This window comes from Arvicanthis niloticus, chromosome 17, assembly GCF_011762505.2.
Source record: "Arvicanthis niloticus isolate mArvNil1 chromosome 17, mArvNil1.pat.X, whole genome shotgun sequence".
NCBI classification, from domain to species: Eukaryota; Metazoa; Chordata; class Mammalia; order Rodentia; family Muridae; genus Arvicanthis; species Arvicanthis niloticus.
In genome coordinates, this window is record NC_047674.1 from 60023414 (window position 1) to 60311771 (window position 288358).

Genomic DNA, 288358 nt, shown 5'->3' on the forward strand with positions numbered 1-288358 from the left:
ACAATTTTCTCTCCAACCATTTTTAATTAATGGCAGCATGCCGTAGTGAACATAAGACAGTTTCCCCTAAGCACTTTCAACCTTGCTTCATTTTTCTCTGTGTTCTTCCCACTTGGCTGAATTTTCCCTCTTTGTCTTCCTTTGTTACCTGTGTTAACAGCTAGAATATTCTTTATTTATCTTTTTATGTTTATCTCTCTTAGCTCTGATGGCCCAGAGAGAGTCAATCACATTAACATCTTCTTCACTTTTGGCCAATGATATCATTTGGGGGACTATGCTCTAGGACTTATGCAGGTGAAAGACAGAAAACAAACAGTTTAAGAAGCTGTATTGGTTACTGTCTTTTCGCTGTGACTAAGTACCTGACAAGAAGCAACTATGGAAGGAGGATTTATTTTGGCTTATGGTTTGAGGGAGTACAGTCCGTTATAGCATGTGGCTTGGTGGAAGGTTGCTCCATGATGGTAAGAGCATGTGGCGAGGGCTTAGCACCTCCATATAACTTCTCAGGAGAGTAGGTAGAGCAGGGCGAGATACAGGATGCTTATTAATCCTTAAGGCTTGCTGAGAGCAGCCTGCTTTCTCCAACTAGGGTATATTCCTCAAATCTTTCCTAAATTCCCCAAAGAGCATCATCAGGGGACATTTTATATTGAAAGCATACCAAGAAGTGACCTTTCAAGTAAAAGTCCATAGACATAGGTTCATGTTTTGTGCTGCTAAGACAGAGTGCTTGGGTGTGAATACTTTTGTAAATAGCACAAATTTATTTTTCTATTTCCTGAAGCTGTGAACTTGAAGCTCAGTGTGCTATCATCTGAGGAGAACTTTCTTCAGGTCCTCCTGTGGTAGAGGTAAAAGCACAGGAGAGTGCTAACGGTTCGCTTTCCACAAGAAGGAACCCTCATCCCCCTCACAAGGGCTCCCAACCCATTAACAAGAGTAGTCCTCAAAGTTGGATTGCTTCTTGGTAGTTCCAACCCCTAATACTTTCTCAGTGGCAACACCTTTTAAGGAGATACTTTCAAATCATCAAAGACTCCTTATTTGTCACTTAAGAGTTAAAAGGCACTACCACAGTGGAAGCAAGGTGACATTGTGAGTGGAGAGCGGATGAGACTAAGTCCTCACTGATGGAGTCTGGTAGGTACTTCCTTTAGCTGTGTTAATTAAGAGACACTTGTTATTTGTGGCCAACTTTAACATTATCCATCATCAGCTATCCTCCTGTCAAATTCTCTTTGACTTAATCCTGATACCCTTTAATTATTTACCAGTGAGATGTCTTGAGGCATGGGAGGGCAGGTGGGGGGAAGGAACACTGACATAGCTGAGCAAATGAGTAATTTATAATGGAACTAAAATATTCATAAAATGACAACTCAGATACTTCAATTAACACCATCCATTCTATTTCCATTCCAAATGGTGAACTGAAGCCTCCAAATAATATTTGTTTTGCAGTGAAGGAAGATTCCCTGATCTGAGCAGGCAAACCTGAACTCACCATACTTCCCATTCTCAGCTGGTCTTTGCAGATGTAGAGTAGAACTTGAACCATCTATTCACCAAAATTATAAAAAATGGACCTCTCCCTAGTGGCTTCATTTTCTTAGGCAGTGATGCCTAGATTTCCAGGAAGACTGGAAATGTTGTTCCTTGAGTTGATATATATATATATATATATATATATATATATATATATATATATATATATATTATATCATATACATATACACATACACATATACACTATATATACATATATATATATAAATATATATATATAATATATATATATAAAGTAAATGTATACCATATATATATATACATATATGTATGTATATATATATATGGTATACATTTACTTTATTCTTTATAGAGGTAGTGCTCCTTAGTATATGATATAGTCTACAGACAATATTTCTTACTTTGGTCTACAGAATGATGTGTTTCATTTTGACATCTCTATAAATATACATCATTACATTTTGCTTATATTTATTCTTCAGCTACTCTTTCTCTTGCTGGTCCAATTTTCCCATCCTCCAAATAAGCCTTCTCATGCTTTCATACTCACATTCTACACATGAGAGAAAAATATATATTTCTCTCTTCTCCCTCTCATTACCTTTATCATAAAATTTTGTTATTGTTTTATTTTGTATGTATGGGTGTTTTGACTACGTCTGTGTACCACATGTATGCTGGTATCTGAGGAGGCCAGATGAGGGTGTCAGATCCCCTGGCACTGGAGATATAGATAGTTGTGAACAACTTGATGGGTGCTGGGAACCATACTTAGATCCTTTACAAGAACATTCAGTGCTCTTAACTGCTAAGCAATCTCTTTACTTCTGAAGCCATTACCTTTTCTTCTTCTCTGCTCCATGATACAGTGCTATAATTAGTTCTTGCATGGCTCATTTGATTTAGTTATATAGTTAATTAATTAAAATATATAATTATCACTTGCATGAGGTTCAAGTGATTTGAAAGCTAAAGCTTGGATCTATTTCTTTATTCTTACCTGCTTTTCCTGGTTAGGAGGTAATCTGAATCCAGAAAGGATAAATGACTTTCCCAATGTCACACAATGAGCAAGAAAAGTGAATCTTTTAAGCATTAACTAAAGGTTTATGGGGGAGGGGATACTTAATTCAAGAGACACTTTATTGTTTTGTCAGTAAGCACATTATCTAGTACACAGAACTAGCTAAAGGTGACAAGCACCAGTGAACATTCTATGCATGACATAAATTGTTTTTGTTGTTGCTGCTGTTGTTGTTTTGCAGGCACATAGCCTTAGTTATATGAAAGTGTAAGGTACACAGTCCAGAAAATGATGATACCGTATAAACCAGATATACCTGAAAAGTCCCATGTACACTTCACCAAGCTTTCTTAAGCATTCACTAACATCCCTGCATTGTAAAGGTTAAGTTTCCTATCATATGCCACTTATGGTTAAAAATGATCACAACATGCTTGTGTTTTTCTTATGTCTTTTCACATGACATGCCTTCCTTAAGACCTGGAAGACTTGATATGTGCACTGCTCATGTTCCCATTCTCTTGAAAAGTTCTTGGAGCTTCATTTAAGTAGTTTTCTTTCATGGGTACCCCAATGGATACCTCATCAAAGAACATCATTTTTGTGACATTCTTTCTCCCTACTCCACCATGCTGCCAATAGCATCATTCATGGTCACAAAAATCAGGGTAGTCAGTTGTGATGGAGGCTGGGTAGCTACCATCCTGGGTGTGAAGAAAGTAGGTTAATAGCATCAAGAGAATCAGTTATTTCCAGGTGAGAAAAAAAAACCCAGGAGGATAACTAGCATCTACTCAAATCAAGTCAGAAGTTCAAAACCCTTGTGTGCTATGGAAGGGGAAGGGTACAAGCATAGTGCTATATTTTTTTGGGTTGTGTTTTATGCTATCTCTAGTAATCATTTATTAGAATTAATTACACCTAGATGTATTCTTAGAGTGATCTTGGAATTGTCTAATAAACATGTCTGTCAAAAGTCATGGAACCCACATTTCCACCCATTACCATCAGTAGAAAATCCCTCAGGCTATTCCTTCAATCACCAGAGTGTCAAGACTCTTACTGGCTAGGGTTTTTGTTGTTGTCAACTTGACACAAGTTAGAATCACTTTTCTTTTCCAATGCAGTTTAAATCTTTTAGACAGAATCATGACTCTCAAAAGTGATGGTATCCTCAGGAAAATTGATTTATCACCCATGGTCAAGGCTAAGGGTTCCTCCAGTATATAAAATTCTATTCTAGAAAAATTCTTCTCATGGAACATGATAATCAAAAATCACCTGCCATTTCTCTGTCCTCTTTGCTCTGGTCACCTGGTGAGCATTGTCATCTGCCATCAGTCAGACTTATGGCGGCAATAGCTTCATAGTGCGGAAGACTGCTGAGTGGCTCTTCTGGAAACCCTACTTCAAAAGGCTCATGGGGCTGCAAATTTTGCAAGGAGCAGTGGAGGCTAAAAACTCTAGTACGGCCTTGCTCACAGATCTAATGACTAGAAAGTTGAGATGTCTCTTGTCTCTCAGGCAACCATACAAAACTTCCTTACGCAGATGCTGTAGTCAAAGACTACAAAACTCTAGGCCCTTGAACTGCCATGTACTATTTATTGATCTTACTGGTTTTAGCAAGTCACAAGCATGGGTGATATTCAAGAGGGTAAAAGATTCCTTCCTTAGCTTATTTGGAAGAACAATACACCGTATTACAAGGTGTGTAGACACACAGTCAGAAATCACCAATGTATAAAAGCCACAGTAGGAGCAGCATGATTTAACTCTTTTTGAATTTCTAAAACTATAAATAAAGCAAAGAAAATGATTGTTTATTGAAGTTTCCCAGTGGCATCTTGGGGGGGGGGTGGCTTCGTCACTTTTACATTATCAAAATGTTTCAGCTATTTTAGGCTTACACTGCACTTAAATGCCTAAATAGCAACAAAAGAATACTGTGTGAGCAGTGTAGGTGAAACTTGTTTTTCCTAGAATTTGCACTGTTACATTTCCAACCTTTTCATTGCAGATAAAAGTATGTTTCATTTAACTTTACCCTTTTCCCTCCTTTAAAATAAGTAAATAAAGAATGGAGCAGAAAAGTGTAATGTTTATAATAACTAGACTATGTGCGAGTGTGGAAATAAAAACTGAGTCAGCAGAGAGGGCTCTGTGGGTAAAGGCGCTTGCTGCCAAACCTAAGGATAGGAGTTTGATCCCTGGAGCCTATATGGTAGAAGGAGAGAATCAACTGCTATAAGTTGTCTTCTGACTTCCACAAATATGTGGTGCCATGTGCACCCATAAAGACACATACACACATATACACATATGGAAATGCAAAATTAAAGGTATGTAAACAAAGCTTATCTGAATGTAGCTATGATTGTATTAAGTAATCAAAAGCAATTATTTTCCATGCAATAAACAATACGAATCAAGAGTTCCAGGTAACAACTCATTAAATATACTTATTAATGTAATACCACAGGCATTCTAAATAGAGATATCAATATTACTATTTATTAGTAATGTTGAATGTTAAGTGATGGTGTGTAAGAATGCATGTGTGGGCACACGTGCATGTCCATGCATATTTGCATTTGGAAGACAAATCTTCTCTGGACTGATCTATTGATAATAAACTTTAAGAATTCCATTTACCTCACTAAGATTTGGATTTTCCAAAGTAGAAGGGGTCCTATCTCTCACTGGGAAATGTCCAAAGCTAGGGATAGCTCCTTCTTCACTCAAAGTCAGTGCCAATTCAACAAGGAACACTGAGAGTGTCATCAAAGCTTGCAGAAGCCCATATTTACATATTGTTCTCTGTTTGCTGGAGTTGCCTTCAGGTTGTGTAGCTCAGATACTCAACAGACTTTAAAGCCATCACCCACCTAGAGAATGGCTAAGTCGGAACAAAAAGAGCCGGTGTCAGTGGCTGGTTGTCAGCCATCTTTCTTTTGCTCGTCAGGCTGCCTAGGAAATGAAGGCAATGTAGCTCAGGAGTTCTCAGGCTTCGTCCCAAATCTGAAACATGCCGAAGACTTGCAAGCCCCAACGGATTTCTGGACTCCTTTACTTCATAGTTTCTAAAGCTGGTCTGGGGCGAGCTTGATAGCCGATGTTTCCCAGACTAGATGCTAAGGCTGCTACTGTACACGTTGAGAACAATCTGTCGAGCGTTAGATCAGTGGCAGTTCCTAAGGAAGGCGGGTTTGAGATTGTCATTACAGCATATGCATGCACATGTACACTTCTCTCTCTCTCTCTCTCTCTCTCTCTCTCTCTCTCTCTCTCTCTGTCTCTCTCTCTCTCTCTCCATCCCTTCCTCCTTCCCCCTCTTTTTTTCTTGGTAGGTAAGATGGTGTAATATTTGATACCATAATCTTGGTCAGTTCGTATTTGCCAGGCAATGTGGAAAGCACTTAACTGTTTCCCCATTCCTTTACCTGTCAAATGAGGGCAGTGTTATCTGATTCAGGGATTTTGTGCACATGAGATTAACAGCATAAAGTCTTATGGCGCAACTATTTAAAAAAAAAAACCCAAAAGAATAAAAATAAAAAATGTAGCTACTCGTACCTCCTGTCACTTGAATGGGTTGTTCTTGAGAACTCATACAGGGCCTGCCAGCTCAAAAACACGATTGCTCTCTGAAGAGATGCCATCATGCACAGCTGAGTGTGGCACACACCATTTAAGACAGCAGCTATGTCTAGAGCTCATTCTGTGCTGGAGAACATGCTAAGCAGATGTTCAGTAGACGGCCAGTTCTGATGTTCACTGTCTTCCTTGTCTGTGACTACATAACAATGTAGCCTGAACCTCTGTGGCCTCAATGTGCACATGATGGAGAAACCAGAGGTGAGCTTTTCCAGTAGCACTCCTGGTCCAGAATTGCACGAGTTTTCAGTCAGAATGTCTACTGTTACCCACCTGCCCGAAGGTCCACTTCCAAGATGGCTCCCTAGTTCTTTTGGCAAGATGAGGCTGGTGATTGGCTGGGAAGCTCGTTCCTATGCTGTGCAGAGATACTTAAATACCTCATGGAAACACACTTCTAGAGTCAGTGACTCAAGAAAGAGCAAAAGGGAACATGATGGCCACCCCATAGCTGACATCTGCAGTGCCTCACTGGCTATACATACCAGCCCACTCAGTATGTCTGTATTTATACTGCACTTTTAAGCACTTAAATAGCCACAGAAAAATAATGTGCAGTTAGTGTAGGCGAGATCTTGTATAGGTGGGGTTGAGGGAGGTGAGGATAACACTAAAAGGGTGAATACAGGAGGGGACAGTTATCAGAGCTACTTACTGTCTTAGTTTCCTTTCCTGTCTCTGCAGCAAAACATCTTAGGGGAGTTTTGAACAAAAGCAACTTAAGGGAGAAAATTTCTATTTCAGACCACAGTTCTGTGTCACAGTCTGTCATAGCAGAGCAGTCCCAGCAGAAACTTGAGAGGACTGGTCACTTCACAGCTATAATCAGAAACAGATATAAAAAAGTGCATAAGTGGCAGCATTCAGTGCACACTCTGCCTTTCAAAATAGTCTATAACCCCTAACTAGGGAATGGTACCACCTAAGCTGAGCGCAGAACCTAATCTTATCTAGACAATCCCTAAGGAGGAAGCTTTTTCCAGTTGATTCTAGGTGGTGTTAAGTTGACTTCGGAAACTATTACAGTTACCCTTTAGGTCGGCTAACAACATAGAAACAGAATGTTAGGGAGAATGGTGTCCATTAGTAAATAACTGTATTAAAGGAAGAAAATTGAAAAAGTCACTAAATGGTGGTATAAGGAAGTTGGCTTCATCTAACAACTGGAGGCTAACATCTGCCTCCTGGCTTGAAGAAATGGCAAGGTGGGACACACCTGGAAGAGGGAAAAGCACAATATTCATGAGTAACAGGGAGAATGGTTTTCCCAAGTTCTAGGTCAGATTCTTCCTCATATGAAGGTCCTCTACAAAATCCTCAACCAGTTTCCAACCCTTCATGTGTTTATTCATTATGGTGACATTAAGATTGCAAATGAAGGTGGTTCAGAGATTCAGAGCAAGTCTTAGATACATTTCTATTGCTGTGAAGATGTGTCATGACCAAGAAGCTTACACAAGAGTTTATAGGGCTGACAGATTCCAAGGGTGAGTCCATGACCACCATGGTGAGAAGCATGGCAGCAGGCGGGAAGGCAGGCATGGTACTGGGTCTATAGCAAGCTAGCCTGGCATGTGCAGCATGAACAAGGGAGAGCCTGTCACACACACTTAAGAGATTGCAAGTTTCCATAGATGGAAGGGAACAGAAAGAGGAATAGGATAGGAGCCACTGAAAGGGTTAAGGTAACTCTGAGCACCCTGGGTGTGAACTGCTCAGTGTCTTAATAACAGCGCTAATACCTGTGCGTTTATATGAGCAGAAGAAGTGAAAACCTGCCTTGCAGAAATTAGATTAAACAGTTGAAGGAGACAGTCATTTTAATAAGAAGCTTCTATATAAAAACCCCTGATACTTCATTATCTATTTATTCCTCTCAGTCACTCAATTTTATTTTATCCTTCATAATTAAAAAGGAGACAAAACCGACTCTTTAAAAAAAAAAAAAATCCAGTGCCACTGTGTTTTGTGTAAACAATATCGGTTGCATGTAGTTCACTTGCCTACGTCATTCACTGTTGACTGTTAGTGTTTCTCTCCCTTGCTCCATCTTAATGTGTCCCTCTCGTGAGATCTTCCTTAGCTTCACGAAATACCTGCCCACACTAATGCTATTTGTACAATCATACACAGAACTACAACATAGCCTCTCCCCGCCACCTCCTCACCCCTACCCCTCCCCTCATCTGGACAGCATTTGTCACTTTTTGCACTCCCTGGCTATGCCCTCTTTATTGGTTCCCGAAAGTATTGGCTATCATTTATCCCCTTATTCCTTCTTAGATCCCCTGAACCCACCTTTCATTTGGTGGGCTATGCTGTGCATTTGATTCAGTGTGGAGCTTCATGGGAATCGGTGGCAAACACTGTCTGATGGTGGTGATGTCTCGCCCATAGAAGAAGGCATCTGTACACACACACACACACACACACACACACACACACACACACATGCACACACATTGTTACTGCATTACTGACTCATTGGAGAAATCATATATCTCCAATGATTTATTCAACATGACCAACTCCACCAGGATGGACACCAAAGACCCCACCATGCCACTGTTCTTCAGTGAGCAATCTAAATCTCAGGACAATTACCGTTATTCAATACTTTTAGTAAGAACCTCTGGAATCTAAGTGTGAAGGAAAACATAAGGTCCTAGGGTCTTTACTGCTCAACTGTGAATTTCACCTAAAGTTAAGCATACAGACCAGCAGAAGGAGAGCTGAGAGTCAGACTGCCTGTGTGTGTGGCCAGGCCTCATGATTTCCTGTGGGGATGACAATGTTGGAGAGTAAGTTCCTGTGTATCTTCTAAGCATGGAATGCTGATTATGCTTCCTGCAGGTGAAGGGGGAAATTAGGCAATTAAATCATTAATAGATTTCATAAGTGTGGACAACTTAGCAGGTAGCTGACGTGGTGACTCTCGCCTTTTCCTTGAAGTCTAATTTGTGCTTAGCCCTTTGCTCTAACCTACTGGAGGCTCTCACAAATTACAGGTGAATGGCTACTAAAAGATATTCAAGATAAGATGATGGGGCAGATTTCTCTTGTGTAGATATCCAGGCGTAGGTCACATTGTAAAGCTGTGTTTTACAATGTTGTTTAATCTGCCAAATACTTAAGTTGAATTTGGGGAGCATGTCTTGTCTGGGTGATGCACAGTAACCAGAGGTTTCTGGAAATGATCAATGGGTAGGGATAAAAATGGGCACTAGCCCTGACCAGGTGGGTGGGAAGGGGACAGAGCAGAGAGGAAAGGCCTCATGGGACAGAACTGGCCAGGCACAAACCTTAGACCTTTTTTGGCACAGGCTCCCGGACAGCCACTCTGAGTGAGCACCCAGACAATCTCGGCAGGTTTTCATCAACTCCCACAGCAGCTGCCTGCTGGCACTACCCCTGACCCCTCGCTAACATGCAATCTACTAGACAAATGGAATCTCCTTACCCCACTTCCCAGGCACCCCTCCCCCCCCACCAGGGTTCCAAATTCTAGAAAAAGCAAAAACATTCAAATGGTTACGTAAGAAATGCTGTCCTGCGTCTTTCTGTCTCAAAGATAGCGGCCGCCCCTCCCCCCAGGCTCCCCATAGCCCCTAAACAGTTTCTGTGCCAAGATGAAGAGGAGGCCCCAGGCCACCGGGGCTCCTGGTCATAGGGGCTACTGCAGTGACGCCAGGGCACAGGGTGGGTGAGACATGACAGAGGTCCTGGAGGTACGGCCCAGTTCTGCAACATCTCCTCCCACAGGCCAGCTTACTTATTCAGGGAGAGGGATTGCATTCGTTTTCCTGATAAAGTTGCTTTTCTCTTTTGCTTTCTCTCTTCTTTCTTTCTTGCTGCTTCCTCCCGCTGTTTCCAGTTGATTGCCAGCCTGGCAAGTTCAGCCTTGACCTGCTCTGTCTTCCCAGACAAACGCATCTTCATGTAGCGCTCTTCTGCTTTCTGCTTCTTTGTTTCTTCTCATTCTCTCCTTGAAAGCTCCGTCCAGATCCAGGTGTGTGACCTTCTTAGTCGTCTGTGCCACCCGGTTGTGGTTTTCAATGTCAGTGAGCGCTTCCACACCTTTCCGCTTTTGCTGGTAGTCATCATCTTCATCTTCACTCTCATCTGAGTCTAGAGAATTCTTCTCCTTTTTCGGGTCACATGAAGCCCCATCTCCACCTTCTTCTTGCTCATCTTCTTCGTTGGCCTTCTGCTTCTCAGTCCGTAGCTGGGCATCGATCTCCTCAGGGTTTGTACACTGCCTCACCCGGCCTTTGTGGCCTCCCTTTAAAGGTATCCTTTAGTTGTCTCTGTTGCGGCAGCTGCGTCTTGAACTGACACGGGCGTGTTTTACATTTTCATAAATGGATAAACTGTTCTGCCCCATATGAGGTTTTTCTTATTGGCAGCTGATTGTCTTTTCATTACGTTAGACCCTGTCTATGGGTGAATGGTGGATTCGTGATTGACCTAACGACTACTAATGTTGTCCGTGGTTTCGTGTGCTTAGTGACCCTTTGTAAGCCTTCTTACTTGAAACTTTGGAATTATTTTCTTATTAATTCATATAAGTTTTTTTTAAAACATATTCTGAAGATAAGCCTTTTTCAGAAATACAAGTCGAAAATATTTTCTTCCAGAGTGTAGCTTATCTTTTTGTTTTCTAGTAGTTATGAAGCACAGAAATTCACACTAGATTTTTTTAATGCTTGATCTTTGAAAATAATTATATCATCAGCTGTAAATGTAGGTTTTATTATTTCTCCAGTGAAACAGAATAAAAAACATGCTCTATTCTTGTTCACCGTTTATTTTACTGGCAGAATCTAGATTTGGATATAGCTTTGTAACCCTTCACATTCCAGACACGGGCACACTGGCCTTTCTCATGCATGAGAAAGCCTGGGTCTTGCAAAGCTCGCAGTAGGAATTTAGGGTTTAGAATCCTCTCAGCTCTGGGTCCGGCAGAGGGATAAGGTAATATCTTTCCACTTCTTTTTTTCTGGCTGCCCTTTTGCTAGATACAAAGTAACCCCTATTGCTCAAACTTGCAAAAGAAAAAAATTACTGTTTTATTTCAAACGTTAATATTCATCAAATGTGCTTTCTCCTCCAGCTGAGCAAGATGCCCAAAGGAAAGAAGGCCAAGGGGAAGAAGGTGGCCCCGCCCCCCGCCGTCACCAAGAAAACAGGAGGCCAAAAATGTGGTCAATCCTTTGTTCGAGAAAAAGCCCAAGAACCTCGGCATTGGGCGGGACATCCAGCCCAAAAGAGATCTAACATGCGTCATCAAATGGCCCCGATACATCAAGCTGCAGTGGCAAAGAGCCATCCTCTATAAGCGGCTCAAAGTACCTCCTGCCATTAACCAGTTCACCCAGGCCCTGGACAGGCAAACAGCTACTCAGCTGCTTAAGCTTGCCCTCAAGTACAGGCCAGAGACAAAGCAAGAGAAGAAGCAAAGGCTACTGGCCCGTGCTGAGAAGAAAGCTGCTAGCAAAGGGGAAGTCCCGACTAAGAGACCACCTGTCCCCTGAGCAGGAGTCAAATACAGTCACCACCTTGGTGGAGAACAAGAAGGCTCAGCTGGTGGTGACGGCCCATGATGTAGACCCCATTGAGCTGGTGGTTTTCCTGCCTGCCCTGTGTCAAAGATGGGGGTGCCCTATTGCATCATCAAGGGAAAGGCCAGGCTGGGGCGCCTGGTCCACTGGAAGACATGCACCATTGTTGCCTTCACACAGGTTAACTCGGAAGACAAGGGTGCTCTGGCTAAGGTAGTGGAAGCGATTAGGACCAATTATAATGGCAGACATGACGAGATCTGCCGCCACTGGGGAGGCAACGTCCTGGGTCCCAAGTCTGTGGCTCGCATTGCCAAGCTGGAAAAAGCAAAGACTAAAGAACTCGCCACTAAACTGGGTTAAAAAATGTACACTAAGTTTTCTGTACATAAATATAATTACAAAATTTAAAAAAAATCATCAAATGTGAATGAAAATACCTAACAAATAATTACAACAAACAGGATATCTGATTAAGATGGAAAAGACGACAGCCCTGTGAATCTTTAATATGAAAAATAAAGAACATTACATTAATAAGACCTAATTATATCATTAAATATTTAAAATTACCTTCTTTAATAGATTTTTATTTTTATTTAATATATTTCTCTTTTAAATGTCTGTGACACTTTGATGGGATTGATACATAAAATCCTATCAACTCTTACTGCAAAAGAGAATTTTAACTTAACATATTCATCATATTGATCTTGAAACTTCCATTTTATTTATTGTTCAAGAAAGCTAATAGCCCTTTTACTATTTATTATAATTGATATTTTCACCACATAGAGTGATAAATAATTAATACCATTACAGGCACATCATGTGCAGCACACTTATTTGTGAAAAAATTACAACAGACCATTTGAGTAGTCTATTATAAATTTCACTTTAATACTCACTTAAATTTAATTCTATGTTTTACAGGAAAACATAATTAATTTGGGGAATATGCCTTAAATTGACCACATTTTGGCAGCTGATGCTAAGGCGGGATCTAGTATAATCTGGATCTAGACTTACCATATTTCAGCTGATTCTTGAGGATAAGGAAACTCACACACTTATGGCAGAGTCCTTCACACCCCGGGGAAAGTGTTTATAAAACAGGAGGAATGGTCTTTTAGCCTTGCGCTCACCACCTCAAAGCTGAGTTTGATTTTAATTTTTTTGTGCAGTTTTTGTAATTGTGTTTTAATGGAAAAGCAACACCTCTCAAAATCGCTAATAACTTAATTAAATTAAATCCAACAGATTTTTTTTCTATCACACCACCACAAGAATCTTTTCAGGGAAGTAGGAAAATGTTTTCATTACTTCTATAGTGCCATGGTTGAGTTAACTGCTCACATCTTCCCATGAGGCAACTGGACTGAGTTCCTGAGTGGCATCTGGGGAAGCAGTGAGGTAAGGTTAGCTCTGCCTCTTCCTGGGCATGAGCTTGCTGTTCACTTCAGCTTCTAGAATGTTAGCTCCTGAGGAAGGGAACACATTGTCCTTCCTCATTTTATATGTTAGTGCTATCTGACTTGTGTTACTATTGAAAGTATTTGAGAATGGATGAAGGAATGATTACTGTATTGGGTCATAGGATTCTAATGCACCATGACCACATAGGACTGTAACGGAGTTATTAAAGTCACAGATAAAACAGTCAATAAGCCTCTTCTGATCATCATGCCTGTTGTCCTTAGTAGGGTTGTTCAACACATAGGACACTGACTGAGGCCTATGGCTTTGCTGTGGGCTCATTTCTGGATCTATCATCATTATAAGTAGCCACGAGGTTTATATTTACACTTTAAGTCTGACACGTGTATATTAATGTTCTGCCTCTCAGATCCTTCAGATACTTTTTTACTGGTTTCTTGGGGTCCCCTTATTCAGAGATAACAGGTATTTTGCTCTTATGACTGGTCCACATGAGTGCCTTGCTGTCAGGATACTGACACCACCCACTCACCTAAACAGATGACGCTGTACCGTGTGGTGTGTTCTGTCTTGGTCTTCTGTATCCTCCCTCTTAAACCATCAGTAGTTTGTAGCTTGTGACTGACTAGGGAAGACACATCATGGCTTGGGTATGAAACTCAAGAACCTGCCTGTGAATTCAAACTAAGATTTCAATTTTTCTTGAAACTGTGGGTTTCATTTTCTTTCCTGTGATTCTTTCCCTTCCTGGGCATATTTTCTGCACAGATTATGTACACAAAGACATCAGGGTCTTGCTTCTGGGGATTTGACCTAAAGTATACAGAATTATATTTGAATTTTCACCTGATGGATGGCACGTCTCATCTCTCTTGAGAAAACTAAACCTGCTCTAGGAATGTGCTCTGTGTCCACATCTCTCGTCCACCCTTTTAATGCCTGTACTTAAATTTGTATTAAAACCTTTGCTCAATAAATGCCAAATTCCCATTAAAAAAATGCTGCATGCCATAAATGCCATCATCCAGTTGCAATGAGCTCCCAAGACTCAGCTCTGGTGCTGGCTGAGGAGCTAACCTTGAGTACCTTCACGGGTCTGAACCAGCTTTCTGCAGAGAAATAGGATTCTTTGAAACTCTAAATTCACATTTATAAGTAGGACATTCTTATTTCCTGGCAGTTTGTGGATTAAAAAAAAAACAAAAAAACAAACAAACAAACAAAAAAACAAAACAAAACAAAACAAAACCCAAAAAACCCAAAGCAAATAAACAAAAAAATCTGTAAAAGCGGCGTCTTGGAATTATTTGTCTTTAAACTGAATTCTACAGGAAGCATGAAGAATTTGGGTTATGGAAACACAGAAACCATTCTCATGAAATCCAGTGATAGACATCAGTCATTATAAGATGACAGTCCCACACAGCAGGTGTCCAGAGAAGCACACCTGATTCTGGTCTAGCCCTTAATTTAAAAATTCAGAGATAGGGCTAGCCTACAAATGGGATTGCATGGGTAGTCCAACATAAGTCATTGAAAAAGCAGGAAAAGTAGGGTAGGGATCCGGAGTGCTAGCCTCAAAGCAAGCCAGCACTGAAACAAGAGTGTTATGAAGGGGCAGAGCAGACTAGTTTGGAAGACAGTTAACTTACATAAGCAATACAAGAATATGAAACAAATCCTAACGCCTTTGTATGACAAGGTAAAGGTGAGCTTTCTGCTCATACAGAATCTGGTTTTTAAAGATTAGTTTTATTGTTTTCCTGCATATGTGTGGGTCTGTATATATGTATGCACACATGCCTGCAAGTAATCAAGGAGTCCTGAACAGATGGTGGATTCCCTTGCAGTGGAGATACTGGTGACTGTGAGTTGCATGGCATGGGTGCTGGGAAGTGAATGGGTCTCTGTAAGAGCTGAAAGTGCACTTAGCCACTGATCCATCTCTCCAGTCACGGTTGCATGCCATCTCATGTTTTCATTTTTCAAATACTTCATCTTATTTCCAATATACTATACTATGTATACCCATACCCATACCTATACCCATACCTATACCTAACCTATACCTATATATATCATCTGTCTATCTATCTATCTATCTATCTATCTATCTATCTATCCATCTCTGAGTGAATGGTAATCTAGATAATAATGTATAACAAGTTCCTCACCTGGTGCGAACAGAGACCCTAAACCAGACACAAGGAGAACAAACTATGAAGAAAATGACTGACATTAGGCTTTATTAAGATGTTACCAATAAGCAGACAATGCAGAGAGTCTCTAAAGGCAATTCAAATCTGTAGTGTAAAAATGTAATAAAAAATTAAAATCTTAAATATGTAAAATGTCCCGTGCATCCATCAGGAAGAACATAACCCAAATTTAAAGTATGGAACGATCTGTTGAAGGGTCTTTATAAAAGAAATGACCTAAATGGCCCAACACTCATATAGAAAGATGCTCAATGCAATTAGTCACTAGGTGAAAGTAATTAATAAAACCACGGCGAGATTCTGCACATCCATCAGCATGGCTAAAGACAACAAAACAAGAGTCAAAGCTGACAATACTAAATGTTAGCCAAGACAAGCTGGGATTCATTTGCTGCTTAATGGAAATGTAATTTAGTAGAATCACTTTGGAAATGTGGAAGTTTTTAATGAAGTTTAACATCCATCTCTGGGCTACATCTCTGCTTCCTGTTAAATGTATCAAAGAGACTGGGCTACATATCCACACAAAAATGATCTTTATAACAACGGCTGTCATCATAGCCCTGAACAGAGAGCAACTCAGATGTCCTTCTACGGTACAGTGGGCAAATAACTTGTAATGAATACAAGCACATGAAGTATGGCCTACACATAGCTTGGGATGCTTTACACTAGGCTGTTTAGTGGCCACAGAAATACATCTCACAAAATGAAAACCATGTGAACAAAAAACCATGTGCAAAAGCATTCACTTAATAATTTATTTGTGGGGAATGTAGCAAGCATAAAGCTTGCCTAGTGTTCATGGCCCCATGAGTTTAATCCCCAGCACCCTGTAAACAAAATCTGTCTGTCTGTCTGTCTGTCTATCTATCTATCTATCTATCTATCTATCTATCTATCTATCTATCTATCATTAGTCAATCATCTATCTATCATCAGTCAATCATCTATCTATCTATCTATCTATCTATCTATCTATCTATCTATCTATCTATCTATCTACCTCTATCATCTATCCATTTACTTACTTATCTATAAATGATAGATAGTTCTTATACTATCTATCAGTATACTCTTAAGGCCTTAGATGGCCTTGAACTTTATGTCCTACCTCACAAATGCTGAAAATACAGGTATGAGTCACCACATCTGGCTTTAGTAATTTATTTAAAATAAAAATAGGCCAAAATAATCTATATGACATGAGCAAAATCAGATCAAACACTCCTGGTATGCATGGCACGTGTGTGTGTGTGTATGCAAATATATGTGTACTTCCAGTGTATGGGATGTGTGCCTGACTACAGGGGGAGGGGACGAAAGAGGTACAGGAGGAGGGAAGGTCTAGTTGCCTTGCCTCTATTTCTTATCCAGATGATGCTTAGCCAAGTACAATGATCTGGTAAAAAGCTTAACTGCACCTTTACAGTTTGCATAGTTTTCTGTCTACATGCTACATGTCAAGATAATATTTGCTTTAAAATCCTCTATTAAAATTTATGAAGTGGGTCAAAGCATGATGACAAGCCTCAGCGTGTGAATGACAAAGAAAGGTCTGGATCAATAATAAAAGGCTTTATTTCCATTTGTGTGGCATGTGGCCTTACGAAGCCATGAACTAGAAAGACAGAGATCTTCTTCATCTCCAGGGATGGATCTGCCATTTCATGGATATGGCTACCTGGGGGAATCATTTCTTAATGTCCCCATAATCCTGAGCATGTCTATGTGATGTACCCAGTGTAAAGGTGCTATTGTGATGATGAAAACAGTAGCTGATGGCCATGCTTGTCCTGTTCCCCGATTGTCCCTGAAATCTCTGCCACCTGCAACAGGCTGTGGAGTTCCACAAGTTTCTATGAAGCCAAGTGTTAGCTTCCAGTGTGGTAGACTCAAGGTTGGGTGTCTGTTCTGTCCTTTCTGCTACCATAATAACCACTGTGACCAAAAGCAACTCTTGGAGGAGAGTGTTTATTTCAGCTCACAGGTCATAGCCCATTGTTGAGGGAAGTCAGAGAAAGAACTCAAGGCAGAAACCTGAAACAGAAACAAAGGAGGAACACTAATTTCTGGCTCGTCTGATAGCCTGGTTTGTGGTAGTTCTTGATCAGTTTGCTTTTATTTTTTTTTTTTAATGTAGGCCAGCATCATCTGCCCAGGAAATGTCACTGCCCAAAGTAAGCTGGGCCCTTCTAGATTGATTAAGACAGTCAAGACAATGTTCCATAGACATGCCCATAGATCCAACCTGATAAAGGCAACAATTATTCAACTGGTACTCTTTTCAGGTGTTGAGAGTTAATGCTAACTAGGACAGTATCTGACAACATGGATGTCCACATATTTTTCTGTGAGTGGATGTACTTGTCTCAGTGCCTAACATAGGGCTGACACTAAGCAAAACACTGAAGGTCTGAGGAATGAGAGACTCTGGTCATTCAAGCCAGCTAAAGACATTTATCAGCTTTCATTCTATTGAAGGAAGTTGTTTTGGATTATTACACACCAGCACATGACAGTGATCTTCTTTATTATGATCTAGGTGTGGACATTATCTACCCAGTTCCCCTTTCTGCTGTATTGATGCCCCGTTAACTTACTGGGAATGTTTTGTGAATTAAGCTTAAAGCCTAACATAGCTTAAAGTAGACTTTCTGTATTATGGATGGCATATCTGTGATAGTCAACATTGACAGTCAACTTAACAGAACCTAGAATCTTCTAGGAGACAAGCCTCTGGGCAGGCCTATGACAGATTGTCTAGATTAGGTTGACTGAGGTGAGGTGACATTTCAAATAGATTGCTGTTCTGGACTGCATAAGAACAGCAGCATAGTGTGAGGACTCCAGACTATGGACACAATGTGACTTGTTGCTACAAGCTACTACCACTGTGACTTCTCTGCCATGGTAGACAGCATCCTTGAACTATAAGACAAAATGAACTCTTCCATCCTTAAGCTGCTCTTGTTCCAGCAACAACACAGATAACTGATTCAGCATCATCGACAAATGTGCTAGTCTTCGCCAGCCTGGTTTCTGTTGAAGTAGCCCGGGATTGTATCATGTGAATGCAGGTGGGGGTTACTGAGAAACAAATACTGCTGCTTTTGAAAGGGGAAATATAGAATTAGATTCCTAAATGTGATAGTTTCATATGTTTAATCATTAAGATTATCTTCCTGGGAACACTGGAGTCTTTGTTCTGATGACTATATTTCCTCTGAACTCTTTGATGCTGAGTTTTCTCTGCTTGAAATATTTTCCTGAGGTCTAATGAAACCGCAGAAAAAGAGTATATACCTGCCTGACCACCCCCTGAAAACCACAGAGAGGTGGTGGGTGGCAGAGGCAGTTCTCAGCTTTGGCCTGAGATTTTAGAGCTCACTGGGAGAAGCTAGAGGTCCTGTTCTTGAGACTGTGTTTTTGCAGAGGTGATAGGCTTGGATTAGTCAGTTTATGAATTATTCAGGGTAGATTAGCTAGATAATAGATTACTCAGGCCTCGGTTCCTTTCCTACTTCTCTTACCACATCTGACTCTTGCTCATTTCATTCTAAACTGGCTGCTCCCAAAGATGTAGAGGGACAGAAGAAAGGAAGATACGGTATCTAGAATTTCTCAGCAATGTTCAGAAGAGTGAAAAAGTGACCTGGTGTCTCACATCTGTACCTGTAGGGGAAGGGAAGGAGAGGAACTGGCATGAACTCAGTAGCGTGGGATGTTTGAAGTCATGCCCCTGGCTACACTGAGAGCAAAGGAAGTGAACAGGAAAGCAAGTGGGTACCCAGGTGTGACGAGAGAGTAGCAGTAGGTGCCCATTCCGGGCATATTCTCAGTAAGGCTAAACCTCGCTGCAAGGTGTATCCGAGCCTAATGATCCTTGGAATATGTATAATTTTAATTTTAGCTAAAAATATATTGAGTTCCAATTACGTGTTAGGTAATACACACATTGTATCACCATTACTTTTCACTTTATGTTATAGTAGGTCTAACAGCTTAAAGTGCAAAGTCAGTTAGTTGTTGAATACAAGTTTGGAGGTAAGGACTCCAAGGACAGGTATAGAGATTAGAGATGTCATCATTCCAAGCCCATGATTTGGGAACTAGAAAGATGGTTCAGGGGTTAAGAACACTTGCTGCTTTTGCAGAGGACCCAGGTTTGGTTCCTGCCATACGTATAGCAATTGACAATTGCCTGTAACTCCAATTCTAGGGAGTGAGTATAGCACCTTCTTTTGGCTTCCTCAGGCACCGAGCATGCATATGTACACGTACATGCAGGCCAACACACATAAGATTAAAATAAATAAATCTTTTAGAAGTACGTTCTTTTCCAATATATGTTGTGCTGCTGTCTAAATAAAACAAAATGATTCTAAATAAGTCTTTTTACATTGTTTCAAGATAATGTTGAAGCTTAAAATATGTCCCGTGGGTGTGGACAAAATAATATAGATGAAGGACATCGTGTCTGCTGTTGTTTCTTGCCTTAAATTAGGTTTCCCCTTGTAACTTTATTTGTATGTGTGTGTATATGTGTGGTGTGTGGGTACATGTATATGACACACAACTGCCTCTGCACATGTGTGTGTGTAGAGGTTAAAGTCAACCTCAGGTGCCTTCCTTATCCCTTTCCACCTTAGTTTTTCCATTTTATTTTATGTTTATCATGTTTTGTTTGTGAATATATTGCTGTACCATGTGCATACCTGATGCCTGCAGAGGCCAGAAGAAGGCATCAGATACTCTGGACCTGAAGTTACAGATGGTTATAAGCCTCATTGAAGGTGCTGGGAATCACTGTCAGGGCCCCTAGATTACATTCATCACCTCTAACAGCTAAGCCATCTCTCCAGCCACCCCACCTTAGTTTTAAAATTTTGATTAATTAATTTTTTATTTATTCAGTTCATATCCCAGTATCAGCCTCCCCGCCTCCCCGCCTGCTCCCAGTACTCCCTCACACTGATCCTCCCCCAATTCTTCCCTTCTCCTCTGAGAAGGCAAAACCACCCCTGGATATCACCACCAATACTCCCTACTCACCTCTGACCACTCTAACCTCCCAACCCCCCACCGTCAAGATACTGCAGAGCTAGGTGTATCCTCTCCCATTGAGGCCAGACAAGGCAGCCCAGTTAGGGTAATGGGATTCACAGACAGGCAACAGATTCAGGGAAAGCCCCTACTCCAGTTGTTGGGGGACCAGCATGAAGGTCAAGCTGCACTTCTGCTGTGTATGTGTGTGTTGGGGGGGGGGAAGGGTCCAGCCTGTGCTTGCTTTTGGTTGGTTGTTCAGTCTCTTGGAGCCTCCAAGGGTCCAAGTTAGTTGACTCTGTTGTTCTTCCTGTGAAGTCCTTGTCCTCTTCAGGTCCCTTAATCCTTCTCCAAACTCTTCCACAAGATTCCCGGAACTCCATCTAATGCTTGGCTGTGGGTATCTGCATCTCTTTTCATTGGCTGCTGGGTGGAGCCTCTCAGAGGACGGTTATACTAGGCTCCTGTTGGTAAGCATAACAGAGTATCACTAATAGTGTCAGGGATTTGTTCTTGTCCATAGGATGGGTTTCAATTTGGGCCAGACACTGGTTAGCCATTCCCTCAGACTCTGCTCCATCGTTATCCTTGCTCATCTTGTAGGCAGGAACACTTTGCATCAAAGGTTCCCTCGGTCTATCTACCTCCAATATCTATTTTTTCCCTCCTTCTGAGAAAGATTCAACCATCCCCCTTGGACCCTCCTTTTAGTTTGGCTTCTGTGGGTCTCTGTAGTGTACCGTGATTATCCTGTACTTTACGGCTAATACCTACTTATGAGTACATACGATGCATATCCGTTTGGGTCTGGGTTACCTCAGTCAGGATAATATTTTCTTTTCCTTTTTTAGGTAGTTTAATACTTTATTATTCTATTGTTTTGGTTATTTTATTTATTTACATTTCAAATGTTATCCCCCTTCCCGATTTACCCTATGAAACCCCTCATGCCACCCCTTGCTTGTATGAGGATGTTCCCCCACCCACCCACCCACTCTTGCCTCACTGCTCTAGCATTCCCCCACACTGGGGACTCAAACCTCCACCGAACCAAGGGCCTCCCCTCTCATTGATGCCAGACTTAAGGCAATCATCTGCTACAGCTGGAACCATGGGTCCCTCCATGTGTACTCTTTGGTTGGTGGTTTAGTCCTTGGGAGCTCTGGGGGATTTAGTTGGTTGACATTGTTGTTTTCCCTATGGGGTTTCAAACCCCTTCATATCCTTCAGTGCTTCCCCTAACTTACCCATTGGGTCCCTATGCTCAGTCTGATGGTTGGCTGCAAGCATCAGAACCTGTATTGGTCAGGCTCTAGCAGAGCCTCTGAGGGACAGCTATACCAGGCTCCTGTCAGCAAGCACTTCTTGGCATCAGAAATAGTGTCTGGGTTTGGTCTCTGCATGTGGGATGGTTCTCTAGGTGAGGCAGTCTCTGACTGGCCTTTCCTTCACTCTCTGTTCCACTCTGTGACTCTGCATTTCCTTTAGATAGGAGCAATTCTGAGTCAATATTTTTGAGATGGCTTCATTCCTTAACCAGGGGCCATGCCTAACAACTGGATATGGTCTCTACAGGTCCTATCTCCCTTTTGTTGTTGGGTATTTTGGCTTAATGCCATTCATATTGGATCCTGGGAACCTCTTGCTTCCCAGGCTTCTGGAACTTTCTAGTGGCTACCCTGGGTTCCCAGTCTATCCCCTATTGCTACATACCTCCATTCAATTTCTTGACCCTCTGTACTTTCCCCTGCCCTATCTCCTCCCACACCTGATACTGCCTCCCCTCTCCCTCCCCCCCTTTCCTCCTTTCCAGATCCCTTTCTTCCTCTATCCCCTGTGATTAATTTGTTCCCCCTTCCAAGTAGGACTGAAGCATTCACATTTTGATTGTCCTTCTTGAGCTTCATATGGTCTCTGAGTTGTATCGTTGATATTGAAGCTTTTTGCCTAATATCCTCTTGTCAATGAGAACATACCATGTGTGTTCTTTTGTGACTGGGTTACCTCACTCAGGATGATATTTTACAGTTCCATCCATTTGCCTGTGAAATTCATGAAGTCATTGTTTTTAATAGCTGAGTAGTACTCCATTGTGTAAATGTACTACATTTTCTGTATCTATTCCTCTGTTGAGGGACATACGGGTTGTTTCTAGCTTCTGGCTATTATAAATAAAGCTACTATGAATATAGCTGAGCAAGTGTTCTTGTGGTATGATAGAGCATCTTTTGGGTATATGCCCAAGAATGGTATAGTTGTGTCTTGAAGTATAACTATTTCCAATTTTTAAAGAAACCACTGAATTGATTTCTAAAGTGGTTTGCACTCCCATTAGCAATGGAGGAGTGTTCCCCTTGCTCTACATCCTTTCCTTCTGAGCACCAATTTTCTTGCTAGAAGTGTTGGTGGGGGGCAATATATACTCTTCTTGATTCTTTCTTTTTCTGGGGCCAGAAGCCAATGATGGCTTCAGAGGATTAATACCTGTTGCATAACAGTGGGGAATTAGGTAAAGGTGGCCAGACACCTTTAACTTGGCGAGCTATTTAACTCCTTGAGAACCAGAGAGAAAAGAAAGGGTCACTCACACAGAAACCATATCAGGTGAAGCAGAACCTGGCTGCACCACCTTTCTTTTATTGCTTTCAGCTTCTTATAGCTTTTAGACAAAATGTTCTCAATGTAAGACAGAATAATCTCATAGATAAAATGTTGCAAAGAAAGGAAAAGAATGAAACTCTTTAACACAGACAAATGTGCTCACACTTCCACACCCTCCCACACACTCCCCCCCAGACACACACACACACACACACACACACACACACACACACACACACTTTGGTCGGGCCTAGCCACCTGTCTCAATCAATCCCACAAGTGTTCATGCATGCTTACATACATACACATATACCTACACACATACACATAAACAGACATGTATGTATACACACTGGGTCAAAATCCTCCAAGTCAGCAACCTTATTTCTTTTCTCTGGCCCCTTTTTCTTTGCCTCTTAGGCAAAAGTTCTTTAGAAAATTATCTCAGAGACAAAATGTTCCACAAAATGAGAGTTACAGAAGGATGTTGATATTAAGTTTAAAGCTTCCTACATGCTCATTATAAGTTCAAACAACAGTCAATGAAGTTGAAGGAATGTGTGGAATACATATAAAATGCAATATTATTTAATCTCATAAAATAAAGTAATTCTGCCAGGTATGGTGGTGCATGTCCTTAATCATGGCACTAAGGAGGCAGAGGCAACAGAGTCTCTGTGAGTTTAAGACTATTCTTCTTTAAATAGTGATTCACGATTTATCCAAGATAAAAGGTGGTGGTAGTGGTGGTGGTGATAGTGGTGGTGGTGGTGTGTGTGTGGTGTGTTAGTGTGTGTGTGTATGTGTGTAGGGGAATCATAGCACATGCTACACTATGGATAAGCCTCTATGATATTATGTTAAGGAAAATAAAGCAATCAGGAAAGATGAATAATGTATGATTGCGCTTACTATTAACTACAGTGTGGAAGTTAAATCATAGAGACATCATAGTATCTACCAGAAGAGATGGAGAAATAAATAAAAAATTGTTTAGTACGTACATCAAATCAGTAAACAAGATGAAAAGAATGATGGTGATGGATGTTAGGGATAGTTTCAAAGAATTATGAAAGAATTAAACTTCACACTTGAAACAGTGAAAGTAGGAACCAAATATGTTGTTTATAATGAACACACCTCACTGCCAAAGACAAACATAAACCACAGTATGAAAGTATGGAAGCCAATATGCAAACCAAATGCAGCCCAAACCAGGCAGGAGTAGCTGTATTTAACACGATAAAATAGACTGCAAGCCGAAATTAGTCAGAAAAGATAAAGGTGTATAGATTGCTACAAGGAAAAATTGATCCAGAAGATATAACAACTATAAACATATATCATCAAATGTTGATGAATCTAACTTTGTAAGACAAACAGCATGGACATAAAGCATGGGTTCAGGTACTTTGGCAGTAGATAACTTCAGTACCCTTATCAGCTAATAGATCATTCAGGCAAACACTGACAGGCACTTCAGAGTTAAACTGTACCCTAGATCAAACAGCCTTGACAGATAGCCATAGAACATTCTTCTATCTAACAGATGTGGGACACACATCTTTTTAGCATTCCTGGAACTTTTTCTAGAAGAGACCACATTTTATGCTATAAAACAAGTCTTAGCAAATACAAAAGAATGAAATAATCTCTTGTATCTTATTAGATCATAGTAGAGTAAACCTAAAAAACAAGAGAAACCAGGGAAACTATGCCAACAATTGAAGATTGAACAACATTTATTTGAATGATCAGTGAGTTATTAAAGAAATAAAGGAGAAAAATTTAAACTCAATATAATCAAAGAAAATGCAAGCACAGCATTTCAGAATCTTTGAGCTATTACAAATGCAGTTGCTAAAGGCAAGTTTACAGCTGAGAGTACTCACATTAAACATCAGGAAGATCTCCAATGGATAAGGTGATGAAGCACCTGACGCTCAGAGGAAAACATGGACAAGTGAAGCCCCAAATCATGATCTACGAAGAAAGAATAAGGATCAGAGAAGAAACAAATACAACAAAGACTAAAGCACAATACAACAACTCGATACAATGAAGAGTAAGCTCTTTCAAAAGAGAATAAACAAGATGGATCAATCTTTATGCAAACTAACAAAAAGAGAAAAAAACACCGAACCATAAAATTATAAACACAAAAATAAGACATTAAACAGCTACTAATAAAATCCAGAGGATCATCAAGAGATACTTAGAAAGCTATATTTCAAAAAGATGGAAAAGTCAAGAAGAAATATATAGTTTCCTAGGTACATATGACCTACCAATAATGAGATCAAAGAACTATAAATTATATAAATGAATCTATAAAGAGCAATGAGGTTGAGACAGTGATAAAGAATCCCCCAGTGCTACAGAGATGGTGCAACAGTTAAGAGAACTTGTTGCTCTTGCAGGGGGCTCAAATTCTGTTCTCAGTATATGTATTAGGCAGTTCATAACTGAATAATGTGAACTTCAGTGCTAAGGGATCTGACACTTTATCCTGACTTCCATAGGCACCCATGTGTTCATATATTTGTAACCCCAACATTAATCAAACTATAGTAAATCTTTTCTTTTTAAAAAAGTTTTAAAAAGGCAACAGCAATCGCAATAACAATAAAGCCCAGGACTAGCAAATTAGCTGCTAAATTCTACCAAACGCTCAACAAAGAACCAATGCTCCTGAAACTATCCCATAAAAATAAAAAGAGATGCAATGCTACCAAGATAATTCTATAAAGCTAACATTGCTATAATCTCAAAACTACAGCAAAATACCAAAAAGAAAGCTTTAAGCTAATTCTGTGAACAAAGTCACAAAATTCCTTGATAAAATATTTGCAAATAAAATTCAACAACATATGGAAAATATCAGAGAGTATAGTTTTATTAGCTTCATTCTAAGGATTTAAGTATCATTCGATATGTATAAATCAATAAATATAGACTTATCTATTCAACGGATTCAGAAAATTCTTTAATACAGAATACTGGAGGTACCACAATACCTGATTCCAGAATATGTTTACAGGTATTGTCACAAAAGCAGCGTAATTGACAATGAAATAGGACACAAAACCCGCATAACTATAGCTGCCTGATTTTTTTATTTAAAAATTGTTTTGAGGATTTTAGGCATGAGTACTGTGTTTACATATTCTCCACTTCTTCCCTTATCCCTCTAACTTCTCTCATTTTTCCTTGACTTTCTCATAAACTCAAGGCTGTTATTTTAAAGTTAAATACATATTTAACATGTAATTATATATAAATATATAATTAATGTGTGTATGTGTTCCTGAGTCCATTTAATTTGGTCATATATACATATATACATATAAGGCTGATCAACTGAGACTGGGTAACCTATCAGGGCGCTAGTCTCTGGAGAAAGTTCTTAGCAGAAGATCATCTTTTAGGAGCGAGGTTTTTAACTTCCCCCATTCATTTGTCATTTGCAGGTCTTATTTAGGTGATCATCTTGAGATTTCTCTTTTATATCTAGAAGACACTTTTTTTAAAGCAAGTGTCTCTTTGGCGCTTATAATCTTTCCACTCCATCCTTCAGATTGTGAGTCTTCTGTGTAGTCAACATGGGTTGAGTAGGTTTGCAGCTCAGACATAAACTCCCTCTTATTAAGCATGCTCTAAATCCATCTAGGCAGCTGATAGTTACCTCCAAACTTAAAGCACTGCTACTACATGATTGGGGTTGTATTGGGAAAGTCCTGCTAGGTTGGTCATTGTTGTGGTTAATGGACTTTGCAGTTGGGGTAGAATTACTGATTACCTTTCTTATTTGGCAGCTTGCATAAGAGCTTCTGATACTACTGAGAGCTATTCTGTAGGGAGGAGGCTTCCAGGTCAGTTTCAGCTTGAAGGAGGAAATGGAAAAATGGTAGTGGTGGGAAATTTAGCTAGAGAGGGAGGGCAATATGGAGGAAAAAGAGGAAGAAGAGAACGTCATAGGAAAATACTTTATAAACTTACTTAAAAACTATATATACATATACATCACACACACACACACACACACACACACACACACACACATATAATCTCCCACATGGTCTGATTCACATGGTCTGATAGTGTCCCCCCCGCCCCCGCCCAAGAGCCATAGATTACCCAAAACTCCAGTGTCAGACACACAGTAACCCTCCCTTAGAGTTGTTCAGGGGGTTGCGGAGTGGACCAAGAGATTTCTAAAACAATATAGTCCATTGCCCTTAGTTGTCTCCCAGACCTTGAAAGAAAAACACTATTGTTCAAGACACCACCCACATTAGCCACTTTTTAAAATCAAGATTCCCAAAACATACCTTGGAAAAAAAGATGGTCTATTTAACAAATGGTGCCATGAACACCAGATACCCATAAGTAGAAGATAGGAATTTGGCTCCTGCCCCTCATTGCACAGAAACCTGATCCAAACTAACAAAGATCTCAGTGCAAGTATTCCCAGTCAGGCACATCCATGGACAGCTAGAAATGATTACGACAATCAGGCATCTTCACAGCCAGCTTGCAAGGCACCCAGCGACAGGACAAGTCATCTCTAGCGGCCCAAGAGGCAACAGCTTTCCTCCTGTGTCTGTCCCTTTGCACATGCGCCATGACCCCTCTCCCATGTCCCTTTGCAAGTGCACCTTGGGTCCAGTAAAAGCCCCATTCTCTCTGCCCCCTCCCTCTTCTTTCTCCCCTCTCCCAGAGGCTGTCTCTTGTTTCCCCCCTCCCAGTAAACCTCCCTGCATGGTGTGATTTGTTTGGGACTCTCAGAGCAGTTCTAACAGTGAGACATGTAAATTGGAAGCTGCTAGTGGAAAAAAATGGGAAGACACCTTAAAATAGAGTCGTGGACAGCGGCTTTCTGAAAAGGATTCCAACAGCTCAAGAAATGAAGAGTTGAAAAACAAGATTTCATAAATTCAAAGGCTTTTGCAGAGCAAAAATGCCATCAGCAGAATGAGGAGACTGCTACAGAGGGGAGAAGGTCCTTGCCAACTATCATCTGATGAAAGACTAGTATCTAGATATAAGAAGAACTAAAGAAATCAAACACAAGAAAAACAAACCATCCAATCAAGAAATGGTCAATGAATTAGCTAGTTCTCGAAAGAAGTGTTACAAACGACCATTGGTAATAAATAAAGTATTCAAAATCCTTCACTATCAAGAAAAACACAAATACAATCTGTTACATGTCATTCCAGTCAAAATGACTTTCGTGAAGCAAACAGGCTCGCAAAATGACTTGGCAGGTCAGAAAATTGTGTGTAAAGATTTCACAACTTGACTCTGTTGGTCTTCCTGGGGAATCCCTGTCCTCTCCCAGGTCCCCCAATCCTTCTTCCAACTCTTCTGTAAGATTCCCCTAGCTCCATTTAATGTTTGGCTGTGGGTCTCTGCATCTCTTTCCATTGGCTGCTGGGTGGAGCCTCTCAAAGGACAGTAATGCAGGGACTCCACAGGAAGACCAACAGAGTCAACTGAACTGGAGCCTGGGGGCTTCCAAAGACTGAATCACCAACCAAAGAGTGAGCTTGGGCTGAATCTAGGCCCTCTGCATATATGTAGCAGGTGACCAGCTTGGTTCCCAACAACAAGAGCTAGAGTTGTCCCTGAATCAGTTGCCAGTGTATCCTGTTCTCCTAAATGGAGAGCCTTATCTGGCCTCAGTGGGAGAGTATATGCTTAGTCTTGCAGCAACCTGATATGCTAAGGGTAGGGGTGGAGAGGTAGGGGTAATACCTACAGGGGGGCTCCCGCTTCTCACAGGAGGAGAGTGAGGAATGGGGGAAGATCTGTGTGAGGGGCACTAGGAAGAGAGGGGGAGTTGATATTGGGATGTAAAGTGAGTTAATAAACAAACTAAAAACAAACAAACAAACTTACTTTATAACTTGAGTTTGATTCCCAGAACCTAGTGTGGAAGGAGAAAAGCAACTCCTGAAAGTAATTTTCTCACCTCTGTATGAGCATCATAGTATGTGTGAACCCATCTGTACACAAGTATATCACACACACACACACACATGAATACAAAATAATAGACACATAAACAAAAAAAAAATAACAACAAATGCTCAAGAGGATGTGAGAAAAGGTGAATTCTTTTACACTGTTGGTAGGAGTATAAACTGGTCTAGCAACTGTAAAACCAGTATGGAGGTTCCTCAAAAACCCAAAATTAGATCTACCATATAGCCCAACTATACTGTTCCTAGACATACACCTAAATTACACACTACTGAGATATTTTTACATTCATGTTTATCGCAGCACAATTTACAATAGCCATGATCCATACCCAGCCTAGGTGCTCCTCAATAAGGGGAAAATAAAGAGAGTATGGTATACTATGGTATATATACACAGTAGAATTTTACTCAGCTATAAAGAACAATAAAACTATGTCATATGCAGAAGAGTGTGTAGATAGGGAGATTATCATATTAAGTGAAAGTCAAATATCATGTTTGCTCTTAGAATCTAGATTAAAGTATATCTCTACATATGTTGATTAATGCATGTACTCATATGTGTGTGTGTGATGTAATAGTATGTAGTAAGAGAAGAAGGTCACTAACAGGAATGAGTAAAGTGGACACAAGAGCACATAATTACAGAAATATAAATACCACATTTTCTTTCACTTGAAAAAATACACACACACACACACACACACACACACACACGCATGCACACACATACACTGGTTGTTTGTAGAGGTATACACCTATAAAGCCAGCAATCAAGGAACCACCAAATACAGGCAGATCACTGGTCTGCTAGTATAGATAAAACACGAAAACCTAGGTTTAGTGAGAGAACCTGTCTCAAAAAGTAAGGTGGAGAGCAGCAGAGAAGACATCCAGAGTTGACTTCTGACCTTTACATGTGCACATAGCAGTAAGTACATCCATGCACACACATGCCTACAACACACACACACACACACACACACACACACACACACGGGAACAGGACTGGGAGGGGGAGAGACAAGAGATGGCAAAGTCCCATGACGAAATCTGGGACTCACACTCCAGAGGCCAGCATCAGGGTGCACATCTGAGTTTACTGCCCATCTTACATAGAGTGTTTGAACCAATCCCACACCCCTAAATCCTCTGCCAATCAAATCTCCCCACACTGTTTTGCTGTGACCCGTTGAAAGTTCTTCCTGATGAGGTAACTCAGAAGGAGCAGGCATGTGTGTGTGTGGGGGGGGGCTGTTGGGGGGCTGGAAGAGACTGGGGGTTGGGGAGGGTGAAGCATTGCCACATATTCAGTTGAAAAGCAGCCACTGTCATGGCCTCCTGGTATTTATTTAGCCTAAATTTTTGACAACAGCTGAGCAGAAGCAGGTCCCAGTGGAGAAAGTTAAAAAAAAAAATGTATTCCAGCTGGCTAGACTAGCTGACATTTTGATTTCTTATCAAGGTCCTCAAATATTGGCACTGTAATAATTTTGGTGTAAATCATATACTTTCATATATACAGATGTTATGGAGCATTTTATATGAAGTAATAATATTAAATAATTTGATTGAACTAATGGGTACTTGAACTGACAAGTAATGAAATAAGAAACACTAAATCAGACACATTCACCCGCTGTAGACTTAAATTCTAAAAGAGTCTGAGTTACTCTTTTTGCTGATTTTTAGGTGACTTCAATAACAGATATAGGGCTGTCTGTCATTACAGTAGAGAGCTATGGGGAAAGGAAGGAGAGGGAGGAAAGTCTAACAATTCATGTACGAAGATAGCACAGGGAAACACATTGTTTCTTTCCTAATCTAGTTAATGAAAACAAACCTTGGGAATTATCTATATTCTCAAGGTATACAAGGTATATGTATATATTATCTAATCTATATCATCTATATCTACATATATCACACATATATAATATAGGTATATCTATAAAATAAAATTACTCTTAACTATTCAATAATTCTTTTTCTCCCTCTCTCTTTTTCTCTCTGGGGTGGGGGGGCAGGGCACATCAAGGTGGCTATTGTTCACTGTTACATATACCAGGTTGAAAGTTTCTGGTGATTCTCCCATCTCCACATCTATTAAGGAGAGAAAAAGACTTTCAATCATTAGTTACAAATTGTATGGAAACTCTTAGAAAGACTGTGTAATATCTAATCTTAATTTATAATATTTGCACTTTTTCAAAAAAATTGTTTTCACTTGAATCCTAATCATACAGAGTAATAAAGCAGGTTTTCCTCTAGCCCATGATCTATATAGTAACAGGTTCTTGGCAACTTTAGTTGTATGGGTTACATCTCATAAATGAGACTGAAATCCAAATTAAAAAAAAAAAAAATGCCAGTTTCTGTCGTTCATGTCAGTGGTGCATCAGGACATATTACAAGTAGGTTTCTGTTGTAGATGTAGGGGTGTGGAGCCGGGAGATGGTGATGATCACCTCTCTCCTCCACTAGTGTACAGAGTGCTTTCCAGCGTTGTGAGCTCTAGTCGGTAGATGGGAAGCTTCTAGCTGGGCACCAGCTTTATTTTTCTATGATTGATGACATAAGTAAAGCCCGTCAGCAGTAGGGGATATATATCAGGTTAAAAAGGGGGGTTGACATTGGCTAAAGAGGGCCGTAGAACCAGGGACATCAGGGGACATTATCAAGGTTAATGGTTACACTCCATACTCTGATGATGTGGCCCTAAATGTGCATAAGTATGGGACCAGCCACCAAAGCATGACAAACGTACCAGTGATTTTTGACATCAGATGGTTCAGGTTGGGAACTCTGAAGCCACCGAATGTAAGTAATGATGTGCTATAAAGTGACTTTCAAGAAAAGGAAACAAAAAGAAACTTTAACTTGTATTATACGATGATTTATGTTTTAGTTTCATTCTGTTGCTTCGATGAAAATATCCTGACAGAAAGCATATTATCAGGAAGAGGATCGTTTTCGTTTATGATTCCAGGTTACAGTCTATCACGGGAGGAACTCACAATAGTTAAAAGGCAGGAACTCATAATAGTTACATCACACCTAACCAGAGTCCAGAGCAGTGCAAAGATGAATGTATCCACGCTTGTACTCAGCTCACCATGCTTACACATTCCAGAACAGAAGCCCCAGGAATAGTGCTACCCCCAGTGGCCTGGGTCTTTGTACATAAATTAACATACAAGATTATTCTCCACAGGTATGCCCACAAGCTAACCTGATCTAGACAGTCCCTCTTCCCAGATGATCTGATATTATTTAAACTTGACAATTAAAACTTATCATTATAATTTTTTTTGCTATAAATATGTCAGGTTAATGCTAACTACTTGCTTTAAAAAATTCATGAGGTTTTAATAATTAACTCTTCATGCCCCTATGATGATTGGGTGGTGGAGGCTAAGATTGCTGGAGTGTATTTGCTAATCTTCTGGGTCATCAGTGAATGGCTCTTGGCATGCAGTGTTTGCTCATCTCCACTCATTATATGAATGAATGAGATCACCTCAGCTCCCGATACTCTCAAATCCCTGTGTTAGTGAAATATTCCTACTAGTAGCACCAGGGGAAGTTGCTGAAGGGACTAACTGTTAGCTGAAAAAATAAGTGAAGAAACAAAGAAATGTAAACAAAAACAAAAACAAAAACAAAAAAACAGTTTGTAAAATGCCAAGGAAATCTTGGCAGTCACTGGCACATACAGGTCCATTCTTGTCTTTCAGAGTCTTCCTCATTTAAAAATTGTTTTCATATTTTGTTTAATTGGTTTTTTTTGTTTTCAATACTTTCTGACAGCAGATTCTCCTCCCTTCACTACTCTCACTTCCAAGGCCTCCCAACCTTCTCTTTTCTCCCAGATCTACCCTTGTTCCTTTTCCCTTCAGAAAAGAGCAGGCCTCTTAGGAATATGCACTAAATATGGTATAACAAGATACAATAGGACTAGGCACAAACCTTCACATGCCTGTTGGATGAGGCAACCCAATAGAATGAAAGGGGTCCTAAGAACAGATGAAAGAGTCAGAGACACTTTTACTGTTAGTAGTTCCATAAAAACACCAAGTACATACACATACATGAAAGATAAAAAAAAAAAAGACTAAAACATAATGACAACTTAGGTAAATTTGACATTTTAAGCATTATCAGCCATTCAAGGTACTTGCTTTTAAAGAATGATGGTAAAGCAGGAGGTGGCCTGGCTGCACTAGCTGATATGGCAGGTGACAGGGCATGGCCTCTGAGCTACTCTAACACTCTAGGAGTCTTGAGATGCCTAAGACTGGGAACACTGACAGCTGGACATCCTTCTCTTGTATTCAAATGAATCCTAGGCCTGACCAAACAGAAAATACTTAAAATCTGCCATAGACAGTTTGATTGTTTCCTACAACCACTGGACAATTGAAAGATTGTTTTAAGAAATAAGTTCTTGGGCTGGAGAGATGGCTCAGCCGTTAAAGGCTAGGCTCACAACCAAAAGTATAAGAAATCAGTTCTTTTCTAGAGTTACCCCCTTAGACCTTCTGGGGCCTCTCCTCATCCCAGACTCTGGCACCTCATAGAGATCCCAGCCAACCTCCCTTATCTCTCTCCTATAAATGATTTCTCCCCTCCTCTCCCTCCACATTCCTTTTTTTCCAGTTTCCTCTTTCTATTGATCACCAATATCTATCTTGTTTCCCCTTGTGAGAAAGATTCAAACATCCTCCCTTGTGCCCTCCTTGTTATTTTGTTTCTTTGTGTTTGTTGATTATAGTATGGCTATCCTGTACTTTATGTCTAATAGCCACTTCTAAATGAGTACATGCCATACATGACCTTTGCATCTGGGTTACCTCACTCAATAGTTGGGGATACAGAATGTGAAGTAGCCACTTCTGTAGCCAGGCAGGACTCCCAGTGGAAGAATAAATACAGCAGCCCACCCACAAAGTCTTTGATCCAAAATGTATCTTGCATACAAGATGTGTAGGGACAAAGATACAGCAGAGTCCAAGGGAATGGCCAACCAATGACCGCCCCCAATTGAGACCCATCCCGTGGACAAGAACCAATCCCTGACATTATTAATGCTATTCTGTTATGCTTGTAGACACGAACCTAGCATAACTGTCTTCTGAGAGGTTCCACACAGCAGCCAATGGAAAGAGATGCAGAGATTTACATCCAAACATTAGGTGGAGCTCAAAGAGTCTTATGAAAGAGTTGAGAGAAAGACTGAGGGATCGGAAGAGGGCAGGGACTCCACAGGAAGACCAACAGAGTCAACTAACATGGACCCCTGGAGTTCTGAATTACCAACCAAAGAGTGAGCATGGGCTAGGCCCCCTGCGTGTATGTAGCAGATGAGTAGCTTAGTCTTTATTAGGGAACCCTGCCAATTAGAGCAGGGGCTGTCTCTGAGCCTGTTGGCTGCCTGTGGATCCTTCACCCCTAATGCGACAGCCTTGTCTGGTCTCAGAAGGAGAGGATGTGCCTAGTTTTGCAGTGACTTGTGCATGTGCATGCGTGTGCACATGTGTGTGTGTGTGTGTGTGTGAGACACCCCAGAGGGGGGCTTCCCCTACTTAGGGGAAGAGGAAATGGGGTAAGAACTTGTGGAGGGGGAACTGGGAAGAAAAGAAGGGCTGATATTAGGTTGTAAAAGGAATAAATAAATAAAATTTAAAAAATAAGTTCTTTTATACAATTCACCCAAAATGGAAAGAAGTGAATGGTTTATTTCACATACACACTTTCTCATTAAGTTATAGAGTAGAAACGACTCTGACTAACAATATATGTATATCACCATATACACACATATGTAAAATATTCCAACTTGTAGCACCAGGGAAGTCTCTGAAGGGACTAAATATTAGTTGTAAAAAGTCTTTAAAATCCCAACAGAGTGCCTGATGCTCACTGCAATACACAGGTTAACTCTTGTCTTTCAGGCTCTCCCTCATTTAAAAAAAATCATATTTTATTATTATTGCTTAGATGCTTGTTTGTTTTCTAATGAGAGTGAAAAATAAAGGGTATGGATCTGGCTGGGTAGGGGCGGATCTGAGAAGAGATGGGGAGGCGGGAAAACCATAATCAGAATATATTCTAGGAAAAAAACTATGTTCAATAAAAAAAGAAAGGAATTAGTAAAAAAAAAAAAAGTCTTCTCAAAGAATGCACTGGATGAATAAAGTGAAAGTGAGGGAATGAAATTAAGGATGCATAACAGTGTCAGTAAGCACATGAGTGGGACTAGGGAATCCCAACCTGATAATTCACTCTCCGGACACCCAAGCCTTTCTCCCTCTCTCTTTTCTCCTGACCCAGGGAGCAGGGAGGGACAATTTTCATTTTTATCAATGATTATACACATGTGGCAACATCTATATCTCTGAGACGTCAGCATTGTTTTAAGAGATAATTTTAGCCAGTCTCTTAGCAAAAGTATTTGAGTTCAGATGCTTGCGTAAACCAAGCTACTGACGTTAAGGATTGAAACTGTACACTGTGGTTGGAATTCAGGAGAACTGAAGATCAGACCCCCAGAACCGGTTCACACAGATTCAAACATTGTCTTTTGGGTGAGACAAAGAAACAGTTCTTAGATTGGATTAGGATAATTGGTTTGCAATGCCCACCCTTTTTCTAGAGCCAACACTGATCTGACCAGAAACCTAATTTTGCCATCTACCAGTGGTATCCTTAAGCAAATAATCTATTCCACAGGGCAATATCAATATCAAAGAGTCACTATAAACCCCAGGGAAAAGTCCCTAGCATGTCAAAGTAGGTTTCAGCCTTCTTAGGATGAATTTCTAAATCCTCCTGTAACTGCCAGGGATGTTTTCTCTTGTCTCTGTTTCTTTGTCTCTCTCTCTCTCTCTCTCTCTCTCTCTGGATATATGATAGGTTGAAAAAGTTTCTCCATGTTACTAATCTTAACTCCTGTAATAACTGGTTCTTAACATTAACTATTCGTTAACTATTTACCCAGAGAGCCTAAAAACAGTGAGACCTTGATTATAAGCACAAAAACTGCGCTGTAGTTGATCAAGGATAGGGGATGGGCACCATATAATGTAACATGTAGCTCAGTTTTTTAAAAACTATGCTAAAAATGCAACAAGGAAACAAATTTACATGATTTCCAGGTATATAGAGTAGTTTTGTGTACCTCTGCAAGTTTCTTTCTTTTCTTTTCTTTCTTTCTTTTTTTTTTAAACAAATGAAGGCACACAGTTCTTTCTACTGGACTTCAAATATGATTTTAAAACAGTCATTAAAAATCCCTCAACATTCCAATCTCAGGTGTACTTACATTTTTAAGCTGCTTTCTGTTAAAAAAAACAAAACAAAACAAAAAACAATGGTTTCTGCCTTCATAGCAGATACAGACTGGCACTGGATTGCTACCACAAAGCCTGAGTATTACATCAGCTGTCTCCCACAGCTTGACTTCTGCCTCTGCCTGTGTGCAAACTCCTACCAAGGAAAGGCTTCTGCGCCTCACCTCATTTGCCACACGACGGATGCTTACCTACTTAGGTTAGGGTACCAGAGTTGATGAGAAATTCTTTGGGAAGCCAAGCACAAGTTTTTTGCTTTCAACTATTTATAGCAATCAGCTGGCTTTTCCAGTCCCTCATTAGATCAATCATGGCCATTGTCTTACAGTTGAGTGGGAAATCGTTACAGGTGGAAGAAGGCACGATGCCTCTAATTCAGCAACCCGCCCCCCACCCCTCACAGGAAAGCTGCAAGGAATTACAATCAAACTGAAGACTTGTTAGGGGGAATGGGGCTGCTTCCAAGACAGGATTGCTAAAGATGCTCTGGATTTGGGGTTGCACATAAAATACAAACTCAGAGTGGAGCTAAAAGAGACCCCTCCTCCCTCCATAAATAAGATGGGATGCTGCCGTCATTCAGGCACAAAGCGGCCTGCTGTACTTCAGTCTCAGCTGATAGTCTCACATTTGGCAGGAACTTTCCTTTTTTTACAGGCCATTTATTTGAGAATGTGTTTTACAGGTGGCCCTGTTGCCTGGTCCAAACCCAGGGCTTATGTGGAGCAGGCTACCGTACATCTTTGTAGCTGAACCGAGTGTCACTTGTTATGGCTACCATTGGCCAATATTTGGGATTTTTTTTTTTTCTTGTCTCTGCACTTCTCCCTAGTCTGTTGAGAAATGGTAGTTCAAACGCCAGCTGAACCCATCATAAAGGGGTAGGCAAGAGGGGAATTGCTCAAGTTTCCATTTCTGCTTGGGTTCATATATGGTCTCTGGGGGTGACCCTGGGAGCAGGTGGGACTTACTTGTCCCCACTTCCCTTCATTAAAACCTGTCTTGGAAAATAGTCTATTTGAAGGAGTTATTGAAACTGGTAGATATTTTCTGCCCACTGGCAGAGGGAGAAGCGATGCACACGTCTGAATAAATAACTGAAAATGGCTTCTCACTGTTCAGGAAGTACAATCAATTTGAAATTAGGATTATGGAAACATCTGCGAAAATTCAAGTGTCATCTCAATTTGGGCTCATTCAGATCCTGTATTTTTCAACTTCCCAAGCAGTGCATTTAAAATCTAATCCTAATTAACACACATAGTTTAATTATAGCCAACAAAATATTCTACAAAAATTGTGTGTGCTGGTTGGGGGGATGGGAGGGGAGGGAGGAGGCGAGGGGGAAAGCCAGACAAGTGTTCCCTGATTGTAAAAATTCTTGTTTGGTTAATAATATAAATCCTCAAGATTTTAAACACACATCGAAGTTTGCTTATCATGAATCCAAGTAAAGGAAAGAAAGGAAGGGAGGAAGGGAAGGGGGGAAGAAGAGAGGAAGAAAGAAAGAAAAAAGAAAGACAAGGAAGGAGGAAGGAAGGCAGGAAGGAAGGAAGAAAGGAAGGAAGGAGGGAGGGAGGAAGGAACAGAAGATAAGCAAATGCATGGCATTTGCCTCAATCTTGGTATTATTTATTTCTTCCTTCCCATTTCTTGCTAACCTGGACAGAACAAAAACCTTATTAATTTGGTTCATAGATCCTCTTCTGTGAAGACCCTTGTTGCTTTGCTTATTTTCTTTCTCTAATCAGAAGATAAACCTTTATGACTGTGTATGCGTCCAAAGAAAGAAATAAATCTACTTTTCACGAAGCAAACTTTATGATGTGATGTTTAGTGGTGAGCGGCCCTTCTAAGGAGCGGAGGGCTTAGCTGAGCAGCGTGGCAACGCGGCTGCGAGCTTTATTGGAGCTTCACCCTAATCAGCGAAAACCAAGGCAATCAACCATCTTGTAGAATTACCAGAGCTCCCCCTCCCAAGCCTGGCGGAAGTGGAATGTGCAAAGGAGCCTCAATTTGAAGGAAAACAAACTGAAAGTCACACAACCAAGAGAGGGAGAGAAAACCACCTTGGAACCTCACACCACTTTAACTAAAACTGACTTTGGGAGAGATCTTAGAAATCCAATTTGGCTTCCTGTCTGTCATTTCTGTATCATCTCAGCTGGTAATAAATGTAAGGGGAAGTACAATTGTTCTTCTTCTCTTCAACAAGCATCTCTTTCTTTGTTACTTAAACACAGAGACCTGACTTCCAAGTCCTCTTAGTTGGGGCTCTCAACTTTCCTGATGCTGTGACCCTTTGATATGGTTTGTCATGTTGTGATGATCCCCAACTATAAAATTATTTTCATTGCTACTTATTATTGTAAATTCGCTACTGTTTTGAATTGTAATGTAAATGTCCATGTTTCCTGATGGTCGTAGGTGACACTTGTGAAAGCTCGTACTGGTTTCATTGCTCCATTACCGTGAGCCATGAGAGCGCTCACAATATCAGTGTTGGCCCCACAGTGTCACTGTGGAATCTGGCGTTATGAAATCAGACTCATTTATTAGGCTAATACAAAGTTTTGAGGAGAGTATTTTTTTTTTCCTCAGGTTAATACAATTGTGGTTTCCCACTTACAGCTGAGAAGTGTTGACTTTTTTTATTTTCTTTGCCATGGCTTTGATTATGAGTAGTTTCATTCTTCTGAAGACCATGTTTCCAAGAATCTATAGCAATCGAGCTGTTTTCAACGGGCCAGGAGAAATGAGTAGATAACAGAGAATGTGCTGTATTTTGCATGTTGCATTTCTCTGCAGACAGTAGGGGCTTCAAAACCCTAACCCCCCAGGAATATAAGGGTTAGTCTTGAAATAGCTGTATAATAAATTTTGATCAAACCCTACCTAGTGCACAGAAGACCTAATGTGTAATTCTCTCTTCTTCTTTCTTCTCTCACCTCATTGCTCTGCTGTGTACTAGCATGACCTACAGTACCACAAGGGAAGAGACCATTTCTTTTCAGACCTGTCACAATGCTTAGTCTACCTTCCCGTACAATGAGAAAGTGAAGAACAGGAACTGACCTTCAGAGTAGATTCAACTTACTATTTTCAATAAGAAAATTATAAACATGATTTTTTTTTGAAGGAGAAGTTGGGGGTAAAATATTCATTGAGTGCCACATCCCGATATCTTATTGGAAAAGATCCTAATTTCTCACTTGAAAAAAAAAAAAAAAAAACGAAGAAACAACATTGTAGAGTAGTAGTGGTCAAAGCCAGTCGCAAGTTCTGAAAAACCGCAGGGAATTCAGAAATAAATCAGACTTTGGTGTGGGAGTACTGGATCCCGTGACTCTCTCTATTAGCTGATGTCACAGCTATGCTTAAGCCCTTGGTTCCCCTCTGTAGCAGAGATGTAGAGTGACAGAAAAAATCAAATGAAATAAATAATGCTCATAGACTTCTCAGCAAATCATTTTTGGCAAAAGCCATTTCAAGGTTTGAAGGGAAAAACACGAACAGTTAAACTGTGCTGAAACACCCCCAGACTCTCTTATCTTCTTCCAAATTCTGTGTGTATGGAGTTGTATACATTATACTAGAGCCTTGCTTACTAGTACATTATGGGAGCTGCTGGTTTAGAAAAAAGGAATAGATTGTTTGTAGACCGGACTGGCATTAACTCTTGATTCCCCTGCCTCAGCTCCCAAGGCATTCACTACCACATCTGGCTTTCAAATACATTTATCCAAGAAGCATAACCACTGATTTAACAGGTGTTTCTGGTACTGTGCTGATCAAAAAGGAGTTCCCCCCCCCCCCCAAAAAAAAAGCCAAAAGAAATTAATACCAATCTCATTTAGTATTGAGAAAGCATCCATTTGCTGTTCTTTTCATTGCTGGGCCCAAACCACCTGGGAGAACAAATTAAAGGAGTGGCTTATTCTTCTCAGGGTTTCAGAGGGCTCACTCCTTGGTCATTTGGCCCTGTATTCTTGGGCAAAACACTGAGACAATGGGAGCAGTGGTTTGTAAACTTCTTACCTTGGAGTAAATAGGAGGCAGACTGGAAGGGTCTAGAAGCAAGGTATCTCTAGAAACCTGCCTCTTTCTCTAGCTGGATGCTATCTCCTAAGGTTTTCAAAATCCTCTAAAATAGTATCTTCAGCTAGAGACCAAGCACACAAGCCTGTGGGAGACACTTTATACCAAACCACAACATTAACGAATATATCTTCAACTGTAAACGTTGTACACCACAGATACACCTACGATACTAGGTCATAAGAAAGCATTTTCTTGCTGGAGACAGCCTTCAGACAGTCACTGATAATCTTGCCATTGACACATTTACTAGGGGCAGTAGGTGGGGTGAAGAGAGCTGATCAGAGGTTATGAGCACCAGCAGGTTATGTGACTAAGAAAGTAATGATAAGAGACAGATGTGTGACAGGAGATAAGGAGAGGTGTGGAGGTGAGTGTGGGAGGTTTGGAACTTTCAATAATACATTTGTATCTGGTAGGGAGCTCCCAACAGAGACTTCAAAGAAACATTAGATGTCTAATGTTTTCATGTTCAATCCAAAATGTCATTGCAAGGTCATTTGGAGACAGCACATGGTATGTGGATTTGGCAAACCACTTAGGATAGATCCACCCCTGTGGCTGTCTGCTTTATGGTTCTGCACATCCCATCTGTGGTGTAACACTGCCACCAGCTTTGTTCTTTGGCCATCGTTGATTAATATAAGGACAAAAATGCCTGATGCAGCTGGAGAAAGAGATTCTCTTTCCAGGAAATTTGGAATATGAGCTGAGATACTTAGAGACAGGATGCTTTGGAGCTTTCTCTTCGTTATTGACCTTGTATTAAGGGCTTTTTCAGCCATTCCTCGGTTCTCAGGGCTGCCTGGTGTTTTTAACCAACAAATGACATTTCTCCCCTTTCGCATTAGTTAATTGAACATTTACTCACCACCTAATGGGTTTTCCATCAATTACCCACCTTACCCTTTTCTACAAACATAGTGGTTGAACAATCATGCAAGGTCCCACAAGGTCAAGAGGATTGCACAGTGGCATACAGATAAGTTATCATTCACAGAAGCTGCCCATGATTTATTTAAAGAACAAACAATTTATGTCAGCCCTGTTCAGTTCCAAAGCTCAGAGAATATAAACCAGTGCGCAGTGATTATGCAGGCTCTGGAGTTGGAACCCTGTTTCTTCTCTGTAAGTATGGGATCAACACCATTTAAAGCGCTAAGAATTTGGTTTCCTCATCTGGCAAACTGAAGACAAAATGGGGTTCTGAAAAGAAAGCAAAAAGTACGTACACTTTAGTTATCCTAAGCAGTTACCTTCATGTGGAACATTTTCAGAGTTCAGTGTATGCTGGCAATTTTATTGTTGGTTCAATGTTGTCCTGAGATAGTCCAGAAACAAGCAAGATGGGTATTGCTTTTTCCACTTAAAAATTTCAGAATGGAAGGCTCTAAAAGATGAGGTGACTTAGCCAAGGCTATGTTAACAATGTTAATGTTGTATTTTAAAGTCACTCATGGATATTCATTAAGTACCTTCAGTGTACTCTGCCTTAGGAAAGCAGGTTTCTTTATGCATAACATAGAGTTCGTATACAAGTCAGTTTTTCCATTACTGTGACAAAGACCTGAGGCAACAATATTGAGGAGCAAAGAATATTTTGGGATTTTGGGTTCATAGTTTCTAAGCTCTTAATTCATTCAGTCTAAGACTCATCACTTTGGGCCTGAGATAAAGCTGGACATTATAATAAGAGTGTGAGGTAAATAATGCTATTCACCCTATGGTGCCAAGAAGCAGAGTGAGAAGGGTCTGGGGACAGGACCTACCCTTAAAGCATAGGCCCTTGGTAACTAACCTTCTGGCTTAGAGTAGGTCCTACATCCTAGTTGGTATTCAGCTACTAAACTCAACAACTTGTTTGCATACCAATGAAGTTAGCATCCTCACAATTTAGTCAACTTCCTAGGAAGGCCACCAGCCAGAGACCAGCTCTTTATGACATGAGTCCTTTGGGCAGACATTTCACACCCAACCTTAATATTCAACTGACTACCAACTTTGCACAGATTCAATTTCTTGCTTTAGTAAAATGAAGTTTTATTGGAACACAGTCAAGTTCATTCATCTGACTCATTTCTACTAAGATGGTCGGTTCTGAGTGGTTACTGAGTGGAGAAAAATGGCCCTGAAGGCCTAAAAACATTTATGTCTATTTCTTTATATGAATTGTGCTATATCATACCAGAATAGATCTGTGAGTTATTGAAATGTTTTTAAAGGACTAATTGGAATGTGAAAGCAAGGAATAAAGAAAGAAAGGAAGGAAGGAAAGAAGGAAGGGAGGAAGGAAGGAAGGAAGGAAGGAAGAGGGAAGGAAGAAAGAACCCTTTGCCCAATTTGAACAAGTTCTAGTCCTTTTCAACTTCCCATTGAGAAACGTCCCCACTTCCTATGAGAAAGATGGTCTTTTTGCAATGATGGAAGTTGGGAAGTGGTTTCTGATGTCTCTATGTTTCTTGTGTATTGTTCTTCACAGTTAACCTCAGGTTACCCTTCTCTGTCACTTCAGGTACTGTCTGCTTTTTAGCTAGTGAGAGGAAATGAGACGTCTTATTGCTTAATAAGGGCTAAACTGAAAGGCTGCTCAACAGACGTGCCCTTCAGCCACGATGCCCAGAAAGTGCTCCTCCCACCCACTCCTTAAGAATAATAAAATGAATCATACCCACATGTGCTTAAAACATGCAATAATTAAATCATCCCAGCTTCCTGGCTTCAGACTTTTGAGTGTGTTTATACTCATAGTTTAGTATAATCTGTTAACTGCTTTAAACTTTCTACTGAAAATATACACCCTGAGAGATATTTCAGAATTTTTTTTTTCTAAAAGAAACAGAAATTATTCAACAAAGAATGACTGAGTACAACAAGCAATGTATTATTCGAGAAAGTCCTACTCTTGCTGTTAGGGGACCAGAGGAAGCCCTTGCAACAACCCTTCAAACTGATGCCAGCCTTTAGATTTCTGGCTGGACTCTGACAAGTGTGCTAATGAAAGAGTGCAGAAGAAAAAGCTTCGTAGACAGACTGTCTGTCTGAACACACACAATGCAGATGTCTGAGTTTGAAAATATCTTTGGACTTACTTTCTGTGTGAGCAGTAGCTTGGGCAGATGCTATGAAGAAGGGTTGTAAATATTGCTGCTTAGAAAAGTTCAAACTGAGTTGAGCATGGTGATGCATGCCTGTAATCTCAACCCTCACAAGGTGAGGGCTGAGGCTAGAAGATCAAGGGTTCAAGGCCAGGGCTGAACAGTAAGACCCGTTCTCACAACCACAAGAAAACAGGGGAAGAACGAGGAAGGGAGGGAAGAGGGAGATAGGGAAGGAGGGAGGGAGAGTCAGGCTAGAATTATAGGAGGGTTCTGGAGTCAATGGAACACACAGTATGGAGCTTTGGACCCCATCCCCTGGGTTCCAACTACTGGCTCACTATAGGTGAAGTGTTGGGGTAGGGGCTATTTAAAACGGCTGGTCATGTTTTCCACTATATTGTAGAAAGGACCAATCCAAACACTGAGCTTATGCAGAATTGTATTTAAGGGCACTGAATATGGGGCGGTTCAGTCTAGCACTGATGAACCAAGAGGAATTTAACGAGAACTACCACACAAAAGATCCTAGTTGGCAGGTTGTCATGCGTTCAACCAGTTAATGGGAAAGAGGATGGAAGGTGGAGAACGCTGTAGTGATTTAGGGTATTTCAGGGCTTGGAATCTAAACTGAAACTGGAACTGTAGTAAAGAAATTGCAGGTGGTCACATGAAGCTTTAGCTGCAAAAACTTTAAAGTTTAAAATCTCTGCAATTCAATTGTGAGAGTGGAATGGGTACATTTTCCCAGTCCTCTTGGCCCTACTCCTCACTGGTCTTGGGACTGGATCCTAAAACTGGGAAAGGACCTGGTCCACACTGACTAGACAGACACAACAAAGCTTAGCAAAGACTGCAGGGCCTGTGGGTAGGTGGCCAAGCCACCTGGAAGAAAGCGAAGTCCACGTGGGAGTGATTTGCACAGAGAATGCATGTGTGCTTCTCCCCAGAGATCTAGCATCCAGCTTATTCTTCTGCGTCACTTTTTAACTAAATAACCAAGAAAGTGAATTTGGGACTCTGCCCTTTTTTGAAGAAAGAAGTTCAGTCGCTTCTCTAGCATAGGCAAGGACTCTGCATGAGGCGCGGGTACAGGGAAACGTGGCTGCTTACTTAACACTCGCTTTCAACACCACTCCAGCTCAGCTCTCAATACCATGGACTTCCCAGCCCCACCGCTCCCAGGGCTCAGCCTTCTTGTGTGTTTGGCCCAAATGTGGACCCAATCCCTATCTCTTTCACTAGTGTTTCAGTGGTGCTCCTCTGTGCTTTCTCGTTGTTATGAAGGGTTCTGGGGAGGGGTGTGCGCATGCGTGCATGCGTGCTTGTGTGTTGGGGACAGGAGGACTCTTTACACTGGGAAGCATGAATTCCTTCCCCAGATCCATTGCATGTGGAGGCTGCGCTGTGGTTATATTACTGAGGTCTGGCTACTGCCTCCCATTCCCCTTCTTTCCTTCATCAAATGTCCTTCCTCCCTTCCCCATCTTTCTCCCTTCACCACAGTGCAGTCACGTAGTTTACAGAGGAAGCCTAATAGACCCTAAAGTGTAGTGAGACTTCGGTGGTTACGTCAGACACTCCCCCACCCCTCCACCCTCCACCCCACCCTCCACCCTCCACCCTCCACCCCCACCCCCTCCCCTGTGTTTTCTGTTGTCCAAGCTAATCTCCCTTTTTTTGTAGCCTTTTCTCCGTACTCACTAGCAAAGAAAACTCATAGTATACCCAAGCACAGGGAAGAAAACATTTTAGTCTAAAATTAATCCTGAAGTTACTTCTGAGAATGTCTCATTTGACAGCTAGAATACAATGTAATAAGTGTGAGGTTCTCCCCACTAGTCAGCAGATCAGAAAGATGATTCTGATTGGAGGGCTAGAGAGCCAGGCTTCTTTTTCTATTGTTCTCTCTCTCTCTCTCTCTCTCTCTCTCTCTCTCTCTCTCTCTCTCTCTCTCTCTCTCTCTCTCTCTGAATGTATATACACTTGTGAGTGTAGGTCCAAGGAGAGGCTAGAAGATGGCATTGGATCCCCTGCGACTGGAGTTTAAGTGGTTGTGAGCCAGCCACAGGCGTGCTAGGAACTGATTTAGAGTCTTGTGCAAGCATACAAGTGCTTCTACCCATTGAGTCATCTCTGCAGTCCTAACATCTGGACCTTAGGATTCTCATGAAGACCCTGTACTTAATAAGTGTGATGGTGTTTTTCCGGGACCACCACACTTGGCTCCTCATTAATATTTCCGTGTACCAGCCCTGGGGACTCATCAGGGCTCTGGACTGGACTCTCAAGGACTCCCAGCTCCACTCAGTTGCGAAGGCATTACTGCAGGACTCTGTCACTGACAGCGGGAGAATTTGGGTCTTCCCTGGGTTAAGTAAGAAATACATCAATATCCTACAGAAATGCTGTTTCCCACATATGATCCCTGTAGAGAATTACTGTATTGGATCATTTTATTTTACTCATGCCATTTTGCAATTGTTCCTGTCTTTATTCTGAGGGACAAAACACTAAGGCAGTGTAGAGGGGAAAACTGGTTTCTTCATGGTAAACCCCCTCTTCCTTCTCTCTTCCTGTTTTTCCCTGATCCCCGTACTCTCCACTATTTTTGTTCCTTTCCTCTTTTCTCTCCCCTCCTCTGTCCCCCTGACCTTCTTCTCTTCTCTCCCCTACCATTTTGTTACTAAAAAATATTTGCTGCAAAATGTTCTTCTCTCAAAAAAATTGCAAAGCTCTGGGGAAGGCAATAGTTTTAGTGCTGTTTGCACAAGTGGCCAAGATCTATGACAGCTCACTGTGAACCTGCTCCTATGTGGTAACCTGAAACCTAGGGCTGCCTTTCAGAGAGTAAGTTGTCAGAGTACTAAAAAAGGAGTTCCTTTCCTTGGCCCAGCACCACTCTCCCACCTTGTTAATTCAAAATATTAGCATTGCACTTTTCAGAATGATTCTACATTTTTATTGTCATTGAAGTGAAATTAGCTACTTTCTGGGTTTTCTGAATGCTAAATTCTGGGTAAGTTTATCAAGATATTTTTTTTTTTCTGTGGGTGTGTGAATGGGGGCCACACTGTATCTCCTGTTGTGCTGGTTCTCTAAGCATGTGCTAGCTCTGCTAGCTGGGTAATTCAGCCCTAAGTAGAGAGAAGGGCCAGGTGGATGCCAGGGAACCAGCTGGTGCTGGAGAGGTAGCTAGTCCACACAGTAGCTCTGATGTTACACTGTTGTTGGCCCAGCACTGATCTTTCTGGAAGCGGTCTCCACACCAAGGTACTTTGAGAGTTACCTGTTTTCTTCTTTTTCATGTTCTTATCCTCTCACTATACTGTACATTCTTATCCACTGCCATTTGATCTCTCTGTACTTAAAAAGACACCTGAGGAATAGGCTTGGTAAACAGTCCCTGTACCACCCAGATTTTCCTTTAGGGAAACCATTGTCTATTTCTAGTGGCCAGACTCATAACTGTCAGCTCCTGAAGAAACTGCCTTGGCTGAGGAGGTCCTTCTTGTACAAGATTAATGGCTTCTGATGCCCAGTGATCATAGATGAAAGATTTGGACTTTCTGCCTCAGTGTGGAGTATCGGAGAGACCATGCCAGCTTCAGATTTCCCTGCACTGACAGTTGTAGGCATCTCCATCAAGTTCCAGCCTAGCTTCCTTTCTTCCCCCTGGCTGACTCTAAGAGCTCGTTCTGGAATACTGTGCTTGCTGACCTTTGTAGTAGCTCCTGTTTCCAGGGATACCCAGCACAGTCTGGAGACCTCACTTCATGCAAGCCCCTGGAGAACACTCGTGCTGTAAAGGCATCCCATTGAGTCACTGTCTCATTGCTAGGCAGGGTGACACTTGGAGGGAAGGAGGGTTTTGTTTTGTTTTGCTTTGTTTTTTATTTTAAATCCTAAGTATTTCTTCATGCTTATCTAAAATTTTCTTTCCTAACTGGAAGACCCGAATGGCCCATTTTCTTCTTCTTCTTCTTCTTCTTCTTCTTCTTCTTCTTCTTCTTCTTCTTCTTCTTCTTCTTATTATTATTATTATTATTATTATTATCTAAAAGTTTGTATATTTTGCTATTGGAGATTCCAGCTGGGGTTGACTGTGTGTGATCAAGTTCCCATTTTTGCGAAAGCCAGGCAAAACTAAAAATATGTGGTTTATGGACGTAAATACTTGTGACAGAATTATCTGTGGAAGAAAAAGAAGCAATAAACATAAAATTTAATTATTATACCTTCAGTGAGTGGAGATAGGGGTTGGACTTGGAAGGCTATTCAAGTCTCAGTCAAGATGGTAAGGTGTGAGATATGGGTTAACACCCGTGGGTGGCTGTGTTTACCATCAAGTCATGCCGTATCCCATACTTTCCATCCATTCTTTTGTGTACACATATTATGTGCTGTTTCACTTTTTAAAAAAATTAGTGAGAACAACAGGGATAGAAGTAGAGAAACAGGAGCCAACGATGATGCCAGACTTCTAAGGACCCTAGAGGCAGGGCAGCAGCTTCAGTGTGATAAGAAGTTATGAGATGATTAAAGAAATGAGCTTTTATAGAAAAATCTTAAAAAAATAAATAAAAATAAAAAGTCCCAGCAGCACAAGCATACTTTGAAATGCAAGAGAAAGTGGACGTCCAGAGGAGAAGCCCCCGGCTTTTCTGTTGTGACCCTCTCTTTCCTCATATTGCGACAATCATGCCTGTCATGTCTTCAGTCCCTCTGAGCTGCACAGCCAATCTCTTTATGCAAGTTTTCCATTAATATTACCAAGCTCTTCCTAGTGTCCAGAAGGCCATGGATGGTAGAGATGTTTATTTCAGATGCATTAGTTTGCACTTAGTCCATTCTCTGTTGTTAATGGCAGACTGGCTGAGCTACAGTGAGGATTATCTTGGTTTGCAGTTCTGGTCCAGGGAGGGTCTGTCACGTTTATTGATGGCCCTTTTGCCTTTCACAGCTGATCTACTCTGTGGATAACTTACTAACCTATCAACCCATTATTTGTGTGATTGGATTAATCTTCTTCTTCCCCCAATACCAGACCCCATTGCCTGCTGGCTTGTGTGGCTTTCCTAGTCTCTCTGACTGGTCCAGGGTACTTACCTTTTCTTTCTTTCTTTCTTTCTTTCTTTCTTTCTTTCTTTCTTTCTTTCTTTCTTTTTTTTTTTCTGACTTTTTGAAGTTCTTTCTGCCTCAGACTCATGCCTGGGACCCTCTTCCAATGTGAACTTCTATTCACTCTCATTCTCAGCTTGTGTAATTCTCTCTCTAGCTTGTATTATCCATCTACTTGTGTTTTCAGGGTCCTGATTCACACCACTTCAATATGCCTCTTATGGGTTCAATTGCAAAATTATTTGTCAGTCTCCTTGAGGCATGCAAGCCTGGGGAATGGTTTAGTAATCTGGTAACCCATTTGGTTTTGAATAACCCCCATAATAATGCATTGGGTATCTTTATATGTACGTACATAAACACGCCTTTGTCTAAACAGTGTGTCTAGCAACCCCAGCACCCCAGGCCTATACTTGCATCAGGATATACATACCTCTTTCTGAACAAGAGAGTAAGATGTTTAATCCCTTGAAATAATTAAACTTAGCTGCTATTCAAGCATATTCCCAATGTAGCCAGTATGAAGAGCAGAAATGCCAATCTCGTCTGAACTGGTTTGGGGTAAACATGCAATAACACAATACTGTGTCCTTAAGTAAACTTCTAGGGAGAATCCCCTATTAACCATTTTATGATCAATTGGGCATGCATATAATTAAAATCAGATGCATTATGGGAAGGGACATGCACAGTCATCAAGGCCTTATGCAATTCAAGTCCATCAATGGAAATAGAGAACTACCCTTACTATGCTCCTAGTTATCAAAACCATTGTTCTTGTGAACCCTATAAAAGGAAGCTCCATACAGTGATGGAGCCCCTGATCACCCTTACTCCTGGGCCCACTGTCAGCATGGACAGTGTATCTCTCTGTAGCTTGCATTGTTACATTTTTGTAAACAAAGCTTTCTAGCTATTGGAAATGTGTATGAGATCTTATTTTCAGTTCTTTGGATAAGAGCCCAAGAGCTCAGAAACACCAGACCCTGACCCTGATTACAAGTAGTCTTACCCCTAGTTAGACAATCAAACTCTGGTGAGCACTGGATTTCCCTGTGTGCTGTTGAAAATGTTTTACAGTGCTTTACACTGTCTACCCTCCTGCTGCTTCAGTTCTACACTGCAGGCCAAACTGCAGGAGAGAAAGGTGGACACCGACTGAATGACTTCACAGTCCATTTGTGTTTCTATTACAGTTCCAGGATTTGGTTTAATGGGTACTCAACAGTTTTAAGGAGGATGGACTACTTGTCAAAGCAGAACATGTTAAAGCTGGAAGGGAGTCTGGGTGTCCTTGTGGAAAGGTGTTTAGGGTAGAGGCAGGGAACAAGCACATGAGGCTGAAGACAACCATTTATTAATTGTTTAATACGCTTGAACTGCTGCCTGGAGCATTACCTGTGTGACCTAATTCAATCCCTTCAAATTTCCTGAAAAAGATTAAAAAAAAAAAACATATATCTGAAACTGCACAGGGCTATGCTTGCTCTGTCTTGATACTAAACCCCTGCAAACTGCAAGCCCAAACTGTGAGCCAGGTCTGCGTGTTCCCAACTTTAACATGTGTGCAGCTTCCTAAAGTCTCATTGAGGGAGAAGTCTGGGTTCAATAGCTCTGAGATTCTTATGTATAAAAAGCCAGTTACTAATGCTTGTGACACTCTCAGAAAACCTGGGCCTATCTCAGCAACTCCCAAACATTGACACACACATGAATCACATGAGGATGTTATAAAATGCCGATTATAATCCCCTAGCTCAAGGGTGGGGCCTTAGATCCTGTCTTCTGGTTTAGGGCAGGCCAATTCTTCTTGAGGCCCGGGACTCTGTGTTCTGATACATTTGCTTGTGTGCAGGGCTGGTCGACTCTCCTTCTGCACGGATGATGCTTTAAGTGGCCAAGTTTTGATATAACTCAAATAACTCAAATTCAAGTTGGCACTTTGGAGGTATGGCTGCCTCGGAAATTCCCACTGCTTCAGACAGCTGGGAACTCATCCATGATGGTGACTATATGGTCTGGTGGAGACTGACACCGCCTTGAAAATGGACACAAATTCATGAGGAATATGTCTTGTCCTGTCCAAACTTGATGAAATTTAATGCCCAGTATGAGACATTAAAATGTGGAACTGGGTAGGATCTTTACTGGATGGGTAGGGTTGTTTCCTCATGGACAGATGAATCCCCTCGTGTAATCAATGGATTAATTAGCTAATGGGTTAGTTGACGAGTAGGTCTGCTGAAGCAGGCAGGGGGCTAGTTTTCTCTCATGTTTTTTTGCTTTTGCCATATGATGCCCTGTGAGCCTTGGGAATCTGCCAGGCAGAAGGTCATCACTAGATGCAGCCTCTTAACCTTGGACCAGAACTCTGAGCCAAAATCAGCCTCTTCATGACTCGCCTCAGTTTGTGGTAAGCATTATTAAGAGCAGAGACAATGACACCAGCCTTGGTTGTTAACCACTTCTAATGGTGAGAAGGGCAGGAGAGAGCTCAAGGGACCTCTTGGGAGGAGAAGATGTTTTTGTCCTGTGAATTGGGAAGAGACGGTTATCAGACATATCAGGTTCACCTGAGCATGGAGCATAGCTAGGAGGCCCCCACCTTCCCAACATTTCAAAACTGTGTGACATCACAGAGTTCTAGAAAAACCCCAGGTTCATAATGAAACTCACTGTCAGGTGAGTCTTGTTTTGTTTTGAGTCCATTTACACAGTTTCTCACAGTCCCTCACTGGGTGACTTAGGGGCACACTCTGGGGGTGAATTCTGGGAACTCTAACTGATCTTTCAGGTTGACAAGAAGTGGGTTTGCTCTCCTCAGAGAATTTCACTGGCTTTCTTGTAAATCTTAGCTCTTGATTCAAGGGCAGGACGTGGCTTCAGTTACTCATGGACGCTTGTGAGATCTCTGGGTGTGGTGCATACTGTCACAGGTCCCAACCTATGGCTCTGTGGAGGGAGTACTGCTGAGCACTGTTCAAGAAGGCTGGCCATATTCCTGAACTTTCTATCCAAGCATTCTATTCTCACTGTTCATAAAAACATGCTAGAAAAATGAGGCATGAAGTTCTTGGTTGGCTGAACTTACGGTGGCCCTTTTCCGGGGTTTACTTTTGAATAAAATGGATCCCTATTTATAATGAGGCTGCCAACCTGAGGGGTACTTGATGCTCTCCCAAGTAGACATTGAGGAAGAGGAGGACTGGTGTGACTCTTGTGGATTTTAATTTTGCCTTGCACAGGGCCTTCTGCCTCAGGATTTGCTTTTTGTTCGGGTGCTAAAATCAACATCCTTCTGTAAGGCAGGGGATTAGATCACAAGGTGTAGGCTGGAGAAATGAAATGGCACAGTTGTTAAGACTGCTCTTGTACAGGACCCATGTTTGGGTTTCAGGACCCATGTCTAAGGGCTCACCACTGACTGTAACTCCAGCTCCATGGGATCCAATATCCTCTTCAGGCCTTTGTGGGGACTTACATCAGTGTTCCCTCCTCACCCACCATGTACACATGCACACATAATTAAAAATAAAATAAATCTTTAAAAAAATTCCAGAACATAAGCCAGAAACATTACACCTAGGGGATCCTATGGGTCCCATAAAAGTCATTTTATAGCCTTCACTTTGTAGACTGTGAATGCTGGGTGGGAAAAAAAAAATGGTCAGGCTCCGGGAGATGGCAGTTTCAAAGTGTTCCATGCCAACGTCCATTTGGGATCCAAAACCCTCCTCTCCCGCTGCTTGTTTCTGTGTGCATGCTGTCTGATGTGTATCTACATGCCTCTGTGATTGCACATGGCTGTCACTCAGGGAGCCAGCAGATACCAACAGATTCTGTCTCACCAGCTGATGGCCCAGGCCTCCTCGGCGCCTGATCAGCAGAGATTCCTTGCAGACCTGCAGGAACTGCTTGTGGCTAACTGTATTTTAAGAAATTGGTTTGCTTTATTTACAGAGTGATCCCTGGAAAGGTTTCCCAGCAGGACCTAAATTGGTGCTTTTGTGCAAAAGAATTAAAAAGCAGGTTCCAGCCGTGTCGTTTATGGAGGTCTGCCGTGTACACAATACAGACAACGCAAGGCCTTAGTGTTTTATTAGATTGGAATCATTTCTGGCATTTAAACATTTTGATGAAATTTGTTCAGTTTTCTGGGTGTGTTTTATATGAAAAAAATTAAATGTTTTTTGGCAGTTCTGTTAAATAGACACTGGCAACATCTCAACGTAGTTTAGTAATTTAGAAATCAATGATAAAACATTTTATTTAATCCACCAATTGAGAGCTTTATTGTGGTTATTCTCTTTTCTTCTGGGCCACACATGATCACCACAACCATGGACAAGGAGTAAATGAGAATTAAGGATACCAGATACTTCCTTTTACTCAAGAAAATCAATTAAAAATACACAAACGTACTGAGATTGCCCCAGATAAGACTGTGGGAATTTCGGCAACGTATCACATATGGGTAGAGGTAGGCAGGATGCTTTACATTTGCCAAATAGGATACGCTGAGTCTCAATACCAACTTTGTTCCTTTGTTCTGGGCACAGAACGAACAAGGATATAGCACTCCTCATTAAGCCTGGGGTGCTCCTCCTTACTCAAATGACATTCATGTTTCTGCCTTAGGCTTCTTGATCTTACTTTTCTAGAGCCTTAGCATCTGGGTTGTTTTTCTTCATAGATCAGCCACAAGTACCAACACTAAGATGTTTCCTTTGTGCCTTGACTACTTTATGAGACTGTTCTGAGAACCACCTGTGGACTAGCGAATAAATCTGTAGCAAATGTCTGGTGACTGACTTTGTCATGCACAGATGGATGGGAAGAGCCCGTTGAAATCAAGGCAGCCCACATTTGGACCTCAGCAACACATTTGTCATATTGTAGGCAGAAGCTCAGAGTCCTCCTTCCTTCTACTTTCTTCCTAGTACCCAGTGTCTGTGATGGATGATGATACTTCTTTACCTGTGACTTCTATCCTCTTCTAGTATCCAGTATCCATAATGGGCAATGGTACCTCCTTGCCTGTGATCTGTGTTAGACAGTGATGGTATTTCCTCGCCTGTGACTCCAGGGTAATTGTTTTCTGTTGGGCTAAAAATGCAGCTGACATGAACTCAAGGTGTTAAATGTTCACTGAATGTCATGAAAAGCCATTGATATATGCAGTGAGTAGCTTTGGGAAAAACTCAGAGGGCGCTTTCTTGCCTAAGAATCTCTAGGGCTGGTGGTATGGCTGAGCAGGTAAAAGTGCATCCACACACATCTGGCAATCTGAGTCCCACCCTTGGAGCCTCTGTAAAGGTGGAAGTAGAGAACTGACTTCACAATGTTATCCTCCGATCTTTTCAGATTAGAGGGGGCACACTCCCACACCCACAACCCTCTACCCTGCACTGCCCCCCATGACATGCACATGTACACACACACACACACACACACACAGAGAGAGAGAGAGAGAGAGAGAGAGAGAGAGAGAGAGAGAGAATACTTTCCAGTTGAGCTGATCCTGGAGAGGTTTCACCCCAGAATTTCTTCCTTTAGTTTTTAAATTAGGAAAAGAGAGAAAGGAAAGATTCAGATGCCATGATGGATGGAGAAAGTGGAGAGAAGGCCAAATTCCTGGAAGAACAGGGCTGAATACATCTTTGACTATGTGTAAGAGGATTTGAAGGGAGGGAGAACATCTTTTCAGTTAGGAAAACAAGTTTATAGCTATTGACGTACAAGATGCAATCATAGAAATTAGGGAAAGGTTCTAACCTGGGTAGCTTTGGAAATACTCCTAAGTCCAAATAGCCAAGTGACTGGGCACTAAATGGCCTATCTTTCAGCTTCGTTTTAATGGTGAACCACCTACCAATGGTCAGACATAGAGGCAAAGCAAAAGTTGGGGCTCAGTCCTGGAAAGCACTCAGCTTTCTTCTTTAGTAAGGTAGGACTTTCGTCAGCCCTGTTTCTGGGTGTCTGTGGAAAGGATAGCTGCTGGTGAATTTTCCTAGTGGTTCTTATTCATGGTCTCAAAATACAGAGATGCCGCCCTGTTCTGTCTGTCCCCTCTTCTACTTCCAGCTGGCTCTCACTGAGCTGTTGCCATTTTTCACTCCATATCACCTATTGTGCACCATCTAGTTTGAGAGAGGAGGAACAAATGTTACCAGGAGACACATCGAGAGCCTCTTTCCTTGTTGATAGATCAGAAGACGTCAGGGAAGAGTTAGTCCTTGCTGCTTTCCTATGAACTTGGGGATCCCATTAACCCAAGGATACCTTATAGACTCAGAGGGTGCAGATGCCACTGGATTTCCAGACATTTCCCATCATTCAAGGCCTCTCCCCAGGGTTTCTTCCTTCCTATGCCCCTCCAACAAAGCTCCTTTTTGGAGGGAAGCTGACCTTGCCTTCAGTGGCTAGCTCTTGATAGAGTCACAGGGAGGTTATAGTCCAATGCTTTCTTTGCAGAAAAGTTCTGGAGATGCAGCCAGAATTCTGGATCCCAAAGCTGGTACTTTTTTTCGGACACTCTATTCTGCTCTCTGAACCATGCTTTCCTCATCTATAAAATGAGAACAGAAGGTGGATTAACATATGCCTAGAGGAAGAATAGTCCATAGACTTGGTGAAAGACTATCAATAAATTCAATGAGGGAACTCATTTTTTTTTTTTTTTTTTTTTTTTTTTTTTTTTGGCCAGGTAACCCTAGTCCATGAGTTATTCTAGATGATCTTCTGGGGTTGTTTTGAGGATCAAGGGAAGTAGCATATGAAGCACCTAAGCAGAAGCTTTAGCATTTGCTAAGCAGTCTTCCTCATGTCATCAAGAGCCAGGAGTTGAGGTGCACATTTGCAATCCTAAATACCCAAGAGGCTGAGGAAGAAGCATCATAGGTTTAAAGCCAACACTATCCAGAAAAGCAAACATGAGTCACTGGTGAAACAGAAGAACCTTTGGATTCAGACTAGGGAAGCTTTATTTCTGACACATTCTAGACAATTACCCCCTGGAAACACTTTTAATGGGATGGGAGGGAACTCATTTCCTTTCCACAAAAATATAATATCAAAACACCTTCCTACCCATTTGTCCCAATAAATGGATGCCCTCAGACTGCTGCAGAGCCTTCCTTGTTCTCTCTCCAGGCCCGAGATTTGGGGAGGACTCTCAGTTGTGATCAACAAGGACCAGAACACTCTTCTAATGGGGCAGAAAGTTGCAAAGAAGAAAGCAAGAAGATGAATTCATGGGGAAACTGGGCACAGAACAGAGACGCTGAGCACAGGGCAGGCAGTTCTTATACAGGCCCACAGCTTCATAGTGTGTCCAGGCTGGCACTAAAGTGAGCTATGAGGAGAAATGCATAAGGACAGTCATTGTGCACTGACTTTATGCCATCTCCACAGGCCAAGGTCCATGGGGTTAATCTCTGTTCTGGATTATAGATATATACACTAGGGTTGTAATTCACAAGCATAGGAGAACAGGCAAAGGCTGAAACGTAGAGGAGTGGCTCCGATGCTTTGATTGAATTGGGAATCTGTGAGTACCGATGCTGAGGTTCCTTATCCCCAATTGGTTCTTGATCAGTCAATAAAAATGCCCAGTGGCCAATGGTTGGGCAGAAAGAAAGAGGCAGAGTTCCTACAGGCAGAGAGAGAAGGAGGTCAGGAAGTGGAAAATCAGTATACTTGGGGGAGAGACAGGACAGACTTAGAGCTGAAGGGAAGATTTTCCAAAATGTAGGCAGAATGGGAAAGCGGCATATGGAGGGGCAGCCTGAAAGCATCTTAGACATCAAGATCAATGGGCTTCACAGAAGGTAATTGGGCAACTAAGCTGAGGGAAGATTTAGAGGTGTTGAGATAGGAGAAAAGGGAAGGGCGCATTAGTCATGGGAGGCTTAAAAGAGCCCAACCACTGAGCTAGAAAGGCAGGTTAAAAATGAGCTAATGTGTCTTTCATCTGTGGATCCAAGAGAACCTGGGCAGATGGCTGGTAGCACGGACTTCCCAGGAACATTAAAGTGGGAGAGTAAAAACTACGCGTTACACTAAAATGATGGAGGGCTTTATCGCCCAAGACATAAGCCTTTTAGCACTCACTTCACGACAATTGCAGCGGACCAGTGGGTTTTAAAAGTCCTAGCTCCTCTCCAACTTCTTATCTTCCCCATTTTATACTCAAGACACTTGGTCCATGTGTTGTCAGATATACACCTGGACAGACAAAAAAATGGGGGATGCAGAGAAATTTTAATCTAGCAACATGGCCAAAGCAAGGGATCATATCTAAAAATATGATGCAGCTGGAATGCAAACAGTCCACATGCCTTTAATCCTTCTGAAGGGAATGCAGATATGCCTTTAGTGTACACCGTTAATCCCAATGACATCTAATTGAAGGGCTGACAAAGTGAAAAATCAAAAATGAGTAAAAGGTAGAATACACCCATCTCTCCTGAGGACAGATAGGAAAGAGAGGCTACTTAAGAACAGTTAGGGAGAGAGAATTGAGTCAGTTTGGTTCGGGTCAGTTCAGTTCAGTTCATATCAGTTTGTTTCAGTTGAGTTTGGAGGAGTTCAGTTTGATATAATTCAGTTGAGGGCAGTTGAACACAGTTCAAAGCAGAGCAGATGAATTCATGGAGTTCAAAGGCAGTCCTTCCAAGCAGAGCAATGCAGTTAGAAGCTGAGAGAAGTCAATTTGAATTAGTCAGCTTGGAAAAAAAGTCCGGACAGCTAATTTGAACCATCTAGTCAGAGTTCAGAAAGAGCTAGAAAGGTTGAATTTATTCAGCAGTAAATCTCAGAATCTGAGACATTTGAGGCCTAGGTTAGCAGACAGAGGCTGGAAGCTGAAGCCTCCAAGGTCTGGGCTTGAAGGAGATTAGATTGTATGGAGCCTAGAAGCTTCCAGGCCTAGGCCTAGGGATAGTTAAACGGAAATTCTGTGCGCTAAGCACAAGCCACGTTTTCATAAAACTTGGGTATAGTTCTCAATTCATTCCCTTATCTGAGGAAATAAGAGCAACATTTACAATTACAGGGGCAAATAAGAAAGAAGAAGATGTGTGACAAAAGCAATAACTTAGCGCAGTAGCCCTCAGCCATGTCGCCACTTGTAGCTTCAAGGGAGTATGGAACAGAGAGACCCAGTAAGTGCAGTGAGAACTCTTCTTCACTTATGATGTATTAAACTTTTTAAATAGACATCTGTGTGTGGTCTCACTTACACACACACACACACACACACACACACACACACACACACACACGGAATACTCCATAACTGCATTGTCTTGCTGTGGCAACCAGCCATGTGACATCAGCTATCCAGCAATTGGGAAGAAAAATGAGGCAAAAAATGATTTGAACCCAGAAGATTGAGATCAGTATAGACAACACAGGACACTCCTATTACAATAAACATGTAAATTAGAACTATCTTTGTTAGCATTGGTGTCTAGACTATTGTCATTATTATAGAAAATCCTACTGTACATCCTATAAGACTTTAAAGGAATGCAAGGAGATGAAGACTCATGCATAGGGCAGAATGTGCGGTGAAGGTGGATTTCAGAAAGACAACTACTATTCTTGGCAACGACAAGACTGTGCTTGTTGGTAGCAGGTGAGGGGGTTGAACGATCTGGATAGGGAATAATTCCAGAATGTTGGTGGTCAGTTAGCAGCAGAAGAATAGCTGCAATGATGCCCACTATCCCTCCTTTACACACACACACACACACACACACTCACACACATATACTTACACACATACACACACATCATCTAAACTTGGAAAGCAGAGACAAATTCATCTTGTTTTCACATGTTATTGGCAGATGAAGAAGTATCTCCCTCTCCTGACATCAGCATGATGCCTCTATTTTGGATTTAATTCTCTTGAGAGTGCTTAGCCCAGTCATTAGAAGCTCCTAGAAGGGGTAGAGACACGACCTACTACCTGAGAACTTACCAGCCTTGATTGTCTAGGCCTTAGGAGGATTGTTCCAAGTAAGTCCCAACAACTTCTTGCACGTCTACCTCTCAGTGGGCATTTCCCATCCCTCATCTCTCCTAGACTCCCCATTCACAGTGTATCTTACTCTTGAGTTGTACAAGATGCTTGGCTGCCCAAAGGCTTGTGACATGGGTTTATTCTAAATGCCTTCGGTTTTAGGTTGGCTTTGAACCTACTGGCTGAACTTCTGCAGCTTTCCTGGGCACAAGCATGAGGAAGCCACTCAATTGTTTTTGACATGTTCAGCTGAGACAATGTCACAAATGGTGTGTTTGTTTTGTTTGCCTTTCCTGGGACTTTTGGCAGTGGCAGCTGTCATCCTGTCTCTGAGTCAGTGAGTGGTACCTGTTCTGCTAGCAAGCCGGTCTGGACGGACGGATGCAATGCGTGAAACCACAGCCAAAAGTTTTCCTTTTCCAGCTCTGGCTAAAATTAATTACACTTATGGCTTCCTTCCTCATTTGTCTTCATGTCTACAACAGTGATAGAAAGTTCTGATTTTCCTTTTGTGGTAGTTACCAGTAATTAAAGACACAAGAGCCATCATTGCTGTACGATTGGAGCTGGATTGGGAGCCCAGTGAACAGGAATTGTCTGCTGTTACACGGTGCCTCTCTTAGTCTCTCTCTGCAACCGGAGACCCAGTTGGCACCCAGTAAGTAATAAATAATAATGATAAGTAGTCCTGACTGGGGCTTTGCAGAATGGTGCTGGCTTCTTCTAATTTTGTAAAATGGCTTCCTGATGAAGTAGCGTGTCTATGTCACCATCACAGAAAATATGGATGGGTCCTTGGTGAAATATTAATGATTATCAACTCCCTGGCTTTTCCTTTGTGAGGAGCGGAATAAAAGAGAAGCTGGTTCTTTTTTATGATGCATTAAATTCGGAGGCCGTTACCATGAAGGTACATGTTCTTTTAAAGCTCTTCCTCCACGTCACCTCAACTCTCTTCACCCACTCTCACTTCCAACTCCTCAAATGGAGAGTTTTCACTTTTCCACAGGAACTTGAGGCAGATATTGATGCTAGATTAGGTCAGAAATAAGTTCCTTGTCCATCTGGGCCAGTTTTCTTTTGTACACACGGAGAGAGTTAGTCTGATGGAGAAAAAGAAACAACAGCAGTAGCATGCTTTCTATGTTTGCCGTGAGGATTCACGACGAAGAAGGTGCGATGCTCCAACCCCGGGTGCAAGGGCCTCAGGACAATTAGTGCCACAAGGCATTCTACTATGTGCACGTATTCCCAAACTAGGAGGCCCACACGATAAAGAAATACAATGCTAACAGTTGAATTTTCAAAGATCACAAGACATGTAACTTTTAAAAAGTTGGGTGTGTTGGTGGCTTGTGTCTGCAATCTCCACTGTTGGGAGGTTGAGGCAGGAGGCTTTCCAGTCCTCTACCTAAAGCCGTAGGTCAGCCTGGGCTATAAAGTGAGAGCTCACTCTGTCCTTTCCTTCTCCTCCAAACCATGTCCTCAAAGGCAATTTTATTATTTTGTAGGGATAGATAGTGGAGGTGGTCAGAAAGTCAAAATCGAACTCGTCCCTGTGCCAAAGTAGCTGTGTCAGTGCTTGACAGGGAGCTCCTCTGGTGACGTGCTGTTATGAAACCTGGGACCATCACCTGGTTTTGCCTCCTCCTGCTCCCTGGAGCCATTTGAGAGCAGAACCTGCCCAGGAGTTGCCTCCCCCACCTTGGGCAGTAAAGCTTGCATAGCGGGAGAGCAAGGAGAGGAGGCAGTCTTCTTGGCTCTGAGAGGGAGGGTTTCAGGCTCTGACTCTTTCTTCCCTATAATTGCCACCTGTAGCCACCAGCACTGCTCCCTCGTGCTCTGCTCCCACCCTCTCCCCAGGCTGTCTGCAGCCTTATCTGGAGAGCCACAAAAAGGCTGAGGTGAGATGGAGCGATAAGCAGGAAGTGCAGTGGAATTTCATTCCTGGAAAAAAAAAAAGGGGGACCTTGGCATCAGCAGCAGAGCAAGGGCTCTGGATGTTAATCACTGCTCCTTTTATCAGACAGCTTTATTAAGATCAATGTTTTTTGTTGCCAAATTAGAGTGGACCTAGAGCGAACTTCCCAGCAGTTATTAACACAAGCCCACATTTGCTGGAAGGATCGGGTACCTCCACGTGCTCGGCCGTAGCTGGAAGTTACACAATATCTATATCATTTTTCACAGCTTTGTCATTAGCTGGTAATGATTTGATTATTTTGCAGATGAATCACGGTATAAATCTCTTTCACAAACACTACCTCCAAGTATTAATCAAAACCATTAAGGCAGAGCAGTCGGTGCAAATTAAAAAATTTGCATGTCTAAATTAAAAATTACAGTAATACATCATAAATAAATCTTTTAAATTCTCTATGGCCTCTATGCACATCTTTTCTTTGGTGTGTGTCCTATAAGGAGGCCGCTGAGTGCACCTCTCTCTCTCTCTCTCTCTCTCTCTCTCTCTCTCTCTCTCTCTCTCTCTCTCTCCATTATATGTATACAGGGTGGTCTGGGATTTTAAAGATAGGTTTGGGGCTTTAGATGACCCCTGGTGTTGGGTCAGGAGAGGGAAGGGCAGTTTCCAACCCCCTCTTTTTTCTCCTTGTATTTCTCTTTTTTTCTGAACAGAAGACTCAAAGGCAGCACACAAGAGGAGAGAATAGAGGATTATTCGTGGCAGCGTCTTCTCTTGTTGCAAAGTAAATATTTGCAAAAGGTGATGCGTCTTTTTCAAATAACTTTGAACTGTGAGGAAAATTACCAAGTTGTGTTTTAGGTAATATTTCATTTTGGAGCTATTAACACATTACTTGCAATATGGGAGGAAATTAGAGGGTTTTGAGTGATGAAAGCCACCTTTGGCATTAAAAAACTATTATTATTCCCTTGAAACGCTGAAGCAAATTAAAACAGGAAAATGAAACTTTCAAGTGCCCTGGATTTGAAAAGGCATTTTCCCCCCTTTCATTTGTCAAGGAAAAAAAAAAAAAAAAGAAAGAAAAGAAAGAAAGAAATGACTTGTTTCACGGGAAACCTGGAAGAAATCATTTAGAAGGGAGAAAAGTACTGTGTTTCAAAATGCCTTTGCCAAAGCATTTGGGGGCATGAAGCTGCCCCGTGCCACTCTGCTGTTCCCAGTGTAAACTGGCCTTGGAGGGGCAGAATACAGACTGATGTGTGCAGGTTCAACTCAGCCCCGGGTAATGGGACAGCAGCAGCAATTAGAACATTCTCTCTGCCCAGGATTTAACCCAATTAACCTATCAGTAACCTATTAACCTAATTAAATAGAAGAGCTGCTCTGCGGAGAAGTGTGCAGGACTCGACCCGTTTGTGGGCAGAGGGTGGGAAGGAGGGCATGGTGCAGGGAATATTAGACTTTGGAGAGAGACATTTTTGATACAGAATGGAGGCATTTGGTCATACTTCTTTCATGACAGCCCATGGATCTAGCTAGCAGGGTAGTCGTCAGCTTAGGCCTGCTTCGCTGCCATGTGAATTGCACCTTAGGTTATCTCTTACCTATTCTGGGAGTCCTGCCTAAGACTTTACTCTCCACTTGCCTATGACTTCTTATAAGTCCAGAAAGCAGAGATAAAATATTAAGCTAAAAACCTTAGGTCAAGCCTGTGCAGTCATTTGAACTTGTGGTCAGACACTACACAGCACGCCCAGGTGTGGATTAAAAGTCTGGATGTGGGTCTGGCCCTTCTCCGTGAATTGGGTTATGTCTGTAGCTCTCAGAGTGAGATAGAAGGGATATCTGTGTAAAATAAAAGGGTTGGACAAGATACGATTAGAATGTTTGTTTCCCCTCCCCCAACTCAATGGTTTTGTGGGGTTTTAAATATAGAGCTACTTCTCTCTAGTTTCTCTCTCTCTCTCTCTTTTTTTTTAATAGAAATTAAATAATTCCTGAGTGACTTTGAGTAGAACTGCATCGTCTAATACGGTAGCTCATGTATCCACTTATATTGCAATGAACTAAAATGACATTCAGTGAAAACTCCTCAGCTCTTTAACCACCAGCCAAGTGTTAAGCGCTTGGTGGCTACACTGGTCCATGGCTATCGCCTGAACAGATCAAATGCAGAATATCTTTGTTTTTAGAGAATGACATATGTGCAGAATACAACTGCAATGAAGTTATCGCATACCCTGCTCCTGTTTGATACAGGTGAAGTCAAATACGGCAGGTGGAGGCAGTTTAACTTTGAAAACACCGTATAGCATCCACAGTGTTTAACTAGGCCCCAACCTACTCCCTAGCCACATTGTCATTGTGGACACAGGTCAGCCTTTCCAAGTCCCACTGTCCTCCTCTGTGATGGTTGATGTTGCCTGCACCCATGAGGGGCTGTGTCAAACAGCTGCCATGAGCTGAGCTACAGTGGATACATAATGTTATTGCACATATTCATTTTATAGTTTAATCAAAGTCCATCTCTGTACTATAGGGTAAGTGTATGTTTAGGCATTTATGAATATGGATATGAATACATAGGGATACATATGTGTGTGTATGCATAGTGGCCAGGGGTTAGATGTCTTCTTCAATTATACTCCACCTCATATTTTGAGACAGGGTCTCTCCCTAAACTTGAAGTTCACTGGCTGGCTGGCTAGCAAACCTCAGGGATCCTACTGTCTCTGCTTTCCCAGGATTGAGATTTTAAGGTGTTTACCTCTGCACACAGTTTCTGCATAGGTGCTGGTGATCCAAATTCAAGTTCTTATGTTTATATGACGAGAATGTTTCCGAGTAAGTTGTCTCACTGTCCTTAGATGAACTTTTGTGTATTAAAATATATAGTGCTGAGAATGAGAGGCATAGAAAAATGTGGACACCTGTATTTTGCTTCTACCAAAAATACTAGGCAAGCAAAAGTTACTTCAGGAGAAGTAGGAGAACTGGACCCCTAAGAGGAGCAGACCCCTTTGATTTATCTTCGCTGTGCTGTCTCTCCCACTTCTCATCCAGTATTCCCTTACTTTGAATTTATACTTCACCTAACAGAGCAGAGAGATACTTAGTTTTGCTGGTGGCTTCGCCTTAGCTGCCTGCTGTGAGTTTGCCTGGCACTCCAGAAACTCTAGAAGATGCTCCCTGGGTAGGGCCTCTGCTTTTCAGTTCTGAGTTTGCCCTGCTCACCCTATCAGATGGGTGTGTGCATCAAAGCATGGATATTGTGTTGTCATGAAAAATAATGGCTTTCTTATGCTTCAAGTGAATGTTATGGAAGTCTCTAGAACCAGTGACATATATTCGTCACAGGCTTGTCCGTAGGTTCCCACAATACATTATTTCCTTAGTTTCTTACTAGGAAGCATCTTTGTAATTTCAGTGTTCAGATAACTAATAAGGTGAGTGGGTGGCTCGGAAGCTAGCTATTTTGCAAAGGAGACAATTTATGTTTCAAATCTTTCGTGTCGAAGGATGTGGCATGATTTTGAGAGTTTGGAGCATCTCTTACTTAGGGTGTTCCAGTTTGTTTTCTTCACACACAACTCTACCTTTTATAATATTTATCACAACATTCTCAATATGCAGATAACCTCTATTGACATTTAAAATTTTTATGATAGAAGCACGTGAGCATATTTAGAAAATTCAAACAATGCAGAAATGTACAAAATAGAAAAAAAAATCTCTCCTGAAACACCTGACTTCAGTGAATGTTTCTAACAAAGACAAGGGCCACTAATGTACCCTTGTCGGATTTTCAAAGAAACATGTGATGAACAACAGAATGTTTGAGTTTCTGCATTTGAACACACACAAATGTCTTGGTTTTTAATTGATGGCTCTACAATATTCTACTGTAGGGCTATTCTATTCTGTAGCACACTCAAGACTTTCAATATGTCCATACTTGATGTGCATTGGTTGGTTTCCATGTGTTCATTTTTGGTTTTGTTGTTTGTTTGTTTCTTTTGCTATGATTGAGTATGACTTGTTTGACCTTTCTTTTGCAACATATCTGTAAATTCATTTTTTGGGCACTGTAATTACCAAGTCAAAGGTGACACACATTTAATAACATTTGCTTAACAGACATGCAAAAACTTCGAACTTGTTAATACATTTTTTTCCCCCATTAGTGCAAGAGACTTCTGCATCCTGCAGGTTTCAGATACAATTCCTTTAACATTTCCCTGTCTATTAAGTGGAAGATGGGTTCTTCTGACTGATTTTTAGGCCTTTAATTGTGAGGAAGATTGAACACATTTTGTATTTTATTTACTATCATTATTTCAGACCCCACCCTACACTGTTACACTGCCTGTATAACTATTTCTGCTAGCTTGTGAGAAGTTCATCTTTTCCTGTTGTTCTGCTAGAACTTTTTATTTTTTAAATTCTATGTGTGTTTTTTTAAACAGTTTTTGTCCAATCATCTTCTATATTATCAGGGTTTTCATTGCACGTTGGCTATCCCTAATCATCTCCTTTTGAAGGGTTTAGTGCTCACAGTCTTCTGAAAGCAGAAAGGAATGGTACGAAAATAAATTATCCCAGAGCAAGTATGAATAGCATCTCTTTCGCTTTCAGCAGGAACTGCTTTGCTCTAGGTGGGAATCTTTCCCACACCAAAGTCCAACATGGGGCTTTCTCCTTGATGATGAATTAACAGGACTTTGGATGAAAGTGCTTTTTGAGTCAAACAAAATATGGAAGAAGGGAGCCGACTAATATGGGGATTCATTTATTTGATCAATAAGGTTCTCTGACATACCAATCGTGTCCCTGACAATAAGAACAACTCAAGGACAAACTTATAATCTAATAAGAAAGGAATGGGAGTCAGTGTAATAAAAGAAGTGTGCTTATCTGCAGTGAGAGTCTCAGCTCAATCCACTTCAATGGTGTTGAAATGCAAATGACTGTCTCCTATAGGATCTGCAAGTGAGATCCCTAGCAGTGAAGGACTCCTCAGGTAACTGGTCATGAAGATCACACCTGCACATTTTTGTTTCCATGTGACCTTTTAAATGAGCAATCTTCTTTCCCATAGAGGCTCTGGTAAAAGAGCAAATGGGGCAACACCAGTTGGTTCTTAAGTAGAAATAAATACAAAAGGTACCCAGCTGCATGATGACCAGCTTGTCAGAAATGATTCTTTCTCATAGATTGTGTGTGTGTGTGTGTGTGTGTGTGTGTGTGTGTGTGTGAGAGAGAGAGAGAGAGAGAGAGAGAGAGAGAGAGAGAGAGAGAGAGAGAGGCCCTCTTCAGTCTGGTCCATTGTGTAGGCATCAATAGACTTATTTTCCTTTTTCACTCTGTCCCTGACAACCAGAGCAAATGATGATCTTTGTAGAAAAAAGTCAGAAAGAAGTATAGAAAAGTCAGAGTGCAGAAAAACAAAATTATTTTCAGGTCTTCTAGTAACAACTGATGACTATAGAATATTCTTTTATGGACTAGAACCACATTTTTTATTTAGTATGTGTGCCTCCTTGTTTTATGTCTCATTTTTCCTTCAAATATAAAGAAAAGTGGGACAAATATCTCTCCATGGCCGAAAAAGTCCAATAGGATACATTTCTAGAGGAGAAATTTGTAACTACAAGATAAGGCTGTGAGCTTTTAGCTGACAATTCTTTCTACTTAACACCACAATGTTGTCTTTTTCTGCTAACCTGATTCTGAAATCATATAACACTGAAGGTGGGGAAACAGAGTCACACTCATTTGGTGGCAAAGCCAAGCTCCCGTGATAAGAGAGAGAATAGCACTCAGCTTCAGAAATCTTTCCCATGTGAAAGGGAGATTATTTTTTCTCTTTCACATTGTAAACTGTCATCCTGTACTACAGACCAGAAATCTTCTAACTACACTTTCTGATTATTATTTGTTCAGTGTGTTGTTAATGCCCTTGTGTCTGACTGGGTCTCTCTAGGGTCAACAAGGTTAAAGTCATTTGAGTTTATCTTTTCAAGTACTGCTTCAGAATTCCCATTTGCTGTCTCTGTGGTTTGCCTTCCATTTACTTTCTACTTTCCCCAACTCCCAGGAGGAAAATTTGGCCACATCATTTGTACTATTCTGAGAAACAAGAAGATCCAATAACAATTGTAGCCACTGTCCATGGTGTGGCATGGACAGCAGATTTGGAGATTTTAAGGGTGAACAGGGCTTAGAAAGTAAGAGATTTGTATTTCAGTGTTAACAAATGACTGAGTCACAGGGACACAAACCTGTTCAGCAAGGCTCAAGAAGGTACAGATTACTTCTGACAGGTCTAAACAGCCCAGGCAGATAGGATCATTTAACTATATTTAACGAACACTGACAATGGAATGCTTGATTAATGTCTTCCACCTAGATACCCAGGGACTGGCAGGTCACCTTCTCAAGCCAATAGGCAGTTGAAGAATTCTCCTTCATTAAGCACGACTGTAACATGCTTCAGACAGCCTGATGGGAACATGCGCCATCAAGATCTCAGCCAGATTCTCTTTGATTTTTTTTTGGAGTTAGCTGGGAGGCTTCCTTCATTTGGGCAATAGATTAACATACATACATATTTAGGCCCAAATTACATTGATCATTTTAAGACAGAATGAGTAACAACCCAAACCATTCCTCCCTGGAAAATTGATATGGGTTGGAAGTTTCAGTTTTTACAAACTTTGGTTAAGTGTCCAGGCACTTAGCAATGCCCACCAAAGTCCTTGGTGTGATGATTTTATTTTTCTCTCTTTAACTGTCCATGTATCTTAGTTACTTTTCTGTCGCTGTGATAAAACACTCCAACAAAATCAACTTCAGAAAGGAGGCTTTATATTAGCTCACAGTTCAAGGTATAGTTTATCATGGTGGGGGAATCAAGGTGGTAGGAACTCAATGTAGCTAGTCACATCATATCCACAGTTGGGAAGAGAGTGATGAACTAGTGTTAAGTTCACTGTCTTAGTCTTCTCCATTCCAGGATCCCAGCCCAAGAAATAGTTGTACTCACAAAACACAAATCAAGATAATCTATCACAAGCACATCCAAGGCCCATTTACCTGTGATTCTACAGTGTTTCAGTGGACAGTTAATACTATCTATTTATACCCCTTTTTGAAGCAAAATGCATTTTAGATCTACAGGTCAATCTTTCGTCTAATGTAGACAATTCTGGGAGTCGAATTCACGATTTCATTTCCTAGAACTGATAATATTGCTCAAATATTCTAGCAAAGAATAGGAAACAGTCAAGTTCACATCCGTGTAGATCAAACTTCAAGCATTTACCATTTTTATGAGGTTGCTGTTAGGTGAGCACCTTGGCTTTTGCTATTTTGAGACGATTGCCCTTTTAAAAATTATAACAAGTTCAGAATTCTACTCTTCAAAAAAGACCATACTTAAATAGAGTTGCTATTTTGCCTGAAGATGAACTCTCATTACTCTGAACCAGAAGTACCATTACATGCTCCTTTGTTTATGGCTGTATCTTTAACACTTAAAATAGAGCCTGCCACATCAAAGGTACTCACTAAACATTTATTTATTAAAGAAGGACAGCCTTAAACTATGGATATGTGTTGGCAAGAGAACCCAGTCAGAGCTACTAGCTTCATGGAGTTTGTTGGGAATATGACCTAGTCCAGTTGTCAGAAATACATAGAGTAGACCACAGACAAAGCCATAGGCATGAGTGTTAGACTTGGAAAACTAAATGAGGGAGGAAAGACAAGAATCTATGAGCAAAACACTTACCCATTAAATCTCAACTAAATTCTTCAATGTTGCTTTTGCTGACATCTCTCATTACTCTACTGGGCTTAGGACTGCATAATTTTTCATGAACACTAAAACAAATGACCACAGACTTAGCATCTTAAAATAACAGTTAATGTCATTATCTTACTGTTTCATATTTGCAAGTCTCATGTGGTCTCACAAGACTATGATCCAATGTCACTTGTCTGTTTTCCTTTTTGATGTGTCCAGAAGAGTTTCTATAACAACCTATGCCCATTTCTTGACTTGGGACCTTCTCACCCCATCTTCAGGTCAGCAGCAGCAAGTTGAGTCTTTCCTGTATACTATCACCGTATCCCTCAACCCTTTCCTTTGTGGTCCACTGGCTTGGCTACTTTCCTCTCTCACCTTCAAGCACCTCTGTGGTTGGCCCACTTGAATAATTGTGGGTTATCGTCCCATTTCCAGTACTTAACGACATCTGAAAATTCTTTTTATCTCCTTGTGCAAGTCCTCATTTGCATAGACTCTGGAGATCAGCACGTAGGCTTATTTATTTATTTATTTATTTACTTATTTGTGACTGCTAGTTAATCACTGGAAACCTGTATTATCTACTTTTTCAACACTCCCAACTTTGTAGTATTGCTGATAACTTTTGACAAAAATCTTTGACTATGTACTTAGTTACTTTCTGCCCCACTCCCCATAAAGACCTAGAGGAACATGGGTATTGATTTTCAGCCAACTCTTGAATCCACAGTGCCCAGCACAGTCCTCTGTTTATAGTATCTGACAAATTTTTGGTGAATGAATTCATTTAGGACTTCATCTGCTCTGCACAGAGGATTTGAGTCGGGCAATTTGGGCATCAATCAGTCTGAGAAGAGGCAAATTTGCTGTGTGGTTAACAGTTTTAATCAGACACTGGTTCTATGACTTTACTTACATACATTAGAAAAGCCAGTGATTTTTTTTTTTTAAGTTTCTTCATCGACCCCTTCAAAGCTCTATCCTTCATGGCTATATTTAGATCCTTGTCTTTCTTGGGCTGGTGTGCGTAGCCATCAAGACCACACATGGCAAGATTCCTTCACAAATCTCATACTAGTGGTTAGCCTCCAGGAATTAACAGATAAATATCTGCTGAGTCAACATCACTGGTGATGTTGGTGTGCCTTGGAGACTAAGGGACTGTATTATGAGGGAATACTAGAAGCATTTATAAAAATATGGCCCTTTGCCTTATTCCATAATGTAGCTGATAGAGACATAGATGTGTTAGTAAATTTCTAACATCTACAGTCAACAATTAGTTCTAAACCCAATACTTCTTATTACCATAGATAGGTGGTTTCACCAGATGCCTGTCCTCATGGAGAATTTGTTTGGGAAACAGGCAGCACACTGTAAGGACAGGAGAACAGGGTTAGGCGGATTTGCCTTGTGTTCTTGGAATTACCATAGACTGATTGTGAGAACCTGGACACGTTATTTGTTTACCTCAACTTTAACTGGCTCTTATGCAATATATATGTCTTTGAGGTCTGAAATAAGTACTTCACGTGGAAAGTACCTAAAAAAAATAACTGATTTTATAGATACTATTTCTTTTTATCCTTCCCCATCTTACAAAGGTTTCAAAGAGTTAATTATTTTTGTAAACCTGCTTTCAAAGAGCAAGTGCTATTCTATACTTTCTTTTGTGTTACTACAATAAAGAGCAGCCAGTGATAAGTGACAATCCTCTTTCTTTGTATGTCACAGACCAGATAGACAGTAAACTGACTGAAGAACCGGAGTAGCCCTGGTGTCATTCATCTTACCACATGGAGCACATGTGGCCAGGGTGACCAGGGGCCAAGTTACCACTAGTGGATAAATGCTGCAAACCTCTCCTACCTTAAAGGAAATGTACCATGCCTTCTAAGTCCTCCAGCCCACAGGGACACACTGAGTTTTGTTTAGTAACTATTCCAAGTCCAGTAGGATTTTGGTGTGTTTATTAAGATGTAGTTACCTGCATAAATCAGCATTTGATAAAGGTTTAGGGCCGGTAAGTGAGCTCTTTGTCTACCTCCCTGAAGAGGTGAACACATGCTTGTGGCAGCAGATAAATTCCTGAGGAAAGAATTATTTATGTGGTGAGGTGCCTAACAATGAGATTTGGTAAATTCGCCGTCTACTTGTGTGAAGGGAGAGCAGACATGCTATTCATTGCTGGGAGTTGAACTTACAGACTATAGAGAGCTGTCTGTGGACACTGACAAAGAAAAGCAACGGAGAACAAATCACGATCTAAAGAAATGAGGACAGCAAACTAGGCTTGCACAACTGGACTCCAGCCCCATTGCATATGTTAAGGCTTCCACAGAAAGAGTATAACCTGAAGATGGGGAGAGGGAGGTCCACAATGATGGTACACACACGTGGACTGACAAAACTGTGCTTGTGGGTATAAAAACACAAAGGATGAATTAAAAGAGCCAGCAAAATAGGAATAACCTTAAACATATTTCTGAGAAGAACAATCAACACCAGAATATACAATAAAATGACCATCAAGAGGGCACAATGAGTACTTAGCACAGCTTGTATAATTCTGAAGTGAATATGTGTTAGTTTAATTTGAGTTGTGTGTGGTAGTGATAAAGGGAAGTGTGCACAGTCTAAAAGGTCTCTTTGTGGATTAAGGCATCTAAAGATGATGACCTCGCCCTTCCTTAAGTGTTCTGTTCCTAAGTAGCATTGCATCTTGGGACCCCAAGCCACTTCATTGTTGCTTTTTACTGGTGTTTTCCACTATCTTCCTCTGACCCAGTGACATGCATAGCTTCCTTCTAGAACTGCAGTAACTCTGAGACTTGTCAAACTTAAGGAGACACTGAGGAATGCCACAGCTCTTCAGTGGCCTCACAGTTAGGTTTCCATGCATAAGAGAGTCCACCTTGGCCTTTTCCCTTTTTCAAGTAAATAAACATCTGGGTTTTTGCTTGTTTGTTTTTGTTTTGTTTTGGGTTCAAGAGTGCTCAGTTTCTGAATAGCCTCACTACTTCACATATCCTGCTTGGCCCTTGCCTGCCTACTCCTGGAGCCTGAGGAGATATCAGGAATTCTGCCAGAGCCCTGGCATTATCTGAAAGTGTAGTACCAGAAGAGCTGTCTGGGATTCCCCCTCTCTGTTAGTTTCACTTTCAGTGGAATGTAACGCTAGACAAGATAACTTACAGAGAGTAAAAAAGAAGTGAGACTGTTGGATAATCACAAATTATGAATGATAAGTCTAATGTAAAAATGTGCAAATCCTTAAAAAACATTTAAAATTTTTATTTATTTATTTACTATTTATTTAGTGTGTGTGTGTGTATGTGTGTGTGTTTATAAGCATGTGTGGAGGACAGATTTGGAGAGTGGGTTCTCTCCTTTCACTCTATGGATCGCACGGATCCAGCTCAAGCTGTCAAGTTTGGTGGCAAGCCCCTTTACCTACTGAACCATCTCATCTACCCCCAGATAAGAAGTTAATAAATCTTCTTAATTCTGTGTGATGGCAGTAGAACAATACAAATCTGTGTGTATGAACTATATGTAAACATGACCAACCAAGGTTACACAGAATAATACCCATTTTCTATTTTCCCAAATAATTATTTATGTATTCATAGACCCAGATGCATATGCAAATATATATGTATGTATTTATATATTATATATATTACACATGTGTATAAGCATATAGGTATCTATCTATCTCTATCTCTATCTCTATCTCTATCTCTATCTCTATCTCTATCTCTATCTCTATCTCTATATTTACCTCTGTTTATGATGGGAGAGTGAGAGGGAGAAAGTGATAGATTGACATTATAGTTTTAGGTAAAATTCATTTATTTTTAGGAATCACCTTTCATATTTTTAGGATGTTCATATTATTAAGGATAATCTTTTCTAGTTAAAGCCAATTGATAGTAATTGTTAGTCACATCTATAAAATGTTTTGGTAGCAACATACATAGTGTTTTTTTCCCTGGTTGGGACATCATAATCTCACCAAGTGGATACATAATCACATCAGTAGAAGAATATCAAACAATGGCTAATTCTGGTCAAATATACCTCCAAATTGCTGTGATTTTTCTGGACTTTACACTCTTGATTAAGCTATTGGGATTCCTGTCTGGAGCCTAGGGAGTAGGGAAGAGGACTGTAGGACCACTCTATTCTTCCTCATACACAGCTGTTACTCAAGCAGCTGTGTGGTTAGCTGGTAGTGACCTTTCACCACCCACCCCTGTGAAGAAGTCAGCTGTTGTTCAGACTGAAGGATTGTTCCCTGCTTCATATTAGAGCTACACTCATATATGGGACTGTGGTTCTAAGGAACTGCCTGTATTCTTAATGGATCTTCGGCTTTAGACAGATCTTGAATGAAACTCCATGAGATACTTACTCCAAGATACTGTATTTGTCCTCAGTTCACCATCTTGTTTCCATAGCGTTTCCTTTTGTGTATCTCAGTGACTACTATGCTAGTTATCTGTCTTCCTAGAATTTCTGGTCTGCTAAGGAATTATTTCTTTTTGAAAAAAAAAGTTTTTTTTTTTTTTGCCCCCATTTAGTCCATAATAGATCCATTGTGTTAGTTCCATTCCTACTTCTGAGATTTGTGTCTTATGTATTATTGGAGAGACAGCTGAACAGAGATCTATTATACTAGGACATGAAGAAATCCAAAACTTATGTTTGAATCATTAACAAAGACCATGTTTGTATTTCGGGTCGGCTTCTGGATAGCTTCTCCTCTAAATGTTTAAATATCATTTCACCAGGAGCTTTGCTACATGGACACATACATGTTATGTGATATTCACTGTTATCTGTCTCTGTATTGCATGGCCTCTGATAGTACAGATCCTGTACTGTATTGAAGAACGATAAGAGTGGGAAGAAGAGGGACTGTTGACTCCATCTCATTGTGAGGCATTTTACTGCTCCAAGTCTGGAGGAGAAACTGTGTGTATAAATAATACATACAAGGACTTCATGCTTCTAAACAGCCCCAGAAAATCTATAAATCTGATCCCCCACCCTCAGTTAATGGAGTTTCTTCCCTCACCAGATCGCTCTACGTGTGATATTGTTCTGAAGTTTGCTGAAACACTGTGGAAGAGCCATGCCATTTCTAGCTTAGGTAGCTTGTCCTGTTGTCCTTGGCTAAATTTTCTTTGTAGCCTAGTTAAAACCTGGACACCTGGGAGCTTAAATTATCCCTGAAGGATATTAGTATATTAGCTACCTATAAAAATGAAATTTATATGAGGCATCTGTTTACATTGAGCATTCCATAAAACTGCAGCCGAGAATTCAAAGGAAAGGCTTTCGAATGCAGGTTTCATAGCCGAGAGCAAAAGGCTCTGGAGAGTGGCATCTAGACAGCTAATTTCCATTGTAGATATTAAAAAGAATTTTTAATAGGTAAAGCATCCCCCCACTTCCCACAATGGCAGTCTAGGATATACAAAAGACTTCAAGAACCCATCAGTGTTTACAGTAGACGTTTTGGTGTTATTTATCTTATCGTTGTTTCTGCGTTCTGTAGAAAATAAGGAAACAGCCTTTTGACATTCATCTGTTGACATACAACTGAGAACTTGGTGAGCAGGAGGAAGACAGCTGCAATCGCATCCAATAGTGACAGATTGGATCAGTCAATGTGTGGGGGCAGAGGAGAAGGCAGAGTCAACACAGGGCATGAAGAACTTTTCTGTATTTTCTTTCTTTTCACTTTTTTTTCTCCTCTCTGTTCAATAGCTTCCTTTCTTATTTCTTTTCTCTTTTTATGTGTTTGTACGTGTACTTGTATAGGCAAGTATACACCCAAACACACATATATGCACAGATTCACATGGATGTGCAGTTATGCTTACACATGTGCATATATGTGCAGAAGAACCAAACTGACATTTAGAAAGTTATTGATTGTTCTCCATTTTATTCGTTGAGGCAGAGTTTCTGAATCAAACCCAGAGCTTACAGACATAGTTAGCCTCACTAACTGGCTTGCCTTGGGAGTTCCCCGTCTCTTGCTTCTAAGACTAAAATTATTGATGGGCCATCATGGCTCAACACCGAGAATTTATATAGGTTCTGGAGATCTGAACTCTAGTCCTCTTGCTTGTTCACTCGTGCAGAAAGTGCTGTAATTGCTGAACCCTTCAGATTGGCCTTGCTCTTGCTGTGCTCTGCTTCTTGAGAGTTAGGGTTATAAGCATACACCACAATGTCACATAACAAGTACCTCTTAGATTTGGGGACTAGTAACTCTGTTTCTGTCATGCTTTGCTTGCTAATGCATAGCGAAAAGATGTATCCAACTTATGCCAAAGTAAAAGAGAAGCCTAGAGAGTTAAATTTTCAGATATACAAATCAAGAACAGACAAGGACCAGCACAATCTAAGTTATACTGAAAATATTAAACAGTGAGTGCAGACCTGATGGCACACACGCCTGTGTGAGCAACTGGCACAAGGTTGTCAGAGCCTGCTAAGTAAAGAATGGTTCTGAGCTGCCAATTGACTGTCTTGAGGATTGCTAGAGCAAAGAAACCCTGGCACTGCTTTGACCAAACCTTCTACAGGAAGACTTGGTCTACACAGCTGACATTGCTTTGTTTACATTAACAAGTTCTTCCAGCATCATTACCACTCTATCAAAACTTCTGTCATCAGTCATTGTCTTCATATTACCTAGTTGTGTCCAAGTCCTGACATACATCCTTGCTAGTCTATGGTACTGCTTACAGCTTCCTTTCACTTGTCCTCTTTGGGTTGACTCTGTTGTGTTCTCTTAGCATTTCTCTCACCTCACTGGTCCTGAATCGTCTTTCTTCTCCAGCTCAACTCATGGGCCTGTTAATTTTAGCTAGGCTCAAACATGAAAGATTTCTGAACTGAAACACCCAACTGTTCTTCAGAATCCAAGATCACAGGTTGAACGGTTCCTTGGCCTTTTCTTTGGAAGAGTAAAAGAAACATGAAACTTATCATTCTTAAATGGAACTCTTGAACTCTGTCCTGAGACCCACTCAGCCTATAACTGCTCCAGCCTCACCAATAAAAGCTCTGTGCTCCAGTTGCCATGCCCAGGAGTCTCAGGGCCTCTTCTAAATTTTCCCTGTATCTTACTCAACATTCACTCCATAGGGACATCTTGAGGTCTTTTACTTTGAATTAACATGTATCCCCTCATAGCCTCATGTCATCCCATGTTTACCATCTGCTTCCCCCCTCCATCTGTTTTGGTTGTCTTATTTATTATCTTGTGTCCTTGCACATAAACAACACAGCACTCAGATAATTCTTCTGAAAAACTCAAATAATGCCATTGCCTTTCTTCAAAGTTTATGAAGGGGTTCATTTTCATGTATGTAAAGAGTCAAACTCTTCCCAAGGATTAAAACCGTAAGCTCCAGCCTCCTAGCTCCTCTGTTTCCAGTTTCTTTTCTGACTTCCCTCCAACACCAGCGTCCTGTTTTGTGGGCCTTAACTTAGCTGCCATTGCCTGCAACTTTCTTCTTCCTGTTGTCTTTTGCCTGATTTCCTGATGTTCTTCAAGCCTTCACTCAAATCTAGCCTTCACAGTTGACCATCATATTTAACACTGCAGCATGCTCACTTCCCCCACACTGACCTCCACAAACCTCTCACTCTTTTCTCCTATAGTATTTGTGACCTCTTATGAACATTTTTGATTAGAGGTCTTATTTAATGTCTGTCTTCACCACCACAACTAAAAACTTCATGAGCCAAAAGTTTTTGTTTAGTTTGCTGAAACATCCCGGAGTGCCTGACACAATAACTGTAAATAAATATTTTATTGAATGACTGGAACAATCCATTTGTAATGGTTTGCATATGCTTGGCCCAGGGAGTGGCACTATAAGAAGTGTGGCCTTGTTGGAGTAAATGTGTCACTGTGGGTGTGGGCTTTAAGACCCTCATCCTAGCTGCCTGGAAGTCAGTATTCTGCTAGCAGCCTTCAGATGAAGATGTAGAACTCTCAGCTCCTCCAGCTCCACATCTGCCTGGATGCTGCCATGCTCCTGCCTGGATTATAATGGACTGAACATCTGAACTGTAAGCTAGCCCCAATTAAGTGTTGTACTTATAAGAGTTACCTTGGTCATGGTGTTTGTACACAGCAGTAAAACCCTAACTAAGACACCATTGAATCAGTACGATCACCTAAACATCAAGGAATATCACATGCTAGCTTTGCCTTCCTTTTGATAACAGGGTTTATGTGAGGGTTCCAGAAGGTGTTCAGAGCTAGGAAGTGTGTTGTTGGACTTCTCAACAGTTTTATTTACAATTAAAGCCTCTACTCATACTCAAGCTTATCATGTGTGCTTGTGACTTGTGACGTTGGACGATGCTCTTTAGGGGTTTTTTTTTTCAACCCAGAAAATTTTCTTTTGTTCTTTGGTTTCCTGATGGGTGGGTTGAGGGTAAAGAAAAACATTTGGTCTGATATATTTTCTGAAATGTAATTATGATACCTCACAAATTCCAAAACTGACTCTTTAGATTGTAATTCACATTTATTTGCAGTTAAGGGATCTGACATTCAAAATTTAGAAACAAAATTTAGGGCAGAAAAGATGGCTCAGAAGCTCAAAGTGTTTTCTGTCAAGCTTGACAACCGGAACATGATCCCAGGACCCACACAGCGGAAGAAGAGACTCTGAGCTTGCATTTTGTCACACATTCATGTGTCCCACCCCCATGTACACTAACTAAATAAATAAATGTAAAACAAATTTAGATTATTGGTTAATGCCACTCCTTTAAGGAAACCATATTTTGAGGGCAAAATTTTGATGTCAGCACTCCATAGGAAGATGTCAGAGCCTACTTATGGGATATGGAGTCTGAATCCTACCATGTGAAAACTAACTCAAATGCTTGTTCCCAAGACTTCTGCAGAGATGAAGGGAAATGTGAGCAGGACAGCAGACATATTTGATCAAAACTCAAAAGTAGAAGAGCTGTGCTAGAATAGTTTATTGGAGGGCAACGTACAGTTGTGCCAGTAAGGTAGTCTGGGGATACTTATTGTCTTTAAAACAGAACTGCAGCAAAATGAAGGAGTGAAATGTGAATTTTAGAGTTTTTGATCAAGCCTATTAAATAAGGGAGTTAAAAGAGATTGGAGGGAAAAATCTGTTCTCATTCAGGCTTCCAGTGAAAAGGCGAGTAAACAAATTCACTTCATGTTTGCCTGCTGGCTCTCTGTCCTGCTCTGTGTCTCTTGTACCTTCTCAGATGTAGGTGGCATTGAGGTGGCCACACAGAAAGGCCTCCACTGTGCCATCATTTCCAACTTTTGTCACACATTTTGGTATTAGCCCTGCTTCTCTCTCTCTCTCTCTCTCTCTCTCTCTCTCTCTCTCTCTCTCTCTCTCTCCACCGCTCTGCTCACTCACTTCCTGACAAAATAAAACCAATTTTCATTCTGAAACTGTTCTTAACCCTGCTCACTATTGCCAGTAATTCAAAGTCAGTAATTCCCCGGACTGCTTAAATTCAGGGAACTTTATTAAAATGTCAGCTTGCTACAATACTGTCTTTGAGAAACCTGAAAAAAAAAAGTTTTCTGTGGCAAGAACTGACACCTTAGAGTGATGTCCACCATCCCTGCTAACTGTTACAGCTCCCCTTTCCTTCCCTGGCCTTCAACTCAGTGACCAGAGATTCCCATGTTTCTAACTGAGTAAATTCAGCAGGGGGAACGTTCCCCATGGAGCACTGAAGCAAACTGGTAGCTACTGATAGTTATGGAGATAGACTGAGTGCACGGGAGCTGTCAGCACCTTTATCTGAATGGGTGAGCTCCTGCTTCTCATATGGTGTTAATATCTCTTCTATAGCACAAAAGATCAAAAAAGAAAGAAATGAACCCCCAATTAAATAAAGGTAGGGAAAGACCTCTATAATGAAAATTGCAAAATACTAATGAAATACAGTAAAATTGAACACACACATACACACACACATACACACACACACACACACACACACACACAGGCACACTTCTCATGTTGCCTGGAAGAATTAATATTGTTAAAATGTCCACAGTGTGCAATTGGATTTGCATATTCAAAATAACGCTCATCACAAAACCAAGGGTGTTTTTCATAGACACAGAAACACTTACAAAGAGATGTTTACAGACAGACAGAGGACCGAGAACAGCCAAAGCAGCCCTGAACAAGAACACAGCTGGAAACATACTGTGCATGGCTTTAAGACATACACACCCCAGGGCCTTAGCAATCTAAGAGGCTTGGGACTGGCATAAAAGTGACATAGGCTAAAGGGAAAAATAAAGATCCCAGACTTAACCCCAGGCATCAAAGCCAACTGATTATTAAAGGCAAGAGAAACCATGTGCTAGACAAAGGACAACTTCTCCCACAGATGTTACTTGAAGGATTGGCTATCCATGTGAGGAAAAGTGAATGTTGACAACTTTCTCTCATCATCCTGCTCAAAGATTAGTTCAACGTGAAACGCTGACCTAAGTATACGATCTGAGTTATATTGGACGAAGACACAGGGGAAACACTTAAATGATTACTTGGACATGTAATCCTGAAAATATAAGAAACAAAGCAAAATTAGAAAAATAGGATTGAATTTCACCAAAAAGCATCTGCACAGCAAATGAAAGGCATACAGGCTAAAAAGACAACTTGCAGATAGGAGGAAACAGCTGCCCAGTGCTTATTTGACAGACAATGTCCAAAATGCATAACCTAAGTAAACTATTAGCAAAATCAAGTAACCCAATTAAACTGGGCAAATGATCTAAATCTATGCTTCTGTAAAAGACACAAATGGTCAACCATTATGTTTCAAAGTTCATTTTCAGTGACTATCATAGAAATCAAAATAAGTCCTATTTACAGATAGCCAGCCATTGCCTAGTGAGAACAGCTACCATAAAGCAAATGCTGGAGAAGTATGGGAACTCTTATATTCCTGTGGTGGGAACATGCATTAGTACAGCCAATGTGGAAATGGGTACACATGTTCCTTAAAACACTAAAAAAATAAATTAACATGTGACCTCACACCCCATTTCCAGACATATACAAAAGGCATGAAGTTGGCATACCCAGGAGACACAGATGTACACCTATGATTACCTACTCACAGTAACCAAGGTATAGCAGATAACCAGGTGTCTATGAAAGGGTGAATGGATGAAGAGAATATTGTATGTGGGTAAAATGGAAAATCATTCAGCCATGAGGAAGGAAAAGGAGGGGGAGGAGGAGGAGGAGGAGAAGGAGGAAGAAATACTGTTTTGGGAAAAAAGAGGCAATTACTGGGGATTTTTAAAATTAAGTTACAAAGACAACTAAAGAAGGACAAATGTCATATGTAGCTCTCACAAGTGAATCTGAACAATGAGCAAAGAATGATGTAAATATGAGATGATGGTTACTAGATTTGAGATGGATGGCAACAAGGAGAGGAGAGAGACACGCTAAGTTTTCTCACTGCGCACTGTAGGCAAGTAGAGGAACATTAGCATGAGTTCCATTAGTGTGCGCAAGGAGTACATGTTAGTTCTGAGTAAAATACTATGACATTTATATTTATAATAATGGAGAATCAAAAAGTCAAATCACATAAAATGTATGAAAGGGATAACAACTCGAGTATGTGTAGAATTCTAATTCCTCATAGAGTATAAAATCATTTAGAACAAAATTAATCAGAAAAAATAATTAGGATGTATATTAGTTGTAGCACAAACTATATTTTGAAATAGATTTTGCTATGTCTATTTATTTTATGTATACCTGTGTGTGTGTGTGCGTGTGTGTCTGTGACATGTGTGTGCATGTGTTCATTGAGGTCAGAAGAGAGTGGTGATCTGTGGAGCTGGAGTTACAGGCAGTTGTGAATCTGGTTCTTCTGCAAGAGCAGCAGATGCTGCTGAACCATCTTTCTTGCCCCTCAAATGATTTTGCACAATTACTTTATTTGATTTTCACAAAACTTCTGAAAAGTACATCTGATGTGTCTTAAACAGTTTCTTCACCATACTGACAATGAAAACTAAATGAAGTTGAACAGCAAACTTAGGCTTACCAAGCTCTGAGTGGGAAAGTTAGGCATACATAGTCATGTTTTTGAGTCAAAATTCAATGTTTTAACTTTTATCTAAAATTTCCATTTTATGAATCAAAATAAAACTAGATTTTAAGTAAATAAATAGCATATTGGGAAAGACTGATAAAATCATATTTAATTGGCTCTGATAGCATGGTCACAGGAGAACTGGCCCTGCTCCTCACCTGAGCAATACAGGAGATTAGGCCATGGAGGTGTGGGTGAGGGAGAACTGTCAGGCTGACCAACTCAGCTACCACCCAGGCCCAGATCCAGGGCTTTGAGCTGGCCCACCCCAATATCTACCCCATCTTGAGCTGCTGGAGTACATGAAGGTGGCTGGTCCTAAAGAGACAAAGCAGGATCTCCATGACTCAAGGCAACAGCAGGGTTTCCAAGATGAGTCAAAGTGAGGGTCCAGTATTGATGGTGTAGCAGAAGCCAGAGTCCTCAAGTCAGACCAAAGACTTTGCAATGAACAGTTGCAAGTAAAGCTGTTTGGACAAAAGGGTACACTGTGTGACACACTGTGTTACACTACAGCTTCCACTGTGAGTTTTTATTTATTTATTTTTTTCTAATTTTTTTTTTTTTGGAGGAAGGTTACAATGGTGAAGGGCAGTTTGGAAGGACCATGAAATGAGTGAAATTCATAAAGAACCAATAAAAAAACTATGAAAATAACCAGATTTAACATTGTTAGCCTAATGCCAGGAAATCACATCACGAACATTAGTCTTTCAAAGAGAAAGACTTCAAAATGGATTTGGACAATTAAAAAAAAAGATTTTTAAAAGTGTGTGTGTGTATGTGTGTGTGTGTGTGTGTGTGTGTGTGTGCTTGTGTGTACACTTGGCCTATGGAGGACAGAAAGGTCTGATATACGGAAACCCTGATGTGGGAGCTTGGAACTGAACTTGGATGTTCTGCAAGGTCAAATGTGCTCTTAGCCTCTGAACCATCTCTCCAGTCCTGAACATTTCTTTTCTATAAATTAAGCCCCAAAGATATAGAAAATTTTATAATGAAAATATAGAAAACAAAGTCAGGGGGTTGTTGTTTTGTTTTTGCCCCCCATCCCTTTTGTTGACTCAAAAAAGATGCAGTGAAGTCCCTTTGGCCTTTGGAGGAGAAAGAAATTACATTTTTCCATGGCCAGAAAAACTTCTGGAAATAGATGAGTCGCCGATTTTGATAAGATCCATGACTAGTATCATAATTTGCAGTGATTCATCTGTGATTTTTTTCCCCCTCATTCCAAAATAAGGTCTGAAACAAAAGCAAAGCCTTAGAAAAAAGATAACAACTGGCATTTTATCTCTTTTGTGTGTCATATGTGCTTGAAATGGGAGTTTTGATGGATTTAAAAAGCACTTGATTCTGGCACAGTAAGCAATCTTAGAGATCATCTGGCCCACCCCTCTCCACTTTGGAGCCCACGGAAGAAAACAAGAACAGCAAAGGGCCCTTCCATTAGCTCATAGAAAGTCTACAAGCAAAGCCCAGTTCCTGCTCTGCGCTCTGTGATATTGTTTATAGGATACAACATTCCTTTACATGGCTTATTCTTAAAGTAAGGAAAATGTAAAAACTGTTTCTTGATGTCACTATTCTGGATGTAGAAGAAATCTAGAGGATAGCCGTCTTATCCTCTCTCATCCGAATGGGGTGTGGCTCCATATTGTAGATAGCTGTGTGCTTCCAAACCTTACAAACTGTTGTACATAGCAATGTCTTCTTCTGTAGTTCCTGTACTCTTTTTTAAATAAAATTAACTCACATTCCAACATGGAAGTGATTCTCTCAGAGCATTTAATTTTATAGAAACTAAATCTGCCATGTGTGTAAAGTTTCTCTTATTTATGAAATTTATAGTTAAAAATATGTTCTGAATTTCGGTTGGGGATGTGGTTCGGTGGTGGAGTATTTACTTACTTACAGACCCCTAGGGTCAACCTCAAGCATTGCATGAAACAAAACAAGCAAAAAAAAAAAAAAAACAAAACAAAAAAACAAATAAAAAGTGTTCTGAATCTGAAATCTTTCAGAAAGAAAGTCTGAAAGTTGGAAGAAGAAAAATAGAACTGTTTTCTTCTTGCTCCTCTTTGGATGTCATTTAGCCAAAAGTCTAGAGGAATTGATCTAGTTAACAATGATTGCTATAATGACATCTTTCTGAGGAAACTTTCTGTTGAGATTTTTAACTTACAGATCAAAGATGTTTCTGAGCAGGATATTATCTGCTTTCACCAAATCTGGTGTGTCATGTACACAATGTGCAAGCCTTAGTAGATTCAGAATGGCTGCAAACATTTGGGGTTTGTGTGTGAACAGGGCAGTCATTAGTCCCTTACTCAGTGACTAGTTATTCATATATCAAAGGACAAAGACAAATGAGAAAATGAACATCAAAAAAAATCATCCTTTTCCTCTTCCTATCTGAGTTGTCATTTTTAGGATGGAAGCTCTTTGTTATCAGACATCATGCCTTACTGTGCATTTTGCTCCTCCCCAAGAAACCTTTTAATTCTTGGCAATAATACAATCATATAGAATTCCTGGCAATGATATTAATAATTACATCTATAGAACCTTGCAACAAAGCTAATTCTTGACTCCAAATTCGTATTGGTTCTAATCTTGAACCCAACTTTGAAACTATTAATATTTATCTTGATTGGCTCACTCAAGTTTTAAAAATTGTTCACTTTTGGTCCAAGTGGAAAGGATTAGGGAAATGTTATCAATGCTTACTCATAACTACCATGTGTGTGCTATATTATTATAAGAAACTGAACTGACTATGGGCAGCGAGTACCGATTTGCTGCTGACAATCTCTGCATTTGGGATTTGTGTGTTACCTTGAAAAGTATGTTTTCTCTTTGGTGAGAGGCTGGCACATCAGTCAGTGAGTTCAACAGAGAAAATGGGGACGGGTGAAATGGATGCTTCTTTACCAAATACACAAGAGAGATTTACAGAAATAAAGACCATAAAGGAAAGTGAGGAGGCATATGTTGACCTGCTAAAACCCATAACCTATAGCCAACCATGGCTTGAGTCAGAGATTCTAGAAATCACATACATGCATATGCATAATGATTAATCAATGAATCTAGTTATAAAATAACAGCACGAGAATTAGATTGTCCTGTCTTGTCCTAATGGGAGCACTGATTAGTAAATAATAGTAGTTACATATGTGAGCATTGCATAGAGGATCACAGTATTGCACACATGGAGCACTGTGTAGAGGATCACAGTATTGCACACATGGAGCACTGTGTAGTGGATCACAGTATTGCACATATGGAGCACTGTGTAGTAGATGATTGTAGTGCACACATTAGACGTTTGAAGACTGAGCAAGAGGCTGTAAGTTAAACCTCTGGGTGACAGAAGCAGCAGAGTTGCAGGCAGTTTGTATTTGAGAAACAGCTTATATGAGCATGGTGACTAAGAATCATTTCATAGAAGGACTCTGCTAAAATATGGCTGGGGCTAAGGGAAGCTGCAAAGAGGTAGGAACACACAAAGGACACTCAGAGGAATTGTGTCATCCTTGGAGTTCAAGAGATAAGCAGCATTAGTGGAACACAAAGAGATCACCCATAGCTGTGAGCCCTATGCTTGAGAAACTATGAACTTAAACAGGAAGGGTAAAGTTAGGTGATGAGAGAGAGAAAGAAAGAGAAAGAGAGGGTGGCATGGAGGCAGATGTTCACGTGTCTCCACCAGTCAAAGATAGTTTATATATCTAGGTTGGGTATTGGGTTACACTTCTGATTGAGCATTACCGAACTTATAAAGCCTTTGATTAATATTTTTAAAAAATGTATAAAAGCAAAAAGGAGGATGGGGAATTGGATAGGGCTTTCTAGGGAGGGGAAATGGGGGAAGGGGATGGCATCTGAAATGTAAATAAAATATAGAATAAATTTAAAAAATGAAAAAAAGTAATGTAAAATGTGTGTTGTCCTGCAAGTCAAAGGATCACAGCTTCCTCTTTTGGCTCCAGTCTCTTTTCAGAGCCACTTCTTGGCCAAATTAATTGGAAATAAAAAGATGAGGGAGTCAACTTGGTACGAATTAGCCTCCTGGAACACAACAGAGGACAGGGGACTGGAGAGTATGGTTCAAGAGTCAAGAATGTGAGTTCTGATAAATTTTGAAGTGTTGAGTCTCAGAGCAGATAGAACACCTTGCAGAGCACCAATTTTTATAGCTGCATGTGCTGGTAAAGAGATGTAATTCTTCCTCTAAGAGGCAGGAGGAAACTGGATCAACTAATTTCTAAAGTATTCAAGGACTTCCTTTTCAGATACAGTTTGCCCAGTGTAAGAAAGTATTGAGTAACTGTGGTGTAGAGAAGACTTGTCCCCAAAAGGTTAGTATTATGTATTTCATTGTTTGTCTGCCACTCCTTTTGAATCATTTGACCCTAGAAAAAAAATGCCTGTACATGCCCTAGACATTTCCAGACTCACCAATACTCCATTTTATATAGATCAAATCTTAATTTTTCTTTTGAGACAATGTCTCACATAACCTAGGGTAGCTTCAAACTTATTGTAGCATTGGAAATGATCCTGAATTTTTGATCTTCCTGTCTCCACCTCCCAAGGGCTGGGGTTACAAGTGTACACTACCATGCTTGGTTTCCAATATGATAATTTTGTTGTAAAGTGTACAATACTGTTGAGAGTTAGTTTTGCTAGTATGTCTTAAAAGCACAAACATAGTGGAATAAATTAATAGTTAAAATTGTGTTAAGGCTGAGTAGTCTTAATGTCTTTCATATTGTACCTAAAAGATTATAAAGCATAAAATTACATTTATTTGTAACAAATTGCTATTACAAGACTAAAATCTAACAAACAGGGCACTTGCTGTTCTTTGAGAAGACTTGGGTTCTATTCTTGGCACAGGGATGGTAGGGTAGGTATCAGAAGGGCTTTGGAATTAAATTCATGCTCAGCATTCTAAAGGATTAAAGCAATGGAAAGAATACGCAGTATTGAAAAGAAATAGACCACAGAGATCCACCATGGAAAGAAATACTCTCCAAATCTTTATGTTGAATATTAAAAACTCAGATACTAGCCAGGCTGGAGAGATGGCTTTGCCATTAAAGGCTAGGCTCACAACCGAAAATTCAGATAGTAACTATATGTTCTAAGATAGTCTGAGAATGGGAATGTATAGGTTGGTAAGTTTCTGGGAGTTTATAAAAACAGAATGGGAAGGAAGAAACCAACTAGAATAGCTCACAGGGAGCCCTGGCTCAGTAAACTGTTTTCTACATGTTCCATTTCAATGTGGCCACATGACAGAGATGCTTACTGCATTGAATGTACTCATAAAAGCAGAATTTTACTCTATGCAAATTATGCTACAATAGAAAACAAATTGGCACTGAAGTAACTTTATGAGTATATTTTAAAATATAAGTTGATTTCTCTAACTATAGGACTAATCAGATCTAATAATGTTTTATATATTTTTTTGTGATACTGGGAATCAACTCAGGCCTCTGAACATGCTAGGTGTCTTAGTTAGGGTTCCCATTGCTATTAACAGACACCATGACTAAGGCAACTCTTATAAAGGAAAACATTTACTTGGGGGTGGCCTGTACTTTCTGAGGTTCAGTCAATTATCATCATGGTGGGAAGCATGGCAGCTTGCAGGCAGACATGGTGCTAGAGAAGCTGAGAGTTCTACTTCTAGACCCAAAGGCATCTAGGAAGAGACTGGTTTCTTCAGGCAACCAGTAGACAGGTCTCTTCCTCACTGAGTGGAGCTTGAGCATAGGACCTCAAAGCCCAATTCAACAGTGCTGAACTGTCTCCAACAAGGCCACACCTCCTAATAGTGCCACTTCCCATGGGCCAAAGATATTCAAACTACCACATTCTATTCCCTGGTCTCCATAGACTTATTCAAACACATGAGCCTATGGGAATCATACCTAGAAAAGCATTTAGTCCAACTTCAAAAGTGCCCATAGTTTATCACAGTTGAAACAATGTTTAAAAGCCTAAAGTTCAAAGTCTCTTCTGAGATTCGGGCAATCTCTTAACTGTAATCTCCTATAAATCAAAATCAGAAAGCAGATTGTATACTTCCAATATCATAGGATATACATTACTATTCCAAAACATCAGTGTGATGAAATACTGGACCAAAACAAGAAAAAACAAAACAAAACAAACAAACAAACAAACAAACCAGCTAAGCAAACTCTAAGCTCTGCATATCTATGTCTGATGTCCAACACCTCTCAGCTTTGATGATAGTAACACAATTCTTTCTCTTGTGCTGGTTCCATCCCTTGTTAGCAGCTTTCCTCAGCGGGTATCAAACAGTTCTGATATCTCTAACATCTTGAGATCTCCAGGGCAACTTCAACTTTATATCTTCTCGTTCCAATGTCTGGGATCCATACATACTCTTCCAAAGGTCTTGGGTCACTTCTCCAGCTCAGCCCTCTGTAGCATGCTAGGCTCTGGTTGATTCTACTCCGCTGCTGCTGCTGTTCTTGGTGGTCATCCCATGGTACTGCCTCTCCAATACCCTCGGGTCTCCACTGCAACTAAGCTTCAATAATAGCCTCTCATAGGCTCCCTTCATGGTGCCAAGCCTCACCTTCTTTGCATGATCCCTTCAGTGTCTTAGGCTGTCAACTGCAACTGAAGCTTCACCTTTACCAATGGTCTTTTCTGGCCTCTTGCAGTGGCAAACTTTCTCCAACAAGGTCACATCTCCTAATAGTGCTTCTTCTTATGGGCCAAGCATATTCAAACTACCATACTTGGTAAATATTCTATCACTGATCTACACAATCAGTCCTTAGTTTTTAGAGACAGACTTCATATAACACAGTGTGTGATTGCTGTTTATTGTTAATTTTGTAGAATCTAGAATCACCTGCAAGATAGGCCTCTGGTGTGCCTATTGGGGATAATCTTGATTGTGTTTAATCAACATGGAAAGACCTATTTTAATTGTGAGCAGGACCTGGGTTGCATAAGAAGAGAGAGTGAGGTGAATGCAAGCATGTGTGCATTCATGTGTGTGTACTTGCATGTGTGTGTGCATGCGTCTGTGTGTGCTTGTATGCACAGATATGCATCTGTATGTATGTGTATATATGTGTGCTTGCTCATGTATGTACATGTACATGTGTGTATGTACATGTGTGTGCATGTGTGTGGTATGTTCTCTGCTTCTTGATTTTGGATATGATGTGACCTGCTTCCTCAAGCTTCTGCTGCTCTGATTTCACTGCCATGACAGACTATAACCTGGAACTATGATCCAGAATAGTACCATCCTCCTTTAAATTGTTTTAGTTAGAGTATTTTATCACAGCAACACAAAAAGAAATTAATACACCCAGCTGCTCTCGAACCTAAAGCCTCCTGCCTCAGTCTCTGCCATGTGAGAATTGTGAGAAAATGCTATCATTCATGTTCAAATTTAGTTTTTCCTAAACTTTAAATTTAGATTCCTCTTCCTCTTCCTCCTACTTCTTCACTTCATTCTCCTCCTCTTATTCTTTTTTTCAACTCTCTGTCTTATTTTTGTCTTCTTAATATTTGTAATTTGTGTAGTTGAAGTTTTCCTATTTCTGATAGTTATTGGTTGAGACTTTTATTAAAAACCCTGAATAGATTTTTAAAAATATTTCATTAATATTTACAAAGGGATAATGGGATTTATTTGGTCCATTTTATTATAAAATTAATTTTTCTGATTACTCCCCAGTGCCCCCCCCAGAAGTTGAAGCAGTTCATGATAGCACAGAGTCAATATATATATTTGACAAGTTCATCTTGTAGCCTAGGCTGGCCTTAATCCTATCAAGGTCCTTTTGCCTCTGTATCATGAAGCACCATGTGTAGTGTTAGGTGTATTATTACAAAAAGCATGATAAAATAATAACAGACACAATTAGCCTATATGACTCCAAAGCTACTATTTTTACCCTTCAGAACAGTGCACAGCTCTGAGACCACGGTATTACTGAGGTGTGTGCTACATGCTGCCTTGCAATAATTCTTCATAAGTTAGTGTTTCGTTACATTTCCACAGTGGTGCCATTTCACTTGATCTTTACTTCTTTTTGCTTCTTTCCCTTTGGCATGGTTTTCTTTCTTTGCAAAATATAAACTTTGGAAATGTTTATATTATGGAAAATTATGTAGAAATTCACACACACACACACACACACACACACACACACACACACAATCTCACTATGTAGCCTAAGCTAGCATTTAAACTTGCTATACTCCTGTTTCAGCTTCCCAAGTGTTGGGATTATAGACGTGAAGCCCCATCATGCTTGGTTTTCTACATTAACTTTTAAAAAGACATTGTTGAATGATAAATCATTCTGCATTCTCTTAGCTGATGAAAGTAAAATCGCTGTGACTTCAAGTTTTAGCTCCTCTTAGACGCCTCTGAATGATGACCTCTCTTCTTATGTGGTTGTCTTTCAGAGCTTCTTCATGGTCTCCTGGACACCACTGTAGTTCAAATGTGGAGTTTTTGTCTCCTTGGGATTATTCATAATGTGACTATTTTGGAACATTTTCAGGTACTATCTCTTTGGATATTTCTTGTTGACCATTTTATTTTCCTGGAAATCTAGACAGAATTTGTGACTTTTTTTCTGCTTAGACTAATATTTCACCCTCATGTGTATGCCTTAATTTATCTTTGCTGACAAATTTTTAACTACACTCTGAACAAATGAGTTCATTTTGTTAAGACTTCAGTAGAAGTTGATCAATCATGTTTATAATAGGATGGCTAGTGTTTGTTTTTAAAAGCAGCCTGGTCATTATAAACCTTCTCATAATTTCATGACAGTTGTAAAAATTGTAGTTCCCCTCTTATTTTCATTGGATTTGTTCAGGATCAAGTGGATAGGACAAACTGAATAGATACTCTTTTTTTTTTTTTCTATATATGTATCTGTGACAGAGTTTAATTTAAAATTAGACTTAATAAGCAATTAACACACCATTTTTGATAGTTTTTTTTAAATCAATTTCAGCCTATAATTCTGTTCTCTCTTTATTAGATTGAGACATTTCACTTTCCCTTCAGGAAACACTCTGTGTTTTTTCTTGTCATGTCCAAACAGCCATCTCCCCTGCTCTTGTGCTATCACCCACCAGGAAGTGAAACATGGTTTACTGAGACACAGCATTGCAACACTGACAGTTGGCTTTATAAGAGATCCATGAGTGTAACAGACCCTGTGGGGATAACAGGGATATGCAGATAATCCATGTCCTAGGTTGGATGGATCAGAGCACATATATTTCTTCATGCTGCTCAGAACAGTGAACAACTTGAAAACTTATGAGTTTTCTAGTTCTGTAATGTTTATTTATTGTCTGCAAGCTTTCATTTGGGGTGGCTAACTAGAACTAAAAATTAAAAAGGATGAGTAAGGGGGCAAGGTCTAATACAAGTCTGGAATTATTGTAGGACTGTTGGTTTGCCCTATGTTATCATCAGCAACAACAATGTAAAAATATATTGTTTGAAAGAAAATCTATTTTTAATAAAATAAGATAAACTTTAAAAGGAGGAGTAAAAGAAAGATGTTCACTGTGGTATGGCAGAGACAAAAGTCTTCAGAGTTGCAATTAATGCACACAGAGAAAATCTGGTGCTGACACTGAATTTGGTCATTGAATTTGAGCTCAGGAAACTGAGGAATTACACTGAGAACTGAGGGTAAGTGGTCAGAATCATCTCTGGCTAATACACTCAGACCAGCCAGGCTTCCTAAGTCTACTGTTTTACTTCCTTCTGTCTCTGCAAATACCACCTTCTGTTATCTTCTCTCTAGAGTCTTCTATTCTGTGTTCTTTCTTGCTTTCACCATAGAAACACACCAAAGTCTTTCCTAAATTAAAAATACACAAACAAGCAAAATTATGTCACTTGCCCTTAAATGCCCTTCCATTTCCTGTTCAACCTTTTCTTCTTTTTCCAATGAATCATCTTAAAGTATACTGTCTTTAGTCTTCCTTTTCATTTGCATGGTTCTTCACAGCAGGCAGTCCCCACCTCTATTTCTTCTCTTACCATGATCACAAAATAATATCTTCACTACAGTAAAAACACCATCCTGTCTTATGCTTGCTATACCGGCCTCTTGGTCAGCACCCTGTGGAAGACTCATTCTTTCTTAATTCCCTGCATTAACTCCCTGCTTACACTATTTTCATATTATAGCAGACACACCAAAGGAACATTTCTTTAAAAATATATATTTTTTACATTATCACAAAGTGTGCACTAACACACACACACACACACACACACACACACACACACAGAGAGAGAGAGAGAGAGAGAGAGAGAGAGAGAGAGAGAGAGAGAGAGAGAGAGTCAGAATGTGTGTGTGGAAGACAGCCTAACTTGGAGATTGTTAGATTGTTTCCTGTCTCTACCATGTAGGCTCCTGGATGACTAAACTCAGGATATTACATTTGTCTACCATCATGTTTACCCATTGGCCCCCAAAGACCACTTTACATGTTGCTCAGATCTGCTGCTCACTACCTCAAATGAAGAAGAATCACCCATTATCCATTGTTCTTAGCAGATGTTGAGACTGTCGCCTTACCAGTTTAATACATAGTGTGGGATCTTTCTGGTTGTTTTGTGCTCATAAGTAAGTTTAAAAGGTATATTGAACTCCAAAGTTCACAACAAAAGTCAGTAGCCCTTTATTCCACCCTTATCAATACATTGCTCTCAGAGGTAATCCTGTTCATTTTAGCTGCATTGGATTTAATTCTGTACTTTCAAGTGGCAATTCTAATTCCATATGATCATGGAATAAGACAACATTTTCATAATTCCAGAGTTCAAATAATAACCACTTGATTTTTTTCTATTTCAGACATGACTTTGAATTAATATTATAACAAGGATGGTTTACTCTCCCCTCTTCTTTGTCAAGGTATCAAATCGGTGTTTACTGTTTACACCTTAATGTTTAAGTATTTTTCACTATAAGGTCAAAGGCACACTCTAATTTTATTTTCTTGTCTAAGCTTATTTTCCTTAAGCAACTAATTGTGTCATCTTCATGTTCTTACTTTGTAATTATCCGTAATTCTTTTTCAACTTGCTAATAGAAATGTACACAACTGCTCTTAATATTATTTTCCCAGGGCCAACTGAATCAGATCATTTATTTTACTTGCTTTCAATTTTAAAATTTTTATTCTTGAACACACACACACACATACACACATGGGGGGGGCGAGGAAGATGGGGTGGAGGTTAAGACTCTTCTTCGGGAACTTTCTATCATCTTTCTCAACCCACATTTGTTTGCCTTTAAGACCATTATACTATCTTCTTGGAATTCTGATCATCCTCACCCAACATCAGCAACCCCCTTGGAGGTCTTTGCCCTACTTAGCTGGGTGACATGAAATCGCCATTAAGATGAACTAGAAAGCTCCCAAGTGGGAGGCGCTTCAGGGTAGTGGTTGACAAAGAAAGGGTGTCCTCTCAGTGGCCATCTCCAGCTTAGACCTCAGATGGTGAGAAATGAACTTTATTATACGAAGCCGCCAAGGCTTGGCATCATTATCTCTCTGACACCAGCTTCCCTGGCTCATCTCAATTCTTTCCTATTTCCTTCTCCATCCAAGCAAAGTAGAGCACAGGACGCAAACCATGAGAAAGTTCATGCAATCGCTAAGGTTTCCCCTTTCTTCTTTGTTTCCTTGTAGACAAGTAACTGGCTGTGCTGAGCACCACAGGGAAAGCAAGGGAATGTATCAAAAAGACCACAGAATGCTTATTCCATAAGCAATGGATAATAACAACAATAACAGTAATACCATTAATGGCAATAATAATCAACATTAATCTTTCTTCAGCAGGTCTTGAATGGCATTCAGTGGCCCAAGGGCCATTATGACTCCAGCATGACTAGGCCCTGCTGTGGGCCTTTTTTAAAGGCAAAGGGTCGGGGGTTGGGGGATGCAAACTTCTGAGCTTGGTACACAATAGACCATAACCTCCTTCTCTCTGTTGCTTTTCATAAGGAGCCAGTGGAGATCTGTCAGTGCAAAAGCTTTCTGCAGAGCCTCCCAGAATGAGTACGCCTAGTGCCCAACGCTTTTACTGGAGAGCACCAGGCAGGCATAATGAAGTCAGTAATTTCTCCTGCCTGCAAGCCTTGAATTAGGCCACATAGTACAGCTTTTTAGGTTGATTGGGGTGGGGGAGAAAAAAAATCCACAGAACCTTAGAAAAATGGTAACGCCTTATTAAATTATTTGAAATCTCTAGAGTTGCGTGTCTTCTGGCTCCAAATTGGCATACCTGTTAACTTAGAGTGTTCAAATTCCTCTAAAATATTATATTGTATTTAAGACAGAGAGCCATCCCAGGCTGCACATGAATTACAGAGTGTCGGGGAAAGAGAGAGACTCGCCATTTCCCGGCTTAACAACCTTCACCACAATTAGTAGTTAGCAGCTTTCAAAAACATTTGCTGGATAAGTAACCATGGTCAAATCGCATAATTTTGCCCCACCTCCTCCTCTTTTCTTTCCTTTGATTCCAGGGTTTTGAGTGCTGGTCTGAGAGCTATAATTTCATCTTTAGGCATATTTCTTTAGGCATTCTTAATGAGACATCTGAGTTGTCCAGTCCTGCCTTCTTGAATTTGATCTTTGAGGGATGCAGGGTTGGGGAGAGTGTGGGAAATGAAGGAGGTGGAGTATACAGTGCTGCAGAGGAAATACGAGCTAAGGGTTCAGGGAGATTGAGTGGCACCTCTGCTCCACTGTGCAGGGCTATAGCTGAAAGTATAGCAGACACAAAATTTTCCATTCTCAAATATTTATTGCACGCCTATTGGGCGCCATGCATATTCTAGAAATGGGAAATGCAAAAATGAATTGACCTTGTTTTCAGAGAGCTCTCAGGCCTCTGTCTGAACTTGGCCTAAGCGAGCCAAACATTCCACTTTTATTATTTGGCAAACTTTGAAAATGAGAACGAAAAGTAATCTTTAAAGAACTAGACTTTGACTATGTTGCCTTGGTTCTGGATACCTTCAAAGTGTCTTTAGTAAACATTTGCTCTTTAAGTGAGGAGTTATGGGAAATGCAAGTGTTTAGGTAATTCTCTAGTATTGAAGGAGAGATATGCTGAAATAAATAAAACATGGCTGGGGAGCGGTCATACCCCCACTGCAAAGGCATAAAGTGGTTTTTGTACTGGTGTGTGCATAATCAACCTGTGGTTCTGTGGGTCAGTTTATAGGAGTTTCTGCTCAGAACCAAGAACTCACTATATCAGAGGAACGAAGCTATAAGCTGTAGGCTGTAGGTTTTTTTTTTTAAAAAAAAAAATCACTAAATCCTATAATATAGCTTTTCCATAGCTTGTATACAATTTTTGAGGAACAAATGGATAATTTTAATGAGCAATAATTTATTTTCCTGTGTTTGGTTTCCCTCTGACTCCCCCTTGCCTTTTTTTTTTTCTCTTTAGTACCAGAAATTGAACATAGGGCCAGCTCATGCTAGGCAAGTGTTACGCCACCAAGCTGTAACCTCAGCACCCTTTCAACTTTTTATTTTGAGACAGGGTACACTAAGTTGTACAATTGGCCTGGAACTCACTCTAACTTTATCAATATTTACTTTTTATTTTGAGACAGACCATTACTATGTTGTACGGGGTGGCCTTGAACTTGTGGTCTCCCTACTTCAGCCTCCCAAGTATATGGAATTACCTGCTTTGAAACATGGCCTAGCTTGCTTGTCTGTGACTTGAGACATATATTTCAAGTTAAGAAGACTGTGAGGACTTAGCTATTGGTAGACTAGGATAAAATATAGAGATGACTTTTCAGGTCTATCATTTTGTACTTACTTCAGAGAGCATACACATTTTATTATTAATAGTGTGAAACATTAAAATGTATTCTGTTTTCTTCTTTATTCTGCCTTATTGAGGTTTACAAGATGATTGCAAGAACTTGCTGCCAATCCTGACTACCTGAGTTTAATCCCTGGAGCTGACATAGCATAAAGACAGAACCAACACTTGCAGATTATTCTATGACCAACACACACACACACACACACACACACACACACACACACACCAAGGCACATGTGCTCAGCCTCCTGGACCAGGTGTCCATGTGTGTACACACACTCAAAAAATGTAAAAATATGTACTCAGCTATATTGATCAAAATACTCTTTCATTTTCCTAGTACTAGTTCAAGTTCACCAGTGAAATAAAAGGCAAGATATGAAATGAGAAAATGACCGTTTTGAAGAGAATAGAACAGTATTGGAACTAAGATACCAAAATGCAAGAGAGAGGAAGTAATGAGTGAGAATCCTGAGTGGACAGGGAGTCCATTGTTTGCCCACTTAATTGTGGAACAGTGGACTGTGCCAGGAAACTTAGTAAGTTTGAGAGAATCTGAGACCCCAGCAACAAGGTACCCACCTGAGATGATAGGTGTCTATGTACTCCCTACTAGATTTCTGTCCTGGAACACGTGACTCCACTCCCCACCTAGGTCACATAGCCCAGAACAGAGTTCTCCATGCTAATGAGGTTTCTAGAGGCACTGAGGGTTTAGCCAATAAGCGTCCCTTTTCAGATACTCCTCTCTGCAAAAGGTATTTTTTTAACCCTGAAGACTAAGGGTTACCTCAGCGTGGTCCCAGTGTGACCTCTGGGTGGTCACAGCTGTAGATTTCTCGAAAGATTTCAAGAGAGGGGATAACTCACTCCAAAATAACGGAGGCATCTATGACACAAGAGGATCACACTTCATTTAGTGCAAATTAGAAAATCGAAAAAGAAATGTGGCTCTTGGCTGCTCTGATACGCTTGTTTTGTAACTTTACTCCATGCATAGCACTCTGTAAAGTACGTAGAATGTTTGAGTGTTTTCAGATTTTGTATAAATGCCATCATACGGTTAGAGGGATGGGTGAGTGAACAGAGCTGTGTGTGTTGTGATACTTACTTTTAAAAAGATCTGAAGCACATACAGTGAAATGTTAACATTTGTTAAATCTGGATGCAGGATATACAGGTGTCTTGTGCATCCTTTTTCTTGTACTTCTATGTGTGTTTGAACATTTGGTAATTAAAAAGAAAATAAAGGCGTAGGAAAGGGGAGGGGAACACAAAGATAAAAGCCAGTGAGGAGTTTCTGGACCCCGGGCACCAAGGAATGCTCAATATTGACTTCATTTGCAGTGCCTTCAAATACTTTGGGGGAGATTCTTGAGGTCATTATTTGAAGCCTTGCTCATTTGATGGCCTTGTCAAACAAGCATGCCCCAGACTGAACCCTCAACCTTTGACTGCCAGTCTGGTTTTTTATGTTTCATTGGTGTCGCTATTACTCATCCAATTATTTGGCTCAGAAATCTCCTGTTCATCCACAAGGAATTAAATTTAAGCCAATGACTGTATCCTCAAATGTATACACTGGATACAAACCTTTACTGCGGGACTGCTGTACTCTAGCCCTGACACTTCCACAGATACTTCTCTAGATAGTACCAAAGGGGATTAAAAACAGAACAAAACAACAACAACAACAACAACCAACCAACCAACCTGGATTTTAAATTAAATATTTTTATCGATCTGTTCCAAATTTGCTTCCCATTATGCTTAGAATAAAATACAAACCTCTAACTATAGCCTACAAGGCTGTCCCTATCTGCATATTCCTTCTGCACCCTCCTTGAGTGTTTCAGCTACCTTTAGTTTCTGCATAACTCATATTCTTTCTGACCTGGAAGACATATGCCATTGTTCTTTCCTCCACCTGTGACCACCTTTGTGGAACTGGTTTCTTCTCTTCTTTAGTTCACAGTTCATATTCCTTCCTTTTGCCAGTGGTTCTAGTTTTTTTATTTTTTATTTTTTTATTGGCTATTTTATTTATTTACATTTTAGATGTCATCACCTTTCTCTGCCCCCCCACCCCAGAAACTCCCTATCCCATGCCCCCTCTTCCTTTTTGATTTTATATCATTTTAATTACACGCAAGTATTAAGGTCAGTTCTAGGTTGAGGAACTAGCAATACAATAGATGCAAATAGTCAAGGAACAAGCAAGACAATAAACACAAATAGTCAAAGAACAAGCAAGGCCTTAAACAGTTCTATGAGCACTCCCGTGATCACTATTTCTAAGGGCTCATCAGGATGACCAAAATATCTGAGCCTACTTCCCTTGCCAGTGGTTCTTAACCTATGGGTCATGACCCTTTTGGTTGTCAAACAATACTTCCACATGGCTCATATATTAAATATCCTGCATATCAAAAATTCACATTATGACTCACAACAGTAACAAACTTATAGTTATGAAGCAGCAGCAAAAGTAATTTTATGATTTGGGGTCACCACAACATGAAGAGCTGTATTGAAGGGACACAGCATTAGGAAGGTTGAGAACCAATGCTTTAGATCGTAATTTAAAGTGGTTTTCTTCCTTTATTCTTTGTAAACCTCTGTTTTTGCTTCTTTCATATAATATACAGTAACTTACAGATATTTTACCGTACAGACTGATTACCCAGTTTTTATTTCTCAGTGGTTTGCAGCTGCTCGGGATCTAAGGTCCGATGTATTTGGGGAAATCTCCAACATAATGAAGCAAAGCCAACTTTAGATATAAACATTCAAAATGGTCAACACTTTCTTCAAGTTCCCTGTTTTATAGACAGATGACCTAGACTGTGCTGTTCATATTATGTGGCCGTGACCTAAACCCAGTCAACATGGTGATGAGTTGAATATGGTCAATGTGGCAGTAGCTGTGAATATGAGATCAAAACCATTTTCCAGAAACTCCAGGGCCATCTTTATAGGAGAACCAATTCATCATACACCTCTTATGCAAATGTGTCTCTAAAGAGGAAGCTGGGACTAGATGTTGTCTGTTTGTCCTGTGGCATTAAAACCTTATTCTTCATTGCCTGAACTCCAAGCCTGGTCCTTCAACAGTCTGCGATTCTGGGAGCTACTCAATAGGATGTCTTAAATACCCGTTTGTTTCTACATGAACTTTTAGTTTGTTTTTGTTTGACTGTCAATCTGAAAACAAGCATGAGGCCTGCGAGGGATGTAAGTGACAGCATTTAAGAAGAAAGGACCAGTTTTGCATTAGCATGGTCCTGGAAGCACATGCCTCCTTAAATTTTATACCCAAGACATCTCATTTTCTTTACTCTAGGCTTAATAATAAAAAGAAAATTCAGTTTTAGCAAGATATGTGATTTCAGTAGGTAGGTGATGAGCCGCTCACATTATAAGGTAAGCAGTGGAATATTTTGCAGGACTGTCTAACAGACATGAACTTGCTCTTCACTTTTCTGGTCTGCATCAAAAGGAAATAATAAGATAGGAGTCAGAGGTACTTGCAAGGAAAAACTATGGAAATTGCCAATGTTTTACATCTTTCTCCTCCCAAGTAATGAGAGAGGGAAGGTCATGTTTTCTCATAAAAAGTAGAGCTTCAAGAGAAAGATTCAAGATAATCAATTTACTGCTGCATGGGCATGGCACTGGACTGAGACTTTCACTCCAGCCCAACAGAAAAAAATCCATGGTTGGCTTCTTGCTGTGAAATGATGTGATACTCTAGGTACCAGTGGAAATAACCAGAACATTATGAGTTTGGCAAGACAATCGGCACTTGAAATATCAACCAAACAGTTGGGCTTTTAAAATGAGAACTAGTCTGTAAACTCTGTTGTACAATCCAAGCCAAGATATGGAATACTAGAAAAATGGGGCTGGAGGAGAGAACTGGGCCACACGGAGGGCTTTGACTCTATCCTCTATCGAGGGAAATGCAGGTATGTGATTATCAGTAGCAGGTCTCAGAAACTCCACAAAGGTGACCAAAGAGAATGAATCAACACATGGCATGTTCCGTAACCACACTGCATTTTTGTGAGATGAGGATTGCTCTAGTTTCATAAGACTTCATCATTTTGACTTCTCACTGGCAAGTAGCAATGCCTGCTTCTTCCTACTGGGTCTCTACTTGAAAATCAAGCAGTTCACCATTGACATTACCATCCTGGGCCAGGTGACCATTTCTTACCTAGATTTCTGCAGTCATGTTCCAATGGGTCTCCTTCCTCCTAGCTTTGCCTTTTCACATGTCTTCAACACAAGGTTCGAGAAATCTTGATAAGCGCTGCACCAAACCTTGACCATCCCCCGCCCCGCGCGACCATCCCTGTCCCGCGCCCCCTTCCCAGTCCCGTCCCTGTCTTTCTTCCAGTCTCGTGTCTTTCTGATCTCTGTTCTACACCTGAACACACTGCAGATGTCTCCTGCTTTTCAATCATCCAGACCACACCCATTCCCTAGGGCTTTTGTTGTTCTCAGTTGGGGATCTGGAACACTTTCTCTGTTTGTGCACGACTCTGTCTCCGTTTGTATTTGAGCGCCACTTTCTCTGGGTACCCTTACTTAAGTAACCCTTTCCTTACACTTGCTGACTACCCAGCCTATTACATTCTTTGTTCTAGAAGTGATCACTGTGATATTACATGTTTATCAACTAGTTTGATGAAGACACGCATTGTGTACTTTATTCATTGCCCCATCTATAGTCAGTTAGACCAATGTCTGACAGAAGAAAATTTTAATAATGCCTTGTTCTAAGAATGGGAGAGCAGTAGGTGGGACTAGTGGAATATCCAGACAGAAAAATCTAATCTTTTCTCTATCTCATATAAACATACTTTAATAATGTCTTCCAAATTCAGCATATAAAACAAGCTGATATAGGTTGAGATTTTAAACTCAATGGAGCTTGGAGTCCTAGTATTAAACTGTATTAAATTATTCACTATATAGATGTACTATTGTTACTTGATAATGGCCATGGAAGTTATAAGAAACTTCAACATGTCCTGTTGGGGAGCAGAAGTAGAGATAAAGAGAGGTTTGGTCATATACCAGAGAGCTGGGGTCTCTACTCTTTGGGTACAGAAAAGAGCTGTACATCTTGTCCTCATGGCATTTGGCATGGCCATCTGCCCTTCTTTGCCAATGAAATGTGGGTGGAAGTGAACATCGTTACTGCCAGACAGAAGCTTGGAAGGCAAGTGCATAGTTTGCCACCTTTTCTTTCTATTGCTGTGATTATTGTGAAAACTCACATTGAGAAAATGCCTTAGCTGGAGTCCCTGAGTGACTGTAAGAAAGAAACACCAGAAAGCAGCCCACAATGGACCTGCAGCAGGAGGGAGGAGGACCTGCAGCAGGAGGGAGGAGGACCTGCAGCAGGAGGGAGGAGGACCTGCAGCAGGAGGGAGGAGGACCTGCAGCAGGAGGGAGGAGGACCTGCAGCAGGAGGGAGGAGGACCTGCAGCAGGAGGGAGGAGGACCTGCAGCAGGAGGGAGGAGGACCTGCAGCAGGAGGGAAGAGGACCTGCAGCAGGAGGGAGGAGGACCTGCAGCAGGAGGGAGGAGGACCTGCAGCAGGAGGGAGGAGGACCTGCAGCAGGAGGGAGGAGGACCTGCAGCAGGAGGGAGGAGGACCTGCAGCAGGAGGGAGGAGGACCTGCAGTAAGAGGGAAGAGGACCTGCAGTAAGAGGGAAGAGGACCTGCAGCAGGAGGGAAGAGGACCTGCAGTAAGAGGGAAGAGGACCTGCAGTAAGAGGGAAGAGGACCTGCAGCAGGAGGGAAGAGGACCTGCAGCAGGAGGGAGGAGGACCTGCAGCAGGAGGGAGGAGGACCTGCAGCAGGAGGGAGGAGGACCTGCAGCAGGAGGGAGGAGGACCTGCAGCAGGAGGGAGGAGGACCTGCAGCAGGAGGGAGGAGGACCTGCAGTAAGAGGGAAGAGGACCTGCAGTAAGATGGAGGAGGACCTGCAGCAGGAGGGAGGAGGACCTGCAGTAAGATGGAGGAGGACCTGCAGCAGGAGGGAGGAGGACCTGCAGCAGGAGGGAGGAGGACCTGCAGTAAGATGGAGGAGGACCTGCAGCAGGAGGGAGGAAGACCTGCAGCAGGAGGGAGGAGGACCTGCAGTAAGATGGAGGAGGACCTGCAGCAGGAGGGAGGAGGACCTGCAGCAGGAGGGAGGAGCAAGTTATTATTCTGACAAGTCAGTGAAATTTGGGGAGGGCACTGGGGAGATGGCTTAACAGGAGCACTAGCTATTCTTTCAGAGGGCCCAAGTTCTATTCGATTCCCAGTATCCACGTTAGGTGGTTACTCTAGCTCTGGAGACCCAATGCCTTTTTCAACTCCACAGGCACTTGGGACAAGCAGAAAGACATTGGAGCTCCTCCCCCACTGTGTTTTGTTCCAAATGAAGACATGCAAGAAACTAAAAAGCAAATTAGTGAGGCCATGATTCTCTACTGTCAGGAAGCACTACAAGAAGGTATCTTGCCATGGACTCAAGAGCCAGCATATGAGCTTGTGAGACTAGTGTACAGGGATGTAGGTAAATGCCTGAAAGTCAGAGGTCTTCTCAAGGAGAGAAGTGAGACGAAAGATACTGAGCAGAACAAAGGGAGGTGGCAGAGTGGCCAGAGTCAAGTAGGGAAAAGCTGTGTTTTCTTACCCAGTGCCCCACTCCTCAGTGGATGAAACATTCTAACTTTAAAGGGATGGACAGGTTCTTCATGTTTTCCCACTTGATTATACTTTTACAAACCGCCTGAAATAAAGGTAGCTTCAGTTTTGCATATGGCAAAGGTCTTTTTTCCAACCTTGTTGCCATGTTTGAGAAGATGACCCATTGAATAATGTTTTGCTCAGACAGATGATCAGAGAAGAAAATCTAATAAATGATCAAATAATTACTTGATGATAATTATTCAATATAGCATGCTGAATAATCATGGTCTTTTAATCCTAGAAACTGCTAAAACTTTTAAAAATTGAAACACGTGCTGGGTGTCTGTGAGATTCCTGAGATTGAGGTTGACATGGTGATTATAAGATCATAGGAAAAAGAGGGGCAGGTGGAAAACAGCTGGTCCATATAATTACCTTTAAGTATGCAAAGAAGAGAAGTTTGAAAAAAAAAAAAAACCCAACATATTCTTAAAATATGGGTTAGGAGTCCTTTGGAATGAACATTCTTTTTTCAATAAAGTGAATCAGCGCATATTTGAAATAGACAGGGACATACCTCGAATGGGGTTTTATATAATGGGAATTTTTCTAAAGACAGAGTACTACCGGCCACTATGAGGCCATTTATGGAACAAAAGAATGTCCAGAGAGATAAGAGATCCAAGATAGATAGACTCATGCATGAAGAATCAGCTGGGAGATAGCTTGTACAAGTGTTTGGACAAAATGACACCCAATCATGCCTGGGACACAGTCCGGCTCTACAGGCTAAAGACACTGTTCTCAATCAAGGGACTTAGACCAGGACTGGGAGGTAAAACAGGCAGCAAGAAGTATGGTACGAAATAGAGACAGGAGGCTTAGAGATGTCCTGAGCTACTTACTTACTGATTAGAAGGTACAAATGAAAGGCTAATGTATCCTTGCCATAAAAGTGTCAGTGGGGTGAAAAGGAAGGAAACCACTCAGACGCCATTGAGACAGAATCAACGAGTTTCAGGAGCCTTGGCATCTTAGTTCTTGTAAAGGTTATGAGGGTAGAAATGACATAGATCATTGGTGGGTTTGTGACTCTCCATCATTTCTTTTGGAATCTAGTGGGAAAAGGTGCCACATGGGGAGTCACACAATAGAGGGAGCTGAATAGAGCTGCCTCACTTTCACTGCATATAACTTGAGGTTCTGGCTCTTTCTTACTGCAGTGTAGCCCTGGGTTCACTAATCCATGCCAGTGTTTTGGGAGAAGTCCATGAATTCAACAATCGGCTGGGGAGACTGCATTCAGGCAGTAGAAGTCTGTAGCAGGCAGCTGAATAGGCATGTTTGGAGATCAAGAAGTTACTAAAACTACAGTGGCCATTTCCCTATATATCCACAAACAAATTTAAATTCCATATATGGGCTAACATATATAGCTTTGTAGGGCTTAGAAACTTTGTCTTTTATATTAACATAAAAACGGCAGCTAAAATTGGCTATAAAATCCAAATTCTTTTAAAACACATTCTGAAAACCTTGAATGTTTGGCACATACTTGGTAAACAAAATGTATATTTTAAAGTATAAAATGTAATATTTTGACATGGTTACATATTTTGAAATAATTTCCACAATCAAGCCAATTGACAAACCCATTATTATATTATTTCCACAGCAAAAGTGTAGAAGAAAAAGCTATAGTATAGTATACTTCCGAATCTGGGGCTGTAAGACACGAGCACAGGAGAAATTTATTTGTGTGATATGGAGGTCGTGAAGGATGGCTGAATACTTTTAATACCTTGCCGTCAGAAGAGATTAAATTGGCATCTAAACACACGTTTATGTGATTGGGCAAACCAGTCCTTTATGGATAAAAGTCCATTCAATCAGTGTCCATGCCTCTGAGTAAGAGAGAAGCTTCTGAAAGGGAGGTTAATAAGAAGAAACACTGATCCCTAAAGATGTTTACCTGGGTGTCATGCAAATATGGCCTCTCTGCTTCTGCACTAATAAGACAACCTTAAACAATTAGGACCTAATGTCAGGCTATCTCAATGCAGTCAGGCTGTTTTGACAAAACAGAAGAAATAGATGGCATAGAAACAACAAAAGCTGATCTCTTACAGATCTGAAGATCAGGGACATTTTATGTCTGGTGGTATCTGCATCATGCTTCATAGACAGGACATTGTCCTTGTGTCCTCATGTGGTGGATGAGTGAGACACTTGGATGGGGTTTCTTTTTAAATGACATTAATCCTGCTCCTGGTGGGAACCTTCTCTCATGACCTAAGCAGCTCCCAAAGCCCCGCAGAAAATGCCACCAAATGGGAGATGAGGCTTCACCCAGTGAGCATGGGGAAACCACATTTCTTCAGTTTGCAGCTCGGACAGTGTTGAGCCTTCAACAGTGACAATAGCAGTATTGTGACAAGCTGGCCACACCCCAACCCTCTGCACATGCACTCAATCTCTCATTAGGTGCCATACAGTCTTATGAAGTAGATAGTAGTAACGATACAGTTTTACAGCTGAAAAGAGGGTGTCTTAGTTAGGGTTTCTATTGCTGTGATGTAAATACCATGACCAAAAAGCAAGCTGGGGAGGAAATTGTATATTTACTTTATACCTCCAGGTCATAGTCCATTTTAGAGGAAATGCTGGCCATCAAGCCTGATGACCTGAGTTAGATCCTCAGCACCTACATGGTGGTAGAAGGAAAAGATGAACTCTTAAAATTTCTAACCTCTACACATGCACTGTGGCATGCTTGTAAATGCATTTGTACACACACACACACACACACACACACACACACACACACACACACAATATAAAAATTTAAAAGTTCAAGTTCTTAAGTACTGCATTCTTTTGATTAAATGTTTTACTTCCTTCCATTTTTTTATTTTAAATTTAAGATCTTTGAATTGATGATCTGCCACATTTTCATTAGGGATGTTTTTCTCTTTGTGTAGTACATCAAATCATAGCACATCTTACAATTCGTCGCGTCTTAGACTCTATGATGTATTACAATGCTAGTTGACCTTTGCTGGCGGCTCAGACAGCAGATACATGTAATTATGTAGGATGAGGGGCCTGGCTGAGGAAGATGCTACACATTAAGGAAGAGGCTTTCCAACTTTCTCACAGAGCAGAGCACATTATGCAAACAAAAGCTGACACAGAACTCCAATATGTAAAGCGGAGAAAGTGGTATTTTATTAGTATAAAGTTCTTTATGGCAGAACACAGGAGTGTTACATGGTTAATCAGTGCTACTAACTTTTGTCAACTGGAGATTTCTAGTGTTTGAACTGCCATTCAAATATGCTAACATTTTTAAAATTAGTGTTTTAAAAATATTTGGAGACATATCAAGGCTTTTATACACTCTCCAGATCACGTATGTGAAAATTCAGGACACACCTTTCTGAATTCGTAGCTTAAATTCATAGCTAATTAATAGCTATTTATTAATTTATAACTATGAATAATTAACTCATAGCTACAGGTTGATAAGTCACCACATGGCAATTACTTTCTTAGGGTCAACAGGTTGGTAGTGTTTGTTTGTTTTTGTAGAGAACATTATTGCTTTGGGAGGTATTTGGAATGATTTAAGTTCTGCAGAAGTACCCTAGCTGGGTCATAGAGCATGAGGGAACCAGAAGAGAAACTCACTTCAAGTCTGTGTATTACCATCACCTTACCATCAGTAAATTCTCTGAGTAGTGGAATGCTATTTCTTGGTCCAGTCTCCTGCCCCGGTCTGACTTCTAGCTGCACAATATACTGACTATATAACCCTCTCAGCCTTGAATTTTTGTCAATAATTAGGAATATATATATATATATATATATATATATATATATATATATATATCCCAAAGACATAAATAAAATAATATGAACAAACTACCAACCATATTATCTGGACCAGTAAGAAGCTAATGGATTTTAGTATTTACAGTTATTACAAATACTCTACAAAGAAAAAGATTGTTTTTCAAGAGAGTGTAGACAGAGAGATCTTTGAGTGGTAATTTCTGATATCCAGCAGACCTTGAGATAAGTGAGTTAAAAAGTAAATATTAATGAAAGTCCACACAAAGCCAGAGTTACATGAATGCTAACACTTGCTTAAGGAAATTTCATGGTCAGATGAAAATATATGAGAAGCGACTGCACAGATGAACACACAGCAGTTGAGACAGCAAGAATGAAACCTGCGTATGCTCAAGCCAAACCAAATCTCAGCACAGAGGGTGTGAGCGTACAGTCGCACTCCTAATGGTAACCGAGAGATCCTAGAAGACAGGGAGTCGGTGTTCCTCATGAGGGTAGACCCCTTGTAAGTTGACCATACTCTACTGTGAATCCACATATCCAAGAATATTTGGGCAACAAAATTGGGAAGAGAGGTGGGTCTAGAAAGAGTTCCCTGGGGATGAATATGATCGAAACACATTGTACAACATTCTCAAGGAACTAGTAAAAATAGTCTGGTAAAACATAAAAAAAAGGAAAGAAAATGTGACAAGTTCTAACTTAGAGTCTGGGGGATGTGTGTGAGCTGCTGGTGCGGATCCTGGCCCACAAAGTCTAGGAGGTCTTTGAGCTGACAGATGAGCTTATTTCACAAAAGCATTCAGTGGTCCCAGAGTGTTTGGGACTTTCCTTGTTGTTTTGGCCAAATACTTGAAAATGAAACTCAGGGAAGGGAAGGAGGGGTTTCTTTTGGCTTATGGTTCTCAGAGACAGTCCACCATGGAAGTTGATAGTGCCATGGTAATCTGAGTCAGAAAGCAAGGGAGAAAAACGCTGGTGCTCAAACTACTTTCTCGTACACCCAGCCCATGGAATGCTGCTGCTTACATTTGAGCTGGGTCTGCCTACCTCTAACCTGGAAACTGTAAAGATTATTATTATTAATGTCTTCTGGAGACAGATGTCTCTTCTTCAATGGTTTCCTTTCCTCAATGCATCCCTCAGCCATCAGCTTGGTGTTCTCTAGACTGAATGATCTATATACAAAGTAACACTTGAAGAATGCTCCATCCAACTAAGTAAAGAAGGAGCAAACTGTTACAGGGATCAGAGGAGGAGCTTGGTCTCGGCAAATAGTATCTCACAGGGAGGTGAATTTTGAAACAGGCATGCATCGTCAGGTTAGAAGGATGGTATTTGGATAGTTGGATGCCTAAACTGTTCAAAATAACAGTTATCTAGAGACCCCCTATATGTTTTGTTTGGTTCTTAAATGTAATCGAATCAAATTCAGCTTAAGAACTTCCAGTAGGTTCCTGTTGTCTTTGAGGTAAGAGTCCAGGGCCTAGATGAAGTTCCATGTGGTGTATGTACTTAGTATACTTTGGTCTTAATACGCTTGAACCTCATCCTCACAGTCACCCTGTGAAGTGATGGGAGAGACTCTTTGTGCTGTGGTCCCTTACCTATCTTCTTAGCCTTGTTTTGGGCAAGACGGATTTTGATTTCCCATATTAGCTGTATTAGAAGTAGCGCTGCTTGATGGTTTGCTCTTCTTTCAAAGTGCCTAACAATCTTCTGAAAACATCGTTTTGATTTTCCTACAGCCTCACTGCCCACTTCCTTTTTTCTCTGATAGTGGCTCCCTCTCCAGCCTCACATAGCCCCTAGATCAGGGCAGGCAGTTACACTGACCAAGTTAGTCTCTGGTAGAAAAACCTGATGGAGCACACTATGAGGATAACTCAAGTCTTTGTGACTTGCAGAGTAGGGAGTGTGTTCTCTTTTCTTTAACTAAACTGACAGCAAGAGCTTCTCTCTCATACTAAGTCACCCCACCATGGACATCTCTGATGTTCTGGGGCTCTCTCAGCATGTCTGCTAGTTTCACACACATGGCTTCCTTCCTCAGACCTGCTCTCAACAGCACCTACCCAGCTCTGATACTAATTTGTTTCCATCTGACATTGTTCTGGAGTCACCTTTTGGCTTACAGTTTTGATCAAACATTTAGAAATCAGATTTTTAATAGTCTGCCTCTTATATTGAACATTAGTGTAACAAGAAGAGGGGTCAGTACATGTACAGTGATTTTCTTTGTATTTCCTGTTCTCTGTAACACTTGGATTTTCCAAGGTACTTTTAGTGTGTATCTTTAAGTAAAAATTGTTCCCTTCCTCAGGTTTAATAGGGTGCCAAACTATTAATACATAATGACATTTTTATGTCATAAATATGTGCTGATTCTAAGTCTCTCTCTTTATATATTTCTATCCATCTGCCGTCACTCTGCCCTGTGAATGATCCAAACTGAGTTTATCTTCTAGAAGATAGATTTTCAAATCTATCATAGAATCTGATCATGTATAAGTAGCATGCCCCACACCCTCTCTACCAACGCTTAGAGCTCCAAGAAGCACAATAGCAGATTCAAGAGGTTTCTTTCCATAGTTTTTTACGTGAAAAAGCATTCTTCCAGGTGACTCTAAATTAATCCTGTGAAATCTAGATTTTTGTTACCTTCAGGTAGATGAACAGTTTGGAGACAAGCAAAATGGATTATTATACCTGACTTACTTACACAAAGTAGAAAATGGGTCACAACCTTTTTTTAATTTAAGCTGATCAACTTAATTATATGTTTATAAGTACAGAGTATTTGCAGGGTTTTCTGTGGTTTGGGTACAACTTCCTGTTAAAGAGGGGTGTGGGGTGGATAGAAGGGGTGGAGCTGTTGACTTTTGGCATCAAACACTTTACTTTAGATGCACTCTACTGAGTCTGAACGACCTTACTCAATAGTATCCAAACTGGTCAAAGTTCCTATAAGAGAAGACCAAATTACAGGTATGTAATGTTCCAAGTTTTCTGCCAGGATCTCGATATTGGTGACACGCTGATAAAAACTGTCAGTGTGCAAGACTGCAGAAAATAGGCCACTCTTGGTCAAAATTCTAGGGACTTGACGAATTGTGCAGTTTCAAATCTCTGAAATATAAAAGCATCCTTCATTCAGGCCTCTTGTAGAATATTGAACTGTGGAACATATTTACTTGGAAAGCCGTGCTGAGGCATTGAAATGTGAGAGAATGCTCTCTGGCGCCGGGGAGCAAGATGGCACAGAACACCAACTGATAGTGAGGGATGGTGCACGTCGGGATAAGTGTCCCCAAACTGTGAATTTGGTTAGACATTCTTCCATATAACTTTTAAATGTTGTCAGTTAAGAGACAGTCCCTTTATAGTTATATGTGTTTCTGGAAGGCAGTTTCCTAAAACAGTAATAAAATAGAGTTGTTTTGGTGTTTTGAGACAAGTTCTTCTTCATAGTTTAGGCTGGCCTGGAACTTAAGGCTTCAGCCTCCCCACTGCTGGGACCTCAGGCAAGTGTCACTGTGTCTGATACACTGATCTTAACAGTAATAGAAATAACCAGCATTCATTGAGAAATTTTTCCTATGTGTTACGTTCAGTTCTAAACTCTAGGAATTTACTCATCTGACTCTCATATCAACTTCCTGAGATAAAGCTGATCATTGTTCCCATCTTTCATGGAAAGACACTTAGGTTTTTCGAGGGCAATAGATTGTCTAAAGTTATGTCTTCAATGGATGGGAGGGGACCCACCTTTAGTTCTCACACTCATTCAGCTGGATGTACAATATACTACAGTGTCGTGTATAGCAGAGACTCCCCCATTTGGCTGCAGTAGTTGAGTTGATACATCTAAGTTATCCAAGATAGTCTTAGGTGGGCGACTGAGATTTGATTGACCCATGGGACATTTTCTTGATTGCTTACTGATGTAGGAGGGTGCATTCTCACTGTAGGCAGTACCATCTTTAGGCAGCGGGTCTTGGACTATGTAAGAAGAAAAGCTGAGCTGGAGATGGTACTGCTATGGGATGCTGCTTCCTGGTCTTGATCCCTCTGGGGCAGCTGCTGTACTTCCTGCTTGAGCTCCAGTCTTGATTTCTCTTAATAATAGATTGCAACCTGGCATATTTAAGCCAAATAAGCCCTTTTCTTGCCAACATTTTCTTGGTCATGATGTTTACAACAACAACAGAAAGCAACATAGTACAGGAGTATAGGTAGCATTGTTGGTGTACTTTTAACAGACTCTGAACCTTAAGTAGAGGTGTCATACCCACACAAGAGGGTGTGGTGATGTGGTGTCACCTTTAGCACACAGGCAGTGCTGGATCTGGGCTGGAAATGGGGAGGCACAAACTTAAAAGGCATTGTTTCCAGTACAGAAAAGGATACCTTCTAAAAATGGTAACCAGCTGTTGAAGAAGCAGGGTATTGACTATATGCTTGACTGTGCTCTGTCTGTCTATTTGTCTGTCTGTATGTGCTCTACACCCATATATAAATTATTATTGACTGTAGTTTTTCTTTTTTGTTCTCATCTGTTTGTAAATGAGATGGAAGCACACACAGCCACCTGGCATAAGCTCTATTTTTACTGTCACAATAAAGGACACAGACCCTAATGACTGTTTATAAAGTTGGAGAATGAAGAATCCAGGCCTCACAACCAGACATGTCTTCTAAGCATATACCTGTGATCAGAAGCTGAGAGACTTGCAGATGCCTTTGTCTTCAAGTGTTCTTTGTTCTGTGTTCCTAACATTCACACAATGAAAGACATGTTCTTATGGACAGAGGAAATGAAAGTACGTGTCAGGATGCATGGACCTGTGGCATCTAGTTTTGACTCTGGACATTGCTGGCTGGGCAAGCTCCCTCAAACTGAAGAGCATCCTGGTTTCTTAAATTCCAGCTACTAACTTGACTCCATCTTCTGTTTCTTCCTTTGCCTTTGACCTTCCATGCTTATGTATCTCTATAAAACTAATAAAAACTTGAACAGGAAATATAGAATCAACATGAAACCAAACCAAACCTGTAGCAAGACCTCTGAGGGCCCTGTGCAATCAGAGCTGTGGGAAACCATTTTCTTGGAACTGCAAACCTAATAGCTTGCTCTGTTTGAGGCACAGCTCAAAGGCTCATGGGACAGATATGCCTCTTGTTGGGAAACAGAAGAACTTGTGAAATTATTTTTGCAGAATTCTTTTCTTTAATATTTTCTCAGCTACCTCAGGCACCCCTCTGACACTGTCCTACTTAGATAAGTAACTGGAATATAGGAGGATTAATGGTGATAAATTAAGTATTTTTCTCTATTAGTTATTGATTTATTGTTACTGATAAGTGGTAAGTTATTCTTATAGTTATCTTCTATTACTTTTGTCATAAGTCATTTCAAAAGAGTCTTTTTTAAAATTTAGGGATTTTCTTCCATCGAAAATGTTCCTTAACAAGAAACAGTTGTATTTGTGTGGTGAGGTAATTGTATGGCCTTAATTATGCCACAGGACTGGTCTCTTCCTTTGAAGACATTGTATGCATGATGTTTATATCAAAGCTGCCTCTTAATATTGCATTGTACTGTTACCAGTTTTTACCTCCAAATTAGGTCTTTTGTCTTTCTTGGAATGGTAGAAGCAATAAAAACAAAACAAAGCAAAACAAAAAAAAATAGAGTAAAAATTCAGTAGTGAAGAAGCCTGGTCAAATTATGGGAGAAGAGGAAGGTAAACGTGTAGATGCATTTCTACCCATGGAGTCCAGGACCTGTGGAATCAAGTAAAAGAAATAAAGGGAGCATGCTTCCATCTTTCCTGAAAATGGGTAGAGAGTTTCCAGGAATTCAAAATTTCTCTTCTTTTTAGGTTTATCTAGTTGTTGCCATGTCTATTGTCAACTGTCATGGTTCCCAGGGGGTATGCCATATAGAATGCAGGTGGTATTGCAATAGAGCCGGAAGTTGTCTATGGGTCACTTTCCAGCTACCATCGTGGATCCAATAGCAAGCCCATTTGAAGATAAGTTTCTGGCTTTATCCATGAACAAGCTGAAGGCTGTAGTTAGAACCCTGGACCCAAGGTGGCTTCTAGGGTCACTAATGTATAAACTCTAGGTCCTACAGTGACCACTGGGATCTTAGAAATTAGAACCTCAGTTTCACACTGGCATGTGGAACCATGGAGGAGGAAGCCCTGGTCTCTCAGGGAGCTCTGAGTCCAGTGGAACAGTAGCCCTGGCCCTGCTCTGATCTCCTGGCCTACTGGGGACAGGCATCTATCTGGTCCTGCAGTACTTCTGGTTTCACCTAGAGAATTAGACCAGTGCAGAAGTTCAGCTGTAGTATATTGTCTTGGTCATATTCAGGGTAACAATGTTACAGTGCCCATTCCTTCTCTGTAAACCAACCAGGCTTTTCTGCATACAAACACACACTCAGCCCATGTTGTGGCATATATATATTCTTTTCCTTCCCTGAAACCCAGCCCCATGGCAGTCTCTTATGGAGCCACTGTCAAACCGGCCTGTCTTCCCAAGTATTTATTCAAAACAATGTAACTTTTCCTTTCTTTCTTTGTATTTATTTCCTAACCATACTTCCCATTACACTTTGGGAATTCTTAAATTTTTCTCTGAACTTCATACTCTCCTTTTTTTTTTTTTCTACACAGTGGCTTGTTGCCACACAGTTGATGCACCACTGCTGAATACTGTCACTTAATACAAATGGCCTGGGAATTACTAAGTCCTTTTATTAGTAAGATTAGTAAGTTTTAGAGGAGACTTCAATTTTGGGCAACCCTCAAAATTTCCAGGAATGCCAACATCTGTATCCCGTAGGAACATGTGAAGATTTCAAGTAATGATCTATCCAAGACCTACCCAAAAGAAATTCTGTGTCTGTGTAAGGAGCACAGCAATGTGGTAACAAGTCCCCAAGGTGACTCTAATTCATGCTCATATTTGATAATCATGGATCAGTTAGCAAACTATAACTGCAAACCAAACCTAACCCACCATCACTTTTATAAACGTCTTAGTGAAACATTGTCATGCCCATCCATATTCCTCTGGCTGCTTGAGCCTGCTTTTGTGATACAATCGAATTGCTGCAACAAAGACTTCATGGCCTCCAAAGCTAAACATAGTTGCTAGCAGTCACTCTTTATGGAAAAATATTTCAACATAGAGAAGTCTGTGAGCAGGGACTTGGAAGTACTCTTGTTCACCTGCATACTTTGAATCTTAAAACATTTCTCTGGCCTTTGGTTTTTTTTTTTTTTCATTCAAAAAGAGAAAGAGTAACTTGACCCACTGTTCAAGTTATTATGCGGAGATGGTATACAAAACCGTGAGAATTCCTACCATATCTCTCAAAATGCAGAAATAATCATTGAAGCAATACTAGATAAAATGTTCGTTTATACCTGATAGAAACCAATCCTTGATTCATTAGCTAAAGCTGCTAGTTTTGATCCTGGGCTCTTGCCCTGGCCTCAAGACAGTTTCTTGCATTGTTTGTTGAAATAATTCAGAAGGGACCCACAGAGCATAGTTGATTACTGAAGGATCCTCAAGTGATCAAAGTCGAAAGATAGTCAAAGGGACTATTGTGAAGGAGAACATATTCACAGTGTAGAGTAACCAGGATCAGAAAAGATATTGTGTTGACCTACAAGTTTAGGCAGGCTATATATTTTCTAAAGCCTCTGGAACAGACATCTTCCTGAGGGAAGTTTCCTGTCCACATGATTGACACACCATATGGATTAACTATTACAGGAGGGGACAATGGTATGTCATTGTTCTCTACTGAAAGGCCATGTTTCTTCCCAAACCAGAGATAAAGCTTAAATTTCATTTGGTTGACCAAAAGTTATTTAAGAGGTGTATATTATAAATGATTAAGAAAAAACTAAAATTAAATAAATGTATAAAAAGTCAGACTTTATTAAGAGGAAATAGTTTTACCTTAATAGACTTCAAAAAAGGCCTGCTTCCTCTACTTTCTTCTTTTGGTATTTTACAGGATTTGAAGAAAATATATGGAAGTGTTCACCGAGGCAGTAGGAGAGCATTGGCTCTCCTGGACCTGTAGGTACAGGTGGTCATGAGCACATGATGTGAGTGCTGGGAGATGAACTTGGATCTTCCATTAGATCAGCAAATTTTCTTACCACTGAGCCATTGCTCCAGCTCAGTTCTTCTCAATATTCAAAATCTCAATACTTCTACAGTTTAAAATCATTCAATTGAGGGTTTTATTAATTTTAACTACAAATATTTAGAAAAAGGCTTAAGGATAAAGATGTTAACTTACCCTGGAAAGTTGGGACATTTGAGTTTGACTCACTGTTAACAGAAACAATGACAAAAATCATTTTTCTTATCATGGTGTCTGTATATATTTTATTACCTTTTGCGATATAAGTATGTATACATTGCATGCATATTTTATATGACCTAAACTGTGAAATTAAACATATGATTACTTTGATTACTTTTAGTTTTCTGTTACTTTAGAAATTAAAAGAATACTTTATTCTTATGATTCTCATGTTAGCAGGCATATCTGGGATGGTTTCTATTCTGCACAGAATATCTGAGATCACTCATGCTATTGTATTTAGATGGGAAGTTTTTTGGGCCCAGGCCTTTCAATATGATCTTTCACTGTATCATAACTCTTTCACTCAGCTGTCAGATTAGACATGGCTTAAAATAACTGGCTTCTGAGATGGAGTGCTGGGGAGAGCAAGCAGTGTGAACAGGTTTTAAGTTCCTGTTTACAATAGAAGAACAGACAAAGCATTGGCCAAAACAAATCACATGCTCAAGCCTAGATTCATTGTGTAAGGAATGTGAATCTACAAGTCCACCAGTCCTGGGGGGCAAGCTTGCTCAGGGCGTCCAATGCCAGTCAACCAGAACTTCTGCATAGTGGAAACTTAATGACTCTAAAGATACATACTGACTGAATACATGGCTTCCATTAGCTGGGGTTTTGGAGTAATGTTACTTACATTTATTTATCTTAGTATGTGCTTGAGACTGATTATAGAACTAATTCCTTGATGTTTAAGAAACTAGATTTTGAATAACTAAACACAGAAAGCAGACTTTTTTTTTTTTTTTTTTTTTTTTACCTTATTTTATATCCTATTGTAGAGTTTTTGAGCACAAAGTATAAGGCAGATATTTCGGATTAGTTTACACAAAGCAGCATAGTGTAAAGTGTAGTCATATGATAAACAAATTATGCCAGATTTTCTGAGATGAGTAAAAAACCAATCAAATAAGGAAAAAGAATCAAAAAATTTGTCTGATATTATTGAAACGTTTTCAAAGAATCAAAATATTTATATGCAAAGCACTTGCCAATAAATAAGATGACCACCAAATCAAATGCCACGTGACAGCAGGCTTTTAACCCACAGCCAAAGCCCCCAATTCCTTAACATTTATATTTAATATTTTTGAATTGTTTTTTCTTATTAAGGAATCCTATTAAGGTTACATTTTATTTGAGTAATAAACCAATATGAAACTAAAAAGTAAACAAGATGGCATTATTTTGTCAAAAGACCAACTTATTTGAATGAGTTAGATAGCAAAATAGAACTTTCTAAAATATTAGTGGCTCATTCAGGTTATTAAGAGAATCTGCTTATAAATTCATGAGTCAGAATCCATTTTTCCTAGGGAAATCTGTTCTCTTTATATTAATACAGAACCTCATGAGCAAGAACATGTCAGCCACAACAGATGGAGACATTAAGGTCATCACAGTAGTGACTGACAGGCTTCTTCATTCCCCCACTTTTAGGCAATCTTGATCTATTTGTCCAGAGTGCCTTAGAATTTACAACATTATACTATTTGCAGATAACTCAAAAATAAATGCAGATGGGTTTTTAATGAATTATTGATGAAGATTACATGATTGAGTTTGGGAAGATGGGGCCTATTTAGATCATATAACAGACTTAATTCATGTGCAAATATGAGGGAATTTTTTTTGGTGGGGAGGGTTACTGCACGCCTATTCCAGGTATGGTGGGTAATTTCCCATTGCTTACAGAATAAAAGGGTTCTAGAGTGGGGGCAAGAATCAAGTGAGAACACCATGTCTGTGCGTCCCCTGCATTCTTACATTTCAGAAACACTAAAACACTATCATTTTATCCACAATGTTATCAGTTTCTCAAGGTAACCAAGTAACACCCAAATGTTACACACAGTAAAGTGTCAGGGACAAACATGACCATGTCTTTACCCAAAGGCTCATTTTCTCTCTTAACCCCTTCACTTTTCAAGGAGAAAAAGCCAAGTCCAGAAGAAAGACTCTACAAAAATTAATCATCTGCTAAATGGTAGAGCTACACTTGAGTCTTCACGAGTATTGGTGCCTCTTGGGTGGCTCTGCAAAGCAGTCATCCTCATGTCTCACTAAACTGACACGTGACACCATCCTGAGACAGAACAGAATTGAAGCGGCAGCTATACAGGGTTTTTACTCTAATGGGAAGTGTGCTTTTTCCCACAGCTTCCCCAATCTATACCTTATCTCTCCCAGGCAAGAATAGAGGTTGGTGATGGGCTTACTTCCCTGTCTAAAGGATGTGGACGTGGCAAATAAGTGAGCTAACCTTGCAAGAATTTCGGAGCAAACCAGGACATTTCACCATGGATCCAGAGGAAGTGGTAGCCGAGGCATGAGGTGCCTGTGTCTTCTCATCTTCTGCTTCTCTTTCCTGATGTAGGGCATTCATTTTGTTGATTAGAAAATGATTCATAATAGCAATACACTTTGTAAACAGTGAACTTGTTAAGTCAGACAATTAAGGAAGACTTTAGAAGAAACAGACAAGATGCAGAGAAGGAAAATGAACACTCACAGCATAGCAAAAGTAGGGTGGGGTAAGTTGAGCTCAACAAAACAAATGAAAGGTTATGACCAAAATACCAGGGCCCACATAGCTATGGGCGTCTTTAATAGGAATGGTGTTGAATATATAGGAATGGGGGAAAGTCGTATCTAAAATTAGTAAGCCCTAGATATGGAGGGAATCGGGCACTAACTTTGGTGTGAATTACATTTTGGGAAAGAGTTGTGAAATTTCCTGTGGCTGAACTATGTGACTGACAGGGGAAGGTCTTCCCAATGCAAGAGGTTATGCTCATTCTGCAAGCATGGATACTATGTATTCTTTTATAGATGATACACGTGACCTAGGTACCTATTAGAAATCAAGAGTGTGCCGGTATGACCTTGCCTTCTCCCTGGTGGTCGATGTAAAATGGAACACACTCACAGATTTCCATAGAGGTTCTCCTATAGTTCATATTGTGGGCTGGCTTCATTAATTTCTGTGGATTCCCAAAATTCCTTTCTCATGGTTATGGCCATCTATGAGAAAATTGAGCTGATACTGTTACTTAACTCTCCTTGAGAGCACAAAGACCTAAGTATTGAGCTATCTCTTCCAAACTACTCAACATCATTAGTAAGGTGTCCAGCCCTGCCTAGTGTGGACACTCAAGATGGACAGAGACTTCCGTTCATGACTGGAAGGCCAAAGAAAGTTTGGCCCTTTCTCTAGTGCTTTGTGTTTTACCACATGGAAAAAAGGTTTTGCAAATGCATGTTTGTTCATGCTTTGAGAGATCTTATTTACATATTGGTTTGCAGAGACAAAATATTAAAGGTGTCAGAATTGTTTGTTTATGCAGTAAGACTTCATAGGCTCTTAAAGACTTTTCCTTATGGGAAATAAAACAAGGACAAACTAGCTAAATGTTCTATACCCCCTGTTATTAGTATATTTGTCTGATACATAGGAACTCCAGAAAGAGAAATACAATGACCAAACTGAACAAGTCAAATCCATTTCCCTAGAAGTGAAGAGCAGTCTTTCTAAAGCACATGTATTACTCTCCATTCTCCTGATCAGACTTCTCCAATGTATCTGATGCATACTGCGTCTATCCCTCCTACCATAAAATACTCTAGATTTATTGAAATGAAGTTCAAGTCTCTCTCCTTTCTTATTATTATCTTTTTCTAGCCTCTTCTTACATCTCTGCAGTCTCTTTAGCCAAAGAGCAATGTCTCTGTGAACTCTCTGTCTGCTTTCATACCCTACACTTGTCTGTTCATATCTACCAAACACTGCAGTCATAGAAGAGACTTTCTTTAGCACTCTTCTTGGGCAAACTTTGCTCAAGTTAGAAACATTTGCTCTCATCTGAACATCCTTGCTTCTTTTTCATAAGCCTTGGTGATGGTTTCTCTTAATCCTAGGGTTTGAGCTTTGTAGGGATCTGATACTTCTTCATGGGTGTTCCTAGTGGATGGCGTAGAGTCTACAACAGAAGGACTGCTTGGTAAGTATAAGCTATTTATGGGTGGTTATAGTCATACTGTGCGTAGCACTTCTTGTCTGTGATGGTATTTCAAATGTCTTACTCTGTTACAGCATGGGAAAAAATGAAGGTCAGACTTTGCTTTCTGTATTGAGATACACAAAGAATCTCTTAAATGTCATAACTATGATACTAGTGTTATTTTTATTCTAGTGTGCCAATGTCTTCATTAAAAAAAGAAATTTGTGGCATCCTGACCATCTAAAACACACCACCAAACATGGAATAAGTTCAAATGAATTCTTATAGGATAGTCAGGACTGGAAGGGACTTTTTCTGTGTTAAAGATAACAAAATTTCATGAGTAGTATCTTTGCCTGAGCTGAGTCTCAGCTTTCCACCAACTGTATGACTTTCAGCAGGTAGCACATTTCTAGTCTGCTCTAATTTGCTTCAAGTGAAAGGCAAAGTTGGTGAATATCTGCACCACTGGTACTAAGAGAGAAAAGCCTATTCATATTTAAAGTTGAAATGACAACCTGTCCTAATGTCCCAGAGAAAGCAGTAGAAAGCAATGCCAGCAATCATTTGAGGAAAAGCACATTACACTTCAAGTCTGTGCTCCCCATTCCTTGGTAGTGTGCTCCTTGGTGAGTTATTCCTAAGCTGGAAGTTCACTGTTCTGTAAGCTGAAGCTAATTATGCCACATGCTACTTTCTACCTACAAGAGATGAGATGTGCCACTGTAGATGTTTCATGTAGTATATTTTGAACAAATTCTCTCTCTTGTTATTCCTCAAGATCGGTACTCAGTAGATATTTGGGGCTAAATGCTTGTTTAATGATGAAAATGTCTTTGCCTTTAGTTCTTTAGTTCCATTCACAAACCCTCCCCCCAAAACACTTGGTTACTTTTCTCTCTTTTATCTTAACTGGCATGAATTAGGAGTTCGTTTTTTAAGTCCCTTATGAATTGGCTATGGGGTTCATCAGGACCAAGAGGGGCTGATAGTACATTCTAGGAGGGTGACTGTGGTCAAAACATTTTATTATGTATGTGTTAAATTGTTAAAAGGTAAGTAAAATATATTCCAAAAAAGTGTCTTAGATGATCTCACAAAGTTTTGGAATCGAAAGCTATTATAGAGTTTTATTATTTTTATTTACTGGCTGTAAGATATAGGGTATTTTTGCCTTTTTCAGCTCTCTTGGGAAACATCTGGCTCTGTCTGGAGACTGTCAAAACTGGTAGAACCCACTTGTGTTTGAGAAGTAGCAGCCAGGAATGCTACCAAGTGTAATGTGCACCCTACCACAGGAAGCATCCATCCTCCTAAGCCAACCATGATGGGGTTAAGAAAGTGTTTGAGACTGGAGGAAGGTAGAACCCTAGAGGCTCTGACTATGGCTGGAGAATTTTGTGGTCTCACATGTCATAAATATGATGCTGTGTGATGATGGCATTTCATGGTTCTGTACCATGGGCACCTAGTTGGTTCCAAGAGTCAGCTTCCTAACTCTCAGGCTTCCCCTTATCAGTTCCTTGGAAAAATAGAGGGGAAAAATCAATCTATTATTGCCAAAGGGTTAATGAATTCCAGATTCCATAAAATAAATGCACATCCTGCTTTTATTTGTATGCTCATTACAAACTCCTCCAGTGGAATGTTAGTGTATGTGATTCCCATTTCTTTTCCCCACACATCACTTTTCAGCTCATCCTCACCTGTTTGCCAAAACACAAATACATATGTACAAACAAGTGCATGTGCATGTACACACATACACACACACACACACACACACACACACACATTCTTATCACTATAAACATAAAATAGAGGGATTCCACTGCACATACAAAGGTAAGAGCTTTCTCCTGGACACCTATTTCAAACCAGCTAATTTCACTATCATTGTTAAACAGAGGTCTGTACAAAGATGCTTCCCTGTGCAAGATTCTGTTGCTATAGGACTGGACCTGGGTTGAAGTGTTCACATGTAAGAATTGTGTTGTTATGCCAAGTGGGGTTTAGGGCCAATTTCAGAAATCGTGTATCTACAGAATGAAGAATGAGACTAGCAGAGGGTGTCTTGGTGAGCAAGCCACACAAATTCACAGGAAACAGACTTCATCAGTTCTAGTATCTGTGGTTTTCTCGAATTCTCTTCAGATCTTATTCTGGGAAAAAAAAGTTACTAAGTCAATAGTATTAATGGACTTGGCTTTTAAAACAGAAAAAACTGAAGGGACTCATTGTCATAACGGGTTGGAAATGAAGAGGAGATCAGTGCTGAGAAGGAATCTGGTGGGACAGAGGAGGGGTGACGGATGGGCAGCAGAGTGGAAGGAGATGGAGAGGTTTCTGACACTAAAAAAGCAACTGAAAATAGTGATCTCCTTTAAATATCATTAGTGAAACCACACAGTGATGTCACTTCTGATCACGCTGCGATGTGAGTTGCTGATCTGGAGATAACCAGCTTCCTTTTGCGCATTCACAGGCTGTCTGCAGTGGAAAAGACCTTCAAGTTGACTGTGAGTGGGTGCGACTCATCAAGAAAAATAACCTCACCACCACAACAACACATGATGGGAGAGACCGAAACTTCTTTGGGAGAACATAAGGGAAAAAAAGAAAAAGAAAAAGTGAAGTCTAAGTATTATTAAACACATGAAAGCAGAGTCATTTACTTAATGGGAAGGAGCTCATTCACACACATGCAGACTTGTGGTCTCTTAGAGGTACGTAAACACGACCCATCAGTCCACCACAGTCAACATCAGAATTTCTTGGGAAATGCCTCATTAAAGAGTTTTTAAAGAATAATATGACTATGTACCTGTCAAATAATTTTCCAAAAGTCATTAAAGATGAGTTGCCCTGTTATGCGTTTCCTCCCCTTGCATCTTGCCAAATTTAGTATGAGATCTGAACAGAGAGAAAACATGAACTCTTTGAACTGAGGTTCAGCTTCCTGCTCTACATGGCCTCTCACAGTCTTGGCCGTTCAGCAGCTCTTCCCAGGTGTGTTTCCTGGACACTTGATAAAATCATTCTCACATCAAAGTTGACCAAAAGTGATTGATGAAAAGCATTTAAGGACTTATAAATGACAGACTATGAGAGACAATTGTAAAATAAAATAAAATAAAACAAATAAATAAACGTAAGCCCTCCAACCTGTTTCTATGTCCATTTGTTCTTCTGTGGATAGCGGTCTGCTGAGTTTACCCCTTTTCTGTTGAAGGACTCTGTTGAAGACATGTACACAGGAAGGAGTGGAGGGCTACACAAGGCTTTCAACAAAATATTGACATACAGATGTCATGTTGTGACATACACGTCCAGGCGACATATTGTGAGTTGTGTATTACTTCACCCTCTTTCTGTACCTCAGCTTCTTTTTACACAACCTGGAGTAGATGACCCACTGAAGACTTGAAGTGGTGGGTTGACTGGAGCTGGATCTTCTATACCTCAGCCACCCATCTCACAGGCCTCCACATGAGTCTGTTAAAGACCACACACTCCGGACCAGCAAGATGGCTCAGTGGGTGCTAGAACTTGCCAACAAAGCTGACAACATGAACTTGATCCCTGAGACCCACATGGTGGGAGAAAGGAACTGGTCTACTCTGGTTCTCCACAGTCCTCTGTGTGGACTGTACTGTGAGTCCACACACACTAAATAAATGAATTTAGCAAAATGTTTTTTAAAATTAATTTATTCTGTGTCCAGTCTTAAGAGTTTTCAGAACTTACAAAATGGAACACGAAAAGCTATGTATTAACCTGTTTTGTTTTGGTGACTCTCATCTATTTGGGGCCAAGTGTAAAATATTAAAAGAAAAGAAAGACTAGAGCTCATTGTACAAATTAAATAACAAAAACTGAATAAGTTGGCACAGGCACACATTTCAGATAATAGAAGGTTTTTTTTTTAGAAGGAGAAAAGAATTATACTGCAAAGATGGTCATGTACACACTTGCCATTTCTACATTTTATTCTTTATGTATTTGTCTAGTTTCTCCCTATTCCAACACTTCTTTTTCTGTGTCCATTTAGTGTGGTTTTAAACATCTGCCAGAGAAAGATAAACAAAAGTGCAAAGCATGGACTTGGAATATGCTCTTCAAAGTTACTTAGCATCCCGGGAGCATGGAGTAGTAAGTGATTGCTGTGCAAGTGTGAGGACAGGAGTTCGAATCCCCAGCACCTGTGTAAAAGCCAGGTGTGAAGGCAGTCCTCTGAAATTCCAGCTGCGGTAGGGGTCAAGACAGGTGCACCCCTGGGCTTGTTGGCCAGACAGTCTAACTAAAATGGCAAGCAAGTTACAGATTCACAGAGAGAGTCTACCAAAAAATAAGATGAATAGAAATAGAAGATGCCATATCTGAGGGCATGTGTGAGCACACCCCTCACATACTGTATACCCCTGCAGACACCACAAACACACAAACAAATGAAACGTAAAAGAGAGAGAACTTTCAAAACATAACATTCTAAAATGTGATCCATCTTGACCTTTTAATTCATCTACTTTGTGTTTTCTATTTTGTTATGTTAGAAAGTTTAAAAAAGTAAGGGGAATTATTATTATTATTATTATTATTATTATTATTATTATTATTATTATTTAGATCTCAGCTCACACTCTTCACCTTGATGTATTTTTTTGTGTTATTAGTTATTGTTTTTTAGGGAGAATCTTCCATTGGTTGGAGGAGCATACACAAATCATAAGATTCACTTAAACACAAAAGGAGAAACATCTACAATCTCTTCACTGTCCTTCCTTGACCCGAGGACATGAATTATTATTTTCCATACCACCATAAGAAAGCCCAGGATATTTTTATTAACATTTCAATGAATTGAATATTCTACAAATTGCTTCTAATGAAAAATAAATAAAACTTTCACTGTCTGCAAATTCCAGTAACAATGCAATCTTGAATCTGCTCTCAACTTAATTTTTAACTCGAGAGAGAAATAATGGTTTGGAGGCTATTATGCAGACTAGGCATCAGTTCCCTTGACTTCTGGGCCCACATTTAATTTCCAGCCTGTTAGGATTAAAACCTGAAATTATGTTGTTATTTTAGTTTAGAATTCTTAGTATTCTCATAATCATCATTAGCAAGAATCTTGCTTTGTTCAGAGTTACTGTTACAATCAGCAGTAACGATAGCCATTATTATTAACAATGCAGGGCGGACAACACAGTTTGGACTGCATCTGTGACAGTGTGAACATCATCGTGGTGTCTGTGCTTTTCACAGACAGTGGGGCTTAACACCATTCCGTTCATCTCATAGCCTCGGCAAAAAGAAATCTAGGCACCACCAGGACACAGAATTTTGGGGCCACTTTGGGGACTGAACTTACAGCCTCTTGCAGGCTGCTCCTGAGGTCTACCACTGTGTAACATGCCCAGACCATTTTTTAAAGTTTGAGACAGGGTCTTTTGCTAAGTTGTCCAGCATATCCTCAAACTCCTTTGGTAGTCTATGAATTTGCTGATCTATTACCCCAGTCCTCAGTTACAGGGTATTCTGTGTCACCAGGCCCAGCAAAGCAGGAAGGGCTAGGCCTGGCTTTCCAGTGACTTGGACTCACACCTTGAGTGTGGATGTACTGGGAGATTAGGGTAGACTTAGAACAGTCTTTGAAAGGTCATTATGGATAGGTCAATGGCAGCATCAGGTGAGGTTAAGAGGAAAGAGAATCTCTAAAGAAACAAAAAGTTGTGTGTTCCGGTGGCCTCTGTGAACTTCTCCTTGGTTTTGTGGCACTCCCTTGAGCTCTTTACTCTACCTACTTGTTCCTCTGCTTTCCATTTCTATCTGTACAGCAAAGAGCTGTGTTACCTGAAGTGTTGACCTCCCAGAGCTGGACGATGTAATAGGCCAGGTTAGCTAGGACACTATGCAAAGTGAACCAAAGCTGAGCTGCTCTCGAGTAGAGTGAAGTCCTTGGAGACTGTGCTTGGCACCGACTGCCAGGTAGGTCTCAGACCCTACCTTCTTTCCAGCAGTTAAACTTTAAAATACTGTTTTTTCCCCCTCCTTTGACCTTTAACAAAAAATAGAGACAGTGCTGTCTTTTTATTGCTGTTTAGCTCAATGTTAAAAACAATCCCAAAGTGCCCAGTTTTATTTGAAAACTTTAAAAATGTCAGCTATCCTTTTAGGTACTGAGTGCTGGCTTTCCTTACCACTTTATAAACACACACACACACACACACACACACACACACACACACACACACACACAGATGGACTTGATATTTATTCTATAATGTCTCACTCACATGAATCTCTGTTAATTCTGCTGTGTTTTAGGAGGGGTTTGGAGTGAGGTGAAGGAGTGGGGGCAGGAGACTGGCATAAGAAGGCAAGTTAGGAGAAGCCCATCGTTAGGGCTGTGGGAAGAATAGGGGAGAAATGCTGTTTCTAACACGTAATCAACACCCCAAGTGCTGTTGACAGGCCATAAGTAGCACTCTTTGAAAGAAAACTAATGCATTTGTTTATTCTGAGATGCGTGCATATGTAGGCATGTGGATATGCATGTGGAGATCAGGGGGGAATTTACTAGAGGCATCTGTCCTCTCGTTCCATTTGATAGTTCCTGGAGAGAGAATTCAGCTCCTCAGGCTTGGCAGCATGTACCTTTACCCACTGAGCCATATTGGGAAGAGTCACCCATGACAAGGAATATGAACAATCAATATCAAGACACCACACTTGGGCCTCACTTATGGTGGCCTTCACTGTAGCTTTGGGCAGAGCTCTTGATGACAGATATTTTTAGTTCTCATGTAACCTGTGCTCACAATAACCTGTTTTCCAGAAAAGCGATGGGGTGGGTTCGAGTCTGTGAGGCCTGGGGAGCCTGACAATAGAGGGAGCATCCTCGCAAGTCATATTTATTTATCCCTTTATCCCCACTACATCAGGTTGTCTGTGCTTCTATCAAACGTATCTTTTTACACAGCCCATATAAATGATTTCAGGCCATTTTCTTTAAGAAAAACTAATGCTTCTGGCAATTTTCAGAATCCTGGCATAATCGTAAATAAAAGAGTAACAGAAACATAGAATGAAGGCTAAGCTTTTAAAATGTTATAAAAATGGACTTCATTTCTGGTTTCATAAGGGTTATCATAAGGAGTAGTAAGTTTCAGTGGCTATAAAAATGAAGAAAATACATTGGAGGTGGCATTTGAAAACAATGTGCTAAAAAACTTTTTAAAGATGCATTTTACACAGGGTGGATATCTAAAATGGGTTTTAGAGGATTTTATGGGGACTGTTTTTCTAGGCATTAAATGCTCAAGGAGTAAGCATGGAAAAAAACTGGAGAGTTGGCTCAAAGAATTCTGGAGAAATGGTCCATTGTCAGAGGAATAGTTAGGGAGGGTGGAGCAATGGCTTCCTTTCTAGCTTTTAGGAGTTTAAATATCTTTACCTGATGAGGTATTTCCTTTTACATGTATTCAACCTCAAACAACTGTCTTTGACCAACTTTACCCCCACCCCACCTTAGTGTGGTCTGTACTTGTGGACTTCTGGTTTTAGAAGAGTCCTATATTTAATAGTTAGTAGTTTGGCTGGTTTAAAAGGATGACCAGTCGGTTCCCCTTTGCCAAACCCAGTGGCATCTGTGTGCCCCTCCCACAAGCCACCTCGAGCCAGTTCCTCCTCTGCTCTTCCGTATTTTGGTTAATGTAGCCGTCACTTGCCTAGTCACCGGATTTGAAATCACAGCCTTATCTGACCTCACTTTGTGATATCACACTGAACATCTGCTCAGATACTGAAGTGGGCAGGTATTCCTCGGAACTGAGCACAGGTAAAGCAGCCAAGAATCATTCTCATGCACAGTCTGGCTCTGCAGAATGTAAGTGGGGCCCCAGACTCTGTATTCTCAATAAGCTCCACTGGTCTCCACATTTCTGTGGCAATGGTCCCATCATGGTGAGCAATGCACGATGTGTCTGTCAAGCAGGAATGAGGTTGGCTTATGTTCATTTGACTCTTCCTTTCTGTGCCCTGGTTTTGAAAAGTTCTTGGACCCATAGTTCTAGACGAATGATACTAAGTATATTATGTTGAAGGCAATTGTTTTTAAAGGAGTGAAATGAGAAATACTTTGAGAATTTCTCTAAACACACACAGAGCCAGTGACACTTGATTGTACTCTGTTCTGACAGCTGTTTGCATCTCCTTTCGTTAATCATTGTTACATGCTTTCTTATGTCATAATTTATTCCTGTAACTATTTTTAAGGGTTTACTACCTGTGAGATTCTAAGCTACACCCAGGGAATGAAAACGATGTCTATATTCAGTCTTGTGTAGGATAGTCAAGTAAGTAAAAACTTATAGTGAGGTGGCTATTTTTCTTCTCCTAGAACATTTTTTTCACTGTTCTGAATGACCCAGACCTCCATGGGTGCAGATATGTTATGGTGCTGAATGGTTTTCTTTTCTTTTTTTTTTTTTTTTTTTTTTTTTTTTTTTTTTTTTTTTTGGACTTTTGAGACAGGGTTTCTCTGTGTAGCCCTGGCTGTCCTGGAACTCACTCTGTAGACCAGGCTGGCCTCGAACTCAGAAATCCGCCTGCCTCTGTCTCCCAAGTGCTGGGATTAAAGGCGTGCCCCACCACTGCCAGGCTAATGTCTCTATTTCTCTTTTCTTCATCTGAAAGGGAGATTGCCTATCACTTTTCCAATGGCAAAGTGATTGGAATTGGGAAGGCATAAACAACAAACTAAAACCAACATCACACATTTAGCATTTAGAAAACCCAAAACTCAACTAATAAAAGAAGCAAAGGTTTTGTTAAAAACTTGGGCTAGAACATGATAGCTTCCTGCCTCAAACTACCAAGTACATGGAAGATAGGTGTGCTTTCTTTCTTCATAAATGTCTACCTGAATCTAGTTTGTAGATGTAGTTCACGTTGTGAAGAGGTGACCTTTCATTCACATTTTAAAATAATTTATTCTCATGGTTTAGCATTCTCAACTCAAAGACCCTATTCTCATGGAGCCCTCAAAAAAATCCTGAAGTTGCTATATTTTACAAAATTTCAGTTTTCCTCTTTATACAGGAGAATCCCTCCAAATTATGCTAACGTCTTGGTGGTCATTCTTATTCATTCCTTTTTAGATTAATAGTCCACATAAATAAAAACCTTCATATTTCTGAGACATGATCTTATTTCAATAACTGTATGGATTATAACTGTTGTAAAACATCAGAAAACCTTCTCTGTGTGATGAATGTTTGGCATCAGCATGCTGATGTTCACACTGGTCATCTGAGCAGTGCTTAGCAATGGCCCTGCTGCTGATCCCTGAAGCACTAGTGACCAAAGGGTTTTTCATTTATATTTTAAATAAGAAAGTTAAATAAATTGCTTGCAATGGAAGATGACACTGGCATAGTCAGGTGAAACACTCATGAGCAGATTCCTGACTCCCACCTTCTCTGTTTTAAACAATGAACTCTAATAAAGGTGCTTTTAATCACTGCCATCATAATGACAGTCTCGACAATAGGGTTAATTGCCAAAACAACTTCCCTGTGTTTGCATATATCTGCTCATCCAAATGGTTTGTGTCTTACATTCGGCACTAAGTCTTTGTTCAGAAACTTGATTCATTCATCTGCAGGGTAAAAGGTAACATCTCTGAGGCCTTGGCTGGAAGGCCATGGAAAGAAGAGATGGCAAATCAGCTGTCTCTCACACAGGAAAGCAAAGACTCACAGTGACCATTTGTCTGACACACACACACACACACACACGTGTGTGTGTGTGTGTGTGTGTGTGTGTGTGTGTGTGTTTTCTGAAGGGTTCACAAAACCAAGAACTACTTATTTAGTATTTCTTCTGATAACTTAGGGTGAAGGCAGCTAGAAGATTTTCTTAGCAGGAAGGAGACACAATCAGTCTTAGATTTTAAGAATTCAGTTTTGGCTGCTGTCAGCCATAGAGGGGCACAAATTAAAACTTGAAAATAATCCCATAGTTAAGAGTCAGTTTTGAATGGGTTAGTCAGTAGTCGTGGGGAAGAGAAAGAGCAGGGAGATGAGGGGTAGATACTGCAGTTTGAACTGATAAGGCTTGCAGATAGATGGAAAAAAAAAACCCAGCAGGCATGCAAAACTTGCAATCCAGAACAAGTGTCAAAGCTCCAGTTGAGAAAGTGGATGGTATCTATTGCCTTTGAATAAAATAGGGAATCTTAATGTGGGAAGCAGGTGGTGGGAGAGAAAACAAAATGTGAATACCAAGGAAGAAAATAGATAAAAAGACTCCTCGTATTCATTATATACATCACACACACACACACACACACACGCACACACACACACACACACACACACACACACACGCACACACACACACACACGTGGGAGGGAAGGTCTCTGAGAAGAATATTCTGATCTCATTCTACAAGTAATATGCTTCTGCATAACAGCATTGAGGTTTGTGGTACTCTGGGTGACATCATCACAGACTAGCTCACTTAAACAGTATCAGTTCCACATTCTCCTCTGATGCTGTCTTCACCTCATCAAGGGAGCATGTAAAATATAGTTCTATAGCTCTGGTTACAGGACATTCGAGAAAGCCTGACGATTTGACTCATATGTGTATGTCTAGAGCTTCCTCTAGGGTGGGTTCACAAAATCAGACCCACTGAAACCCAGAAGTGTGCTTTTCAGTGTATCCATCATTAATTTAATCCCTAGGACTTCCTCCGAAACCAACCCCCCAACTGAACCAACAAAAACAATGCTCTGAGAGTCTAATAAAGGGTCCCAGGGTAAGGGAGGGTTATCTGTACACACTGTAACTTCAAGCACTATGGGTATTTTTGCATTGGGCAGTGGTAAGGTTTGATTAGGGAATTCCATACCTTCTTTCTTTCTCTAGATTTTTACATCCCCAGAATTTGCATTTACACTTTAAAACACTCAAAGGAAAATGTACAAACTAAGAGGGAACAAGCTTGTGAAGGACCAAAATGACTGAATCCTACATTTCCTGTGCTTGGGATTTCTATTCGAGTTTATGACAATGAATAGAATCTTTTTGTTTTTATTTTTTAAGAGTAGAATTGCTATTTTTGTACTATTTTAAATTATTTCGGCCACAACCAGATTGGATGCAGTTTCTATTATTATTGGCAATGCCTATTTTTCAGAAATCAATGTGCTGTATCTTTCTGAGACCTAAGGATGTTTCATCTCTATAGATAAAAATGTCTACTTTCCTACCTGCTTTAAGTGCCAGTATTGAGCTGAGAGCTAGCTATACTGGGAAGACCTCAGTGGCAAACAAAGTAGATAGAAACTGGTCCAGGACACCCACACCATCTACAGCTGGGTACCCACCTCGCACCTACTTTCAGCAAGAACAATGGATGCTAATATATGATAAATGTCACACTTGAATATACCTCTGTGTCTGGGAATAACTTATGATGAGAACCCCCAGATTAATTTAATAATTTATTGCATTAATGAGAAGTCTGGAAGATGGCATAATGGTACCTCCTGAGCCCTGGTGGACTTAAAGCTATGTATTACTTGTTCTGAGTTTCAAATCTCACTGGCTGAGAGCCAGGATATGGTGGGCCTGAGCTCCCTTTGATCAAGAGTCCATGGGCTGGAACTCCAATGTGATGCAGCAGGCTTCCTTCTGTCCCTTTGCTACTAGGGCACTTAAGACCTACAAGCAGGATGTGTCAGATACCCAGTAATACACATGTAGTCCTACTAATGTCATTTTATTTACAATTGCCATTGATCCTAACAATGTCTTCCCAAGCCTACTATTTTAACTCATGCTCTTTCCTCTGAAGGAACTACTGAATCATATCCTCCCTGGCAGGCCTACCTTTTTATGTTTAAACCAATTGAAAAGGATATTTTGTAGGAGGCAGTTGTATTTGATCCTGGGCTAGTTTATGCTGGGTATGTTACAGTAATTATTGTAACACGAAGTCTAATTAAATATTCTATAAACTTTGACATATAAATGCAAAAAAAATAGAATTATTTTTGTGACACAAATGTTATGGGCTTTAGAATGACTCAGTGACATGAAGACACTAAAAATGAAGACATGGAAGTAGGCATGTAATGTATAAGTGGAGATGCCCAGGGAAAGAGGATTAGCTGCAAGAAAGATACGTTTTAGGTGCTTGGTAGAATGTAATTTTTTCTATAGTTTTCTTCAAGTGACTTTTACAACTAGCCAACTAATGACTGTAGTGTATAAAGACTAGAGCAAAGCCAACTTGCGAATGGAAGATATGTAGGTTTAAAAAGCATGTAAATGAATACAAGTAATACATATACATTTATTTCAGTTTGGACATGTTACATTTGTAATGGTGTAGTAAGTGAAGCCTTTTGAGACACATGCTCACTCCCCTTGGGGCTTCCTTGTTGTAGTATTCTCTTCTGGTGGCAAGCTCAATGGTTCTCTAGTGTACAGATTCAAAACAGGTCATGAGCTGCGATGTAGGCCGCCGACCTGACTCAGCTGGCCAAAATGGCACGGCTGAGGACCCGACTTGGCTGGCCAAGATGGCACCGGCCTCGGCCTCTGGTACTGGCTACTAGTGCACTGCGCATGCGCAACTCAGTTTTGGTGCCAACCTCTCCCGAACGGGGTATGCTAATGAGGCACTGCAATTCTGACCAATCGAGTGCACCCCCCCAAAAAAAAAAAAAAAAAAAAAACAAAACTAAAAGAGCGCTTCTACAATAAAGGCTGTTGAGAAGGATCCGGTTGTTCGAGTCTTCCTTGCTGGTCGAGTGGGCTTGATATTGCAATACCAGCCAGCCAAGCTTTGATACTGTTTTTAGCAACTTGCTATGGGAATGAAAGAAACCCAGATTTGGATTCAGCTAGACACTGGCTTCACGGTTCACTTCAAGAAGTAGCCTGTGGTCTTATATACATCATTTCAATTCTGGCTTTTGGAAGCCTAGGTTTCCTCATTTATAAAAATGAACCTGATAGCTTATCTATCATAGAACAGAGATATGAAAACCAGTGAGTTCTACACATGTGTGACATTAAAAGATGCTAAAAAGGTCAATTTTCTCTTTTTTGCTTCTTGCAGATGGATAAATTAGCACTTAAGGTCTCTGTACAACTATACAAGTGTGCAGGCTACCCCATCTTGCTCTCTCTGATGCTGTGGTATTAGTGCCTACAGCTGTTTGGCTTTGGATATTCATACTCATTGAAGAGATGATTCAGCTACTGGCCTTTTGTAGTATAACAATATTTAGAGATTCCATATCCTTGAAGTGACACACACATATCTTTTGACAATTGTCCCTTTTGATTCATTCAGGAAATGTAAGGATCTAGCTTATCATCCAGTTCATAAAATCAACAGAAAAGGCTCTCTATGCATTTGCTCTGTGTGAATAAGTTTGGTAAACTGAGGCCTGGGTATCTTTCAGCAGCTCTGCTCAGCCTAAGTATCTGCATTGTTGAGAAAATAATAAACATAATAATTAATATTAGACTTTTGATTTTCATTTTTTTCCCATCACCTTTTTAAAAAATGAATCTGGAATTACTATTGACATGGAAAAACAAGCTTTTGTGGAACCTCACCATGGATGAGGCATGATGAGGCTGCTGTGTGGGGGCTGCTGTGGTGAATCTAGGCTCCCAGTAGTTGACAAATTCCACTGTTGCTTACTTACTTTTTTTCTCCCATGAAGTTTAAAATAAACAATTAACCTATTTCCTACACAGTGTTTGGTATTGATTTAATTTAGCATGTGTTATTCATCTGCATGCCTCACAACGGTTGCTTAATTGTCTAAATCTTCCCGTGTAGAGTGCTGTCTATGGAATCCCTTTTCATAGAACACTCTGAGCAGAGTGTGGCTTACTATCTCCATAACATCTGTCTTTTCTACTAAAGAGCAGACTAACAATTATGCTTTCTTTAAAGGAGTGTGTGTGTGTGTGTGTGTGTGTGTGTGCACGCACTAGCACTGTGCACTGGAGAGGGGCTAGGCAACATAATAATTTTCATCCTTACATCCCTACTGATAAGTCTGAAGATTTTGCTTGTACCCATAATGTGGCTGGCAAGATTGCCCTTTTCTTGCACCTTATTGTGTTACAGAATGCCATTGTGCAATTGCTTCCAAGAGAGAAAACACATGGAACCCCTACTTCTGCTTGCACTTTCCCATACCCTCGTCTGGTGCACACGCACACACACACATGCACATACATACAAATGTATGCACACAAAGCTCCTTCCACTTGTAACGCAGACGTTTTTTAACTCAGTATTTGGTTTTGCCAATGGTTGCTGATATGCTCAGGTAATACAGTTTTAATCAAGTCCCCAAAGCAGAAGACATTTCCGCATATCTTAGACTGCACTGTGCAGGGCTTATTCAAGTGAAAGTGGCCACCAGGGACATACAATTAGCTGTTCCCATGGAGAAGTTTGTTATAGTAATAAATAATAAGTAGCATAGGTAGAGATGGAATCAATTAAAGATATTTTTGACCATCTAATGGTTTATGGGAGCGCTAAATAATTGACAATGAGGTTTTGTTTTTTTTTTTAAACTCTATTTTCTATCTGCATGTTTTCTTGTAACTAAACATTGCTCATGCACACAGGACATTGTGGGAAGTCACTATATTTTTAAAGCCACATTGTCAAGAGGACTGTTTGAAAGACAATCACAGCCCTGACGTAACCGAGCTGATTTTCAGAGGGTTAAAACTCTGCTGTAAATATTTGCTGCAGGCAGAAATCTAACATATGAAGCAGGAGAACAAATTGTGTTATCAGTTTCAAAAACAATCTGTTTTGCTGTTCATTCATTTTTTTTAAGCAGTGTAAAACAGAACAATAGGAGTTGACTGGCTGAAAGGGTTTTGTGCTTTGTCTCTGGGTTCCAACAGGCTTGATGTTAAATGGAAATTTGGCCAGTGGGATCTTGGGAGAATGTTCTAAACACTTTTGGCATCTTGACAAAAGAAAAGATCAAAATGATCATGCTAACTAAGGTTGGAATTGGTGAGTGTGTATCCAGGAGCTGGTTTCTAAGTAACATTTAAAGAGGGAACAGGAGGGATTACTTTATTATGTTATTGTTATCACTCCTATTGAAAAGAGATGGACAGATATCCACACACCATCTCCAGGATGTTAAAGAGCCATGTGCTCATAAGAGTTACATGACAAGGCACAGGTCTTTCTTTAAAGTGTTCAGATAAGTGACACATGACCTCAATGCAACTTCATGTGTTGATGGGAGTTAGGAAAGCTGAATTTGGAGCTAGGGTTAATGTAATCATTATCTGGTAAGGAAAAGTAGTTACGTCTGATGATCTGACTTATAAATCTTGTTCTCAGTGAGAACTCACTTGTGGGCTGGTTTCACTTTATCCAGAATCATGCTTTGTACATGAGCCATAGAAAGACTTTCTGTAGATGCTGGGGTACAGAGTTTACAAGCACATGTTAGTTACATCTCAATTTGAATAATTTATTGTACCAATATCTTGCATTTGAGTCAGTGTCAGTAAACTACAAACTTCGTGAAAAAGAGGGCTTATAATATTAATATATATGTATGTATATGTATTCATATATATACATAAACACATATATGCATATGTGTGTGTTTTTAATTTTTGTTGATTTTTAAAAAAGAAATAGTGACATTCATTCATCTATTCACTCATCATCTATGGCTGGTTGGTGATCTACAACCAGAGAGGTTGCAAAAAAGATGTATGTCTTATAAAGATGAACTTGTTTACCATATAGCACTTTATAGAGATAAATTTTCCACTCTTCAACTTATAGAATCTCACCTGAAGATTTTAAATGTAATGGTCATCCTTACCACATTCTTCTTGCTTTATCTCTCCCAACTCTACTTTTCTAGTCTGAGGACTATAGGGAAGGAGTGTGAGGCAGATTTGATGAATGATTCATTCCGTCTGACTGTAACTCTGGATCAGTTGTGTCAGGATTCACTTAACAGGGTGAGAAGATCAACAGATGTGTACCTGACTGGACAGATTTGGCTAGTTCCTTTCCTTCCATCAGTGGCTGGTCACAGTTTATCAGGATGGTGGGCTCCACCCTTTGTGGAGGGAAGTAGAACAAATTGGAAATGAGACAATAGCTTTCAGAAGGAGGGAGAAAGTATGGAGGAAGCAAACAAAGGTCCTTGCAGGTAGATCCAATCCATACCATACCTGGTATGTTCAGCTTACCACATTATAACACTCACAGTGAATTACTTTTGTAACTTGATTGTGTTATTTTTGAGCATAAACTTTGCAGATGACAATGTGGCATCACAATGTCAAAATGCTGGATACCCTGCAAGTATTTATTAAATGCAGAGGAATAGCTGGGAGTATGTCTTCTTATCGTGTAATGTCCCTGATGGTCATGTAGCTGAGGATGGACAATATTGCATTTCAATAGTAGTTCTAGCCTGTCTGAAAATATGGGCTGCTTCCTGTCATGTCTGCCACATACAGAATGAGCTATAGTGAACTAGTGAAAGTAAGAACAGAAGAGCTAACTCAACAGTCTTTGCTCTGAGCCAGGGAAGCCTATAACTTCTATCTATGTGAACTAGTAGTGTTTCCCTTGAGTGTTTGGACCTGGAGTTCAGGACAGTGGACATTCCGAAGCTGATTCAATTGGCAACTGTTACATGTCTTCAAACCAAGTAGGAATTACAATGAGAGCTGGGGTTAGGAGCACTCCAAGGCAAAGAGAGAAACAACTGTCTTGGTCCTACTATTAGTGTTGAAAATTAGGTGGGAAATAGAAATATACCACAACCAACCAAAGAGAAAGAACTGAGTGGCTGCATCCTTACTTTATCTGTGTGTGAGAGCCCCCAGGACTCCAGTCTCTTTGGTCTCCTTTTGGTCATCCAAACACATGGCCTCCATTTCTCCATCACCTCAAGATTGCCCTCAGCTTCTGTCCAAAGGAACCCCCCTTTTCTATTTCTTAGCCTTTGTTCTCTTTTCTCCTTTTCTTTACACCAAATTCCCCCTTCCTCTTTTTTTCGTTGGCAAACCCAAGACCTTGAGAAGCACCATATGCATCCTTTCTCCTGACTTTGGTCCTTGTAGTTTTTGTACTTGCTTTACTTCCTGGAAATAGTGTGTCTGCTCCTCATTCTGATTTTCCCCTGTCAAGGCTGTGCATCTTCAGCTGCCTAAAATACTTACAAACTCATAATTAGGTTTTGTGCAAACATTTAGGGCTTTTATTTTCCTTTTGGAAAGTGCTGTAAATGAGATTTGGGTGGGGATTTTTGGCAGATCCAATCTTCATTTTTTTGCAAATTACTTATTAAAAAGCAACAGCCCACATTCATTTTATATAACACCACCAGGAATTTAGCTCTCCAAAACTGTTATTCCTATCCAATGTCTTATAAAATTAAAAGATTAAGTGATTGAAAACACAACACACGTTGTTCACAGGACATGGATAAATCACGTGGGTACTGACTGGCAAGCTTCCTCCCTACTGGCTAGCTCTCATACTACTAGGAGTTGATTGATATTCAGGCTACTAGGGAGAAAAAAGAAACCAACAGTCTTGTCCAGCTGTGACCTCTATGAACTATAAAATAGTGATCGGCGTGGCAAGATATGCCCGTGAGTGCAATAATGGCATAGATGTTATGGCAGAACCAACCACTTTCAATTGGATTTAAAGCCTGTTCTGTAGGAGGAAACACCTTCTTGATACTATAAACCAAAAACCCATGGTTAGGGCCATTGCAAGCTGTAGAGAAAAACCTACTACTGTTATTCTGTGAAGTGGATATAGTCTCAAATTACCTTACAAATTCATATGTCTATACCCATAGAGTATGCGCTACTTCATCAGAGAAGTCTCTGGGTAGCATTGACAATATTTGGTGCAAAAACTCACAACCAGTCAAAGTACAAAGAAAAATGTCTGTGGAGGGCTCAGCCAGAAATGGGACAGGTATATCAGAGCTCCCTCCCCACAAGGCTTAAGAATCATCACAGAATAGGAGAAGAAAAGATTGTGGGGGGAAGACTACCAAAGCCAAACAGTGTATTCTTGATGTGAAAAGACCACTGTAGTCATGAAGTCACAGAAACTGTGGTTGTCTGCAGAAGACCTATGTAAGATCAATCCTATTAACCTTCTAGTATGGAGAAAGGGGTTCATCAATGCCTAGTCATAACTGAAGAGCTATGGACAGTTGACTGTGTCTTGGGGAGGGAGAGTCAGTTTTCTTTAAAGATGAAAGCCCCTAGTAGGTCAACCCCACAACCAGGAGTATATGAGTGACATAAATTGGACTTGATGAGTTATTTAATCTCTCTGTCTCTGTCTCTGTCTCTGTCTCTGTCTCTCTCTCTCTCTCTCTCTCTCTCTCATACACACACACACACACAGAGAGAGAGAGAGAGAGAGAGAGAGAGAGAGAGAGAGAGAGAGAGGGAGAGAGAGAGCTGGGGATGAGATAGTGAGGTATGGGTGAATTTAGAATGAGTTGGTGAAAGAGTAGGACATGAGAATGATCAAAATACATTGTATGAAATTCCCAGAGAATTGGTGAAATGTTTGTAATATTAAATAAAATCACTACCCGAGAAAATCAAATGAGGAAAGGAAACTAGAGATTTGTTTTGGAGTTATTTTGCCTTTGTAACTATGTGAAAGTCTCAGAGATTGCTTGTCATGAAACTCTTTTAGAGGGCTTTCCAGGGTGCAATATTTAATATTTAAAATTAAAGCTTGAAGAAGGAAATATTATTGTTGAGTAGGAAAATAAATTTGAAGTTGAAATTGTTAAGTGTACCATTTACCTTTTGAGAACCTGTGCCACCTAGAAATTTCCAGCTCAGACTCTTCTGTGAGTATGTTGGAGGTAACCTTCCTGAAGGAAGAGGCCAAATATTATGCCCATTGTGGTACTCAGGAGTTGGATTTGTTCTCATGGTCCTTCAGTTGTCTTTACGGTGCATCTCTCAGCCCACCATCTAATGTCTAATGAGGAGTCCAAAAAACTATCTTGACTTTGAACAGCTCTTGCTTGACTAGAGCCAAGTTTTCTTGATTTACTCTGAGTCAGTTCCATTCTTGGGCTGCTAGTCTCTACTCTGCCCAATCCACCTACTTTTGCCTCTCTCCATATGTGATTCCTCTTTAAAATTCAAACAAAAAAGTCTCACTCAGTTCTATCATTCCCTGTATGCCTTTTCATGCTCTGTTCCACAATCTTAACTCTCAGTCTTTTGGGTTAGTCCTTAAAGCGAAAGTTTGGCATTATCTCTCTTTGTAAGCCTACTTCAGACAAAGTTAATTATTCCTCCATCTGAGGGATATTATCACCTCATTCATATTTGTTGTGCTTTGTAGAGTAGACTGTCTAATGACTACTTGTTAAATACCCATTTGCCAACATACAAGATACCTTGATATTCCTTTGTCTCTATTACTTAGTTTAGGAGGTGGCACGTGGTAGAGATCTTGGGTAGGCATGATATTGAATGGCTGAGTAAATAAAATCAAAGTTATCTGGTTCTTGAGGGATCAAACACAAAGCCTATGTCCTCCAGCTGCCTTATAACCATAAACATTTAAAATACTCAATACACTTTGTTCTCATGTTTATAAAGAATTCTTTTTGTTATTTCCCTCAGAGTTGACTCTTAAGCACAATTAATTACATGTGAAGATTTGTAGATAGAAAAAAATCAAATTTAATTGGTTAGCTACAAATGTTTTACAACCATAGACCAAGTTTACTTATATGTATGATACATAAATATGTATGAACACATATATGCTATAATTTAGTATAGGTAAACCATCAAACATATTCAAGTTCCTCCTTTGAAGGAGTCACTTGAAGAACACAAACTCAACTTTAACCAGGAAACCAAAAGCATTTAGAGGGCAGTGCTTAGTCAGCCTGGACCAACTCGTTCTACCTGTTAGGGACAAAGAAGTCTGATGAAGTCCCCATGATCAGGGAGTTGTTGCTGGAGTAACAAGAAGCATGCTGTGTCTCCCCCTGCTGGTTGATGGAATGACTAAAGGGAACAGCCCTTTAGTGTCTTCACGGTCATGACCTTACAGCCTTGTGCCATCTGGTCATTGGCTTCTGTGAACTTTTAATGAGGAAAGTTGATGTTGAGTTCACATCAGGTTATTTCCTCCCATCCTCAGCTTTCGAACTCAGTTTAATTAGCATTCTGCATTTCTTAACAATTCTAACTTCACATCCCACTGAAATAAACCATTAGGAAATCCTCTCATTGCATATTTTAATTCCAGGCTATCACTACATTTTGATTAGATTAAAATTGTTTTTAAAAGCCTGTGTGTGAAAATAATCTGCAGGGTTACCACAAAGGATATTGTTTCCTCTAGTCAACCAGTCACCAGGAGACATGAAGGAAGAAAAATATAATACTGAGTAAGGTGATTCCACAAGATATTTGGAAGAAGAAAAAATTATCTACAATTTGTTTGTATTATCTCATTAACTGTACTTGGTAATTATATATCAAAAGAATTTGAAAAAGCTTTTCCTTGTGAGTATTTGAGTTTACAAAGAAGACATTGCATAATAAATGGCTTACAAAGCAGAAAAGCTTCTCACCAAATGGTGACAGTTAAAATTAGAAACCAAAATGGTGTCATTATCAGCTGTGAAGACCATAGAGCAGAGAGTAGGAAAAATGAGAGAGAGAGAGAGAGAGAGAGAGAGAGAGAGAGAGAGAGAGAGAGAGACAGAGACAGAGACAGAGAGAGACAGAGACAGAGAGAGTCAGAGAATAAGAGAGACAGACAGTCAGACAGAGGAGAATCTCCATAAGCTAAATGTGCTATGTATTACATGTTGCTCAGTCCTCAGTTCTATCAGAGGTTTTGGAGAAGAAGGTGGACAGCTTAGACTCATTCTCTGCCATTCTGGTTGCTGGACTGGGAAGATAACACATGAGACAAGCACAGAGATTTAGGTCAGCTGGGAGATGACCAAAGTGAGAGAAAACTGGACTAGGTTAGTAACAGTAAAAGCACAAAAATGTGATCATATATACTTGAAACACTGTGTACATTTGCTCACTGATCACATACATGGTAGAAAGAAGGAGAAGAACCAAGTCCATGTACAGAATGTGTCACCTTAGCAAACACATGGGTAGAGATAGCTGGAAAAGGCAGAGTTTTAAAAATTTAAATATGGTATTTTGATTAATTCTTTGAAAGTTTTAGGCATGCACAAAATGTATTTTATTCAGATCCACCCCTGACTACTACCCCTCTCTAACTTCATTCTGGTTTTCGTTGTTATTATTTGTTATAAGCCTCTGAATCCAGTTTGTGCTGCCTGTATACACACAGATATGGGGCCATCCACTGGAATGTGATTGACAGAACAGCAGCCTTGAAGAAAACTGACTCTGGACCCCCAGTATCCATCATCTGTCAATAGCTCCACAGCAGAGGCTGGAGACTCATATCCCCTGCCCTGGCCCTATACTAAGATGCTGCCTGGCTTGATTTTATGCATATCTTGCTTAGGTGACCACAGCCACTGTGAGCTCATGAGCACAATGGTCTTGTCATGACCAGAAGACACTGTTTTGATCTAATTTTCCCCAACCTCCAGATCTTATGATCTTTCTTATCTCTTTTTAAAAATGGTCCCTGAGCCTTGCTGGAGGGGTGTGATATAAATATTCAGTTTTTATTGAGCACTTCATAGATGCTTACTCTCTGCACTGAGCAGTTGTGAGTTCTGAGCTGACTGTTCCCACTGCAGAAGAGTGGTAGGTAAGTGGGAGACAATTTGCTCAAAGCTCTGTTTTCCACTTTGAAGTTGAGATAGTTATTTCCAGCCAAGTGAAGAGCTTCAAAGTCCTGTGCAGAGTTATAGGTAACTTGGTCTGAATGGCCTAGATGTTGTTGTCAGACTCTCCAGGTGAAACCTTAGGGAGCAAGAGAGTGCCAGAACCACACTGTGAGACATTGCAGCTTTCCGAGGCTGGAGACAGAGAAGTTGAAGCATAAGGAAAATCTATCAGAGAAGGCACAAAGCATATGATTAGTGAGAAAAAAAAAGCAGGGAGAAGGTAAAGGAATTATATCTTTGAAGAAAGGAGAGAGAGCTGGGTAGAGTGACAAATACCTAAATTCCCATCACTGGAAGACGGTGGCACAAAAAGTCTCAAGTTTGAGGTCAGTCAGTGCTGCCTGCATAGCCAAGACAAATGTACAAAGGCCAGTTGATCAGGTAGACAAGGGAGGAGATGTGGGCATTGGTTTTGGGGCACAGATGTCTTTTGTACCTTTGATAAGGACTTTGTAACAGGTACTATCACAACCCCTGACTATGGCAAATTCAAAGAACACATGAGAAGAAGTGGTATTTAGAAAGGAGAGAATGCACAGTGTTAGGCTCTGAAAGAAAGAGGGGAAATAAGGAATTGCATGGCTTAAGAGAATTGACCAAAAGGTCTTTCTCTTTAGATATTTGTACATTGAAGAAAATTCAGAGGTAAGAGATATTGTTAGAGAAGGCAGAAGAAAAGTTTAGAAACCTTAAAATTCTAAGTGCAGGAAAGAAATAACTTCCACTCAGTAAAAAGAAAGGTAAAGCCACGTGACCTAATACAGATAAAGGAGAGAGAGAGAGAGAGAGAGAGAGAGAGAGAGAGAGAGAGAGAGAATGTGTCGCTTCCAGAGTCTCTCATCTGATTGTCTCTATTCAGCAAAATGTTTGAGACAAAGATGGAGCTTAAATATTTCAGGGGAGAGGAAAAGGTACAAGTAGTCACCTCAGAAATCGGGACAGCGAGTGGACTGGGGAGCTGTGGGGTGATTGTCTGGCCACATGAAGGGCTCTCCTGTGGAGACTGAGCTGGAGTTTAAAGTGAGGTCAGTCAGCAGTCCTGAGTTTATTTCCAGCCTCATTTAGTTTCAGTGGTGCAGGTGAGGATACAAGGAGGTTGGCTATAGCCAGAGTTGCATTTTCTAAGCGAGTAGACTCAAGGGGCAGAGCTGACAGAGCATGTGTGAAGAAGAGACTATAAAGAGTGGTCGCAGAACTTTCAGGAAGACAGCGGTGGCCTGAAGATGTGAGGAGCCAAAGGCAGTTCGGAAGCTAGAATGATGGGGGATGGATGCCAGTGCTGGGCTTCTGAGGGAGCAAAAGGCCGGGGGTAGGAAAGAATGTCAGCAATAGTGTGGAGAGTTTGGAGAAATGAAAACTGAGAATTTTGAAATTCTTATCTGCGTGGACATTGACATCATAGGAATAACAGAAGGAGCTTTGTAGAAAAAGACCACGTAGGGAAAGAAATGTTTTAAAGAATCAGACAAGAATAGCCATAGATGCGTAGGAGAAGAATGAAGAATGCCTTGTGTAATCTGCTGTCTAGGGGAACAGAGATGGGCAACATGACAAGATTGAGGAGATATCTACTTGACACCCAGCTTGGTGGTTTACAGAGGTCAGGTAAGTAACAGCAGAAAGAGTGGTTCCCAGGAGAAAGTCTGGTTTCAGTTTCCAATACATGGTATTAGTAAACAAGAAAAGATTCAAGCCATTGAAAATGTTGCCATTCAAGAGTGAGTGTCAAGGGCTGGATGACCTGGAAAGCAGTCAGGCAACTCAGACTTATGTTCAGAGAGGTTTACACAGAGCTACACACAGGTTAGAGTATGGCTCACTAAGCTCCATTTGGACTTCAGATAACATGCAGATACATCTATTAAACCAGTACCCACCCCAGCCCACAACTTCCTGCTCCTCGTCCATCCCTGTCTCTTGACATTCATTAATTTCTTCCTCATCTCTGTGATAGTGTCATGTTGAGAATGTTACAGGAATGGAATCATACAATATGTAAGCTTTCATAACAGTCTACATTCGACATAATGTCCTGAGGTGCATCTTGCCTGGATGCGTCAATCACACACACTACTGAAAGTCTCTTTACTCTGTCACAAGAAAAGTCAGAGTTGGTCCAATTGTTTATTCATGTAACAATTCTGAGTTGCATCTCCCTTTCCCCCTTTCTACCAACCTCAAAATCTGTCACAAACATTTCACACACTGAATAGTTTTTCAGAACTAATTATTGCAATCAGATTCCTTAAAATCATAAGCGTGGCATTCTACTGTGCTCTTCTGTCTAACTACAGTTAACTAAAGTAGTTAAAAATGGCAATCAAAAGAAAAAACTTTAGGACATTTTACCCATCTCTCTGTGTTGGACCTCTGTTGCTGGGATAAAACATTCTTACCAAAAGTAGCTTGGGGAGGAAAGGGTTAATTTGGCTGCTAGGTGACATCCATCAGTAAAGGAAGCTAAGGTGGGCGTTCCCAGCAGGCACTCAGATGCAGAACCACAGGGGAATGGCTTCCTGTACATGGTTTGCTCAGCTTGCTTCCTTATCCCACCCAAGTGCTGAGGTGTACAGTGTACCCGACCCTTCCACCAGTCATTAGTCAAGGCACGCCTACAGACTTGCCTATAGGCTCATTTGATATAGGCACTTTCTCAATTGAGTTTCCCTCTTCCCAGCTGACTCTAGCTTGTGTCCAATTGCCAAAAACTAGTATGGCATTCTAATTATTATTATTATTACTTATTACTTATTATTATTATTTTAGCAATTACATGAATACAGATAATTTACATTATCTGTATTGATATACAGATTGATCATAATCCCCTAATTATTCTCTCTTGTCCTCTTTTCCCTTCTATCAAACTCCTTGTTCCCAACAAATGTCCCTTCTACCTCCATGTCTTTTATTTGTTGACCACTGCATTTATTTAGGTTTCACTGCTTGGATAAGTGAAGATTAGGAGACATTGTTTATCTAAATAGAGGCAACATACTAAGGAACATGACTCCCTCTCTTTCTGTGACTGTTAAGTGTCTGCAGGTCTTCCAGAAGATATGAGGCCTTCCCTTTCAGATATGAACTCCTCCACTTTCCATGATCAAATAAATAGTCCCTCTACAGTCTTGTACCGAACCTATGAGAGTACTTGCTCCTTCTTTGGGTTAATGTGTAAAATTACTGAGACAGGGTATAGAATGAAACGCACACACACACACACACACACACACACACACACACACACACACACACACGATGGGTGTGAGAGAACAGCATAACTAAATCTAGAAAACAGAATTCTTAGTGGATAGTAAATAGCCACATAAGTGTTCGACTCTATTTAGTTGAAATGCAAGCAGAGGAGTGAGTCAGTACTAGTGGGACTGTAGCTGTGAGCATCCTTCAGCAGTGCTGATGATGAGTTCTGGGATGCTGAAGATGTTCAGTTACTTGATTAGCATGATGGTCATTAGCTGGTTACAATGATGAAATGCAGAAAAGCTGCACATGTGTTGCAGGTATGTTTTGTGAATGTATGTGTGCACCAGTATAAACACAAGCTTTCTCATATGACCCGGGGACTTCTCTAATGTGTCCTCTCGTTTCATTGCTCATAGCAGGCTGGAAACCATGATTTTATTTATGTTTCAGTCATCAATATTGTTTTATTTGTAATGCTTTCAGGGGACAGGGAAGAGGCTCAGTTCAAGCTTGGTGGCTGAGCAAGTCTCACTACTTATTGACAGTGATAGCATTGATTTCATCGGCAGCCCTGTCTCCTGCTATTCATCCAACTGTTAGAGCCTAACTTGAGAACAGTGGAATGGGCATGTAGAATTTTTATTTATTAAAGGAGCAACATCCTAGAAATGAAATTACAATTTAGTTGGGATAAATTGTCATAGAACTTAATCTTTGAAATATATATATATATAAAGGCTATAATTGAAGGGCATTATGCGCTGTTTATCATGGCAATGGAAACATAGTTGGAATGAACTTCTCTGGGCTGCTTAACTGCCTCCTAATAGCATTGAAACTATACTCATAGCCCATTATTTTTTTTTTTTTTTTTTTTTGGTATAAGGGAATTGCTATCAAAGTGTACTTAATCTAAAGGGAATTGGTTTATAATTGGAGTCTTCATGAAAGGAGAATTAAAATTATTTGGTGATATCACTAGGTAGCACAGTGCTGTTGGAATGCCATGGTACTGGTTGGGCATATTGGTGAGCACTTTCTGGTGTCATGTCATACTCTGCACTTTTATTTTTAATCAGTTGAGTAGTGAGTGAGGACGTATTTATTACTTTGTTGGGTAGAACTAATTTTCTGATGAGTATCAGAGAGTTTACATCCAGCCAAGGGTTCACTTGGTATTTATTTTAAAAGTTATTTTTTAAATATGTATATTTGTGAACCTGTGAGGGTTTATATATATTATGTGCATGCAGGGGACCATGAATGCCAGAAGAAGGCATCAAATCCCCTAGAACTGGAAATAAAGATGTTTATGTAGTGTCATGTGATTGTTGGAAACATAGATCTTAGTTGCTGAGAAATTTCTCCAGTTCCATCACTTGGAATTTCCCACCAGGAGGTTTTGATTGGTCCAAACAAAAAGACTACTATACATAAAGTATGGTAGACACATTGTGAGGGTCAGCTAAGTTCTTCTGCCAGTAGATATGAGTAAAGGAAGACAAAATATTCCTTCAAATGGTTATATAAACAGTTACAGAGTGGTGAATGTGGGATGGTTATTGCCAATAATGTACTATGAAATTCTAATTGAATTCCTGTGTGACACGGGTGTTAATATACAGAACAATGTATAAAACATTGTCACAGAACATAGGTCAGAAGTTGACTGTTTTCTATGTAAAGAATCAAGAAATAAGTGTTAGTTTTTCAGAGCATCTACTCCTTGTTACAACTGGAGCCTCCAGAGCCTGAAGCCACCTGTAAATGACACACAACTAAAGGTCCATAAGCCTAGTCCATTGTCATTACAAAGAACAGACACTGGCTGGATTTAACCATAACCATAGACTGTAGAACACCACTGACACGATGCCTGTTACCTTTGGGATTTATGTACCTGTGCAGTGCAATGTCAGGCTATTAGTGTTGTAAGTTGGCTATCCAGACATATGATGTCCTCTTGTTTGTTAATGATAATCATCGTATCATGTGTTTAAAATATGAGGTAATTTTAATATTACTATTTTAATTATGATATACTAATAACACTTATTTCTATCATTAAAAATAAATAGCACTTTATTCTTTTGTGTCTGGAGATACTGAAATACAGCATCTCCTGCTCTTTAAGTAGAAACAAAAGGCAGATCAATCTCATTTCTAAACCAAGGAGGATTTTTTAAGACTATCTTAAAACTTGCCCCTTATCCTGAGTTGATATAGTACACAGTGGCTCTGTGTACCACTCCCTTCCACATCTCTTTGTGTGTGAGAGCATGTGTGTGTGAGTGTGTGTGTGTGTGTGTGTGTGTGTGTAAAGCTTTTATGGAGCTGCCTGGCTCTACCTGGAAGCATTCCTTGACTGACCTGCACTGTTTTCTGGCTGACTCCACTGCTTTAAAATTAGGGAGTGTCTTGGATTCTCTCTATACTCATATACTTCAATCGTGAGAGCAATTTCACTCATGATTGAAGCAGCAATCACGGCAGGATCCTGCCTACGCTTTAAAACACTGGACAGAATCAGAAGCAAATAGGTGACTTCTTCCACCAAGGAGCCACTTGGAGACATTGCTGGCTTTTGGGTGAGAATTGAAACTCCACTCAGAAGTAACCACGGGCTTTAGCTCTGCTATTAGTTGGAGAGCAAGGTAAGAGCTCTGTGCCCAATAATTTGACTTGTCCAAGACCTGATTTCCTTGTTCACAGAGTTGAGATAATATTGACATATTTGAGGTTGACATGAGAATTAAATGCCAAGGAATCAAAGTGCTCTTAGCTAAGAACCCTTCCGCTGTTCATGTGCCCTCTGAGTCCTTCAAGCACCTATTAGGGTGCTGTTACTTATGGCTCTGGCAACATGCATTGCAGGCAGAGAGAATAATCACTGACTTATCTTCCTATCTCCCAATCTGTGTTCCTCCCAGAAATCTGACAGACTGATACCAGAATGCCAGCTCTGAGCTCAAAAGCAGTGACGTCTTCATATCCTTCAACAGCACAGACAATCTAGGGCAGAGTTGTAGCACACCTCCCAGCACTTTATATTTCCAGTTATTTTTTTTTTTTGACATTTAACACCATCAGAACATACAGCAGAATCCAAGCACAATTTCTTTGAGGTAAAAGTGCGAGTGCTTTTTCATATCTTAGTGTGTTGAATAACCTTTAGATGCAAAGTTAGCACAGTAAACATTGACATGATGCAGGCAGCCCAGAGCACAGTGCCTAAAAATAAATACAAGAACTTCATCTGCTGCAAAAGTTAAGGATTCAAATGAAAAAAAGGGAGCTTTGTGGCACAGAGATTAACAAGACCTCATGGGTGTATGTTTTCATGGGTGCGACTGATTAGAAGGTGCTTATTATAGTTTTAATAATGACATACATGCATATTGTATATCATATGGCTATACTTTGTGTATGCACAAGGCTTCAATAAATTTACTTTGAGGCCTATTACAAGTTTTCTAGCTGGTATGAAGTTTTGTTTTTCCAATTGTGGTTATAATTGATTTAATGATTAGGCCGTGTAATTTGGAGTTGGAAGTTCTGGGTCTGCGTTATAATTTTTTTCTTTTTTGGGGTTACTTAAAAGGCATTTGGCCTTTTGTTATTTTTTTGTGTAGTTGTTAGATGGTCCTTTAAACATGCTGTAAAGGCTATTTTTTTAAAGGTGGCAGTCCCACACTTCATCCTCTTCTGGGCATAGTCCTTGGGCTGAGTGTCTTGTGCACTTAGGTTGTTTTCTTGAGGATGAACATTCCCTTCAGGATGCTCCTTTTCTTCCAGACAGCATTCTTAACCAGAATGCACCCATTTACTTCATTGATAAATAATAGTGTTTCTAGGGTCCATGAAAACTCTTTCCTGTTTTCATTTCTGTCTGGCAATGAGATAGACATTAATGGTGAGCACATATGGAAGTGTGACAATACACCCCACATTCTCTACCACAGTAGTTGACTAGAGATCACACAAATATTCTAGTCTTGATTTGCTCTGGTATAGTTTGAGCTCTATGTTCTTTTCCTGAGTCATCAGGGCATATGGAGACCTTCACCTTGGATGCTTAAATGAAAATTTCCCATTTCTTGCTGTACATGAAGAGCAAAGTAGCTATAGCAATCACTGTCAGAGATAGTTTTGAAAGAGTTGAGTTCTTGGTGACATTTCAGAGCCATTGGCAGAGCAAATAAAATTCATTTCAGTATTGAGGCTTGTCTCACTAGTACTTCTGTTAGCTCCCCAAATCCCAAAGGGAAGTACAAGGCTTCCTCTACTATACACCATCCATGGTTCAATACAAGGGTAAACATGGAATAAGTGATAACAAGATTCAAGCCACATAGTGAAGCTCAATGTCAGATAGACTGTCTCTAAGTGACTAGTTCTACTCCTTCTCATCTATCCAACTTCCTAAGCTTTCTTTTTCTTCTCTTTCAAGTGTTTGCTACACATGAAAACCACTAGTCATTCTTTTAAGCTGTTGTCATTTCATTTCAACTGCATTAATAAAATGACTTAAAACCAACTTAGGGAGAGAGGGGTTACTTTTGACAGGATTCTATGTTATAGCACATCATTGAGGTGACATGAACTTGAAACATCTAGTCAAGATTTGGTCAAGACAGAGGATGCAGGCATGCTTGTTCTCTCTTTTCCAGCCTCTTAGTGCCCACCCTATGAAATGGTGCCATTCATGTTCAGTCCACACCTTCCTACTTCAATGAACCCAATTAAAGAAATCACTTAAATGTCAACATAGTAGACATAATCCTTTATCCAGACTTTTTTTTCAGGTAATTCTACAAGTTGTCAAGTTGACAGTTAAAACCAACCATGACACCAGTTATCCTAATTTTAATGATTGAACTATCATTTACTTAGCCCCTATTAAATTGTATATGACACTGTTTGATTTATAAGGATTCATAATCTATAATAACTTTGTCTTAATTGTTTGTCATTGTTATTATTACTAGCCTCAGATGTGAAACCCAGATAGGATGACCAAGTGCATTTGTGTTAGGTTGCCCACTAGTTGTCCATTGCAAGTAGGTCATCAAGATCAAATACAGAATTCAATCTTCACATTTAGGTGACAATAGGAGTTAAATACCCAGGTATCTTGATTAGAATAGATCTTCAGGAAAATCACTTTGCTCATTAGAAAAATGAGTTAGAGAAGGGTAAAACTGGGGCCTGGGAGACTAGCTAATGAGCTAAGCAATAAGTGTGAATAAAGAGAAGAGAGAAGAAGGTGACTTTTACTAAACAGAATTGGCCTGACTTAGTGGGAAATGTATTTTATCACCCAGGCAAAAAGTCCAGCATTCTCCATTATACAGATCTACTAGACAGCCTCTAAACCAATCAACAAAATAAGAACTGGATAGTTGCTGAAGGTATAAGAGACTATTGGGAGCACACTGTAGATGACATGTAGACATACCCAGAGTGCACTTGGAGCAGGGTATCAGCCAACACTTCTGTGTCGGTCATTTTCTTTGGCTTTTAAGCAAATTACCAACAAGCTTTAAGAATCTTCTGTTGGATAAATCTGTCAATGAGCCCAAATAACAAAGAAAAATCCTGGATTTTTGAAGCCAATTCCAGTTAGCCAGCAAAAAATATAATAAAGTGAAATAAAAAGCTCCTATCAGCCATCATTTTCATACACACAGTGTTCCTCCCCCCCCCCACTGGCCTGTTAACTGTCCGTCCTCTTCAGCGTTCTAGATCTTACACAGGGATGGCAGAAGCAAATCTTTATCAAAGTTATGAACCAGTGATGAGTGGTATTTCTTGAGTTCTGGAATGGTAGACAGATACTTCTTTTCTTGATTTCCCAATCTGTTTTCAACACGTTCTTTGTAGTTCTCATTTTTCTTTATTAAATATATCCTAGATCATGGGAGGAATGGCCTACTGCCTCAGTCAGTTTGAGAGCTATAACAAAATGCTTTGGACTGAGTTATTTATACATAGTGTACAGTTGCTCACAATGTATGAAACTGGGGACTCTCAAGTTAAAGCACTTGAAGAGTCTGTGTCCGGTAAGGACTAAGAGAGACAAAATACGCCATTAGACATTTATAAGAATACACTATCCATGAAGACAGTGACCCACAACCTAATCATTTCTAAAAAACCTGATCCCTGATACCGTCACTGGGAAACTAGGTCTCAACATACGAATGTTGAGAGAGAGAGAGAGAAAGAGAGAGAGAGAGAGAGAGAGAGAGAGAGAGAGAGAGAGAGAAATATTTGCAATTTGCTATCTACTTTTCAGTGAGTCCAAAAGAAATTTTAGAATATTTCTCAATATCAGTAACCTGGTAGATCATTGACATTTTCTAGTACAGTGTTTGAATCATAAGCACCAGTTCACAAACTTATATTTTCCTCTGCCTTGACTTTCAGATTGGCTGTGTAACTTGCCTGGTCATTTAGGTGCTACTGGACTGTATACACCAAGGTTTTAATGATACCTCTGCTTCATCCTAGTAGTCAAAGTAAGAACAGACTAAGAAGCTACAGATTAGAGTTTAAATGTGGGGAGAAGTAATAACTAAAGGTAAGACTAAGCTCTGTGGTGAGTTTAATCACTGTTTTGGCATTGCTAAGTATTAAATGATGGACTAAGATAAAGTGTAACAAAAGTTTGTAGTTTTAGTTTGGAGGCAGGCTGGATTCAATAAGGTGGTCAAGGAAGGCTTCTCAGAGGTATAAGCTCTGAAAGCCAGAAGGTGACCATTTTGATTTAGGGTTGCTAAAAGAGCCTCTGCCAGTATACACAAAACCTCTCTATAAATTACAAGAAGAATGTCTCTGAAGAGTTTAATTTTACACTATGCCTTTCCATGGGCTATGTAGTGTGACAACCAAGATTATGTGTCTATTTCCAACCTTATAGATTGAGTAGCCCTGGATGAGAATATAGGGACATCCCATAGGATGTTGCAAGAACTGTCAGAGGGCACCATTGCTTACAAACATGATAAACTAGGAGAAATTATTCACATTATGGTGTCATTCATTATACAATGAAGATCAAGAGTTAGGGTACTTTGTGCTTATAGTTTTGCCAGATTAGCATGTGTCCTTCCTGAATGGAAGGCCTCTAAACGTAAAGAAGCAAGGATCATTGTTCTTTCAACAGTGAAGAAGAAAACCAAAGAACATTTGCACTTTAAGGTTTATCTACCCAATCTATAAGATAAAACAAATCATAAGTCAAGTCCAGACAGGACAAACAACTATTTTGTAAATCCAGACCTTGAGAAAGAAAATGAGCTTTCAAACAGGCTCAGGATTGTTATCATGAGTTAGAAAAATGGGCTAGAAGTAGGGTGTGAAGTTGGAGCTCAGCTCACTGTTCCATCATCTTCCTTTAAAGATGGCTCATTTCCCATAAGTCCTGGGGGTTGGGGGGAGGCTGCTGCTTTTCCTTTCTATCCTATACACACCCGTTGTGGTGTCATGTTAAAAGTAGAAGAGAGGGGCTAAAGGAAAAGCAAGAAGTCTCCAGTCTTTGCTGAGAGAGTCTCAGAACCCCGCACTGATTTATGGATTCAGAGTAGGTGCTGAGACAGTGTTAGCAATTTCTACTCCAGAGAAAGTCAGAGGTGGGAGAACAGGAGAGCAAGCATGGGGAAGGACCAGGGAAGCTGGGTTGACTTTCTGCAGCTACTAGGCAAGCAGCTGGTGTGTGGCTGGACAGCTTGAATTCTCTGCGGGTAGATGGATATTTGGAGGGAAGGCCAAGCCTTGCTTGGCTCAGCCCTTCATTGCGAGCAGCAGGTGTTATAATGGGCAGCATGGATTTTTTTGTTTTTGTTTTTTTTTTTTTTTGAGGCTGGGGAAGAAACCAGGCTTTTTCTATTGTTAGTTCTGTACCAAAACATTTTTTTTCTATTGTTACACTTACATCTATTTTGAATCTCATCTTATGAGATCGGATAGATTTGAAGCATTTAGCAAAATAAGGGATTTTAGGAGGGTCGTGTTTGCACATGTGAGCACTTCGATTCTATTTTATGGCCAGAGGCCTTAAAGTTTTAATGTTTAAAAACATTGTTTTTAAAAACAATATCATGTTGTGTAAAAGGCTTTTTTGTTTTCTTTCTTCTTTCTTTCTGATTTCACTTTCTGAGAGAGAATCGGTGGGTGATTGCTTCTGCTCTCCTCTGAAGCAGGCTTCATTGCCACTGTGGAGCGTATGCTACTGAGGGCAGATGTTACTTCATTATATTTATCTCATTTTTGTTCATGGAAGGTTTCTTATAATACATACACGCTGATGGGACCTCTAATCTGTTTCCAAAAGTTTCAAGGTGAAATGCAGAGTAGGAAAGAGAAACATGTTTTCCAGGCTCCCCCTTCCCTAAGGCCAGTTGTCCACACAGTAACCTCCACTGGGGAACATATTAAACATTTCAGAGTTCATCTGGCTGTGAAGAGCTACACAGTGAGGTTCTTGCACATTGCACACCAGTTCTCTGTAAGAGGTAGTTTGCTACACTGACATTTGTTCCTGGGGTCAGGAGGCAAAAGCTTTCTGAATGGGCTTGCTCTTTGTTGAACAGAATTCCCTATGTGGTTGCCCAGTCAGAGTCTGAGCCAGGCCAACCAGCAGAGCATTGCAGCAGGACAGAATGTTTCACTGGTCTGGTAATGGTGACAATCTGGGAACAGGCAGTGACTTATGTTGATCATGGTCTCCCTTACCCAAACTGATGGCTGGGAAGCAAGCCCCTTGGCCTGCACAAAGAACAGTGTGTTCCCATTCTGGCTGGGAGCAGGGTGGGAAGTGCTGCTAATCTGAGCATAGTGAGCCTGTTAATCTTGAAGTTATCTAAGAAAAGGCAATTGCCTGGCACTTCCTCAGTACACGGAGCTGCATCTACTGCCATCAACAAAGTCTAATCAGACAGAGGTTTCAGAATAGCAGAATAGTGTACAGTCAAGAGCTGCCGGGCTGGCAAATGCCACTATCTGAGTTCCAATGAATATGGAAATAGAGATGAGGAAAGACTTGTGGGTTGATTCAAACTTATTCTTAAACAGTAGTTGGAAAGATTGATAAAACACATATTGGTGAAAATTTTGAAAGAACATGCTAAGATTAGGGCTTGAACCTTTGAGTTCCTATCATCTCCCTCTCCCCCACGGGATGCTGATGTGGTCCTTGATCACAGACTAATTCATGGTCCATCCTTCATAGGCTGCAGTTAGGTTTCTGGGATGAGTCTGCTTTGTCTCTGATATCTTGGGCTGCCTAAATTTCTCACTGGTGGCCTTAGGTCTCTGATTGGCTTTGAGCTTCATAAATAACCAATGAGTATTAGATAGCAAGTTAAAGATCCATTAGTTAGGCACCCATTGTTGTTGTCTAATGAAAAAAGTTTGTCTAGCATAGCAAAAGATGCCATTAGAAGGAGTAGGGAAAAGAGTGGGGATGGAAGCAAGGGAGAAAAGGGTCAGCAAGTGTGTGTGTGTGTGTGTGTGTGTGTGTGTGTGTGTGTGTGTATGAACTCATGCATGCATGTTCATGTACACTGATCATGAAGGTGCTTCGATTTCTTCTGTGACCCGGATGCTGGGAACACTTGACTGATACAACATGAGTCAATTTAGTGGTGATTTTTGTGAAACTGCCAGCTCCCCACTCTGCTCCTCTTCTCCAGTTAGCTTCATTCTTCATGTTATGTAAACTGTTTATAAAAGAAACATTGTATTTATAGCCCAGATTACATATTAGCAGCTATGTTTACCTATATTTACAATTTAGGTAAAAAAAAAATTGTCTGTAGCCAAATCAACTTTCCAAAAATATGTCATAAAGCCATTAGGTTAACAAATAATTTTAAATGTGCTTTTAAGTTAGATCCATGGAGAAAATAAGCTTTGTATCTCCCTCAAATAAGCATTGACCAATATGTCTCTGTCTTTTCAAGTTGGAAGTGCATGTGAATGCATTCTTTTCTCAGATATATGGCTAAGAGGCGTGACCACACTCTTTTCTATGAGTTGAACTACATGTAGTCATAATGTCGGAACAAATGGCTCTGTCTAAACTCTAAGAATCACCCTCCTTACAACACTGGTCAGGTTTGCTTCTTATAGTAACCAGTAGATCAGGCAGATCAGACCGTATCAATCTCTTTCATCTTATTTTATTCAAAAGGCATGGGAGCTGGCCCAAATGTGACATATACCACTTCTTGCCATCATCAGTATACCTTCTGAATGACCTTTTTCATCTTCAGATACAAGGAAAAACACCTGAGCATGGTGTACAATGGGAGGTTCTGCTTTAGACCGAAGCTGCTAAATATTTTGAATATGGAGGAAGGGAGACAGGAATTATTTATTAGCCTGTAAATTACAAATACTTGTCAGTTTATGGCATGCATCCAGGCCTAACTAGAACCTTCATAGATAAGGTCAGATCTCGTTTTGGAAAATGGTGTAATTAACTGTTAGATCAATCACTTTAAGGTAAAAGATTTAGACCACCAGGTCAACCCCTTGTGCTATTAGTCTGTAAGTGAGAATAACATCACACGGAAACAAGACCACTATTCTAGCCATCTATCTACCTCTCTGCAGCTTCAGACACATTGTTTCTGTAGACCCTGCAGACATAGAAGTCTGATGGAAAGAGCCCTTAGCTTCCTTCAGTTCAAAGATTCAGTGATCCTGTGAATTACAATATTCATTTGGACTTTATTTAATATTGACCTGAATATAAGGCGGTAGAAAAAAAAAAGAGATGCTTGGAAATTAATGATAATAGTACCGATCTTAAAATGAAGCATACGTAAGTCCTGTAATGTATTCCCTTTAAAAAGTCACTTATTTTATTCTTGAGATTATAATATAATTGCATCATTTCCCCCTTCCCACTCTCCATACATTCTTTTTTTTTCCCACTCTGTATCTCTCTGTGATGGCAGACTTGAATTATAACTCCCAAACAATGTAAAATTCCAAGATTATAGTCTAGATAAAAGTCTCATATGTGGTATGGGGAGGAGGCAGAACAATAATGATTACTTGTAACGAACTGAGACTCTAGGTTTTCACCTGCCACGTCTCTGTATCTTTCAGGGTCTTGTCTATTTGAATCAATGGTTTGCTAATTACAAACTGTCTTTGGAAGGCTCAAGCACACTCTTGGGTGATTCATGCTTTTGCATTGATTTTCACATAAGCTAAGATACAGTTGCACCATTTAAGCACTTTGAAATTGGTCATCAATGAACTATTTTGGACTTAATAGATTTGATAACACTTGGCGACTCTTACATTTTGATTTTTGCATTATACTGCTAATATAGTGGGAACTGATAGTTATGGGCTATTCATCTGCTTTTGTTAAAAAACCAACAAAAACAACAAAACCCTGTCTTATATGGATAGCCTTTGCTTTGGGGTGGGCCTATACAGCTGCTTGAGGTGGGACTGAGTCTAAGATCACTTCTGTTGGCCCCAATGAATATTTTTCCCTATTTTAGACTTCAAATTTTTCCTGCTAGGGAGGCAATTTTCATTTTAAGAGAGGAACGGTTTGTATTGTTAATTGGATCTCACCCACCAACTATAGGCTGAGAGCTACACCAAGTCCTTTGCATCGTAAGTCACAATTTAATAGAGGTTTGAGACAATAGGTTGTCTGCCAGAGCCATAGGTGAGCGACATTAGCAAATAGATTACACAGCTTTGAGGAGTAGAAAACAATGTACATGATGAATTTGTAGCTGGATCTGGATGTGCAGAGGTTCCAGACGTAGGACTCCAACTGCACAATTCTCTTCTGTCTCTGTAAGACAGCTCATCGACATTAGCAATATCAGTAAGAACCCTTTCAATGCCAGTGGCTTTATAGTTTGTGGATTGCCTGTTACCAAAAGCATGGAGGCTGAAGTGTCATCCTGAGATGTTTATTTGCACTGGGGAAGTTGGCTTGTGGCTGGCATTATACTTATATCTTTCAAGTTTCCTTAGGTGTAAAGCCAAGATTCCTGATTTAATGCGCTGTCCTAAGGAGAACATGAGAAGAAGGCCATGAGTAAGCTGTGTTGGCAGAGAGTAAGCACATCGTAAGAATTAGCTGTGCTTCCTTCTCCTCTTCTTTTTTCTCCCCTATCAGTCATGACTTGATTATAGCTTCGAAGTCTGATAAATCCATTGAAAAGTTGAATATGTCTTTGTTTTTTTTTTATCATTTTTTAATTTGGTAACATTTGTTTTTGTGTTGTTTTTAGTCAACTCAACATAGCCAAGGGTTGCCTGAGAAGGGAGTCTCAATTGAGTGAATTTCAAAATTCAGATTGGCATGTGGATATGTCTAAGGGGATTATCTTGATTGTTAAGTGATACAGGAAGACCCAGCTCACGGTGGGTAGCACATATCCCTGGGTAGATAGTACTGGAATCTGTATGAAAGCTAGCAAAGCATGAGCCTGAATTCATGCCAGCAAGCAGCATTCATACCTCCACAGTTTCTGCTTCAAATTCTTACTTAACTTCCTATCCTGACTTTCTTCAATGATGGACTGCATGATCTGTAAGCTGAAATAAATCTTTTCCTCCTCTAAGTTGTTTTTGGTCAATGTTTCACCACAGTAAAAAAAGATGAAATGAGAACACTATTTGAATTTAAGAATTAATTCACATGCAAAAAATAAGATAATTAGTATGAAAGAATCAAATTTAACAGATGGGAGAAACATCGTCTCTTTCATGAAGTTCACATCTATGTAACGTGCTGTCACCTCCCTGGGTATTCCCTAATCTTCCAGTCTTGTTGGGTCACTCTTTCTTGGATGCTTAAACAGAAATAAAAATGGTTTGCATTTCCATTAATATTCATGCCCCTAGAGATTCTCAGGTTTTGATTGTTTTTCTTAAATAATTCTTACTTTGTTTTCTGCTTTTATCGAGTCTTCTTCAGTTATCATACATTCTTTCTTGTGGGAGGTCTCGTCTGGATGCAGAAATATGAGCCAAATGTCCTCTTGTGGCTTTTCCTAAAACACCACTGTGAGAATTGACTCTGTGGAAGTACAACCCCGAACCGAAGTAATACTCTGTGGAACAAGCTAGGCCACTTGATGTTTAATTTCTATTTGTCAACTGGGCAAGGTTAAGGTATCCAAAAATTCAGTGAGGAATCAGGTACTCTGTTTACAGAGGCAGTTACTATCTGCAGTCTATGAACCTGTGTTATAGGAGATTTCCCTACGGAATGTGGTTGCTCTCATGCACTCTACTGAACACTAAGAGCAAAATTAGGTTTTGCCGAAGAAGAATTTCTGTCCCAAATTTGTAGCATCAACCCTTGCTTTCACATTTTTGCAGCCTGCCTACCCTGTCTCACAATTTTGTAAGCTAATTATTTGATTATTCTCTCTCACTATATAGATATATAGATAGATATAGATCTATCTATCTATCTATCTATCTATCTATCTATCTATCTATCTCATCATCATCTATTTGTAATCTCTCTCTATATATACATATATATGTGTGTGTGTGTGTGTGTGTGTGTGTGTGTAACTATCTTCTATCTTTCTGTTATCTATTTTTCCACTGTTTTGTTTTTCAGAGAGCCTTTGTTACAGATATAGGTTTATAGCAAGTTGGAGATTCATTTCAGTTGATGGGATAAAATATCCTGACCTCTCCCAAACAAAGCTTAGAGAAAGAAAGGGTTTATTTTAGCTCACAATTCTGGGCTATAGTCCATTTTTTTTGCAGGGCAGTCACAGCAGCAGGAGTTTGAAGTAGCTAGTTACATCACAATTAAGAACAGAAATGAATTCATGAGAGTTTGTGAGTGCTCAGGTTTTTTTTTTTTTTGTTTGTTTTGTTTTTCCTACTCTTATAGAGACCAAAATCTCCTGCCTAGAGAATGGCACTGGCCATAATGGGCCGAGTTTTCCCACAGCAATTAGTGTAATCAAAATAATCTCCACAGGACAGTTTGATCTAGATGAAACTCTCTTCCCAAGTGATTGTGTCAAGTTGACAATTAGAACTATCACATAGACACTAGAAATTTGCCACCCGTATTAATTGTGCTTTGAAAGGGGAAAGTAATGGTGAGTGTTTGTTATTGTCATTGTGACAAATAATGCAGGCTACTATTTAATCAGCAGTAGTGTGTGACAGCAACCAGCATCATTCCGTTACTGTGGTACTATCTCTCTTCCCTGACTTCTCTGACGCTTGATAGTCTTTCAAGGCCCTGCTGATTTTAACCAGGTGGTATAATTTAATTTGGGCTCTTGTCAGGATTTCCTTTCCCTGTATGTTCTATGTTCTAGTGGAGTGTTTCTTTATTAGGAACTCTACTCATTTGGCCTTTTTTTTTGTTTGTTTGTTTTTTGTTTTGTTTTGTTTTGATCCCCCCTTCCCCTGTAAAGAATTCTTTAAAAGAAATAGCCTGGGACGAGAGGGCAGTAATCACTTGGTTGCTCAGACATCTAACACTGCACCAGTGTTTCCCTGACTGCTAGCCAGGCAATAAACAATAGCTATGCTTTTAATAAGTTCACTTGCAAGAATTCTCCCCAGGGGTAGAGACCTGGATACAATTCCTCAGGATTGGGGGAGCACCCAGGCACCTGCCGGAAGTGGAGGAATGAACGGGAGAAGAAAAGTGGGTGTCTGCCAAAGGAAGCATCAACTCCACTCTTGAACAGGCTCCAACCACACCTGCTCCCTTTAGGGGAAGCCTTTCCATCAAACAATGATTGTGACGACTTGGCAGGCATTCTGAGTTTGGATGCAGGTAAATTATTAAAAGGATTTTCTCCTAATAACTGTATTCTTTCCTGCACTGCAAACTGTGTTTTCTGCAAAGGCCCTGTTTTTTATGGTCTCAGAAGAAGAAAGTAACTTCTTTAGTGTCTTCAGATCCCTCCTGTTGTCAGGTAAATCCCACCAGTTTCCTGCTTCTCGACAACCTTCTTCTATGGTCTTTCTTCTGTCCTTTTCTCTGCTAAGTTTTCGTTTTTTCCAACTTATGTTTTCTTCCTTTGAGTAAATCTTTCCCACGTCGTGTGGCTATGTCAGTTAGTTTACTATAAAAGACATCTCCGGTCCCATCACACCTTGCGCGCCACTGCCTCTTCCTTCTTCCTCAGCGCTACCTGCGAGGTGGCTGCCATCCGTTTTGCGGCATCATGGCTGCCCTCCGGCCTCTGGTGAAGCCCAAGACCGTCAAAAAGACGACCAAGAAGTTCATCAGGCACCAGTCAGATCGATATGTGAAAATTAAGCGAAACTGGCGGAAACCCAGAGGCATTGACAACAGGGTGCGGAGAAGATTCAAGGGCCAGATTTTGATGCCCAACATTGGTTATGGGAGCAACAAGAAAAACACGCACATGCTGCCTAGCGGCTTCCGGAAGTTTCTGGTCCACAATGTCAAGGAGCTGGAAGAGCTGCTGATGTGCAACAAGTCTTACTGTGCTAAGATTGCTCAATGTGTCCTCTAAGAACCGGAAAGCCATCATAGAAAGAGCAGCACAGCTGGCCATCAGAGTCACCAATCCCAACGCCAGACTACGCAGTGAAGAGAATGAATAGATGGCTTGCGTGCATGTTTTGTGTTTAAATAAAATCCCCTAAACTGCCCTCTTGGCATTAAAAAAAAAAAAAAAAAAAAGACATCACTATTTTCTGTCTTTAGCTTTTCTGCTGCCCTTAACTTAAATTGCACTGTTTTTATGCGTTTCACTTTACCAGAACCCTCCAAGAATCACTTGAAGCCATCGTGAAGAGCAGCAGCCTGCTACTGATCGCGTTTCCAGGGTTCCTTTTAGTACTTGGCCGCTGTCATGGTGCTGGGGGATTGGTCTTTGACATCGCTCTTCCCATCTCAAGCAATATACATCTAGTTGGGAGCTCATTCACTCAGTACTCATGAGAATGCAAGACTAGGGTTAGAGGGACTCAAAATTCAGTGAGTCCACTTCCAGGAGGTAACTAGGGAGGCTGTGGTTAGAGGTGCTGCTTTTCGAATGCAAGTCAGCCCTTCCTTGCTGATACTTATGAGAGTGACATGACATTAAAACAAAACAAAGAATAACAACAAAACTTCCAAGTCAAAGTGACCAGCAGGTTTTCATGGTAGAACAATGGATATGCCAATAGTCAAAGCTTTATCTGCTCAATAAACCTTTGAGTAAATCAACATTTGGGGGATGGAAAAAGGGAATGCAACCAAAACTGAATATAATATTTAAAATATCAGTTTTCAGGAAGTCAAAGTGGGAAATAATGAGAACCGCAAAGTGGTCCCCGGGTGAGACTCCGAGGGATGGCGAAGGCTTTCTCTACTCTGTATATGAAAGATGACAATGTGTGCAGAAAATAGGCACCATACATTTTCTACCCCCTAGATGTTTATAGCCTAAAGACTGTTCTCCATACTGTTCTTATCAAGACTAGCTAAACTGGCATTCTTATTCATCTGTATATAATAACCCTTCCTCCTTGAAACAACCCTGCCTCTCTGTTCAAGTGTATGTAATTCTGTGAGTCTGTGTGCTTCTGACTTCTTCACTCCTTCATCATCACAGTTAAATGAATCTCTAAGGCCACGTAAGATAGTTGCTTTCACAGTGATATTTTCAGCACAGTCTTCTTTCCGAGTTTACTTCAACACTGCTGTCTACGATGGAACTAGGTTGCAGACCGCTTTCAAATGGTCTCTCTTACTAAATGGGGCCAGAGAAATGATACATTAAAAGCATTTTTTGATAGTCATTCTGTCTAGTCACCCAAAAGCAGCAGTAGTGTGAGATTAGTGTTTAGTTTCTTTCTCCTGATTTTCAGGACCCTCTACTATTCACATGTAGCCTTAACCTCTTAGACCTTTAAAGTAAGTCAGTTGTAATCTTGGGTGATGCCATTATCTTGCATTCTTTTCCCCAAACATACACACATCCTCCATCTCCGCCTTTTTCTCTCTGTCTCTGCCTCTCTCTCTCTCTCTCTCTCTCTCTCTCTCTCTCTCTCTCTCTCACACACACACACACGTATATTTGTGATGCTTTTCCTTCAATTTCAGTACGTTCCTTCACAGCTGATACTTCTTTGTCCCTACAGGTTGTCAGTACCTCCCACTGTCTTTGAATTTAAGTGACATTTCAAGCACAAGTACATCTTCATATGTAATTGTACCAATGTCCTGCAGTGCTGAGAAGGCTTCAAATTCTCTGAAGCACAGCTGCAGCTTTGACGAGTTGTTTGTCCCCAATGCCTGCCCTGATGTGTAGTGTTCACTTATTTCATTTCTACATCACAAAGGAATTGGAGTTTCATAGTATTTGCTGATGCTCAAGCCAGGCTTAGGTATGGCCTTCAACTCTGCCATGTGCAGAGGGAATCTTAGTCATGGTATCTCATTTTACTAACTCATCCCTGAAAAATGTAGATAATAATGATAGTACATCCCTCAGATGATTGCAAGAATGGGAGAAAGCCTGTCAACTGTTGAGCATATGCTTGGTGCATGTTAAGGAGATAATAAATGTTAGCTGTTAGTGGGCGCTCGGTCTGTATAAGATACAGGAATCAAGTAGTGCTATGCTGCCGAATTGGAAAATTACACACCTTACAACTCAGCATGCTCTCCAAGTCCTGTTTCTACACTAGTTAATCAAAATGGCTGATGATTGGATGGCTGAAATGGAGTAAATGAATATTATAGAATTACTCTTTACTAGACTGGGGCTGGAATGAGTCAGACATATTTATTAAGAGACTGCTGCATGCCCAGTGCTCTAGGCAGCTCACAGTACGTCTGGGTATAGATTAGACTGATTTCATATTTCCACAGAAAAGGCAGATTAGAAAAATTTTAACCTTGACTCCATTAATAATTAATTCTCTGGTTTAGAGTTAGTGGCTTTACTTCTGTGAGGTTTTTTCTTTTTCTCTTTCTTTCTTTCTTTTTCTCTTTTTTGATTGTTGGTTTATTTTCATTTCTGAAATGGGAATTTATAATAGAAATGACGTAAAATATATTTTAAGTATTTAAATATTATACTCTTTAAACAAAAATGCTACATGCTTCATTCCCTTACTTGAATATTTCACTTTTAAAATGGCTGTCTTGTAACTTTTAATAGGCTTTAAATTACTTTTATTATTTAAAAAATATGTTTCTTTGTGATTTTTTGTTTATTGAGTTTCTATTTTTTTAATTTAACTTTTTTTTTTTTTACTTATTAACTTTACATCCCACTCACTGCCCTACTCCCAATCACTCCCTCCCACAGTCCTTCCTCCAGTCACCCTCCCCTTCTCCATTGAGCAGGTGGGGTCCTCCTGGGTATCTCTTCCACCCTGGCACTTCAAGTCTCTTCAAGGCTAGGTTCTTCCTCTCCCAGTAAGACCAGATAAGGCAGTCCAGCTAGTAAAACTTACCCCATGTACAGGCAACAGCTTTTGGAATAGCCTCGGTTCCAGTTGTTCAGGACTCATATGAAGGTCAAGTTGTACATTTGCTGCATATGAGTGGGGGAGGCCTAGGTCCAGCCCGTGCGTGTCATTGAGTTTCTATTTTAACTCATAAATATTAATATATCCATTTGCTGTGTGCCAGATTCTTTGGTAGGTGTACACACACACACACACACACACACACACGGATAATATGAAAGCAGCTGATGAAGTACACTAAGACATTAAGTGAACAAAGAAGGAAGAGTAATTAACTCTTCTTTTAGAAGGTGGTGGCAAAGCTATGAATAAAGATTGAACCATTTCCTGGGACTTGAAGAAGACATTTTCCATGTGGGATTCCTGGCAGGAGAAAGAACACTGGCAAAGGCAGGAAGGCTTAAAAGCACTATTCGTGTGTGAAATCATGGGCTATATTGTAGTAACACCATGGATGAGTGTGCTTATATGTGTTAGAGAGTGGCCACTTGGTGACAGCTCTCACCAGCTCCTCCAGGAGACCCAGAGCTCTTTGTACATTGCTTCTCCTCTTTGTCTTTACCTTGGTATCTGATGGATCACTTGAAGTTGGTTAATGTGGAAATATTTACACCCAGAAAAATTGGCAACTGCGATAACTAAGGGTTTTGTTGGTGGTGGGAATTCTTTCTTTCTTTTTTGCTTTTAGGGAGATGATTGTTAAACATTCATCAGTGTGCCTCTTGTAAGAAATGGCAGTTTTGACAAGGTTAGTCTCAAAAGTTAAATAAGGTGAGTTCGTGAGCAGCCTCATAAGATGAGCTAGGGGCTTTGCATTTAAAATAAACTCCATGTATGATTTATACTGACATGTGACACTTTGTGGGCAAAATCTCTATAGAAAAATGAAGCACTGTGAAGGGGTAACACATATTGAAACAGAAACTTGATTGTGAGGGCAAATGGTTATAAATTGTGTTCAGAGAACTGCACTGGCAATACTCAGAGTAAGCGTGATCACATTCGAAAAAGACTTGGTGGTCCTGTCAGCAAAAATAAAATGTTTTCTGCTTCATAAGAATTCTGAGAGTCACTTCTACGACGTGAACATTTGTTGGCAATGTTAACATTTTCCCCTGACAACTCTTCATTTCTCAGGTAATAACAGCTGAAACATTGAGTCTATTCAATTATTTTTTGAAATCTTTTCTTTTTTATGTTCCTTTTAGAAAACAAATGACCTATGAAGTCCTTAACATAATAAGGAAGTGTACTAACGGGTAGAAGCGGTAAACTGGGTAACTTCCTTACAAAGATGATCAATGGCAATTATACGGGCTTGGTTGTTCTTAAAAAGTGATAGTCAATGAGGGCAAGCTAGGTGCTGAGCTTAGCACTGTATGCATTTCAACCAAACAATGCACGGGGGAAAGAGAAACTAAAGAAGCAATGCTCTAGAACCCCAAGGAGGGAGACAGTGTAAGACTGTACATGCATGTAGGGTTTGCTAGTAGAAGTCGCCCTGGGTCATGGCTTTATTTTTTGTATGCCTTTTATTCACTGACAACTGTCCTATAGGCTTCATGAGTGTCCCTTGGCTTCATGTTCTCAACAAGTGCATAATTCAGCTTGTTATTCTAAAGAAGCCTGGTTGGCAGATGTAGAAGTAGCAGCGTAACATAAGCAAACTGGTGACAGTGGCAGGACCCAAATCCTGGTGGCCACCACCCATCATCATCATCATCATCATCATCATCAGCAGCAGCAGCAGCAGCAGCAGAAGCAGCAGAAGCAGATGCAGAAATAGTAGTCATATCAGCTGTTAGCAATGTAGATTTTCAAGCCCCATACCCCCACCTAGGTTCATTGAATCAGATAATATGGGTATGACCCATAGCTGTATTTATACATACAGCATACATATAATACACTAGGTGATTCTGTTCCAAGGTAAAGTTTGAAGGCCACTGGCCTATCCTATACTGTCTTTTTTTATTCATTCTTTCTAAAGGCTCCCACCATTGCCACTATTATTAGTTGGTGTCAGGGATTGAACTGAGTCTTCACACATGCTAAAAGTGTACTTTACTATCAAGTGCCATTTGCAGGCCCCACAGTACCTACCATTTCAGTGAAAATGACTGTATTATTATTTAACATGTAAATGCATGCTGCATGTAGCAAAGAGAAGTATTGGATTAGGTGGGAAAGAAAATTCATCCCAATTTTCTTCCTAGGATTCATCTACTTAAGGGAAGTGTCCAGTACAACAAAAGCTTTCCTCTTTCCCATAAATACAGACTCTAAGATCATTCCATCAACTTGGTCTGGTAGTACAGGCTTGTAATTCTAGCTCCAGAAAACCTAGGCAGGAGAATCACAAATCTAGTGCCAATCTCAGTCTACAGTCTGAATTCAGTCTACAGTCTGAATTCAGAGCCATCTGGGCAACTTATTCTTTCTTAAAATAAAATGTACAGAGGAATCTGGGAGATTTCAGAGAACTGAAAGAAGGCACTGTCTTCTGGACATGGTGGGACCACTATATTCATAAGCTCACAGCAGCTGTGGTTGCCTGCATGAGACCTGCACAGATCAAGCCACCTAACACACTAGCATAAACCATGGAGTGGCTCATAAGCCACCATCCCTAACTGAGGCACTATTGATAGTTGATGATTTTGGCAAAAGGAGAATGTGTTTTCTTTAGGTGTAGCTACTGATAGGTCAAGCATCTTGCAGTGGGTGGTTCTATTCCTGGACATACGAACTGGACTTCCTAGGTTAAAGAAAAAAAAAAAAGAACAGGAAATTGGGAGGGAGTGGAGAAGTGGAATGGATCTAGAGGGAAATAGGTGGAGGAGGCAGAATAAATATGACCAAAATACACTGTATAATAGTCTCAAAGAATTATTAAACTACCATTTTGTTAAAGAGGAAAGAGGTAGTGTACAAGGGTACTTTCCCCTAAACACTCAAGCACAGATAGGTCTTGGTAAAGGGTTTGGTTGGATCCCTCTGTTTGGTGCATGCTGCAGAGCAGCCAACACCCTGGACCACACATGAATTTTGAGGAGATGGCAAGTTACTGAGCTATCCATACACTCAGGAACTACCTGGGCTGGCTCTTCCATTTTTACTTATTTAAATGTTTTAATTGTCATTGATATTTGAAATCTAAAGTTAATCAGGGACTATTTGTTGATCCCTTCCCTGATCCCAACCCATCAGAGAGCAGAATTATTGCTAAGTTGAGGAGCTCAGTTTGATCACCAGACCAATTAAGAAGTAACTTGTAATGAATACCAGAAAGACCTTCCTTGTTATGTCCTGCTGGCATGCCTGTTCCAGGAAAGTCAGAACAAGAGCTCTGCGGAACTGATCACAAGCCTAATAACATCTGCTGCTTCACAAAGACCAACCCAAGCTTGGAAATATGCTTTAGTTGGGCATGGCAATGTACCCATATATTTCAGCACCCAGGAGGCTGATTTAGGAAGATTGTGAGTTTTAGTCCAGTCTGAGAGAGGGAGGGAGAGAGGGAGGAAGAGAGGGAAGGAGGGAAGGAAGGAGAGAGGAAAGGAGAGAGGGAGGGAGGGAGGGAGAGAGAAAGAGAGAGAGAGAGAGAGAGAGAGAGAGAGAGAGAGAGAGAGACAGAGAGACAGAGAGACAGAGAGACAGAGAGAGATTGAAAGCAAGAAGTGGTCAGCCTAGTTTCTCTAGTGTAAGGAATTTAACACAAGGCTCCTCTAGCATTTTTATAAATATGTTTCTACAATAAATATTATCTACTCTCACAGAATCTACATACTCTGAGAAATGGGGCAGTGCATACTGTTGACCATAATAGAAAACCTTTTTGATGTTATCAAGCTGAGTTCAACTTCTGACAAGGAAATAAAATACCACTACCTCTGGCATTTATGTATTCATATGAGTGGATTGAAAAATAGTTAGAATTCATTTAACTATGATTACCCTTTTGTGCCAGAGGTGACTATTCATTCAACAATGCCAGGCTTTCCTTGCACAATGCCACTGTGGCTGAGAAGTGTCTTTACAGAGAAATACCACAAAGCCCTGCAGTTGGGTACCTGATCCTGGGACTGATGTACCCAATGGAATGTAAACAAAAATGTCATGAGCCTCTTCTAAGCCAAGTGTCTTTATTCCTGACAGGTCCTGGAGACAAGCTTTAGGGAGAGGTGGCAGCATTGTGCAGAAGCACTTTCAGTCTGAGCACACATGTTGGACTGGAATGACTGATAAAAGCAATTCTGTCATTTGTGGGTATTCTGCACAGCAACTTAGGTGTCAGCAAGCTTTCCTTGTCTCCTGAAATAATACAGCCTTGAAGAAAGTATGATGGGACAGTATTGATCTACAGAACAGGTTGATCTGTAGAAAATCTTGAAGAAAACTGGTAGCAGATCTCTCTGCCAATTGACAATTGTGCAGAGTCTGCTGTATTAAGACCTCAGAATGGCTTTTCAGATGGTGAGTGTATCAAGTGCACACTTCCTGAAGCAGGAAGAAATTCAGCACACCTGTGGACAACAACCTGATAGAATTAGGCAAAACAAACAAGGTGGAACACTGAGCTGAGAACAGAGGAGGGTCATACAGACCCTGTGGTAAGGAGCTGGGATGTTACTCCAGATAAGATGGGGAACCGCTGGTATTTTAAGATGGGCGGAGATGAAGAATGGAGATCCCTGTTTTAGGAAGGACACTGTTGTGTGGAAAAAAGCTTACCCTATGGTAGAACTGAAATCGAGTTTACTCCTAGAACAAAATCTTTTCGTGCCTCTATTTTCCTTGGCCCAGTTCTGAGCCCACTGTTCGGGCTCATACATTACTAGCCTTAGGCAATATTTTCTGCTTCTCCTTGTTTTTCCTTTCAGAACTTGCATCTATTTTAGTTTGCCTAGAATGCACTTCCGCTAATGGTTTTTTTAAAAATTATTTTTATTTCCCCACTCTCTATCCCTCCCTCCTCCCTTCTTTTTTTACTCCCTTCATCCATTTAATTCCCCTCACCCACAGTATCTCTTACTCCCAGGCTTTTGCTCATAATATTTTACTCCATCTTGGTCTTGTATAGTCCCATTCATCACTCCGGTTTCAGCTTAGCTAGCAATTCATGTTAAAAGCTTTCATCTCTTTCTTAAGAACGAGTAGGACATTCTATTCAATGTATCTAGAGGCTACAGAGCTCTGAGGTTTATTGTGTTATAATTTTCTATATATTAGAATTTAAAATGCACATCAGCAATTCCTTCCTATAGAGTTCACCACATATGCAGACATTTAATAAATAGTAGTTAGATGAATACAGACCAAGACTGAGTCAAAGGGACTTTCTTAAGGTTACAAAAGGATCCATCACCTGGAGGGCAAGAAGAAATGCATTTGAAATGGGATAAAGCCCAGGATGAATGGAGCAGCATGCTAAAATGGTCTCACCTGTGTGGTCCCACCTCCCAGGTTGCTGGTATATATATGAACGTGTCTAAGTTATTTCCCTGTAAAGTGGGACTCACCATTGCCTCAGAGAGAAGCATGCTTCATAAATTGGAGAGAAGTACATAAGTATTAAGTGATCTTTTAATCATCCAGAAACATAATATTACTATTATTACAGACACTTGTGATGAACTCATTTTTCTGTCTGATAAGGGAAAACAGTTTGGGAATTTTCTTAAATATGCAGACGTTCTTGTCTGGCAAATGTTTGGTGATAAAGGTCACTGTGAACTTACCGAGGCGCTCTGCGGGACAGAGGCAGCGTTTATTTATGTGTATTTATGTGCTTATTCACTGATGGCTTTGCTGAGGAAAGCTATATTGTCAAGTGCTCTAATTAAGAAATAATAATGTAATTGATTTTTTATGGATTATCTTCAATTGAGTCCCTTCACAACAGAAAACTCTCATTGACTACTCGGGATAATTGATGGCTTCTCAGCACAATGCCCTTGGCTGATTGCAGAGCAGTTGACACAATGCACAACAACAATCATGAGTGAGCTTGGTGCTCACAGTGGTGACCCCTAGAAAAGCAGAAAGCTTAAGTGGGAAGGATGCTATCAATTCAATGAGTGACACAGGTCGAGTTTTTTTTTTTTTTTCTTTTCAAAATGAGAGGGTTGAGCTAAACCAGGGGTTTAGGAAATAATGACAAAAATCCAACAGAACCCCTTCATCACATGTACATTTTATGTATGGTGAAACATGTATTTAAAATGAGCCCAAGTGGTAACTGTAGTTGAAGTGAGTTTGGGAAATGAAAACTTGGATTCGGATCTTTACCACTGGCCTCAGATTAGCTCAAGGAGTCCCTTCATAATGTACTCTAAGGTATACTTTCAGGTTTCAGCATGTAGAGTTCTGTGATATGTTGGCAAGGACCACCAATCTCAGCTTAGAGTAACATGTTTCAAAATATATCCTACCATGCTCAATTCTGAGTATCAAACTTGGCTGAAATTGTGTCAGCTTCTGTCTAAGAATTTGCTTTTTGTAGTATGTGTGTATGTATGAGTGTGTGTGTGCGCACGCGCGCGCGCGCGCCTATTTAAACATATGTATGATTTGACTCACAATCTCATAGAACTCTTGATTTTTCTTGTTTTAGCAGATGTTATGGAGTTTTTATTGGCCTAATTTATCCAGGGGGGCTGGCCACTCACATTAATTTATGTGGGCATTAAAGCTAGAAATATCAACCAAGATCATACCATGTCTTCATGATGCTAGCACTCATACTCTTTTACCTCATGATTAATTTATCCTCATGTCCAAAATAGAAAGACCCAGCTATATTGCTTATGGAACAAGATCATACATGCAGTCATTTAAAAAACAACTTGAGCCAAACAACTCTTCAAGGCTGAAGGAATGAAATAAGGGAATCAAGCTGTGTTTCTACAATAGAATTTATGCACAGTCTTTGTCTAGAACAGTAGATACCAAGGATGATTTTGTCACCACTCCAACCACACATCTGGAAATGTCTGGAGATATTTTTCTTTGCCATCAAAAGGGGTGGGAGATGTTTGGCTACTGGCACACAGTGGATAGATGAAACTTAATTAACCTACAATCAACAAGGAAGCCTCTACAACAAAGAAGTATGTGCCTTGAGATGCCAGCAGAGCCAAGAATGACAGGGTTTGAAATAGAAGTTCCCATAGCATGAAAATAGACATTCGTCTTTCTTCGTTTCCTGTTACTGTGATGAAAAACTCTGACAAAACATTAGAAGAGAAACAACTCCAGTTTACAGTCCATCATCAGAGGAAGTCAAGACAATGTGAACTTGAAGTGGCTGGTCACATCCATAGGCTAGAGTGGATCGAAAATGAATGCACACAGGCTTATAATCAACTTGCTTTCTTCACTGTCACACAGTCCTAGATCTTAGCCAGTAAATAGCATTACTCATACAGGGGTGCTCTTTCCACCTCAGTTATGTAATCAAGCTACGCTTCCTTCTTGACATGTCCAATAGCCAACCTACTCTATATAAGCCTTCCTTGAGACTCCCATCTCCGGTGAATCTAGTTTGTACAAAGTTGACAGTTAAAACTAATCATCATGCCATTAAAATGTAAAACTGTTGAAAAGGCCAGTGTGGCAGCCTAGATACAAATTTTAACCTATTTGATTTCTGAGACTATTATTGCAACTCTGCTCCAAAGTTTCTCAGCTAGCTAATGGTGCCCTGATTAATAACTCTACTGGGAATGAAAAGCAATCCCTGTTTAAAAACAGTGACATACACAAGACACATTTCCCTGAATCATCTGGAGCAGAAGTTACTATTATTAGAGCTCCAGAAACACCATTCTACAACCAACTTTTCATCTTGTGATGTTCATAAAAAATCTTCCTGACCTCATAGTTCAAGGTGATGTTTTTGCCTGTTGGGTCGTCAGGGATCAAATATTCTGTCACAGATGTCCCTTCTATGAAGATACAGAAGAAATGAAAACATGAATTTATTTTAGGTTGATTAAATAACATTTGGCATCTCTAAGAGGCAGAATTGTCCCACCTTGCCTTCTCAGATGCCCATGTGCCAAGCTAGAGAACCTGTGGCAAAGGTGACTTAGCAAATGAGTCGAAGAGAAAGACCTCAGAGATAGGGTTATCCTGTGTCGTTTGTGGGATCCAAAAGCAATCAAAAGTACTTTAAAAGCAGAAGGGAAGAGCAGACAAAGAGAGGGACTTACCTTACCACTGACTAGGGTAACAGAGAAAGAGGCTACAAGCGAAGGAGTGAAGAGAGGAACTGGAAGACATCTGGGAACAGAGCCTTCGCAGAGTCCAAAGAAAGGAATACAGCCCGTACAATGCTTTGATTTTAGCTTGGAGAAACCCGTGACATCTTCAACCTTACTCAAGATGAGGTGGTTACTCTATCCAGGGTGTTCCCAAATCTCATCTCCACCCAACCTAAAAGAGGGGGGACTTTCACCCCTAGACCAAGCAGAGAGGGGCCACCCAGAACTCTCTCTGACTGGCGATCTGAATTCTTGCTTAGGCTGTGAGGTTACGAACTGCAAGGAAATATAAATAAAAGTTAAAAATATGTTTCTGGGTCTCCTGAAGGACAAGCCTGACTGCATAGGGGTTGATATCAAAAGTATCCCTTCTCCAGGAAAAAGACATCGGGATGGGATTGGTATGGCCCTCATGCCTCGCTGGACGACAGGAGGACTGGGGTCATTACAAGGTCCCCTTTAATTACTGGAGGTCAGGCCTCTATCCCCGCCTTGGCAAGATTAGAATTGCCACAGCCCTTCTATACTTAGAGAAGGGAGGAGATGTCAGGGGCAGCCCTGCTTATACACTGAAGGCCTAAAATCAGCCATAAGCCTAAAATCAGCGATAGGCCGGCCTGACATACGTGCCTGCTAACACAAAGTGTTGGGTCTCTGTGGAAAAACACTGAAACAGATGGCTATAAGCTATTGTAAACAGGCAGCTTTGTTGGAAATCTACCAGCCTGAGTAGTCATAGACCTTGAAAATAGGCAGCCTTGGTGGATAGTACCAACTTAGATAAGGACAAGTGAATCAGGCAGAGTCATAGTGTCCTGTCCTCTGAACTTTTACCCTGTTCTGAAAGATATCTGTACTCCCCCTGAACACCTATGTTCCTGCATCATCCTTTTCCCCACATCCTGCATTTTTGTGTTTATAACCCCTGTGTTAAAAAGTAAAAATTATGATTTGATAATAATAATAAAAAAGAACTACAAGTTAGTGAATTAGGTTTACTAAGCCATTATATGAGGCAGGGTTCTCTAGAGGAACAGACTGAAAGAATGTTCATGTACTACAAAAGGGACTTTTTTAGATTCATTTACAATAGGGGCTGGCAGCCCAGCAGTGACTGCGTGCTGGAGAGACTGAAGACCTGGGAGTTGCTGCCATGAAGCCAAGCATCCCTACCTTTCCAAGCTGGTGCTGGGGTCTGGGGTTCACACGGAGTGTTCAGTGCTTGCTGGAAAGGACCGTGAAGATCGTTAGCAGTCATCGGAGGGTGAAAGCAGCAGCTACAGTTGCGCAAGTTCAGTAAGAAAGAGGGTAGCCAGGGAATACTTGCTGCTTTCCCAGTCTCTAGAGCAGTGGTTCTCAGGGTCTTGTATCTGATATTACATTATCATTCATAACAGTAGCAAAATTACAGTTATGAGGTAGCAACAAAGTAATTTTATGGTTGGGGGTCATCACCACAGCATGTGGAACTATATTAACGGGGTTGCAGAAGTAGGAAGGCTGAAAACCGCTGCTCTAGAGGAATGTGTCCCCATGTTCTACACTGATTCTGAACGATGACCCGCCTACAGCTCCTCGGACACTGCAGGCATTAGGGACTGGTAAAGGAGCCACCTACATGAATATTTTAATTTTTTATATTCACAAGAAATGAGAGTCATGCATGCAGTTGGGCATGGTAGAGTGGATTTTGGAATGTAATCACTGGGATAAAGCAGATGATGAGCAAATAAAAGGAGCATATTCAGCCATTCAGCTAACCTCTCTCAGGTTCCTGGGTTGGTGTTCTAGAGCGTTAGTGTCCATCAGAATCTCAAAGAAAAGTACACACGAGATGTTAATTTTTAAACATTGATTTTACATATATGCACATTTTGCCTGCATGTATAATCTGTGTGCCGTGTGTGTGTGTGTGTGTGTGTATGTGTGTGTGTGTGGTGTGCCTGAAGAGCCCACAGGATGGGTTAGATCTTCTGGGATGGAAAATACAGATGCTTATGAGCCATTGGGTGGGTGCTGGGAATTGAACCTAGGTCTCAAGTAATCAGTACTTTTAACTGTGTGTCATCTCTCCAGCTCCACACACGCAATTTTGAATGTTTAGCAATCAATATAAAATATCAAGAAAGAGGCAAAATTCACTTCAACAGCCCTAAATGTATCTACCACATTATAATGTGAACAGCCAATATAAAATCTCTAGAGTGTGTCATGTAAGTTTTCCTATTGAGTCTTTGAAATGGAATGAGCATCTGGTGCTTAAGGCACACCTCAGTATGAACTAGACATGTTCTACCTCGGATTAGCCCTGAGTGGCTGCCATGCTACACCGGATGGCACTAGGGTTGGGCTCAGAAAGACTTGATCGAATTGGGGAAAGTTATTTTGAAGGAGAAAGTTGGAACATTTGCAGCTTTTGAAGTATTGCGCCAGGAGCTAGGTGATTGATGATTAAGGCATTCCAAGTGGGACAAAAGGCAGGTCTTCCCAGGTTCATTTGATCTCAGATGCAGAATCTGGCAGGGCTAGTGGAGATGGGGGTTTTGAGAAGATTACCATAGCTGCCACATACCCAGTGTCTGCTCTCAGATAGACAAATGCAGCATGCTTCACTGGAGGTTCAGGGTGGGAAAATGGACTGAAGAACTTTGGTTCAGTGCACAGATATTTTGCCCCCCCCCCCCCCCCTTTTACTGGTAGCTTTCATTATAGAAGAGCCTTACAGTGGCTTCTAAATCATTATCTTTTGAAAGAACTAATTTAAGTAGAGACACACAACCTGAATAAGAGGATTTAATCATGTTCTTATCATAAAGGGTAGCAGATAGCCAAAGGCATGTTTACTGTTTTTTCTGCTTATCTGGTGTGCGTATATGTATGTGTATCATAGGTCACCTTTGAAAGTTAGAGGACAACTTTTGGGGCTTGTTTCTCTCCTTCCATCATGTATGTTTTAGGGACTGAACTTAGTTTCTTGGGTTTGTCAGCAAGTACTTTTATCTTCCAAACCATCTCTCCATTCTTCCAGAGGAATGTTTTTAGAATTTTTCAATGTTTTACTTTATAACATAGTGCCAAGCACATAGTAGGTAAATTTTTGGTCTGTAGAATGACATATCTCATTTTATTTTATTTTATTTTTTTAAAGATTACTGTTAAAACCAGTTGAGCAGCTTTTAGTTTGTCTGAATGATGGAATGTCAGCAGGGCCATTGCCTGCCATGGGAAACACACCAAAACAGCTACATAAAACCCAATTGAGTCTACTGTATCTTTTCTATTCATAGCCACAGTGAGTGCTGACAAGCGTTTAGAGTTTACCACAGCCCAAATCAAAATCCTCCAGTGGTACAACCACAAAGGCTATGAACTCTCAAGCCAGTAAGCTAATGGACAAGATATATTTTTAATTACTGTTGGCATTTTGCTTGTGCTTAATCCATTACATAGGAGCCAGGACCAGGCCTCTTCCTCCTAGTTTCTGACTTCATCTGCTGCTGGAACTCAATGTGGCCAGCATCATTAGGTGCAAGGCTAACCACTAAAGGGGTGAGTGATTGGCCTGGGTGACTTATCTGTACCACAAAAGAAACCAAATGAGCCCAAAGAAGCATGCAGGCAACATCCTCAGATGCTCATTGCTAATGTTTTCTGCCTATGAGGGTTCTTAGGCAAGATGGTGTCTTGTGTCCCAGGTGAAAATAAAGCCTTCATCTTTACTTTTCTCTTGATAACAGCAGATGAAGAGACTTGCTGTCCCAAGAGCTTATCCTAGGTGACAGAAGACCGAGAGTCAAATCTTTGCATTAGATAATATTTGAGCTATTTAATTTTTTTAAGTTCTCATTAAATTAATTTATGGAATAGTGATTTAAATGTGCCATCTTGTTTTCCCCTGAACTGACAGGCAAGAACTACTATGTAGGAGAAATACAGTCACCACAGGGTACTTGAAATGTTTAAATGACTTCTTATGGTTGACTTTGAACATAACAGCAACAGATACCAGCTCTAAAGGGGGACTATGTCTCTTTGCCCACAGTGATTTTCTGTTAAAATTTAAAATTCCATGGTACCTTTGTGGACATCAGGGGACAACTTGAAGAGTTCCTGCCATCAAACTCAGATAATCAGGCTTTGTGGAGAGCCTCTGCCTGCTGAGCCTTCTTGCTGATACCTGGCTTCTCCTTTGAACAGACTTACCATCTCCTGACACCAGCCTACCAGACACTCTTTTCCTGTTAACTGTATAGATCCTTTCTCTCACCTCTGCTTGCTTGCTTTCTCTTCAGAGTGACAAGTTTCTCTACTGTTTGTGTTTCATATTCACTTTGTTCCCATTTCCCACTAGCCCATGTCACTGGTTTTGAAGTGAAGTTAGAAATGTAATATTTTATTTAAAAATCTCTTCTTTGTGTAACTTCTCTTTAAGTCATAAATATGTGTCTACCACAGATATCATACACATGGTCTGTGAACATTATAAACCATCTCAAGGTACAGTGGCTTCAATAAGCTGGCTTATAACTGTCATTCCCTGGTGGGCTAGGACCACTGCAGGGCTGTGCAGAGTATCATCTAGGGTCATTCATTCAGTTGTATGTGGTTACTGACATTAGCTCTATGTGGTTACCAACAGGGATGAGGAAGGGGATCTAAAACAGATTCTCATATGTTCCAGGCATCAAAACAACCCTTCATATTGCTTCTGCCTCTCCAAGTGACTTGGACTTCCTTGCAAGATGGTAACAGCATGTGAGATCTTCTACACTGTGTTCACCTTCTACAGTATTCCAGGATGCAAAGGGAAAACCTGAGAATGGTAACCTCTTACTCCATGGTAATCAGAGGGGTCCACAGCCACTAACAAGCCATATATGAGATTTCCTACTTTTATAAAACTTCCTTTCCACTAATCAGCTTACCTCAGGACTGCTTGGAGCTACTGATTTCAGGCTTAGATGTGAAAACTGGAGTCACTCCTACCACATCCCAGAGGACACAGCTAGTCAGAAGTTAGCCCAGAAGGAAAGGATGTGCCTCTTAATGGGGTGAGTATCTAAGAACCTGAAGTCATGTTAAATCATGACAATATCTGTTTCATTTTTCTACATGTTTTATAAAGCACACATACTAGCAAACAGGCAACAGAGGGGCAGGTAGCACACTATGGACAACTCAGTTTCACTTCTCAAAACACCAGCAGGATCCGCAGAAATACTGAAGTAAGAAGCAGTGCTTTTTTATCAAGAGAACTCATTCTCTATTTCTTAAAAATAAATAAATAAATAAGAGCATTGGGTTCTTTTAAACTTATATTTTTATAACATGATGTTTGTTGTAAAAAAAAAATGCCTCCACAAAGGATCGTTCATCACTTGGACATATTTTTTCTGCTACTCCATGAACGGGCTATTTTCTTCATGTGTGTTGTGACGTATACATTAAACCTCCTTTCCTTATTCTCTTGATGCATCTAATTCCCATCAAACCTGTGACATAACCTGCATCCCTCACCAGCTTCTTTGTGAAAGTTTACGATCTATGTGATATACACCCACTGAACCATACGTCTGTGGGCTTATGGTAAAATTAATAAAACTGAAATTAAAACTGACAGCTTTAAAATGATATGCTGCTCTTAGCATATGGAATAACTACCATACACACTTATGGGGTTTCTTGCAAGATTATAGACAGTTACTCAATGGGGGATAACATCTGAACCACATTGCTAAATCTTGTTTGACAGGTTTTGGATTTGGTGTAATTTCTCTATAGTATTTTTGTGTTGGGTGAGCAATTCGTCAGCCATGATTCAGATAGAATGTTTCATTTCTAAAGCCCTTTGGTTTCTCCCTTCTAAGTTCTTCACTTCTCTGTCACACCCTTCTCTTTTCTTCCTTTTCTGCTGTCTATATACACTCAAGTTACCTAAATATTTTAGCAGTTAGGTCATAGCTAGGGAATTCTTTGTGAAATATGATTACAAGAAAATCTTTTTGTCTGGCTTCATGTCTCAACACACATTTGCGAGTCTGAAGACACACAAAAGCTTTACCTCTGCCTGTCTGCTCATTTATTATGCCTTTCTCTCCCACACCCAAATGTTTACACTCATTTCTCCCTCGGTGGAAGAAATGCAAATTGCATGAATTTAGTCCTGTTTAGACCTACACTATGTTCACTGATTCAATCTTAAAAAATAAAATCTCTCTTGGCTTCAATTCATGCATTCACAAGCATGCACACACACCCATGCGTGCTCTCTGCTATTATTAACTTGTGTTTTTATGGTTCTATTTATCTCTGTTTTTCTAGTGGGTGAAGGTCTGCCAAATAGAAGTTGACTTTGTGAAGAACAGTGACATCCATACAAAAGAGAGACTTTTGCAGTTTGGGTAAGAAAATAATTAATTGGTTGGTACAACAACAAACCAAGACTTGTGTATTGTAATTATGCAAAGACGTCAGGGCACTCTAGTCTAGATACGAGGTAAGACTATTGAAAAGATGAAAATAGCCATAAAATAACGCTGAAATGAACTTGAGGTCATTTTTTTTTTAAATATAAAAAGACAGTCACTGTGCAGCCCTGGTTGATCTTGAACATGTGTTCCATCTACCTCATCCTTTCAGTCACTGGGATTACAGGTATGTAGCACTACAAATGTCTTGGTTGCTTTTAAATAATTCTTTCTCTGTTCTTCCAGAAGTGCCTTGAAACACAGGAACTCCTAAACACGCTCCAGGAATGGTTAGTGAAAGCTAACCATTCCATACCAAAGTGAGTACATTGAAAGAGGGGTATGATTATTATGCAAAGTTGTGGGACCCATGTGGTGAAGGACCGGTAACTCTTAGAAATGGCTGATTTTTCTTTGCTTATAAATATTAGCATACTTTATTTTATGAACCACAACCCCTTTATAAAAAGACCACAAACTGAATTCCCATAAAGTAAATACACCTTCTAGTAACTCTGTTTAGTTTAAGAAAACATCACCATACCACAAAAGGCTCCCAGAGATTATCCAGAACTCTCAGTAACACTTCCCCTGCTTTTATTTGTAGTTTCACTACTTAAATGTGAAATCCCAACCAGCAATTTCAGATTTTGAAATCTATATAAAAACAATTCTATTGGTTGTTAGTGATATAGATATCATATGTAGCCTATGTAGCCCTGATAGACAAGAAATTCTCTATGTAGACTAGAGTGTCAACAGATTCATAGAGATATGCCTCTCTCTGCCCCTCTGAGATTAACTGTGTATCCTACCAAACCTGGCATTTGTGATTCTTTAAATTCAAAAGTAAGTGTGTGAGTGTGTGTGTATGTGTGATTTTACATGTAGATGCAATTATATAATTTCTATTATTTTAAAGTAGTCCATTATATAAAAGCATAATAATTTGCTTAGCCACATTACTATTGAAGAATTTGTTTTCAGTTTTACTAAAAATATTTAGATGCCTTTAGCAAGTGCAGGCAGATTCATAAATGACAGCCCTCTACCCCCCCCCCCATACACACACTTTATTCCCACAAAATCCCATATTGAATGTTGGTGTTTTCTATTTGTTACCTCAAATTTATCCAAACAATGTCTTCATGAGAATTTGAAATTAGGATAAAATTTTTAAGTCCTTGACTTTCTGGAAAATAATTTATGAATGGATAAATAGATGTACTATTGGTAGCCATTTTATGAAAGTATTGGTGAAAAAATGAAATGCAAACACATAAAAAAGAAAAAAGAAAGAGAGAGAGGGAGGGAAAGAGAGAGAGAGAGAGAGAGAGAGAGAGAGAGAGAGAGAGAGAGAGAGAGCAAGCAAGCAAGCAGATACTGGAGGTGTATTAGTCTAAGACTAAGCCAGATTCTCATTGCTGTTATTTTGTTCCAAAGTTTTGAAATTCTGATAGCAAATTTAATGTGGGCTTCAATGAATTTAAACACAGCTTCTTTTGCACAGAAGTTTTCTCCCAGATAAAAATCTTCCATCCCATAGCAAAACTCATTAAGTTCAGAAGGTAAACAACTCAATAGTTTCAGGAAGTTCCTGAAAATGAGCAGATTCTTCAGGCACTTCTTTTCTACAGCATATGTACACAGTATGGTCAGATCAGAGTCATTATCAAACAAGCTGCACTATCTGAAAGAGACATTCTCCAACTTCTTCAGCTGTCTATAGGCTATGCATTGTGTTTCAGAACCCACCTTTCCTGAGCTGGTACCTGTGCTGAGGTGGGCTTTGATAATGAAGCTATTTCTGAGCCATTTCTATTCCTGTAAATAATATCTCACCCATATTCCCGTAAGTAACCCAATAAATGCATTGGTCCACCAAACTGGACATTGGTAGAATCCTTATTAGGTTGATCACCATTCTCTGTCTGGGGTATATAGACATTTTTCATGTCTTCTCAAGAATAGTGTCACATAACAGTACTTGTTGCATTGAAATACAACAATTCTGTAAAGCAGCTAGCTGCGACTGTCAACTTGACTGTAAACCACAGCAATTTAACACTGAGGATTTAAGTATTGGATAAATGGCACTAACTTCTTAGATAAACTTAAATGGTTAAAAATAACATCTCTGTGACTCAGTTTCTTTTCTAGTAACACATATGAGCTTGAACAAAAGGATCTTCAAGTTTCCCTCTATATGTAGCACAGAAATATTCTATCAAGATAGCAATACTAAAACTTGCAACTTATTATTTGAACTTAGTTTCTGGAGTGATAGTAGGTATCCTGAAGAACATTTATTCTAAAATTCTTTTAAAAGAAATATTTTAGGACACCTGTACTTAGCAAATGGAGCATTCTTCATTAGGATGCTTCCTGGTATATAGAAATCACTCACTAAATATTTGCCAAATGGAACAATCAATAGTAACTAGGATATGGAATATTTTTATCCCATCTCCTAAAGCATTTAAGCACACATTTTAATGATGGCAGTTTTTATTTGATGCTTCGAAGAAATCCCCAGTCTTTACAAAAGCCAAATGCAATCTTCAAACACCAGCTTCTGCTTCTGGATTCTTCTGAGTGGAAGGGGTTAATGGAGTGTCAGATGCCGCCAATAGGATTTCTGCAAAGCACAAAAGTACAGTGCCAACACAAATCCCCCGAAGAGTAAACAAAACTCGGAACTGTTGCAGACAATAAATTGTCAATACCTTATAGAAGAAACGGATAATGAAAACTTATCATGCCTATAGTTAGTATCCTCTTTAAAAGAATTTACAGAGCCTATGAAATTAAATTCTGTGCACAGTTCTCTTAATTTGTCCTTAATTAAACAATACTCCATAAATGGTGCATTCAGTGACCAAATGTTCAGAGACAGCAAAATGGTGGGTCCCAAGCCATTAGGAATGAAATAAAGGCAGTCCCTGGAGAGTCTGCAAGAATCTGGTCTCTCTAAGTGACAACTGATGGTTTAGGAAAGATAATTAACTTTGCAATTACAAACTGCAGCTTTCACCAGCGTTGCTTTCCCCCAGCATAATCTTTTAAATGTTGGATTATTTACTATAACATGAAATAGTTTGCTTGGAAAGGGAAAAATCTGCAAACAAATACTGTACGTTAGGTTGCTGAGTTCATCAGGAATTAAGTCTTTATTGATTAATTTAATGGGTATTGTTTTTTATTTCTAATGTTAGATCAATATCCATTTAATGTGCAATGACCCTGCAGATTTTCAACACTAAAATTTCAGTCATAAATTTATACAAATATAAAACAATTGCTCTCTTCCACAAAACCAGAAAAATAAATATTTCATCTCTTAATCGCTAAGTCAACGTGAAATGCTTGTCCAATAAATTAAGAGCTACAACTTTTAAGGAACTCTTATTTTTCTGTAGATGTAGTAACTTTATGCCATTTTTTTTCTGCTTAAGTGATTCTCTGAAAATCACATTACTTTATTTATTATGGATTTTTAAATTACCCCAGTACCGGAATAATCTGGTTTTGCTTTTCCTCCCCCAAAGAATTCAGTCTACCCAAGTCTACCTGATCAACTTTTCTTAATGTCAACTGACACTGCATTAGGCAAATGTTAATGGCAAGGAAGAATTGCTTTTAAAAGATCTGATTGTGGGATGGATGTTTCATTGCAGCTACAAAGACAAAAGCATGAGCGATAAAAATGCCCTGGATTCATCTGAGACCCCAAATTCCTATCTTCTCCTCAGTACTAAAAGCTCATCAGATGACCACTCCCTTCTCTACTTTGCCTCATGTTTTGATGGTTTCTCCTTCCAAATGATGTGCCTGTGTGCACGTGAGTTTTCATTTACAGCCAGCACAGAAGAGTTGGCTCAGTCATGCAAATTCCAATTTTCCTTTATCTACACCATGCAGCTAAGATGGAGGGCAAAAAGCATCAGTGTTCTCGTGTGTCGGGAGGGTTGGTCTGGTTGTGTACTGTGTATTCAGACTTTCCTGTCATGCATTTAGGTTTTTATCAGAGACCTCCCTTCCTGTTAAGCAATCTTTTTGTTTTCTGAACTTGGGAAGGGTCATCACTCACATTTTCTTCTTTTATTTACATATTGAATATTTATTGCACTCTTATTACACATTCTTTTAGGTTGTTTGTTTGTTGGTTGGTTGGTTTTCTTTTGCTGTGGCAAAACTCCCTGACAGAAAGTAACTTAGAAGATAAGAGGCTTATTTTATTGTTGTTGTTCACAATTGTAGGTCACATGCTATCACTTTGAAGACATCCCAGTGACAAGAGCTTGAGACAGTGTCAAGGTCACATGTCCATAGCTCAAAGTGGAGGGAGGATGAATGTACACATACTCTATGCCCAGCTAACTTTTTACATCCGTATACAATGGAAAGCCCTAGACAAAGGACTAGTCCTACTTATGACCATCACACCTTGCATTTCTCGAGTCAAGTAAAGTAATTAATACAATCTCCCACAGACATGCCAACAGGCCAATCTGACCTGGACGATACCTCATCAAGACTTTCCCCCCCCCTGATGATTTTAGGTTGTAACAAGATGACATTACGTGCAGCAACACTGAGACAGAATTTATGGGTACAGAGTAAGTATATGCAATACCCTCAAAAAGTCACTACTATGTGAAATTTAAGTTCTTTGCAGGTAGTTCTCATACATATATAGCCAATAAAGACTTATCAAAACACCAAGAAGTGAGATAACAGGATGGTTTTTTTTTGTCTGGGAGCTTGCCAAAGGAAACCCAGGATACATTCCCTATTCATATCCATTTCCACATGCACTCAGCACAATTTTCCACTTTCTTTGAAGTGTAAACAATTGTTTACTCAGCCACTTGACAAAACCCTATGTTTCTGTTTACATTTGTGTCTGTTTCCATCTTAATCAGCTTCTAAATGATAAGGATGCCTCACTTTCAATATCCCTTAACCCAAGTTAAAGAATATTGCCCATTTGTGTCTTTATGTGGAGTCAACTTTGGTGACCGCAGTAGACTGTAGTCCCCATGTCACTTGCAACTTCCTGGACTTCCAAGGCTTTCTCCAACATGTTTCTTCCACAGGGAGTTTCTCTTTTGGCCCTCTTGCAGATGTACCATTACTATGACTCTCTCAGTTTGAACCATCAACCACCTTAGGTCTCAACAGTAGTCTAGAGAGTATGGCTTCCCTCTTCTTGAAGGTTTCAAAAGATTTCTCAGGTGACTGTGGACTCCTCTTAAAAATTGTGGGAAAGAGATACACTAGTGTATCCAGTTGTGAACCACTAAAGCAAAGTTTCATTGCCTGGATTTTGGGCAAGTGTGGAGAATTCACAACTGTTCTTTATGCATTCTTTTCTCCAATACTCAATCCATGGTGCATCACTTCAGGAAGAACACAACCTCACCCTTGCTTTGATTGTATTATTTTCCGGACTCTGAATCATGTAATAAACTGTGAACTTTAATCCATTTAAGGCACAGTACCACCACCTTCCTTTAGATGAAGAATATGTAATACTTATTATTACATTTTCCCTGGAAGACATCACAGGCTATAAAAATAGAGGGCTTGTCAAAATTTATCTGATAGATGCTAATGTTGTGTTAAGTGGATGTGAATCTTGAATGAAGAACCTTCCACCACAACTTGAAAATCACCAGATTAACAAGGAAAAAAAAAAGTAGTTTGCTTTACTTTGGGGCTTTCCCTGGCCTTAATTTATATGTATATTTGGACTGTTTTAGGCCGACTGAGGATACAGTACTTATCACAAATATGGCTCTATTCCTCTAACGCCATTTGAGAAGCTGTTGCTGCTGCCACCCTGGGAACATATTCACTGAAATGCTGCTCAACAAATCAATGGGCCAAGAACATGGACAGTAAGTACAAACATCCATGGTTTGGCCCTTATATCCCTTCCTAGTTTAGCTAATGTAGCTTCTCAGATTTTTCGGGAACTAACTTCACATTCTGGACAATGTTACATAGGTTGTATGATAGAATTATTTTTGGGAAGACACAATACATATCCATTCATCCTAGAATAGGAGCTCATCATAGACCAAAGTAAGTATTGCACCAATGAGTACTTTTTAAATTGGGGTTACTAATGGGAGATTGGGTGAGGAGCCATTTACAAAAGCAGCTGCATCATTCGGAAGCCCATGCCAAAATGGGTGATGACTCCAGAGAGCTGCGACCTTGAAGCTCTCTGTGAAGTTGGAGGCAGCTCACAGTAGGTATACCTTCCCTTTTCTGTAGTATGGCTGGTTGAAAACATTCCCTCCAGGATCCCTCTCCTCTATTTCTCTCAGAAATTGTTTGCTCCTGTAACATTGTTGGTAGGGGTCCTTAGAATCTTTCAAGCTTATTTTCTTTGCAGTCATGTGATCTTTGTGTCCCTACTACACTATCTGAAACATCGGAGCCTCTTTTCTTCCTGTGGCAAATGCTTCAATTTGGAAGGAAAGTCACAATTTGGGGTCACATGCTATTCAACAAAGTGTTGTTATCTAGTTTTAGTTTTCATTTTTGAATTCTTTGAAAGTTTTGTGCATGTATTTAACAAATTTTACTTCACACCCTCCCTTCTTCCCTTGCACCCTCCTTCCTTCTCCATGGAAGTCTGTTTCTTTCCAACAAGTCTGCCTTGTATGTTTATATGTTTTTATAATTTTATTCATGTTATGTGAGTGTTCTGTCTTTACACACACCAGAAGAGGAAATCAGATCCAAATACAGATGGTTGTGAGCGACCATGTGGGTGCTGGGAATTGAACTCAGGACCTCTGGAAGAGAAGTCAGTGATCTTAACCACTGAGCCATCTCTCCAGTCCCCCACTTTGTATTTTCATGTCTATATTTTGTGGATGAATCACTGTGTTTAATTAGAGTTGCTTTCATGAATGAGGATAGATGGACTATTATTAAAGCATGAGCAACCTATCAATGGTACACCACTGAAGAAAATGGTGCTCCTTCTCCTGTCATCATTAGCCTCATGGATCCCTCTCCAATCTGAGATGAAATGTTGATGGGCCATGTTAAACTGTTACTCATAATTTAAGGTCTCCAAGGAATGTCTTCTCATCCATGGAACCTTGACTTATTACTTAATGACATGCATCATTATTGCATTTTCAAATGCTACACATTGCTTTGACATGTATCATAATCTGTTTGAAATTGGGATTAACAGGGGCCACATTTTTTTTTACCCAGTTTACTTAATTATTTGGGGCCACTGGAAATTCAATTCAAGGCTTTGTACATATTAATACATACTTCACCAGCAAGCTACATTCTCAGTTTCTACATTTTTAAAAAAAATACTATTGCATATTGAGTTCTTACCATTAATGACCTATTCTTCTAGGATTTTTTTTTCATTTACTAACTCAAATATCTATCCATGTTGGAGTAGCTTTGACTATTCAAGCTTGATGGCTGCAATCCAGTCATCCATCATATTTAGTGAGCATCAAAACCTGTTCTAGGGCTACAAATTGGTGAAACAGTAGTAAAAATGACAAAACTTCCTTCCTCATAAGATTTACAACCCACTGGAGGAAAACAGAGTAAATACATCAACAAAAGAATAAATAATATTTGTAGAGTGATAGGTAACGTGAAGAAAATGGAATGAGTATAGAGAACAGAGAGGATGGAGTGGTTACATCATATTGGAGTGACCATGGCAATTTGTCTGTGCTAGCCAGCTGAAGGTTTCACATCCCACATGAAACTAAGTGATGTTCTGTAGTTATATCAAGGTTATGTAGCCTATAAGTGTTGGAACAAGCCCTGTACATGAGTGCACAATGGTGTATTGAAAGAATCCCAGTAGCAGTAGGAGTATCATGTGTTTGTGTGCCTGTTTCAGTCTACTTTTGTAAAGCAACAGAACTTGTAAGAGTGATGTAGAATAAGAAACACAGAATAGGGATTTGTTATAAATAATTACAAAAGCTGACTGTGGGTCCAGTAGAAACTCTGCCAATTTGAGATTTGATAGATTTCACTGTGGGATACATGAGCTACTAAGGAAAGATCATCTAAAATGCAAAACAGCAACAGCATGACAGGAATAATATATTACAATTATATATAATACATAATAATAATAATAATAATAATAATAATAATAATAATAATAATAATATACACAATAGTAAAACTGACTTCACAAGAAGAAATTAGAACCAAGGTCTATATCTAAGTGCTTCCAATTCAAATAAAGTGAGCAATGCGTGGAACGGTCTGGTACTTTTGACTACATATGAGAACAACTGAAAGATCCAGTGGGGACTTGAGTAGCTGGAACCATCTGCTTGTCTGTGTCTGAAAGCTGAACCAGAAGATCAGTCAACGTGCAAAGCTGCCATAGCTCATGCTGCCGCATAGTGAACGAAGTATCTAATGGCTACAGCTTCCAGATGAGCACCCAGCCATATCCAGAATCAAGGAGGAAATGGAAATCTTGAAAATATAACTGTTGATAAGCTGAAAAGACATCATGGTCCTGGTTCATATAGTCTGGCTTTGAATGACTATACAGGATATCTCTGGCACACAGCTGGGCTTTAAAACTTTGGAATCTGCATGTGCTTTTGACAATACAGAATTGTCTTTTTCACCGAAGCCTAGTTCCACATAAGTAAATTGTCAATATTTACTACATAAAGCAAGTGCCTATTAAATATTTTCTGAATAGATGGTTCACCTTCTTGAATATTCTTAACCTGGTAGTGACTGTATCTAATACAATTCTTAACTTTTGCAACTGACTACCTTGTATCAATGTACACAAGAAGAAAATAGGTAATCTGAGGACAGGTAAATACAGCAACCTCTTCATTATTAAGAGGCATTGCCATTAAGAGAGAATAGGCATGCCCCACCCCTCAGTATCACTTGACCTACATGCATAGACAAAGATGCACTGCCATTGCTCAGGAATTGTTAGAAGGGGCATCCTTAAGCTCTTATGAATCAGAGGTCCCTGAGGTAGGGTTCAGATTTTTACATTTGAATAACCCTTCTAGTTAACTCTGACAGATGTGGAATTTAAACAATCACTCATAAAGTTGCTGGATTCTGGAGCATGTAAATGAAGAGGAGTTGTTGCGGGTACCAACTGGCAAATCTGCACTTTTGGCCAGTAAGAATAATATGAGGAATCATAGAATGAATTATGTTGATCACTTCAGGATAGCTGGCACAGGAGGAACTGGCAACATTTAGGAACCAAGTCGTCTTAGAAGCCGGTGCATTGTGAGGTTGTGAGTAAGAGTCCCCAAGCACCCTGCAGGGTAGCCATGAAGCATACTTGCTAATAGTGCAGTGGTTTGCTGACTGTGTGTAAAGTGGCTTGTGTGGAGCCATGTGCCTCATTAGCACCTTCTTGTCTAGTGAAAGGCTATCCTCTTTCTCCCTGTAGGATCTACCACTGAAAAGGCTGAAACAGGTAATGCTATGTCCAATTTTCTGAGGAACCGCCAGACTGATTTCCAGAGTGGTTGTACCAGCTTGCAATCCCACCAACAATGGAGGAGTGTTCCTTTTTCTCCACATCCTCGCCAGCATCTTCTATCCCCTGAGTTTTTGATCTTAGTCATTCTGACTGGTGTGAGGTGGTATCTTAGGGTTGTTTTCATTTGCATTTCCCTGATGACTAGTGTTGAACATTTCTTGAGTTGCTTCTCAGTCATTTGAGTTTCCTCAGTTGAGAATTTTTTGTTTAGCTCTGTTTAATAGGGTTGTTTGGTTGTCTGGAGTCTACTTTCATGAGTTCTTTGTATATATTGGATATTAGCCCTCTATCAGATATAGAATTGGTAAAGATCTTTTTCCAGTCTGTTGGTTGCCATTTTGTTTTATTGACAATGTCCTTTGCCTTACAGAAGCTTTGCAATTTTATGAGGTCCCATTTGTCAATTCTTGATCTTAAAGCATAAGCCATTGGTGTTCTGTTCAGGAACTTTTCCCCTGTACCATACCACTCCTGGGCATATTACCCAGAAGATGCTCCAACATATAAGAAGGACATATGCTCCACTATGTTCATAGCAGCCTTATTTATAATAGCCAGAAGCTGGAAAGAACCCAGATGTCCTTCAACAGAGGAATGGATACAAAAAAATGTGGTACATTTACACAATAGAGTATTACTCGGCTATTAAAAGTAATGAATTCGAGAAATTCTTAGGTAAATGGATGGAACTAGAAATTATCATCCTGAGCGAGTTAACCCAATCACAAAAGAACACATATGGTATTTATTCACTGATAAGCAGATGTTAGCCCAAAAGCTTGGAATAGCCAAGACTCAACAGACAGACCACATGAAGCTCATGAAGAAGGAAGACCAAGTGTGGATGCCTCGGTCCTACTTAGAAGGAGTAACAAAAATACTCAAGGAAGCAAAAATGGAAGCAAAGTGTGGGACAGAAACTGAAGGAGGGGCCATCTGGAGACCATTCCACCTGGGTATTCATCCCAGGTACAGTCACCAAAGGTAGACACTGATGTGGATGGCAGGAAGTGCATGCTGACAAGAGACTGATATAGCTGTCTCCTTAGAAATCTGCCAAAGGCTGACACATTCAGAGGCAGATGCTCACAGCTAATCACTGATCTGATCAAGGGGTTCTCAATGGAGAAGTTAGAGAGAAGACTGAAGGAGCAGAAAGGGTTTGTGGCTCCATGAGGAGAGCAACAATACCAACCAACCAGAGCTCCCCAAGGTCTAAACCACCAGCCTGGGAGCACATAGGGAGGGACCCATGACTCCACCTGTACATGAAAGGGAGGAAGGCCTTGTCAGGCATAGGTGGGAGAGGAGCTTCTTGGTCCCATGAAGGATGAACACGGAGTGGTGGTGGGGATTCGAGGGTGGGGAGGAGGGAGTGTGGGGGTAGGTGGGGGCACATCCTCATAGAAGCATGAGGAGGGGGGATGAGATAGGAGGTCCCTGGGTGGTGAGGGAAAGGGGGGTTAGGAGATAAAATCTGAAATGTAAATATAATATCCAATAAAAATAAATTATAAAAAAAGAAAAAGGCTGAGACAGCTCATTTTCTTGTTAGAGCCAACACTCTCAGCTGCCCTTCTTCCATCTTCCCACAGCTACTTAATCCAGTTCTACACTCACTAGCTTCTGACTTTTGGATTGTTTCTTCTCCACAGACAACTACTTGTTTCTCCAATTCAATGTGAGACATCACAGTAGGATAATCAGTTTCCAGTTTATTCTTCTGTTCATAGACGCAAAGCTGAAGTTTTATTTCTCTGTGGCCTTTTCAGTTCATTGTCTTAAAACAGTAGTGAATTATAGTCCACTGATATATAGTCTACTATCTGATATATAGTCAGCAGATAGCGCAAAAATCTGAAGGAGGAGACAGCTATTGACAAGATGTTTTCTAAGCAAACAAATGCATACACTGAGGTAGATAGACATTCAAAAGGAAAGACAAAGGAAGCACAGAGGTAAGGTTTTCATCTCTCCTTGAAGAAGGACTTCAGAAGGAAAGGGGCTTATATACCTGAAGGCCTATGGGAGCAAGCAGAGCTTCATAGAAAATGTCATCACCCCATCCTCTGTAGTAGAAAGAGCAGAGGTGTCTGTGACAGGAGAAGCCTCCAAAGGAACCCATAGGACAAATGAATCATGACTACTTGTGCAACACTTGATCCAAAAACATTGTGTAGAGCTATAGAAGCAAAGCACAAAATTTAGCTGTAGACAGGGACAATAGCTCAATGGTAGACTGTTTACAGCATGCACACTGCTGTAGATTCAATTCCAACACACACACACACACACACACACACACACACACACACACACAGAGAGAGAGAGAGAGAGAGAGAGAGAGACAGAGAGAGAGAGACAGACAGACAGACAGACAGAGACAGAGAGAAAGAGACAGAGAGACAGAGACAGAGACAGAGAGACAGAGAGAGAAAGAGACACAGAGAGACAGAGACAGAGAAAGAATGCTGGTTTTCTTTAAACCTAAGAAATGACTTTAAGAAATAGGTAGAGTTATGTGCAGGTCTAACTTATGGAATGAAATTAATACTTCCTAAACTATACTGTTTTCTTACTAACTGAATATTGGTCAGTCTCTTGATTTTGATAAACAATGTATAGTATAAGAAAGACTCATTATTCTTAAATTAGCTTAAACATTCCTTGATTGGATGCTTTTAATGTTCAATTGCCAGAAACAGGAAAAGAGAAGAAAGAGAGGCAAATTTAATCAGATCCAAATTTAAAGGGGCTGGAGATCCCTGAGTCCAACTTGATGGCCTGCTCCTGTTGGCCTAGTATGAGAGTCAGACTGGTAAATACCATTATATAGACATGATGTAATTAGTCTGTGGGTTTGATATTAAGCTCAATGCACTGGAAGGATAGAGGAAGGAGTGATTAAATTTGGGAATTGGGGGAATATATGAGTCAGGGTCCCAATACAAACAGATGGGACAGATAAACCCAAACCATTCAAGAAGAAACTTTGCTTTCCAGATGTGTGGAGAAAAGAAACACTGGAAACAGCCCTGATCCAGGGTATGGGAGAATAAGAGCTGCCACTGATTGATTTTCTAAAGGAGAAAGATCCCAGGAGAGAAATGGGATCTTCATTTGAGATGCACAGCTAGAGATGAGGTTAGATGAATGGAGGGCTTATGTCTGCCGATTACCCACCATTCTTCTTTACAGTATACTCTCAGGAGTCCTCATAGGCTGAGCCTGACCTGAACCCTTGGGCTTAGGAGTCAAGGTAATAGAGTCTCATGAAACCGGTCCTTTCAGGGACAGTTTAGGGTAGGAAAAAAGGTGGAGTAGATTTGTAGAGACAGGTATATTTAATGGACTAGAAATCTAGTCCAGAAAAAGTAATATCCAGACACTACAAAGGCTTTACAGGTGATTTCCAGGTGTACAATAGAAAGAATTGACACAAATTTACTTTTCTTTTTAAAATAATATTCTTTATTCTTCCATACGTGTATAAAATGTGTATTTTTTATTCTTCTGTACATGTCTACAATGTATATTGATCATATATATCCACCTTTTTCTGGTTCCCACCAGTGTCCTCAAACATTTCCTTCCCAGCTTTGTTTGCCCCTTTTATTTTCTTTGTTATTAACCCCCTGAGCCCAATTAGAACAGCCCATTTGCACATGCGTATGTGGCCATCCACAGAGGTGTGAGCAACTTACCAGCATCCGCATGCCTAAAGGAGAGTGACTCTTCCTCCTTCAAGAGCCATCAACTATCAATAGCTCCTTTAATAAGGTTGAGGCCTCAGGGACCCCTTCCTCAGCTATGTTGACATTTCGAATGGCTGTATCTTGGTCATGTCTTGTGCAGATAACTACAGCAGTTCTGAATCCCGCATGCAGCAGTCAAATGTCAGCATTTCATAGCCTTTCTGTCTTTCTGCTGTTTGCAGTTTTTATCCCCCTTTCTGCACTCTTGCATGGTGGGAGGTTGATATGGATGAGTACACAGCTGAGTTATTTACACTCAGCACCTTGAGCAACTGTGAGTCTCCTCCTTAGCCACTACCCACTACAAACAGAAGTGTCTCCGACCAAAGTTAAGAGCAGTACAATGTCTGGGTTGAAACATCAATATTTAGAGAAGTTTGAGAGTGTAACTGCTTAGCACAACAAACACAGGTTACTCATGACTCCTGCCCAGGACCTATGATGACCCCAGTCATGGACTTTGGACTAGGTGTATATTAGTAAACATGAAACTCTTATTGTGAATCAGGCCTTGTCCAATCAAAGAGTAGTGAACCCCATAATTTCATGCCACTGTTGAAACCAACAGGTACTTCTTGCTAGCTTTCTAAGTTGGCTTAATATTAACAAAATTGGCAATTTTGTTTTTATAGTGACATTCTAATCAAATTTTCACGTTAGAATAGAGTGTAAATGGCATATTAGGATGCTTTTACCATGGGCATTAGATTTCTTTAAATAGTTTATGTATCAATATCTTGCTACCTGGTGTTATGACTTGAATTGCATTTCTACAGATGTTGAAGACCAATCCCCAGTACCTGTGAATGGGACATCATTCAGAGATAAGATCATTGTTGATAAAGGAGATCAAATAAAACGACCATGAGTGTGTTAATCTGTGACTAATGTCTTAATTTGTGTCTAGATACAGGTACATAGGTGGAGGAAGGATACTAGTTACAGTCAAAAGCAGATCCTAGGCTGATATATTAGCAAGCCAAAGATGGGAAGCTAGACCAGAAGTTTCTGGAAGCACTCTAACTATGATGGCCTGACTTTGACTCTGGCTTCCATAGTTGTGAGATCAGTACTATCTATGGCTAAGCTACCCAATTTCAGTATTTCCTTATGATCGTGCCAGTGAACTACTCATCTATCCTAGCGTATCCTCTTATCTGCTGCAATTTTTTTCTCTGAGACAATGCACCTATATCAATGATGGGACAAGTCTTACCGATCTTTAATGAAATATAAATAAATTATTAGGTCACATATCTAATAAGGTTACATTGTCATGAAATTAAAAAATCTTTTTCTGTGATTCATAAAGTATATTAGCTATTGGCAAGTCTTAGTACATAATTTTATATTTGTAAGTTGATGTTTGTCTAAATAAGAGTACCTTATTCCCTTTATCCATGATTTGGACTTCAAAAAGACTAGACCTACCTACCCTTTAACCTAACTTTACTTGTAATATTTAATCTACAACAGCAATTCAATGCAGTTTTATATCCCATTTCTTCCTAACATGCTTTCAAATTCATTGTTCTTATAAGCATCAATCATAAAAAACTCAAAGTACAAAAATCACAACCTCAAAGTAAGGAAAAACAAACAAAAAGAGCAATTCCGAATACAGAATATTCTAGGCCCAGTGGGATTCCAAAATGAAGACAAGAAGACTTTTCTAGGAGGCACCTAGTGGTAGTTTAAATTTCTGTTTATTCACCTCTTCTATGCCTGCAGATTTCTGCTTCACGTCAATTACCCCAGGGAGAAAGCCCATTTGTGATGCTCCTAGGCTTCCACCATTTTTTTCCAGGTGGTGAAATGCAATTGCTTTGGAGAGAAGAAGGATTAAAATTAAAACCACATTCATTAGTATATCTAAATGGAAGCAACCTGTCTTATTGTCTGTACTCATTAGGAACAAACATCAACAGTGATCCAGAATTTGCCTCATCAATTAGGTAATGGAGTCACACACATCCCCAGTCCTTCAGTGCAGAACAGGACAAACCATAGCATTCTAACCTGACCTAGCAGTGGCTCTGGGGACTTTATGAGTCTAAAAATCATATGCTTTGTCCTAATATGTAGCCCTCCTCACATTTGTCATTGAAGTAAACCAACTTCCGGTTTCACAAGTATGTATTTAAACTTAAATCTTGTTTATGAAGAAGAGCAAAGATAAATCTGTATGAAGTTGGACACAGTTGATGCCACCTTAGAAAATGAGAGCAGGTGCATTTATTTATTTTTTTCTTCTTTGTTCTGGGTAGCAGCAATATCCTTGTCTTTTCTCAAGCTCTAGCGAGGAACAAGAAGTGCATGCACCTCCTGATGGTTTCCTTTGGGAACAGTATGTGGCTTCTGCCTTGCGCTATGTAGCCAGTGATGTTTCAATAATATGTCCATAAAGAATACTAGCTTAGAGTCTCCTGTATTTCTTTACTCATTCATATCAGGGATGGAGACATTCCCAGGACTGGAAGTTCAGGAATCCCTCCTTCTCTGTAATCTGATTATTTGTAGATAGAAACTGCTGTTTTTACTCTCTGCCTTGAGGTTAGTAGTTGGGTTATGCAGAATTTCAGCTTTATCTGTGACTGGGTATATAGGACTGTTTTGGGTCTTCTTCTTAACTGAGCTGCACAATTCTTTCATTTCTCTTATCTGCTTTCCATATCTCCCATCATAAATGGAGTCTATTTTACTACCATTAGATATAAATCTGTATTATCATCTGTTTATACCAGTTAGAGGCACTGGTGATAATGTTATACAAGTCACAAGTATAGTTCTTGAAAGACCTAGAAGATTCCATTTCCTCCTTTTTGGAGTCTAGTTGCCATGTTGGACTTAAGTTCAGACTGTTTCAGTGTAAAGCCAACACACACACATACATGCACACACACACACACAGAGAGAGAGAGAGAGAGAGAGAGAGAGAGAGAGAGAGAGAGAGAGAGAGAGAGAGAGGAAGGGGAGAGAACTTCATAGAGATGGAGTAAGGACTATACAGAGGATAGTCAGAGTACCAAAGATGAGAACATGACTATAGACATGTGGGATGCTGTATGGGGGGGGGGGTTCTCCAGTACAGGCCCCCTGCCACATGTGCATAGATAACAGGTGAAATTAAAAAATTCCTCATGTTCAACAGATATACAGAGCCATTAGCACTTTATAACCAGCTCACAGTACCATCAAAACTCTGTGACAAACCCACAGGATTATGAGCATGGTTAATCTAATCCACAAAACTATCAAAAATGTGTGATCAACTTATAGAACCCCCATAACTGTCCAGTAAACCTATACCTATAACTCAATAATCTATCAAAAGGACCAACAGAACTATCCAGCTGACTATCAGAACTATGTGATGAACCCACAAAATCATCATAACTGTTCAGTAAACCTATAGAACTATGAGGCCTATCGGTTCAACCCAAAGAACTATCAGAACTACTTAGCTGACACACAGAAGAACTGTCTAACCACCCTAAAAATCTATTAGAACTTTGTGTAAAGCCCTGGAACCACAAGAACCATCAAGTTGAACCCTGGGTGAGCCACAGAGCCTTCAGAACTGTCTAGTTAACCCACAGTACTATCATAATTGATATAGCATTGTTTTGATATTCCAGATTTAAGGGTTTCCTACATAGAAACAGATAGTATACTTCTCTTACTGGTAATCACTGATAATTTTAGAGGTAAAGAAACAGCAAGCCTACTTGGACACCCATTCAAATTACATTCTCCAGATACCTTTATTTGTAACCAAGACAGTATATAAGTCACCACCATCTATTCTTAGTTTAAGTTATCCATTTAATCAAAACAGTGGTAAAGAAGAAAATAACATTCAAAATATGCATTGTCTGACTACAACTGGAAAATACTTTTTAAATATGCACATACACAGATATATATGACATGTGCATATAGAGGCCAGAGAACAACCTCAAGTGTTATTCTCAGGAAGGTCATCCATTTCCTTTGAGACATGATCTTTTATCAGCCTAGAATTTACTGGTGTGCCAGACTGGCAGGCCAGAGAGTCCTAGGGATCCTGCTTCCTCTGTGCCTCTAGTGCTGGGATTACATGCATTGCTACCATGTCCAGTATTAACATCAACAGACAAACAAAAAACCCAAACAATAGTTGTGCTAACATGAATAGAGGAAAACCCACAAGGCCTCAACTCTACACAAAGAACTACGGATAACTAAGGCTGTTGAGAGCAGAAGAAATAGTCTTCCCCAGGGAAGAGCACACCAATTAGTGATCCACTATCAAATGGCCCCTGAAAAGATACATGTAAGTAACGTTATTTAGATTGAGCATGTTATATTTGTATGTTTAGGACAACATATGTATAAAAATAATCTGTGCATAACTATAATTAATGAGAAAGAGGCCATGTATTTGAGGGCAAGAATGGGTATACGGAAGGGGAGGGAGGAAAGAGAAGGGAAATGTAGTATAATTATATTATAATTTTGAAAAAAATAATAATGTCATATTTACATTACTTCATTTTATATACATGTATAAATAAAATGTGCCTTTATCATCTTTACCTCCATTCATATTTTTAAGAAGAGACTATCTTGAAGCAGATGTATACTACTCTGGCTTTTACTATCTTTTCTACCCTGTCTTCTCTGATGTTCCCTGAGCCTTATGTGTAGTTGTTGTGTTGTAAATGTATTGCCTGGGTACAGAGAACCCACAGAGAGTTAGTCTCCGTATTTTAAACCATTGTGACTTTTTGCAGTGATCTTCATTTCCTGCAAAAAGAAGCTCCTTTGATGAGGCACAAGAGATACACTTCTCTGTGGATATAAAGGTAAATATTTAGATGCAAATTGAGAGTACACTGTTTAGGAAAGTGGAATTAAAGGCATTAAGTTGTTGTGTGTAGCTTATGCTACCCTGCCTAAGCTCCAGGAACAGACTGAACTAGCAGCCTCCACCCAACTTCCTTTGAATCCATGGATAAAGCGCGCGCGCACACACACACACACACACACACACACACACACACACACACACACACACACATTGTTCATTTTCTACTTGCCTTTGACAGAATTGCTGGGCTCTACTATCTCTCTCCTGAAAAAGTGCCCTTATAGTCCCTGCTAAACATCCCCAAGTGCCTGCCAATAGGGGCACCATGGACGATGGCTCCTCCCAAGATCTCACATGGATGTTTGACTTTTCTCTCTCCAAGCATGGTGAACTCTCCTCTCCTCTTCTTACAACTGTCTGCTTGCCTCCAGAGTCCCAGAAGTTCAGCCTATTCCTTCTCCCCAGCAATTGTCCCATGGCTTCTTACTGACAGATCAAGAACCAATTAAGGAACAGGACCTTAGCACCAGAATTATTCCTACAATAAGTAGTTGAGTAATTTATACTTACAGGCATAAAGTCCCTTCTATTAAGAGAGCCTTAAGTCCAATTAAGTTCTTGGTGGTTATCCTGTGGATGCTAGAGCCACTATTGCACCTTTGAAAATATCTTGCTATGTTACTTATTGTTGGTGTTCACTGGTATTTGGTGTTAATATAGTTATGACACAGGAAGTATTAATATTAAGTATTAATAGATGTTTAGAAAGTAAATGAGATCTAATTCATATACCATAAGTTTACTTCTGTAAAGTAAACTTAAAAGTGTAATCACTATAGTCTAATTTGGTAGTATTGCCATTAATCCTGAAGCCAGTGACAATTGCTTTTTGTTTTCTTCTTACTCTAAATCTTGAACAATCATCACTCTACCTTCTGTCTTTATGCAGTTGTCTGAATGAGTATTCCATATAAGTTCCATGTAAACTACATGTACCCTTTCAAATTATACTTTTATTAATTCCTTGACAATGTATTTTGAGTTCACCTTTTTTATCCTACCCAAACTCCCCCTGAGCCCATTATTTCACAATACCTCTCAACTTCATGTCCCATGTTAAAAAATTACTTTTATTTTTTATAGTCCAGTCATTGCCCCCTCCAAGTTCACCCTCCCAAGTTCTTCATCCCATTCCTCTTCCCCTTGGTCTCCAAGAGTGTCCCTACCCCTGTACTAGGCCTCCCTAATCCCTGGATCCTCACGTCTCTTGAGGGTTAGTCATGTCTTCTCCCACTGTGGCCAGACAAGGAAGTCCTCTGCAGTATATGTATCAAGGGTCTCAGTCCAGGTAGTGTATGCTGCCTATTTGGTGGCTCAGTGTCTGAGAGATCTCAGAGGTCCAGGTTAGTTGAGACTACTGGTCTTCCTCTGGGGGCATCCTCCTTCTCAGCTTCTTCTAGCCTTTCCTTAATTCAACCACAGGAGTTCCCAACTTCAGTCCAATGGTTGGGTGTAAGTTTCTGCACCTCTCTTAGTCAGCTGCTTGTTGGGCCTCTCAGAGGACAGCCATGCTAAGCTTCTGTCTGTAAGCACACCACATCATCAGTAATAGTGTCAGGCCTTGGAGCTTTCCCCTGAGATGATTCCAATTTGGGCCAGTCACTGGATCACCTTTCCCCCAGTCTCTTCCCCAATTTTGCCCCTGCAGTTCTTCTCCCCATCACAGTTCATCTCCCTATTAACATCTTGCTTTAAAATATCCTGTTGTTTCAGTGAGCCTTTCTCTGAGGTAGAAAACAATAGTCTTCATAGAAACTAATACACAGACAGAGGCTACCATGTAAGATTCCCCAGGAGGTACAAAGGATTTCCCAGGAAGACTGCATAAAAGGCTTGCCTACAATCATTACTTAGGAAAGTTACAGAGGAGGGTTGCATAGGAGGATTTGTTTCTGGATTTTAGTTCTGTTTCATTATTTGGGTCTATTTAGATTTCTACTGACGTGGTTTCAGTGAAATGCAGAAACTTTATTCCTGCACAGCAACATTCCTTTCCTTGTTTCTGTGTTCATTGCTCTGTGTACTATATCACCATATACTGCAAGCCAAAGCATTTTTATAATTATGTTTTTAGAAAGCTTAGAAGAAGCAAGGAGAACAACTCTATAACTGAAAAATGTTACATAAAGCTTCTCATTTAGCTCTCCTTGTCAGTTCATTTTTGTCTGCAGTTACGGACAATATGTACTCATCTCTACTGATACTCTTCATTGTTTGAAACGTGTAGGACTGAGGTCACTGGTCATCATCCTGTAGAGCTTTTTTGTTTCTCTCCTTTTACTCATTAATACTTTTTGTTTATTTATTTATTTTGTGTGTGTGTGTGTGTGTGTGTGTGTGTGTGTGTGTGTGTGAATGTATATGGGTTTGCCTGCAATGATATCATGTTGGTCCTGGTGATTGAACTCAGTTATCAGGTTTTTCTTGAGAGAAGGTCTTACTACTTATCTCAAGCTTCCCTGGAACTTACTATACAAATCAGACTCCTTTAAACTAACGATCTTCTTGCCTCTGCTTCCCAAGTTCTAAGATCCTAAAGGCATACACTCTTTACTATTTCATGTTAAAGGCTTGATGGAACTTTTTTTTTTCTTTTAGGATTTGTTCATCATAGAAGGTAGCCATGCTCACACCTGTGTTTGCAAGGCCATTTTTCAGTGTTGGATTTTTTTTTATTGGATATTATATTTACATTTCAGATTTTATCCCGTTACCCCATTCCCCCCACCACCCAGGAACCTCCTATCCCATCCCCCTCCTCCTGCTTCTATGAGAATGTGCCCCCACCTACCCCCCAACCCCCCCTCCCCACCATCTAATCCCCCCCCCCCACTTGGTGTTCAGCCTTCATGGACCAAGGATCTCCTCTCCCACCTATGCCTGACAAGGTCATCCTCCCCTACATATACTGATGGAGTCATAGTTCCCTCTCTATGTGCTCCCAAGCTGGTAGCTTAGACCCTGGACACACATGGTATTCACTCACTGATAAGTGGATATTAGCCCAAAAGCTTGAAATAGCCAAGATTCAACTCACAGACCACATGAAGCTCATGAAGAAGGAAGACCAAGTGTGGATGCCTCAGTCCTACTTAACAAAATACTCAAGGGAGCAAATATGGAAACAAAGTGTGGAACAGAAACTGAAGGAGGGGCCGTCTGGAGACCATTCCACCTGGGTATCCATCCCATGTGTAGTCACCAAAGGTAGACACTGATGCAGATGTCAGGAAGTGCATGCTGACAAAAGCCTGATATAGCTGTCTCCTTAGAGGTCTGCCAGAGTCTGACATATCCAGAGACAGATGCTCACAGCTAACCACTGATCTGATTAAAGGGTTCCCAGTGGAGGAGTTAGAGAGAAGACTGAAGGAGCTACAAGGGTTTGTGGCCCCATGAGGAGAGCAACAATACCAATCAACCAGAGCTCAGTGTTGGTTTTTATGATCAACTGTTTTAATTGTTTTTTGGCATCCACTGATTTGGATGGGAGGTCAGCAGTCTATCTTTGGGTTTCAATTTCACATATTTGTTTTCTTTAACTCTGCTCAAGAGAGTTTTCTTATTTTTGTCTTTATAGTTTTAAATATGGTGTGTAGAGGTAGATGTGGAGTCTTTTGCTGTGTCTATCTGGGGTTTCTTTAACTTTGTTAGTGTACAGATTAACTCCTTTTAAATGGAGTTTGGGGGGCTTTCAGTCTTTAAGTTTCAGATTTATTTTTACTTCCTCCTATCCTAGTAGTACTTGCTGCATTAGTACATGTAGAAGAGATCATATTCTCATAAGAGATACTCGTTTTTTAGGCTCTTCATCCTCTGTGTGCCTCAGATTGAGTAATTATGATCTGGTTTGAGGATCTCTAATGTCTTTTTCTGCCAACTCTGCTCTACAACTGAGCTGCTGTGTGACTTATTATTAAGATTATTTCTTGCTATTATTTTAACTATTACCACTACATTCTATAATTTTCTATTGGGAAATTATTTCTATCTCTTTATTGGTTGACATTTATATGTTGATATTTCATGAAAGTATTATCAGACAAATCTGTCATTTGTCCTCTTAGCATAGTTTCCTTTAGTTCTTTGAGTATGATTATCATGGCTACTTTGGTGTTTTCATATATTAAATATAACACACAAGCCATTTTTATTAAATATATATATTTAATATATGTAAAGAACATACATACACAGACACATATATGAGACTTGCTGTATCTTTTTTGTATTCATCTTTTCAATGAAAAGTAGACATTGTAGATATCATAGATATTCTGACTCTTGATTCTCCTGATCTAGACATTTTGGTTATGTTTGCCTGACCTTTAGTTCTATTGTTAAGAAACAGAGGAACTGAATCTATGAGTTCTATCCCAGCCACAGAATGTAGCCTACAAATTGCTTCTCACAAGGTTACCCCAATTCTCCTCATCATTCTGCCTCCTCAGAGATGACAATGCTTTAACCCAGGCTCTCCTGCACCATCATCTCTTCCTGATTTCTCTGCTAAGCTTCTTATTTGTCTATTTGCATTTATTGCGATGTAATCTGCTACTGCCCACTTGTCATCAGCCTTGGCACTGTTGTTTTCAGTAAGTCGCTTGGTCATACCTTATTCCTTTGTCTTGTTGATTAAATTGGGGCTCTTTTGAAAGATTGTTTTCTATGGTCTGTCTGAGAGGGTTGCTGAGACCCTCTTGGAACTTCTTTCATGGTGATCCCTATGAACTTCTCTGTGGTTTAATGTTTTACTTGTTTTTAGCATGCATGCTTGCATGCATGCATGTGAATGTAGGTGTCCATACTCCAGAAAAGGCCATCAGATCTAAAGCAGGAGTTATAGGCAGTTGTGACCTACCCAATGTTGGTCTGAGGATCAAACCTGATTTTCTACAAAAGCAGTACACTCTCTTATCTGCTGAGCCATCTCTCTGGCTCCATTCTTTGCTGCTTTAAAAACTAAACATCTTAGCAGACATCTCAAAGATAGCTAATAATGAAAATTAGATTCGATACTTAATGAAAATTACTTCTTTAGTAGCTACTCAATAAACATTTCATTTCTTTCTATTTCCTCCCTACTCTTGAGCCACAGACCCATGTGACCAACATCAAGAACACATCACACTCCCTATTCTTTTGGCAAATGCTGACATTGATTTTCATGAATTCAGTAGTTATAGAGGATCTTTCTGATGGTGGTAAGCGGCTACTTCCTGCATATTTTCTGTGCAGAGGCACATTGATAGATCTGAAGTAAGAAGTAGAGCAGCACTCTACATTTGCATAATTAACAAAACACTGGCAAGTGGCCCTGTGCATAATTTTAAAAATGTTAATTCACTATTGTTTACATTGACCCTGGAAAACATAAAATGGAAATATTTTCTTATAAAAATCACTTTTCTTCTGCTTTATGAACATTGTATTTTATTATTCCATATTTCCTCCTGCTTTCAATCTTATAAGGGAAAAAAATTACAGAAAAATGGCAGATAGATGAATTTACAGATGAACTTTTTTTGATATTCTGAAGTATTGGATTCATTGAAAATAGCAGAATAGAGAAATAAGCATATCTAGACTTCAAATTTTTCATCCCTCAAATGTACATGGAATAGCATCTCCCAAGAAACCCTGACAAACTCTAGTGGACTCCAGCACTCTCAACATGTCCCAGCTCTGTGGTGCTGGACCACCATGACTCATTGTTTATACTGTCATCCCAACATGACCATGAGTACAAGGTCTGTTTTTCCCACATGGAGATATTTCTGAGCAGGAAGTCTTTCTGAAAAATATATAGTCTGTCTCTATCTCAGCTAGACATCATAAAATTCATCTGTTTAAATCTGATCAATGGAAGCATTCAGTGCATATGCCATGCCTAAAGGGCCCTGCTTGGCTTTGAGGTCTGGCACATCCCCACTTCAACAAAGTACAATGTATCATAGAATTTTTTCATGTATTTATCTCAAAATTCATGGAATGAGATTTCTTTCTTGTCAAATTAATTATTCTGTGCAGCTAGAATGAGGTGGGAAGGAGAAAAGATAAATCCCAAATGAGAGGAATGGAATAGGGTTGAGTCTTCAGTAATTTTTTTTCAGCTTGGAAAGGGACAGGAAAGAGTCACACAAATGGAGCAGAAGTGCACAGAGCAGGAGGACCTGACAGTAAGAATATCTTCCACTTAGAGACACATCACCATCAAAAGCTTCGTGATCCCAGAGCAGCAAGACTTCAGGTATAAGTGACTATGGATCAAAAATTCACAGCAAACTCTTTTGTGTGGGCGGTTTTCATACAGGATTACATATAGGCAGCAGTAATGGTGCTGAACATAAGTAGTTGTTTCAATAAAGAAATAAAATCATTCAGTAAGTCAGCAAAACTCCTAACAAATGTAATTCTCTGTGGATCTTCTCAGGGCCTTGTTACTTAATCTCAAAAAAAGGAAAGAGGAATCAACAGTGCACCAGGAGTCTTTGACCTGGAAAATTGTTGACAGATCCTTAAAGTACAAAAAGTACCATTCAAGCAGTAAGATCTGAGCATGGAATGTGGTGCTTCCAGGACCCCATGTGCTAGGTTTTCCTTTGTCTTGTCAAATTTTTATTTTACTTTTTGAGGATTTTACACATGAATATTGTATTTACATCATTTCCACTTTTCACTATCCCATGTCTAACTCTTCTCACTGTCTCTCAAAATCCCGACCTTTTATTTAATTAATTTTTTAATGTAATACTACTGAGTCCATTTAGTGTTGCTTGTTTGAATATGTGTGTTTCAAGGTTTAGGGCAGACCTCTTGATATTGGATAATCAATTAGGGAGAGGTGTTTGTTTGTTTGTATAATATTGTATCATCTCTTAAGTAGAGATACTTTGACTTCTTTCTTTATTTCTTTGCATTCAGTCTTCTCTTGTCTTACTAGTCTGGACAGTGCTTCATAGACTGTACTGAAAATAAATAGGGATAGCAGACAGTCTTGTCTTGTTCCTGTTATGTCATTTCTTTCATGTTTTCTCCATTTAGGATGATGTTAGCTATGAGGTTATCATACATATTTTTGATTATGTTAAGGTATATTTTCTCCAAAACTATTTTAAGATTTTTCATAACATTTTTTATTGATTATGTGGGAATTTCAAATTAATAACCTTGAGCATACTCACTTCCCTGTCCTTCCAGGTCTGTCTTCTGCCCCACCTCTCAATTACACCCAACCTCAAAATACAAAAAGAAAGAAAAACAGAAAAGAAGTCCAATTTGTATTGCCCATATACTCTTTGGAGCATGGTCAAACTCCCAGTGGCTAGACCCTTAAATAAAATCATGTCCTTTACCCTTTCCCTTCTTCCCAGAAGCCATCAATTGTGGAGAGTGACTCTTCATTCTTACCACAGTTTTAAGACAACTATTCACGCAATGTCTAGGCTTTATGTCTAGGCTGTTACTTTTGGGTGGGATACATATACACATACACATGCACGGGGGGAGTGGAGAAAAGGGGGGAAGACTTCTATGTTTTTTCATAGCATCCTTGCCTTTATCATTAGTAGGAACATGGGTCGTGGACTTACAATTTCTGGCAACAGCATGGACCATGGATATACATCCACATGGTATCCTGTATCAGCACAGAGCTCAGAGAGGTCCCCAATGGCAGTACAGACTACAGGTATGAATACAGCCCTCTGTGCCCACACAAACCATGGACACCATCCTCAGCAGCAGCAAAGGCCAAGGACATCTGTATGGTCTTCATCAGTAACTCTGGCCAGGAACATCAACACTACTACTGGCTGCTGTAGGAACATGGAACTTAGGGCTTCAACATAGCTTGGGACAGCAGACCATGGATACCACAGTGGTCTTAGGGACAGCACAAACCATAGATGCCTTTACAGTCAGTCCATTCCAGAAAATGACCCATTCTTCATCTTGGACATCCTGCTGTTGCTCAGAGCTAGGGCAATCCTGTGCTGTGCAGAATATTGGGGGTGGGGATGAGTCAGAGTGCAAGCTTCAGGCTGGTGTTGTATACCAACCTGTTGATTTCTCTCAGCAATGTCCTGTTCCTCCATCCACACACGATTTTCTCCCACCTATCACCACTGTCTTGTCTCTACTTCTGACTTGGTTCCTCTACCTTTCCCATCTTTCCATTGAACATTCATTCATTGTAGTTCATTGTATTGGAATTGGATACTGCAATGTGTGTGTGTGTTTGTGTGTATGTATGTATGCACATATGTACATACATACATATGTATGTATGTATGTATGTATGTATGTATGTATGTATGCATGCATTATGTATCCCAGACAGCTTTATATGCAAATATTTATTGCAAGAGCCATCCATTGGTTTGCTTCAAGGTTTCTGGCTTTTGAAGCACCATAAATACTGGATCATTACAAGAACATAGAAAAGGCCCTTAACAAAATCCAGTATGTCTTCATGATACAAAATCTTATCAGAGAGAAAACAAAGATAGAAGTGGCTGCCAGTACCCACCATGGATCTCCAAGGAGTTTGAGATATTCGGGGAGTCTCCAAGGGTGATGTGGCATCAGACAAAGTAGTCTGCGGAGCCTGCAATAGTTCCTGAATAACTGGGAAGTAAAAAAGGCAAGTCTTATAGGTGGACGCCTTTAAAACGTGGGCACACAAAATTGGAAGGAAACTTAGTGGAACGGAGCTGCACGTGGAGAATGATGAATTTATACCCTTCACTTCTAAGTCTAAACAAGAAGGCTGCAAAACAAGTTGTTAAAGGCCTTTGCTGTGTCTATTGAGATGATATAATTTTTGTCTTTAAGTTCATGTATGATTTATTACATATATTGACTTACAGATTTTGAAACATCCCTGTATCTCTGTGATAATGACAACACAATTGTGGTAGATGATCATTTTAGCATATGAGTGTATGCTCTTTGCAAACATTTTATTGGGAATTTTTCATCTGTATATGTTCTTCTGAGATATTGGCCTGTAGTTTTATTCTCATTATTTCTTTACCTGGGTTTGGTATTAGAGTCTGTTTCTTTGCTTCTTTCTTATTTTTGAATAATTTAAAAAGTATTTGCAGTATTTTTGTTTGTTTGTTTGTTTTTTAAATCTGGTAGAATTTTTCTGTGCATCTATGAAGGCCTGGGATTTTAGTCAGAAAGTTCTTCATTACTATTATGATCTCCTTATTTGTTATAAGTTTAAGTTGTTGATCTCCTCTTTGTTTAACTTTAGTGGTTTTGATGAATCTAGAAATGCATCTATTTCTTTTAGATTTTCTAATTTAATCAGGTATAGGTTTTAAAAGTAGCTCCTTATCATAATTTCATTTTGGGGGTATGTTCTTGTTGAAATGTTTCCCTATTCATTTTTTATTCCTTTAATTTAGATCTTCTTTTTCTTTTGGTCAGCAGGGCCAAGGATCTGTTAATCTTGTTTACCTTCTCAAATAGTCAGTGTTTAGATCAATGATTCTGTTCATTGTTTTCTTTATTTCTGTTGCATTAATTTCAGCTCTGATTTCTTATTATTTCTTCCCATGGACTGAACTGGAGATTGGTCTGTTCTTGTTTGCTTAAATTCATAAGTTTCATCATTCATCTATTTGTGCTTTCTGATCTTTCAGTGTAGATGCTTCAAGCTATAAATTTCCCTCTTGGGTCACTTTAATATGTCCCCAAAATTATAATGTATTTTGATTTTATGTTCATTTAATTTCAAGAATATTTTTTGTTTATTTCATTTCTTCTTTAACTAAGTCATCATTTGGCAGTGTATTGCTTAATTCCTATGAGTTTTTGTAATTACTGGGGATTTATTTGCTTTGATTTTAAGTTTCATTGTATTGTGGTCAGATAGTATCTTAGCTACTTTTCTACTGTTGTGACAAAGCACCATGGCCAAGTAAACTTTTAGAAAAAGTATTTAATAGGAGATTACTGTGTCAACAGTGAGTCCATGACTATTATGGTGGGGAACATGTCAGGAGAAGTGTAGGCATGGATTTAGAGTTGTAGCTGAAAACTGTTTCACAGCCATGATGCAGAAGGTCTAGGGGGGAAACTGAAGGTCTAATTGGGAATGGCATGGGTTTGAAAACTCGAAGCTTACCCACTCCTTGTGACATATATCATCTAGCAAGGCCATACCTCTAATTCTTCCTCAACTGTTCTATCAACTGGAGACCAGTAATTCAAACATTTAAGACTGTGAAGAGAGTTCTCATTCAAACCACGACATATAGTATATACAGAGATATTACATTTCTCTGAATTTGGTAAGATTTTCTTTGTATCCCAGTTTGTGGTTTATTTTAGAGAAGCTACCATGATCTGCTGAATAGAATTGTACATGGTGTTTTGATGGTAGAGTCTATAGATATACATTAGATCAATTTATGTATGATATACTCACTCTGTAGACCAGGCTGGCCTCGAACTCAGAAATCCGCCTGCCTCTGCCTCCCAAGTGCTGGGATTAAAGGTGTGCGCCACCACTGCCCGGCCTCTTTTTTTGTTTTTTGTTTTTTGTTTTCCTAGATGATCTGTCTATTGGAGAAAGTGGAGTATTATAATCCCCTACTTTGATTGGGTTGATGTTAATACATCTCTTTAATTTCAGTAATATGCTATTAATAAAATTACGTGTGCCAGAGTTGTGTTTGTGTGTGTGTGTGTGTGTGTGTGTGTGGTGTAGACAGACAGACAGATGGATAGATAAATATCTGAATTTAGGATACTAATACTAGATTATTTCCTGGTCCCAACTGCTTGAAATACATTATCCCTTCCTTTCATTTTAAGGTAGGGTAGATTTTTATCTTTTAGGGTCCTATGAGTTTCTGTAGATAACAGAAAGATGAATTGTGTTTTTAAATTCATTCAGCTGAGCCGTGTCATTTGATTTGAGAGATGAAGACATGACATTAATATTTAGAAGTTGTCATTATTGAAAGTTCTGTGTTGATTGCCATTTTTATAATAGTTGTTTATATTTTTAGTCCTGTTTTGTGTTTCTCTATCTAGACTTTATTTTTTCTCAGTAGACTTTTGGCTATGCTCATTTCTTTCTTCAGTGTGAAGTATTGATCCTAGTGTTTTATAAAGTGCTGGTTTAGAGAACATGAATTATTTTAGTTTTTTTGAAATCATGGAAGTGTTTTTGTTTTATTTCTCCTTCAACTATAGCATGTAATTTTTCTGGGTATAGTAATCTAGGTTGGCATCTGCATTTTTTTGAACTTAAAATATCTTTTGGCTTCCAAAGTTTTCATTGAGAAGACCAACTACTCAATTTAACAGGCATAATTGAAAGTGAAAAATCCCAGATTAATAGAATATATCATAGCTTCAATAAGATCATAGAAGATAATTTCCTTCAATAAAGACTCACCCATACAGATACAAGAAGCAGACAGAACATCGAATAGATAGAACCAGGAAAGAAACTAGAGAAAGTGTATTATAACTGACATACTAAATATTCAGAATAAAGAGAGAGAGCATTGAAAGCCTCAAGAGAAAATGCACAAGTCACATGTAAAAGCCAGCCCATCAGAGTATCATCTGACTTCTCAGAACAATGTAGGCAGAACCTTTCTGCACGGAGTCCTGGTGACTGAACCTTGGGAAGCTCTTTATAGGAACTTCTTTCTTTATTCTTTCCTCCCTTCATGCTTGCTTCTCTTTTTTCTTCTCTTTCTGTATCACTTTTTCAGCTCCTTCACAGTCCTTCTTGAAATCACCTCCGAAATATACAATTTGCATCCTAGTGTTTCTTTGAAGTGCTTTTGGATGCACCGCAAGAATCAGGTGTCATTCTGTTCTTGAAGATTCTTGCAATGGCCCTATTTATAAATGAGGTAACATGCTGAGATAAATTGATTAGGAGATCAGCTGGCATCCTGAGTAACTGTTCAAAGCAGAGGCCATTTGCTCAAATACGGGAGAAATGGCAAATATTTTAAAGTGTCTGAAGTGTTCCTGAAAAACAGTTTGGCCTATCTTGACTATTGCAAACTCTTTATATTGTACTGTGGAACAAGTACTTCATTAAGTCTACAAACTTTTATTTTGAGTTCCCGCTTTGGTTGAGAAGCTTTTCAGCACTGGTGCTATGAAGATGGATAGGCATTATTTCTGTTCCCCAAGAACTCATGCAAGTGGAGAGGGAGAGAAAAGAGAAATACACAAATGTAAACCAGTGTACTTTATGTTGTGATAAAGACAAACAAATTGCAGAACAGTGACATAAGTCAGGAGTGGAAATAAATTGGCAACAGATGGAAAGGAAATGATGGGTAGCTGTTTAATACTTCTGGTGCTAGTTAAAGATGAATTAGCTAGATGGGATAAATAATTACCACAAAAGGTTGAAATAGTATTGAGGAAGATAGCAAGTATCTGAGGAAAGATGGAGGAGGAGGGTGTAAAAAGCCAGAGGTGGCAGGTGAGACTAAGGTCAAAATATGCAGGACCATGTGTTTAGAACTTATAAAGCCAGGAGAAATTGAACAAAGTTCTCAGTTGAAGCAGGATATAATGACACCACTTTAAATCATTTATGCTGGTTATCCAGTTGGTTGGGTGTCGTGTTGCACACTGCCTCTGCCTGTCTGAGCTTTGTGTAGACACTCTGAGCATTCTAGTCAATGTGAGACCTCAGCTACATGGAACAGTATTTTTTCACCTTAGTATCTCTTCAGCTTCCTGCCCCATACTCTTTTCTGTTAATAATAGCATAGAAGATACAACTAGGAATTACAAAAAGTTACCACACCAAAGGTAACCCTCAACCAATAAGAAGATAGAACTTGGCAGAGAAACAGCCTTGCCTTATATCTTCTGTGTGAGCAATTTTGAGGTGTGAATTCTATAATAGCTCTTTGGAGAGGCCCCAGAGGAACTGAGCTCCAGTGCTCAGGGTAATCAGGTCTGTAAGCACCAGTGGTTTCCCTCTCATCTTCCAGCATCATTAATACACACCTCTAGGGCCTCCTGGTGCTCTAGTTCAGAGCTGTAATGACCCTCAGAAGCCCATGTGTTAAACATTTGGCCAACAACATAATGTTGTTGGAAGGAAATGGAATTTTAAGAGGTGGGACTTAGACGAAGGTTTTAGGTCATTGGACCCCGATTCTTCCTTTCTCTTCTTCCTTTCTGTCTACCAGTAGCTGAAGAGTTCCTTCTACCACATGAACTTGCCAAGATGGTCAATCTCATATCTGCCCCCAACCAATGGGGCTAACCCATCATTGGCCAAACCCTGTTAAATTCTGAGCAAATATCCCTCTTCTTTTAGAAATTCATTATCTCAGGTATTTTTTATAGTAATGGAAAATCTTCTTACACACCTCCTTCCTCCACAATGAAATACTCACAACCAAATTTTCACTTTAGTCTTTGCATTTTGGAAAATCCAAATTAAGATCAATCACAATGTCAAGAATAGACATATTGAAGATTTTTAATATAGAATCACAATTCTCATAGAGATACAAACACACTTTTATGAACACATGTCAAACATTTTATTTAATTTATTAATTAATAAGAGAGTCTGTAAGTGGTTCAAAGAAGAATTAGCAGCAATACACAAAACAACTATCATGAATACAAAAATAAATTTACAACTGACATGAAACTGCCCCACCCCCACACACATTGGGAGAAAACTGTTCATTTCCCATGTAGACTTTGACAGTATAATGACAGACTATACAAGAATTGATCTGTTTGTGTTGCTACTGGTGACCTATAATTTATGGACTTGCCAATTGGTCAACAGTGAGAGTCAGAAACAATGTTGGAGGCTACTAATCAGGTTGCCAAAGTAACTTTATTGTATTTTCTTGTACTTAGGTATTTTTCAAAACCTTTCACAATGTTTCACAGATGAAGTGGAGAAAATTAGTAGAGAAAAGTGGGTATGAATGAATTGAGCCCTATATAGAGAATGCTAATGCCTTAACCTGATAGGAAAGAGGTAGAAGGGCTCTAGACAACTGATGGTTTAGGGACTGGATGTGTAGACCTGAAGGATGGTGCCACATTTGCAAAGGCAACTGGATCATTGACTGAACCACTGCTAGTGAAAGGTCATGAGAGTAGGAACTCTGAAAACACTCTTGGTGAGGGGAGGGGAGACAATTCTACCAACCCCATGCCACTTTTAAATAAGAGCAGAGGTTACAAAGTTTGGGGCTGTTTGATGTAGTTGTTATGAACACAAGCCTTAACTAGAACTGTTACTTACAACTTCAGGGCTATTTGATGTTGAGAAGTAGCAGTCCTTTTGAAGAAAACCACTTCTACAAAGCCAATGTGGGAACTATCAGGTGTGCTGTTTGTGAACATCTGATTGTGTGGGTGAACACCTAGTTATTGCTCAGAACATGGGTGCTGTTCCTATGCAATCAGAACTGGGGATGTATTTTGGTCTCTGCCTCCAGGCACTTAAGATCTGGAATCATGCAGCTGTAGGGATAATGACAGCAAGCCCATTTCTTGGGAGGAATTCTCTACCCATTAAACGGGCCACCTTACACCTGCACTTCCCTTTACCTTCGAGTGTGTTTTCCTTCTCATTAGTTAAATGGATTTATATAAAGTTAGCATTTACCTGGGAATAAGAGAAGGAGCTATCAGTGAGATGTTGCTTTAATGTGTGTTATTTGCTGCCACCAGCTCTAACTTTCTGAAAGTCAGCAAAGAGCTGACATGTATAGTCCATATGAAGAACATCCCATCTTCCTCCATATATCAAGGAAGTTTATGGTTTTATATTGATAAGCTATTAGAATTGCTAAAGAATTGCATAAAGAGATGAGGCATCTTGGTCTGGGTCAAGATGAGAGCTTCTGGAGCTTAGAAGTTAGCATCATGGATCTCTTGTGTGCTCTATGTCTCCAGAGTGATAACAAAATCTTCCAAACTATTGCAAATCTGATTCATCTTCACTTTCTTGCATTAATTCCAAAGTAGTATTACTTTTGGAAGAGTCCTGATATTGGTGGCAAGGGAGATGATGATGGTGACAGTGACACATATTGCAGATAATGTTAATGGCAGATTATTACAATTTGTTTATGCATACATAGTTCATTCACCCTGACTAGGTGTTGTTCTCCTTTCTATAAAAGGTTAAATATATTCTTCTAGCATCTTACAAAGTTTTCAGTATTCTGAGATTGGATGGTAGGATGATGATAAACTTGAAGGGAGGGAGAAGGGGGAAAAGGAAGGAAATGCAAGTTGAGAGAAGGGGAGTGGGAGTAGGGGAAAGATAGGAAGGGAACAGAAAAGGAAGTGGGGTGAGAAGACCCAGTGAAACTTTCCTCAGTGAGGTAAGAGGCCACAGAAAACAAGACTACAAAAAGTATGATTGTTTTTTCCTCAGGGTGGACATTGTGGTCCCAGAGCATATGGCAGTGCCAGAATAGATAGACAGGGTCTCTCACTTCTATAAAAGTCTCATAACCTGTGTATGACCTGGATACAAAAAGATTATCAGAGAAAAAAAAGCTGTCAAAGAAGATGATATAACCAGGAACTACTAACCAGAAATAACAAAAGATATTTCCCTAGTGTACAGAAAAGAATCAGGGACCTTCATTAAAACTCTGTGTGTGTGTGTGTGTGTGTGCACTGTATGTTTGGTGTGAGTGTGAGATACGTGTTTTTTTGTGTGTATGTGTGTGATATTTGTGAGTGTGTGTTATGTGTATGTGTGCATGGTGTATGAGAGTGTATGTGTGATATAAGTATGATGTATATGTACATTTGAAGCAATAATAATAACTAGAATATAGTGTAAGTTTATTGAAGTGAAATAAAGAAACATGATGGTACTTAGAGCCTTGTGGTTTACAGTGAGTTGAATGACAAGTTGACGGTAGATGTGATGATGGTCATGGTAATGATGTGGTATTAAGAGGTGTGATTGGTTCAGCAGCTGTTTATTCCCCAAACCATCATATTCCTACAACAGCATCAAGATAACTTCCAGACACTAGAGAAGTTAGTATATGCTGTAAGACTAAGAAGCTAAGGAGTCAGGACTGAAAAGCTCATCTTTGATGAATATGGCAGAAATAACACAGCTGGCTGAGTGTATACCAGGAGCCGGTGTGACTGTAGGACTCTGAAAGTGGAGACATAACCTTGATGCAAAATATTTTCCCCTAATACTTTTGGCTTTGAGTAATATAAAGGTATTTCAATACAGATGGGAAGTGTAGAATACCTTTTCCCCACATGAGCCACATGCTATTGGGATGGACATTACCAGGGAAAAGAGTTAGCTTTTCTATCTTAACAGAGAGATGGACTGTGAAAGCACAAGAATGGGCTGTAGCAAGACGAGGGCCTTTACTAATTACTCTTTAGTGTTGTGAGCACAATGTCTGACAGAAAAGAGGGGATATAGTTTATTTTTAGTTCATCGTTTCCTGAGGGTTTCATGCCACTGTGGTCAGGAGAGTTAGATTATGGTGGTGGTACTGTAGGCTGTTTGCTTCCAGGTAGAGCAGAAACCAGATGACCACAGGAAGCAGAATCAGGACTAATCTTTAAAGTCTCACTCCCAAGTGACCTTCTTTCCAAAGCTAAGTACCACCTCCTAATAGTCTGACAATTTCCTGAGGGATACACCAAGCTAGGGAAAAGATATTTAAAACAAGGGTCTGTGGGAAACATTTCAATTCAGACCATAACAGAGCCAGGGTAGGGAGCTAGAAAAACTCTAAATCCAAGTAGGCTGTGGGAATGAGAGTGATACGCACAAGTAGGGCTATTGGTACATAATAAATGGAGATGCCGAATTAAGTGTAGAATTCATAGTTTCTAAAAAGCTGTTTACTTTATGTTGTCCAGGAACTCTCCTGACATGCTTCCAGTGCTTAGGTAATCTGACAGTTTGCCAGAACTAAAGTTTGGGAAAAAAATAACAACGTCACAGCAGAATGTGAGCACTGAAAGGAATAGGAACCCTGTAGAGTGCTGCACCATGTTGTTCTAGAAGAGGAAGCCTTTCTAGGCAACTAAATGTTGCTGGGAACCTGCCCTCTCCCGCTTTTGCTTTTCCCTTGTTTTACTTCTTGACCTGAAAGTGTACATAGTGCTGGAAGTCAAGGGTCTTAAAGAAACATAAACAAAGAATCTAAGCCTACTTAATGCTCAAAAGACAGAATAGTCAAATGAAAGTTTTGGTGCACTGTCATCTCAGTAGCAACTGAGGGTCCCAGTGCTCTACTTCCCATCACCAACTGAATGTTCTGATGCCCTGCTTGCCACCACCTACTAAAGGTATAGCTACCCTCCTTCCCACCACCAACTGAAGGCTTTGATACCCCCCTTCCCAACACCAAGGCAGTATGTTTAGTTACCTTTTACAGTTTTTATTTTCTGTGCATGAGGATCTCATGAGACCCTCAGAAATGATGGGTTAGGTGGATGTTATTAATTCTATGACAATAGCAATTTGTTTAGTTCTTTAAGGTATTGGGTATGGCTAGAATTTTTCTATCACATTCATTATAAACTAATAACCAAGTAAAGAACAGATTTTATTTTCATTAATTGGTGGAGAATCTAGAGTCGGGATTAATTGATGAGCTGGTGATTGCAGAAGTTGGTTCAAGGCCTAATATTTAAATACCATCTGACTCCAGGTTTCTACTGTGGTTCTGTCAGGTCTTCATGGAGAAGACCTTTTTGTTTTCCTGGTGTCATGTTTACAAATTCTGAATAAATATTATCCTAAGGTTCTGAAAGTCAGTCCATATATAAAGGTGCACAACCATCTATAGCATGTTAGCCTTGTTACCATAGGCCTATAAATAATCCTGCACACCCATGAAAGCATAATTCTGTCTGTCTGTCTGTCTGTCTATGAATGGTCAGCAAACAGAGCCTGGTAGAAGGCCAAGGACAGGGTTGGGGAGAAGAGAGGGAGGACATTGCCTTAGGAAACATTGCAGTTCTGAGCCTGGTGCTTACTCCACAGGGGTGCCAAGCAAGATGAGAAACTGACCCTATATGTTCAGTGGGAAAATCAAAAAGTAGGCCAAGTGCACATTAGTTAATATTAAAGTGAGAGTCTCTGGAAGTGTTTCTGCAAATCCCTCACTCACTGGTCTAATTAGGGAAAACAGAGGATCCCAACATATCAGTAATTTCACACCAGTGCCAAGCAGTGGAGTTACATAAATGTTTACCAATCCAGGCACAAGATTATGCCTGCCTTTAAACAGTCGGAGAAAGAGGAGGGGACATCAGGGACTGCCCAAAGGCTGGAGAAGTTGCTCCCCAAATAAGCAAATGAAACCTGGCTGCTGCTCACTGGCCACTCACAGTATGAGGTCATATGACTCTCACATATTTTATTTTCTGGTGACTTCTCTCCCACCAGAGAAGGGTACTTCTCTCCAGCCTACAGTGCACGGGTAATCTGGACAAAGTCTGGAACACAGAACAATGGTCACCTGTCATTTCTGTTTACACAGTTCTTGGTGGAAGAAATGAATTGTCCTTTCTGTCAGCATGTTTCCTTGTTTATATTGCCTGCTATCAAATGCCATGGAGACATAGTGATGGATGACAACAGGAAGTAGCAATGTACATTTCTCCATTTGTTCCAGCTTTGTACAATAGTAACTCATATCCACCTGGCTCCTTGCAGTTCATCTGCCTCACTGGCCAACCACCTACAAATCACATTCTCATGTGAATATTATTGCAGTGACCAATTCTTTGTAACTGGAAACGAAGAGGTCAATTTTCTAACAAGTTCAGCAACTTTCTTGTGTTCACATTGCAAACAGGTTATGCCACTTGGGCTGGAAACCCAGGTTTTTTTGAGTTGGAACCCAGCTGCTTCTTTGTCAGTTTGGCATCTTGACTTTTCAGTCTTACTGTCACCTTCAGTCTCTCTCTTCCATCCAATAATAACCTGTACCTTTCTTCAGTCCTCACTAAGTGATTTTCCAATGAGTTTAAGATATTCATCAGTAAAACGTTTCCACAAGGTTATTAAGTCCTTCACAAGCCTGCTAGAGGGCCACTTTACCAGCAGCCAAAAAATGCATTAATATATTCTTATGTGTGAAGTAGGTTAAAAATAATATACACACTGAAGATAATGGAAACATGTTGACATTATTGAGGTTATAACACTCTTGAAGTTACCTAATTGTAATATTGAGCAAATTAAATATTATCAAGTACAGTGTCCCTGAACATCCTGAAGCAGCATCTTTCCCCATTTGACTAATTGCTGCGACACTTGAGAACTCTGTGTGATGTTTAGCTCCACACAAGTGCACAAGTAGAGGCCACTGCACCTCTTTAAATAAACAGGCAGATGTGCTTAAATAATAAATTAATTTGCAAGAAGTAAGAGTTGCAGCTTTGGTCCTTGGGCTCTGCCACAAATATCTATCACACACAAAAAAAGTAGTGGCTATGCATGCTCCACTGATCATAGATGAGAAGGAGGGGGTGGCTCTTGGTTTTATCTGTGAATGAGTCTAGAAGAATAACTGCCTCCTGACACTAGAAAGAAGTGCAGGTCAACTTTGACACTCTCTGAGAGTAAAAGTTTCAGGCTATGAGGAGTGGTGGTCTCTGTTGCAATTCCCCTACTCTACTGAGAAGAGAGGAAGCAGGCAAAGCTAGAGGCAAGGGAATGGTCATGCCTGCATCCAATCAGATGTTATTTCTAAAGGCAGATGTGCTGGATTTGGCAGAGGGACATATTGCAGATTACCTGTTGCCAAATGGTGCATGGAATGACTTGTGGTCAGGAGGGAGACATTCAATCATTGTTGAAGCAATCATGCCAGGTGACCTCAGACAGTTCTGTGTGGTCCTTAAGTGTCTCTTGCCTGGAATGGACTGTCTATGTCTCAAAGATGGAGGTTGAAACTCTTTAGGAGCAGGTACAATCCAGAAGTCAGCTGAAACTCAAAAGGATGGATTTGATAGGTCATGGATCTTGTCTTCATTTTAGTTTTCTCTAAACAGATACAAACACAAGGGTGTAGGTAGCAGCCTCTTATTTTGGACATGGTCCCAGGAGCACATAGAGGGAGTGGGGAAGCGAGCAGGCAGCTGGTAAAACTTTAGAAGTTGATTGCTAGGCACTAGAGTCAGTATTGCTGGAGACCTTCTACGAGATTGAATGGAAACACTGACATTTCCCTGAGGTGTCAAAGAGTCAGTGTACCCCATCCAGAAGCTCTTCTGTTTCACTGGGTGGTGGAGAAGATGGTAGAGCTGCTCTTTATGCTGGTCTGGTCCACTCAGGTACTTGCAAAATGCATTGGGAAAATAACAGCCTCATAGTAAAAGCTACAGGAAGCCACTAGTCTGTCTAAAGTGATCTGTTCTATACAAGAAACAGCATTTAGTGAAACTTGTCAGTCAAAACACCAACAAGAATCTATCAATGAGCAAGGAAAAGAATCAAGGAAATATTTCTTCAAAGAAGTACAAATGGCCAATAAGTATACACACAAGAGAAGATCAACCATCTAGCCATCGTGGAAATGCAAACCGAAACTACATTAAAACATTGAAATTAAATCTTACTTCGACTACAACATCTATTACTGAGAGATTTAAAATACACACACACACACACACACACACACCACAAACACACAAACACACAAACACACATACACACACAAATTCTGGTGAGGATGTAGGGAAAAGAAAACAATAAACATTGCTGGTAGAAATTTAAACTATGCTGCCACAAGAGAAGTCAGTATGGATGTACCTCATGACTCAACCTTGAACCATCAGATAATACAGGTAATGCTGTGCTTGAGCTTTTATTAGAAAGAGTCAAAATCATTATATGATAGAAATGAACACACATCCGTCCTTCCTGTGGCATTATGTGCTCTAGCCTGGTTTAGGACACAACCCAAAGACCTCCTGACAGATGAATGGATGGAGACAAATGGAATATTTGATGGAGTATCATTTACTCAAAAAGAAAAGTGAGAATGTGATGTTTGTGAGAAAGTAGGTGGGGCTAGAGCTCATCAAATTACTTAGTAAAATAATACAGACCAGAAAGAAAATATAATTTCTCTCACATGCAAATACGTTATAAATGTGAAAGTACAGAGTGATTGTTTGGTCAGAGGGAGGGACCAGTGAGAGAAGTGAGACAGACAAGAAGTAGCAATGGGAAAGATGATGATTAAAATACATTATTCACATACATTAAAATGTCATAACGAAACCCAATATTCTATATTTAATATGCACCAATAAAAAAGAAATACAACAACCGTGGGAGTATGTCAAATTCAAGAGTGTGTCTAACCTAAGGGAATGATAGATTTGGCAGAAGGTTCCAGCAGATGTTTCGGTGTTTTCCGAACCAATCTGAAATCCAGAACATTATATGAAACATTTCTCATGTGTTCTTAAATTTTATTTATTTATTTTTTTTGTGCAAAAGAGTGGGAGTGAGGGCGATTTGGATGTGTGCTGGAGTGAGGGCGATCTGGATGTGTGCTGGGTCCACCCATGTGAAGGTCAGAAGACAAATTGCTGCAGAAGGTTTTCCTTCCCAGATGTGGGTCCCAGGGATCAAATTGAGGTCATCTGGCTTGTGGCGAGCAGTTGACTTGCTAAGCCATCTCTATGGCCCTAACTTTCTCACGTGTAAATATCAGCATATATTAGGATACTGAGGAAATGAAAGATGCCAGAGTCAGCAGGACCATCAAGAACACGTGGCTGTCTCCCATTCATGTTATAGCAAGGGACTGGGACTCCATGGGTAGGCATGGGTAGGATACTCCTTTGTTCTGTGCTTCACCCATAGCCTTCTTGTCTCTTATTTAATTGGACTTTTAGCCCTGACCCTCAGCCAAAGCCAGAAGAGAACTTTTGAACATTAATTGTCCTAATCTTTCCTTTATCACTAAGTACTTTTAGTTCACTTTTGAAGGGGCCTTGAAATTCTTTTTTTTCCATTCAAAAAGCTTTCTATTACCTTAATTCAAAACCTTGTCCCATGCTGTATGGCTGTCACCCCTGGTAGAATTGGGGACCAGGTGTCCCTGTTGCTGATGTTTTTGATCCAACCAGTGTTTCCAACTGCAAGTGGGTAAGTGTGCAGCACCGGTCTGATCTCACAACATCTCAGTTTTAAAACTCAAAGGAGAAATTTGGTTTCTAGTCATTATTATACACATGCTTGGTGAGGCATGTAGTATGCGTTTCCATATTTCCAATTGTAGAGTACTAGTCTATTCTTACCTATTTTTCTAACATAGTTCTACCCTGTAACCAAAGATGACCTCAGATTTGAGATTTCTGTGTCTCCCCACGATCTTTGCATACACATCTGCAATCTGGCCCAACATCCTCTTCCATCCTTACTATGCACAGTTATGTGCACACACAGTTCATCTTGTAGGAAACCTGGGATTTCTTTCCTCCAGGGAAGAGAAAGATGAGTCTGCAATATATAATTTGAAGAAAAATTCTTCATGGTTTAAGGAATACAATGCCTCAAGCTAGGCTCCAAAACATTATAAGCTTTTTCTTTTCTTTTCTTTTCTTTTCTTTTCTTTTCTTTTCTTTTCTTTTCTTTTCTTCTTTTCTTTTCTTTCTTTCTTTCTTTCTTTCTTTCTTTCTTTTCTTTCTTTTTTCTTTTGTTGTAGACATAGGTCAGGCACCTTGTCCATATTCCACTATCTTTCTCTGTACCCTTCAATTTAGGCCACTTTACAATCTATTTATCATACTGAGAAATGCCTATGACTGTTTCTCTTTAAGGCTGGTCTAAGGGCAGAGGTGGTTATTCTTGAAGCTTAGGATGGCCTTGTATTACAGTGCACTTACACCTGACAATTAGCTCTGTAACAGTCCCCAGATGATCCAGGTGCTCAGACACGGAGGCACCAAGTCTATCACTGGTATCTGCATTTATGCTTCCTCATGCCCAGCATCTACACATCAAATTAAGCATTACAGTTACATAAATAGGGCATAATAAATGTGGACAGAGACAGATCACTTTACCCGACAATTTTTTAATCATAAAGGAAGGCTACTCAAGCTAACTAAGCCTAAAGGAGATGCAAAATACTACCAGATATTCTGATACTAATGGTAAGTTCTTGCAAGGTTGTTATAAAACTTGATCCATGGTAAAGATCTTAATTGGGGAGCCCAAAGTTTATAACCTAAAATGTTGAGTTACCTTTTGAACATTTATGGCCCTAGAAATGAATAAAATATGAGAATGAAGGAAAAAGGGCCAAACCTAAAAACCAAGTGGCCTATAATCCTTTACCCTGCATCATAGGATTTCATGGGACCCACCTAGCTCCACCTGGATATCCTTTCCTCAGAAGACCTGATGCTGTACATCTTATCTGAAACTCCCTCATCCATACGTTGGTTTTTAAGCTTCCTTAACTTTCCATCTGGAAGATGAAAGAGAACATTCAAGAAAAAAAAGTCCTCTTAAATTTTGTGCCATTCTGAGTACTCTGGTGAGGTCTCATGTCACCCCACTCTATCCCACAGAGGATACAGATAACCTGCTGTTATCCACACTGGTTATGTTGCCTAACCATCAGCCTCTGCAGTTAAACTATTTGTGAAGGTTCTGCTGTGCTGTGCTTAAAAAGTTTACTGTACTGAATAAGTAAGACCCCCAAAGGGCAAAAACAGAAGTTCTAGGAAAGCAAAATATGCAAAAGTGAAAGTGTAAAGTAACTTTTTAGCAACAAAGGAAGAGAGATATATTATGTTCACAGAACTTTTGCTATTGCAAATTGATATAACTGCTTTATTTTATTATAGCAGTTGTTAATACATTATTACACTTAATTTATAAATTAAACTGCCGCAGGTTTATACACGTAGGAAAATAATTGTGTGTAATTGTGTATGTAGGGGATAGTGCCAGTCATCTATTGGATAAAATCTTGTAGTGTGTTCTTGAGGAAGTCTTAAGATTCTCTATCTCAATCTCTACATGGTCATTATTTATTATTATTTTTTAATTTACTGGAAGCTGTTTTGCCAAAAAAGTGCAGGTTGGTCTCTTAATCTTCCTGATTCTGTCTTCTTATTGCTATGCTTACAGGATCTATTTCCATGAGTGTGCAGTAAACGTAACTATCGAACAGCTATCTCTGGTGTGGTTTCTCAGAAGGCTGCTCTGATGTTTCCAGGATTTGCTTCATCCTTTGAGCCTTGCTGAGCACACAATACTTCCATACCACCCTCTGATTACATTTTTCTCTTCACTTATTGTTGAACCCTCCCAGAGGAGGAAGGACTTGACCTTTATTTATTTATGATTTATTTCTTAGTCTCAAAACCTAATCTCACCTACAGTAAGAGAGAGTCTTTAGGGTAAATATTAAAAAAAAAAAAAAAGTGAAAGCTAGCAGTGTACCAGGACGAGATAACTCAGTGTGAGAAAAAACAACCTGAGTTTAAGAACCATGGGAAGAAACATCACGTAAGAAATACATTCTTGATGGTTTCTGTTATGATCTTATTTTTAAAGTAGCGTAGAGAAAGCATGGAAGCTACAGGGTTTTGAGATTTGTCTCGTTGGGTCCAGATGGCCTGTGCACCATTTTCAATTGTACAGGCCGGTCCATCATCTTTCCTAAAAAATCTAAACTTATTTCTTAATCCCCTTTTACATACATCAACAGTTTGACTCATTCAAAGTGTTAGACAACTACTGTTGCCCAGACTTTATGTTAAGCAATGAATATTTGAAGAAAAGTTGTTTAACACTACACTGTTTGTGGGTTTCACTTTGTTACATGAACTTTTGCTGGTTACTGTAGGTATTCCACCAGGGACAGACTTCAGAAACAATGCCACTCAACTGTACCTTGCCAAACCATTGAGTTTCATTGAGGCTGGTTATGAGAACATTGCTGAGAGGGGAAGACAGTTAACTGTTTTCCGAACTATTAACTGTGTGACTCCAGGAAGGAAAGGAGACTCACTCCTGAGATCTCACAGGGTGTCCAGTGTGCTTAGCATGGGCTTCCTCCTCTTCATGACCCAACTTTAAACTGTCTTGTTGAGAATCTTGACTGCTCTGACTCCAAGATAGCAATGGTTATATCAAGCCTAGAGTACAGAGCTACTCAAATAAGCTTGTGTGTGTGTCTGTGTGTGTGTGTTAGCCACTATCATATGACTGTGAACAAAACATCTGACAATAATAACTCAAAAGAGGAATGATTTATTTTAGCTCAATCTTCTCCTCCCTCCATTCCTGAAGTTTCCACCCATAGTGAGTTGGTTCTATGTCCTTTATTTATTTTTTTAATAAAAAAATTGTATTTACTTAGAAACATTCAGAATGTCAACAAAACAACTGCATTTTTTTTCAATTACAGCGTGGTATTCAGTTAACAGAACAATTATCTTCATATAAGCTGCATCAGAGACAACTGAAGATGGAAAAAAAACCCTAAAAATAAAACCAAAAGAAAAGAAAAACAAAACCCAAACTACTGTCCCCATATATAACTAATTTGTGCCATGCACCAACAAGAACATGCTTTAAATTTCCATGCCAATTTACAACCCCCAGACTGTACCAGGCAAGGTTGGTGGCTATTGAAAATGCCACCAGGACAGGGCTATCTAAAGACACATTTGGTAGTGGGTTAACTATACAAAAAAAAAAAAAAAAAAAAAAAAAAGACACTGTACAGTTTAAAAACAAATCTTACACAGCCTTGCATTTCAATTTTTCTTTAAAAGGAGTGAGTTGTGTACAGAGGGGTTAAATGCTTTATAGACAAGAAGAAACTGCGCTAGAACCAACTTATTCATCATCATCTTCTTCATCATCTTCCTCTTCTTCCTCCTCTTCCTCATCATCTTCATCCTCATCATCATCTTCCTCTTCCTTCTTTTTCTTGCTCTTTTCAGCCTTGACTACCCTCTTTTTCGCTGCATCAGGTTTTCCTTTAGCTCTGTAGGCAGCAATATCCTTCTCGTACTTCTCCTTCAGCTCGGCAGCCTTCTTCTCGTAGGGCTGCTTGTCATCCGCTTCAGTGTTGTTCCACATCTCTCCTAGTTTCTTTGCAACATCACCAATGGATAAGCCAGGATGCTTGCCTTTGATTTTTGGGAGGTTCTCAGAACAGAACAGGAAGAAGGCCGAAGGAGGCCGCTGGGGTACATTGGGGTCCTTGAACTATTTTTTTGGCCTCCCCTTTCAGGAGGATGTAGGTTTTCATTTCTCTTTCATAATGAGCCTTGTCAGCCTTTGCCATATCTTCAAATTTTCCCTTTTCTTTAGCAGACGTGGTCTTCCACCTCTCTGAGCACTTCTTGGAGAACTCTGAGAAGTTGACAGAAGGATTTGGGTGCTTCTTCTTGTGCTCCTCCCAGCAGGTTTGCACAAAGAATGCATATGAGGACATTTTGCCTCTTGGCTTCTTAGGATCTCCTTTGCCCATGTTTAGTTGATTTTCCTCCGCGAGGCACAGAGTCGCCCAGTGCCCGTCCGGCTCTCGCTTGCCCCGTGCTGTCTCTATGGAGCTCAATGTCCTTTAGTAGAACATCGTGGCACTGACATGTGTAATAACAGCTGTTCACACTGAGGTGAACTAGGAACCACAGAGACGAAGACTGAAACCTGTGTTCAACTCCTAGTGACTTATTTCACCAGCAAGACCCTACTCCTGGAGTTCCTACTGCCCTCTTGATATGGTAGGATGAGCATTTAAAATGAGCACTTCGGATTCAAAACAAAATGGGTTCCAGCCCTTGAAGTATGGGCTCCAAATCCCAACACACGCAGGTGCCGATTTTTTTTTTATTATTCATTTCTCGAAAATTTCAATCTCTCCATAGATTTGGGAATATATCTGTTTAATAAAAGTTCTCAGTCACTTAGACTGTCTGGTAATATTTATAGCAGTAGACCCAAACTTGTTCAAACTTTTGTTTTTAATTGTGCTTCGAAGAAGCACAATCATGGACCATTGTTGTTAAGAAGCAAAGCTGTGCCGCGCAGAGTCGTGGAAGGGGCTTGTTTCCTTTGGTGCCTCCAGCAATGAAAGGAAGAGGGAGATAGCAATCTATGACCACGGTGTTCTTCAGCTAGCATGTGAAGAATGTTAACACTTTTGTCAATGTCAGTTGATTAATGGGCCAACCCCTTTTGGTTGATATACTTAAAAATGTGCAGGTGTTGCGGTATGGGAACATGCTTTGTTTTGGTTTGGGAGAGAAGCAGCTTAGAGGAAGGTTTATTTTTTTCCAACAGCATACCTGAAGGTACATGCAAAAAGAAAAGAAAAGAAAAAAGAATGTTTCTTTTCCTTAGCAGACAGGACTGGGGGTGGTAAGGCTGAGGCAGTAGTCACAATGACCAGTGGACTGACCACAGTCTGAATGTCCCACTTTATACAGAGATCAGTTTCGTCAGAGTCTTTTATAAGTCTTAAAGACCAGGGAACAGAGGGTGGCCATCCTCAGGTTGTCATGGTTGGGGACAGTAAGGCCTAAACCACAACTAAACACCTCTTTAAAATGAAGCCCTCTCCCCCCAGTACTCAGGACAACGCATGCACACCAATGTGGACAAGCAATGAAAAGAATGCAACTTTTTATCATTTTTCTTCTGGTAAAAACTGGTAGTTGGGCTGGTGAGATGTCTCCGTGGATAAAGGCATTTATTGTCCAGTCTGATGACTGACCCTAGTCATCGAATTTATTGAACTCAAGGTACTGAAAAATGACAGTTTCAATCCAAGGATATCCCCATACGGTTCCCTTGGATATCCCCATACTGTTCCCTGTACTGAAGCCAAATGGAAAATGGTGGTCAGGAATAAACTGAGAAACATGGCCCACTGAGCTGAGGTTTTACATATTGATTCACTTCCTCTTCTTTCTCTTCCTTTGTGCTTTCCCCTTGACTTTTCATGTTTGCTGCATACATTCCTGTTAAATAATTGCCAACAATATAGTGAAACTCACTCAAAGGAAAAACTGTCTTCCAGACACAAAAGGACTGTCATGTATGTATGACACACACATATATATGAATTCACAGAGACTGTGGCAGCATGCACACAGCCTGCACAGGTTCCAGCTGGATGGAGTCCCACTGCTTAGTGGAGAAGTGGATACTGACTCCCATTCCTAACCAAGGAGATATCTCCAAGTGACATCTATTTGCAAGAAAAATCTTACTTTTTTTCCCAATAGAGTCTCATTGAAGATATTAACCACACTTAAGTGTGAGTCCCACGTCTAGCAACTGATGAACAATGCAAAAGAAACTCAACGGTAGATTTTTTTTTGTCTCATATATTTTGGTTTGGACAAGTCTTACTAATCTTTTTTTTATGTTATGGTTTCTAGTTTTGTGTTTCTATGTCTTGTTTTGTATGTTTCTTGTGCGCTGTTTTTTCATTTTTAATATTCTGGTTTGTTCACTTTTTGTTTGTCTTTCTGTTTTTCTAAAGAGTAAGGGAAAGAAAGGGCATTGAGTTGGTGGGTGGGAAGATTGGAAGGATCCGAGGTGTTTGGGGAGGAAAAACTGTGACCAGAATATATTGTCTGACTAGCTCCTTTGAAGAAATGATGTCGCAGCTGTCTTGTCCAGAGTCATTAGGTCAAAGCCATGTGAGTCAGGACAAGTTACACACTTTTTTTTAATAAGGAAGAAGAATCATAACTGCAGTACATAGTAGGTGTGAGATGTATGTGTGTTTACTTGTGTGTATATGTATGTTTGTGTGTGTACATGCTTGTGTGAGTACTTGGCCATTTGTTGTGTATGTGTGCCTGCATGCACATGTAAGTGTGTGGTGCCTAAAATCATATAGATATTTTTCTTTTAGGAGGTTACCACCCATCAACAACTCATTTTTAGAATAATGTTGACACTTTATTCTATCTTCCCCAGAAAATTAAGATTTTCATCCTGCCACATTTGGCAGGATGGGGAACTCTCCATGCCAATAATAACAGCAAGGTGTTCAAGGTCATATAGTTAGCGAGTGCAAAGCCAAAAACTCTAATAGAAGTCTGTGTTTCTTGAAAGAAATACTAATAATACCCACACTCTGCTGACCCTGAGATGAGCAGCAACACCTTGTAACACAGCAAGTACACACTCACACTTGGGCAATATACTTTTCCCTCTGAAAAACATCAAAGAATTGTTTCTGGGGACATCTCCAAACCTATGATGTCCCACAAGTAAGTAAGTCCCATGCAGCTATGTAAACTAATTTATCAAAACTAAGTAGCATTGAAAGTCACCTGTCCAGTGGCTGCACTAATGAGTAGTTACTTGTATTAGACAACTCAGATTTAAAACATTTCTATTATTGCAAAATGTTCTGTGTGGATGTGCAATGCTTTAGTTTCCAGCTGATATTCTATTCAAGGCTAGTGAGAGCTCAAGTAGTATGCTCGCTTGGGTCAGATTCCACTATTTAAATATAGCACCCTCTTCCTTAAGCCACACCTGCTTTAGCTCAGATACAGTTGGAACTAACCCCACATATTTTCATTCACTTAACATTTTATGGTGTATCTATTATTTGATTGGCATTCTGCAGAATCAACAGTACACTAAACTTAGGGCCTTCCATATAAGTATATCATAGACAAATGCTAGAGATAAAGAGATAATGTCTTTAGCATGTGGAAAGGGTAGCAACACAAGCCATTGCTGTGGGAACAGGACCGTCCAGAAATAGTGGCCAGTGCTACTGTTGTCTCACCAGAGTTAGTATGCAACTCTGAATAATCCAGCTGGACCAATCTGTAAGAAATCACCCCATGGGAGTTGTGTAACTGTTCCCCTGACAGTTGGCAATTTAGCTGCTGTCTTTGGATTTAACTCTTCTCCTTTCCACATCCCCACTTAACAGTATATGATACCTCCTTGTAATCAACCCCAGAGACATGGAAAGCCAAAATACAAACACACTTAGATTGGACCAGCCTCCCACTTGTCCCCAATAAATCATTTGAAATTAAGAGCACTTCCATTTGGAGTGGAGTACTGTGGGAATGCTGGAGGGCAAATGCCAGGCTACGTGGGGGAATGGAAGTCCTGGCCCACGGGCAAGGATGGAGTGTCACACCACTCTGCATTAAGATGCCACTTTTGTTAGAAGGAGATTAAGCAATCTTTAGCCAGAGTCTACGTGTGTTGGCTTGTGGCTTTAAATAAATAATTTCTAGCTCAACATTTTCAGTCTCTCTTGTCTCGTTAGAGTTGCAAAGGGGAAAATCAAATGGCAGTGTTGTACCATCGAATTACCCCAAGGAATGATCTTAATATTTGACTTGCAAACTCTGATTAATACTGCATAGGTAATGCTTTTTATAGAAGGCAGGGGTAGTGATCCACGTGTTGTTTGGGGAAAGTGGAAGACAATTACACAGACAAGGAATCTGGAGTTTATTCTAGGGAATCCAAGAGTTGCACAGTGGATACCTGAGCATTCTCAAATGCTCCTCATGGGAGGAGGGAGCCACCAGCAACATGGAAAAAAAGAATGATACCATTGTTTGTGGAAGGCTGTCAGGTGGGAGTATTTTCTCCAACACATCATGGTGTCTGCTTAGATTCAGCCACCAACTCGGAGGCTCATTTGCATATAAAGCATCTGGAATAAGCAAAACTAATTTGAATCTTCTTTTATAAAATGTTAGCTGGATTAAAGGATCAGGTAGCTGGTTCCTTTACAAGATTCACTGGAGGGAAGTCAGATAGAGAATGAGATAAAATCATTAGTCTGGTCCCACACTGGAAACAGTTCCCATGTAAATCCAGTCTCTAAAAAGAGTATGGGTGGGGGAGCTGCAGCTCTGTTTCCTTCCCTCCCAACTCGGTGAGTTTCTCAGCCCTGCACCCTTTAACTGCAGGCACACCTGCAACACTCTTATCTTACCCAAATTTCTTTGTTCTTCTGTTCTTTGGCATTACCACAAGATGTGGGAAGCCCTATAAGATGTCCTACTTTAAACACCTGTCTCTGTCATTGCCACAGTTTCTACTGGAGACCCAGAGGTAGCTTCTTATACATCCGTAGCATGATGTTGAAAAGAACTTCCGGCTGTGATAGCCATGGCATTGTTCGTGTATGCAAGAGACAAGTCATTTCCAAGTTAGTCTTCAAAAATTCATAACAAACTACAAATTCACAGCTGGGAGAAATCATAAGATTCTGTAATGAATTCCAATTCCTTCATTTAAAAGGAAAGGACACTAAAAGCGAAGGAGGTGGAGACTTCTGCAGGCATGAAATTAAAGACTGAGCCCGGCCAAGAATACAAACCTTTTGTCTGGCTCACACTGTGCACTTTAGAACGGCATCTCAGTCCACTTATTTAACTTATTGACTTATTCAAGAAGTCAATGCTGAGAAGCCACGAGAAGCTCTGCATCCAAGCTCCAAGGGAAGACAAAGATGATGAGCTCACAGTTCGTTTTCCAAAGAGTCTATAGCCAAATAAAAGAAATCACAATATGAATAGAAAAAGAACAGAAGTAAAAATATGATTAGTGAGGCTGCAGTGATGGCCCAGAAGTGCCAGCACCCATGCTGGACTGTTGATAAGCCCAGTTCCAAGGGATCTGACACTCTCTTCTGGCCTCTTGGTACCTGCACTCATGTGCACACTCTGACACACGCCACTACTCATAATGGGAAATAAATCCTTAAAAATAATGTTAGTAGCCAGAAGGAAAAGGTGGACAGACTTCCAGGGCTTATGGGAAATTTTATATAAATGAAGTAAGCTATTAATTCGGATGATCAGTGATTTTATAGAGTATTATTTGTGCTCAGCAGACCATGCTTTTCACATCTATCCACGTGAGTCCACTGGCCTCCGGTTATAGGTGATAATGTGTTTTCCCCTTACTCTGCTGTCTGTAATGTTAAAAGATAATGCATAGAGGTTTGGTGATCTCTCCATTTCTTCCCACCTCTGTCTTTGGTTAAGTTTCCCAGATCTTCATGACCATTTTGCTAATACCACCCAAGAAGCTGAGTGTCTGAATAAGATTTACTCAATGGTTTTGTTTTTTTCTGAGCATTTTTGTCCTGAGTGGGTATTAGAGTTGGTTGGGTGGTTTTCCTGCTTCTGTTGAGATAATGTGATCAAATGGTTTCATTTTTTTATTTTGTTAATCTGATGAACCGGTGTTGAATAGTTTTTTAATGTAAACCCAATAGTAAAAAGTCAGTTCTCCACAGTGTTTTTGCTCATCATTTTCTTTTTCACATGTCTCTCCTTTCCTTCTTCCTTCCTTCATTTCTTCTTTTCATTTTCCTCCTGTGTTCTTCCAAACTCTCCCGTCTAGTGTATGGCTGGTTTGTTACATGAGTGGCATCTTTCTGGAATATTTTTTTCTTCATTTTTTTTTCCTTCAGATATTTGGATGAGATTTCTTTGATATGTCATTTTTTTCTGAGATCTGTTTCCCTCCTTCCTTCTTTTTTTCCCTTATTTCCTTCTTTCTTTTCTTTCTTCCCTTTGCTTTGAACTTGTAACCCTCTTTCCTAAGTCTCTGGAATATTACTATTACAGTATAAACTTCCATATGTATCTCAGAAGTTTGGTTTTCTTACCCTCTAAGAGGGTTTGAGTTGTTTCCCTATCTTTGTGTCCTTAGTAAAAACATGCCTGTCCATACATGCATACACATGTGTATGTGTATATGTCTGACTATATGTTTAGATGAATGTGCATGTATTCAATATGGTTGGAGGCAACAATTGTCCAACTGGGCTGTCATCCAGATACCACTGTTCTCTCTCCTTCATGCTGTTAGGATTCATGTTTGTATTTGGAAATAGAGATCCCATTTGACTTTCCTCTCAGGTCTGCCTGAAGGCTTTAAAAGTGGTGAACACAGAGTTCTTTCCATATTAGTGTGACAGTCAGTCAGAGCTTCTGTTCGCAAGAGTTTTCTCTTCCTTGCCTCCTGGGTTATTTCACTTTAAACTGGGTAAAGTTGTATTAGGACGGAAAACATTAGGGGAAATATTTAGAATTTCTTAAAGATTTCCATCTTTATATAGTTTTTTGGGGGACTGTGAGCATGAGGGTTAGGAAGCAGATTAGGAGAGCTCATTAACCTCCACCAGTGAATAGTCTCCTTGTTTTTGACTGATAACTTATTTACATATTTGAGGTACCAGGGATTAAACCTAGGGTTTCATGCATGATAAGCAATTGTAGATCACTGAGTTTTACTACCTCATCTTGACTATTTGATAGATATTTAAGACTATGGTTTTGCCCCTCTTTTCTTTGATGCATTTGGTCATTTGTTGCTTATTGTTAACTTTAAGTGGTTCAATACTGGTTTCTTTACATGCCATAAAGTATCATATTGTATTTAAAGAGTGAAATGTGCACATTCAGACAGGTCCTTCTTTTGCCACCATTCAAAGCTGTGCACATAATACCAACAAACACAAAAGGTGCTACAGGGAAAAGTAGGTTATTTCAAGCCTCAATCTAATCGCTACAGCTTTGCTGAAGTCAATTTCTATGTTTATTTGTAGGTTCCTTTCCTCATGCTGAATTCTGCTGCTGGTGCTCTGACTCCCTAAGTTTAGATATCTCTTGACTGTCTACTGTACACAAGCTACAGAAAGAGAATGGTCTTAATGTCAGTCTCTGATATTCTGTCCTAGGCCGGGCTCCCTGGAAATGATTCCTAGAAGGAACTCTGTGCTCTGGTCTGTATTCTCAGGAGTATCATGCACTGTGAGGGTGCCAGACAAGCAGATGTGGGAGAGCCTTAACTCTGAAGCTAGAGTGGCCGTTGGCAGTTGTCCTTGATTAAAACAAGGGCACTGTGCGTTTGAACACCTGCTCTGATTTGGGCAGGCTCTAAGTTGCCTTTGAAGATGAGTTCTAATCTGGACTGAAGCTGTTCCATTCGACAGATGGAATGACTCAGAGAGCACTCACCTGTAAGTCATCAGCAGACAGCCTTCCTGCTTTCTTGGATAAGGAGCCAGTCCCCTGTTCTGTAGTAGCTTCTCTACCCCAGTGGTTATTGGATTTGACTGAAACTTCACATTTTGATACTTTATTTTCTTACACATTTTGGACATTACAGTAGTTTCTGACTGGCTTCATTTTCCCACTGACAGAACAAGAATACGTGCTTAGTTCATCACAGTGACATGTAGTCTGGTCATACATGAGGAAGGTCATTTGTGACTATTGACAAACTATTCCTCGTGAAAAGAAAACTCTAGCCTTTAATATCATTTTATTTCTTTTTTCTTGGGGGGGGTAACTCCCACTAATAATTCTCTTTGAGAACAAATGTGATTAGTTCCAAACTGACTCTTTCTATTAATAAACCAGGGAAAACACACCCAGTTCGTGATGCTGCTCATACTTCATCTCTTCAGATTTTTAAATGTAGATTGGCTTGTTTAGATATGATTTTCACACCACATTTTTAGGTGGAAGAAAATTACCTCAAAGTGCAGACAAAGAACATGAAGACTATGATGGTGATGGAGTAGGGATATGGCAATTTAACAGTCAGTTCTACTTTTTCTGTATGTTTAAACCACAGTGGTGGTTGGTATTTTTGAGAGAATTGGGACTAAATATTTTACCGTAGACTAAAATGGTGACGGCAAAACTCCCTGCTCAAAATTTTGTGCAGCTTCATCTACTACTCTTTCCCACACACCTTGGTGCTTTACCTGACCTCCCGTGAGCACTCAATATCTCTAGCTCCATCTATGTGTTTCCTTGTTTAAGAACATATTGGAAACACACATACACACACACACACACACACACACAGGACCCCCAAATCACAAATGCTCACACAATACAAGTAAACAAATCAGCCTTAAAAGAAAAGAATACATTAGGAGTCTGAATGCAAGAAAGAACTCCAGACACCCTACTGACAAAAATAACTGGGAGGTTTTGTTTTATCAGAGCTAACTGACAAAGATCAAGATATTCTAACTAAGAGTATTACTGGCTTCCTAAAGCAAAATGGCTAATTTCAAGAAGTTGACCATCTATATCTATATCTATATAGAATATATATCTATATCTATAGATATATAGAATATATACATATATATATATATGTATATATTCTATTTGCCTGAAACTGTCTCCTGATTTAATCTGTGTCTTTTTAGCTTTTGAAAAATATTATCTGCTTCTTCATTTATATGTGTTGCATTGGAAAAAATACAAAAACTACATGACAGCCTTCCTTAGCTTTATGTCTCTTTGCAGGAAGATTCCTGGCAGAGCATATGGAGCATACATGTGGTGGCCTCCATTATCCAGAGTATACATGTGGTGGCCTCCATTATCCAGAGTATACATGTGGTAGCCTCCATTATCCAGAGTATACATGTGGTGGCCTCCATTATCCAGAGTATACATGTGGTGTCCTCCATTATCCAGAGTATACATGTGGTGGCCTCCATTATCCAGAGTATACATGTGGTGTCCTCCATTATCCAGAGTATACATGTGGTGGCCTCCATTATCCAGAGTATACATGTGGTGGCCTCCATTATCCAGAGTATACATGTGGTGGCCTCCATTATCCAGAGTATACATGTGGTGTCCTCCATTATCCAGAGTATACATGTGGTGGCCTCCATTATCCAGAGTATACATGTGGTGGCCTCCATTATCCAGAGTATACATGTGGTGGCCTCCATTATCCAGAGTATACATGTGGTGGCCTCCATTATCCAGAGTATACATGTGGTGGCCTCCATTATCCAGAGTATACATGTGGTGTCCTCCATTATCCAGAGTATACATGTGGTGGCCTCCATTATCCAGAGTATACATGTGGTGGCCTCCATTATCCAGAGTATACATGTGGTGGCCTCCATTATCCAGAGTATGCATGTGGTGGCCTCCATTATCCAGAGTATACATGTGGTGGCCTCCATTATCCAGTTTTATCCCCTTGGTTCATTGGAAATTTTCTCTTTCACTTCTGTACTTGTAACTCTGTGCACATCATCTTAGTGTATGATTGTTGGGGGTATTCTAATTGGTCACCTTTATATCATGAATGAAAATGATTAGATGAGGTTAACCTTTTTTTGTTATCACTACTGTTCAATAAGTGAAATAAAACATAAAAATTGTTTTTTTCATCTTTTACTGAGTGTTCAAAATTATTTTTCCAACAGCCTGAGGCTATTACAGGGATCTAAAACTGGTCAAAGTGCAGAGAATGGCTTACTATGGAGTTTCTAGCTCAATATGGAGTAGAAAGATTATTAGAGCCCAAGGACCAGGATGTCTGCCCTGAGATGATGTCTTTTAGACATGATAGGGCTGCTACCAAGAATGTGGTTGACTAAAGAAGACCTACAGAATGACCATGCCAAGTACCGTACTAACTTGGATGGAGGAAAATTTCAAAATGTTCCACCCAACTGTAGGCAATATCTCCTGAGAAAAGGAAAACCAGTTCTCTTCAAGGATTAGCTCCCAGTCTTAAGAGGGTAGTCCTAAACAAATGCATAGCTGAGCAGCATTACAGAATACAATAGGTTATACATTTACATAAGCATTTATATATACTATACATTTATAAAACAACAGCAATTAGGAAAAAGGAGGTTATGAATTTGAGAGAACATAGAAGGGACAGAAGAGGAGTTGAGGAAGGGGAGAAAAGAGTCAAAATCACGCAAATAAACTGTACTCATGCAGGAAATTCTTAAATAAATTAAAAAATGAAGAACTACCCACATTTTACCAACCCCTTTACTTGAGGGCCTGAGAAATAACAACAGCCCTTAGCATATCTGTTTATGAGGCTCACTGCTAACCTTGAATAGTGCCTCCACCAACCTGCACCTACTACTTTGCTCTGAATAGTTATCTTGTACTTTTGCAAACATACTTTTTTCTTCATCATGTGATTAGTTTTGTAATTTTTTTCAATATTGTTCTATGTCCCAAACTTCCATCTTTCAAATAGTGACAAGGACTTTTATGCTGGATTCTGAATATGATTTTGTGGTTAATGATATTTATGCCAGTTGGTTTTGGTTATTCATGCATGTCAAAAATTGTACCTCAGACCTCATTCTCCAATCAACCAATTAGAAATAAAGAGAATGATATAAAGAATCAACAAAACTAAGAGCATGTTCTTTGAGAAAATTCTTACCCAAACTAGGTAAAGGGCACACAGAAACTATCCAAATTAACAAAAATTAGAAATTAAAAGGGAGACATAACAGCAGAAACTGAGAACATTAAAAAAAAAAAAATCAGATCCTACTACAAAAAGCCTATTCTAAGCAAAACTGGAAAAAGATGAAATGGATGATTTTCTAGACAGATACCAGGTACCAAAGTTAAATAAATCCCAGATAAACTATCTAAACAGTCCCATAATCCCTAAGGAAACAGAAGCAGTCATTAAAAATCTCCCAATGAAAAAAAGCCCAAGGCCAGGTAGTTTTAGTAGAGAATTCTATCAGACCTTCAAAGACAACCTAATATCAATACTTCCTAAACTATTCCACAAAATAGAAACAGAAGGAATACTACCTAATTCATTCTATGAAGTCACTGTTATACTGATACCTAAACCACACAAAGACTTAACAAAGAAAGAGAACTTTAGACCAATATTGGTTTGAAATATCAGTACAAAAATGATCAATAAAATTCCCACAAACCGAATCCAAGAACATATCAAAATGATAATTCACCATGATCAAGTAGGCTTCATCCCAGGGATGCAGGGATTGTTCAATATACAGAAATTCATCAACGTAATCTAGGATATAAACAAATTCAAAGAAAAAACTACATGATCATTTCATTAGATGCTGAAAAAGCCTTTTACAAAATACAACACCCCTTAATGTTAAAAGTCTTGGAAACACCAGGAATTCAAGGCCCATACCTAAACAAAATAAAAGTAATATACAGCAAACCAACAGCTAACATCAAACTAAATGTGGAGAAACTTGAAGCAATCCCACTAGAATCAGGGACAAGGCTGAATGCGCTTCCGTATTTATTCAATATAGCACTCAACGTTCTAACTAGAGCAATTAGACAACAAAAGGAAGTCAATGGGATACAAATGGAAAAGGAAGAAGTCAAGGTATCGCTATTTGCAGATGACATAATAGTATACATAAGCAATCCCAAAATTCCACCAGAGAAATCCTATACCTGATAAACAACTTCCTCAAAGTGGTTGGATATAAAAATTACCTTAAGCAAACCAGTAGCCTTCCTCTAAAGGAAGAATAATCGGGCTCAGAAAGAAATTAGGAAAACAATACCCTTCACAATAGTCATAAATAATATAAAATATCTTGGTTTAACTCTAACCAAGCAAATAAAAAATCTGTATGAAAAGAACTTCAAGTCTCTGAAGAAAGAAATTGAAGAAGACCTCAGAAGATGCAAAGATCATCCATGCTCATGGATTAGTAGAATTAACATAGTAAAAATGGACATCTTACCAAAAGCAATCTACAGATTCAATGCAATCCTTATCAAAATTCCAACTCAATTTACATAGAGATATAAAGAGCAATTTTCAACTTCATCTAGAATAACAAGAATTTCATAATAGCAAAAACTATTCCCAACAATAAAAGAACTTCTGGGGGAATCAAAATCCCTGACCTCAAGTTGTAATACAGACGAATAGTGATAAAAACTGAGTGATATCAGGTAGATTAAAAAAATAGAATTGAAGATCCAGAAATATACCCACACATCTATGGTCACTTGATCTTTGAAAAAGAAGCCAAAACCATACAATGAAAAAAAAAAAAAAAAAAAGACAGCTTTTTCAACAAATGGTACTGGCTCAACTGGCAGTTGGCATGTAGAATGCAAATTGATCCATTTTTATCTCCTTGTTCAAAGCTCAAGTCCAAGAGGATCAAGGACCTCCACCTAAAACCAGATATGCTGAATCTGATAGAAGAGAAAGTGGGAAAAAGCTTTGAGCATATTGGCACAGGAAAAAATTTACTGAACAGAACACCAATGGCTCAGGCTCCAAGATCAACAAATGAGAAATGGGACCTCATGAAAGTGAAAAGCTTCTGTAAGGCAAAGGACACTGTCAAGAGGACAAAATGGTGGCCTACAGATTGGGAAAAAATCTTTACCAACCCTACATCTGATAGAGGCCTAATAGTCAGAATATACAAAGAAATCAAGAAGTTAGACTCCAGAAAACCAAAAATAACCCTATTAAAAATGGGTACACATCTAAACAAAGAATTCTCAACTGATGAATCTCAAATGGCTAAGAAGCACTTAAAGAAATGTTCAACATCCTTAGACATCAGGTAAATGCAAATCAAGACGACCCTGAGATTCCACATTACACCAATCAGAATTACTAAAACAAAAAACTCAGGACAGCAGATGCTGTTGAGGATGTGGAGAAAGAGGAACACTCTTCCATTGCTCCTGGGATTTCAAGCTGGTACAACCATTGTCTAAATCAATCTGTGGTACCTCATAAATTTGGAAAAAATTCTACCTAAGACCTAGTTATACCACTACAAGGCTTATGCCCAAAAGGTGTTCCAACAGATAACAAGGACACATGCTCCACTATGTTCATAGCAGCCTTATTTATTATAGCCAGAAGGTGGAAACAGCAGAGATGTCTTTCAATGAAAGAATAGATACAGAAACTATGGTACATTTACACAGTGAAATACTTCTCAGCTACTAAAAATGATAACTTCATAAACTTTGTAGGCAAATGGATGGAACTAAAAAATATCATCCTGAATGTGGTAACTCAGACCCAAAAGGACATACATGGTATGTACTCACTGGTAAGTGGATATTAGCCCTAAATCTCAGAATACCTACAATACAATTCACAGATCATATGAATCTTAACAAGAAGGAAGGCCAGAGTGTGAATGCTTCAAACCCACTTAAAAGAGGAAAAGAGTAATTATAAGAGGCAGAGGGAGTGAGGGACCTGGGTGGGAGAGGAGAGGGGGAGGAAAGAAAGTAGGATTAGGACCAGGTTTGGGAAGAGACAAGTCCAGAGGGCCAGGAGAATGAATAGACATAAGTAGCAGTGGCAGATGGGGAACTTGAGGAACCACTTGAAAGTCTCATATGTTAGGGATGCTAGAGGCTCCCATGACCCAATGGGAATGACATTAGCCAAAATACCCAATAGCAGGGACCACCTCCAGTAGATAGACATGGCTCCCAGTGGATGGATGGGGCCACTCACCCATGTCAAAATTTTTAACCCAGAATTTTCTCTGTCTAAAAAAATTTGCAAGGACAAAAATGGAGCAGAGACTGAGGGAAAGCCTATCAAGAGACCACTCCACCATGAGATCCATTTCATCCACAGACACCAAACCCCAACACTATTGCTGATGCCAAGATGTGTTTGCAGACAGGAACCTGGTATAGTATGGCTCTCCTCTGAGAAGCTCTACTAGTACCTGACTAAGACGGATGCAGATACTTACAGCCAACTATTGGACTTAGCCCAAAGACCCCAACTGGAAGAGTTAGGGGAAGGACTGAATGAGCTGGAGGGCATTGCAACCCCATAGGAAGAACTATAAAATGAACTAACCAGACCCCTCAGAGATCTCAGGACCTAAAGCACCTACCAAAGAGTATACATGGGTAGGTCCATGGCTCTGACTACATATATAGCAGAGAACTGCCTTATCTGGCATCAGTGGTGGGGAGAAGGCACTTGGTCCTATGGAGGATTGATGCCCCAGAGAAGAGGGATGCTGGGGGGATGAGGTACGGGTAGGTTGGGGAGCACCCTCTTAAAGGTAAAGAGAAGGGAGATGGAATGGAGGGTTAGAGGAGGGGAGACCGGGAAAGGGGAAACATTTGAAATGTAACCAAATAAAATGATTAATAAGAAAATTTAAAAATGTTAGAAAACAATAAAGACCATGCTGAATTTTAACTGGACCTGGGCATCATTCTGGAATACAATGGTCTTTCGTGCTAATTTATATTACCCTTAATTAACTAAAAAATTTAATAATATTTTAATTACAGATACATTTTGTACATGGTAGCAGGTTTTTAGAAAAGATACTCTCATACAAAAATATGAGAAACGTGGTGCATATCCATTGTGTGTGTGTGTGTGTGTGTGTGTGTGTGTGTGTACATATATCTTCTAATCACAAGCTGGTGAGATTAGGCTAAAGTAGAGAAAGGCCCGGAACATAAAGAATGCAACTTAAGACTTTCTACTTTAAGAAACTTCATGCCGATGAACTTCTTTAAGGAAAATCAATAGCATCTACAGTTGAAGCCTGCCGTTCTTAACTAAGTATTACAGTCATGGCATAACATGTCAGAGACAAGCTGTGGCATGTGGGTTGGTTAGTTATGCTGGGCTACTGTCTGAAAGAATAGCAGAGTATCATTAATAGTGTCAGGAATTGGTGCTCATCTATAAAATGGGTATCAAATTGGGCTGGTTATTGATTGGCCAATTCTCCAGACTCTGCTCCAACTTTGTCCTTGCATTTCTTGTAGACAGAACAAGTTTTGAGTCAAAAGACTTGTGGGTGGGTTGGTATCCTTCTTCCTTCATTGGTAAACAGGACTGAATTCTGAGGTGCTTTTAATAAAAAGTGAATTGATCCACGAGCATATTAAATGCACCTTCATCTAATGGGAAGAAGGAGGCACAGACTGACCAGATGACCCGTCTTCTATCCTGTAATACTATTTGTAAAATTTATACCCACAAGTAAAGGCTTATGGAGTCCTTGTCACTTGACAAAATAACACAATGTAGGATATTTTATTAAACAACTGTACTCTGTGAGTGTATTTATAATGTGATTTAATTCATGACAGTATTTAAATTCAACTTTTAGTAATATAAATATTACATAAAATTAAATATACATAATTAAATGGTAATTTTCTTTAGAGCTAGTTACATACAGATATACATATGTACAGAAAAGTGGAAATGGCAATATTTATGTTATTATTCATCAATAAAGTAGTCTATGAAATCCCTAATTTATGTGAGTGGAAAGTATATTACCTATTGCTGTAGAATAAATAGCTGCTTTTTTCTTTGTAAAAAATTAATAATTTTTTATTTACAACAGTATCATTTGCATTGATTTTAAAATATTGAATAGTGAAAATAGAGTTTTCTGTTACTCTTAATGATAATCTTTGATCTTCTCTATCCACTAAAGATAAAATGACTTTTGTAACTCTGATGAATGAGTCTTGCCAGGACACATCCAGCACTGATCTTGTTCACATATCTATGTGCCATCCCATTTTAAGTAAAAGGAGCTTCACTCCTGAGTCCAAGGGAATCCTGTGCTGTAGGTTAGCAGGACTAAAACACCTTCCTTGTCAAAACAGCTATGAGAACCATTTTACAACTCTTTCCTCCCATCCTTACTTCTCAATGTGGACTTCCTGTTAGGTTCATGCTTGATTCATTTCTTACCTCATAACCAGGCAGGCTCAATGTGTTTTCAGTGTTTATCATTCTAAATTTCTGTTGAGGCCTGAGCTGTCCCTGTTTGGGTGCCAAAAATGTTGAGGCCTAAGCTGGAGCCTCACTTTGTGCAGCCAAAAATGTTGCGGCCCTCTCCACTTGGCGGCCACTGTTTCCCAGCCCAAGTTGCAGCTCTGGTCTGCAGGTCAGAGTTCAGCAAGAGAGAGAGTGAGGACGGACTCAAAGAATGGAGACCAGACAGAGTGTGATTCAATCCCGTTTATTCTTCAGTCTCTCTTCCTAGTCCAAGTCCCAAGTCTTGAGTTCCTAGTTCCTAGTTGTACTCCTGTTGTTCTCTTCCGAGTGTCTAATGTCTACTCCTACTCCTAGTGTCAGAATCTCTGTTACTCCAAATTGTTCTCAACTCTCCTGTCTTTTATATGTCTCACTTCTAAGCCGTGCCTCTAAGTCACACCTTTAATCATGCCCTTAGGTCTTGTCTCTAAATCTGATCTCTAAGTCACACTCTTAAATCACACACCTTTAATCTCACACACCTTTAAGTCTCACACACCCAAGGAAAGATCCTGGGTACCTAAAGCAAGATGTTATCAGAGTGTGCTCAGCTGTTGTAGGCTAATGTAAAACAAGTCTCATGTCAGAGTATATGGCTCAAGATGGCTGCAAAGCTGATAGCCACTTTCTGCTAAAAGTCGACTCCCAACAAATTTCCTGTGCTGTGAATGATCTGTCCACTCCTCAGTGGGGTCAGGGACTCTTTCGCATGAGTTTTAAAGAGCTTCCAACTGTACTTGACTTTTAACTCCTTTCAGCTACAAGTAATAAAATGAACCCTACTTTTAACTTCCTGCGAAACTTGGTTTTAGTTGGGAGATTTTTTTTTCATATTTTTTTGTTTTGCTAACATTCTCTTTCATTAAAAAGTCTTTTTCATGTAGTATTTTACTACTCTTTTTGAAAGTTTTTATTGATTCTTTGTGATTTTCATATCATACTCCTCAGTCCCACTCATCTCCATGTCCCCTTGTATCTGCCCTATACCCAAGCAACTTCCCCAACAAAAGAAAATAAACACACACACACACACACACACACCACCACCACCACCACCACCACCGCCACCACCACCAGCAACAAACAAAAAACTAAAGCATAGAAAACACCTCATCATGCAAACTGCATTATATCAGAGTGTCCCACAGTATAACCCTCAGTCCACACGTCTTCACTTGAAAATGTTCATTGCAAATGAGGTTATGACAAAAGGAGAGCTGAGCCTTCCCCTCACTTGGTAGGTAGAGCAGATCTCTGGCTTCTGTGACACCGTCAATCTTAGATCTTCACCAGGACTCCTGGTTATCTTGTTGTTGTCCTGTGTAGTGGGAGACCCTGCAGCTTTGGATCACACCCTCTTAACAATTCATAGATGCAGATTTTGAGATGGCCAACTCAAAACCCTGGATTTGGGCCTGAGTGATAGTTGAGCTGGTCAGCCTGCAACATCACCAGGGTGAGCTTTAGGTCAGCTTACCTGCATCCACACCCCTCGAGCCAGCTCTATTTGTGCTGCTTATCTGAGGCATCGGCCACAGCCTGAAAGGAGCTGGGACAGCTCTTCACTCTCATTCATGTCCTTAGGGTTGGCTCACTGGTACTTTTGCCATCAGAGCCAGTTCCACTGTGTTGCTCCATCAAGATGCAGGGCTGTGGTGAGCCGACAGAAGGCAACTATCATCCTTGCAGCCATCTTGAGTCGTATACCCTGACAAGAGACTTGATTACAATAGCCTACAACAGCTGAGAACACTCTGATAACATCTCGTTTTAGATACCCAGGATTTTCCCTTGGGTGTGTGAGACTTAAAGGTGTGTGACTTAAGGGTGTGACTTAGAGATCAGAGTAGAGACAAGACCTAAGGGCACGACTTAAGGGCGTGACTTAGAGGCATGGCTTAGAAGTGAGACATATAAAAGGCGAAAGGCAGACAGAAGAGTTCAGTACAACTTGGAGTAGGAATTAGGCATTGAGGAAGAAGACACTTGGACTAGAGAACTTGGAAGAACTGATTATTAGGTATTAGGCACTTGGAGTAGGCACTTGAGACAGAAGACAGGCAACTATTATTAGACATTAGACACTTGGATTAGACACCTGTACTTGGAAGAGTACTGGAGAACTTGAGACTTGAGACAGAGAATTAGAACTTGGGACTAGGAACTGAGACTTGGTACTAGGAACTAGGGACTTGGAGAGAAGAAGAAAGACTTAAGAATAAATGGGATTGAATCACACTCTGTCTGATCTCCATTCTTCAAGTCCAGTCCGGCCTCACTCTCTCTTTTGCTGAACCCAGACCCGTGACACGCGGACCGGAGCAGATTGGGGCAGTGCCGGCTCTAACAATTTAGCCCCCAAGGCTTTTGGCAGTGCAGGTTCCAACATTGACAGAGCGGTCCACAACATTTTGGCCCCCAAACGTGGGGCAGCTTGGGCCGCAACACAGGGCCTGCTCTACCTACCAAGTGAGAAGACCCAGCTCTCCTGTTGTCATAATCTTCGTCAGCTCTCCTAACTGCTTTCAGTGGCAAGGGACAAGGGGGAAGAAGGTATCACCCCCATTCCTGTGGCATCTCAGAGCAGACAAATGGTAAGCCCAGCTCTCCCTTCTTCTAGCCCTTGGAGTTGGCTCACTCTCAGTCTTACCCTCCACTCCCATTCCTAGCTACAACCAGGCTTAGCTCTACTGTGCTTCCCAGGTGAGGTGCAGGATCTGTTCTACCAGGAGCTACAGCCAGTGAGGCTCAGGGCTAGCTCAGTTTCTCTCATGATCTCAGGGCCAGCTTTACTGACTGCTTCGGGTGGCTGGATCACTCATACCCCCTCTACCAGGGTCAGCTCTACTGTGCAGCTCAGGCAGCACGTAGAGGTGCCAGAGCTGTGGCTGGTGAGGGACAGGGACAATTCTGTACTGCCCTTGAACATAAATGGTCCCAGGCCTCTGCCCAGATTAGGGATGTTCACATGGTCTCTAATAGTGATATGAACCATGGACATGGACAAAGACTCCTGCCACTGTATAACCCTCAGTAACAGCACAAGCTGGGACTTCACTCTTCACTATAGCCTCAGGTGACTGGTCACCCACTTACCAGAGACTATTCCTCTCCACCTTCATGTCTCCAGTTCCATCTCTCTTCATAATGCTAAAAGCGTCCCACTTCTCTCCCCCCCCCCCTTTGGGCATTGCAGTGGCTTCTTCTATAAGTGGGCCATGACACTGGCAGGCCTCTGGCTGAACTCATCTGCCAGCACTGCATAGCATGGCAAAAAGAGGGCCTTTAGGTGTCTACAGCCCCCTACCCCCCTGTGTCATGGCAGTGGGCAGGTTTCTGGACCACTTCCCCTCTCCCACTGAAGCATTGCATGGCTCCAGGCAGGGTTCTGTGTATCTAAGGCCTAGCCATGCCCTGAAGTGACTGGCAAGTCTCTGGGCATCCTTCCCACCAATGCTGCCTTTCAAGTAGTACTTTCAATCCAGGTTATGTGTAAACCGATCTATCTTATCTCAAGACTCCAAAAACAATTTTCCCAAGTGCTCGGAATAAGAATACAGTTTTAAAAGAGTTTTCAGAGCTTATTTCTATTTGGAATTTTGTTTTAGTTCTGTAAATCTTAAGAGGTAGATGTTTAAACGTGTCTTTCCTAAGAGAACGTCAATGGGGATGGAAAGACAGCCCATCAGTTCAGAACATATTCTGCTCTTGCTGAGGACCCACGTCTGGCAGCTCACAATTAACTCCACCTCCAAGGGATCTTATACTTATTTCTGCTTCCATAACATCTGTATTCACAGGCAAATAACTGCATGAAGACTTATATACATGCATATGATGTAAAAATTAAGAAAATAAATAAAAAAGAAATCAACTGTCATAACACCATCTTGTACAGTATAGATGAAACACACAGCACTTCTATGTCCATTGATCCATGTCCGAAATCCCCATCACTCTCCACGGATGAGTGCTATGATGCATTCATAGCCTCTGCTGAATTGGCACTTTATATATAGTATTTGGATAGACATGGTACCTCATTATTTCCTGTTTTCCAAGAGATCTTTGTTATATTTGTCAACATTCTCTTTCATTCAAACTTAGAATTAGATTTGTAGCACATGTGAAAGACTATAATGGAATTTTGATTGAGAGGAGATTAAATTTATAATTCTGTTGAAGGTAACTGACATTTTTCAGTGTTGAATTTTCCCAATAACCTAATGTTTCCCTTCCTCACTAGAAGCAGCAACACCACAGTGTTGAGATATATTTGGAGAATATGTGTGTATCTAGAACACAACTATTCTTCATTTTCTTGATTGAACTTCTATTTTCCTATTACATCATCAACCTCAGCTGAATGTTCAAATTTGTTGGTATTGTATGTCTGTATCCATGGTGATGCCCCTCACCTTGTAGCCTGTACAGTCACTATTTCTTTTGAATCAAACATTTCACAATTGTGTTTATTTTATTCAGAGAACATATTTGCAGTGATTCACATACATTTTACCTCCTATTTTCCTAATTATCTAATTGCTGCCTTTATCTTATTTCTATCTCTCTCTTTTGAAGCAATTGTTTATATTTTATAATTAATTTTATTATTTTTTAAGCTTTTTATTTTTGTTATTATTATTTTTATTCTTACTAAGCTCATTTACAGAATTCTTTTTCTCTTTTAAATGCATGCCCCTACACTAGCAAATAAGCCTTCTTAAACCCTTCCCCTCTGTAACATTTCTTGGTGTTTGTTTTTTGTTTATTTTCCTCTGTCTTCATTTTTATAGTAATCAAACTTTCAGACAAATTACAGTATAGTACAATAGATTGAGCAAAAGATATTAGCTAAATTGAACCATATAATATGTATCACTCCAATTATTCAAATATTTTCTACTGCAAGGTGAGTGCCAAGATCATTTATTTTATTTATTTTGTTTATTTTTATTAAATTTTATTTAGTTAGTTTATTGTGGAAGGGCAGGTCATTAGGTTTGGTGACAAGTGCCTTTATGTAAACTAAGCCATCTTGCTGACCCTGTAATTTTTTTAAGATGTTAATATAGAATATTTTCTTTGTCTTTTATGGTTTTGGTAGTTTTGAAGAGCAAGACTCTGGAGCAATTTTAAACTGTAGTTTCAGAGAGATAGAGTATAAGTCTAAAGCTCCTTCTTAACCTTGAAGTGAATAGTTATTAAGTATCATAAAACTTCACTATTTCTTGATAATATATGATAGGAGGGAGGTTATAAATATGGAAAATCAGAAGACAAGAATGAATGTCATCTAAAAATGATTCTTCCTGAGAAGGATCCAGGAGTCCAGAAGGAATATCTACTTCCAGGGCTGCATGGTGCAGAAAATACATGAAATAAGTTGAGATTACCTCACGCTAGGAAATAGTATCTAATAAATGACTGTTCATGGCACAATGACACAGAGGGCAGCACGAAGAGCCTCTTGCTGGACATATTTGGAACAAATTTAAGAACAAACTAAAGAATAATTGCAACAGAGTACATTCTATTGGAAAACTTAGAATTTAGCAAGTTACATAGATTTTGAAAGAGATAACGATGGCTGGAGAGAGGTAGGACACTTACTGAAGATGCCATTTGTCACTAATTTGTATATAATTCACTTACCTTCTTTTCTGTAATTCAAGAGTTCTTAGGAATTCTACCTTTAAGACTCTAGTTGATTATAACTGGACACTGAGGTATTATGGGTACAGAATTTGTGCTGATTCCATTTAATCTCTGGCTGTATTAGATGAGATCTTGGATCTATTGACACACTTTGTGGAAAATGCATAATCAATTTTGTGAATATTCCATTTATTTTCAATGGAATGTTCCCATTGAAATATACATTTTTCTAATTTGAAGTATAAAATTAAGTGCAGCCACACAGTTTTTCTCTCTTTTTTTTTTTCATGCACACCTAAAAGTAAGATGAAAAATTATTTTTCTTATAAGAAGCCTAGGGTAAGTGCTCAATTTCTGCCATAATTTAACAACTTTTTGAAGTTTAAGGCTCCATCTATCATTCTGTTTTTTCAGTTTTCATCACAGAGCCTTCCCCCTGACCACCTCTTGTTACTATGAAACATTTCATCTGGTTTTATCAGAGCAGCTGCACCTACTTACAAGTCTCTATCATGATGGTGTTTCCTGACTATTGACCTTTCCTCACAAAAGAAGGGCATAGAGAAGTTATTGGACATTCACCTGAGTAGCCAGCTGCTCCACCCTGTCACGTGTATATAATTCTGACCTAATTACAGGTGTCAGAGTATATAGGCTGGGGAGGTTAACTGAGAAGGACTCCATTTATGTGGCTACAGAGAAGCCATCATGCATGCTTTCCATGCTGGATGAAGCTCTTCCAGTGCATCTGCTTTGTGGCCAATCTTACTAGCAGTAAATTTTTGCCTATGCATTCTAAGACTAAGAAACTCATTGGTTCCCCCCCAAAAAAACTTTGATGAAATTGTAATTTTGTCCATGGTTGTAATCCTAGGAGAAAGTAACAGATATTATTTACCACGAATTTTCACAACAACCCTGTCTGAAAGACATTAAGAACCCCTAATTGCCACCTGAATGTGTGTCACAAACCAATGCCATGGGAAATGACTACCACAAGTAAGGGCGTGGAGCACAGGACAGGGATGATATGTAGAGAGGTTACTTGGACAGATACTAACACAGAGATGTTGCTTATAGTTTTGTCGGGGTTGACATGAGGTGGATCTCTCAAGAACTGTGCAGAGAGTAGGGCTGTAACCTAGGGCTAAGCAATGATCAACATCCATTTTAAAGATTAGCCAAGAAGAGGGAGCATGCATGCAAAAGAAAGAGAGGCAAGAAACAGCCAAGAAGACCAGAAAGAAAAAGGTTCTGTGAGTCAGAGGAAGAATCAGGAGTCAAACACTGTAAGAATTTCAGAATAATAAAACTGAAATCACCAATGATTCATTGAGTTTTTCCTCCTTTTCTCCCCTGTGGTGATGAATTATGAAATGAAGGGTCCCCTTATACAGGCCTCTCTAAGCATCTTCTGCCATGATGGGTCCTCAGTTACGCTGTTGTCAGCTCTCAGTCTGTTCTCTTTCATAATTCCCAGGAAACATTAGAAAATGTCATAATGTGGCTTAAAGAGGACAAAGCTCACCCCCCAGAGCATGAAACGGACATTGTTTCCCCAGACTGTCCATTTCAACTGGACAGGTATAAATCACACTGCTTTGGGGCTAGGCAGAGGGCGTAATTATTTTGCTATATTCTGTTTTCTTCATATCATATTCAGTTCAACAAAAACAACAGAAAAAAAATAAGAAAGGGGAAAAAAGAACGAGGTGGGGGGGGAGCCTTTATCCACACAGTTGCAATGAATAGACTTGATTGGGTTCTCACACAGCAGGCAGGTGATGGTCGTTGACTGTCTATTTCAGGATTAAACTTTCGACTGGCCACAGGTGTTTTTCCTTTTTTGGCTCTGCGGCCCTGCCATCATTAAGTTTGCCTGAGGCAGCAGACAGCTTCTGGAGACCAAAAGCTGGGGGGAGGCAGGGTGCGGAGACAATCCAGCTGACATTTTAAGCAGGAAACGCAACCATCTGAATGTAAAGGAGATAAACCCCGTCTTTACACAGACTGTTCACTCTGGGGAAATTGAGGTAAAGGGGAACAAGATTTGGAACTAGGAAATGACTGGAGCAAGCATCTTTGAGATCACCCTGGCTCTCCCCGATTCCTTGTTGATGACCCCTTCTCAGTATCTAGAAATTGTGAAAAAGTGAAGGTACCACTCACGAGGGATGCTTTTTTTCTTTATCAAATTTAACACTTATTTAAAAATATTGACTTTGCCAAACAACATAAATAAAAAAGAAGAATTAGCATATAATGACCTCACAAGGTTCAGTCTTCTATCCACTAATACATTTCTAGGATGCTGGAGAGGAGAAAACTCCTTCTGTCCTCCAGATCTGAGCCCCTGGGAGTTGCTCATCTAATACTTGTTGCTCTGAATTCCTTTCATGGGGGGGGCAAAGCTTAAAATTTAAATATGAGCTTGATTTACAGAGTCTCCAGGAAAATAAATGTGTGATTTTAAATTTACTTTAAAGTATAAATGAGCAGGGTCATGTTTTCACAGTAAAGTTGTCACTGAGGCTGGAGACAAGCGAATGGACTGGGAAGGTCATCAGTGTGCACACAGCATTCTTAGGATGGTTATGAGCATTATCAGCTCTACCCTGTGGTAACTGAAGACTGGATGCAGATTTTATTTCTGCATATGAAGGATCATAACTAGAGGAGGCAAATTATGTAAAATAAAATGAATGCCATTGCTTATATAATCTCTAAACATAGCTTAAAAGTACAGATTTCATAGACTTTTTTTTAAAATGAGGATCTTGCAAAAATTAATCATTTCATTTGTTTGTCTTTCTTTTAGAATACAGTACATGTACAATTTCCTAGTTATTAAAAACTGATTCGTAGGGCATAGGGGAGAGAAGGTGGGAATAATTCTAAAGAGTCATGAGATCATATTATTTAAGGTAGTCTTAAAACCTCAGGAGAGCCCAGACATTTATTTTGTCATCAAAGTGTATTTTTAAGAAAAATCAGGAAAACATTATGCACTGTGACAAATCCATAGTTAAAGCGAGGGAAACAGTGTCTTAGAATAGAACACTTCTTTTCAAAGAGCAGCCCAGCAAACACAGCATTGCCAAAGTTAGAGCAGAGAGATTTGTCTTCCGGGTCCCTGTTATAGTCTGCTGGAAGGCCCTGTCTTAGTGATCGCACAGAACTATCCATGTAGCCATGGAGAAAGAACAATTTATTTTTCATTAAGTGAGCCACAGACTTTTGGCAGCCATTTAAAGATTACTACTGTCTGCTGTTGCTTTGGCTTCAACCTCCATCACAGCCCCAGTGGGGAAGCCATTTCTAAACATGCTTACTACTCTAAGAGAAGGAGGTAGAGCATCTATACATCAGCCTGTTTATGTGTGTCAGGGAGATCCTCCCAGGGGTTCTTAGAATATAAATTGAGTGTTGTCTGCACAGACAATTCTATGGGTCTTACCCATTTGAAATCTGGGATAGGTTTCCTCAAGCTAGAGTTACTTAAGGCTGCCCTAAAAGAAGCCTGCCTCTTGATGGGCTGGAGATGTTTTAAACAAGCCTAGACTTGCATGTGAGTCACTGCTCAGAGGAGCTAAGACGACTGTTGTTCACTCCGAGTTTCATCCCAGAATGTGTGTGCTTAATGGCTGGATAGTGGAGAAGGATCAGATGATTCAAGTTCTTTTGAGTTGGCATCTGAACAGGCTTTAGCCTACTGGGAGGTGAGCTCTTAGTGCTTATCTCTATGATTCTGTCAAGGATGGAATAAGACAGGTACTTTTCTTTTTAATTCCAAAAATCAAGTGTTTTTTTTTTTTTTTTTTTTTTCAAATCATAGACTTATAAAATCCAATCCTCTTGGGGTGAGTTAATAATAGAATTAAAGTGAAAGAACCCATGGTTACAAATTAGCTGACCTGTGTTGTTGCTAACACAGTACTCAGAATCCCAAAGATGTATTTATATTCCTCTTGTCCATTAGCAGTTTGACAGAAGGATGATCTTCAAAATAGTGAGTTGCCAAGACTAAGAGAATAAAGCTTGCATGTAATGGACTCATCTGACCATGTTCATTCAATAAGCCAGACTGAAGCCTATGCTGTTCAAAGAAGAATGTGACCCTCTGCAGGGACAGGGAATGGGGGACCCGATAACACTACTTACATCTGAGGACTCAGCCTTTACCAGGGAAGACGGGAGTCATGCCGATGGGTAGTTATCAGTACTTCTCTTGGGACAAGGTCAGAACAGAATTGAGAAGGTAGGAACAGGGGCCATCAATGCCACTGCCGGTTAGGGAATGATTATAAGAGGTGAGATAAAATTTGGGCCTTCAAGGATGAAGGAATTGGAGTATGTAGAGACTTGAGAACCCAAGGATGATGATGCCAAAGATTTACAGAGCTGAATGGGAAGATGGCCACACTTTGAAAACGGAGAAGTTAACTTAGATTGTATTTTTATTCAGTTTATAACTTGAGTTGTTTAGATAATGTGTCTGTTTGCAGGGATGTTTTCCACCACTTGACATGCAAGGTTAATTAGTGCTGAGGCAGGAGAGTTATGGGAAGCCCAATCAACGATACCAAAGTCAGTTCAGCCATAAACTTTTTTTAGAAGTAAGTTTGTTGGTTAGGTGTAACACTGCATTGTCTGGCTTTTGTTTTGTTTTGTTTTTTCAAAGTCTTTGGGCTTTTGGATTGTATCGCCAACATACATTCATACATTGCAGGAATTTGGCTTTTCACTCTTTCACGTCCAATGGATTCAGTTGAGAATAACTTGTCAGACATAATAGAATATTTTCTAAAAATTACATGTGTTTATTTATCCTGTTGTGGAAGGCATGCATGCCTCAGCATGAGTTTGGTAGTCAGAGGACAACTTGTGGAAGTAGACTCTCTCCTTCCATTACTTGGTTCCTACGGATCAAACTTGGGGCATTAGGCTTGCAGACATGTGCCTTTATCTGGCACCTTGCTGGCCTATAACAGAGGCATCTTTAACCTATATGCTCCACCCACATTATCCTACCCCTGCTCAAAAGGGTGCTCTCAAATAACAGTGTTGGCTGGCAGAGAAAGTGAGAAATGATAAACAATTACAGAAATATATTTTTAAATTGCTGTTTTGCTGTGAGCCATATGTGAATGCGTTAGTTCTAGCTTCCCTCCCAGTGACTCACAGTTGGTCTCAGCGCCTGCCTCTTCTTAAGGAGCTAGATGCTTATGTGCTTGCCCAGCCTGGCTTTCACGGTGAGTGGAAAGGGGCAGGCACATAATCTCCTAGAAGTGCTACCAGAGCGGCAGCATAACCACTGTGCTTCCTAACCACATCTCAGGTCAACACATACAGTTCTTGTGTTGTTGTTGTTGTTGCAGACTCTACTTTATCCCACTTTTCCCCATTTTGTGTCTGTAGCCACTGTGATTCTTGGTGTTGTCTTAAACTCTAATAATGCTGACACCCTACAATTTCTTTTTTCATTTTTTTCAGTATCGTTTTTATAGTATCCTATAAACTACCTCATTAATCAGATAGTGTAAAATCCAATTAGAGACATTAGAATCCAGAAATACAAGTGTTAAGGAATGTATTTCTTGATTGACAAGGAAGCCAAATAGACCCATCTATTTAGAATCTTAGCAACAATTAGCTGCCTTAGTTTCATTTATTGTGACATAAAAAATCTGGTTTATTGAGAGCTCTATTGAAGAAGATTTCTATGATATGCACCATGAGAAAATATCTTCAAACTAAAATGATTGTTTCGCTGTAATAAATTGAACCATATGTACACTGTGTTATTCAATCTTTTTTTCTTCAAGGCATAAATTGATATTAAAGAACGTTTAAGTCATAACACATGGTTATCCAGGCATGAACGAGGCAATAACCCATATAAGTTGCCAAGGTGAAGCCAAAGCGTTTATTAGAGGTTTGTGTTGTTTTTGAAAAGTGCATGGTTGGATAAACAGGGATTAGTGCTATTATGCTGGTACGATGACTCAAGTGTGTTTTCCCAGTGTCAGTAATTTTTATGTTTAAAAATCACTGGTGCAGTATATTAGCTATAATTTATGTTTATCATCTTGTGTACTCTAATAGGTTTCAACAAACCATTTAACACTTCAGCTTGTGCATATACATTACTTAATAGGTATTTATCTTAAAAAAAGAGATACTTAACGGGACTTTCAAAGCTTTCAACTGCGTGCTAGGAGAGAATACTGCAGTGTGTCACATTAACTTTCTTTCTCCTGTTTGCAGTTAACTTTGAACAGTCTGGCTAACTTGTGTCTTTGTCTGATGCACCTCAGAAGAGCACAAGAAGAGGAGAGTCTGCTAATGTCCTTGCCAGCCTCACCGAGTGTCCGCCCGTCACACTTCCTAATAGTGAGGCTGGAGCATATAGCCAGCACAGCTGAAAACAGGACAGAGACTCGCTGATCAGTTGCCGCATTGGGGTGCCCTTTCAGAAAGGGCTGGTGGACTTCCTAGCATAGCTGTTCATGGCTGGTATGAGCTGGATTCTGCCTTAGGAGAGCATCTGAGAGGACTCTAGGGGTGAAAGTATGAGGGGAGGGAGGCTTGGAGGAGAGTCACCTGGGATTCCCAGCCACAAGAGGTTTGCTGCAGCCACACAAGAGTGGGACTTCATTTATCACCGCCCTATTGATTCTCCCACATAGTGCTATGCTTATTGTTTTTGCTGCAATGATGACCTATTTCTCTTTTGGATATCGTAGGTAGATGAATTACCAGAGTTTAGTCTCTCCATAAAGGAGATTGATCCATATTTAAAATGTACCAAGAGTTGCCAATATGATAAAGTTTTTGTCTTTTCTGTTTTCTCCCACCAGTTACCTGTGTTTTGGTTCTGACAGGCATGATAGATACGGATTTGGAGCAGAAGTACGTTGTGAATCTCTACTTACTACTCAAACAAATGGTGCCACATTTTTCATTTGTGAGGAGGCTGCATGAGCGTTTGTTTGGAATCCTGAAATTATTAATGTACTGATCTACTCAGTGGTAAATTTTTAGGATTCTCTGGAGTCAATCAAGCACACCAATTGGCTGAGTTAGCACAGCAAGGATTATTAGTCTCCAAAGACAAGCTGTCCAGCAGTAGTGCTAGGCTCTGCCATTTCTCTGATTAAACATTTGTCCTTATACACACAGAAAAGTGTAATCTTCACCCACCCTCAAGGAAACTTCTCTTTGCAATAGACAGACCACTACTGAAAGCCAGAGCCAATAAAAATGCAGAATTGTGGAAGGCAGCCCCAGTGGATGCCTCTACAAAACATGCCCACACCTAAGGCTCAGAGAACATTGCAGAAAAGGAGCCATAAAGATGGTAAGAGCTAGAGGATCAAGGAGTTTACCGGGAAATTGTGTCTTCTAGGAACGTCAGAGGCTACATCCATAAAACCTCACCAATGACTATCTAAATGTGATCTGAATAAGAACCAGAAACCGAATGGAGAAAAGTCTCAGCTCTACACAAAGAACTATAGGCAAGTGAGAAGACAGTCTTACCCAGGAAAGAACACATCAATTGTTTGTCAGTGCCCAAGAGTCAGCAGCTCTGAAAACATACATACAGATAGCAGTATACAACTGAACATTTTATATATAGAAACAAATCTATCTATCTATATGCATATGATAATATATGCCAATTTAACTTTATGGTCTCTTTGGTATTAGCAATCTCTGTCAACTGGACCAAAAATGTTTATTAAACATTTCAAACTTTCCTACTTTTAGGATACTCTTTAAACTGCATGTAAAAATATCATAGCTGATTCATATGAAAATGAATATGATCGTGTTCTCCGTGAAAGGAATTAGAAAGAAAAGCTCATTAGCATTATGCACAAACATCATAGCTCAAAAGAATCAAGAAGGATAACCATCTATGCTTTTACTTCCAGTGGAAATTTTTAGGATAATTAAAGATGAACCTTATGTCTGAACTGTCTTATAGAGTAGTCAGTAACCACATATACTAATCAGTACTTCATTATTTGATTAGTGAAACTGAAGAAGTACTTTATATTCTTGATTTTTGTGTTTTTTTTTTTCTGAGACAAGATCTCATATAGTCCAGGCTGGCCTTGAATGTTCTATGTAACCAAGGATGGCCTTGGTTTCTGATCTTCCCCCCATTCACCTCCAAAATGCTGGGATTACAGATGTGCATCCTGACTTATAGATCAAAAGGTTTAATATATCTGATTTTAATGGTAATAGTTACATGTGGCTAGAGACTACTGTGTTGGATATTTAAGAACTGTTTACCTGTGGGAGACCAAAGAACAAAGCTGGTTGAAACAGGGAGGCATCATAACTGCCCTCTTTCAGTAATCATTTTGGGGAAGATCAGAAAGTGTGAAAATAAAGCCAGGGGAGCCACAGAGATTTTAAAATCTGAAAAGTAAACACGTTCTGAAAGTATAAAGTTATTTATAAATGAGAATTAATGCCAACATAGCAGTGATGGGGCTACATTATACACAACAGAAAACAGGATCTATTTTGAAGCTTATATTTAAAGAATGGAGAAAGTAGCTACTAATGAAGTATTTAAGTGCTTAGATATCACGAAGGAAATTTTTAAAGAAAAATTTTAATTAAAAAACTTTATATATGTGTGTATCTGTGTATAGAGGTGTGTGTGTCTGTGTATGTGCACACATGCATGTGTGCACAGCAAGTGCTCTTAACCTCTGACCCACCTCTAGGTTCAAGGATTTTCATCCTTACTTTTTTTCTTTTAAGACATATTAAAATATGCACATATATTTATATGAAAACAAATTACATGGGAGAATGCTGATGAGATGCCTATTCAGCTCTCAGCTTAAGAATTGGTACTCATCCTTGTTTATACAAGTGAGAATTCTGCTTGCTTTTTTATTCTTCATTACCAATGTGCCCCATCATCTCAGTCACAGCCTCACCTAGACTCAGATGTGTAGCCTGGTGTTTCATAGCTTACAGTACCTGTTTCTTCCTCCCTGAAGTCAACTCTATTCACAGTACCAAGGTCATGTTGCTCCTCGATTGAAGAATGTGTTCTTTAGTGTCTGTGGAGTGAATGTATATGATAACCTACAGTCTTATTTTGAAATTCTAACCATCAACATGAAGGTTTTGGAGATAAACCCATAGGAATTAAATTAATCACAAAAGTGGAGTCCTCAAAATTGAATTTTTGCCTTTTAAAGTATACAGGATATTAACATCTTCTCTCTCCCTTTTTTCTTTGTCTCTCTTTCCTCTATCCTCTCTCCTTTAGGTGCCATTATCTTCAATGAAAAAATATCTGTTTATATCTGAGAAGGAGGATCGCCAGCAGATATTAGGTCTGTCAGAACTTTGACCTTGAACTTTGAGCTTCTGGATCTGTAAAAAATGAACGTTCTGTTTTACCCACCCTATATATCAGATCCTATTCTAGCAGAGCAAACTGGTTAAGACAAAGGGCCTCTTCACATAAGCATTGCTCATCTGCAGCACAAAATACATGCATCTTTGAATGTAACGGTTCTTGTCTGTCAAATATCAAAAGACACTATCTTCCAACTTCCTTTTTTAGCCCTAACAAAGCTGTGGTACCTTTTTTTCTGGCTCTTCATCTTTGCACACATTGTTCCAATGACTTCCGCCTCATTTGATTCATCCTTCAACATGCTCCTTGACGTCACTTCCTCTGCAAATCTCTCCCCATAACAGCTCCCTGAAAAAGATGCAGAGGCCCTTTATTCACCCCCCTGTCATCAGTGTAATACTGAAAGTCTTACTTTCTATTTACTTTTTTTCCAAAGTGTAAGGAAGATCCACTTGTAGTGTTTATACCCCAACTACCCACAGTGACTGGTACCCAGGAAGCATTGACTTCCTACAAGTCTGTTGACAGAGTGTTCACACACTAATTGCTCTTGCCTGGCTCTGTCTGAGGTAGTTTAAGTGGCCATGGTTCTGCTTTGGCATGTAAATACATGTAAAAAATATACAATAGTGATGTTTTCAATTTGGAGGAAATTACTCATTTAACTATTAACTAAAATATATATTAATTAAATAATTTTAGCATATTATTAGAGAAGATTCTTTTGCTATCACTAACTCAATAATCTCAAAATAATAGAAAGGATTGAGGAACATTAATTTAAACAAATATTATTGCTATTTAGTATTTTGAATATTTGCTCTACTTTTCAACATTTTAAAATATTATAGACTATATTCTTGTTTTATGTATGAATTTATTCAATTTTGTGTGTATGACTTTCTTTTCTTTTTCTTATTAAGCACTTCCAACTTTGTATTGGCTTTGAGTATTAAAGAAAGAATGTCAAGATATTAACTTGATTTAAATGCAAAACTCTATTCTAAGTGAGAAAGCCAATATCCTATAGACCTAATTTTAATATTTGCATACCTCTGGTCACTGCAGTTTACCACCCTATATCTCTGTATCTTTAATCCAAAGTGAGTAGACATAATTATGCTGTTTTAAGGCCTTTTTAGCTCTAATTTCAGGACTTCCTTACATTTGACAAAATAAAAAATATGTATAATTAAGTAGTTTTTCATATTTATGTATTCACAGGGTTTCATGGGAATCCTCTCATGGTAACATTAGCCAACCACCTTCATATCATCTTATGAGGTCTTAAGAAAGGGAAGTGACAAGGTAGGAAATTTGGTGATGACTGGTGGGATGGGGTATTGACAATTTTTTTATTTTAAGAATATTACACTAGAATTTGTATTCAACAAAGTTTAACTCAACTCCTTCTTTATTTCATTCCTTTATTTATTTATTTATTTATTCTCTTAGATAACTCAGGACAAAATAATGCAACAATTAATAAAACACAATGTTTGCCCCACCCTTCCCCAGTAATGCAAAGCAATGATTAAGATAAATGAGCAAGCCCAGAATAGCTCATCTGGCAAGGCTAATGAGAGAAAGTAAACATTGAAGATGGGATGGCTCTAGCAACATGGAGAGCCTCACAGAGGTTAGTGGTCCTGTGGTGGGGAAAGGGTATGTTTAGAAGCAATGTTTTAGCCCAGTCTATAGGACAGACAGAGGTTTCGGGCTGTGACAGAATATGTGGTTTATTAGAATCTAAGAGGAAACATGACCTCAGAGGATGTTATTTTATTGTATTATTTCTGTGACTCAGTAGACCTAGATCCAATAGTTGGGTTAGCACAGCTTTGCAGATAATATCTGCAAATTCTGATGGCTGACTGACTGTAAATTCTGGCCCTTTTACCTTTCATGACCTGGGTCCTAGGTGTATTTCTATTGATCACTTTCCTCAATGATAAAAAGGGGTGAAGATATTGCAAGTCTCCCAGGGTGGTTCAGAGAATGAGCTATCTAACACACTTAGAGAACTTGGCTTATAAGAAATGCTAGTGCATGTTTACCTATATGATTGATGGATCTAATGCCAATTGCAACCAACAGCCCTTCTCTGCAGTGGGAGGATCTCTCTGCCCTCACTCAAGTAATGTGACTATTGCGTCGTATTTGTGTGTCATATTGTTTAAAAATAAAGTTCTGGTGTTTAACATGCAAATAGAATAATTAATTCTCATTCACTGTCAGAGAGGCGAGTGTCAACAGTTCCCTTGTTTATGTATTGGATGAATTATAAAACAAGGATAACATCATAATGACCAGAAGGCCTGTGATCCCTTTATTGACACATGTGGAGAAACTTGGAAACTTGGCTTGCAGTCTTCTCGTCTAAAAATGGAGGGTGCTTTTTATACAATAATATGTTTAAGAGGACAAGAACTGTGAGGTTCAAGTTCCCAAGAGAAGTATCTTGCTGAACCTTCTAAGTCTCTGAATTCTTTAAAAGCTAAAGAAGCCAGTTAGCTGAAGAAAATGTGGAAGGGGTTGACATAAAGGATTTCAGAACATCGCTAATATGAAGCAATCTCTTTAGCACTGCCATAAATGGCCATGACCTCTTATGTCATCTAAGAGAACATTTCAACCAGATAACAAAGCATTATAAATATATAAACCTATAATTAATATTTTATTATAATAACAAAAATTTATAGTAAAAATTCAAATGAATCCTATATAAATCCTAAATTTTATATATATATATAAAATTATATATATATATATATATATATATATATATATATATATATATGCTTAAAAACATCATTTTGGTAGTCATAGTCCCATATTGTTTTCATGGTCAAGTGTTGTTGTACTCATAGTAAAGTATAGAAAATACTACCAATCTATACTGTCATTTGAAGTTTGAAAGTCTCTCAAACAGTGAGTCCCCTGAGCAAACAGATATCATCTTTACTTTATTTCTACTTTCTTCCTGTCTTTATTTCTATTGGTTTATTTATTTATTGTTGATAACTTCACAGTCAGTGTGCCTGGCACTTCATCTTGGGGAGTGGAGGATCAGGTAAGACTGTCTTAGATCAGATAAGAAAAGCTATCCTCTAGGATTCGTGCCCTACGGGGGCCGTGATTGAAACTGCATGATCAGAACATATAGACATAGTCCAGTATTTCCCCTCGTGGCAATGATGTTGCTTAAAGCTAAGTTATAAAAGAAACCTGAGTCTAAGAGATGCTGGAAAGGGAGCAGGTTTAGAATGGAAGAATTGGAATTGTAGCATGGGCATAGATGATGATGTCAGGCTGGGTGTTGTTTAGAGACAAACACTGTTAGCCAGCTGCAGCCAGGGAGGGCACGCTCAGTAGTGCAAAGGCCAGCTCCCCAAAAGAATGTAGAAAAACTTCACCCATAAAAGACCTGGGCATAAAATGGAGTCAGTATTGTCTGAATACACTTCCCACTCATATCTGAGAGCCAGATTTGAAAAGATATCTCAGTTACAGGGAAACTGGCTTGAATGTTTCATGTTCTAAAGTCAGATGAAAATCAAGGAGTCAGACATAAATTCAGAACCTGTTCTGTATCTTCAAGAAAAACAGGGAGGGGCCCGAGACTTGGGGATATTTTTGGTATGTAGCATATTCTTGACTGAGAAGCAGAATAAGAGGTTCTATGTGAACTTAAAGATGGGTTTTAGGACACTGATTTGTAAATATATAGATTAAGTTTCTCGGTAAAGTTAGGTTAGGCACCGAGGATGAAAGCCTCAAATGAGATTGCTGATGCAAAACTGTCTTGCAAAAGCGAAGAGTGTAATTTACTACCATGAATTTACTTCCAGCCCCAACTCTTCCTATTATTACAGGTAATTTCTGAAGGCATTCTAACAGGTAATCAAGAATCTTCAGGTCAATAGCTTTCATGGGCTGTCTCTGAGTTTGGGTTTTGACTCCCCTGATGTCATCTCCTATGTTTCTCAGCTGTGACTTCTGCAGCAATGCTCTCAGCACACGGGAATCTGGAGCCTCATAAGGAGGTCTACATAAGTTTTCAGATAACTTTCAGTGATGAGGTACTGTCTATGTGACATCAGAGGAACTCCCAGTAAGTTCCACCAAGCATCAGTTTCCTCATCTATAAAATACAGAGATTAATGTCTTCCTCCTGATGCCATGTGCCAAATATCACCAGGATGGGAAATTTGTGTTTCTCTGGATTGATGCCTAAACCCTAGGATAACAAACATTCTGTAAAAATCTGTTGAATAAACACGTGTTCCATAAAGAACCTAAAGAGTAAAGAAAAATCACGGATCTACTTTCTTGCACTTAGAAGCCTCTGCTCCACATAGAAGCCATCTTTATAAAAATATTATTGAAAATCTATGCATCACAGCATTCCAACTGATTGTCAAATGCTGTCAATGGGATCCATATGCAGGACATAGGGGTGGGGTGGGTGATATCCTATACAAGTCAGAGAGGTTAAGAAACACTGCCTTGAGCAGATTTTCTTCATTCTCAGGCTTTCGAGAGTCTTCATTATTTACTGGGGAATTGTGATTTTCTAAAATACACGGCTCAAGACTATATGATCAGAGGACCCTTTTGTCATAGACTGTTACATCATACTAGGATACCTTCTTGGGAAATACGGACCTAATCACGAGTAGTGGAGCAGACATAGCAAAAGATTTATTTTTATAGGGCAGTAAAATGCTTTTTTTCAGGTCAGGGAAGGCTTATTCAGGGATGAGATGTGGAGTTCTCATAACCCAAGACAGCCATTGGGGAGATTTCATTCCAATGAAGCAGTTAGATGAGTGAAAACAAATGAACATAAAATAAGTATATAATAACACCTTGGGAGAATTAAACATCTCTCCACTTAACAGCTGTCACAGAGATAATCGTAGCAACTGGATTGATTGTGGAAGACGAAACTGTAAGTTTAAAAGGGAAGCAGCTGAGTTTGCTTATATCACCTGCAAAGGGACTACTTTTCTTTGGCAGATTGATATTGCACAAAGGTTTGAAGTTTCATTAAAAACGTATGGCTGAATGGCGACGTGGTGTGTTCCAGAACCTGTGTGTATAATCAGACAATACATCTCATCGCACTATCAGGAAGTGCAATGGTATTAATGCATCGTGCATCATGCTCTCCTTTTGAACAGCATGTTTACACAAAGAAGCAGTTTGACATTGTGCTATGTCTGTAACAATAAAAATATCATCAGCACATTTATTATAAAATGACAGGTGGATGAATGTCCACTGGGATTTTCTTTTCCAATTTTATAACACTTTAGTGTCTGTTGTTAACTTTGAAACGTAGCTGCCTTCACATTCTAATAATGTCCTTGTATGTATAATGAAAGAATTAAAAAAATAAAAAAAATGGAACATGAACAGCCAAACAAAAAAAATGAAAATTGAAGTTACCCATGTTAAGGGGCACTCACACCTGCAGACAGTGCTTGTTCTTCCTTTCTGGTAAACTTCCTGCAGAAAACAGGTCACAGTTAACAGCTGGAGCGAGTTGGAGAGGTTTTAAATTTTTTTTAAACAATTAGTTTTATGTTCTTTTAAATAATTGCTTCATTATATTTGGTACATCTGTGCAGGGGTCTGATGATGACATTTGGTAGATTTCCAAATAGCTGGAAAACTGGGGAATACCAGTTAAGCAGTCGCAAAAGCCACCTGTCAGTTTTGAAAGAGGCTTTCTCAGTGTGAAAGAGAAATTCTTTCAACAAAAGAACTGATCCTGTTCTCTGAAGAATGGCTGTGTTTCAGATGAGGCTATCAGAACTTGTGTTTTCTTTAAGAAGGTAGGCTGTAGGTAGTTCAGATGAGGCTAACAAAAAATAAGAAAGGTTTAGAAGAAAAAACCTGTGAGGAAAGGCATATGACCTGGGAATATTCATTCAAGGCAAAAGAGAGAGAAGGGAGACATAACTGTCTACCAGAGGCTGAAATGATGTTCCAGGCAGGAGAAGGATGTACATTGGCCACAGTAGAAGAGGACAGTTTGGAGAAAAGAGCTGAGCCCACTTTACTTAATATTAAGAACAGTTTTTTTAAAACACAACAATTTAAAGGATGCAGTTGTGTGCCATTGGAGTGTAGGGCTTATCTGGAGAGCGCATCCTTAGCAATGGCTGAAAATCCCCTTTTAACCAATCTTCTGCCTAGATTATAGGTGGTAAGATGTCTTTCTGGTTGTAAGTGATCATGCGATTCTGTTTGTTCTAATAATATGTTTTGATTCAGAAGCAAATTTACGTCAAGAGATTCACATACCCTTCATGTTGCATAGGAAACATTTTCTAGTAATAAATAAGAAAGCAAACAGAAGATAAAAAAAAGAAAGAAACAGACCATTCTCATGACATATGTGAGATCCTGGGTGCACCATCACAACAAATGACTATTCTTGACTTTATATGAATCAATAAAATCCTTCTTTGCGCTCCTATGTTGCTGGGACTTTAACACAGGGTCACATGTATACTAATTATGTAATCTACCATTGAACATAACACATGGCATGAACTCTAATAAATTCCATCTTGTACATTAGGTATCTTTGTTTGAAACAACTATCTTTATACCCCATCAATCATCTTTACTTTTTATTTATTTTCTTTTAAAAGTTTTAGTTTTAATTATTTTATGTGTGTGAGTGTTTGGCTTGCATGTTTGTCTGTACACCATGTATGTGCGATGTGCAAAAGGGTAAAAAAAAAGGGTGTTGGATCCATTAGAACTGTAGTTACAGATGGCTGTAGCTTACCAAATGGGTGCTGAGAATCAAACTTGGATGCTGAGAATTAAATACAGACCAATGGAAGAGGAGCCCATGACTTTATCCACTGAACCACCTCAGTAAACCTAAGTATCTTTTTACATAAAATTAAATGTTTTAATTAAATTCTTGTGGAATGTAGGTGCTGGAGGACAAAAGCTAGTATAGAGTATAAATCTGAGTAACGGGGAGTATAAATTTAAATGGAAATTCAGTATTGAACCTTCTGAGAAAGTGACATCTGAGCAGGCAAGGACCTGTGGATGCAAAGCACACTTTCAGGAAGACACCCAGGGAAGGCAAAGACCTAAGGGTATGAAGGACACCTTCAGAAATCTATCCAGAATGTCCAGTTCCTAAGATAGGAGATTTTACTTAGACATCTAACTCCTACAGCTATATCCTGTCCTATATTCTTTTCAACATAAAATAATATTCATTTCTTTGCACGCGCTACATTCCGATTTGTTTTCATTAATAAGAAGTGCAATTTAGGCTTTTAATCTCTAGGCTTGGGAGGTAGAGGTAGGCATATTCCTATGAGTTCAATGGCTCTTTAGTCTACATCATGAATTCCAGGCTATTCGGGGCTACATAGAAAGACTTTTTCTGAAGAATATGGTGTAGAAGTAAGAGAGAGAGAGAGAGAGAGAGAGAGAGAGAGAGAGAGAGAGAGAGAGAGGAGGAGGAGGAGAGGAGGAGGAGGAAGAGGAGGAAAAGGAAGAGGAGAGGAGGAGGAGGAAGAGGAGGAGGAGGAGGAGGAAGAGGAGAAATAAACCAACCAGGAAGATAATTTAACATTTTTTTAAAAACTATGTTTTAAAAGCTGAAATATAAAGCAAAACTTGTCTAAGTACATGTATCTACATATAAATTCTTATACATGAGTATGTGTGCAGACATATTCATAAAGTATGTACATACTTTATTTTTCAAGATTTCATATATTAGTAAAAGATTTATTGACAACCTGTTTATCTATTACTTTACTTCTGAAAATTACATTTTTAAAAGTTAAATTTAAACAAATGTACATTGATTCTAAAACCAGAGTTTAGATTATTTTCTAAGTAACCACTTAGAACAGACTATCTTAAATAAGGTACTATCAGCCCTAACAGAAACAATTCTGGCACACAATTGTTTTCATTGTAGCCTTGACAATTACTTTAATATATCAGCAACAGCAATGCACACCTAACTATGACACCTAATTATGCATATATGTATGTTTATATATATATACATTTATATATGTTAATACTTATATATACATATATACATTTATATACTAAATATTTGTATATATGTATATGTGTATACATATACACATATATGTATATATACATATATATATTTAAATGTTATATATATATATATATATATATATATATATATATATATAACATTTTAAAGACATGTTGTCCTCATATGACTGCCTTATCTTTATAGTCTGAGCAGATATGGGTAATCTGAGCCTGAGATACTTGGATACATGATATCCTTGAGAGTGTGGTCGGACCTGAACTTTCTCAGATTTCAGGTAAGTATGTTCAGGCATGGCTGGGTCTGAAGATGGAAAACATTAGTTTTCTCTTCCTAGCAGGAGCAACTTGGCTTATTTTACTTAAACAAATCAACCAACCAACCAACCAACCAATCAACAAATAAATAAAAACATCCTTACTTTGCTCTTCTGATCATGAGCAAATTATTCTTCCCTAAACAACAGGTAACTGAGGAAATACACATTACACAGGACACGGGACTGTGTCCTGCCATTTCCATGTGTTCCTCTTTATCTACCTCCTGCTTGCTCCTTTCCTCCATGATTTGTTCTCTCTGATCTGCTCTCTTTTCTTTCTGTCTTTCCTTCTTTCCTTTGGAAGTACAGAAGTTTATGAAGAGTACACAGTACTTCTTGATTTTGTTAAAACAGTCATGATATAGGCCCTCTTATTTCAGTTCCCTAGGAGTGGATCCTGAAACGAGAATTGCTACACTAGGCAATGTATCAGGGTGCTTTTCCCTGGAGGAAAAGGAAAGAAACAGGTAGTAAGTACCAGTGTAAGAAGAAGCAAGGAGGTGACCAGTCCCAAGGGATGTTCATAGGCTTCAGTGTGACATCCAGAGTGGCTTAGTCATTAGTTCTGGTGCCAGCAGACATCAAGGGGTTGGTAAACTGCCAGGCCAAGAGATTAAAACTAAAAATTTCTTAGTTGGTACAACAGCAGGGAACAGGAGCTACAAGGACCTTGGATGAGGCATAAACCTATCTCCCGTGTAGTCCATAAATGGATGGGGGTGTGCTGCATGGTTGGTTTTTAGTTAATATTTTCTATTTTAAAACAAGAATAGATTTCTGTTTGAGACATGTGAAACCAAATGTCTAATATACTTTCCTGTCAACACTAAAGATGGAGCTCTTGCTGACTGAGGCTGAAATCATGGACAACCCCAGGCCTCTGTGGCTAAATTAACAAAGCATAGTGGTTACAAGATACAGTGTTTACAACTCTAAGCTTTTCAAAATTTCTAAGTAATTTTCTTTTTTCTTTTTTTTTTTTTTGTTTGTTTTTGTTTTTGTTTTTCGAGACAGGGTTTCTCTGTATAGCCCTGGCTGTCCTGGAACTCACTCTGTAGACCAGGCTGGCCTCAAACTCAGAAATCCACCTGCCTCTGCCTCCCAAGTGCTGGGATTAAAGGCGTGCGCCACCACCGCCCGGCTCTAAGTAATTTTCATAATGGCTTTGAAAGATTTTTTTTTCAGAATGTCTGCATTACTGAACATCTAAATTTGACCTCTGTATCACAGTTAAGGAACTCTGAGTATCATAAAGGGTCAACCCAGGCTTGGGAGCTGTAATTGGGTACTTGGATAATCCAAATGCAGTCTTCAAAAACATCACCTGGGAGCTGGTTAGACAGGCAGGCTTGCATTTGAATCTATGAACAAACTCTGCCATTTAACAGCAGGTTTGTGTATACCTTAGTTTGGGAGAACCATGATGGCATAAGATCTTTCTGGAATACACTGAAAGTAGCCTAAAGAAGTTTGCCAGTTTTGGGTTATTCAACAGGAAACAAGAAGTAGTAATTAAGAACTGTGGTTGGTCACAATTTCAAGAACAATAGCAGATGTAAAGCTTTTTTTTTTTTTTTTTTTTTTTTTTTTTTTTTTTTTTTTGCAGGAGGAAAGGAACTAGAGTTACCAGAGTGTGCTCAAATAAATAAACATACTAATCGCACCTTGAGCTAGCTCGACAAGTAGAGGCACTTGTGTGGAAGGTCCATGACCTGAGTCTTGTCCCTGTATTAGGATAGAATCAACTCTGGAGAGTTGTTTTCTGATCTCCACATACTCCCCATGCCACGAGTGCCAGCCCGCAGAGGCACAAAACAAATAAATACATTTAAATTAAAAAAATTAAAACCAATAATAGATGTGCTTTCAACTATAGAAATAACTGGTTGGCTGGAGGCCCACACCAGGAGAGGAAGCCCACATCTCACACTGACAAGGTGGCCAGAACCAGAGGCTGGATAGTCCAGAGGTCTGGGCTAGAACCAGTCTAAAAAAATGTGTGGGGATCAAAGAAGTGATTCTTAATAATATTCTGCTATACTCATACTCATAGACCAGAGCCTAGCCAAATTGACACCAGAGAGATTTCATCCAGCAACTGATGGGAGCAGATGCAGAGACTCACAGCCAAACATTAAATAGAGCTAGGGAGAGGAAGGATTAGATGATCCAAAGTAGTGAAAGATACCAGGAGAACACAGTCCACAGAATCAACCAAGCAGGGCTCATAGGTACTTACAGACACTGAAGTGACAATCCGGGAATCTGGAAGGCTCTGAGCTAGGACCTTCACTTTCATTATGGTTTGTGTAGCTTGATGTTTTTGTGAGATTCCTAACAGTGGGAGTAGGGGTTATCTCTGACTCCTTTTGCTTGCTCTTGGAACCCCTTTCTTCCTACTGGCTTACCTCATCAGTATTGATATGAGGGTTTATGACTAGCCTTGTAACTTGTAATGACATGTTTGGTTGATATCCCTGGGAAGCCTGCTCTTTTCTGAAGAGAAATGGAGGAACAGTGAATGGGAAGGTTGGATGAAGGGAAACTTTGGTGTAGATGTAATATATGAAAGGATAATTAATAATAATAAAAAATAATAATACTACAAAACAATAATAACATAAAACAACAATAGTAAAGTAATAATACTAACAGTAACAAACCTGGGTGTGTAAGCAGCCTCCCTGCTGTCGCCTGCCTCTTTTGGGCCCTCTTCTGACGAGTCAGCTGAGGCATACTTAAAGAAACCATCCCATGCCTTCTACTGAAACCTTCTAAATATCCCTTTTATGGGTTATAGGGAGGAGGAAACCAAACTGGATTTTGACTGCCAAGAAAAGGAGTAAACCATTTTCATCTGATAATGATCGAACCATCAATCTTCCTAAATTAATTTGAATTCCCTCTAACACTTAGAGAGTACCAAAACACACTTGAGAAAAATATCCCATGGAAAGCATAGCCTGCAGAAGCTACCATCTCTACTGTAAAAGCTACCTCCTCAAGAAGATACACACCTTTTGAGCCAGCTTAGGGCTGCCAATCAAGTTGTAGTTCTTCAGTATGCAATGTTTGGCAAGATTCACTAGAACTCTGAAGGCCTGAGGGCACCCACAGATTCCATGTGACTCTTTGTAAAATGCCAACTTTTTTTTTTTTTTTTAAGATTCAAATATGTGTGAGAGCTATAAATTCTTCTGTGGTAAGTGTCATGCTGTCCCTCTGGGAGATTCTCCTGGGCAGAGATAATTACTTCTATCTGGAGAATGATGATTCAGAACACTTTTGATTCATATCTCCATTCTTCTGGCAGATCCCGCATGAGTCACATGCAAATGAATGAAATGTTTCCCAAAACTTACTAAACACCTATATTCTACTGAGACTCCAAAATATATGGAAGATGGGTGAGATAGGATATTTCTACTTCATCCCATCTTGTAAGGATAATATAGAAAACACTAGATGACCCAGTCTTGGTCATCCAATGTAATATAAGAGATACTTTTATTCAGTTGACAATCATTGTTTGTCCTTCTATGAGTTAATCAATGCCAGTTACGGTTGGAGAGATGTCTCAGTGGTTAAACATACTCTTTTTTTTCTGGTAGAGGACCAACGTTTGGTTCTCAGCACCCACATGTTAGGTGTCTCCTAACTGCCTGCAACTCCAGTTCTAGGGGATCTGACACGTTCTACTACCCCTATAGACACCTACACAAGTGTACCCATACAGGCAGATATAGATGTAATTTTTTTATTGGGTATTATATTTACATTTCAGATTTTATCCCCTTACCCCACTTCCCCCACCACCCAGAAACCTCCTATCCCATTGCCCCTCCTCATGCTTCTATGAGGATGTGCCCCCATCTATCCCCCCACTCCCACCTCCCCACCCTCACATTCCCCTCCACTCAGTGTTTGTCCTTCATGGGACCAAGAATCTCCTCTCCCACCTATGCCCGACAAAGTCATCCTCCCCTACATATATAGCTGGAAAATCTTATAAAAGTTCTTAAGTAGTAGCCCTTGACCAGCTTTGGAGGGTGCAAAACAAATATAATGTTGAAGATTAATGAGAGAAATAGGCATTCAAACAGTTCTTTAAATCAGGTAAAGTGCTACAAGATTTAGGAACAAAATTCTTGGAATACAGAGAGGACTAAAGTGTTAGCCAAGTCACACACATGGTTTCTTAGAGAGCATGGTCTTTAGGGATTTTTTTCTCCTTGAAGCAGAAGAGGTGGTTGTATAGGAAGAAGCTCTTATTGCATCAGCATATGGATCCCAACTTAGATCCAACACCCATGTAAGGAAGCCAGGGTGTGGCTACCACGTCTGTAATCTCTGGGCAGGGACAGGGAAAGGGGTTTTTTGGAGCTTCGTAGCTGCCATCCTAACATCATCTTCACTGAGAAAGAGTAAGGCAATAAATGATAGAGCAAGGTGTCAGGCATCCTACTTGGGCCTCTGCATGCCCAGGTCCACACTGTCCCCAAACACTGCATATACTATACTCACAACACAAATGAATACATACATGTAATTGATAAATAATTATATAAACAGTCTAATTTATCTAGGAAGATAAGAAGAGTAATTAGAAAAGATTCCTGGGCTACACACATTTGAACCATTGTAACAGTAATAATGACCTTTTATCACAATGTACTAGAGCCTCATCTGAACACCCTGTGTGCTAGTTCTCAAGGAGTGAAAGCTCAGAAAGATCTTGGCTAAAACAAGTTCCATAGTCCATTGACTCAAGAGAACATGAAAAGAACACCCAGGAGATCATGTTGAAAGGAAGCTAGTTCCTGCTGAGGTGATAAGAGCAGACTATTGCCTTCAGATGAAGATTCTTGAAGTGAGTGTGCTATGGGGCACCATAGCTTTATCTTTTTAAAAGTACTTTTTTCTCAGAGTCTATATAAAAAAAGCATTTTCTGTTTAGACTTCCAGCTCAAGGAAAGAGCAGATATTAGTATCTTGAAGCTGAATGGATGCAAGAACATACAGTCCTGTTACTTTGATATTTGTCATTTTACCTTGCACCACCTGACTCTCCAGTCTAATTTTCTTAGCAAGCAAGTCAGGAAATAAAGACCATGAGATTTTTAATACATTAATGAGCAAATAGAAGGTAAATACCCAGAACCTGGTCTGATTTGTCTCTTGAGTTCCATTTAGAAAATGTTATTGCAAGCATTCACTGGCTCCTCACACTTCTTTTGAGCCAGATTATGTGATTCACACATAATCTGAGAAGCTGACCTGGGGAATTTTCCTTCAAGCAGTTTACAGCAGCTCCTGCTGGAGATAACATATAAGGGCATCTGATAGCACAGTTACTGAGTGGGAAGCCTGCCCCTTGTGCCGGCTTTATCTTGTTTTTTTTTTTTTTTTTTTTTTTTTTTTATGGGGGTGGGGGTCATCCATAACATACCTTTTGCTCTAGGAGTTGACAAGAGGTACAATGCATGAGATCATCTGAAAACTAATAGCTCTGTTTAAATAGTTGGCCTTGTGTTGTTTCCAAAGGCTTTTGAGTAAGGTCACGCTGGCTGTGAGCAGTGTGTATTGTTTAAACAGGGGTCAGATGTCTGAACCCTATTTGACTTGGACTAGTGAAACTTCCATTATCATTTTCATTGATCCGGAGAGGCAAGCAGAAATGGAACCCAAACGACTATCTCCAGCAACATGGAATCTTTAAATGTGCATCATTTGGCAGTGGCATTATCTTAAGACGATTATCCAGTGTATAAATGTTTATTGCCTTGCTTTAAGATGCACACTGTAAGATTAACAATCAGAGTGGTTTTTGTATAAATGCAATATTTCTGCTATTGTGTTTGTGGAATTCAGCTAGATAATAATTGATTCCATGACAGGGATTGGCTAATTTGCCAACAGTATAGTATAAAACACATTTATACAGTCAATTACACCCAAGTGCATGGCCTATTTGCTTTATAATTTCATAAACTTGCCAGCAATTTAAATAAAAAAGTTCCATTAAATTATCATATCATGTGATAGAATGATATTGCCAAGTATATTAAACCATGTGTGTTCAGCCAGAATTAATTAAATATTATTACTTTTTTCTTATTAACACATTGAACTTACCCTTCCTACTCTCTCCTCGAAATAGAAGCCTATTAGTGAACAAAGTAAACTTAAGGGCAAAGTTTAAACATTTTCCTGAGGGTGTTTCATTAAGAACCCTGGTTCTTTTGTTTAAACATTTGCTCTTGGTAAATGTACTTGTATTGTGAAAATATTTTATGTTCTTAGATATGAATCCTGGAAAGTTGAAAAAAAATTCCTTTACTTGAATTATTTGGGTATCCAAAGGGGAGCATTATGTCTTCAGCTAAGGAAAAGTCATGATTGAAATTACTGCTGCATTATCCACGTTATCCTTTGATGATTTTGTTATTTGTGGCTGTGAGTCTGTCAATTCTTAGTAAAGGAAATATACAAGGCTGGATAACTCAGAATTTCAAAAACTGAGTCAGATGCAATACTTTCCACTAGAGAAAGTACTTGCTTCATATGAAAGAGATTAACTGGCCTCCCCAAGGGAGTCATGGTTCAATAAATCTACTGTGAACAATAAGACTCAAACTCTTAATAAATATTGCCCTTGTTTTACTTTATTAAAAGCAAAATATAGAGGTGAACTTTAACAAGGCTCATAGTAATTATTCTAACTGGATGCATTTATGTGTGTGCGTGCACAGGCGTGCACACGTGTGCACACACAAAGCATGTACACACTTAGACACATACATGCACTCACTCTGCCCTTTCTTTATCTTTGCTTTTGAACTCTTCATGCCCTGTCATCACTTACTAGCCTTTTCATGCTGCTCCAAGTCAGAATCATCAGGGTTTTTTGTGCTCTTGTTGGTTTTTTTTTTTTTTTTTTTTTGGTTTTGTTTTGCTTTATGATTCTTGCTTAACAATGATGTTTATCTAAATATTGTATGATATTTCCCTCATTTTATAACTACAAAGTTTTTCTTAGAGAGACTTTTACTGAAAATAAAATGCATACCTATCTGTAATGAGAAGACTGTGATTATCAATAGTGAAAAGGAACTTAGTTATAATCATACAGATGGCTCTTGAGATGGGCAGGTGTCTGGAAGATGTTTAACAGAAAATGGAAAGGTCTTACCATCAGAGTTACTCATTCCATGAATACCTGGCCTCTATCTCTCCAATAAAGCATTTCAAGTCTGATACTGAGTCAGCACATGGGAACTCATGCCACGTCTGCCCTGAGCAGTTTTACAGCAGATCCCCTACCATGCAGTTGAATCATTCTTGCTCTTAGGAACAGAATATCATGTGGTTCCTGGAAGCCCTTAGAAATCCCCATAACTTTCTATGAGGGAGATAGAGCTCATTCCTAGACAAGCTCTGCACAGGTGGGGATTTACCTTACAGACTAAGGTAAAGGGAGAAAAGCAAGTGCTGTAACATATCAAACGGGGAATCACCACACAAAGAATTAGCATTTGCCAATGTTCGCAAAATTGTTGAGAGTTGCAGAGACCTTAAACCATAGAGAAGTTTACAAAATTCATAAAAATGCTTATGTAACTGATGACCTAGGATTAGCAAAGATAAGGAATTGGCGTATTCTTTTCATTTATACCTTTAAAAATATCTTCCTATATTAATTCACCAATTTTTATACAATTGCATTTATTTAGTACCAAATCACTGGCCTTTTTATTCATTTAAATATTAAAGTAAATATGAATATTTATGGTGTGTGTATGTGTGTCTGTGGTGTGTATGTTCTATTTTTATGGCTTTCTAGTATTCCATTGTATATTTTTAAACTCTTTGGCCAGTTTTATTTCTATTAGGAAGTAGGAAGAATGCTTTTTGTTTCCCAGCATTCTAAACATCTTTCTGCAATAGTTTTTCCTTCTCCTCCAATTATTTCCTTAGGAGTAACTCTCACATGTGGAGCTTGTAGGTGAAAGATTATTCGCATTTGTGAGTTAATACCAAATTGCCCTCTGGATAGAGCATGACAACTCACACCCCCACAAGCAGCACATGAAATCCAGTTATCAACATCATCAATTTCTTCATCATTTTCTCGTCTTAATCACCAGAAAGGTGTGAAAAAAAACCTACACTTAAATGCAAACATTTATAATTACCAGCACTTCCCTTAATAAGACGGTGCTTTGAGTTGGATAAGCACAACTTTAACAACTTTAACAGTAGTGTGTCCATATTCAGGAGAAAAAAATTAGAGATATTTAATTATTATAGTCAAGAGAACTTACTCTGAATAACACTGTGCACAGGAGACTTTAAGAGACAGACTATTCTAACTTGCTGCCTGGTTCTTCATTAAACATAGTGTAACTTATTCTTTGTAGGTAACTCAGATTTATGTCATTTTTTTTGCTTCAGGTCTATGAGTCAACCAGAATTCTTCATGTCTGTAGTGAGATAAAAAGTATAAGAAGATTAAGCTAAAAGAACTCAAGTTGGAGAGGCATCATTTACCCTTTAAATACTCACAGAGAACTCACTGTACTTTGGTATTGATGAAAACCTTCTCATACTTCTAAAATCCCTACCTTTGAAGCTCTATTGGCAATGTTCTGGAAACATCCAGTATCTCTAAAGCATGTCAGACATGAGGGAAACTGTCTCACTCTGAGAAGATGACACTAATGCCAAATTTGAAAATGTGAAGATTTTCTTTATTCAAGTGAGTGGTGTTTTTGAATAAGGCAAAATCTATAATCTTAGTAAATATTACACACTATTATTAAAGAAGCAAAAAAGAATTGTGCTAGAGTTAATTAAGGCTTTAAGAAATGCCTGCTTTTATTGGCAAAAAATTTTTTTTGTTGCAACAAGAAAACTAAAAATTAAGAGGATGGTTGGCAGCAATATTGATATGCTAATGGATAAACATGCTAATTTAGAAAAACTAATCAGCAAAGACATTACTAATGGAAATGTACAGGAAAATGGCTAATGCTGTATGCAAACCTGGTATCCACAAAATTAAGAGGAAACTGGTTTTGTTTTCATAATCATAACATGCAAGTCACATCTTTTCCAGGCTTTGCTATAGGAGATATTGACAAACTCACTAGGCACTTTGAGAGTGAATCCACACAAAATACATCCACATATATAAATATAACTGTTTAAGGTAGTAACTCAGATCAACATTTACCCAAATGTAGGAAAAGTTTCCCATTCTTTCAGTCTCACTGGCTCTAAATTTATCTTCTGAGAAAAGAGGAATGATTTCCAGGTAAATGAACATTTGAGTTATCAAGTTCATGAGGTTGTAACTTCATTGACTAAAATGCCTGAAAAAAAAATGTGATCTCCCTACTACAGAATGACATTCCTCAACACACACACACACACACACACTGTTGAGAGACATGCATATTTTGAAGTAATTAGCTTTACTTGCTTTGTGCTTTCAATATGAAGATATATTTAGCTGTTGGTATTTACAGGTTCTAAGAGAATTTAAATTAGTGAAGATGAGGCACATTCTCGGGAGTAGTAAGGATTGCAGCAAAGTAGATACCACCTGTGTGTTCAAGCTATGCTATACCTAGTTCTGGTCAGGATGAGTTCTGATGTTGTAAGACCTTTTGATTTTTTCGGCAAAGCTGGAAACTCAGGATTATGAAAATTCATGCATTAAGACCAAGATGTAATAAACTTTTGAAACTCAAACGTTTGTGTACAGTAAAGGATATCATTGCTCTAGAAAAGAAGCAGTAAGATTGAAAAAAAAAAGCCACACCAGCTACACATCTGACATCTGTTAGTATCTAGAATATGTAAAGGGCTTAAAAAGCAAAAGCAAAACAACAAAAAAACCCCACAGACTCACTAAACTTCTGAAAAACAACACAATTAAAGTTGTAGTATAAAACTTAACAGAGTTCTCAAAAGATGAAACACAAATATCTGAGAAGCAGGTAAAAATCACTACCAGTTATAAACTATGTAAACTACATTGATGCCTGGCCTGACAAGACATACCCACTAGTGGAATGGAAGCATGAGTATTATGGGAATAACTCTCTGATTGGATTTAAGTTTCACTCTAGAAGAGGAAACATAGACTTTGCATCATTATTAGGCTAAGGACCCATGGCTAGACAGTAATAGGCCCTAGGAGGAATCCATCACTATTATTGTACTAAATGTATATAGTGTTAAACTGACTGCCAATGACTTATCATTATACCCACAGATCAATGCATTCCTCATCTGAGAAGCTTCCATTCGCAGTAGATAGTAACTAATGCATAGACCCATAACTGGCCTGAAACTGACCCATAACTGTTATTGAAACAACAAATAACTTACTTAAGAATAAATGTTCAGCATTATAGGGAATGCATATACCAACCCAAGAGCTCAGGGATTATTGTGGAAGAGATGATGAACAGATTAGAAAAGTCAAAAGGAGTGGAAACATTATCAAAGCAGGGTACCTGCACATATGAATCCATAGTGCTTGAGATAGCATATACAAAACCAGTACAAGTCCAAGGCAGATCAAAACCCAGGGAGAAGAGGAGTTGGCCACAGACCCTAACCTTAGCTGTGGAACCATTGACAATTGTTAGCTGTTAGGGGAGGGAGATATACTTCCCCTTAGAGTGTATCCTCTGGCAAGCTGTCAACTTCACAGTTGAAAGCCACACATGCAAGGATATTGGTGCAGCAAAATTACTTTTAATGGATTAAAAACAATAGGACACTGAGTTGGGTGGGAGGGAAGGAGGAGTGGACCTGGCAAGAGATAGGGATTGGGGAATTAATATGATCAATATATGTTATATGACACTCTCAAAGGATAATATTAATTTAAAATACTTTTGAAGTGAAATTTCTTTAAAATGTGGAACCAATAAATTGACGTAGTCACTAAGATTTCTTCTTTCATCACTTTCAACTTGGTTAACACAACTCCCAAGTCTACATAGGTATTTGTAGAAACAGTTTTCATGTAACCTTCAGTGATAGTCAACTCTCCATATTGTCATCTGACATGTTACAATGAAAACAAATAAATGCAGGGCCAATTATCAATAAAATCTTTAAGCACTGTATTCATCTTACTTCATCTCAGACATTTTCTCTGGACCACTTGTAGAGCACTTGTCTAATCTGGGACTAACTAACTGGGACTGACTGGTCATGCATGTTTTGAGTTTCAAGTCTGAGGCAGAGTCCTCGAACATAATGTCCAAGCCTCTGGTGCTGGTACTTAAAAGAACACTGAACCTTCCCCAAGCTATTCCTATGTCATCATTTTAGAATGTCATGACATTGTCATTAAGTTTTCTTTTTGTTTTTGAAGTAACCAGCAACTTAACAAGAACATGGTAGATCGATCGATGTGTTGGAAGCTATTTGTAGATGCAAGAAAATACTCCTCCAACTTATTATCATTATGTCAATATTAGCTCAACTGAGAATTTTCAGCATCTTATTGATAACTGACAGCTATACGTGCACCTGATAGAAGGCCAAATCAGTTCAAATATATACTATTGCAGCTGAGAACAAAAATAAGAATCCAATTACTAAATGTAAAAGTTCTCTCTCCTAAATTCCTGTGCATTAATAGTTTTGAGGGAGGAATGGAGTGAATGAAGAGAAAAAAAGAAAACGAAGTTGAGTGGGTAAGAAGGAAGGGAAGACCAGGGAGAAGTTGGGGAGGGGAAAGGATATTATTAAAATATATTGAATGAAACAATTTGACATTAGTTTTCCATTGAGGAGGAAAGGATTTATTTGGCTTCTGCTTCTGCTTCTGCTTCTGCTGTCACTGTTTATCATCAAAAGAAGTCAGGACAGGACCTCAAGCAGGGCAGGAACCTGTACACAAGAGCTGATGCAGTGGCCATGGAAGGGTGCTGCTTACTGGCTTGCTCCACGTGGATTGGTAAGTCTGCTTTTTAAAAAATTTTTATTGGTTATTTTATTTACATTTCAAATGATATGCCCTTTCCCAGTCTCTCCTTTGCAAACCCTCTATCCCATCCCTCCTCCCCCTGCTTTTGTGAGGGTGCTCCCCTACCCATCCACTCATTGCTGGCTCACTGCTCTAACATTCCACTACACTAGAATATTGAACCTTCACAGGACCAAGGGTCTCCCTCCCATTAATGCCAGATAAGGCCATCCTTTGCTATATATGGGTCCCTAGATGTGTATTCGTTGGTTGGTGATTTGGTTGGTGGAGGGAGCTCTGGGGGTTCTGGTTGTTTGATATTGTTGTTCTTCATATGGGGTTGCAAACTCCTTCAGCTCCTTCAGTCCTTCCCCTAACTCCTCCATTGGGGTCCCCCTGCTCAGTCTGAATGTTGGCTGCAAGTATCTGCATCTGTATCAGTAAGGCTCTGGCAGAGCCTCTCAGGAGACAGTTATATTAGGCTTCTGTCAGTAAGCACTTCTTGGTATCAGCAATAGTGTCTGGGTTTGGTGTCTGTAGATTAGATGAATCCCAAGGTGGGGCAGTCTCTGGATGGCTTTCCCATCAGTCTCTGCCTCTTTGTTCCTGTATTTCTTTTAAACAATTCTGGGTTAAAAGTTTTGAAATGAGTAGGTGGTTACATGCCTAACCTCTGTATATGGTCTCTACAGCTTCTCTCTCCTCTTTGTTGGGCATTTCAGCTAATGTCATCCCTGTTGGGTCCTAGGAGCCTCTTGCTTTCCTGGCATCTGGGACATTCTGATGGCTACCCCCAGTTCTCCAGCCCCGATTGCTACACACCTCTGTTCAACTTCCTTGACCCTCTGTACATCTTCCCTGTCTCCTCCCATACCCGATCCTGCCTCCCTTTTTCCTCTCTTCCTCCCAAGTCCCTCCCACCCTATACATCCCATGATTATTTTGTTCCCCCTTCTAAGTAGGACTGAAACATCTACACTTTGGTCTTCCTTCTTCTTGAGCTTCATGTAGTTTGTGAGTTGTATCCTGGGTATTCTGAGCTTTTTGCCTAATATCCACTTATCAGTGAGTACATACCATGTTTTTTTGTGTGAATATGACTGGGTTACTTCACTCAGGATGATATTTTCTAGTTCCATCCATTTGCCTGAGAATTTCATGAAGTCATTGTTCTTAATTGCTGAGTAGTTCTCTATTGTGTAAAGGTACCACATTTTCTGTATCCATTCCTCTGTTGAGGGACATCTGATTTGTTTCCAGCTTCTAGCTAGTATAAATAAGGCTGCTATGAACATAGTGGAGCATGTGTCCTTGTTATATGTTGGCACATTTGAAATAACAATAAAAAAAATTAACTTGTTTATACCTTCAAAAATATTATCTGTAGTTTAGGACATTTCATAGCTAAAGCAAGCATTCCTATGAAATGTGAAGTCATTTAGAGCTATATTCCAATTTTTTTCTTTTGAGGAAGTGAAAAATATTTTCATTTTGATGACAATTGAAGAGTTATTGTTGAGTTATCACCAGCTATTTAAGGAATAGTATCTCTTAACTCTTTCTCTCTTTCTTTCTTTCTTTCTTTCTTTCTTTCTTTCTTTCTTTCTTTGTAATTTTGAGGGAATTATTACATTCAACATCTACCCACACAAACATGTGTACACACACAAACACACACATAAACAGAGACAGAGAGAGACAGAAGGGGTCAGTGACACAGAGACAGACAGAGAGAGAGAGAGAGCGAGAGAGAGACAGCGACACACAGAGAGAGCCCGCCGGGATGTGTGGTGAGGACAACTAACCTGGCCTACAGTACTAGAGTACTGGGGACTGCATTTGAGTCCAGGTTAAATATTCAGGACATAATGTTCTATTTCAGCCACTCAGTCATTTTCTCATTTCTTTGCTCATTTGTAAAATCATTAAACCAAAACAAATAGATGGCCTTCTGGTAGGAAAGGCTCTGCCCTCATCTAATTGGAACACTATAATGTACCACCATAGACTGAGTGATCTATGAAGACTAAAATGTGTCTCTCACAGTCCCGAAGGCTGCCAAGCACAAAACAAAGGCATGAGCAGGTGCCGTGTCTGGGCCAGGCTTCACCTCTGTTCTCATGCTTTATATCTTTAAGACAGGATGAATGTAATGTTCTATACAACAGAAGGAAAGAAGGATGAATGGGCCATGGAATCTTACTATCCCCTGTCTTTACATAAAGCACCCATTCTATCTCTGAAGGAAGATCTTTCAGGATTGTTTTTGTTGCAAGTGGTAAGGGAACATATTTTATTTGTTATTTTGGCAGCCTAAAAGGTGTTATTGGTAAGATTCAGAGTTGAATATCCATTTGTATTATTTTTTAGGTCTTAATTCTTGCTGTCCATTCTCAAAAACAGACACAACTTCAGAGCTGGTAGAACTAAAACAGAATTCAGGATTCAGAAACCAAGAAGCAGGGCAAGAGTAATATACAACTATATATACTTGTGAAAAGAAATTGAAGCCTAATTAATTACCAGGAAAGAAACAGTAAGAAATTTGAATGACAATTGCTTTAACTGTATGAAATGAAATCAAGGGTACCCAAGCGAGTTGCCAGACAAAGGTAAGAAACAGTAGCTTAAGTAAACAGAGGACAATTGGAAAGAGGAAGGTAAGAGATATCAGAAGGGCCTTGAACTCCATCTTAGTTTGGGTCCCCTGGGATCAGAAGCCAAAGAAGATAGACATGCGTCCTTCACTTGAGTTGATCCCAGAAGTGCAGAGAAAGGAAGGGCAAATGTGAATAATTAGCAAAAGCAATAACTGTGCATTACTGAACTGAGTATTGCTGGAAGCTCAATTCAGCTGGGGAGATGAGGAAAGATGTTCCTTTGAGGACCAGAGGATTGGGGAAATGTCCACCATCAAACACTGTTATTGGCCGAGAGATTTCCCAGTGAGAAGTAATTTTTCCTATTTTCAGAGGGGATGCTTTCTGAGAACAATTTTCAGCTTCAGGTAAAGTCCCAAGGTAGAGCTGAATCAAAGAGCTGAATCGGGATGATATTGGCATGAACACAACTGCCCATACCACTATAAAGGCTGAGCCAGGCTGAGGAGCTTCACACACAAGGTACAAAGGCAAGAACCAGAGAGTGGGGCTCTGGCTTCAGAGATGGGAAAATCAAAGTATGTGGCTAGAACTTGTGCTAGATAAGGAGTGAAATGTAGAGAAAGTCTCCTGATCCAGCAGCCCACTACATCTCTGTAACTGTCAATGTTGTGCCTTCTTGGCTTCACACTCAGATGGGAAATTCAGTTTGATATCTCCTATTGACTCCTCACAGGACATGATGAAAGTCTTCTACAATTTTGCAGTTTGAAAAGGTTAGCTGGCATCTCAGACTCCTGCTACTTCATAAGCATTAAGCTCCTCACCCTTTCCTTATTCTATGCAGCTGCAGCTGCAACATTTTTCATAGCTGGATGTCTGCACCTACATATCCACCTTATCATGGCTCAGATCTCGGCTCTCCAGCACTCCGGAGTGCCTTAATAGGGCGCACAGATCCTGTCCCGAAGAGACATCCACTGGATCAATGACAAGTGTTTGTTTCTGCCTCTTCTCTTCTAGTGTCCACAGGGCACCTCACATCTCCATCTTTGTCAAAGTCCAGATGCCTCTAAATTTGTTCAACTTTGTCATTTTTTTTCCAGTCCATCTAGGAAGGCTTGCTCAAGCCTTCTCAGAGGAATGCCCCCAACAATCCCATGCTGTTCCAGCATCTCCACTGTAGAGCCCTTTTACTCCTGGCCCATGTCCACTGAGGCCATCATTCTTCTTGCTGTTGCATTTTATAAATTTAATCAAGGATCTGAAGTACCAGCAGGTCTTCCCAATCAGAACTTCTTTTCTCCATCAACTGACTAACAAACCTGTCACAGATAGATTTATTTTTTCAATATCAGTATTTTTGTATTTACCTATATTTTTTTAGTTTGTGTGTGAGAGGGGGGAAGGGAAGAGGAGCAAAGGAAGGGGAAAGGAGAAGAGAGAGACAGAAAGACAGATGAGAGAGAGAAAGAGAGAGAGAAAGAGAGATGGGAGAGAGAGAAAGAGAGAGACAGAGAGAGAGGAGAGAGAGAAAGAGAGAGACAGAGATCATGTGTCATAGCAGGCATGTAAAGATCATCCCTTTCTACTACATGGGTCCTAGAGATTGAAGTCATCAAGGCAAGGCTTGGCAGTGACTGCTTTTACCTATTGAATTATTTCAATGGTTCTTTATTTCCTTTGACACAGAAGACAATATAGAATGTTTTTTTGGGTTATTAATTAAAACATAGCAAAAGTAATTTTTCCTTTAGAAGACATATCATCCCACTTCCTAAATACACAATTATTGTAGTCATACAATTATTATGTACATATAGTGTGTGCAACTACATAACTTAACCAGCCACTCTTCCCAAGGTTTTTGGCAAAACAAAGAATGTATACCCAGAGAGAGGCACAAAAGCAAAGAGAACCAACAACAAGAAGAATGATGGCCTCGGTGGACATGGGTCAGGAGTGAAAGGGCTCTACAGTGGAGATGCTGTCTTGAGGAAGATGAGAGAAATGATTGAACTGGTATAAAAATGAAAAGAAGGCTTGGATCCAGAAGGCTCATTGAACATGTTTGAGACCCTACATTTGACATGAGCACCACACATGCACACCCATCTTCACATACACACAAGTGCACAAATAAACACACATGCATGTGCACACACAGGCACACACATACATACCTAGACCAACAATACATAGCATTCTGGTAGAGAAGCACTTCTGGATGTTTTCTTTGGCTTCTATCCATACAGAATATGGTGCCTTACCTAGTTTATGTAATATGGGAAAAGGTACACCCATTATTGAGGGAAGTTTTCCTCTGGTATTGAGTTATGAGAAAGGTGTAGAAGTTAACACAGCTCAGAGAATGGCAAGATTGGCCTGAGTATGGCAAGAATACCTGAGGGCTAATGCAGAAATCATAGAGCCTTCTTCCAGATTTCTTTCTTGAGATCACTGACAGAAGCTGAGGACCAAGTACCAAGTCTGCTGAGGGACCATGAGTACAGACTAGGAAGTTCCAGAGAAGAGTGTTCCCTTGACAAAAATTTAATCATATTTAGGTTTAGAAAAAACAATACCAAAACATGGTGTAGCAAATGTAACATGGTGTACTATTTGTTATCTTTTACTTTTGATATTATAAGACAATTACAATATTTACCCTTCCCTCTCCTCCCTTCAAACTTTCCCACACACCCTTCTTCCTCTCTCTTTTAGTCTATAGCCTTTTAAAAAAAATAATTGTTGTTATGTGCATATATAAATACAACTATAACCCATTTGTTCTGTATAATATTACTTGTTACTTGTGTGCATTTTTTTCAGGGCTAAACATTTTTTAAGTTTTTCCACTCCACCTTTGTGGTGTGTGTGTGTGTGTGTGTGTGTGTGTGTGTGTGTGTGTGTGTGTGTGTGTGTGTGTGTGAAAGAGAGAGAGAGAGAGAGAGAGACAGACAGACAGACAGACAGACAGACAGACATAGAAAAAGAGGGACCGAGAGGGGAGTGGGGAAAAAAAGAGGCAAGTTGAGTGATGTTGAGAGCATCCTTTTCTGTAACACATTGCACCTTACTTCTCAGGCAGAGTTTCACAGCTGAATCAGAACTCCTTGCAACAGCTAGTGCAACCATCCAGTTTAATCATGGCATCTCTTGTCTTTGCCTTTCAGTTCTGGAATTTCATGTGGACTGACATTCAGACTCTATGTTTTTGAATGTTCTGAGTTTCTGAACTAAGGCCCTTGCAGCTGCTTTACTTTAACAACCATCTCCTTAGCCCTAATTCTATTATTTTGATTTTTAAAGCAAAATAGTACATGCCTACTGATAAATAACTACATTTTAAGTTTTATTCCGGCTGATTCATCTTCTTACCACTGTTTAATTTAATTTGCATGTATCCTATCAGACTTTAAATTGTTATTCTCTCTGCTTATTCTCTGATTCCTGCCTTAAAAATAAAGAGCATGGAATAGTCCATTCACTATTAATAGTACTGCAAGAATGTAAGGTAAGATCATTTCACAAGGCAATGAAACCAGAAAGTTTTGTCTGAGCAGTTGTTGTAAAAAGATACATTTACTGGAGGCTGAGATTCCTCACTACAGTTTATTGCCATAGGATTTGGGTAACTTGAGAAAGCCAATACTGGGACAGGACAAGAAATCAGCACACACATAACCTTTAATTTGCTTTATTTTCCCAATATATTATTTCTTTCTTATATTCTATTATATAAACATTTTTTCTAGCAATGGTTTCAGTGGTATGTGAAGGAGGGCCAGTAAAGATTAACTCTACTGTGTTTATTGGGAAACCAACCAACCAGCTAACCAACAAACAGACGTGGAATTTGGACATCAATTGCTATCCCAGTTTCTAGGGCCAATGATTATAATCTTGAAAATTTAACTGATTTAAGTGATTTAAACTTCAATTTCTTCATCTGTAAAATACTATAGGATTCAGTGTTTAATTTTTCAAGAAGATTCAGTGAGAGGCCAGTGTGAATTGGTAAGAACAGTGGAAAGTTTCATTTCAAGGCCCCTTAGTGCTGACTGTGGGATAAGTGACTACCAGGAACATGGAGCTTTAGAGCCCTACAGAACACTTGGCATGTATGACGTTTCACCCTCACACAGCTTCCCCAAGTACAGCTACAGCTTTGTCTTATTCTGAAAGGAGATTTGGGTTTTCTTTGGGGCCTTTGTAACAGTTCCACCAAGAGACAATCCCAAGAACAAGGACAGTGCTAATCATTTAAGAGGAACAACTCTCGGAGATGCTTTGATCGAATGTTAGAAATCTCCAAATACAGCCATGACAATGTGAGTTTTGTGAAGACACCATTGTTGGGCCCTCATGGTACCTCTTTGGATTAGGTATTACAGTGTCTCCCTTACAATGGGGAAATTGGAGTTATGAACAAGGGCTTAACAAAGTACTTCTAGGGTATAGACCTGGACCTCTAGATTAGAAAGTGTACGTAGTTTTTCCTGTAAAAACCTTAACAATAACTTCACATTAATATAACTCTTTAAACTCCGCAGTCTAATAGAAGAGTTAACTGATTGGTAGCACTAGAGTCAGTCAACGAGCAATTGTAGTCCAAAGCCTGCATGTTTTAGTCTGAAGCCTTTGCAGTGATTTACACTTTTGCACCGGAATTTTAGCGCAACACCTCAACTCTCCACTTGGTTTTATTTACCAAAGGTATTGGACTTTAAAGAATAAATAAAATATCAATTTTAATAAGACATTAATGAGACATCAGGACTCTCAGGTCAGCGAGTCCATGCCAGTGAGTCACTGCCAGCTTAGGAAGTTCATGCTGCTGTCTAGCTCTAGTCCCGTTTGCTAATACAACTCCAGGTACGGATGTTTCCTGTGTTTGTTCATTTATGGCTTGGTGGAACGCTGCCTTGGAGATGACTTTTCTGTTTGCACTACCTTGCACTGAACTCCCCACTGTTCCATTTCATTCCACTCAACTGTGTTTGACTACAGTCAGCCCCACTGCAATGCACTCCACGCTGATTTACCAGCTTTCTCCATATAACATTTGTTCTTGTCCAGTCTGTCTTCAACCACGTGCTTCCTTCTTCCCTCATCTTCTTTTCTCTCCTCCCCTCTGTTTCTCATCTTTCCACTGACACTGCTACCTTTATTTTCTTCTTACATGTACATGAACAAAGATACTCAAGTCCCAACTTCTCCTTAGCTATGTCAGAGTAAACTCCCTGAAGTGCTTAAGGCTAAATCAAAAGTTAGGAGATGTACCCTTCACTAGAAACTTTGACTTTTTCTTTGAAGTTTAATTTTGTTCTTGAATGCTAAAGACGATATATTTGATATCTGTAAATCTGTCTGTACTCGTCTGTGCATGTGAATATATATACATGAGCAAAAAAATGAAAATAAAGAAAAGGAAAAAAATCCCCCAAACTTCTGCTTTGACTGCAAGATTAGAGGTTCTAACTTCTTGATTATTCCTTAACAAGAACATTTTAGAGAAATCAGTATCTTTTGTCCTCATTCCATATAGATTACTGCAGTTTGCAGACAGCCCTTTTGCATATTATGTAAATAGAAAGTTACATTAACAACACTGTAGGTAATGCAGGAACATTTTTTTTTTTAATTTCCCCCCTTTTTTTCTCATAGAAAGAGCTCCTGATTAAGAACTGTGGTTGCTGTTCATCTTTAATTCCTTGCTGACTCCCAAAGTGCTGTCTAGGATTCCTCAAATTCTTTTCATAAAACCATTAGGTACCACCCCATCCTAAGTGGTTCCCAGTTGGCCCTGGTGAAACTTTTCAGTAGACTCTGTTCTATTACTTGAATGGCAGGTAGTTAAGGTGTGTATGCTGGGGTAAGAACTATCAAATTAAAATCTAATGTCCATAGACAGTATTTTTGTAAGAGGGTTGGAAATCCAAAATGGAGGTTAGAGGAAAAAAACTTCCAGAACACTTCAGAACTGAATAAGTGGGGTCCCAGTCCAACAGAGACCAGGAGGATGTGGGACAGGAGAGAGGCCTCATGCTCTTCACAGTCAACATCCTATTACATGGAGACACTTGGTGCTCTTGTCAATGGATGTTAGGAATTTCATGAAACTATTAGAATAATGGAATGCTGCTTGCAAGCCGATTACCTATGAGAAACACACATATGAAGACAGGATTTTACAGAGTTGTCTAGGACCCTGTGATCTCTGCAGGTCCAGTTGTTTACCTATGTGCTAGACTTCCACCTTACAATAGAGGCAAGAAAGGCTTGATTGATCCTCCTCCAATCAGATAGAAGGATCTGATTATAACTCACAAACCTACAAAAAAGAAAATGATGTGATTTTCATCGGCTCATGAAACTGGCTGACCTTAAGAGGTCCGCACAAAGTCTCCCTGTGAGCAGAGATAACAGTGTCTCCACACTGGCAGTGCTAAGCGCGTTCCCTCATGCTCTTTTTGAAAATGTGTGTTGTGATTGTGTGTGACACAATTTACTTATTATTATGGCAGTAGGAGTTGAATGTGATTGAAAGCCATCAAAAGGCACAGCGTCTGAATGTCAAACATGGCTTGTCTCTAATTCCAGACAATCTGGCTGTCTGTTCCCCTTCCCCATCCACACGGATTCTCAGCTTTCCACTGAGTGGCACTGATTTTTTTTTTTTTTTACATTTTTCTGTTCAGGTCAACATATCTGAACATTTGGAGAGCCGGAATGAAAACCAGTTTAAAGCTGTGTTGTGAATTTCTGCTTAAATAGGTTGGGTAGGAGAGCAGCAATTAAATTTTTATAAGAAAAAAAAATCTTCCACGAAGCTTACTGTTTTCTGTATTTAACTCTTTCCCACTTTTTCTTTCCAACTTCATTAGCCTCCAAGTAAGTACAGCATATTATGGATGTCGAAGGAAGTTTTATTTAGACTTATAAGGGCTGATCTATTCCCATACTGTTTAAATTAATGTTCAAAAAAGAATTCAAACCACATTCTAACATTTGGACTATGTAAGAAGGAAACAGATTTTTTGGAGGAAAAAAAAGATGTTGCTTTAGCTAAGCAGAATGGGCTGCAGGAGCAGAGACATGCGCAGATCTCATTTCTAAATGTGTGTATTATCTGATAAGATCTGGGCTTCATGTGCATCAATTCAGAGAGTAAATGAGCCCCTGAGCAACTTCCTTCTCTTCGGTCCTCCCCTCCCTCCCTTCTTTCAGCCCCCTGCCCTTTATTCCCTTTTATTTTTGTCCCTCCTCTTCTCCTTCTCCACCTTCTCCTTTTCTCCTAACATATGGACTTTTACTTTTATCTCAGACACCTGCAGCCTAAGGCTTGGAAACATTTGGGGTTTTCACCTAACCAGTTTCTTTTCCGACCAAATTAGCTTGAGAAATGCAGGGTGACTTTGAAAGCAAGAATCTCTTGAAATAGAATGGCCTCAATTTACATCAGTTATAACATTCGGAGAATTAAGTTCCCAATATCTTCCCCAAATACCACACTGTGCCCACACATGGAATGCCTTGTTAGGTAAGCATCCACACATGTGATCTTCCCTGTCAGAAAACAGCTAGAGAAGAAAACAAAGTCACCGATTTTGTGTTTTTAATGCAATTGATTTTTTCCCCGTTTTTCAACTGCAAACACTGAGACATAAAGAAGCATTGCTATAACTTCAGAAAGGGTTACAAGGCTAAAATTGTGTGTGTGTATGTGTGTGTCTGTGTTGCATGAGTGAATTACATTTCAATTAGCCAGCTTTTAGCAACAATTACTTACTTTGGTGTGTTGGCTTCTATTTGTAGCATGTATGTGAATATATTTTTTCTCATAAATGAAGTGTAGTTTTAATGAAAAAAGAAAAGAAATTAGTGAGTTAGAAAAATGCCAAAGTCTACCTTTTAGAAAACATATCACCTTCTGGAAAGAAGCCACAACCTGTCTTCCATGTTCTAAATATTGTAGTGCTTGCCTTTGAAAATAGCTGACATCATTGAGGAGGTGAATTTTAGGATTCTTCAAGTGATGGATTACATAAAGCCAGGAGCAACTAACCTACTCCTTCCCAAGGATACCCTGGGTTAGCACCTCTTCCTGATCACATTAGTGTCCAAAATGCTTTTCAAATAGAACAAAACTTTGTCCAAGATGTTGTAATTTATGAAGACTGAGAAACCAGTCATGGACCCAAACCTTAAGTAACCTATTTCATTTTCTTCAAGTCAGTCTTGCCACACTTATCTGCCCTCCAGTCAATTTGCAAACATCATGTGTCAGTGAACCCAGTGAACTAATCCATCAGAACGTCCTCCACTTCCCTGGTTTCCTTCTACAAGACTTGTTTCTTATGTACCATCCACATCCAACTTACCCAGGGCTTGTGTAGGACTAAAGTTACTTTCAGACTAACCCTGAAGAAGGAGTCAGCGTATGTAGTAAACCAATTGCCCATACCTTGCCTAGATAGATGCTCTAAATCAGAGGTGATCACCTATACTGCTGATCACAGATAACTGTGCAGAACAAATCCAATGATTCATCCACACAGGGGAAGGGGGAAAGGGCAGGAAATGTGATCCTAGCCTGTGTACTGGGAGCAGAGATTAGGTATCATAAACGATTAGCACATATAGGTGGTTCTAGACTATATCTGAATTCAGCCAGTCTAGACAGTTTACACTGTTTGCTACAAAAAAAAAAAAAATCAATGTAGAGAGTTTTTCCAAGACCAAGTCTCAAACTGGGAGACAAAGAGTAGAGAGAGAGAGAGAGAGAGAGAGAGAGAGAGAGAGAGAGAGAGAGAGAGAGAGAGAAAATCCTAAAATATTCCACATACATGTAAGAAGCACCTGGTTACATTTGAACTTTTTAGCAACCCAGTCGTGTGACTAGAGAAAGCCTTTTACAACTAACTGTTTTCTGGGAGCCTTAGCTTTCTTGTCAAATGGTTCCTGGGGACTGGTAATATTCAAACTGTTTAAATCTGAAGGCAATCCCAGAGATGACAAGCAAGGTGAGCAGGAAGCAGACCCAAGTTCACTGTTATTCTACCAGATGAGGACAGAGCTTCTCCTAGTGTCAGAGAGGTTGTTGAATAGAAACACAATCAGATGGTCCTCACCAGCAGAATGACAGGAAGGAGCAAGGCTCTAGCGACTTCTTCTGTAAATGTCCTGAGACTTTCTGACCGCCAGAAACATCACATCATTAAATTAAAAGCCCACACAGCACCAGCAGACAGAGAATAACAAATTATTATTCAGTCTGAAAGATACATGTAAAAGTAAAAAGCACATGGAGTGGGGTGCTGCTTATATGTTGTTGGAGTCCTACTCAGAAAAATATATTCATTTTTATGGCTGTCAGCTTCAAAAAGGGTGGGTACACAGAATTACATTTTGTAGCTTCATTTTCTTTTGTCTGTATAGTCAGAGGGGCCAGACTGTGGGAGAGGGTAGGCCACAACAGCTCACAGGCATCACTCCTGCCACGTCCTGTCTCACCTGCGTCTCCTCTACCCCCAAAGCTACCAAAATTAGACTATGAGGCTTACATTGCCCCAGCCACACGCTCGAAGCATTATCTCCTATCTGCGGTATTGAGTGCTATAATCCTACAGCTAAATGTGGTAACCCAAATTTCACAGGGATGCTGTAGCAGGCTTGTCAAGATAACCAATCTCAGCGTGTAGAGTGCGAGGTCGCAGTAAGCCTGTAGGCTTGGAGCAGTGTGGATGCTTTGTGTAGCTTCTCCTACGCACTCTATAGCTTACCCATCTTCGCAGAGATCACAGGAACCCTAAATAGCAAATATGGCATCTGAACTAGAACACCACCTGTTTTGTGTAAGTGGAGATGGGCTTCTGCCACTGGCTGCTTCTCTTTCATTCCCACACTTTTGCTGGAGAAGAGAGCAAGTTTAGAGTCCATCTCTGTTGTCTGGCTGATGGAATTAATGTGAAATTGTTAGCTTGTCTATCCCTTATTTAACTACACCTAGGCCAGAAGCCCCTACCCTACTCACAAAACAGCAACTTACATAAATCTTTAACATATGTTGCTTTGGACATTTTATAGATAGATGCTTGCAAGTGTTTGGGATCCTAGGCAAGCAAAATCACTAGGCTTGTTTGACAATCTTCTTTGTTCCACATTTGAGAATATTTATCATTGACTTTTGTGGGTGAAAAAAAATCTTTGTCTCTGCTTCTGTCTCTGTCTCTCTGTCTTTCTGCCTCTGTCTGTCTTAGTCTCTCTTCCTCTCTGTCTCTGTCTGCCTCTGTCTCTTTCTGCCTCTGTCTCTCTCTGTCTGCCTCTGTCTCTCTGTGTCTGCCTCTGTCTCTCTCTGTCTGCCTCTGTCTCTCTGTCTCTTTCTGTGTCTCTATCTCTCTCTGTCTCTCCCCCTCTCTCTCCTTCCCTCTCTCTCTCCCACTGCCTTCCCTCTCACATCAGATTACTTAGAAACATGCAGGTTTGACACATGCTTTTACCTGAAACTCTGTCTACTCCTGCTGCTTTATTGGACCCCTAATTACTTGTAAAAAAAAATAATAAATTGGGCAGGTGTTTGCTCTTCCAGTTGATTAATTGACAATGATTTCACCACAATTGACAGCAGAAAGCTAGGAAGCTGCAGGTTGGGGTTCACCAGCTTGAGAGGAGAATTTACAAACGGCTGAAATTGCCAACAGGCTATGTTTTTCATTCCAGGCTGAGCGATTTCCTCATGTTGAGCACTGTCACAACGATAATTCTTTATTTTATACCTGTGAAACTCTGAGGCAGATAAAATGAGTTTAGAATTTTTTAACTAATGAATTAATATATATATATAATATATATAAAATATATATATATACCGTAAGTGAAAAAGATAAAAAAGATAATCCAAATTAGTTCTTGTTAACTGGGAAGGCAGGTACTACAGAGAAACAATGGTGGCTAAGGTTCGCTTGACCGGGTCTTTTCACCACGTCTGAGATATGGCTTTTCAATTCAGCTGGATCAGAAGCGGCAGCAGTCAGCAGAAGGAGGCCCCTGAGAACTGAGTATACCTCCCAGAATACTAGCTTCACAAAGTTAGGGCCATTTGGTAGTAATAGTTTTTAAAGTTTTTTAAAAAAAGAAAAAAGAAAAAAACAAAGTCTACAGGATATTTTTAAGCTGGTAAGCAAATAAAAATGCAGAAAAATTAAGAAAGCTGAATTGCAGAAACAGATCAAGGAAGCCACACCCTTTCCTCCTGTTGGACCGATACTGACACTTCCCAAGTTTTATAAGGATTCTAAAGATAGATTGAAGAACTGGAGATTTTATAGTTTTAGTTCATAGTCCTGAGCAGACAGCTTAATTTCAGATAACAGGCTTTCAAAATAGAAGTAGATTGGTTAATAGAATTTACCATGCAAAAGAATGTGGCAAAATATGTAAAGTAAGCTAGATCTGAGGTTTGGCTGGAGCTGGGCCGTATTTTTATATTGATCCTTCAGAACCCATTCACTAGCTCTATTTTTATTTTACAGCTGGGCTTGTAAGCATGAATAATGTAGTTACACAAATAGCGTGGAAACTGAGTGTAGCCATGAGGGAGTGAGAGAGAAAGGAGTCCATATTTCCTAACAACAACTACAAATAGGGAAGACATTTTTATGCTTTTAAAGAGACAGCAACAGATAAAGAAGACATAGCAGCAATGCTTATCAACTCAAAAATACTATCAATTTTTTCGTTGTTGTTCCTGAAACAGAGATGGTAGGAGAATGCCTTACAAGGAATTATTATGACATACTTATGACATTGTAACTGATCAAATTTATAAAAAGAAATAATTACATCTCAGATTCATGTTAATATAAACATAAAATTGATGGCCCATCTCACTTTAAAAAGGACCTCCCAGGACAGGCTTCAGATTCTAAATATTTTAAAAACCCATTTCTACAAAACCAACAGGCCACTTAATGAAAAATGATAAAGCAAACTCTGTCTTGAATGTTTGCATTTAAGGGAAATTGTATTCCCTTTGACTGAAATGAGAATATACAAAATAAAAATTTAGTATTATTGTATATTTTCAGCAAAGGACTTTGGGTCCCATCTCTGTTTCCTGGGATTCATATCCTTAGCTTCATGTTTTTTGAATGTCCTTGTTTGCTAAGCTTTAACATGTTACTTTGTTAGAAAAAAGTATACAGAGAAATATATATGTATATACGTATATGAACATACATGTATATATGTAATGTATGTATGTTTATACACACACATATGTATGTATACATGTGAGTCCAGGTATCGTTGTCTCTAAAAAAGAAAAATGGATCCCCTGGTACTGGAGTTACAGCCTGTTGTGAGCTGCTTAATATGGGTTCTGAGAACTAAACTCAGGTCTGCCAAGCCATCTCTTGAAATCTTGACAGGATTTTTAGTTTGTTTATTTGTTTTTGTTTTTGTTTTTGAGAGAAGAGTGCTTTTATTTTCTCTATCCAAGGAAAACAAACTGAATTTTCACAATTCTTACCAAGGATGTGCATGGTCAATTTCTTTTAACCTCTAAAAGTTTGTATGGAACCTGCCTGCCTCTCTCTCATGGGGAGCCATGTGCTCTGCTCTTGTGACACTGGCCAAGCAAAGCATCAGTTTGCCAGGAGGCTAAATGATGAGAGGCCCTGTGGCTGATGTACCTGATGTCACTGGCCTATTTTTAGATATTTCTTAGGAAATAGCTCCAGTTCCTAATCTTATCAGATAAGAAATTAATAGTACTTATTAAGGCTGATTAATCTGTCCACTGAGTGCATGTGTGTGCACTCACACACATGCACACATGCACATGAGCAAGTGAACACACACACACACACACACTAACTGCATCAATCAGAGAAACTTTAACAAAAGGATGGGGAAGCAAGCTTTTAAGAACTTCTTGTAGAAAATAAAGCCATTCTTTTTGTGAAATTCTCCATTTCTTGACCCTTACCTTAGCACCTTGATTGCTTCATTGATAAAGTGGTGTATACTCAATGCCTGCTCTTGATAGGCTGTGAGTCCAGAAAGACACCAAGCAGACAGGCATATACCAGCTGTAAAATTGCACACTCTGCCATTAGTGAGTCATCCAGACTACCTACTTCATCTCCTTCTACCCAAATATTGCATTTTCCCTCCCAATAAAGATGTTTTATAACAGCAATGTGGTGCTGTAACTCACGGAGGCTCAGCTGCTTATGTGCTCTCTGTGTCCTCTAACTCCCACCCGATCGGGCGAGCATATGTTCTATCTCTTTCATGAATTATTGGTTGGTGATTCCATGCTGGAATCTACACTTGGAAGGCAGTTTCCCCACCCCCATTGCCAAGATTCCTGCTCATTCTTCCAAGGTCCATATTGTCTAATGGCTTCCATGTTGTAAAAGAATCCCTTCAGGTAATACATCTAGGGGCTTGGTCTTCTAAATTCTCAATTAACAAAAACCATCCTGAGCTTACACGGTTACCT

General features: G+C 39.7%; 2 pseudogenes; one reads left to right on the top strand and one right to left on the bottom strand.

Annotated features, from left to right (window-relative positions):
- Positions 1-9982: 9982 nt before the first annotated feature.
- Positions 9983-157916, bottom strand: LOC117722282 (28 kDa heat- and acid-stable phosphoprotein pseudogene; annotated as a pseudogene).
- LOC117722636 (large ribosomal subunit protein eL32 pseudogene) lies at positions 157883-158337 on the top strand (annotated as a pseudogene).
- Positions 158338-288358: the final 130021 nt, after the last annotated feature.